Genomic DNA, 233,793 nt, shown 5'->3' with positions numbered 1-233,793 from the left:
ACCCCTCACACACAAAAAAAAGAAGAAAAAAGGGACATCACAGTGTAGCTGTGGGAGGGGCAAGGGCCATTTTAAGGAAAGGATGTGTTTGTGTGAACTTCACACATCATCACTTACAGCAGGAGCTGGAAGCCCAGAGTTGCAGTAGGATGAGGTGATCTGCAATCCGACAGCTTCATTCCTGTGCTTTGCTTGAGCATTTCTTGTTAATATATGGAATTTCTAAGCACAAGGATGCCTAGGAGAGATTTTGGCACTTGGAAGAAAAAAAAAAAAAAAAAGAAGGAAATGTTTTTTACAAGGTTTGACCATGAAGGATTTCTTGATATGAATTAGAATACGCTGAGATAAAGTTGACAGTTATTCCAGAAATTACTGAATATAGCTGATAGAATATTTACACCCTCCTACTTTCCGACCCCGAGTTCACTGTGCTGGGCTCTTGAGCAAAGAGCAGCCTATGGAGCAGGAGCTGGGAGCTGCTGCATGGAGGAGCAGGCAAAAATAAAGACGAGGGAAAGGCAAACAGCACCAGCCCAGGGGCGGCACTGGTTAGCGGGCAGCCGATGCTCACATCAGTGTAATTCGTACCTACATTTACAGCCTCCAGAATTCCTGAAATGAAATATTTTAAGCAAGATGAATGCAGCCTTTTCTTTTTTCCCTTTTAAAAAGGTAGTTTATCCATTCCAAGTGAGCCTTTGGCTGTAGCTATTGCAAATGCGATGAGCATCAACATCAGCGCTACCGCAAAATCTGACAGGACTCGGTGCCCGTCCCCAGCGCCACCGGTCCCGGGGCTGAGCCCGGGGGGTCGGGCAGCGCGGTGGGGGGGCGAGGACGGACTGACCTCCGTGCGAATACGCTCCTGGTCAGACTGTTCACATCCAGTATCTCCTTGTGGTAAGCACACTGATAATTTGAAAGAAGAAACAGCTGGGTTTCATTCCATGCACTTAAAAATGATGTGGTCACCTCCCTGGAAGGACTGGGCAGGATTTAGTAAGCATCCAGGATTCCCGCTCAAGAAACTCTGGAGATGACAAAATTAGCAAGAGTCCTATTTATAGGCATGAAAAAATAATTAATTTGTCCCCTTTTAATTGAAAACGTAAAAAAGGACTTCAGCTTTAAATAAGACATTTTGTACAAAGCTTGAGCACAAAAAAGTGAACACCAACGTGTCATTATGTAAACACCACAAATGTTACTCATTTGTTCGGCAATGCGCGGAGCAGCGTAAACATTCCCTTTCCAGTGGATCCGATTTCTGTAGCTGTTCCCGTCCCTCCGCTCAGACCTTACTGGAATACAGGAAACCCAGAAGCTTTGGAAGATTTACAAAGCTACAGTAGTCAGGATACATTGTGACTAAAGGAATTTTTTTTTTTTTCTTTAAGGGATTGGTCATTTAAATATACAGAAGTACAGTAATCTCACAAGTAAATGAATGGCAGCTTGGATTAGAAAAAGCACCAAAATATTTAATATACATCTGGCACAAATTCCACAAGAAGTCAGTAATGGACAAACCAATGCTTTGCTTATAAGAAAAGAAAAACCTCAGACTGCACTTAATGCTTTTCTTCCAAAAGGACACGACAAAAACATGGCACTCAGGATTGCTATCAAGTAAAGACAACCTCCTTATTACAACCTTGTGCCTTAGATTGCACATTCTATAAGATGCTGTTTCTATTCTGTTCCAGACAATAATGGTGAGCAAAATTTGATATAAGAAAAGAATTGTAAAACTACAAACCAAATAGGACGCAGTAGATGCTGCATCTTGAACTTCTCCCGCTTCTCCTCTAGACCATTTGTTTCAAATTTGGCCACATCCCTTCAAAAAAAGATCCTACATGAAACAGAATTTACTCCAGCCATTTTCAAGCATCACATTTACACAGCGCTTCGATGCTGCTGCCTGGAAGGGGCCGCACGGGTCTGCCCCACCACACGCAACACATTCATCGCTTCCCAGAGCGGGAAAAGCGGATCATACGCGGTGATCTCTTGGGTAAGTCCAAAAAGACAAAAACCATTCCCAACACAAAGAACGGCAGATTCAATCCTATCTACCCTTGCTGGGTTACCGAGGAACTGAGACTGATCAGGCAGTTGCATTCACATGCGACTCACTGAGAACTGCACAAAGCTGCACTCTCGTTATTTCCTTAGTTAGAATTAGTTCCCTGGGAGCAAACACACACCAAAACACATTCCTTCCATGAAGAGGGGCTTGAGGCTCAACTGGGCGCCAAGATCCACACGCAAGTACTGCCAGAGCTGCAGCTGCGCCAGCTGGCTCCCCGGGCTGGTCCTTCTGGGACCTGCGGGTGCTTCACGCCCGCAGCAGCGCTGGGTCAGGACCGAATCCTCCCCGTTGCATCCACATCTCCTGGAACTCGAGTTACTCAACAACTGACTGCACGAGCCCTCCAGCCACTCCTGCCAGCCCACCTCCTTTTTTAAAGACCGATTTAAACTTACAGATAAGAAAGCAAGCATGTTTTTTAAGATAACTATGTTTAGCATGACTATAAAAAGTCACAACTTCAAAATACTAAGCAGTATTCTGTGAAGTCCTCTAACGTGTAACACATTTGCAAGTATAAAAACAGCAGCCAGCCTTTGGCTCCCCTGATCCTCTGCACGGATTTGCCACCTCTGGTCACACCATCTCCCCTCTCATGGGCCCAGAGAAGAGCAAGAGTCAGCAGCTGTAGCTGCATAAAATGGCAACATTCAAGTAAACACCCCCATTCAACAGTAGGCAACCTTTAGTGGAAACATAATTTACAGGGGAAAAAAAAATAAAATAAACAAAAACCTTTACAGCTGTTGAGATGGAATGGATGGATGGAATTTTTTTCTGTCTGTGTGTGAATTGACACGTTATCCAAAAAGGGCTTCTCTGAAGAGTGCAATTATGCAAAGATAGAAGCTTTTAAAAAATAAAAGTTGTATAACCCCCAGAACCCGTTGGATTTTAAAAGCTAACTACAGAAAGACTGAGGATTGCATTAGTAGCGAGGAACCGCTGTAATTTCAGTGATTTAAGGCAAGCTGTTAGCAGGACCAGTACGTTCACACTCCCTTTTCCCTATCGCCTCGCACACCCCACTCCTCTCCAAATATGTGCCCATACAGATAGTGCAAGCGGTCACACCCCAAAGGAGCCCTCAGACTGGAAGAAGAATCTTGTAGCAACGGGTGCTACAGCACTCGCGATTTGCAGTGACAATAATTGTGCTGCAGTTTTCTTTAAGGGAGGAAAAGCCAGGGACGGGGATGTGCTGCACGAGAAATAGACGCCACGTAAATGCGGCAATGGACACAACCGAGGACGGACACCAGTGTCTCCAACACACTCCAGAGCTCTCCAGCTTTGCTCAAGCACCAGGGTTTGGTCCTGAGCGAGATCCCGAGCTCGGCGAGGAAAGGGAGGTGTGTGCAGCCCCGGTGCTGCTGCGGCTCCCGGCCCTGCCGGCTGGTACAGGTCCTGCCCAACACAGAACAACACACGGTGTTTTTCGTCAAAAGAAAAATACACTCATGGCACTGCATCAGGTGGGTTCCGAAAGTTTTTCAAGGGCAAATGAAAAGGCCGATGAGTCCCCTCTTGGGAGCCACCTTCAGTTTATTGCCAGGACGGGCAGCCCGGCCAGGGACGGGGATGTGTGCGGATCGAAGGCCCTGAGCCACGCGCCACGTGGCTCCAGGCGGTCGCTCTGTTGCACTCCAGAACCAGCACCCGGGAGGACCGGCACTCGTCTGCAGCTTGACTTGCCTCCCTTTCAAAGGGTCAGTCGCATGCAGATTAAAAGCAGTATAGCAAAAAGTATGGCAAATAGAGAATACTTAAACTGGGTCAATTAAAAAAAAAAAAAAAAAATCGATTACTCATCCAGGCATAAAATCCTGTGAGCAAAGGATGGTAACCTTAAACTATTCAAGTCTAAGAACAAGAGGTAGAGATACCTATGTACTTCATGGTGAAGGAGTTACAGCCTTCTGTCTTACAATCTCATGTATTTCACTTCAGTTGATAATACAAAACAAAAGATTCAACCTTCTATAGCCCAGAGAGAAAATGTTAACACTGGTGGTTTTGTTTGCGCACAACAGAATTCAAGCAGACACTCAGCTTTCAGTACTTATTTGAAAAAATATTTATGTTTTGCTTTATATTGAAACACTACTCTGAAGAATTTTGAGTTTCAGGTTAAACATCTTCCTTCTTAATATGAAAGGCTAAATTCACAAACACACATTTTGAGCAGAGGGAGCTCAAGGAAAGTGCCCAGTTGACCAAGTATCTTCTAAAAAAGGATCGCACTGCAGAACACACGGCTGTAAGACCCAGAAACTCAAAATCACTATTATTTTCCGATGAGTGGGAATGATGTAACCTCAGCCAACAAAAGAGATCACAAATGAAGTGGCGACTAACTACACGGTGTTTTTTTTAACTTTGCTGGGCTTTTTTTGGAAACAAGGCCTACAACTGTAAGGAAGATACTTATGTTGACAGTGTCATGAAAATATTAAGGTCATTAGTCAGCGCAGAGCCACGGCTGGGAACCACAGGTGACGGGAACCTGGGATCCACGGGCTCTTCAAGCTCGGACAGACACACAAGGAGTGAAATAAAAGTCACAAGGGCAAAGCTGCTGCTGCCCCCGCGCTCTGACCCCCGCCAGCTCCTGCCCTCGGGACTCGGGGCTGCAGCCACTCGCAACCAGCCCCGAGTCCGGCGCTCTCAGCAGAGCGGGGCGAACTCATTTCGTGCTCCTAGAGGCGCTTGGCCGAAAAGCTGCTGCGGTTCAGCGGCCGGTGCAGCAGCAGATCCGCCGGGCAGCCCGCGCAGCCAGCGCCCGGCCCACCGGCTGCCGCGGCTTCAGCGCTCTGGTTTTATGCCACCTGCCACACCTGCAGTTATTTTTCCTGTGGTTCTTCCATTACAATTGCACAGTATTAAAAAGCTATAATTCTCCGTATAGAATAGCACCAGCAGCAAGTAAACTCACAATTCAGCATTCAATGTCAATTAATTTCCTTGGTCACGTTTCATGGCCAGCTATGGGTTGAATCATTCAAACCCTTATTTGAATCAATAAATAGTCTTTGACCTCACAAATGCACCGGCACAAGTAAAAAGCAGCACAACTGAGCCTCCAGTTGGTCTGGGAGCCAAATTTTAAAGGTGTTGCAAACTATAATATGGTGCAGGTGGTCAGTGTTTTATTACTAGGGAGTAAAGTTTACAGGAGTTGTATTTCTTTGTGTATAACGGAAGGCAGTAAAATGCCACAGAGTGTGGATATGGGACCAGTTTTCCAGGATATTACTTAAACTATACAATTCTCTATAGTTATTTATCCCAAGTCGCAGCAGGTTCACTACATGCATCAAGTTTTCTAATGCATACTCTAATAAAAAAAAAGTTGTAATGGTTTCAAGGATTTCATCAGCATCACTGCTCATTACAGTCCTGTGCCCTACACAATACAGACTTAAATTATATAAAAATAAAGAGTGAATGTATTTGGCCTGTTCCACAAATATTCATAGTTTAACTATTAAAACAAGCATATTTTTGAGGCTCCAATACTGTTAAAGACTTCTCAGAAACACTCTCACACAGTACCCCAGTGTTACAGAGTACCGTCTACTCTTGTTTAGGATCATAAAAATCACGGGGCGATCCAAGGGAAGATCTCACGCCCTCTCTCACTTTCGGCACTGCCAAAGAGTTGCACCTTCAGCTCCTGCTTCAGGAGTTTAAAACTGATACAGGTCTGGTTTGCCTTCTGTAAACAGTAATTAAAAAACCTGGTACTTTGCTAGATAGATCATTTGGCTATTTTTGCAAGTGTTCTACCCCATGGGTGGAGCTGCTGCTGCCAGGCTGAAAGCGGCAGAACAAGCGCGAGGCTTTTCCTCTCCCGCTGCAAGCGCGGGACCTTGGCCACCGAGAATTGTGTGTCCTTTCCCTACAGGAAACCAGATTTTCCCTTCCTGCATATTCGCCACCACCACCGGCTTTGAAAAGCAGCTGTATTACGTTTGATACACTAAAACGGGCAAAGCCTTGATGTGCTACAAATTGATTTCCTTACTGCAATCCACACTCAGACCACAAGATAAACGCCTGCCTTGACGAGCTCAGTCCCTCCTGCCTCGAAGAGCTCAATCCTCGTCCTTCCGAGCTGCTGCAGTTCAGCGTATAAATCAGCAGCAGCCACTGCCATGACCCTGTGTGCCGGCGTGTGCACCAGCTATCCATTTGAATAGTTCGTTTTCACACTCTGGATACTTAAAATTCCCTTTAGGGAAAAAAAAAAAGTGATAAAGCATTTAATAGCTGAATGAATGCGTAGTCTCAAAGTTCTAAATACAGTCTTCATTTACTATCAAATCAGTCACCATTTGGAACTTTTGCTAACAAAGCAGCCTCTGTCGTGGAATTTTTTTGTCTTTTTTTTTTTTTTAAATAACAGCACCAGCAAAAGTCTCACCACAAATTCAATTATACCAGCACAAATGCCTTGGCCTGCTGTGCTCACCAAATCGGAATAAGGTTTTGCTGCCAAACAGTGCTTGTGCCATGGGAGCTTGGAAGGTTATAGCAGCCAGGACAAAGCTTTGGGTGTATTTTCCATATAAAACAGCAAGTTCAGGGCTCCCCTCCTGCAGGGGAACAGACTCAGCTGCATCTGGAACAACGACATTTGTTTTCCACAGCTTAACACATCTCCCAGACAGAGCTTGCAGAAGCAGCATGGACAAACTCTTCTTTTATTAGATGAAAGAGATGCTATCTGTGGCTTCGGGGTTTGTTTTTAAACAGTTTTCAATACCCATATTTTGTTAGTGGTTTGTGATCCCAGACCCAAACTATTGCATAGGCTGGACACCAGCAGAGCCAGTGACAGAATTTGGGCAGAGCCGCCTCCTCTCTCTGCTGACCCCTCTGGGCACAGCAGATGTGCAAAGTGTCCTGGACCCACTGACAAGCTCAACACTTAAAATCTGTTTCCCTCTAGCTCTAAAACCCTTTATCACAAAAGCCATTAGATGCCATGGATGACTGTCCAGGGTTTTCTTTTGGTTTGGTTTGTTTTTTTAACTGAAGCCATTTTATGATGCTGAAATGCAGCTCTGAAAATAAAAGGTGTGTCATGGAAGTGTATCGAATTCATTAAGCCAGTACTTAGCTCTGTAGAAAGCCTTGGCAATCATCCCTTTTACCAAAAGGTATAAAAAAGTTGACATACTAAAATTAAAAAAGGTAGCATCAATAACCAAAAAAGTTTCAACCAGTGTTAATAAAACTCCCTTTAAGTCACAACAGTTTCAACAGGCAAATAGTCCCAATACAGGCATTGTAAAATAATCAATTGACTCCTATCCAAATATTATCAAATCAGTCTAAAAATGACTCATCTACACTGTTGTCATTAAGAACACATTAAGAATTCACTTTGTCATCAGATGCCGATATTGTTGCTCCAGAAAGTGTGGAGTATTAACTGCGATTTAGCAATTAAACATAGGTTTTAAAAAATTGGTTTGTAATATTAATGCAAAAGATAGTTCCTTACATAGAAGTACTGTGCTTGCCAGACAAGTAAGATAATACTTCAGGTATAAATCAAACAAATTAAAGCAGAATTATACCACAGTTTTCCTTGAAGACTTAGGGTTTGTGTTGCTTCTGTCAACGTTTAGCAAACTTAAGAAGCAGAACCTTTGGTTCTTTTAGTCAAGTAAAAATATTCTCATGTAACCACAAAAATACAACTTCCAGAGAAAATGGAAGTCCATCAAGAAGTCTACTTTCAATAAAACTGAGGTAGTACTGCTCTTTTATTATGTGATGTGTAAGAGATTCAGATACAAATCGCCATCTACTACTCAGTTGACTGACAGGTACAGTAAGTTTATAAAACAATCCCAACATTTAGTTTGAAACTCCAAAAAAAGGAATGATCTGGACTCGGTCACCTAACTCTTTAAGTTCGCTTAAAATGGGAATTAGCCATATTACAAAAAGCTGTTGCTTACGTTGTCTTTTAGAGCCTTATTACCAGGGGAATTAATGCATTTATAGTTAACAGTTAACACTGCTGTTCATCTTGGTATAAAACCTTAAAATTATTACAGCCTAAAATTTCAACAATGTAAACAGCACTACACACAGTACAGACTTGCCCTGACAGATGCAGTATGAAAAACTTATCTGGCACTGTATAATTTAGCAATGTTAATTTAACCTAACTAAAAAGATCTACATTGTGCAAGGAATATCAGACTTACTTATACTAATCTGAAGTCTTAAAAAAACCCCAAAAACGCTTAACGTGTAGCCAGGGTCGAATATTTCAGGGCAAGAGTAAAAGGAATAACCAAAATTAAGAAAGTGCCTAAAACATGATACAGCATTTTAGAGCCCTTTCAAAGACAAGGCAGAAAAAGGTGTAAAGTAGAAAAATCTGGAGCCTCAGTAATTTCCAGAAACATCCAGAGTTTACATTTCATGAAGGGCAACAGGTTGTTTTTGTCACTGCTGCTTCCACGCCACTAAGTCTGTTCCTCCGCACACAGGCCCTCTGTGTCCGAAGACTTAATACATTTGGTTTCCTCTTCCTTTTTCCTTCGCTCCATTTCCCACTCCACAAAGGTATCGAAGAGACTCGGCCAGGCCTCGTCCTCGCTGTAGTTGCTAAGGTCCGGTCCAATCACCTGAGTAAAATTTAGAAACATGTTCCACGTGTCCCGGGAGATTCCCTTGATTCCTGAGGGGTTCTCGATTAGGAAGTGTAACCACTGGTCCAAAATGGGAGGCTTGTTTTGGGTGAAGACTAATTTCCAAAGGGCAATGGCTATTTCCCGATGTAGTGACCTCTGTCCTTCTTCAGAGTCCAGGCCGAACTGGAAGGTGAAACGATAGAGATCCTTGAATTTATCTTCCTGCTTGGCTTCATTTAGGAGGCTGGGGAACCTTGCACAAATGCCGTCAATGCTGTCTGCATTTATTGCTTTGCAGCCTTCAAAAAACTCCTTCCTAGTAAGCAAGAGAAGAGCAATTAGTGCGAGCGCTTCCCACCGACCTCCCGTGCGGAACGATTCCACCACCGCTCAGCCAGGCCGATGGGAAGGGAGTTATCCGGACGAGCCAAGGTCTGTTCTCTGCACGAGCCAAGGTCTGTTCTCTGCACAGGAGGCACAAAGATCCCAGCAAAGGGAGCTACTGGAAGGGGAGATGCTCCAAAGAAATGTCTCGTGGCTTGTGGAACCACAGACAGCACTCAGATCTCCTCCAGCACTGTTAGCATTACAAAGAGATTTTGCTGTCTAGCTTTCTGACCACTCCATACTACCATATCTAGTGCCTTCCACATTAAAAAATGCATAAAATTTACCACAGAAGAAATGCCAAACACATTTGAAGACACCATATTTATGCCCTGAACTGCCACATTTAAACCAGCTTGATTTGGTGTTGCCCATGCCTAAATACCCCTGCTCTGGTCGAGTTGTTCTCAAGGACACAGCAGTTCACTGGTACCTTGCCTGTGGTTTTTGGTCTCTCTTCCACCCTGCAAAATACAAAGGGTGCCAACAGTGATGGGCAGCAAGGCACTTGCCAAGAGAGTGGAAGAGAGCACGGCATCACACAACACAGGCTACAACGCAACATATAAACACTGCTCAAAGCACCAGTCCTGTACTAATTAGCCTACTAATAATCTGGCCAAGTGGGTAGACGGTTAGCTCTGATTGCTAATGAGCAAGTGTTATAACCAGCCAATCTTAACCAAACCCAGGGGACTTTGGCAGAGGATGGGCTGGAGGGAAGGCAGAAGATGGGGCAGCTCTCAGAAAAAAATGGAAAACCATGTTGCTTTCCCTGATGGAAGAAGTTGATCAGCGCTCGCATCACAGAGCACGCTGTTAAACAAAGGTAATTTCTCACCGCTAGATCTGCCCTCTTTCCAAGAAAATCAAAACGATGTTAATAAAACTCGTGGTGGCTGTGCGGAATCGCAGACACTACTTGCGATTCTTTTACCATGTTAGCAAATACCTGCGCCATCAGCCTCCAGTAAATCCACATTTACATTCCAGAGTAACTCATCCATTTGACAGACATCCACACCCTCAAGGCCTCTGAAGATGCTGGAAAAGCTGTGTTCGGGCACAGCAGGGGCTTGCTTCAAGGCTCAGAACACCAAAGTAATTTTGAAAGTTATTAGCGGAATGAAAACAGGTAGCATTATTCAAACCAATACTAGACAGACTGAAATTTTTTAAAAATCCTTCTCTCTCAGCCAGTCCCTGTAGGAAGTCTTTACTTGCTCTTACCTGGACTTTAAATACCAATCACTTGTCAGCCAGTATGGAACAGCTACCAGTGTCAAAAACCTCGTGTTTCCTTCTCTCTCTATGCTTTAACAGGATTACTCTTGGAAAACGACATTAAGTGTAACACTGGTTGGGCAGGAACAATTCTTAGGAAGCAGTCTGTCATTCTTTCACAGAATGATAACAGAGTTGGAAGCAATTACTAAGGAACCTCCCATTACTTTAAAGCGAAAATTAATTTCAGTGTCCAATCTCATCACCGAGACAAGGCTGGACACAGTAAAACTGCTTTTGGTAAATCAATAATAAATGAATGTCTACAGATTTTCACTACACTGTTCAACATTAGCAGAATAATGTCCAAAAAACCATTTTCGCTTCTGAAACCCACTGTAAAGGGAAGGTGAAAAGAGGACAACACCAAGCTTACCTTCTGCAGTGGCTGGAACTAATCTGATCACAAGCAAGTGTTAGAAGAAATAAGTGAAGCTAATGAGGCTGTCTGTCCAACATATATATGACAGGATATACTTTAACATATGAAAATAATTACAAGTTCTACAAGAACTAACCTTGTAAATTTGCACATGGTAGCAGCCTGAAATTTCCAAGCCAAAACTAGCACTTTAAATTCAGTGGGATCAACACAGAGGTCATTGCAAAATCGTTCCATTCCTTCTTCCAGTATGGCATCTTCCCTTTCATCCTTATACCTCCTAAATAACTCCCCAATCCTTTGGAGTGAAGATTCTTCTGCGCTGGAAACAGAATCTTTCTTTGAATCTCCAGAAAACGTTGGAGGCTGACTAGACTCTACAGTAGCATCCGTTTTCTTTGTCCCATTCACAAGTATATCTCCTGAAGACTTCCCGCAAGCTGAACCATGGTCGTCTTTATGGACTGCGCTTCTCTTACTGTGCGACTTGCTGCCGGATTCCCTTTCCCCATTTTTGCTGCCGAGGGTAGAAGAAGGATTCTTGCACTTGGTGACACACTGGCCCATGATGTTGCAAGCCCAGCTTCTAGAGCAGCCCCCTTGCCGTCCGACACCCTCGCAGCTGCTCTTCAACACATCTCACCATGCCATTAGCAGCAGTCCACTAACCTGAAAAACAGTTTCAGAGTCAAATTACCGTTTCTCCACAAAGAATATTGTTAGTATTAAACATGGGGAAACATTTGCCAGTAAGAGACTGACTTCAGGATATTTAAGTTTTGCGTACTGAAAAGGAGTAGTGTACAGAAGGTTGGCATATGCCATAAATTTCAGGCAATTTCAGGCTGTTTTACCTAGAAATCAATGCAGCTCACTCAGTGGCTACAGTATACTAACGGGTCCTAATAAAGGAAATTCCTAAAATTCTTACTGTAACATAGGTTACAAAGAGGTTGATTCATGTACAGGCTTCATCAAGACAGACTAGTCTAACCCAGAAATATTTTAAAGGAAATGGTTTTTAAAAGTATGCCCACATTTTATATATAGAATATAACACACTGAAACAAAGTGGGGGTGGGATGTGGACACTGATGGCAGAACTTGGCAGAGACTTGAACATTGGATTTAGACTGAACCTTCAGCAAATGAGCTAAAGGGATTTCAGGTGTTGTGTGTGTTATTCTGTGTGTGTGTGTTTTGGCTGATTGGTTTTGGTTTTTTTGGAGGTGGGGGGGTAGTCGTGGGTTTGGTTTTTTTAAACTGAGTCTGGAATCTAGATTTTCGTTCTTAAAAACGTACGACGAGCATATTTGCAGAAAGGAGGCAATGGGCACTTTTCATGCAAGATGGAGTTTAGAAGTTATTAATTGTTTCAAGTGGGCTCCTCCCTTCGGGTAACCAGACAGACAGGAGGAAGGGGCTGTTTTAATGGAACTTTTTCAGCCAGACATGCATGCAGATAAGAAGTAGTAATTCCAGATCCTTTTTTAAAAAAAAAAAATCCAAATTAAAATGCCAAAATTATTCCATCATACTTTTTTTTATAAATCACAATGTTAAAGCCTTGCATATTTGGAAAAGATATTTTACCCACAGAAAAGGTTCTTAAATTTTCCCTATGAAAACCAAACTAACGCTCTGACACTACCCTATCAGCACGCACCCACTCCGTGGACAGGCCATTTCTCAGAAACATCAACTCCAAGAAAGCAATTGCTTATCATATTCCTCCTTTACCACTTATTTGCATTTCATCTCTGCTGTTGGTTAGGCAAAAGCCTCAAACATAAAAATTATGTTTGCCTTGTCTTTGTTTACTGTTTCCAGGTTACAGAATTAGAACAAGAAAGAAAAGAGAGAAAAAATGAAAATGAAGAAATGAAATAGATGCCATGGTAGCTTTTCTGTCTGCTTCCTTGGGTAAAGCTCTTCTGAGACCAGACCCCTGTTTTAAGCTGTAAATCAACTTGGAACAGCAGCACCGAGTGCAGATGAATTCAACAGAAATCAGCATTACAAACACAAATCTTCTCTCAGCCATTATACCTGTTTTGGCAAAACAGCACGTATGCAGTTTCATGAGGGAGGGAAAGAAAAAAAAAAAAATCTTTTTGCCACTACAACTACAATAGACGAAATGCTGGTTTCAACTACCTGGCATCCCTTCCCCTCCCCAGCCCTTTTTCTTAAGCCTATAATCCACAAACAAAATTAACAAAAACCTATTTTTAAGCAGCAGAAGGAACAAACATCTGCTTTAAAGTTGAACTTTGTAGCATCATTATTATAGGCAACTAAAGTTCAATTAATGCATTCAAGAATAATTCCTTATTCATTTGTATTTTAAAGGACTCATTAAAATATGCATTTCCACATAAACATCCCAAAAGACAATTTCTCTGTTCCATAGTATTTCACGGCTCTCCGTGAATTGCAGAGCAGAGCCTGGCACTGGTCCCTGTGCTGCCCTGTGTCTGACCCACCTCGTCTTCTCTAGTCTACACCAGTCATTTCTTCATTACACCAAAACAAGCAGGATATTATTAGGCAGTGTAAATTACTGCTTAGTGATTAACTTCAAGATACCAGCCTTCCTACTCCTCCTCCCCCCCCACCTTTAAACTCATCAGCATTCAAAATGCTCTATCTACACTAATTCTTGTTCCTCCATCAGTTTCTCAAAAGCAGTTTGCACTACTTTGGCCAAGTTTTGCTTTAGAGTGAAGCATGCAAGTAAAGGAACAGAAAAAAAAAATCCTGCACAAAAACTAGTATTAAAGTAGAGTTTAGCTAGTTTATAAAACTTTCTGCCCAAACACATAACAGCAACTATTAGCTGTTGGGGATTCGGAACAGCTTTTCCCTATGAGCTGGTTAAAGAACAGTTGCCTCTTAGTGAATGGTACTTTCCTCTAAAGTAGCTGGCAATACTCAAATCACACACAGCACAATGGACAGAGATGAGTCCAATTCACTTTAGGAATCCAAATTTTAAATCAAAAAAAAAAAAAGACAGTTTGCAAGACTAACTTACATACTGTGTCCATAAATTTTCCCAACAGAAGTGATTCATGTTGTCTTGCTTCCTAAGCAACGGTTTGTATTAGTGATGATAACAATCTAATATTCTAGTCTTCCCAGTGACATCATCAGTATGATGAAACAGATGGGGTCTACTGTCATTCGCGGTTGTGAAAAGTCGGCATTACAACACAGAGAGGGAAGGTCAGCCAACATGATTGAACACCTGTATGTGAGGAGGTGTCCCCTGGAGAGCACAGTGACACTGACCCAGAGTGGAAGTTGACCCCGGCCCCGCCACACACCCCTCCAACACACACCTTTCCGTACGCTCACCCACCTGCCTACACGGAGCTGACGGCTGCTGCCCAACAGCTGCTGCCTGGGCTCTGCCAGCACGGCCCTTCCCTGCACATCGGAGTTCTTCCTTCTGCCTGCCGAGGGGCTTCTCAGAGCACAATCCTACTCCTTAGGAAAAACCACGAGCAGATACTGAAGTACAGTTGCTGCAGTTCCTCACTTTTCTAGTATGTGAAACTTGATGCCCCGTGCCAGATACTTTGAAGCATTCTACCCCAAAAATAGCAAAACAAGCCTGGAAAAAAAAAAGAAAAAGAAAAAGAAAAGTCAGACTGCATCCGCTGGCAAGCTGTGGATGTATCTGGTTTTATAAGAGACAAGCCTTTTGGCGCTCCATCAGTTACCCTTTTATAAAACGCCTTCACTGAGCTGGATCCACTTCACTTACCAGTCACCTCCGCTTCCTACATGACTCAGGTTTCAAGGCATGAGAGGAACAAGAGCCTCGGAAGGAGATAGAAACAAGTGGGAGAACTCAGCCTTTTTGTTAGGGAAGACTGGAAAGAATATCCAATTGCAGTGTCAGGAGCTGCACTGAACTCGGTGTTTGCGGTGTGTGAACACGCACGCTCAGGAAAGCCAGCAGAGCTACTCATTGAACTGTGGGGCAAAGCACGTGTCACGTCCAGGTTGTGCCGATTACAGCTAAGTGAGCGCAAGGACGCGCAGAAATATTTCTCCTAGCTGATTGGGAACTATAAGTATAAAGTTCTTGCCCACCCAAAGGTTGTACTGAATTGGTGGCGAAGCACCAATTCCCAAAAGGATCAGCTCCCAAGAGCAAAATTATTGTAACAGGCTTGTCCAATGTAACAGTGAGACACAGAAGGCCACACTGACCACTGGTTTTGCCATTCTACTACAAAAGACCAAAATTCAGGGCTAAGGTTGGAACGTTCTCAGCACCACAGGATGCTGTACGCCCAGAGAAGTCTGATTACTCAGACAAGAATTGAGCAATAATCTACAGTAAATATGAATCACCGAGATGCCCATGAGGCCACCTTCCACATAACAGGAACTGCAAAGCAGAGACTGATGGTGATGTTCTCTGCTCCTTTCTAGAAGGGAGAAAGCAACTGGAAACACAGGACAACTAGTGCTGGTGAATAAAGCCAGTTAAAGGAAAGCCACCCTCGAAGAACAAAGAATGTGTAGAGCTGTATTGCCCAATGCAGTGAACGGAAAACCTAGAGAAGATTGGAAAGACCTTGCTAATGCTTGATGGGGATTTCTGTTTTGTTGTGCGGGAGGTTTTAGGCTTTTTTTTTTTTGAAGTGCTGTAAAGAAATTAGGTTTTCTCCATTTTCAAGTGGCCAGATCACATATAACCCAAGATTTGAAGGGAGCAAAACAAGAAAGTGACTCAGTAATAATCCTCTGTCAAACAGGCACACCATGGCACAACTGAAAACACCGCAGTGGGGAAGAGCTGGCAGGAGGAGAAAAGATGCAAAGGAGATACTTAAGTAACCCTGTATTTTGCCTTAATGACTGATTTTATTGTAATAATAGAAATTATTGGATATGTTCAGAGAATAACAAAACACAGCCAAGCATTATGCTGTTTAACAAAGTGTTGCATCAGAAGGTATTTACAATGAGTTTCAAAATGCAGAAAGTATCAAGAGAGTAGAAGAAAAAAACCTTCCATACATTCAAGAACACCTCAAAGACAAATTTAGGAAATCTGATAACAAAAGGGGATACAGCTCAGCCAACCATTAAATCCCTTCCCAAGTAGCAGCTCACTAGCCAAAGCAAAGACAACATTGCCAGAGCTTAATTATGCCTCAACCCAGCCTCAACTTTTTGCAAACACTTGAGCATAGCTTGTAAGAATTTTAGAATTTCACTATGCATTATCTACTTTTCAGTGGAGAGGGATACATGACTTCTAAAATAGCTGAGAGGAGGGAACAGTACCATGGCTGCCCCATCTTTTTCCAGCTCTGAACAGATACAGACGGCTTTGCACTGGCGAGGCACGAGAGGATCATTGCAACTGCTGAACCAGAAGCAATCACTGCTCTGACAGTTGATGCTGGGCAAGTGACCTTGTAAGCAAACATCTGATACTTACATAGTTTCAGCTACACAGGGAATCATTCCACTGGCTTCACAGCCTCCTTCAGACTCCCTGGGTTCCACATGGAATGCTGTTAAGACAAAACATCACAGAAGTCTTTACATTTAGAAGAGGCTACGAAAACCATAAAATGCACCAAATTGCTCAGAAGCGACTATACATTGAACAAAACCCTTCACAGTCAAAATCCATTTGTTGAGTCATTTTATAAAACTACTTCACTTTTTAACTTATAAAGTAGCATTAACACCATTAACTCTGCATTGCCATATAAAGCATAGATCGAGTACTGAATGCAACAAACAAGTTCAAACGTTTGTTAGGAGTAAACACGCACTTCTAGATACTTTTATGGCTTTCAGCATGGGAGAGTTAATTCCTCATTTCATGCACTCAAAGCAAACGAGAGGACATTCTACCATTGTCAATGCATGTTAGCTAAGCGGCTGTTTAATCTGTGAATGCCAGACAGTTGCTACCTAGCAAAGCATAATTTAGGTCTAGAAAGTAATTCTCTTTTTTCACTCTCTAGCACATTCTTTTCCGTGTTTGTTTTCCCATGATCAGTTGAGCTGACTCAACTTCACTTCTCCTAAATTCCCAGCTCTGCTATATAACTACGAAGCTCTGAAGAGAAAATGACAGACAAAGGTACATCTGGTTTGTGCAGTAAGAGCTACAACTGCAGCACGTAGTCAACGCCTCCATTTGTACCTGATCTAAAAAACACAAAACAAAAACAAAAAAACCACACAACACAAAACCAAATAACACACAATCAAAAAAGCTCTGGCAAAGCTGCTCTGCTCTACCACACTAACAAAAACACGAAAACGTCTTGGTTTCACATCTCTTATTACATCTAGGGAACAGACAGGTGATCAAAAGCCGCTTTTCTGAATATGTAGTTTTTACACAAGACCTACTGCTTAGGAATCAAGTGGGAACATTAGCTTGTCCAGTGCTTTCTTCAGCAGAAACTAGGGAATGGATGTACAAGGACAACCATGAAACAAGTTCTTACTGCACATGCCAATCTCCACATAAGTTGACTGTTCCCCAGACTCGAGTCTTATATGTGGATTAGGACAAATTTGACCAACAAATAAAACCTAGTTCAGATCAAATATTTTTTTAAAGGCCTTTAAAAGCCTAGGAAAATGGGCATCCAAAACACTTCAAAATCCCCGAAACTGTGGAGCGGTACTTTCACCTGTAATACACACAGACTGAGCAAAACCATATCTCCGCTGAACCATTTTTAGGTGTTTACTTTTGAGATGGATAGTCCAAAAAGCCTACTTCACTCTGCACTTACATCCTCCACTTCCAAACCTCATCCTCCACACAACCACCCACCCTTTTGCCCTCCACAGGAGCCTCGCAGCTCCTTTAGCGTACGCTCGTGCTGAAAGGGCCACCCCGTGCCGATGCAGAGCCACCAACCAGCTCAAAGGCGTCCGGGAACAGAGGAGCTCCTGCCCCTCTCATGGTGCAAGTACTAGCTTGGATTTCTTTCTGTTTGACCAGAGCATCCCATGAAATCCAAGAATTTAAGAAAATGTAACATCTGGCACTTCTATGTTAATTTCTTTCAGCCCCCTGCAACTAAATAATTCCTTTTAGACATCATTGGGTGAGGAAAGAAGAGACGGGGGAGACACAGGGCGCTGTACAGCCTCATTCCCCCAGGAGCCTGCTTAAATAGAGGAGAGGCAACATCTTACACTTCACATTTTAAAAAACATTGTCATGGCAACTTTAGGCAACAAACTACCTACTTTACAAACAAATTCGTATTTCTTTGGAAGAAATCTACGACCCACCAAATCTACATTTCCAGTTGACTACAGCGCATACGGGAAGCAAACACTTATTTCAAGTTCAAAAGAAGCTGAATCTGATGGAGTTCAGCCCTACCCAGCAAAAGCCAAACTTCTTCAGGTTGTTTGAAGTAGTTTCCACATTGGCTGACCTGTACACACACACAGTCTGGAGTCAGAAGTCAGAAATGTTAACATCTGTTAAAACCACCAGCTACAATTCTTCCCTCATTCTTACTACTTTTATTCCACCAAGTTGTCCATTTCACCTTATTGAATTTTTAATGGAGTAGCAAGTGTAAACTTCTGCAAGAACACAATTATGGGATGTGAAATAAAAAGTTAGTATGATTTAGCAGTTAAAAAAAACAAGCTCTTCAAGTCTGTGTTTAAAGGATATCATAGCCCAGCAATGCGTTGTCACTGACTTCATCCTAAATCACACAAGGTGACTGCGGCGGGGGCGGAAAGAAGTGTCAACACTCCCGTGGTACAGGTTTTAATTCAGTTCTGGGGTCAGGGTTGCAAGGTACAGCCGTGCGCTGTGATCACCAAGCATCGCCCTGGCCGGTGCGGGAGGAGCATCACGCTACAGTAACTCAGAAAACAGCCTGCATCCCTCGTTAGCGATCCTGCTCAGCAGTCCACTGGGAAAATAAATAAGTAAGCAGCATGCACCCTCTGGATTATGGAGACCTTTGTTTTGCTCACCTGCCTCTTTCTGCACCTGTGTACAACTCCCCCCTGTGAGCCTGGCTCTCCCGAGTGCTGGGGCACGGAGGATCACGCTGCAGAACACAGCAGCACCAAAGCTGCTCTTGCCCTCGATGCTCCTCAGCAGCTTTTCCAGGGGTAAAAGCTGAAAGCGTTCTCACAAAAGGCAACCTTCTTTGCTTTTCTGTGGGGAATCAGTGAAGAATTAGTGATATTTCCCTCTTCATCAGGCAGAAATTGAGAAGATCAATTCTGCGCCTGGAAGATTTTACTGTGAAGAGTTTTACACTACAGCAGCAAAGCAGTTGGTACATAAGCGTTAAAGCATTAACAAAGCGTCGGTCAGCAATGCCATCACGTTACAGAAACTGCTTATTTCAAGTCATAACTTGCAACGAAACTTTCTCAGCAAAAGAACTCTGACCCAGCACAACGGGCACGTTACGGGCTTTCATTAGCCCAGAAGACACCTCACCACGTCCCTAACCAAGTGCCGTGGCAGCACCTGTCGGTCACACAGATCTGCTCCATACCTCTGCTGCAGAAACACTTTTATGCAAACTTACTTAAGAGGAAGTCTAAGAGCAGGAGAGTGCTGCTGCAATTAGTTAAAATGAATTATTAGTTTGTCAGGCTTCCTGCAGTTCAAGCACCTTTCAATGAACTACAGCCAGGTTCTGATTTCGGGGGCACACATAGGCGAACTTCATGAATCTGTTCCAAATCATGACAACAAACTATTTCTGATTAACTTTGCTTTAAGCTTTGGAAACAAACTGGATTTAGAAATCTGATCAAACTGCGTAAAGTTTGTCTCTACCAAACACACTGGTATCAGAGTAGAAGCCAGTTATACAGATGCATGAAAAGGGACCCTGCAGAGTTTCGGCTGCCCCTTGGCAGAAGGCTGAACGGCAGTCAATAGGAAAACCAAGCCAGACAACGCATGTGGTGGAAGCCTGAATAGAGAAACACCATACTGGAAAAGCTTAATTAGTTTGGAAGGGAAGACAGAGGCAGGTACAAAAATATATTAAAAAAAAAAATCCAAGTAACAATACATTCAGAAATGGCCACATCATACCTACAGCCCATAATTCTGGGCCAGCTCTCAGTGCCAAGAACCAGAGCTATCACTAAACCCCTTCCTAAAAGAAGCCCCATGGTTGCCAGGAAGGAGGCAAAATCCCTCAACAAACAACTGCAGCTCCATGTGCCATGCTGCCACTTCAAGTCCAGGGCTGGAACGTCAAGGGAGATTTTTCCATTCAAGACTGGCAGAAGAAACCTCCTTTCTGCACTCCTGAAGAGCACCCTACTAAGACACAGGATGTGACACCATATTTCATGTTCAAACTCCAACAACCAGTCTTAAGAAAAAATACAATAGATGTTTCAGATCTGTACTTCACTGTGTGCTGCTAACTATACTAGGTTAGCTTAAGAAAAAATGAATAATAATGTGAAAAATGATAGGGAAAGAGAGACTAAGGGCACCTTACTTTTTCTCATGCAAGACACATTCCTCAAGCAGCTTTTTCAGCAGACACACATGCATCATCCTCGAATCCCACCCCTTCTTTCATGCTCTAACCATACAATACCTTTCTTACCAATTCTCATTGTTTTTCCACTTGGCCTCATTAAAAGGTTTTAAATCCTTTCCTATTATGTGTTTCATTCTACCTTATTAGGTGGGTGGAATGATTTGTTACAATTATCGTATTTTCGCAGAGCAAACCCAAGTCCAGTTAGCTAAATAGCACATAATCTTAGCAAGGTGCCTTCAGGTGCTTCTGTAACGTAAATAAATTAATGAACTAATTCACTCAGCAGCAGTACTTGTTTTGAGAAGCCTATTTAGGCCATGAGCAAGACACCAGGCAGAGGGGAAATCAGCACAGCCAAATGATGTGGCTGTTCAAGATCACGCCATCAGTTTTCAGTAAAGCCAAAACCAGAACTGCAACCAGATTCCATCCAATTCCCGACCTCACACATACCTAGACATGAACAAACTTGTTTATTTTGCTACACATAACTCAAATCCTGGATGAGTTTGAATCTACCACCTTCAAAAACCCCAAGATCCCTGTCAAAGGCCATGCAACTCTCAAGGTCCACCACTTAGAAACAAATCAAATCATCATCTAATGAGGGTTTGTGGGCTTTTGCCCTGTCATATGCAAAGAGTTGTAAAAGAATAATCCTTCAGTATTTTTCCAGGGTACACTGTAACTTCTGCCCAGCATGACAGACCTTTAGCACTTCGGTATGTATTATGAATAATTAAAGCAGCACATGCCAGGGGAATAGCTGCTCTGTGCTCAGACACAATCAGTTCACATCTCTACAGCAAAACTGCAAACTATGGGACCACAGAAACCACGACCCTCAGATATTTGACACAGACGCATCCCACTGTAAGCATCTGAAAGTAGTTGTGCAACAAATATGTACCTTACTGTGTCCCAGTCAATTCCCCAAATTAATCTACGGAAAACTGCAACTATCCTGTAGCCAAACCAAAATAACTTCGAAAAACCACCTCGGTCTACAATCCACTCTGCAATGGAAAAAAAGTATTTACTTTTAAAGTGAGCTAAGTGTGCACAGATTTTCTTTTGCTCTGAGTTCAGCCAGCAGACTTCACCTTGAGGCAACTGAGGCACCTTCATCCATTACATTCAGCTGAATATAATTCAGGTAGATATCAAGTGATTCCTGTAATAATAACCAGGTATGCTTTAAACTAACTGCAATAAGTGAATAACTTTATATTTCTTACTGCTCTCACCAACAAAGAAAACACACCAGTTACACAAAAGTCTTTCCAGCGGCTCTGTTACCAGTGTCCCACCTCCAGCACAAAGCAGCTGTGAGAACCGTGACCCGTACAACTGCCTGGCAGGGCAGCGAAGGGACAAGACAAGAGCCAGACCACCTCATAAGATCACTCCTGGCAGCAGATGCTCACAAGGCACTTACGGAAGACCCACCAGCCATCTCGGTAAGTGTAACAGAGTTTACAGGCTGCCAGCCAAAAGAATCACTCATTTCACGCAGTTGTGTAGGAACTTCATTACCAGCTGACCACGTAAATACTAGAATCATATTGAAGTTATGCACAAAGAATCGTTCCAAGTGAAGGGACTGACATCTGAAAGTGCTTCAAGAGCATATGCTTGGATTTTAAAACTGACTGCAGTTTTTAAAACAGCAAATACACAAAGCCGCCTGCAGAGACCCACTTCCCTCTCCTGATTTGAGTCCTGACTTCCCTGTCACAGTGAATGACACCAACGCTTCTCCCTGTACAAGGGATGCTGCAGTATTTACGTGTTAACCATATCAACAGCTTCAAAGCAGCTCCTTTAAGTACTTGAACTTAGGTCATCACTTATAACAAAGACTCTCAGCTCTACTTGAGAAATCTGGTGGCAGCTCCAACCAACACATACGTTTCGTTAGTAAGTCTTCACAGATCCTTGATTTCACTTGACGTCCCATGTCTCACAAGAGACAGAAGCTGCATAAGTATCCTGTGCTTCACGAGGCATAATCACTAACTCCAAGCACAGGTAACCGTGTCTGAAGCTGGTATACGTCAGACCTTTGGCACTTCCAGACTGCCCATTTATGTGCTGATCCAGAGTACCCGAGGCTTGCTGTACAGACTCATTTGTAATGAAAATATTGAAGAGTCAGCATATGACCAAAGCCAAGTTCTAGGACATTTGTGTTTGTGAGTCTATTACTAAGCTACACACGCCTCCCATAATCATAGGCATTAAGATGATTTTTCTCCTTCCCTTTTAATTTTAAAAGAAAAAGATAAGACCGACGGCGTTAAATGCTTCAAAGTTGTAGAATGAAAAGTTGTGTTACACTACAAAATTTCAGAGTAAAAACTGTCACTTCCTGCTACTGTGTGGATGCAAAAATAAGGCTGGTATTTTTCAGGAGCACATAATCTTTTTGATTTAAAAACCATGTTCACTAAATAGGAAAAGTGAGACAACAAATAACTGTGACTGTCATACTGTCTTTGGCAGTCAGACTTTCTGGGAATAACAAACTGTGACAGGAGGTCACTAACAGCATTCTCACATTTTGCTAAGTAAGTTTTGTCTTTCACAAAACAGATGCCACAGACAGAACAGCATTTATAACTATTCTGAGACAGATTATACCAGCTCATTCTCTTCACTGGAATCCTGTCTCACCACCTATGCTTTTGTTGGATTCTCCACAGTATCCCTATTTCTGTGTAAGAGCTCTTTAGTACTTACAGCTAAGTAGTCACCTAGCCGTCACTCTTCTAGTAACAAAACATTGCAATTCAATAACCAAAAATCCAGATTTTCTGCCTCCTTCAAAATGCAGATCATTGGACTGGAGATCTGCCCCTCAAGAGACATGGAAAAAATGGAGACATAACAAGTCTTAATGGGTTAGCCCTCAGATTATCTTTTAGGCAAGAAGCTTTGATTCGCTTTCTCTTCCCCTGTTTGCTCTGTTCTGGTTCACACCAAGATCAGAAGCAGATCACCAAACTGTCACACCAGAGCCACACGAGACAGGAAGAACCTCCTTATGTCATCATAAAGAACCCTGGCATTCCTGCAAGGGAAAGCAGAGCTCCCCTTCGGTTTGCCCACCCCATCGCCCCCAGGGCTCTCACACTTGCTCACCCACAGCCAGCTACCGGCAGCTGAGCAGCTCCACCAAATCTTCTCAGCAAAGGGTGAAGTCGAGGTACAAGTGAACGATGGGAGCACGTCTGCAAGTCTTGGCTTTTCTGATCACTCCCTGGGAAGGTTTCAAGTCAGATCTGTAATTACCTGACTCAAACTAGAGTCAATCGAAAGAGGGGAGAGCTTGGGGGAGAGACAGCTGAGTATTTCAAAAGACACACTTCAGACAACTTACTGTGTAGAAAACACCAAGAAAACTAGCACAGACAGTTTACTCGTGTCATATGTTTACAGGGGGTAAATGGCAGGTGGCTCTTTACCAAAAGACAACTGAACATTTACCATGAAATTACTATTGTTTTGAGTCAAGTTACTATGTCATTACTGCTGAATAACTTGGAGTAAAATATACAATTAGTCCACGTCACCAATGCAGACAATCTGCAAAACATTACAGCCATTTAATCTAGTATTTTTAAAAGTAGGAAGGGGGAAGAGACAAGAGAAATTATTAGACTTCCAGTAACCACAAGACAAAGCCTATTAGTCAGAGGCAAATAAAGGAAAGGAAGCCAGGGAGATAAGATGCAGACCCCTAGGGAGAAGCAGCCGGAGAGAGGGAGCCCAGTCGGGGAATTCTGATGAAGGTTGTTAAGGGGGTTCCCTCTTCTTGTGACTACCAAGACTCTCAAGCGTTCAGGTTGTTCTTTCAGTCTCCAAGAATTCTGGCTACCAATCTTCAGCTCCTTATTTATTTTTAAGAAGGAGGATGAAAGAAAGGACTGCTTTTCTAACACCCTATGCCTTTATTTTTACAGTCTCCTTACTCAGAGCCGCGTTTTCCTGTTACATTCCCTGCTACAGACACATGTGCCTAATGGAACAATAACACTGTTTCTGCACTTCGCGAGTTCTTACAAACTGCCAAAGCCCCACCACGGTGGATTTTACAGTGCTGCAAGGCTCTTAATTACATTTATCAACACCTCCTCAGCACCAATAAAGAAACTCGAGTACTGTAGTGCGGGACAGTTCTGACAGTACTGGGGTACTCACATCGTGCATCTCTTTATATCCAAACCACCTTTACATTGTTTTCTGCCTGTCACGATGAGAGAGTCATGTCTATCCCCCATTCTTCCACTCCCTTTTCATCTGCTCTATATTCCCCTGCCCCAATACACATACGCACAACACACAGGTTTTTTTCCTGTTCCTTAAGCTGAACCAAACCAAGCCTCTTCCTCATCCACACGCAAATCTGTCAGAACAAGTCTCGGTCTGTCAAACTGTCTGGCAGCTGCTCTTGCTCAATATACACTACTGTAATTAACATCAGTGAAGGGCTTCCAAAAGAGCTGGTCTTAGTTTCCTCTCAAAGCCACCCCTTCAGTTTATCTGATCACCTTTTTTTTAATCCAATTCATGCTAAACGGAAGCAAGATGCAATTATGAATGAATTTCCAAGATCAACAAATTATAAGAACTACTGACACAAATCGGTCAGAATTTGCCATGAACTTGACAACATTCAACTCCAAAATAAAGCAAGAAACTGTGCAGAAAAAGGCACCTAACTCAGCCTTAAAGCTCCAGGAACAGATTACAGATCATATTGCAGGTTATCAGTCTCAAGACTAAAGCTATTTCAAAAGCATCACATTGAGCAACCAAGTAGTACCAAAGCTCTAAGTTCCCCCATTAATAGTTTTGTGATATTTTTAAGGATTAGAGTAATTCATGCATGCATATAACTTGCTATTAGGAAATAATCGAAATTTTAGAAATCATTACAAGAGCTGATATTTGCAGTAAGCTTGTAAAGCCAGTTGTACTTGGCAAATCTGAACTAATTCAACACAGACCACGAGCTTCTGTTTTCTGCTGATCTGCAGAAAATCTTTGTGTTAGACTGTGCGCCGCCTTTCATGTGAAGGGCTATGAAGGTTTTCCACAGACCACTAACACACACCTGTGTGGGGAAGATTTTGAAGACAAGCTACAGAACTGACAAGAACATGAAGTCAGATCTCTTTACTTTCACACACAATCTTAAACACAGGACTATCTTTCTTTTTCTGAGAATTATTTTTTACCAGGGAAACAATCATAAGCTTTCAGACGTGCTCGAGAAACACCAGTACTCAGGCATTCTCTTTTCCGATCACTAGCCCAAATAAAACACTAATACCGTAGTTACACATTAACTGTTTAACAAAAAGGCTCTTAAACAGATGATAACGTGTTTAGAAGATATGTCTTTTGATCGGCTCTTCTCCCAAAGAAAGACCATGCAGCACAACTGCAACCGCCAGTGCGGACTGTCTGTAATTTTGAGCAAGGCAAGGCAGTCCTGTGTTTTTTTGATTGTACAGCTATACCCCTTGTTTCAGGGCACTTAACCTATTACCCCTTTAAATTATGCGGCAGACATTACCATTTTTTAAAAAGTTACCAGCTGCAGATCAATGCTGTATTCCGATACTTGGCATCAGACTGTTCAGTTATCAATGCAACATTTTGAAGGACAGCATATCAGCAGTGTTAACTATTTAAAAGATAATCAATTATTCTTTCCAGCAACCACAGCTCTAACAGGAATCGTATTCTTTCAACCATTATCTGCGCGAAACACCGATGATGCGACTTACAATTTAAGTTGTTACGGGTGGCTTGTTAGTACCAGGGTGACGGCAGCTTCCCAGGAAAGGTAAATACACTCAGGAGAGGGAGCACAAGCTAAAGTAGGAAGCGGCTGTGCAAAGGTGGTATGCTGAGATTGCAACAACTATTTTGGAAATAAACTGCTCTACGCTGTCTTTTCCCTGAACTCCTTCTGGTGCCACGCGTGTCCGCTGCTCTCCCGGCCCGGGGGATGCGGGGCTGCTCGCACAGAGCTGCTTCGGCGAGAAACGTTTTAGGACCCTGCAGATGGCACACGCCGAGATGAAAAAATAAGAACCAACCCCCCCGGAGGGAGGCAGCGCCGCTGCGGGGGCACCCGGGGGGCGCCGGGCGGGCGGGGCCGAGCGGCCGCACCGGCCTGCGGGGGGCGAGACCCGGCACACACCGGCCGAGCAGCCCCGGACGGGACCGCCCCGCGGCACAGGGGCAGGCTCCAGCTCCCGGCCGGGCACGTCGGGACCGACGGGCCGTCCCGGCGGTTCCAGCCCCGGGGGCCGGGCGGAAAACGGCTCCTCGAGCCCCCGCCGTGAGGGGGCAACGGCGGCGGCGCGGGGCCCCCAGCGCCCAACCGGCCCCGGCGGGGCTGAGGGGCAGAGCGGCGGCCCCCGCCACCGCCGAGCCCACCGGCCGAGCCCCGCAGCCCGCGCCGCCGGCCCGGCCGAGCCCCGAGCCGCTCCCGCCGCCGTCCCCCGCCCGCAGCCCGGCGCGGACGGGAAGAGACGCGGTCCAATTCACTCACCTCCGCGGCTCCTGCGAGGCTGCTCCCCCTCCTGCATCACTTCCGGGGGTGAGCAGTCAGCTGGCGGCGGCGGCGCCGCGCCCTGACGTACGGCGACGTGCCCGACGCCGCACGCACGGTGAGGGCGCGAGAGGGCAACGGGCCGCCACCTCCTTCGCCCACCGAAGCGGGGGGACGGGGCGCAGCGGGGCGGAACCGCCGCGCGAAGGCGGGGAGTGGGGCCTCGGCGCGCTTCTTCACGGAGGTAAAGCGAGGGGGGTGGAGGGCGGGCAAGCCGACACGCGGGGAAGACGGAGGAGAGGAGAGGCTGGAGGTTTGGGGTTTGGCCAACCCCCTCCGCTTCACGCCTTGGTTCCGCCCGGCTGAGGAGGGCAGTGCCGTCTCGGCCACTAGGGGGCAGAAGGGCGCCCGCGCTTGCAGCGCCCCCCGGCGGCCGGGCGGTTCCGGGCAATGGCGGGGGTGGGCAGCGCCATCGCAGCGCTGGCGCCAGCCCCGTGTGGGGCACAGGGCGCTGGGGACAGCCCAGCCCCGCAGCCACCCAGCTCTTGGCCACAGTGCCACTGCCCGCCATGTGCCGTGTGGCCGTGGCCTTTGCCGGGCAGGCCTGACCCCGCGGCTGCAGCTGGCCCAGCGCCCTGGTGCTGGGGAGAAGGGCCTGTGTGTAACCGTGCCGGTCACATTGTACCATCAAAAGAGTTTTCTTCCTCAAAGCCACAGGAGTAGGTTGACTTGATGACTACTCAAATCGATTTTAAAATATCTGACAGCATTAAAGGCTTCTGAAATTCCCCTTCGTTCCAAGACGTGTTGTATGAAGGCATAAACAGCTGTTTGTCCTGTTATTGTGTTTGTGTAAGGTGAATAAGAATACTGACAGAATGGTGTAAAAAAGGAAGAACTATTATTTGCCTTTTAGTAACAGGATGCCTAATTTAGAAGAAGGTTCCTTAAGTGAAGTAAGTCTGAAAAATTCTGCGTTAATGGTGGCGTCTGACGGTCACAGAGCCCTGAACCCCTCGCCAGGGCCTGCAGCTGCTGCTGCTCTGGAGCTCCTGTCAGGGCTGCCCCCCCATCCGTCACCGCCAGGCCTGGGGTCCCCTCCCCGCAGAAACCGGGGGCGACTCGGGCTGTTCCCCCGACTCCAGGTTCCTGTGCCCAGCACTGCCTGTGAGGCAGGAGCCCCAGGGGCCGATCCAGTCGCCGTTCAGGAGAGTCCAGTGCAAATACCGTGTGAGGCTTTGTTGGCAAAACTCCCAAATTCAAATGGGATTCACACACTTCTTTTCCAAAAAACAAATGTTTTTTTGATATATGCCCTGCTATAGTTCTGCAATAGTGACTAAAAACCATATCTATCAATGTCCTGGGACTAAAGCGTTTGGAAACTAAAGCAGAGAGTTCATGGTTATTAAATGACCCACAGAATGCAGTAAGAAAGGGGGTAGGGAGGATTGTTTCTGTGCTAGCATTAATATTTATACCTGTTCTCCACTTTGGGAGCAGTTCCAATGCTGGGAAATAGTTCTATTCATGCATTCAGTTGCATTTGGTCCAAAGCCAAGGTATGAATAAGGTGCATAAATCCATACTGGGGTTTGTGTCCATGTTGTTGTATTTCTGTATCCTATATTATATAAGTAAGGCCATCCAAGGATAGCTGAGACTTCATTTTCCCTGCTAAATTTGTTGCACTGCATTAAAACCTCTCTTTCTGCTTGTGACTAATAAAGGACTAAACAGACAGGAGGAGAAAATAGTTCTAAATGTATGAAAGCATGAGCAACAGGGTTGCGCAAGACTACACACAAGTTCATATTGCTTTAGAGTTTACATGGACACTGTGTGCTCTTCAGGAGAAAGCTAAGAAATATGTAAAGCAATTTTTTTGTTTCCTTTCCACCTCCTCCTCTACACTAAGTCAGCATTTCTGTGCTTCCTGAGGTTGCTGCAGCACAGGAGACACTCCCAGAGCAAGAGTCTGTATGTCCTCCTAAAACCAAATAATGCTTCGACCACCTCAGACTAAGAAAATGAAAACTCTGTGATCAGAGGGGACTAGTTAAGGGTTTCCACTTTCATTGATTCAAATGAAGAAAATGCAGTAGAATCCTAATTTTCTGCAATTTCACTTATTTGAAATTACATAGAAAACCCAGTAATAAAATCTAAGTCCTTGCTTTTACTATTTAATTATATTATCTTTGCATGCAGTTTCCTTTTTCTGATCAAAAGACCACTCCATGTGTAAGAGAAATCTTAAAAGTGATCCAAGTTCAGTCAGAAATCCGAGGCACAAATAGAATGGCAGAGTGCTCATCCCAGCTGATGAACAGTGTTAGTACAAAGACTCAGAGAGGCTGGTTCAGAGGTGTCGGTTGGTGCTTCAGATCAAGGTTTCAGATCATTTCAATTTGCCAGCAGAAAGACACTGGCATGACCAAATCTAAAACCACGTGAAAGTCGGCTTGTTTTCAGATACCGTTATTGAATAACTTGGTTCAGTAACTTGGTTCTTTTGTGACAGATTTATGATTGCAGCTTGTAGATGGAAACAGTGAGAAGTGCTTGGAGTCAAATTAATCCTTGATGAAAAAGTCTTGAAATTTATAGGCTAGTATCATTGGTAGACACGAGCATGTAACACCATCATGGAAGAATATGATCCTTCACTTTAGTTTGTTTACACCATGTGGAGATGGAATATTTTAGCTGTGATTGAAGTTGTGCTATGAATTGGTTTTGGCTGAAATCTTAAAAAAAAAAAGCTATGAATGTTCAATCACGAATGAAAATCACATGAAGTTTTCACTTTGCTAGGTACATACTGCGGCCACATGTGGTCGGTGTTTGCAGGGTACTACTTGTCACAGGCCACTAAGTCATTATTTAAGTAAAAGAAGATAAAATGACTTTTTGTGGAAACTGGATTTTGAAACGTAGTATCACTGGAAGGCATGTGACCTGCTCGGCTATCACAGGAATCTGTGACCCCTTCTCTTCTCCCTGTGCCACAGGAACTCATTGTTTCAGTTGTTGTCCCTCAAGGAAATGATAGACCAAATTCATTGCTGCCTTAAGCAGCGCAGACTCATTTTGGCAGACTCGCGCAGAAGATTAATATGGATTACTGACCTCTACTTGCTGTGGATTGCTGTGAAAGGAATGATTGATTATCTGTTGCATTGGCAGCAGGAGAGAGGCTGCAGGTCACTCTTTTGCTGAGTGGTAATTTAGCAGCCAGATATGCGCAGTTTTTTGCATCTCTTTAAATAAAAGTTAGCCAAAGAGTGCATTTGAAAATATGAGATACAGCTTGCCATACAGGCTGTAGCTGATGATGCTCCATACTATAATGTGGATGCACTATGCTTTTGAATTATGTCATTTATTTCCATAACAGAAATGTGATCGTAGCTTGATTCAGAAGGCAATCAGCCCAGCAGTTTGTCACGGTGTCTTTAGGACTCCTTGCCGGTAGCAAGCCAGCTGTCAAATAGAAGTTGTGTTGCTCCTAAATAAAACATTTTACATCTGAGAAGTTCAAAGCCGCTTTTTTCAAATTATTTCATGCAGAGTCTGTTCCGCGCCATCTCCTCCCTTGAGCAAATATGGTTTCAGCATCAGCACTAAGTGTATGCTACTAATGCATGCCCTAGTTAGCTGGGATGTAAAAGAAGAGATCTATTGTTTTAAAATATCCTTTTTTTGTTCCCCCATGGGCTCTTACTTTTACCCTTTGTTTCCTAAAATCCTCTATGTACTCGCTGCTGGCAGATTTTATGTTTAAAGTGAGTAGCTAATGCTTGACTTGAAAAGAAAGGATGAAATAAAATAGACTTACAACTTCAGCAAAGGAGCCGTGCAGATGGAAGGAGGGTGTTGGACACACTTTGTTAGCCAAGCATCCCTTGCTGGGAAGCAGCTGTGATTTAGCTGCTCGTATATAAGTAGTCAGTCTCGGTGCAGCTTGCCTTCTGTCCTAGCTTTGCTTTGACAGTACTCTACTGGGGTCATTTTACAGTGCAGATGACAGACTCCTTTCCTTATTTTTATATGAACTTCTAATTTAAATTCTAAACAAATCTGCAAATAGCAAAAGAAGACTGGTGTTTCACTCATTATTCAGATTATTGAACTTCTGTGTCAACCACCTAAAAATCCAAAGGAATGTGTATTTGTTGCCTGAAAGAAAAACTTGTTATTACATTTTATAGTCTAAGTGATTATTTTAATTAACAATGAAAAAAGTTTGAGTCTTCATCATGCAGTAACTCATTAACTGCTCAAGCCTCCTTTGCAAGTTTCGATACAATGGGATATTTTGTGAGCTTGATCTGCATGTTGATAACAGGGGTTTGCATGTAGATCAAAAGACCGATACAACCCGGCATTGTCAGGACTCTGCCTCCGCATCCAGCAAATGTGGATTTGGAAGGCAACGCTTGGCTTCCCTCCAAAAGCTCGATTCTAACAATCAGCTCGAAAACCGCCTGCAGCCTGCCGCTTGTCCCATCGATACGTTTGTGCATACAGACCTACCTTTGACCTCGCCTGGTTTGGTTTGTTGCCGTAAACACCTGAAATTTGTTCAGCTAATACAACAGCCCTGTGCTTTTTGACAAAAGCGCCTGTGGTTAACCTCTGTGGGCTGCATTCTGCAGGGAAATGAAGGGTGGTAGAAGTTAAATGGGTGTGACTACCACAAGATGAGTGTTAGTGGGAAAGTGGTGTAACATCCACTTAGCATTCCAGAGATGTGAAATATAATTATGATTTAAATGCCAAAGATGTAAGTTGCAAGATGAGTAACCACAAGGACATGAAAGCCTCCCTCATCTTCCTTTCTGTCCCACTCAGAATCATTTTGCACACCCACAAAACTAATACAAGCAGTGTCACTTGACAAAATTACTCCTGATACATGACTTGTACAGTCACTTACATTTCTGTCAGTGTGGGCTCTGTTTATACCAAAGAAAGAAAATTCCAATCTCATTTACATTTTAAGTTGGAAGTAATTTTGCTCTGGGTGGAATTATTCCCTGTTTACACTCCCACTCAGATCAGAATCTGACCCAGGCTTTGAGGTTTGCCCTATTTGCTGTCATCCTTTCCCATGATAGAAGGGGGTCCTCTGTCTGTGAAGGGCTCCTCACACCTTCATTTATGTGTCTTTGCAAAAATGGTTTATGAGCAGGTCTGTAATGTTAGAAATTGTTGACTAAATGAACCGCTGGTTGCTGAGTATATATGAAAAGCTGCTTAATGCCCTTTACATCATCTAGCATATGTGGGAAGGAGAGCAACAATTCAGCGCAGCCCATGCCTAGATGAGGTGCTACACAGTTTTTATCAATTCCAACACTGATGAAAGAAAGAAAAAATAAGCTCCAGGTGGGGGAGCAGAAACAACTAGCGGGGGAAAAAAAATTGTTGGTTTTAAACTTTAAGCAAAATCTTTATAAACAGATTCTTGATATGTTTAAAATCCAAAAGCAACAGGTGTGATTATAGCTCTGAGCAAAGGGCACGCACTGTCCCAAGTTGTGGCCTTGCAAATTGTCTGATGCATAGATCAAAATTTAAACCTGTATTTTAAACATTTTTCCCCTTATTCCTCTTTTTTTTTTTTTAATGGATTCCATCAAAACCTAAGGTGAAAGTTTCTAGTGCAGTACTACCTTCTATTAGCTGTCAGCAGGGAGCAAAGAGTATTACCAGCTACCCCAGAGGTGACAGCTTCAAATAAAAGCAGAGGGGTGAGGCCAGGAGGGGCTCCAGGCGAGGATGATTTGGGACTCAGCTTATGCTAGGTCAGCCCTTGCAATTGAACTCTTTATTTTCTGTACAAAATACGCACTTGACAGAGGGAAGCAATGATTTTTCAGATACACGTACATACGTAGCTTTGTGTATGACTAATTTTATTGCCTGAAATGGAGCTGTAGAATGGATAAAATGAAGCATTTATTCCAAAGTGTTTGAGGAGCTGGGACTGCCTAGCTATTTTATTGTGGATATTTGTTTCCTAGAAATACCATAAACATTTACTAGCAATACTTGTTTTCTGGGTAGGAAGAATCATTTTTATATCTGGGGGAAAAACATATGATTGGTTAAACATTTTAAAATACAAATAGCAAAATAAAAACGTTCTCTCTTAAGAATCAGAGAAAAACAGTATTATGTCTGTACTTAAGGTCCCTAACAGAGTACGTTAAGCAACAAAAAGCCTTTAGATCATAGGAGTAGTTGAGACAAAAAAGGCCAGGACTTAAGAGTTTGGGATTTTTTTGAGGAAAATGGGCCAAATCACGTCTTCAGGTTAGTATCTGTAATTTGGCTTTGGTGAGGAGAAGATGGTGTGACTGTCTGAGGCCACAGAGGACCGTACTGAACTGTCAGTAGAGGTTCAGCTGCTGTGGCAGAGGCAGCCACTGGAGAAGTGTATGGCTTGAGAAAACTTTGGTTCAAAACCGTCTTCTACTACCCACAATAACAGGAATTGCCACAGACTGCAAGATGAGTGACAGCCACATCGCCAAACTTTCCACAGTAGTCTGGGTCCCTGAATTAGGAAGCAGCTTCTCCTCTATCGCCAGGGCAGAGGGTGATGCCCACAAAGGGCAGTTCCAGCTGTCTGAATTTCCCTGCTCCAAACTGTCCTCAGAGGAGCTATTCCCAGCGCAAGGCTCTGATTTCAGGGTATGTTCAGCCACAGTAACTAGAGCTCCAGGTTGGCAAATGGATCCTCAGACAGTCAGATAATGTGATGTCCCTGACACTTGTTCCTCATTCCATCCATATACCTAACTTTGCAGTGCTGCTGCATCTTCCTTTTGGACAATAAGGTACCTTCGACAGTTGCGGTGTCCCTAAAGTCACCTAATCCATGTCAGAGGTGCTGTTATTCCAGCAGTGGATTTGTCTCAGGGACAGTTGTGGTCTGGGATGAAATAATGGCACCACTTACGTGATAAAATACTCATTTACATACAGTAAGAATAGGAATTCATTCTTGATTTCTGACAAAGATTCCTATTGCATCTGGAGGCGGATTCAGTGGGCTCAGCAGGCACACAGCCCTCTTAAAATCAAGACCTTCCTAAATCTAAAGTTAGTCTGCAGTGCTCAAGTAAAATAGCTTTCATCACCTTTTCATCACATCAAACTCCAGCTGAATCATGACTACACACTGTCATTCTATCACAAATAAGCTGTTTGGCTTCTGAAACCTATACTGGTTTTCAGCAATATCATGGTGGTTTTATCACATATTTTGTTCACAGATTTCAAGATGCTTTGCAAAGATAGGGTCAGTACTGGTATGAGAATCTCACAGGAAGGGGGATGCTCGGAGTTTCGGTGACTTGCCCAATGTCTGTTGCAAAACCGCAGTGAAACGCAACCTGGGCATTCTTCTACCAGGCTTGTGATCCAGCAAAGCACTAAAGCAAGCGCTTAACTTTGAGCAAGTTTGAATGGAGACAGACCTAGGTATCAGTTAAATATTTTGCTGGACTGGGCCTTCAGCTTTCAACAGCTAATTATTGGTTACAGCTATTTCAGTTCTTTTCATATAGCTCAGCATATCTTTAGATGGTGGAAAGATTTTTTAAACTAATTCAATTGTGTGAAAAACTTTACTGCTTGCTGGCCTCTTAGCAATTCAAATGTTCATGTTTTATGTTGTTTTTTTAGATGACACCAGTTACTCGACAAGAAGTTCTTGGCCTTTACCGCAAGATATTCCGAATAGCCAAAAAATGGCAATCGGCATCAGGACAGATAGAAGAAACTATTAAAGAGAAAGAATACATTAAAAATGAAGCCAAAATGTTATTCCGAAAGAACAAAAATGTAAGTGGGTGTTCTTACAGTTTCAAATTTCTGCATGATTCTCCTCTCACGCTTTGCACTGCCTCAGTGATTGGATGCTAAGATATGAATACAAAAGTTGATTTCCCAAAATGTCATTCACCTTAAATGCTGGTGCATTTAGGTTATAGTTTAAATTTCACTGCTGAAATAGGAATAAGAAAACTAAAAAAATGCCAAGACAAAAATTAAATTCTAAAGATACGGCCTATATAATTGAAGCAGGTTTTTATCTTTTATAAAGCTAGCTAAGTGTATCATTACACATGCAATGGCAAAGAACTCAGTAGCTTCTTGTACTTTTTTTTTCTTTTCAAAGCAACAATTATTGGCACTTCTTTTTAAAAGAAGGACTTTAATTTTTTTCTTAAGGAAGAAATTTCAAACCCCTTTTGAAAGAGGTGATACAGACTCCATGGAAATCAAAGGGCCTTATTGTAATTCAAGATTACAATCCCATTGTATCCCATTTTGGTCTGGAACTAAATTGAGGTAATGCAAAATCAAAAAATGAATTTAAGTCACAATTTACACCACATTTCTGACTTCAAAGGGAGTTTCTGGATAGGGTGATAACAGAATGTAGATCAAGAAGTTTCTTCCCTTTCTCCTCTAGCTACCTTGCAGAGTGATGAATGGGCAAATGTGTTTTTTTTCATGGATGTATTAGTAGTTTACATGTGTATTGTCTTTTTACAAAGAAAATGCCATGTTTGGGTAAAAACCTCCTTCTATAGCCTCAGTCGTGACAGCTTCTGGGCCTTAATATCCAGTGCCGTCAAGCCCAGAACTGTTGAATCAAGGCAAACACTAATGTTACCTTTTATGGATGTGAAAAATACAATAATTGTATCCTTGGGATTGCCAAAAAAAGCTAAAGAAAGCCATGTGGCTGGGCATCATTTACACTTGAGCTTCCAATTGCTAATTGCTGTACTTGTACAAAATATTTGTATGATCTTAGGTAACGGATCCAAAGTTGATTAAGCAGTGTATAGAAGAATGTGAGGCGAGAATAGAAATTGGACTTCACTATAACATTCCCTACCCAAGACCTGTGAGTATAAATCTAGTCACAAATTATTCAGCTATACCCACTTAGCTCTCACTGGACAACAAAACCATAAGTTCACATCACTGTCACCACACTGCATTTTTTGATAAGCTGGTATTTAAATGCTATGCTAAAACATAGCCAAGTAAGCCAAATATATACTGAAGTGTTCTCCATCTTATTTCACTGTAAATTGGCTAATTTCTTCTCAAAATAAGGAGCCAAAGCCTAAATGGAGTTGCATGAGCTAAACTCCCAAGGCCTGTGAATACTTAGGCAGTCTTGACCAACCAGTGAATCATACTATGTAAAGGACAGGAATGGACTCAACTCTGTTAATCTTTCCGCATAATAAAAGAGAATGAGAGAACAAAAATACTTAAGTACATCTGCCATAGATACAATAATTTCCATAGCCTACATTAGTGGTAACTGTTCTCCTGGTCATAAATCGGGTCTTAACGCCTGTCCAAACTGCTGCTTCTTTTCCCCTGTTCCTAGAGAAAAACATGCCCAAGATTACCAAAATGCTGAAAGTTGCAGCAATGTCTTCTATTGCACCAGTCAATACAGTTTCCTCACTGTCTGGTCACTTCTGTCGGTAGTATTATACTTTACGCTGCCTCCCATAGAGACTTGCCTAGAAGATAGTCACTGTTAGCATCTGTTTCACATATAGCTTTTTCTTTTCCTCCATTATACAGAGTAACACTGCACAACCGGCCAGCAGTGCTCCTAGAAATGGGCTTAAAATCTGTGCTCTGCAATGGCTTCAAAATCCCAGAGGATTAGTCCTAGATCAGCTCTCTCACACAAACTGGATGATCATTATTTTTCAGATTCCAGAAAACTCTGTCACTGCTTTAGTCAGTGCTTTTACTACTATTTGCACCTAAACAGTTATCTTAAAGGATGACAGTCTCAGCAACGATAACATCTGACTGCTAACACCTACATTTTTCAGTCACTTAGAGGGTGATATAGCTGCATGACTCCTACTAATGGTCTTATGAAATATAAAGACTTTGTCAATCAAAGGAAGAGTTTGTCACCTATTGCTCCTTCTGCTTGTGGAGTCAATGACATCGACTGTGCATTTTAATATGGCACATATAATCATGACAATAAGGCAGCAGTCTTTCAATGCATACAGTTTGGGGTTATTTTGTGACTTGTTAACTAGGTATGAATAAAGCATACGTTGCTTTATGACATCTCCTCAGGAATTTTTAGGGTTTTCTAGGTCTTACTGTTCTGGAACATTTTCAGCAGTCCTATTTCAACAAGTATGTTATTATTACAGTCTGATATCAAGCTACAAAACAAGGTTGCTAAAGCCTAAAATATACAGGATTTTAATAAAGACAACATTTAGGGCATGAAAGCTACGCCACTAATCACTTCTCAGAAAGGGCTCCTCCTAGAAATCTAATAACATGATTTGAGACACTACAGTTGCCCCATCCAAAGTGTGCAGAAATTATTTAAAGTCAGTGAAACCTAGTCTGTATATATGCCTTCTTGTAGCTTCTCAATTGGCACCTAACAGGTGGGGTTTTCTTTTCCAGATTCATCTGCCTCCTATGGGTCTTGCCCATAAGCAAGGCCGTATGTTGCGACACCAGGAAAAGTTAAGGAAGATTTCTAAGCCAATATACCTGAAATCCCATGATGAAGTTTCATAACCCATCATTTAAGCTGTGATGTGTAATCACATAATTTAAAATGTGGACTGTAAACTAGGTGATTTGTGTGCACAGCTGTGAATGAAGCTGTTTTGGTCACTTGTTCACATATTTCCTGAGGCGACAAAGCTAATTGATACATCGCATATGATGGATAAGGTTGCTCAAGTATTTATTACATTTCAACCACTGACTCATCAATAAAAGTAACACTTTTCAAGGAGTGAGGTGTGATATGAAGATTACTTTGACATCAAGACAAATTACAGCAGGTTTTCAAACTCTGATAATCTATAGCAGGGCTCCCTGGTGGTTTGAGGATTATACATGCTCAATTGTGATTCAAGTCAGTGCCTTGTGTAAGGGTCAGCAACAACCAAGAAAGTCCAGGAGAACCACGCAGCCACGGTGCCTCCAGAGCCTTGAATGCAAGTGGGAATACAGCGACTGCCTCACGCAGCTGCACTCCTTCCTCGCCTGTCCCTGCTCTGCCTGTTGTCCCTGGAGAAATGTTCCATTTTCACAGTGTCCTTATGGTGAAGTATTGTTTTGTGAAAGGACAGTAGCAACAAGACAGCAGAAATCCCACCACTCCTCCTTTTTCCTTTTTGCAAACTGCAGAGGAGTGGCCTAGAGCCTCTATGTCAGCTTTTTTCCCCCCTTCCTTTGGAGAGGGTGTGGATGTGAAATGCAAAGTTTGGAATGCCATTACACAACTCAGAATAAAACATTCCAGTGTTGGGTTCCTCAAGTTCCCATGCATGGACTGACTGAAAACTCTGCCTGCAGGGTATCACTGTGGGAGCAAGCTTAAGATGCTTTGGCGTCTGCATTTTTACACAGTTAGCTCTTCAACAGAATCAACACACTGTCTCAACTATTTTAGTGTCAGGTTTTAACTCTTACATCATGGACAGAACCCCAGCTTTGTTAAAAGAAAGTATCTACAACTATCTCTGCAGTCTCTTAGGTTCAAGTGGTATTTCTGTTTTGCAGGTGCCTCATGAATGGAAGTGAAATGAAATTAATTTCCCCCTCACTGGCCACCAGTTGTTTTGGCTCCTTTTGAGTCCTCTGGGTTTACCAAGCTGTTTACAAATTCTCTTCAGTAAAGCTGGTGGAGCTTTGTGTCCTTCAGGCTAGGAATGGCATGAGGAGCAAGCTGTGGACAAGAGACACGCTGTACTGGGAGACTACACAAGCACAGCCCACAGCTGCTTTAAGGACAGAGGGTCGAAGCAGCGACCTACGCCAGCCAGAAGTTAATGGTGGCAAAAAAAAAAAAAAAAGCAAATTTGACAAATGTGGTGTATCTTGTTTCCTAGAAAAGTGGGCAAAACAGCTCTCCAACTCTTCCTAAACTCTCTAAGCCCTAATAGACAAAGAAATATTCTTTTCTACCTTAAAAATAAGTTCAAACTGGTCATGTGAAGAACAGAATGACAGTTCCTCCCCTAAGCATGTACTTGTGAGAGTGAAAAAAATACAAGCTGATGAGAAGGTACAAGGAAACAATGAGAAGAGCGAGTCAGCATGACAGGTACCAGCTAGCCCAATTTCTCACTACCCTTTATGCTCCAGTCCACAAAGGTATCTATTCCCGTATAATTATTTCCTGGGAATGCCTCACGTGGGAAGGAACATGTAAAATGCCATTGTTCTGCCTGTTAGTGGGAACTTTGCAAATTTACTGCTGCCAGGAAGACAAAAAAAAAAACCCAAAACCAACAAAAACTTCCTTTAGACTAGGAAAACGGGGATGGAATAAAGACAGTAAGAAATAACGTGATTATACACACTGCTTAATTCCTCACTGAAAGAAGTCCAAATACAGTCTGTTCTTATCCTCATTCTGATACACCAGTGTAAAGATGTGCCAACTGAGCCAAACCAAAACGCGTAGACAGGGGTTTTGAATGGAGGCTTAGGCTCATTCTTTGTCATTAAACTATCATTCGAGTCTCTTTAATTGTTAAAATTCATGTGGCTAATGAAGGTACCGATGCTGTGGCTCATCAGGTGAATAAACAGCGATGTAAATGAGCAGTCTAAATTTACCGTCTATATTACAGTCACAACTTTTTCCTGAGCACATACTGTAAGATGTAGATTATTTCAAAAGAACATCCCTAAAATTACAGAAGATTTACACCAAATTGCAATAGCAATATGAGTTTATTTATGAAGGGAAATATACATATGCAATTTTTAAAAGGTTCAAGTAGCCTTAAGTAACTCAAATGAGTATCCACTTGCTTAACTGCAAAGCCAGTAAGTTGAACTGCAGTATCAGCATCACATTATTTGAGATTATTTAAATGCCCATTAATTTTTCAAAATAAGTGTGTGAGAAATTATTAACTAGTGCCTGATCCTCATTATTTTCCAGCACCAGAAGGCGAAGACTGAAATTTGTTAAAACCTCAGGCTGTTCAGCTAAAGGAAGGATGAGATCTGCTCTTTTGTCAAGTCTGGAGAGCAAAAACCTTCTGTCACAGCTTAAGTTAAACTCTGTATGGAAAAGAGAATCTGCCTTTAATAGTCCTTTGTTTTGGAGGTCAGGCTGGCAAACTACCACTTTGAGGGAGTTTCAGGAAAAAATTTCATCTGCCACTCAGTCCAGTGGGTAGGCAGATGGCTCAACTGGTACTCATTGTATTAAATTCCAAGGACTGTATAACCTCAGTCAAGAAGTATCCCAATGATGGTGCAATGTGCCATTCCTGCACATTAATTTTACTTGCAAAAAGATGTCCTAAATTGCCTGTGTGTTCTCAAGTTTGTAATGCATGGGATTCAGTCAGTGAGTGTACACTCTGTCCTGTCCTTCCTTAACTTTCTCTTACTCCCCTTTCAGTAAATACTGTCTCGTTCCTCTTTATCACACTAGTCAGGAGATGCTTTCGAATAATTTAGAGAAAAAAGATGACATTAATTTAATATTCTTTAGAAATAAAAATCCTGAGTCAGCTGCATGAACTCTCCTGCAAGCTAACCAGTAGGCAACGCTGTAATAATTTGCTGACATGATATCTGGCCTTTAATATCTGAATAACACCTGCCCTCTGGAAATTCTGTCCCTAACGCCATCATGAGTAATGTTGTAATTTGTGAAGCCATGCGCTTATGAAACCGAATTTCACACTAACATTAGCAAGCACACCATCATTTAGGATGACGGACTCGGCACTTGCTTACTGCATGTACCCCCTCAGCGTTGACTGGGGGTGAGGAAGCGCTCGTTAAGCTGCAGGAGCAACCGAATCTGTTCCATGGGAAGTGTCACAGAACGGAGACGGGTTAAAACAGATTAGGTTATCCGATCTATCCTCCTACTAATAAAAGTTTGTTCTTGTAATACCTTTTAGATCTGGAGAAAATAAGGCAACCTGGGCCTCACTATGCTGGGGCCCCACTATGTATCCATCAGAAATGAGACCAGTAACATCCATCTTTTATCCACAGCAAGGTCACTTATTTGATCATACCTATAGATTCATTTTCAAGAATGCTAACTACAGGAGAGACCTGCACCTGTCACTAATTTTTCTAATCCTATTAGGCAAAACATTCTAGCTTATAGGAACTCCTAAATAGAAGAATTTGGGGCCTTTGTATTGTCTTTTTCGTTGTATAATTTTCCCTTCAAGAACCCAACAATGTTAAAATCAGAGATAGACCTTTCTGTTTCCGAAGTAGATTTTTGTACAGATAAGAGAAACATTTCCATCTCCTAAGAAAATGTACTAACCCAGCTTCCCTAGCTGAAAATCTGTCTCTGCTATTTCTAAGGAGAAAAATATCTTTTGCTCCATAATGTTTGTATGCTGTATGTGTTTTTCCATCTGCTTCAAGTTACTAGCAAGGCTATGAATCTATGATTTGCAGTAATTACAGGTGTTTTCTGTGGTTCGTTTAATGAGAGCTTCTAATTAGAAATGGAAATGTTAAACCTGTAAAGCAAAGAATTCTAATACTACTATTAGAAAGTACTTCATTTGTCCAAAAATTTTTCACATTTTTATCCTGTCCAACTAACAGCTGAGGTGCCTTTTTCTTTTTCTAACGCATCTCAGCCAAGAAAGGTTGTGAATTCTAATGTTTAGCCAGCTTATACTTCTTCAGGAAGGTCTAGACAATGCTCAGGAAATAAGGTTGGAAAGCTCATTTCAAAGAACCAGAGAAAAAACATCTCTTAAGACAGATATCCCTCAACAGTAAATTCCATTATTTTTTTCTCTAATAGTAAGGGCAGCTCAGGAAATCACGTACTTCAGTAATGATCAACTAAAGCAACTCAGCTGTGCCTGATCCCTGGCGAAGGGGGCACAGCCACTGGCAGATGGATGAACCCTCTTTTATAGATTTCTGTTATCTATATATTTTGGTCACATCTGCGAAAGCCTGAAATACATCTTTAATTACATTCTAAGAGAGGCCTTCACCTCAAATTAGACATCAACACAGAAGAAGCATTTAGAAAATCAACACGGTAACATGGACATTGCACACAGTGTAGTAGCAAAGCCACTATACATTCACAAGAACCACAACTGTGTCATTTAATAAACTATCCATTAATGTTTGTTCACAAAAGGCATTAACAAGAAACCAACATGGCAAGCTATCCCACAGTATTTTCCAACAGTTTAAAAGTAATTTCTCTCCATAAAATGTACTTTAGCTAGCAGATACTAGTGAATCTGGCTTTTAATTTAAAATGGCTTAATTTGGAGGACTGTGTTTGCAAGACTAGTATTATCTGAAGAATGGAGAAACTCAGTCCTCAAATTTCCACTTCATTTTATTGCTTTAAGAATGATTACTCTGTTGTTCGCCCAGCTTCCCTTTCAGCAGTGCCCCAGCAGTGCCAGGTAAGCTGTCACCAGTCACTTGCACAAGCTCAAATCTAAAGACAAATCATCTTGAGAGCAGCGACTGAGCAGATCAGCCCATAGAGAAGGATCCAACTGGTCCAGCCTCTCTGGCACCTCTAAGTGGCGGCTGGTTTGTTATCTCTGATGCCTCAGTGACCTAATTAATGAATTGTTGAGGTGGTAACAACAACAATTAGATGCAGCCATCCAAAAATATGGTAATTACCACAATGGTTTTTGTCAGTTAATGTCAGTTAATTGTAATTATACGAAAAGTATCTGTGTTACTCTTATAAAGCCCAAGACATTTTTTGAAAGACCAATTGTAATTAATCTTTATTTAGAGATCTTCTGAAACATGATTCTCATCTCAAAAATTGTTGTCAATTGGCATGACTGTGCTGTAACATTCATAACCCAAGTTTTATTTTTGCTTTAGGTGCCAAATATCATTTAGTCTAAATTAAGAATAGTTTCTTCCTATCAGTAAGTTGAAACACCTGCACATCTCAGTCCCCTTTATTAAAACAAATATCCATTAAGTGCCCTGGGCTGACATCTTTGCCCTAGTCAGCATGTAACAATAATGATGCACCAAACGCCTGCATACCTACTGTTAATGAGGCATCAAATGTGGTACATATGGTACATGAAGATACTGTACTAATTATCTATATATATCTTTGTGCGGAGCAGCACTGTACAACACTTCCTGCTTACCTGTATGTTACCACTTTTAAAAGTTACTATTTTATGAATATCTACATGAAACAAAACAGTGGTTAATTAAACAATAATGAACACTGTTTTCACCTATAACAGCTAAGCACAACACAACAGATAAATTCCTATGAAAAGAACCATATGTTTTAATGAGTTGTAGCAGCATCACTTAATGATTGTAGCAGGATACTGGGAATTGCTGTATTAGAGCTGCGCCTCTGCGAGGCCTCGAGCAAGTCATTAAAATGCTGCAATTTAGGCAATGAAAAAAACTAGAAGACCCCAAATTAGCGGATGCTTATGCAGTGGGTTTTTTTTAAACGTTTGCCTTGATCTTTGTGCTTCTCTTGTACTGTGTACACAACAAGTCTAATGATCCATCCTTAGTGCCTTCTTGGCATGCTGTGGGGATTAGTTAATGACTGCAGAGCTCTTTGAAGATGTTCAGGCTATTTTATTTTTAATTAATGTTTGCAAGCTACTTCGAGCTTCTCTGATGAAAGGGCTTAAACAAGTACAAAATTTCAGGTGGTTATTAGTGCAACATGCAAGAGGGCAAGACGACAAAGTAAAATGACACTATGGGAGAAAGGGAACAGCTCCATTTGTCAGGCATCTGGGATATGTAGGTAAATACTGAAGGAAAAACTTCTAAAAATTATGAGACAAGCATAACTGGTCTCAGAAATGGCAAGCTCCCAACACATGTGCTGTCTAGAAGTTTTCCATGGGAATTCTGAGGCACATCTTTCAAGGATTATCAGTTCCTGTAGTTTTATAACACAGCTCTGGCAACTCATTTTAGCTGAGGATTGGATTTACATGTTGCCAACAGACTGTTCTCATCTCCTCCCTCCTTGCCCTACATGCTCCTGGGACACAGAAGCAGTAGGCAAATCCACAGAGTCCTATTTGCAAGAGTTGTCGATTAGATTCCCATTAAAATCAGCAGTAAGACTCTTTGGGCCTAATTTCATTTTTTTTTTAAAAAGCCCTATGATAGGAGCTAGGTGGTATTATTAGGATTTCACAAGATTTGTAGTGATGTGGATGGCACACAGTTGGATGGGAGTTCTGTTCATTCTGATCCATTGCAAGATAAAGGCCAGGCCTTTGAAATAAGTCTCTCTATGTAATGTTCTATTTTCACTCACTCTTGCTCAGTGGCTGATAATGGCTAAAAACCAAAGGAAACTGGGAACTGAAGTCAGCAGGAAATCCCAATATTAAAAAAAAAATTGCAGCCATTGGGGAGTAAAGTATATATTTTAATAATAAAATGCGAGTGTTTTGACTTGCATACTCTCAGTCATCTAACTGGCATAGTGCTGCCACACCTCGATTTATCCAGTGTTTCTGGGGCTTGTCTGAAGGGAGTTCAATTGAGAGAACGTAGTTGGTTGAGTGGCCAGTAGTGGATAAGACACCTCTTCTTTCACTTGTCTTGTACACAGGGCATGAATAGATGTTTGTATGAGAAAATTTGGAACTTTCTCCAGGTTTCAGCCAAATTATGGGCAAAGGATCATAAAGGATTTTTGGAAGTGATTCTCCAATTACCAAGGTTTCTCTATCCCATCGTGCACCTTCCAAAAAGAGGCCTCTTACATAAGCCCCATCTTCTGGAATTTTCTCCATGGTGTGTTCCTGTTTCATCACCTAGAATGATTAAACCATTGCTTCACTTTATTTTTATCTGGATTATAGTAAATCTTATAAGTGACAGTCTGAAATTACTCCTTTAAATAAAATGCCTTTCCATTTGAAAAGTGTTCCTTGCTGCCCCAGCATGTTTCAAGCTGTTCAAGAAAAACAAAATTCCTCTGCATTTTCTTACCTCAAATTCAAATCCAATATGGTCGATTGGGACTGTGTATTTTCTGGCATAGTTTTGTAAAACACCCGTCAAAAAAGACTGAGTGAAGAAGAATCCTGAGAGCCAAAAGACTGTGGGTGGCCCATTGTTGACCCAATCCTGAATATGGAGAGAAAAAACAAATGTAAGAAAAAATACATTCTATGGCTTCACTGTGCCAATTCACTAGAAAAGGGACGTCTTTTCACTCAATACACTCAAACAGCATGAGATCCAAACCTTGACGGGACCCTCTGGATACTAACACTAGCTCTACATTTTTCAGAGACAACAAATCACAGAAGTTATGTATGATGACAACAAAAATAATCACTTATTCTGAAACAACCAGAACTCAATGCTACTGAGAAAGAAATTTCAGAAAGTAGCATAAGCATATTTTGGTAAGTCTAGATACTAGTCAGAAAAAAAAAAAAAAAGCACTCACTACAGCCAATACATCAGATCCTAGTAGAGGAAATCATTCCAGTACAAAGATGCCAGACAAAGAGATCTTGGACCAGCATCTTTGTTGGATATCACGAAGGCAGTAGGAAAAACAAGGCAAGGGCAGAATGTCCCCACACTACGCAAAGCCATCTGGAGTCAAAAAAAGCCCATATGATACTCTGATCCTGCAAACAGGAAACTCTGCAGTTTATACAAAACTTTCTGATACTTCTTTCTAGGTTTCTCTTCCTCCGATTTGTATGGGGTTCCACTACATCTCAGTACCTCAGCTATTTAAGGTATATCTGAAACTTTAAGTAATTTAAAGAGAGTGATAAGAGTGCAAGGGAAATAATGGAAGGGTGAATAAAGAATAAAATAGCTTGTTCAAAAAGTGTGCGGAAGTGGTGTCAATTTTATTTAACTTGAAAGAGATTTACAGTCACATATATAAAAATTAAATAGTGCCTGTTACACCCTGTTTCTAAAGCATTCTCACACCTGGTTCAGTGTCCTTTGAGCAGGGAAGTCATTAAGGCATCAACGCAAAGTAAAATGAACCTTCTAGAAACAGAAAAAATGGAAACTACCCAATGCAGCATTGAATTAGCACCAAAGGATTATACTCTCAACTCACGCTGCTGAGCAATTGGCCAGCTAATTCCAGTGCTGTCAATGCAGTATATATTTGGTCTTAAGTATGTGCAAGTAGTTCACGATCTGCTGCTATAAGGGTTTTGCTGACTGAGGACAGTACCAATACATATTTTACCCATTCAGCTTTCAACTACTGAGCCCTTAGACCTGTCAGTCTCAGTGTAGCATACCTGGAAGAAGACCAAACGGCAGAGGAGATCAGACACGTAACTTCCCAGTGGCTTCAGTGATGGATAGGATTTGGCAGCCCACATTGATGGCACTTTTCCCACTAGCACGCTGTTGAAGACATCTTCAAGTTCAGATGACATCAACACTTGGCCTTTAATGGCTTTGCCCAAATTAATGAGGCTGCTCCGAACAACTTCAGTAAGCCTTAAGATAAAAAAAGAAATAGTCATCTCATTATTTACTCCTTACTATCTGGCTAAAGACCCCTGAGTCCCACTTGAATGAAGTGCCAGTCAAAGCTGGTAAATGTCCTGTGAGAAATTCCTTCTCACCTGTAGTTATCAAAACTCTTACTTAACTTCATAAAAGCAAACAAAGAAAAAACACAGAGAAATGAAAGGAAGTGAAAAATTCCCATTCCAGACAAGGGGAATCAAGTGACAAGACTTTTAAAGACTGTAACACTAATTAACATCATGTGCTGTGATTATTGGGGTCTGGGTATGGCTTAAAAAGAAGGAAGTAGGCTGCCCTACCACAACACAACAAACTCAAATCTGATTTAAGTTCATAGTCCAAGAATATTGGTACTATTTCTATATTCAGGCAGTGAGCTGCAGCTTTCAAGTCTTTTTAAAAGGTTAATCCAAAGCAGAACCTATAATGTTGATAACAATGTATTGTAAAAGGCTTATAAGTGTTTAAAGCTTCTGAGTGACTAGTGCTGATGAACACCAGCATGTTTCTGTATTAGTGATGCTACACAAAACACTGAACCGTACCTGTTAAATCTAATTAGTTCTTGCCTAAGAACTGTATTCATGGACTCTTCATAAAGTACTGGGTATATCTTCATAACGTGGTTCATATCGAAGCCACTTGGCAGTTTGGACAGGATGTCCTGCGCCAAATCTTGAACAGTTTCCTGAAATCACAAGTTTGCAGGGAATGAGGAATTTCCCCTTTTTTTTTTTTCACCTGTTTTTATTCACTCCCAGTGCCACAGTCACGCAAAGAGAAGTGTTGGATTACTCCGACACCTAGGGCATGACAGGAGAAGGCACCTTTCCAGAGTGCAAGTTGATCTTTCTTCCCCAGTTACCTGAGGGGACTTGCCACCTCCCCCTGCTTCTCTAGGCAAAGTCAAGAGCACTCCATTGAAAAGCTGGTTAGTCTCCTGGTTATCCTTGGTAATGTCTGCATTTTCATGAAGTCCAAACACTTCAGGGTGTGTTGTAATTGGTAAACTTCGTAGATATTCAATGTAAGACTGTAAAAGACACATTTAGATACCAGAAATCATGCAATGATATATTAACAAATGATCAGTAAACCCAACTTGGACAGAAACTTCCCATTTACAATCAAACACATCCAGGAATCAACTTAGTCCACAGAGATAAATATAAAAGTTTTGAATGGTTCAAAGACTCACTGAAGAGTTGTTCTTACCACCCTCATGTAAGTAGCCAGAGAAAGCAAGAGCAAGGAATGGACATCAGAAATACACAAGGTCAGAGTCACGGAAGTGGGTAGGATGCCAAATGTATCACCCCTGTAACTTCAGGCTACACAAATAGGTGGGATTTGAGCACATTTGTGCTCAAAAAAAAAAAAAAAGGGGGGGGGGAAGGGGATGAAAATTGAATACATACCTGCCATTCCCTCTCCTCATCCTGGTCACTGCTTTCAAGGCAAAAGTGGTTGCAAGAGGGTACAGAAGTACGCTGTAAATTCCTGGAGCCTAACTCCTATTGCCTTTCCAGAACTGTACTGGAAACCTGCACAGGGTGGCTTTTTCATCAACAAACCTCAGAATACGGGCTGACGCTACATCTCCATTGGAGTGTGTTAGATAGTAATTATCAATTAATCTTTCATATATGAGATATATTCTGGCATGGTTTTGTGATATTAAGTTTTTTATTTTCTATTTGTTGTATTCAGCATATCAAAGAACAGTATAGATAAGGTCTTTCCCAGTAACTCTGAGAGAATTTACCTCTGTTATCATCTCACCTCATATGGACCATGTGGTGGTATGTAGTAGTCATCTCCAGGTGCAAGCATATACTTTTCTTGTTCTATATCCTTGCTATAGACTACGGAAAGAAGGGACAGAAGGAGACGCCTGTCTTTATCATCTGTTACTCTGCCTCCGTAGTTACATTCCCCTGGGAAAGGACAGAGAAAACCAGGATGAAAAATTGAAAGTTAATGAACAAATCAGGTTTAAGGAACACTATGAGTTAGTTTGAGAAACTGCTACTCATGCCAGAGTAATCTTATGTTTTAAAAGACAGCTCTTTTCCTTGAAATTCTTGTTAGTAAGAATTTTTAAGACTTTCAAAATCTGAACAGTGCTATACAGCTCATCCTTGTCTTCTTCCTTTCATGCAGATTTAACCCGATTATGTATGCATACAGTAGAAAACAAGGGCTCACGAATACACAATATCCCTGTGAGATGAAGCTGGAGGGATTTAAGTAATGGGCAAGCAATGAGCGGAGGTTTGCACTGATATAAAGTACAGAAAACAGCTAAAAGCTCATAGTTATTACTTTAAACCTGACTCCCTCAATTCTTTTTCATAAATCTAATAATAATATCAGCAAAAATCAGGAATGATCTTCATAAGGTTGACAAAGGAGGTGCCAAGAAGCAGCTCTTTCTGGAGAAAGAGAACTGAATAGTCACAGCAACCAAGTTATTTACACAGGTCAACACCTCCTGCTTTAAACTGATGAGTGTTATCACATCCTCTGGTAAACTGACAATGCTTACTGTGTGAGGACCACATTGATCAGCTAAGGTGAAACAGAGGCCAGTGATGTTTTTATTTGACACATACGAAACAAACACCAGGAGGTTTGCTGGACCATTAGTAGTTCTTCTAGCTATCTATGAGCCTAGACAGGAATGTCACCTGAAGGTTTGTGATCCAACTTGTGTGTTCGGAAGGCCAAGAAGGTAAACCTGACTGGAATCCACTCCGTTTGTCAAACATTCATCAGTTTGTCGCTGCACCTGCTGAAAGTGCCCAGCAAATCAACGCGTTAGAGGGTGCAACGCCTGTACCTGTTAGATATGTCAGAGCTTCAAATGGGACTTCTTCATATTCATTCAGGAACATCTGGATCTGTCGCATACTGATTCTGAGGTCAGATTCGTTGAACTCATATGGAATATTCCAACCTGTTTGATTCAGAAAAGATATGCAGGGCAATGGTGCACTGTACTGATGACCATGCTCAGAAAATTATGGTACTGTACTATACTATACTGCTACCACAGAGCTGAAGATAACAGCTGCAGACAGTACCGAGAAGCAGCCCAGGGGTTTACCAGGCTGTTTATTGCACAAGGGAGAATATCACTGTGTAACAATATTGTATCCTAAGGTGCTATTACCATCATTCTATATAATGAAAACATAAGCACAGGCATTTTGGCATTGCACACTCCTGAAAAATCACATTTTACCTGACGTAGAACACAGACCCACTCAGCCAATCTGTTGCTCTCTGGAGATGATGATAATAGGAGTCTCGATTCATTGATTGATTTTAATTTTTAATCAATCTGCCCATCTATTAATGCTGTTTGTATATGACGTTCAGAGTAACAGCACAATAAAAAACAACCAGAACACTTCAGATAACAGAATCCTTCAAAAAACCTATACTCCTAGTGCAAACCCAAAAATAGCGCTATTGCTGCAACTCTCCTTCTTCCCCCAGACAGCTGGTCACATTAAGCAGTAGATGTTGCTTTTGAAAATGACCTGTCACTTAAAAAATATATTTTTTTACTCTAAAGCAATAAATTATTATCTTCATTCTGGCATCTGCCTATTAAAACAAGGACAATGGCTTTCAGTCGAAGTATAACATTTCATAGCAGTTACTGTTAGAACAAAGGCAGATTCAGTCACAGTGGAAGACCAAGAACTTCACGTACACCAATGGAAAGTTTAAAAATGGAAACTATAATTCCATACATTTCTGCATTTTATGAAAAGCTTTGGAATTTTATATAGATTTCTAAGTATTCTGAGATTACAGAAAAAGCTCAAGCACAAATCTTACCGATCTATATATTTGCATTGCTGTGTTATGAACAACACACTGCAGCTACCTAAATTTCAGTTTCACACCAAGTAAACACATGCGTTAGCTTTGCTAAAACAAAGTATACACATAAATAACAAAAGCAGAATTGAAGAAGACACTTTTAATTATGAAAATTTAAAATGGAACTAGATTTGATGGATAAATTACTGTAGTTAGTAAGTATTAATAATTTAGAAAGCTATAATTTAAAGTAACTACCTATATTTACTTGGAAAACTGGTACTTTCTGGTTCTCCCCCAGGGTAACACTTGCAGTAGCTTCAAGAGTAGCTTTGCCTGAATAAGAATCCCTGCAAGTAACAGCTTTTAAACTTTATCGTGTTCTGTGCAATACAGATTACACTCTTGTAATATTTCTAACAACAATACTGCCTTTTTACAGAGAGGCTCCAATACTGCATTTCAAAACTACTAATCTTTTTGAAACAACATGCAAAATAATCTAAATCTTACCCAGGGGGCCAAAGTTTCTCCTTTCCTGCACAATAGCATGAAAAAAGCAAAGGCCAAACAGCAGTTTTTGCCACATTTCTGGCTTTTCGCAACCGCTAAAGAACACCGGGTTGGAGATGGGGTCGTTAAGGTAGGATCGAAGAAGGTTCGCTCTAACTCCTTTTGGAGGCTCATTCGTCATTTTGATGCCATTCTGGAGGATACTAACAGGAAACATTTCTGATGGATAACTAGTTAACCACAACCTGAAAAGAATTTTTAAAAGCACATTATAAAAAAAAATCATAAATATTGACAAATCCTCAAAATTGATCTGCAGAAGACTAAGTTTTATTACTTGCTTAACTATAATGATAACATCTAAATTTGTTCTAAAATGCAAGCATAAAGTAGATTATACCGGACAGGTATGTCCTAATTATGTATCTTTATTTTATTGCTACACATAAACGATATAAATGTTATACTTAGTTGTTCACACAAAAGAAGTTTCATTTATTTTTACTAGTGTCTTCAGCAAACAAGAGAAAAATATTAAGACTCCTACCTGAACTTATCATTGGTGTTCTCAGGCACTATAACTTCCTCACAGATTTTTTCCAAAGCAGGCATCCAGCTAGTTGCAAGATGGCAGTTTTGTAACACTACCCAGGTTCCATCAGTAATAGCCTGATGAATCATTTTTGCTGCTATTGGGCCCTGTCCCTGTCCAAGCGAAATAGTTTGGATGCTTGAGCCTCCCATGCCAACGTCATCAGCAAATTTCAGCAAACCTATGATGGCAAGTTTCAAACATGCAAACAAAGTCTATTAGAAAGTAGATCTATGTTATATTCATAATTTTTATAATGCAACTAAGGGGGCAAAAGTCAACAAATATTTTACTCAATTGAAGAAAACCCCCCCACCTCAACAACCCAGAAGTAGTACCAAGTGCTGTATCAGTCACTGTGTTCCTGAGGCATATATATTAAACTTTAGGTGTATAAAGTAATACTAAAATAAACTACCAAAACCCACTAGCCAAGTTAAATGCCTGGCTTCTCCTTTAGCCCCAAGGGCTCAGTTCCAGCCTGCACTACAGCTCTCTACTTTCTCTGTTGCATGTGTACAATTGTTTATGGGGGCTGAGCTGTACTTTGGATCTTTAGATCTGGTTAAAAATAACCCTCCAGATCTGCCATCAAAACCAGTACCTCCTCGAAATACATCGTCAAGGCATGGCTCCATATTACAATTCTTTTGGCAGAAAACCAGGTTTAAAAATAATCTGGGTGGTTATTTTTTAAAGGACATTTAACAGATGTGGTTTTAACTGTGGTCATATACACCATTTAATTAGTATCTGAGAGGGTAGAAATTTTCCAAAGAAGGGTTTGTAACAAAGACTGGGGCAAATCCCAAATACCCTTTGAAATAATTGTAACACAAGCATATTATATATTATAAAATGTTTTGGATGTTACAAGCTATTAGATCCCTAAATTGCTGCTCAGAGACTTAAACATTTCATCACCACTACATTCATTCCACCCTCCAGCAATTTTACTATCATTGTATAACAAGGGCAGATACAAATGTTTGATATTCTATCATTGCTGTATTGTGCTTTAAAGACATATTAAAGATCAAGGGGTCTACACTATTACCAGTTAGTCACATTCAGTGACATTTAACCAGATAAAGAAAGATATTTTAATACCAATCTCACCTGCCATAGGATCAGCACCTGGTGATAACACAAAAATCAAAGGGGCACAACAATTTGAATCATTGTAACTTCTTCCAAGATCAAAAGTAGGTGGTTCAATAAATGTTCTTCCCATATTTTCCACAATGAACTCCTGCACTGCTGGAATAATTTTGTCAGGCCTCAAACATCGGAGAATAACCATGCGATCTAACCCCACCAGTGTGCTCCACGTATCTGGGAAGGCTTCTTCATGGGGTCTTACGGAGTCATATATTAGTTTCCACTTTGAAAAATTCTCTCTTACATGTTCCATTAGTCCATGGAGGTGTGTCAGACTAGATGCACGTACAAGCTCAGCCCACGATTTGTCAGATAGCCAGTGTGGAGCTGGATTGGGGTGAGGATTATCAAGAGCAACACCTCCTGTTAGGAGGAAACGCCAAACCTCATCATCTATTTGGTCTTTTCCCTTCATAATGCCTATTGTCAGAAGGAAGGAGAATAATAGCTTATCCTTTTCAAACAGTGAACGACAAACATTATTGTAGATGCTTATTGTGAAATGCTTGGTTATGTTTTTGATTCTCTCTTCTAAATCTTCACTCTTTTCACTTTTAGCAATAGATTGAACATACAAGTTAATGAACCAAATCAATGAATACTGGTACATAGGTTCAATGTTTGCCAGATCAGAGATGCAGAAGAAGACAACAGCTGAATGAACGGCAACTGGCTTGTACCCCATGCGAGTAGAGTCTATATGCATCTCGGTTACAGAGGCAATTTTTTGCTTTTCAGAGATTTCTTCAGATAATTCTTTGGATGAAGACAAAATATTAACTGCTGTTTCATCTTCTAAGATGTTTCCTTCTGAATGGGAAAGGATCTCCAGGATTTTATCTTCTATTTCCTTTAGTTGTTTCTTGTTGGCTGCACTTTCTATAATCAGTTTATTTTTCTTTTCTTCTAGGTCAGGCTTTTCCTCTGCAGCTACAATTCCAAGAAGTTGGTCCTGAAGACCCAAAGGTGTAATCATGAAGTTGAGTAGACAAACTTTCACAGCCACCTCAGGAAGATAATGAGGATTTCTTAAGCGAGTTGTCATATAAAACCTGAAATCTCTTGAATATTCGATTATATTTTCTCCTAATTTCATGTATTCTACTCCTTGTTGTTTGAATGTTAGCTTTAATAAAATGGGTTCTATGAAAGCATCTAGTTCTTCACCAATATTTTCTAGCAAGACTGGTGTTCCAAGCTGAATAGCATTTTCTAATGTCCTCACATAATTTGTGTCAGATAATTTGATAACTGACAGCCTGTTAGTTTTTTCCATATTTTTTACCCACTTGTTAGCTTGCCTTTGAGGATCTATCATTAAAGCCCATCTTCTTGAGTTAGAAACAATTATGCCATTGTCAATGGAAAAAGAATCAATTGGCAATCCAGCAATCTGCCATGCACGGATTTTGACTGGATCCCCCAATGTATTGCTCAAGCTAAAATCACTGGAGCACGGTATGTTCTTTTCATTGCACAGGACCTGCCACTGATTTTGACATTTTAGGCGGTAATCTACAGTAAAGGCTCCCAAATAAGCCACAGTTCCTGATGATAACAACACATCTCCTATGAGGTCTATGTACCGGATTCCTAATAATCGTGCAGCTTCTGTCCACCTATCTTTCTCTCCACCAAGACCACTAATTAGCTGTTCAGCTCTCATGATTTTTTGTGAACAGAGTTCAATATTATTTTCTAATTCTCTCTTCCGGTCAATCATGTTGTCCAAATCATCATTCAAAGCTTGGAGGCGATCAACTACCTCCTTAAGTTCTGCTTGTTTTATTTTTAGCTTCTGCATTTGAACATCCAGTACTTCTTCTGCAGCTCTCAAACGTTCACGCTTTGGGGCAACCACTTTTGCAACACGGTCATACACCTCCATGGCTCGCACCCACTTGCATAGTCCTTCACAGGCAGATGAGACATTTTTTATGACAGCTGGCTGAAAATCTGGATGATCAATAAATCTCTCTCTAATTCTCTTCATTACAGCGGGAGGAATATTATCCTTGTCATACATCTTCAAGCTCTCAAGGAATTTCATATCTCCAAGAAGTTTTCTAGATGGCCCCCAGTAGTCTTCTATCATTTTACCTATATTGCAAATAATACTGAAATCAGGCTTAAAACATGCATGTTCAAACTGAAAAAAATACTTGAGACATAATATGAAGAATTAACATCAATGATTTTGCAACAGAATTTTACTATGCAACCACTGTTAACTAGTTTGGGAAAGTCATTACCTAAAGAAATTCTGATAGGAAATTTGGCATTGCTAACCTATGTCATATTTATTAATTCCCTATTCATTCTAAATCAATCAAGCAAAATAAGGGAAACAAATTACTATACAGTCTTTCTTAGCATAGTTTATTAGATAAATCGGTAACTTTGCAAAAGCATTCCTTCCTAATCTAGGTAAGATAGTTTTGGATTAAAGACATTTATAGAATTCTTATTTTTGGTTATGAAGGGTTGAACTGTGGGGGCATAAAGTAGAAGAAAAGTGAAAGAAAAAAGGTCTCCTTCCTTTCCTACCTTGCAAATCCAGTGCAATCCCACAATAACAACATAACCCACACAGAAAGAGCTCATTAGAGTAATCACCTATGGCAGGGATATAGCTAGAATTCTGTCTGTCTGTATAACTGATAGAGTTTGGTAGCAGGGATTAGAGGGGAAAATAGAGGTGAATGGTGCACAGCAAATCTACAGATCCGAGAGCTCCTCAAGGCAATGCAAATCTCAAGGTTGGGTCAAAGCAAGTTGAAGAGATGACTTTGTGCTGGTGACTGGGATCATACTTACAAAGCTTGTACAACAGTGTCAAGCAAGTGCAATATGTTACAAAGACAAAAGCAGCTCTTAGTTATTCAGTGTAGTTATAAGCCATTGCTAGCAAAATGCACTTTCAGTGCACAGGGCTGCATTCATGCTAGAAGCGCTTCACTAGCACAAGCACAGCAGTACCCCAAGCATTCCTAGCGCAGGGATAACAAATACCACATCATTACCACTGCCGCTTGGATCAGGCTTTCTCTCGGATTTAGCTCCCTTCATGACACAGATACTCTCCATGACAAGCTTAACAGGACCAGGTGGATTCTGCATGGATTTCACAAGAGTGATGTCTGAAGGATTCAGGGTATCAAGAGCTGCAAGTGCTGCCTCCAGAGCTGGCATGGCCTCAGCAAGGTCTCCTTCACATTCGTCCTGTTAAGACATTGGGCAGAAGCTTGTAAACCTTCATACAATACCAGCTCTGCAACCTGATTACCCCACTCCAGCACAGACTCAGAGAACCTTCTCTGCTTATAAGTACCTAATAAAAAGACTCTTCACAACATTGTGTTTCTTGGAGAGAAAACTATTTTCGTAATTTGCCTATGTGGTTTAAAGAGGGAAGGTTTGTAGAGAAATTAGTAACTTCCATAAGCTGATAACTGATAGCAGACAAGCTTTCAAGATCAAAGTCTCTCCAGTGTGACAAGGAGAATTAAAATATAGGTTAGATACAGTTGTTCTTAGTTATATCTTACAGTGCCGATCAGGTAGAAATATATACTGTGTAGATTAAATTTTTTATCAGGTGCCCAGATCTCAGTAATTATCTATCTATCTATCCATCATCTCTGACATTTCCAACTAGTTACAAAAAAAAGACTGAGGAATACTGCAGCTTCCCATGGGAAATTCTGTGCTACAGATGTCTGGCTATGGCAATATCTCTTAGGTTATGCCTAACAGGGCTCCATGCAGCACTATGCCAAATTACCTCAGCTAACTCTAAACAAACTGTCTTTGGGCCTGGGAACCATAGAACCTCATTACTCAATCTGTTGTACAGAAATAAGAGCTCTACAGCTTTTGGGATGTGAACTAGAAAAGGAAGCAATGCAGTACTGTGAGATACAGTAATTCTCCAAACAGCCCAAATTTACCTTGTTTATATTACGAACATCTCACACATCATCTCTTGTAGCTCTGTTACTTTGGGAGCTTGGATCACCCCACTAACACCTCACCATAACTCTCATTTACTTGGAAAGACTTGGAACCCATTGTGCTGCAGGCTCAACCCTTGGACACTACCTTAATAGCTTTAGCAACAGCTGCTGCATCGTTGGCCTCTTTTTCATCTGCTGACACTAGTTCCTTCTTTGCATCTACTTCAATTGTTTCCTTTTCAATCCGGGTCATCATTTTGTCTGTTTCTGCAGAAGTTTTAATCAGTTCAGGCTGAAGGGCAGTCAGTTCTTTCTGCATCTCTGCAACCTGATCAATGTAACAGGAAATCAAGAAGAAATTTGTGTAAAAATTTCATGTATTAATATTTCACATCTTGATGTCTTAGGAAGATCAGAAGACACCATATTAATACAATCTAAACAGGAACATTTGATCTAAATAATTGTTAGCCTATTTTTACTAAGAGCTATTTTATTTAACTGAACGGATTTTTTTTAAAGGATATTTTTTAATCATCCATATAATACACTTGATTTTTTATGATCCACTTAATCTCAATAATGAGAAATAAATTGATTAATTGCATTTTTCCTTCTCACTGTTTCAGTTTATGGAACGTTAAATAATCCTTTATGGTACAGGTGGAAAACAAAATCCAAAAGAAACTTGGAAGGAAACACAGAATTAGTGACAGCAACAGCTGCAAACTGGATGTTCTTCATCCAGCAAGTATTTGGAACCTCCTTTACTTTGCATCTTGGAAAGATCAATCCCTGGATCACATGGGTTGAAAAAGGGGTTATTTACCTGGAACCTCATCAATTTCCTACTGGGAATCTACTCAGGAATTAAAGTTTATTATTGTCTTACAATATTCTTCAACTTTTCCTGTATTTTGAAAAGGGTAATAGGTACTAGGATGCTAAGGCATCAATTCTCCATATAAGGTTTTGATAAAATAATTAAATCTGTAAGGTTTATTCCTCCAACATTTAATGAGTACCACCAGTTTCATTTAGCTTTCTATTAAGTGCTATGATGCGAACTTACATACCACAATTTCTTAAAATGATTAAGCAGTAATCTAACTTCTCCTGCTGGCTTTCTATACAAAATTATCCATAGCATCGTCAATATAGTGAAGAAGGAATTTAGTAAGTTTTATTTTTATAAGTTTTATTCAGCTTATACAGACCCCATACTAAAGTATGCATATGGCACATATTCAGTGTTTTAATCTGAAACTTACTTGTAACGCTGCAAAGTCAAGTTTTTGAAGTCCTGTAAGATAACGAGTTTTCATCGTGTCAACTTCTTGCCTTTTGCTGTTCAGCAGAGTTTTAAAGGTAAGAATCAATTCTAGGTATGAAGTTGGTGTCACATAGTTGTGTCTTCGCAGTGCAGCGTAATAGCTGATGGAGAGCTCTCTTACACTTTCTTGGAAATATTTGCACATTGACACAACCCTAGAGAAAATTTTTCCACATTACTATGAAAATACAATCTGTCTTTATGTGAATTATGAGGAAATTACTCTAAGCATACGAAATTATATTAGTGTTAGTGAAGGCAGAATTGGTTTTTCCCCATTATAAGAAAAATTTTAGACTCCTTTTGAAGAGTAGCCTGATTCTCAGAAACATCAGATACATATATCTAGGTATCTTTGACATGCACTGAAATCCCAGAGTTGATTTAGCTTTGTCTGTTTATAACGACAGTTTCCTGATCAAGTATGTTGGGCCTGCGAGGGGGAGGGGGAATGAACATTTGCTTCATATGTTTCTTGATGGATAAACTCATACTCTTTTCTAATGTCATCTTCAAGTTCAACATCCTCTAAAAACTTGTTAGCAACCATTTCCAAAGCATCTGTAGGCCAGGTTTGGAACCAATCAATGGTGCAGCAGTTTATCAGCGAAGGGAACATCCGTAATCGATTCCGAAATGCATCTCCAATAGGACTCATGGCTAGAAAAAAAACCCAACAATATCATTACTTAAGTTTGTTTGCAGTTAGAAAGCAGAAAAACCTAAGCCTAAGAGAAAACATTCCAAGAAATAACACATTGTATACAGACCTAAGACAATATGCAAATTTTTCTTCACCCTTTCAATAAAGAAATTGTACATAGCAAGGGGAGTGGCTTCAATTTTCCTGTTCTCCATCCTTGCTGCACCTTGCATTTTCTCAACAATTTCAGCTTTCTCATCCGCTGCAAAGATATTAGGCACATCACCAGTATTTAAAAGCATGTTGATATCTTCTACAAATGTTTCATCCTTTATTTGACTGTCACAGAACAAAAAGGTCACATTCTTGTTAGCAACACCTGCTCTCATCATGACTCGTTTAACATCATCTTTCCATTCACTGATTCCATAGGACTTTGTGATTTCAATTTGAAAGAGTTCAAAGGTATTCATGTAGGTGGCCAGCTTGGTAGCACTTTGTCGACCACTCCCGCCAACCCCTACCAACAACAGATGTCCATTATCCTGCTTCAATACCCTGCATATCCTTGAGATATGCTCAATAGCAAATCTGAACATAACTAAGGACATTGGTGCTTTGCTGATATTGTTGTATTCCTCAAGGTAGTATTCCATCACGGTTGTCAGTTGCTGTAAGTCTGTGATTTCGTCATACACTTTTTCATTACTGTCCGGATCCAAATAGTCTCCAAAGAACAGGCTGCGAATATTATCATCAGAGATTTCTCCAGTAGGTGAGAGATGACTCAGTACCTAGAGATAAGACAAGAATCAACACATAATGCAAACTATTAGAGAATTATTTTCCTTAAAGTCATAATCATTTTTATCTACATGGTAACAATACGGTGGGAAACACTGCTTTCCAGCTGTTCTAGTTATTACCTTAGTCTGGAAAAACCAAACAAAACCAAACCACCACACATACACACCAGAAAAAAAACAAACCAAAACAAAACCCACACCACAACACCTAAATGGGGAATATGCTGCGGGTTGACATGCAAGTTTCCATGCAGGCATACTTCACAAAGAGACTTTGCTGTCAAATACAGGATAAGTTCCCAAAAGTCTTCTCAGAAAAGTACCCACTACTCCCATTGGTTCATCCAAATATTAACTTAAAAAAGCACAGACGAATATTGTGTAAGACATTTATTCCCAATAGTCATCTGTACCAACACAAATTATGAATCATTCTGATATGAAGTATTTTGTATTAACTTGACTAAGAATACGTATAATACTCAATACTGAATAGAAGACCATCCATACTTTTTAAATGCATTGATCAGAATAATTCAGAATGTGCTCAAAACTAATAAAATCCCAATGTCTAAGTATTTCTGAAAATGCATAATTCTCATTCTTGGTCCCAGCACATTACCCCAAAATACCTTATCAAAGCTCTGCTTGAAGCTGTTTGATGTTGTCTCTTGTACCATCTGAAAGAATACCTGCCTATCCTCCTCATCAACTAAGCGATCATAGAAAACTCGGTAAACCTCATGAATCCAGAGTCTGATCAGTTTATCTCCATCCTGAAAATGTAAATACAAGAAAACAGGTAAATATAGCTCAGGCAGGATTTGTTTAAAAAACAAAAGGCTATAAATGTCCATCTGGATCCTGCTATATCTTGTACTAATCTCAGTGGGAATCTTTCAATTCCGAGCCATTCAGCACATGGCTCAGCATCTGCTAATTTAAGTGGCTTCCTCACCTAGTTACCTTCTTGACTTTCCTGCCAATACAAGCTGGGACTCTAATGTCAAAGTACTTTTCTCTACTGTATCAAATCTCCTCATCCTTCCAACATAAAGCATAAATCTTTCAAAAATGCAGCTCATGGGCTCTAACCCAAGCCCTGCCCAAAACTGTTGCTGGCTAAGATTTCAATAGCTTGTAGCCATTTTGTTCTGTTTCTGCAACAAAAACAATCCCCCAACAGAAATAAAACTTTTAACACTCCTTTAACCTGACATTTTACTGAAAATGGATGAAAAAAGTAGGATGAAAATCATATACATCTATCAGCATTGATTTGTAGTTTGTGACCATTGGCAAACTCAGGGCTAAATGATTCAGTCTCGTTCACTGATGAGCTTGCCATTTGTAAAGTCATTTCCCACTTTTGTTTCTTTTGTATATTTAGTCTGCAAGTTCAAGAGAAGGGACTGTCTGACTTGATGTATAGGCCTTAACAGATGGGCCTTGGACCTCTGGGCCCAGCTGTAATACATGTAAAGAACACTAACAAAAATGACAGCTGTCTCCTTCAGAGACAGACAGAAAATATATAGCAAGGTATTCAGGGACTATCCTGATTTTAAACCTCGTAAATCTATTGAGATCGCAGTTCATGTACTTTGAGATGTTTACTTATTGATATTATTAAAATAATATACTTTTCCCATTGGTCTTTCTTACAGCAACATGATTAAACTACAACTTACTTGCAAACGAGCGTGCGGACAGAGCAGCACTCCTTTAATAACCCTGGCAAAATCTCGTAGATTAAACACATAGTGGGATTTTGAAGGAGTTGGGAGAAAATTATCAACTGCCATTTTATAAATCACCATTGTCGCTTGGACCAGCATCTTTCCCAGCCTTAAGGAGGAGAAGAAATACAGTTTTAACTTCTGCAGATGAATAGCAGGAGAAGAGATTACAAAGGCATTACAGGAAATATATATCACATTACCTGAAAAAGACAGCCTCAAAGCCTTTGCTGAAGTGCCAATCAGCAACTGTAGTAAAAATCTTGGTTAATGTGTCATCATCGAAAGAACAGATAGATACAATATTCAAATGCCGTGTGAAGCGTCCTGTAATACACACAAAAAGATGCAGAAAGATTCAGGAATGTCCAAACATTCTTCTACCTTTCAAGGTACCATATTCTTGGACTGGCTGTCACTCAAACAACATTTGAATCTGGCTCCAGCTCACAACTTTGTTTCTGGCAAATTTCTTCCCCAGCAGTGATGCGAATTAAATATAAACTGGTTTATATTTTGTATCAGTATTTCACTTAGAATAACTGGTTTTAATATGAAAAACACGAACCTCCATTACAACAAGGCCAGTATTACCCAGATTTAAATTTCAGCTCACATTACCCCTGTTTACTGTGATATGACAAAGTAAATTTTACAAAACCAAAATTCAGTGTATACACTACTAAATTTTACAAATTTGGCTGTATCAAAATAGTTATTTTAATAAAGTGTCCTCAGATCATGTACAGTTATACCTGTATTAGAGTAGCATAAGGTGCCTTGTAACAGTGTAGCTGTAGCTACATTAGGGCTTTTACTGACATAACTTTTTCATTAGAAAATTTAACCTCCCTTATGGTGATGTGACAAGAATCATGGACTTGCAGGCAACATGCTTGTAAGTAAATGCAGGCAGCCTATCTTAGCAGCAGGAGACACAATTTCAGAAGAGAACTACCAGAAAGACTTGTCAAGATGTATTCCCTCCCTTTTCCAAAGAATGGAAAACAGAAAGCATCCAATCCTCTAATCTTAGAATTATTTTCATCATTCATAGTTTAATCAACATTCAAAAAAAATTATCTAATGTTAATTAAACTCCTCCTAGAAAAGGTACGGATTTGAACTTGAGCATACAAACTTCTGTTTGGAATGACCCCGCCAGTGAATGTGTCTGTAGGTTTACATGTAATAGATTAATGTAGAATGTCACCAGCAAAACTGAACCTGCCTCGTAACTTCAGTCAATTAGATAACTACCTGCCACAGCAATATATTTCCTACCTGTAATATCATTCCTGCCTCCCCCAGGTGGACCCATAGCTGAAACAAGCAGCACATCTATGATTTCCATCTTGGATGTATCTTTCTTGTCATACCAGTGACCATGATCAATCCATTGCCTGAGAAGCTCAATAGGTGGCTGGGCCCCATACACTTCCTTTGCAGGCATGTTTATGTCATCTACGGAGAACACAGACATTGAATAAAAAACCCTCAGTGTTTAGGAATTAGAGTTTTCTCTCAAAGCTAAGCAGAAAGAATAACTGAACTAGCAGTAGAAAAAGGCCATGTCTTCTTATTCTTGCTTCCCATTAAACTAACCAGAATCAAATAACATTACACTTCCCAGGCATACTTAGAGGTGGTGGCTTAACTTAGTGTAGTTGGTGATTTTGTTTTATTTCATGTCACACTGCAACACTATTAACTACCCTGAAGGCTATCACCACTTAAACAGTTAGAGACCTTCAGCAGGGGGCAGAGCTAATCCTTTTTCGGGTGCCTGACAAAAGCCAAAGAGCACTGAGAAAATCCAAAATTACTATTCTCAATGAATCATTTTGTCTAAAGCCAGAATTAAACTGATATAAAAACCCTAAAAAAAACTGTCTTACCCACAAATATTACAGCTTTTTTCCCCAAAGGAGGTCCAAATACTCCTTTTCTTCTTCTGTCCAGCTTGGACATAATAATATCCTGGGTTTGGTTAGCAGAGGTTCTTGCAGAGAAGTTGATGAAGCTTGGGATGTATTTTTCCTTTGGAAGTCGTAGTAGAAAATTGTTTGTTATAGCTGATTTTCCAGTGCCAGTGGGACCCACAAAAAGCAAAGGGACATTATGCTCCACATATGTTTTAAGAAAAAACATCTGTCTAGCAGTTTCCATTGTTGGAATGATCAGCTCAGATACCTGTTACACAAGAAAGTAAAATAACACAAGAAAAATCAAACATCTACAGGAAGTATGTAGCACAAATGCATTTTAAAAAATAATTTTCTCTGAAAGCCTAGGCTGCAACAACGTTCTGGTACATAGTATGGCCTCACTTCTTGTTCAATGTTTATACAGTAAATAGCACAACTAGTATTATCTATATTATGGTTCACAGACACTATATAAAGCCCAGAAGGAGAACTGCAGAGTTAAGGATGGGTTAATTCTGTTGGCCTGCTGTGCAAAGGAAAAGGAACAGTGCTACAGAATTTTTTTTCTCTTCCTCATCTTCCACTTACCATTAGCAGCTGTGCAATAGATATCAATAAAAGACTTCAGACAGTAGAATGAAATGTAGTCTTACATCTCATGTACTTAATAGACAAGACAGTTGCAACTACAATGGAATGAAAAGCTGAACAAACATCGCTTGAGTTATCTTGAAATTTCACCTACAGAATACAGAATAGGTACTTCTTGCAGATCTCTGCTGTGCTACACTTCCCTTTAGTTCACAGCTGCCACTGGAAATGTGAGTGCCCCTATTTGGAAATGGAGGGGATCCAGGACTCCGTACTGCTCTCCATGTCCCAAGGAAGTAATAAGTCTCTTGGCTTACTTTCTCTGATTAACTCACACTATAATATCATTATATCAACCACAGAAAACAGAAATGACAGAATGGAAATTCAGGCTTCAGCTTTTTCCTACCACGATTTCCCCACCATCAGATGCTATTACAGAGACAAAAGCAGAACCTAAAATTTTAACCACCAGCCAACCTCAGGGCTTCATGTTCACCTGCAGTGCTGAACCTTCAATATTGATGATACCAGAACTAAGACATCAGCATGAAAAGCAGCCTACAGAGATTAATGAAATGTTGCAGATCAAACATTAAACAGCTTAATATAGTAGAATCAGGGCTGGCTAAGGTAGTTGATTGATAGCTCTAAACAATTTAGTCAAATAATTATTTTCTATAATGAAAGATATCAATGTGAACCTTAGCGTCTGGGGAGATAACTTGCTCTTCTTTTGTGATGAAATCCATCCACATGTTCCACTGCCCACTGCCATGCTTGTGAAAATAGAAGTCATAAACACTCCCTGTTAATTGAAGAACACAACATAGGAAAACCCACTCATTAAAGAATAAAAATAAACTTCAATCATTTTAGTGTGAGACGTTCAACACTGTGAGATAATGAAGGCTTTCTAGTACATGAGATAGCTCTACCCCCCCACCATTATCATCACCAAATTATTTCAGGTCAGATTCAGCTACATGGTTTGAGTGCAACATGAGGCATATACAACTCCTGGTTAAAAGAGCCAGGAAAAAGCACGCAGCTGGGGAGCCCAAGGCCTGGCAGATGGTGGCTCTGCTGCAGACTTAACATCTGCCAGGTACTCTATTCTCTCTTAAAGTGCCAAGTTTTCTTATTGCTTTATAAAAGGCCAGGAAAATACAGTTATGAAGAAGCACCTTTTTCTGGGAAGATATTATTTCTGGTAAGCTTCACACTTTTAGGGCGTGGGTTTTCATTTATTGTTCCTGCTAGCAAGTCACGATAAAACAAATCAAATTTCTTTCTGCTGTCTGCATCGATGATCCCACCAATTGTCCAAACCAAAGCAAAAAGGAAAAGCCCCTGCAGCCACAAGAAGATCTGCTGACTAGACATGCTTTCCTTCTCCTCTTCCTTGGATTGCTTTATTTCATCTAAAACACATATTTGGAATTTTAGTTAAATGCCAGTAATAACCATAAATCCCAATTCAAAATGCATTTTTACAAAAGTATTCTGAGACAAACTTAGACCATTGTATTCAGTGGAACAAAGCCAAACTACAGAGTGAGGATCTTGTCTGTGTAAAACACTGTTTACAAATAAAAATAAATGGGAAGAAAAAATATTTACAAAGGGTCCTAATTCTCTTCTTCAGATGCTAGCAAACAGCAAGCAAAACATATGGAATACACTCACAAGATCATGTTCAGCTTTGTAATGACACCAGTGTCCAAATGTGAGAGCTCTGTATGCTAGTCAAAGAATTATTATTAATACTGACCAGTGAGAAAGGACTTGTTGTCTGGTCTCAATAGTAACAAATTCATTTGGTATTTCACTGCATCTAATTACCTGCATTGTGTCATGAAACATAGCAGGAAAAAAAGAACAATTGAGAAAAGAATAAGGCTGAGGGTACTTACCAAGCAGACAAGTATAGAGTTTCATCAAGCTATAACTCAGATGAATAGGGGACGTTTGTACAAAAGATTTGCAATGAAGGTGAACGAAATCTAAACAGGGCTGGACTAGCCACATAAACAGGTCACTGACCTACCAGGAGAAAAGGAAATGGCTTTACAACAATGCAAGAGTGGCCACATTTCACACTGTCCCTCAATTCTCTCTCAATAAAACATAAGGCATCAAAAATTCTCCATGTCGGTAGAGGGGATATCAGGCAAGGACCTGCGTGAGGCAGTACTTCAGCGATCACAGTGTCATACCACCATTATCCGATGGTGAAAACAAGTTGCTTCTACCATAGAGAAGTTTTCAGCAGGCATTTTGTTACGCAGTTACTAACCCAGCCAACAGAGCAGGAGCTCAGCCTAGGGAGATGGCTGCTTGCTTGGGCAATGCCAAAAGTGAGCTGACTGGTACCTGCAGGAGTGCCACAGCATGCAGGGAGATAACAACCACAACTGGTGGTATCTGCTCCGTCAACTCAAGCAGGAAAACAGGAGAGAAATCATGACCTAACATCTTCCCAGGGACCAGTACTCAAGGAGACACACTAAAGGGCCAAGCGCTCTGCTGGTTAAGAATGAACATTTTGCTTTGATGAATTAAGGAAATAGTCAATAAAGAGCTCCTCTAGTCTTGGTACTTCTTTTGAATTTGGTCCCAATTTTCTGTAAAAACTCAAAGGGGGTCTTGTCAAATCACAGAAGTCAAAGTTTTCTCCAGCTCCAATCCTATTGTGGACAGATCTTACTCGGACACTTTTACTAGATTTTAATGCCTATTGAAAGGGATTTTTAACTTTTATAAGATTAAAAGCTGATTCCCACCAGCATCTACTTTTATCAGCACCAACAGTGAGGATGTACTCAATACATTATAAAAAGAGCTCTCATTCATGAGAGCAATCTGGTACACGAAAGACTACATGGCAAGGATTCATGAGGTGACTAAGGCTTTGAAGATCAAGCTCTTAATAATATTATTATAAGCATTTCTCAAGCTAAACTCTAGATGTCTTAGAGGAAGGGTGAATTCAAAACATTTTGAGTCTTCCAGTTTTTCCCACACTGTATTTCTAATACTCATGGCATCTCCATCTCTCAGGAACATTCCTTGCAATGATATTTGACATGCATCACTACAAAATTATTTACCACAGCCTCTAGAAGAGCTGGGACCCTCTAAATCGTGAAGTACTTCAAGAGTTTTGATTCCGCATAACTACCTTCAAGCGGGCAAACTGTGAACATCACCTTAATCTTCTAAGTCAGATCTATATAAAAAATTAAGTGTCGCACCAGCTCTCGGTGTTCATCCTGCAGGTTTGGAGGCAGCGTTTGCATGTAGGAATCCTTCAGTGGTGTCCAACCTAACTGTTGCGGGTCCATATAGATCATACCGCACCTGGGAAGAACAAACAACTATGGTACAGGAACAGATGTGCGAAGTGGGACAGTTCCAGTTTGAATGCTTTCACATTACCTGCTGACAGTTGCTGGAGATGCCTCCTCTAAGTCTGCTGGCTCAAAGATTAAACTCATTTTTGAATTCATCTGAATTATTTCACCACTCATTAAGCATAGCTAGAAGAAGAGCATCACATAAACATGATCTAGTCATGTCAGTGCTGATCAACCAGTCAAAGCAATGCCTGTCATAAAATCGCTGAACATTCTACTTAGTGTCACTCCTCATTCACTCATTCATATTCTCACAACACGATATTTTCTGATCTTGTCTCAACTTTTCCACGTGTTACTGCAATGGCTTGCAGAGACACAGAGAACAATGCTCTATCTTTAAACAACTCTCCAGGGAAAAGCAGTTGTGACCTGCAGCTTTTTTTTTTTTTAGTTAATTTATTCACTAAGTAATTTAAGCAAGTTCAGTTTTCCATTATAGAGCTGAATTCATGTATTTCAGTTTCCTAAAAGGGTTAATAAAAAAGCCTCAGTGAGCAACCTCATTTCAATAAAGCAGGAGCAAGACAAGGCTTCTAGGGAGAAGTAACAGCTTAGAATCATCTACTAAACCCACTCATATAATTGGGGAAAAAGCCAATGCTTTTAAGCACATCAACCTTTCCTGAGTCTTACACCTCCTTTAACTAACATGGTAACAATATTGCTACCACTAAAATAAAGTATGTATATTCAAGGATGAGGTTACGGGCAAAAATTAGGCTACCTTTTTATTATCATCGAGCACAGTGTTCATGTTCTCTATCCAAACTGCATCCACTGGGCCATCAAAAATAATCCACTTCCGATTATCTGTGGTAGAAGCCGCTTGCTCCCTGAAGGCATTTGCAAGAACTCCATCCGACCATTCATGGCTTACAGGATCAAAACTGCCATACAACTGTCCCATAGTAATTGCTTTGGGATTAATAACTTTGTATTCAACAGCAAATTCATCCATGGCTTTTTCTGTGTAAAAAGACAAATAGATGAGCTCAAGAATTTGATAGGTTAACTTCATTCAACAACTCAAGTATAGAACAAGAACATTCCTGAGGATCCTACTTTAGCTGCCCAAGGCAAAAAACCCCAGACATCTGGCAGCTAGGTAGCAGTAAATAAGAAATTCTGTTACTGGTACAAGGAAAGAATGAAGTCTTACATGCAAAGGCACATTAAAAAAAGAAAATAATAGCAGAATAGATATTATATGTGGATGGGAACTACTTACAATCTCCTTATCAGGGCTAGTTTTTTCGAGAGTATTATGCACAAATACAATGCTTAACAAAATTCATAAAAGCATAAGCACATTAGTATGTTTTATTATTCCAGTAAATGCAGACAAAAATAATTCCAGGCAAATATACCAGACAAAAACAGTTCGATGAATGGAAACTTTCCAGTCAAGAAAGCGGGATATAGGACAATTAACAACCCGGGCATATCTCTGCAAAGGAGAAACATTAGTCATAGAATTAACTTCATTTAATGAGAAGTTTGTGGCTGAACAATGTTACCTGTGTACAAATCACCAAGGGCTCCAGCAAGCACTTTGTATGCACAGGTCTTCCCACCTAAAGGATCTCCAACAATCATGAAACCATGGCGCACCAGCATCATTTCATATACCTGGATCAGTGACAAGAGGTTGACTCTTTAACATAGCACAAAAGCGAGCATTAGCTGTATGAAACTAGAGGTCTCTCTCTTTTGCACTCAGACGTGACAGGCCAAAATATTGGCCAAATATCTGCACTCCATTAAGGCTGACCAAAGCATTAACCTGAACTGGAAGGCAGTCAGATTATTATGGCAATTCTCACTGATATAATTTAAGAAGTCATTGTCCCCAGCTAAATGTCATCCCTCAGTTGTAACAGCATAATTGTACGGTGTGTGAGTGCACTAAGCAGACACTGCAGACCACAGCCCAGCATAGAAGCCTAAACTGAAATCACTGGTTACCAATGAAGCTAACACAAGAGGACTGAAACTACAGTTTTGAGGGTCTGTTGTATGACCGGTCCCACAGACGCTGACTTTGGACTGCAAGAGTGGTAACTTCTTCAGTCATCTCACAAGATCTTGCCAGAACTCAAGTCACAGGCTTTAAACAGAACACCTTCAAACAGACCTGTAAGAAGAACCCCTAAGAAGATTTTTATTTTTTTTAAGCTCAGGTTAAGGCTGGTATTTTCTGGTTTTGCTTAAATTCCTAACCAGTTAATACTATCCCTATTAAATGAAAGACGAAGTATGGTTTGCAAAACAGCATAAGCCAAGTGTGAACATGAGCCATGAAGTCTGAACTGCTGTTGGAGGAGCCCCTCATGATTCTGCCCCAGGCCACACATTTTTGCCCTTGCCATTACGCTATCACTAAGAAAGAAGAGTTAAGCATTCTTTAAAGGGTCAATAATACTAGTAGACGGGGGACAATGGGAACACATAGCTGGAGGTGAAGTATAAGCAAGTGTGAGAAATGTCACCTCTTCCAAGACCTCTCAAGGAGACTGCGAGCAGAACTGGGAGCAGGGCCTGACTCCCAGTCCAGAGTTCTGTTCACTGGGCTACACCACCTCAGCTAGTAACAGATTCAGTTTAATTTTCTATCCTGAACCATAAGACCTACGATGTGGCTGCACACGTTAGCTCCTTCACAGACTGGCTGAATTAGAAAAAAAAAAAAAAAATCACTTTGAGCAAAGCAGACTTTTACTCCATGTCTTTTACTTAGTAAAATTATGCTGGTTTATAATATTCTATTAACTGATCACAGGAACTATCAGCTATTCATCCATGACACAGACAGTGAATGAAGAGTGTTTCTGCTCTCACACTTTTCTTCCCCAGAAGTAAGTACGTGAAAATAAACCTGAATAATTTTTCCAAGGAACCACGGAACTGGTTGAAGATCCATTTTTTTAATATTTTCAGTTAGTGCCTTGATAAGCAGGTCATAATCTGGTGTAGGAAGAACCACTCCAGGAAACAGGTCAGATATGATGCCCTGTTAAGGAAAGTCAGAATAGGACACTACGCAAACACAGGTTACAAAAGGGGAACATTCCCGAAGCATAAAAATCTACAAGTAAAATAATATTCATACAGGTAACAGGAGCTTAAGAGGAAATGTCTTCAGCTGGACAAAACTAACTTCTAGGAAAACTGTAGCCATGAAAGCATTCTGTATGGCTGAGGCAGAAATGAGTGCCTGCACTTTTCATACACACACTGATATTGTAAAAGGAAGCTTAACCTTCTGCAAATTTTCCCCTAAAAGTATTACAGAACAGATGTGAAAGTGGTTGAAAGAATTTCAGTGATTAAATAGAAGGGTATGTGTTCTGAAATTTCAGAACAATGACTCTGTGTGTGCTTATACCCTAGCTTTTATGTTGTTAATATTGATTGCTTTGTAGCTTAATGTAGTCTTTATTTTCTGTTAAAGTGGCATGCAAACTGAAACTTCATCGTTTTCACTCTGAATTCAAACTTCTAATTGACTGTAATTTAGTTGTCCACATCTCTTTTGCAGCACAAAGCCAGAATGCAAACTTCAAAGAATGGTTTCCACAAATGAAACAGTACAAAGTGACTTCTAGCAAGATACAATATTAAACATTTTATAGAATAATTTAAAAGGCATCACTGAAAGTTTGTTTTTCAAAATAATACTAACAGAACCAAAAAGTGCATCCAGAACAGTGGACTGAAATAATTCTACACTAATATGGCAGCATCTAGATCAAACTGTTCTAAACTAAGATAATGACCTGTTTCTGTAGGTTCTTATAACAGACTTCGTCATCACAAAACTTAAACACACCGACCTGATAGCTTACCTGAAACAATGGCACATCCTGTGCCAAGAATTTGGCCAAGTTAATATCCAGCAAAGCCCGAAGTAACAATACGCTTTCATTTTCAGTTGGGTACTTCAGTTTTAAGTTCCCTGCTGCTGTCAGGACAGATTTAACAGCACGCATTCCATAATCATAGTGATGCTGAGATGACAGCTGCTCAGAGCACAAACGGTAAGTGGCAACAATTTTCTGGGCAAGACTGTGGATATTAAAATATCACATGTAGAAAGAAAATATCTTACCATGCAAGGAAAATAATCTAAGTATCTATTTACACAAAGTAACTGCAGTGATTATCAGACATCAGCTGACAAGACGGCTCAGAACACCGAGGAAGTAAAACTGTAGATTATGGCATGCCAGAGAATGTGTGTGCCATTTAGGAATTCTGTTTGATATTATGATACATTTTCCAAATGATCCTGTATAGAGGTACATATCCATCCACATGAGGTGGTAAATGAGAACTGATGATAAAGCAGGAGATTAAAAAGTGCTTTCTGGAGAAACAGAACATGGACAACCTTCCAGAATTACATGCCTCAAACACGTATATGAGGAATGAGGTATCTCAGACTCAACTGAGGTGGAAAATTCAACATGTCTTACCTCCGAGAGTCCAAAAATCCCATTGAATAAAGAGAAATTTCTCCAATCAAGGCATAATCTGGAACCATCATGGCAACCGTTCGGAACAGTGCCTGTAAGAAAAAAAGTAAGATACAATCTTACACTATGGACCATGGTAATAACTTGTGCCTGTTCTGTAAGAATAGTGTCTCTCCATAAATTCATGAACTTCTATACTCTCTATATTCCATTTCCCTGACCTTAGGAATCACCTGAAATCTATGAGACTGCGTTAGAATTCTGTTCTATCCCAATCTTATCAAGAAGTTCAAGAGGTCTGTGCTAAGAACTGTAGGAACAAATATTTAGAAAGAGTCACAATCCTAAAGAACTATTAAAAAAGGAAAAGGGAGGTGTCATTCATCTAATTTTCATAAAAAACTAGCACATGGTGTGGTTAATGTGTTGTAGAAGGTCATGCAAAAAATTGTGGCAAAGCTAGGAAAAGAACTAGGACCATATAAGTCTCTCTCTACAGTGTCTCAGCAACTTGCAGAGTTATAATAAATTTAAATTGGTATTTGGATCACCAAGCCATTGTAAACCAGGAGAATTTCCACTTAGAGCACAGTTAAAGCTGTGAACTGGTATTGGTATGATTAGACTGAGATTTTTTCATCTCTGCATTTTGTACAATCCTAAACACTTATTTAAGGCTTAGCAAAAAACACAGCAGAATACACTTGAATGGGTTACCATGTATTATTTGATTGCTGCCTTCCTCTTCTTATTACAATACAACAGAAGCTGCAGATTCTGAATTTCTACAAGAAATCAGAGTTCCAGATTTACCTTCAGATTATCGGGCAGCTCTGCCCGTCCAGCATATCCAGGATTCATGGTGATAAACACAGCACATGAAGGATTAAGAGAGATCTCTGTCCCTTCAAAAATGAATGTTTTGAGTTTGCGAATAATAGCTTGCTGGATGCTAAGTATCTGTTGGGCAACTACAGATAATACTTCAACCTAATAGAGACAGAACAGATTGGAAAACATAAAACACTTGGAAACAATATCAAATGTTCTTGTTTCTGTATTTTGATGGCTACATTTGCATTCTTCCAGGTGAAAATCACCCTGTGTCTGATAACTGAGCCTAAATATTAGCTGTCTATTGAAGAGATCCTCTGAAAGCCCATGCCACCATTCCCTACTTCAACCACATAGACAAATCAACGGAGGCTTCTAAAAGCCTCCAAAGGGAAATCTCATCTGCTCGAATGCAGACAGCTAAGTTAGGTGGACAGGAACTCCCTCTGGAGGCCTCCAGAAGCACTTTCCTTTCACCTCAGATAAAGAATTTGCACTCTTCAGAAAGACTGATTCACTCAATGCCCCAAATTAAGGGTAAATGTAAAGAATGGATAAGTCAGCCTTGGTGCTTTATAGTATCACCATAACGGAATACTGGAAAATGAGAATGCTAACACTTGAATTCATTATAAAACAAGTTACAGAAGACAAATAGAGAAATTGAGGTGTTAACGATACTAAAACATACAAAATAGATCTTAATGGAGTTTCCACATTTACTTAAATGTAACTCCATCAAAATAATAATAAAACTTACCCAAAGTCAGTGACCCAATTTAAAAAAAAAATCAGAGTAAGACCAAGGAGGAGATTAGATGTGTCTGGTTACACAGCTAGTTAACTAGGTCGCCTAGTTAGTGACACTCGGGTAGTCGTCACAGGTATCCCTCCACTGGGATTTGTCTGCCTTGTGCTGAACAGAGAGAAATGCAGTCCCACAGCTGTAGCTTGATTTCTCAAGGACAAGAGAAGGACAGTTCTTTCCCAACAAATGAGTGTCACATACAAAAGAGGAAATTGCACAGGAACAATTTTTTCAGCTAAAATAACCGAGAACACAAAACTTGTGCAACACAACACAGGTGGGCATGTGCTCCTACAGCAGGCAGCTGAGTACCTATTTCTGTGTCAGTGATTATCAAAACAAAGAGGCTATTCCACAAATACAAGTAGAAAATCGGCAATAAAGCTGTCATGTCTAAGTCTAAAAGATCTTGTGTCTTAAATGAAAGAATTATCGTTTTATTTGTCGGAGTTAAAATGTTACCTCAATTCTATTGAACTCATCAAAGCAGGCCCATGCACCAGATTGTGCCAGTCCCTTGAAGAACTTGCCCATTGCCTTGTAATCGAGACCATCGGAGCAATTAAAGACCACACACTACAACAGAAACACAGAGAACATCTCTCAGGATTAACACAAAGTCCACTATAAAATTCTTAGCATCTAAAATGGGAAGGGATTATTATTGCTAATTTTGGATTACAACACTAGGATGCCATATAGACACAGTCATAAATGCGTGCTTCTTACCGTTTCTGTGAATAAAGAATAGGTACAGAACAAGCAGTACTCGCTTAAGAATGGCATTTCAAGAAATATCTACATATGAAAACATAAACAATGCAAAGAAAAAGAGTTTGTATTTTGGTACCTGCTTGGCTAGTGCTTTTGCTAGATCTTTTGTTGTTTCTGTTTTGCCAGTCCCAGCAGGTCCTTCTGGAGCACCACCAAGATTTAATTTCAAGGCACCCATTAATGTCCTACATAAAAAAATAACACAGGCATTCAAAATAGTAATCTTTAATAGCAGATTGTTTCTAAAGGGATGGATAAGTATTTTCCTGTACAGGTTCTCCTGGAAACTATTTACTTGTTCCCTAGTGACTTTGCAGCCTGCCCTAAAAAAACCCCAGCATTGTCTCATAACTCACCCACTTGGCTGGCAGGGAACGTCAAGGCTTTTCATTACATGCATCCACCCTGTATATTCTCAATTACACAAGCAAATCCACAGTGCCAAGTGGCACTTCTCATGACAAGAACTTGAAGCTGGCTTTCTAAATGAAGTCAATCTTTAGAAACAGCTGAGAAAGCATAAAGGTTGTTTAATAAACCTGGGAATCATATTGCTCCAGGTGATTTTCATACTAAAAATAAGATCCCTGCTAATACCGGTGTGATCTGATATTTTACAAAAGCCTCATTCAAAGGCTTTGCCACCAAAAGCAGTGGTTAAATTGTGCTGAACAGAGTCTGCTTGCTCTTTGCTTGCAGTGAAATTATATCTGGCACAGCTGATTGCATAGTGTTAGTTTAGATTAAGCTAATGCTAACAACCCCAGTTTACAGGTAATGCACCAGCCACATGCCTCTTTCAATACCCCTGTGAATGCCAGAGGATGAAGCACTTGTCAGCATAGGCATTAACACAGGCACTTAGTACAAGTGTCTCCTACACAATGGTGAGTTCACAGCTCAGTGTTGAAGTAAAATCTTTACATTCTCACCATATATTTGCCTGGAGATACTATAAAAAAACCACAAAACACTTTAAACCCTAGACCTAAAATTACCCGCTGAGATGACCTGTGTCTCCAGGGCTCACAAGAAGTGAAATACCAAATGCCCTTGAATGCCTCAGCCTTGGGGCATGAAGTATTTCCATTTCAACCTCTCGCAAGCAAGCGGTGGAACAAGAAGCTAACTGCAGTCAAACATCTGTGAAGGGCTCCATAATTACCTCATTTATTTCACAGGCAGGAATACCCTACTTGTACATCTTATTTCAAAGAAATGAAATCGACCAGTGCTCCTGTAGAGTTCTTTACAGTTCCAGTACCACAAGCTACCAACTTTTTTCAGAAGCACATTCTTGAATACTACAGAGAATATTACTCTATTGGTGTAGAAACCTATACATAGCAAATATTTTACCAAATTTGGGGGAGATATATAAAATTTGCCTCCAAAACCTACAGGAAAATCTTAGCTGCTAAGCTTTCTGCTATTATTAACTATGCCAAATGAAAGTAAATATAGATCAAACCAAAAAATGAAACCATTATTCATAGACAACATGGCTTTACCTATAACATCGATCTGTTAGTGGGGTTATAACCAGACGTAGAGAATTGCCCAGATACTCATAACCATATTTGGCTTCTGTTGTAATCATTCGCACTATTACATCGTTCTCTTCCCAGTAGTATCTCAGCTGAGAAATCCACTGGAAGTCATTCAGATCTGTGATTTTGTCTTCAACCAATTTTGCAACCACATCACGAGCTGCAGAGTGAGAGACAGACTATGTGAAAAATCTGAACACTTGTACTATGTTAGCTTACTTAAAACAATATATAAGTTAACGTTTAGAGTAGTCAGATGGCTCTCATGTTAGAAAGGAATCTGCATCTGTTTTGCATTGGGAATCAAGCTTAATTTGATCCAGATTCCAGTGCCTGTTCTAAGTAGATGGAAGATAGTTGTGCAGGACTGAGCAATCTCCATTTGCCCAAAGACACTGTGCAGTAACTCTGTAAAGGTTGTTTAAAATTAGAGCAAGCATTTTAGCTGCCTCTTTCAAATAGTTCACCCCACTAATGACAGCAGTGCTGCCCCAGATGTAACAAGAGCACCAGCAACTGCACATTTACCATGTACATCAATGACAGTAAGAGCTCCGAGTGTCAGCCGGGCACCACTGGACAGCTTTCCTCTCACCAACTCAACAATCTCCCCAATTTGTAGATTACTCTTCTCCAAGAAATCCTGTCATGGAAACAGAACACAGGCATTACCGTAATGCTGTAGTTAGCAGTTGCTGAGCTGCCATGCATGCAGTCACTGGAGACAGCCCTTCCAACAAAATATAATAATGGAAATCCTGGCATTACACAGATGTTTTAAATTCTCTTTCATTTTATTTTACTATGAACACTTCAAAAAGCTTTATGGCCTCAAAACAGTGTAAGCAGAAGTCTTATCTTTCTTCCTAACAGAAATTACAAAATTCTACAATAGGAGATGAGTGGATTCTCTCTGTTGGGTAGATTTTTGATTCTGTATATCAGTAGTAAATTGTAAATTAATAAAATTAATAGAAATCTAAGATTCTACTAACTTTACTACAAACACTTCAAATTATTTTCTCATTATTAAATGAGAAAGTTGAATGAAATGAAAGATTAAGTTTTTAGTCATGACCTAGACAACAGGACAGAGTGTACCCTCAGCAGGTCTGCAGATGATAGAAAATTGAGAGGAGTGGTTGACAGACCACTCTGTGGAGCACTGCCCTTCAGAGGGACCTCAACGGGTTGAACAAACAGGTAGACAGGAACCTGGTGAAGTTCAACAAAGGGGAAAGTCCTGTATCTGGGAAGGAATAATCTCATGTGCCAGTACATGCGGGTGGCCAACCAGCTGGAAAGCAGCTCTGCAGAACAGGACCTGGATGCTGGTGGACACCAGGTGGAACAGAAGCCATCAATGTGCCCTTGAGGCAAAGAAGAGCAACAGCAGCCTTGGCTGCATGAGGAAGAACATTACCAGCCAGCCAAGGGAGGTGAACCTGTCCCTCTGGTCAGCACTGCTGACACCACATTGAGAGTGCTGTGTCAGTTTTCGGCTCCCCACAGAAGACAGGCATGGACGTACTGAAGCACGTCCATTAGCAACCTGGTCTAGTTGGCCCTGTTTTAAACAGGGGTTGGACTACATGATGTCAATGGTCCCTTATATTCCGTGATTCACTGCTCTGTGATTTCTTCTCATTTTTCTTAACCTATGGATTGTTCAGGATATTTTATTTGAAAGCAATAAATATTTTCAGTTCTGCATATGTGGGATAAGATCATCAACAACACAGGCAAGTTAAACCTAAGATATCCAGTAAGAATACAGAAACAAAAAGCTAATACTAAAATGTACTATTTGGTGCAACTTTTATTAAAACTTCTCTGTTTCCACATTTAAAAAGCAGTCCAAACACTGTTGACTTAATTAATCCCCAAATAAATCCTCATCCACCTAGCTCAATTAGGATCAGACAAAAGCCCACTGAATTAATCAGAAATTATTTCCATTACTTGAGCATGCGCTTGATTAGCTTCAATGACGTGATACTTAAAACCATTGTGATGATGACAGAAGCACTACAAACACATAAGAAAAGTCTCTTGTATGAAATAACAAACTTGGCTGCCGCACCTTCATTACCAGAAGAACCAAGAAATAAGCAGACAAACAACTGTGCCATTCTGGAAGGAGATATTTCTGCCTGCACATTTCCCCAGGGCTTCACATGTAAAGACAGGAGTTAGAAATAAAAATACATAGTGTTTGACAACAGTCTATCACTTTTTTTTTTGGTACTTTTATTTACACCAGTATCTCTTGTAAAAAAAACAAAAAAAGTAATACAATTTCCTTCAGTGGGACTTCTATTACACATCGAAGTAAATGAGAACAGGCCCCTGCTAAGGGGCAAGAAAAAAGGAAATAGAAAATACAGCATACTACATGAGGAAGTTGTAATATGTTGTTGACTGAGGATCTTCTTTGCTAGAAGGAGCTTTTTATTAATTAATCAGAGTTTAGTGTTGAGAAATAGAAAGGTAGAAGAAAATCTTACTTGTAAAGTGCCTTGCCTTATAGCTTCAGACACTTCTTCTGTCCAGTAAATGGATGAAACACAAATAACCACTTGTCCAGGCCACTGAAGTACCCACATTTTTCGAGGAACCTTAAACAAAAAGATCCATTCCAGACACAGAAAGTCATAAAAACAGATTAGATTATGGCACTGAAAACAATTACTTTCCCCAAATTTATTTTGTCTCATGCTATAAATAAATGAGAATTGGGATGGAAAGCTTTGATACTTTCTTCTTCAAGAAATTCAGAGTTAAAACTCCAGACTGGTACCACTGAACAAAGAGAGATGGATTCTACTCAGCTTCAAAATTTTTCCCTGGTTAAGAATTTGAGCAACCTGTTCACATACAGTTGCTTGTGAAATCTATGTTAAACTATAATTCAGGAATAATTACCTCGATATATCCTCTTATGCCATCTTTAATAACTTGTCTTACACTGGCCAGCATCATTTCCTCTACTTGCAAAAGCCATTTTTCTACCATACCCTTAAAAAAAGAAAAACAGTTACTAGTCAATACACATTTCCTGATTATATTCCTCTTAAAGGACAAATTATTTGAAATGTGTTAGGCTTAAATCCACTTTCTTCGGATCTGGGTGTGGTATGTAGGAGGAAGAAAGGTTGAAATTTTTCCAGATTCCGACAGGCAATACTGCAGTTTAACACTGTCTGAAGGCAGATAAGCCAGCTCTAAAGACAATCCAGCTGAAGAAACAGCTGGATATGTTTCATATAAGCATAAACAAAAAAAGCAGATCACAGCTTGCATGGTCAGTTAAGCTTGGTCATTTTGATCCAGGGCGTGTTTTGTTCTGGAGGCGTTAGGGAAAACACTGTTAACTCATAACATGCCCCACCTTTCATCTCTTTTTGGTTACCATACAGCAATTCAGCTCCATACCTTCATGTTGGGAATAGCAGAAAAAGCTGGAACTGAGATACTTTTCAAAACTTATAATGCTATTTCTACTCAGACCCCTTTTGAACTAATGCTCTGATTCTTCACTGTTACCATTTCCCTCATTCCTCTCTGTTTCAGCCATGCTGTGCAATGTTATATATGTAGGTATACAGAAAGCTAGGTTTATATTTATCTAACTAGCTAGCTATAGCTATCTATCTTTCTATCTCTCTCATCCATGTATCTATCTCATCTTAAAAATATCAAGTGTGTAAAGCTGCAGAAAGGTGCCTAAAGGAATCAGCCCTAAAATTGGTATGTCTTACTCCTTTTTGTAGGAAATACTTTTTGTTCTAGAATACTAGTCTGCACTCTCACTTCCTAAACACCTGTCATGATCTGATCCTCATTCCCCCAAAAATACACTTTAGGCAAACTATTAATGTAATATCATATAGCTTGAAAAAATTACTTTTGCATTTGCCGGATAGATTTTATCTGTGAAAGGAACAATTTCTTTCTCTGAACTGATCATGCCTACGATCTCCAGATTTTCTGTGAACTCCAGTTTAGCAATTCCTTCAAAACACTTCTTTAAATGTGGTTGTACTCGAAGGGGATCCTTTGTTTCAGAAAGTATTTCAAGCAGCTCGTCATTAGACAGGAAAAAGAATCTGTTAGAAAAATACAATTAATGAATATGCACTTTCCAATTATGAAAATCATCATTAATAATCCATTAATGCAAGATAGATGGAATTGGTTTTATGGTTGCTTAGGACTCTAGTATAACAGAGGGGAAATTATTACCTCAAATTCCTTTCCTTAAGTGATTTTTAACATTATAAGACTCATCACATCTGTTTTTTCAGAATTTCAATATGACCATCATTTTATGCAGAGGAAGAAAGAAGAGCTCTCTGTCTCACACAGGAAAGACAAGATGTGTCTATGCAGCTAATAGGTACCTTGTGAAAACACAGAATCTTGTTCCTCATAATCTTATGTAACTCCTCTATATCACACACCTCTGCACAACTAAAGCGGGTAAGGCAGAGGTGTAATTGCAAATCAGCCACGGGAGGTAGCAAGTTCCTTCAAAAATGCCCTGTAAGTAATAATGTCTTCCTAATCATAAGTTTACACTGTGCTAGACAGATTTTGCCTCCCCACCTCTGCCTGTCCCTGGCACTGCAAATTTAACTGGAGCAGAGGAAAATTAATGTCTAAAGAAATGAACAGGTTTTCATTTTTGTTGCATGGGACTGTGTCCTACATGTGTTTATAAAATGAGACTTTTCAGTTCAGTATAAATGGTTTGAAAGAGCTTATAGCTTCTTGTCACTAACTTTGGCCTGTTTAATTAATTTACCTTGGGAAAAATAATCTTTTCTTCTCCAAGTAAGTATTCAACCCCTTTTGAACGTCTTCTAAGAGAGTATTTGCTTCTTGAAGTCTGTCTAACATCCTGGGTTGTTCGGTTGCTACAAGTACCTTTGTGTCTTTCTCCTTTATAAAAACAAATACACAGCAGAAACTGCTAAAAGTTGCAATAGGTTTCTACATTAAAATTGTTATCATCAATCACACACGTTGCAGGAGGCTAAAAAGTTATATATTCATTCTTCTCTGTAGTGTGCCCTCATGTTATTCAATACGTATGCATTATTTGATGCTTTTTCCTTTAGACTGTCAGTTTTACCAATTTGAACTTAACAGACAATAACACAGCAAGGAAATGTCTACAGGAATTAAAATCTTTGGCGCTTGCTTCTGTGATTGGGCTTACTATATTTTTTCCATCCACATGTAAGTTCTGTCAAACAGAGCCACAGTACATGACAATTCTTGCCATCTAGGTTGCATTTTTTCTTTCTGATAATGCCTCTCTGAATTTGAAAGGATACACCTGTTTCAGAACAGGCTTCATCATTCAGAGTCTGAGCTGTTTGACAGGTCTCAACTTCTGTTTTGTTACGTTTATTATTTCAACAGCTTTATCACACTCCTGATGTTTTTGACAACCATCTCAGCTCACACTACCACTAAGTATCTGGCCTCTACCCAACTTCTTAGTTATAGGGAACTGAACAGGATACTCAATTGCACTTACTATCGCCATTATCTTATCCTGACACACTGTCATCTCAGTACGTATCCACCAAAGCTTTGACTAACCATTCCACTACATCTGAGAGTACAATCATATGCAAAAAAAAAAAAATCCATTTAGTTGCTCTAATAATGTGTATGGCTTAAAAACCTAACGCAAAATCTAACTGTATCCTGAAAAGACTTTGTACTGATTGTCAGTGAACTCTGAAGCAGATCCTGAAAGTTCAAATCACTCATATTCCTACCTCACTCTGATCATTTAACCAGGCAGAAAATTAAGAATTAGAATGTTACTTGTGCTCTAATTCATTCCACAATATCCAGCTTTACAGAAGTCTCAAGGCGGTAACGATTTAATCTACCACTTTTACTGCATGACTAGATTTTGGTGGCATTTAGGAAAGGATTTTCCACTCTGTATTATACCTTCTTGTGACTTAAATACAAATATTAACTCCAGAAGAGCTAATATGTCTTCATGATAGTAATATACATGTTAACAGGTGTGTAAAAATAATACACAATTTATTAAACGCAAGCACTTACCACTTGTGCCATAATGTCCTTCCAGTATGCATCCACAACCCCAAACTTTCTGCCCTCTTCAGGCATTTGAGCTCTAATGTCTTCTGAACTAAAAATTGGTTCCAAATACAACCATGTTGCCTGACATTTTAAACAGCTATCTAGAATATCTTGCATTAAACGCAGCTTATCTTCCCAAGCCTGTAATGAAAACATTTAATATTTAACTAAAATTTATTTTTAAGAATTTAATAATACTATTTAAGAAATTATATCACTAACTAACCTACACTGAGGAATCAAAGAGCATGAGTTGCTTGTCTTCAAAGCAAAAAAGAAATAAACAAACAACAAAACACCACACCAACAAAACAAACCCCAAACAAGCCACAAACAACTGAATGATTTTAAGAGAGGGAGAAACTTCGTTATTTAAAAACAAACACTAATAAACATATAAATATTTCTTATAAACAATATACATATTCATTCACTAGCACTTTTTACAGCAAGTTGTGAGAGAACTGCCTAAGAAGTGCAGAAATGACTAGCATAGCAATCCAGAATCTCTTCTTTTAATTGTACGTGTGTACTTTCTATCTTATAATCAATGAAAAGATAAAAGCTTTCCCAGGTATTCAGCAGACCAAGTAAATGTCAGTGCACAGACCCTATATAAAGTGGATTCAATCTTTGACCCCCCCAAAAAAGCTACTTCATGTGACCCAACAGTACAAATCGGTTTTAAAACTAGAGAGAGATTCTTTTTGAATAAAGAATTTCAGATAGCGTTGCTTTTGTGACTTTGACAGTCTACAGTGTCAGGGATATGCAAGAGAAGGGATTGCAGGGAGCAAACACCGCTAGCCTGTATTGTTCATTACTCTGCAGCAGGTACATGGACATTGTTAAGACAGCTCTGGATTAATTGTTCCCTTTCATTTCACCAGCTCTACTGGAAAGCAGAACTCAGCTTTACCTACGACTTGGCTAAAGTCCACAGGAAAGGACAGAATTTAGGTCTTAGCACTGCTTACAAATCATCACTATTAAGCCAGTGATATTAAATACTGATGGGAAAGAAGTCCCTGCTTTCCAGATAATCTTCCTATTAGAAATTCATCATCTTTAAAAAAGATCACATCTTTACAAAACGGTAGGACAGCTAACAAAAAAGACTTTGAAACCCTTATGGGTCATGTCAATACTAGAGGATTACAAATAAATTATCTCTCACAACTGACAGACCTATGTCTTTTCACACAATGCAGCAGGATTTGTTTAAATCAGCTGACCCATTCACAAGACATTCAGCTAAAACCCCATGCTTATAATGACTAGATTAGCAATGCAATTACAATTTATTTAGCTGCAAAGCAAGCTTTGCATATGGAAACTATTCGTTCAAAGCACTTGAAGAAAAATACCAATGTGTGTTCATAGAAACAGTTAAAACTACGTAACTTTTTATCATGCCAAAATACCTTAAAGCACTTGGGGAAAGCACATTATGAGACACACAAACTCAGTCAAACCAGCTTTTCCTTACCCGGCATTCAGCTTCTATCGGTTTGATGAAGGGAGAGCCACACATTGTCTGAGTCTTAACGATGTGATCATCCAGCAAAAGCTGGATGTCATCAATCGCTGACAGGATGTTAGTGCCCTGTAAACACATCATATTTTGATAAGGCAAATAGCAGTTGCTGTATTTCACCGCTCTTAAACCTCACCCTCATTCAGCTTCCTGTTTGCTCTTCTCTGTTCTGGCTGAAGGTAAGAAAGTAGCAAGGCACTGAGAAAGCCTGCAATGTGTTTGAAGGCATGAAACAATATCCCCAGAAGCCAGCCAGGGGTGCTGGCAACTTCTGACTCCACCTTTTGGACTGCAAGCAATTTCTTATTTCTTCTGGGCAAGTTAAAATTGCACTACTAACCAGCTTTCCATGCAACACTGCGGAAGCTCTCAGGCTTACAGATTTGCTAGGATGAGCATGTTGAGATCACAAGTTATCCAGATACTAAGGTCCAACTGTAAGGATATATAGTAATTGAGACATTTTCCCAGGCTCCAGAGTACCATGCTACTTTCCATCATGCCACAACAAATCAGCAGGAATTTCCCCCTAGTGTTTCTCAACTGGTATTCAGAATCAAAGTAATTATTTTCAACAATACATATATATTGATGTGGTGTTTACTCACAGTATCCCTGTATTTCACCAGACCGAACTGCATGTTGACCCACTCTGATTTCATTTTCTCTATTGATTTCTCTAAGGAATACTCCTTACTTGCAGCAGCTCCAATAGGTTCCAGCCTAAATTGAAATAAAACCTATCTTCGAAAACTCTTTGCAACATAACTGAAGAGTAAAAAAGCAATTGTAGATAGAGTTGCATATCAGACTATCTTTCATATGGATTTGTTAATATCATCATGGACTTTTATTTCAGGGAATATTTTTGCTATTTCAGGCTCGCCAAGTTAGACGTATCAATTTGGAGATAAATACAGACAGAAAATTCTGAATATGCAAATTAAGTGGTTTACAAATGTGACTCTTTTTTGGTGCCTTTGTGCTACAAGAACAACCAACAGTTCCACCCACAGCTTGACAAAATACAGCTGATTTTACAGCAGGGTCTAAAAGCACAAAAAACCCCAAACAAACTAATATTTGGTATCTGACAGATGAAATACAGTGATTGTCAAAAAGAAGAAAAAAGGATAATAAACTTCTTACTGATCAATATATTTTGAGAGTCCAAATTCCAGTATGTTTTTAAAAGCAGTAGTTTCATCAGGTCTGATCTCACATCCCACAATTTTACTAATCTGAAAACAAAGTAAAAAAGAATATCTATTATCAAGACGCATGTTTGTAACAGACTTCCCAAACAGCAAGAGAAGAATGCTAAAGAAGTATGAATGCAACCTCCCAATTTGCTTTTCCGCCATAAATCATTAATTCAAATAGGCTCCTGCCTATACCTTACAAATTTCAAAAATGGATTTGTCATGTAACAGGATAAAAGATCTTTTTATTGTGAAATACAGAGCTATTACTGTATTTCACAGTATGGAATCTATGGAGTAGTACATTGAACTGTCACAGTTTCTGTGGTAGAAAGCAGAGCTTAAAGTACCTGCTGCCAATGTCTCTCCTTCATCCCACGATTGCAGGCAATTGACATGACAGGAAGATGCTGTTTAAATTTGTCAATCCTAAATTTCATAGTTTCTGCTACGCATCTAGGCCCAGGCAAATCTGGAAAACTCTTACTGAGCTTGTACATAATTCTCCACATATTTCCAACTTCTTCAGTAATTTCATCAGCTTTTAACTTCTGGATAGAACCTGAGCACAATAGTATAAATAAAAGCACAGCAGGCAAATCAGCACAAGGAGACTGCCAGGGTGGTTTATTTACAGGTATTTATAGTCATTCTCCTTTAAATAGAAATCTGTCGTGTTACAAAAAAAAAATCTTAATGCAAAATCCAAGTCAACAACTGTATTTCACGCTGCTTTACAGCATTTATTTCTTCAAAATTATTTTCTCACAACTAATCAACCCTTTCAGCTTCTACTTAACTAACTGAAAATGAGACATTTCACTAAATGAACACCAAAGTCTCACCATTCATCCATTCCTCAGATTTGGTATGGAAATCATATGCTGTTACCCAAAGTTGCTCAAAGGGTTGTTTGTTTGCCATTATAAGTTGCAGTAGAGGAAACCGAGTCTTCTGCCGCTGGAGTAAGTCCTCTTCTTTATTAATAGCCTTTAAAGAGAGGAAAAAAAAGAGAAAAAAAAAATCTTACTTCCATCAAATATTCCTACTGCTGTTTAAACTTTTAAATAGGTAATATTTAATATGATTTTTTTATATGTCATAAAGCCAGCCAGGTTTGTAGATTTATGCCTGTGGATTTTAGGTAAATAAGGTAACTATGTTCTTGAAAATTCCCCTAGTTATTTGTTGGCATCTTTTACTACTCAAATAACTTTAAAAATCTGTATCTATTTCAGAAACAGACAACGCACCATGGCATTCAGTGAAACCAAGGCTCACAAGTTACCAAGCCACTTTCAAACCTGGATGCAAGCTCCTCAGTCACACAGACTTATAGGAATTTTTTATACTCATGATTATTTTCTTCTGTTACAGAATCATCTGGGAGCTCCAACCAAAACAGATATTAATTGCTGTGCTTATTCACAGCAAGATATTGTCTTTGTCCAAAAGACCTTACAGTATAAATCAACGTGCAAAGAGAAACGCTGTCTGAAATGCAGACACTGAATTCAAATTGAGTCCCAAGTCTGTGCTTTTACAATGCCAACAGACCTTTATAAAACTTTTAATCATTCAATGTGAAATGTAGGCAGAGAAAATTAAATATCCACATTCCAAGATAATTTTTAAATTCACATATTCACTAACCTCACTGTCATGTCATTTAAATTCTGTGGACACACCCCTCATTGGGAACATGTATTAAGAAACTTAATTACTTATTCTGATGTGCCTATAACATCATATCAATGTAGTTAACTCACACTAATTAAACATACTAGATGTCTTCAAATCAGATTAAGATGTTGATATGTAGGAACAGCAATTTATCTAAATCCTAAACTAATTTAATGGGTTCAATTTTCTCTTTTGAGTGAGACTTAATTAAAATCTTGATCCTTGAGGCTCCATATATGGAGATATCTCATTGTCTCGCTGTGATTTAGAAGATTAATTAAGCCTCATAATGCCTGTGAGATCACTCAAATGTAACCATTCTCATTTCCCAGCAGAGGCACAGTGAAGACAAATTATTCAGCCTCGAACCACACAGTACCCTGGATGGAGACCCCAGAATAGAATCTAGGAATCTTGGTTGTCAGCTTCCCTCTAGCATCTGAAACTTCCCTTTCTGTTTTAAACACATACTTAAGGCCTATAGACAACTTCTGGAAATGATACAAACAATGGAGAAAACATTTGGTTTTATTTAGAGGACAAGCAAGGGGACTGAAAACACAGCTCCAGTAGCACAAACCATGTTTCAGAGGAAATGCCACCTCCCTAACATTCTGCTCCTGCCAACTCTGCCATAAGAATTCTGGGTTTTGTGGATAACATCCTGCTACTACTGACTGCTTGGAAACACCAAAATTCAGTATTTCAATCTTAAAAACTCCACCAACTTTTTTCCCCCAAAACCCTGCTCTTCCACTCAGCAGTAGTAATGCACGCTGGTACAACAAGATATTTGCCGCATGTTTGTGAATTTGGAAATTTTAAAGCCATTGTGACAATATATGGCCAGAACGCTGAAAAAAACAGGACAGGAACCAAACTTTTGCTCATCCAGCACATTGCAACACACTTCATACTTCACTAATAAATACTAACCTCATGTTCTGTTAGTGCATTATCTAGATTTTTATTTAACTCTTTAAATTTCTCAGCATTGTTCTTCATTTCTTCTGTGCTAATGACATCCCGCTTTCTGTAGCTTTCTACTTCTCTGTTGTAACCTTCGAGAGTTTCCTCGAACTGAGAACACCTGAGGTAAAGATAGCCAAGGTAATACCATGCTCTGTTTCATTCCTTATCAGGTTTCCATTATTTTGTTAATTATAACAAGCACTGTCAAATGAAATCCAGTCTCAGTACTAGTGTAAAGTAAATACAGATGCCAGTGAAAACCCGTTAATCCCTTATATCAATACTACGCAGTTTACAGGATTAAAATTCAAGATTCATTTTCAAACTTCCCAATTGATTTAGTTCACTTACATTTGCTACCTTCACTACTTGGAGGAAATAAAGGAAGAGTGAAAACAGTATAACAAAATTATGTGTAATGCAAGATAAAATTATGAATATCACAGCAACATCCTTCATGCCTCCTTTCAGATCTATTTAAACATAGGAACATTCTAATCTACCCTCATCAACAGTATTTTACTGAAATCTCCATAATACTGCAAACCAGGTTTCTTTGTTACTTTCTCAGCTCCTTTCCAAGTTTTCCTTCTTTGACATTATCTCCCTTTTACTGACAATGAGATTTATAATTTATAATATCCAGTGAAAGAAAATGTCTTAACACCATACCTTTCAAGCAAAATCGCCTCTATATGACTCCTCCTGTCAGACAACAGATCTCTACAGTTATCAAATGCTATCTCAATCTGATCAAGCCAATGGAGAACGGTGCTATTCAGGTTTATGTCATCATCTAAAAAAAGAAATATATACATATATAGACACCTTTAAGAAAATACCTTTTAACCAATGATCTAATAGAATGGCTGTTGTGAAGAGTAAGCAAAATAGCTAAAACTACATTTAGGAATAGGTTGTCTTAGAAGCTACATATTTCAAGCTGCTGGCTGAATTATCTTCGCTGCAAAGAGAATTGTTCCCTAAAACAAGTTAGACTGACAGTAAAACTCTAAAATCAAGTTAAGAATGTGAAATTGTCTGAATAAGATCTTAGGCTAGGCAGAGAAAATTGGTCAGAACAGCTATTCCAGAATATGAATGCCATTCAACTACATGGCAGAGACATACCACTCCTAACTAAATATATATAATATACCTACGTAAGGTGGATAATAGTAAGGTTTAAACCATTTTTAGTCCATAATGCATAAATGCTGAATTATACACAAAAGCTGGAACATAATAACTACAACGAGCAGACAACTCCATCTTCATATCTGTCTATTTGGTCAGTGCACATAGCTCATTACAGCTGGCTGCAGGACACATGCTTATAAACCCAGAGTAGATGTAATTATGAAATATTATGCACACAAACACTCCAGTCCAAAATGTAGCAGAAAAATGTCCTGGCTTCCATAGGCATCCTAAACTTTTACCAGAAATAAATTCTAATAAACATAGCATATCCTAGTTATTTCTATCACTGTCTGATCTGAGAGTGCATTCTGCTGAAGGGGAAAGGAACATCCTGCCACTAAAACGGGTGTGCAGTCATGTAACTGCTCTTCATTTTTATGTATGGCAAATAACATTCAGCATGTTTTTGCTTTGAATAGAAGTGCAAACTAAAAGTAACTTCTATAGATGTTTCTTCCATCGTGGAGAACAGCCTTTGTGTTAGCCAGGAACAGCAAACCATCACAGCAAAACAGCAAATGGCCTCCACTGATCTAATACCCAACTGCACAGATGCAAGTTCTTACACTTTCTAAAAGCTGTCATAGAGCCTTCGAGACGTGGCTTTTTAGACGGTTTTTCACTGAAGACTTTGTATAGAATAACATAGAAGTATAACACCATTTGGACAGATTATATGACATTAATCTGATAATGCCCAAGACATTCTCCAAAACACAGACAAAAAGCACTGTTTGTGCTGTATGCCATTTCTCTAACCATTCCTTCCTGCATTGGTACATTGTGGCCTCTACTAAATTTTTTTAATTTCCTTTCTGTCTCTTTTGGAGCTTTCCATGAGCATTCTAGAAGAGGCAACATCTACGCATGCAGAGCCCAATATCTATATAAAAATATTTTCATATGGACACTTTTATATTCTGTAATTGAGACATACAAGAAAGATCAGCATAGTTCATGAGGAATTCCAGTCTGCGTGCTGCTCCCACAACCTCCTTTCTCAGTTCAAGAACAGTAACTTCACTGGATTTCTTTAAGTATGCATCAAGTTCCACTAGCTCTTCAGTGTTCTGAGGCACCTCTCTCATTCTACATGCAATTGAATTATAGTCATCACAAATTCTACAACAAAAAGAAAACAGACACACCACTGGGATCATAAGTGAAGAGAGATGCAAGATCTTGTCAGTGAAGTTTGTCTTTTAAACAAGAATAAATTCATAAATTAATTATTCAGATTGAATACACACAGACAGGCATTTATAAAGGATGCCATTTTACTCTGTACAATCAGTTATACTGTCCCACTCTGTTTACAAGAATTGATATATAATGATTGCTAAATTGGTTCCAAACTACAATTAACAGCATATTAACCATTTCCTTGCAGTAGGTATAGAATTTCCTTTTCAAGTCCCAATCTGCTGCAGAAAAAATGTTTGGATGCATTAAGCAAGAGCTCACTTAATCACCCCACAACAATAAAATCAAGTGTGTAGTATGAAACAAAGTTATAAAGAGAAAAAATATTAAACAACCCAGTTTATTTTACATGGCATGTTGGAACAGAAATAGCAGAAAGGAAAAAATCCTGCTATTTTCCCTCTTCCCAGTGATACATTTTCTTGTTCCAGATTCTAGTTTGGTACTACAAATATCTCTACAGACAGCAGGCCTGCACAGAGCAACCATACCCAAAGGACAGGTTCATTTAGACCAACTCAAGCCTTCCAAATGATGTGGGTCATCTCCATCTGGAGATGCTTTTTAGATAAGTGGGTTGAATCACTTCTTTACGATGATTGTCTCTCAGTTCACTATGGAAGTATTCTTTAATTGCCAGGGTGGGGCTTTTTTGCTTGGGGATTTTTGGTTTTTGCGGGGAGCATGGGGTTTTTTTATTTACAGAACCAGGATTATCCCACTGCATTGGAGTCAAATTATACTTTCAAGGTCTTTTTTTTTTTTTTTTCTTTCTTAAATGAAATCAGGACCATTATTTCCCTGGGTGGGGGGAGACGAGGCAGGAGGAAAAAGTAAAAAAAAAAAAAACCCACAAAACAAAAACCAACCCAAAACCACCACCACCAAAACAAACAAACCAACCAACCCAAAACAAAACAAGAACAAGAGAAATGCAGAGCTGCACAGTACAGTCTTCATGTTGCTTTAGCTGGACACCAGCAGGGGAAGCAAGGACCTCAACCGGAATCCTAGTAGGTCAGCAAAGGAGGAAAGAAAAATGGTGTACTTCCAGTCTAATCTCTATGTACACCCTATACAGAATAAGTTAGATGTTTACTTACAAGTTTTTCTGTTCCTGTTAATTTTAAATACCCACTTTGGTGTCCTTGTACATGTCTGGTCAGCACTAGGAAGCCCAGTAATTAATAAAGTTATCTCACCCACAGATACGCAACATCATTCTATACAGACAACCAGAACCACGCGTGCTAACGACATGTACCTTGTATTTAACGCTCTGTTTTCCATTACTGCAAATTCAATCAATCTATCTTTAAGATTTTGGGTCCGATTGCAGAGTTCCTCATTCAGTTGTAAAGCATCCAGACAGAACATGGCCAGAGGGACAGTGCTATGCATGGAAGCAATCTCTCTTTTCAGTTTTGTCAAGCTGTCAATCTTCTACAAATGGAAAATAATAAATCTATTATTTTTCCTTAAAGTCCATGGACGAAAAATGCTAAACAACAACTAATTAGTCGCCATCCAGCAAATGGATAATATATTCCAAATAGAAGGAGTGACTATTTTTCATATTTCCAGAGCTCAGCTCCTATCCACAGATTCCAGGGCCAGAAGCTTTGTACAGTAACACGCCACACTAAGGAACACCACAAGTTGCCTAAAAAAATATTCAACCAGAGGCTAACTCAGGAATGCAGAAAGAAAAGTAGAGAAAGCTGACTAAGGACCAGAGAGTCAAAGGACCAGCAAGATGCGGATCCACCAAATACTCTGGGCAGCCTTCCACTGGACTTCTAGTAGGACCCAACAAAACTCATAGGAGAGGGCTGTAAAAAAAATCTCCTTCTCCATTTGCCGAGCAGCCCTACAGTGAGGGGCTATGTAAATTGAGATGGCCCCCCCAGTATTCCCAAGGGTAAAACAAGCAATTTGAATGGGAGTTCTTTAGGCAGTATATAAGGTAAAGTGTGATGTGTTAGCTGCTGTATGAACATGTAGCAGTTGTCAGTCACATGTTACCTCTGCTAAAGCTTCTAAAGAAGGACCTTCTTTCAAGAAATCTGTGACGTCTTGCTGAGCATCATTGTTCAAAAGATTGCTGTATTTCCTGTACACGTTTAAATACCTTAAACACAGAAGATCACAAAACCAAACATAAGATTCCAATGTGAAGATTCTCTATAATAAGAAACAAATCAACTCAAACTGTTTGAGTCAAATGGACAGTGTCATGAATTTGAGGATTTGGATGGGTAATAAAGTTAGCAGCCAAAACTTACTTCTGTGGACCAAGTATGTTGCTCTCAAAGACCTTTTCAAGTTTGTCCACATACTCTGAAAACAATGATTCATGTAGTTTGACTGTACGGAGGGTGAGATCATCTCTTTTTAATTCTGGAAATAGAAATCTTTCTACCTAAAGGGAACCATTACAAATACTGTAATAATACATACAACAGAGAAAATTAGGTATTCTATTACCCATTCACACACCACTTCAAAAAATGTATTATTTGGTAAAAAACCTGCAGTGTGAAAAGGCTCTGATTCATAATTAACACTTGGTTACACACATAATTTGCTTGTGAAAACTATTTGAAAATCAAACCAGGGCTTTAAAATAACTTAAATCTGAAAAAGAATGATTCCTATGCTATCTTTTATAATCACTGAAGTTCACACAGTCCATGATAAACAAACCTCATCTTTATCGTCTATTTGTCAAGTTTTCTGCCCCATTCGTAGTTTTTTATATCATGGACAGTTTTTACTCAGATTGTACTTTGTATGCAGCTATAACTTATCCAGTACCTTTGGAAGTTCCTCAGCACTGTGCAGGATCTCCGTGAAGCAATGACTGATTAAATCCCAACATTCTTTCAAAGATGGCTCAAAGACAATCTCGGGCTCTTCCACGTTGAGTTTGACTGTTAGTATCTGAGACACAAAGAACTCCATTTCTTGATATGGTTCTGCAAAATCACTTCCATCCTTAGGGAAAAGAATGAAAAATGTACACGCCAAAGAAGTCAACTATAACTATAATGATTTTTAAAAGATTGAAACTCCCCCAGACCTCTTAACTACACAGCACCAATGGGATCTTTGTCACTGATCTTCAGCGAAAGCACTGATGCCGCAATACACAAGATTTTAAGGTGCCAACTCATAAATCGATCTATAGAAGTTGGAATTATGAAACTGGATTTACACTCAACTGCATGATTTTCCTTTAAGTAATAGAAGTAAAGCACTGATTATCGTACAGAACAAAAGCTCTAAAAAAAAATATCCATAATGCCTATCAGAAATAAAATCTAGGACCAAATACAAGATCCCGTTTTTTTAATTGCCTTGTATGGTTAGTAAGAAGTGCCCTACCCCCAAATTGCCTTTACAATAATGGAGTCCTAATCCATGACAACACCCATAATGTAGATGTTGTAATGCTTTAAACAAACAAACAAACAAACAAAACCCACACCACACACTAAACCCACCAACAAGACAAAACAAATCTAAAAAAAACCCCAACAATCAGCAACACCATCATCACCCAGATGCAAGGCTTAGGATAAGCTAGGATAAGTTTGACAGCATATTGTATTAAGTGTGATCTTCTGTTTAAATATGTTTCTTTTTATCTCATCATGGTAGATCCTGGGTGATCTGATATTTAAAGAATCCGTTTCCACTAAGAGGCAACTTTATCATATCCAAAACAGCAATAAAAAACTGTCATGTTGTAATGTTTAATTAAAATTATGTGCATTACTTGAAATAATACAGGACACTCATTTGGTATAGACAGGGACATCACATACATAAATTACCTCTGCATAGGATTACATGCATGGCTATGCACACTTTTGATTTCAAAGAGGATTATTCATTTGCTTTCAGAAAAACACAATTAAGTGTTCTGCCTGCTTAAGGCCAAGAAATATAGAACTAAAAATAAATTTTTTAAAAAGCACATTCACTAGAGACAGAGTTGAAAACTCTTATAAACCGCTCATTGTAACCCTAGGCCTGCAAAATGGTTATTCAAGTGATCAGTTCTTGACCCAGCCATTTTTTATGTAGGCAAGAGCTATCTGGGACATTTTAGCCTTCTAGCATTAATCATTTTATGGCTACGTGAATTATTATCTCTGTGTAACACTGAAAATTATAGATATACTTCACAGCATATACCTTGTGGATCATAAAAAATGCAAGAAGATCTTCTAAGGAGTTAACAACCATCTCACGCAACTGTAAGGACATTAGAGCTGCCACTGAATGAAAATAGCTTTCAACTTGCTGAGAGGAATCACGGTCAGTTTCAGGAGCAAATTGAATCCACTTCCCTTTTTGATGAAGGAAAATGGATGCACAAGTTGGGACCCACCTACAATGGAATATGGAGACAAAGTTTTTAAAAGCTTATTAGTCTTACTTTGCTCCTTGCAACGAAATCTAAGCTCAGAAGTTACCCAAAGAATGAGCACAATTCAAAGGGCCAGCAGAGAATTGTTAACTAGATGTCAAACAAAACTGTACCTATCAGGACTTAGGGGAAATCTGATTTTTTAAGCTAAGGATTCTTTCTATAATGGGTCCCTACTATTAATTTAAATGAATATACAAAATACTAGTGCCAATATTAAATTATTAGCATTAAATGGAAAGCTTGAGTCTGGAAGAGATCTCAGGTGGCGGAATGCAGGCTATTACCTCATATAATCTCTTTCTTAAATTGATCAGTTTCCACAACTAAAAAAGTCTGGTTTTCTGTCACCATTTTAATAGATTTAGACTCCAATCCTCTCACGGTTAGAAACCTTCTAATTTCCAGTCTACACTTATTCACAGTCCGTTTATTCCCATTTGCTCTTGTGCAAGTGCTCCCGCAGTTTCAATAGTTCTTTCAGCACCTAGGTGTTTATCCCTCTCTGCTATTTTCCCCTTTGGTTTGGCAGCCTTGTGGTCGGGACTAGTGTCATCTCAGCCTGAGACATGTTTTAAAAAAGAAGCTTCATGGAACTCAGACCCTGAGATGCTCAATTTATCTGCTGTTACTACAGCTGGCACTGACTCGTTCTGAAGAATATTGTGAGCTTCCACACAGTGTGTTTGAATGAGCTCCTCAAATTCAGCAGGCAACAGTGGCAGGTTCCCACAAAGTATTTCTTCAGTGCGAACAAACCTTAGATGACTATACCTATGGAAGTAAAACAAATAGTAGATATTTTATGGAATTTGGTTAAAAAAAAAAAAAAAGAAATATAGTCAGGAAGGTCTCATGTATTTATAAACACTAACAATATAATCTCATTGACGCATATAGCTTCATTGCTAAGCTGTCCAACAAGTGCACTTCTAATGTGGTTTTCTTTGCTAATGGCAGACATAAAAGGCTTGACAAATTTAATTTTGTACTTATATTTAAAATTGTGGGGTTTTTTGCTAAAATGGACAGAATAATTTCTTATATCTTTCCTAGATTCATTAGTGTATCCAGGTGTTAAAGAACACACAGAATGACACCTACTGCTTCTATTCCATATTAACAGTAATAAGTACCTATCCCGGCTACCCAGTGAGGAAAAAAAACCATTCATCAGCATGGCATATATCACAGTCTCTAACATCCGAGAGCTTAAGTTCCTGCAAATGCTACTTAAATGCAAAAACAGTTCTCAGGATGACTACCTACCATATTTAACTTTATAAGAAACATATCTCAATTTTCAAAAGTCCCCAGAACAACTTCCAACTACAGACATTTGAAAGAGAGTCGATTTTAAGAGTTAACTTTGTTAAATTCAGGAATCAAGATGAGAATTCCAAATCACCACTATTTATTTGAGCATTGAATCTTAATTTAGGGATAACATCTTTTAACAAAGGGGATGATCTTTTCATGTCCTGAAATTAACCGTTCTTGACTGTGGACATGTAAAATACGTCCATGCTTTCATTCAGAGTCTGCAGGAAACAAGCATTTTATGTTGAAATTCTTATAGGCTCTCTGTTAAACAACAGAATAGATTTTGCCACTTTCTCTCTACTGGCTGCCCCATGATCTCTGTAGCATATGTAGAGAGGTCAGCAGATGCACTCTCTAACCAAGCTATAAACTAAAAACACCCTCAATTTAATTAAGATCCTATGAACATGACATCTTACTCAGAATGCCAGAGCTGTTGCAAAGTGAGCATCAATGGATTCACTATGAATAGATTGCTTTCAATCCAGCTTTTCACTTCTTTGTAAGAGCTGTGCCATGGCACCGGTGCACGGACAACCCTCTGGGGAAAAGGGCGTGGGGTACTTCCAATAAACAGCCTCTCTCTCTCAGCTGGATCCATCAAGATGTAATCAACTAGAACATATCATATATATCATGATGAGACTGCATGTATGGTCAAAACCCACATATAAAACCACACTATCTCCCTAGCTCAGGAAGTCATCAAATTTTGTACATCTAAAACTTACACAATGTCATATAGTTACTTGCATGCTTTTAGGATGAAATACAGCACAAAAATCAAATCACCAATTTGGCTATAAAAGTATTTCAGAAAAAGAAAACAAAGAACTGGTCCTGGTTCTACAAATGGAAGGCAGGAAAAATGGCTTTTCCTTCTGTCTTCCCAGTTGAAACTGATTTTTGTGCTTCAATTCCACATTCATAAACCAGGCTTCTTAAATGCTTATGAAAATACAGAAATCTTATGAATCATCTATTGCATCTAGGAAGGATATGGCATTCAAAGGGCTAATCTATGATCTGCTAAATGCCAAAACTCACGTGCTACCAGGTCTGACCAATGGCCCATTACATACGACATGAACAAAAACTGGGAAGCAGACTCACTAGCCCTTATTGACATTGGCATTTGCACAAAAAGGGACTGCAAACACTAAAATCATGACATTGATAAAAGGCAAATTAAAGGGTACTTAGAAAGATCTCAGAGACTATAGAAGGCAGAGCAAAAACTGTTCAATCTCTCCTTTTTATGCTTACATGAATGAGGCCACAGCTACTTACTGGTCAACATATTTAAGAAAACTGAAAATAATTATTTTACATGTGGGAATCTGTAAGACTACTGGAAAGCAATTTAAAAAAATCTTACATTCTACAGAACTGTCTCTTTCACATTCACTTTCAGATGGCCATTACTGAATTTCAAGGATTATGACATTTTTTGTATTTATATATGATGATCTTCTATTTGTTGAACATGAGCAGTGTAATCATACACATCAATGTCTAATTTTTCTTAATCCTGTAATGTCTTAAATGAAATTCTCTGAACTTGTGAAATGATCCCAGTGTAACATCCAGCTTCACTGGAGTTATGAGACAGATGACTCTGGCTGTTAATGGGTATCACTGACTTTCTGCAGAATAACAAGAAGCTAATCTGGACAGCATCTGTTAAAACAGCCTAGTGTACCCTCTCCCCACATCAGGATAAAATATACTTCGACTGCCGTTGACACCATTGTCTATCATGCACTTCAAAGCACATTCCTCAATGAATAATTTGCTGCAGTGTTCACAATCTTTATAGTCACAATGTCATTCTAATTTCTTATTTCTTTTCTACAAGTTAAGATGATTACTCCTTGTCCACCACCATTTGATCAACCCCCTCTTTAATCATCTGATGAGAAGCTGCAGAATTATGCATTTTGAATGCAATTTAGATTTGAATTAGGAATGGGAAGTTGTACAAGTATGGACAAAACAATTCTATGCACCCAGAGCTACTGAACTTGGAAATGACTATATTTGAGTGATGGGATGTAGGGTTTAGTACATAGATATTTGTTGAAACTGCAATGTTACGTAGCATGATCATGAATTATATTCTCTCAGATATCTATCACAGTTCTACTGACCCCAAAGGAATTCTCCATGCATGCTAAGAATAGAATGCAGACTTGCTTTGAAAGTGCAATCAATGTCTACATACTCTGAACTGCTAAGAGATTTTGAGTCTTACCAATGGCTTTCATGAGGTTGATAGAATAGTCCGCCTTAATCTCTTCTTTTAAACTTGCAAGTAAATTCTCCAGATCTGGGTTAGCAAGAAGGTGAGCTGGAATATGACTTAAAATTACATTCATCACTTCCTTATCCTGAGGGGCCAGCATGTCTTCCCGCACTCCACTATGTATGTAGTAACAGTACCGCTAGAAAACAACATTAAAAATATTACGCTTGTTGTATGAATTTTCTGACAGATAATTAATTACTACAAAATATTTTTAGCTTTTCTATCACTTCTAGCTTTTCCACAATTAAAAGGTGTTTGAATATAAAGGATTTTGGCTATATATCTCTGGGTTATTTTTAAAGCACTGTCAATGCCTGACATTCTTTACAATACTTTCATCTGTTTTGATGTAAGTATATGACCAAATAGAACTGAGCGCAACATATTAAATTGCCGATAACTGAAGTGCTAGCCAACAATGGGAGAGGTTAAGAATTTGGGAAGATACTTCTACTTGCAAAACCATTAGAACAAAAATCAGACTGAGTAGCTAGAAAGAGAAACAAATAGGAAATGAGTTGACACTATTTAACGGTAGTTTGCTATATTGAATATTTACATCTCCGAAACCTCATATAGTGCCTTCTTTTCTCAACTACTTTTAAGTAAACAGTTTACAGAAATATTGCAGATGATTACTGCTGCTACTTTTATCTTAAATAGAAATTATATAAATACCTCTATATCATTTCTTGAAGGTGACTTTTCTCGCTTACTAATCTCCTTCTCACGTAAGTGCATGACAACAAATTGTTCTTCTGGGGTCAATGGGTGGTTGTCTGTGTAATGTCTGCCACGTAATTCTGGCATATGAGCAAGTCCACCCAGAGAAATGGGATCCAAACTGTTTAACAAAGTTGGTGTAGTACTGAAAAAAAATAAATACAAGTTTAGTGAATAAAGAAGCAGCAATGGATTCTTAAATCAATACGGACAAATGACAAGCATTTATATAAGCCACTGACGAAAAGTATGTCCTATGAAGTATTTCAATTACTCATTAAAAAAAACTCAGTAAAATTGCATAACATTGCGTACTACTTTAACAGAAACAATACAATAATGTAAACCTTAAAACCGCACCAGATCACTCAGAAAGGCAGTATCTTATAAGCAATTCCATCAGAGACAGACCTAACAGCACTATTATTTAAGTTGCCCAAGATCTCCACCTATTTTCAGGTGATTATCTTACCAAAATCCTAGCAATCTGAGCCAGAAGATTAATTGGCTTATTTGCCTAAATGTTACACTACAGACTTCATATTCATGATTATATACTGTTTTCTATAGGGCCTTTGTTCACACTGCTCATGATCAACAGTACTCAGCCAACAAGCTGTCACTCCATACTGATTTACTTCACATTATCAAGTCTTTAGTTGAAGAGAATTAAAATATCTCTTTTTTTATGGTACTCATCACCATGTTATCTTAAAAAGGAGTAAGAAAGTTACTGTCATAGCACTTCCAGAGAGGGCTATTTCCTTGTTTTACAGATGACGAACACAAGCACAAAGAAGATTTAAAAGAAATATTCACTACAGCAGAGTGTCAAATTTAGCACAGCTCTAGGAGCATTACAGAGCATTTAAACTCTCGCAGCAAAAAGGAGACACTTCATTTCTACAATGTGCACTTCTAGTAACTAAACTCTGGGTTCTCCAGTCAGTAATCATGACAGGAAGACCTTTCATTTAGCACGCCTAAGACTGAAATTTGTCCTGCCACAAAGAAGCAGTTAAAGGTGCTCACTTAGCACGCCATGGAATTTCAGTCTTGATGCACAAATTTTTTTTTTTTGTAGAGACTTACCATTTCATGCTTCGAATCTTAACATAGCATCCAAGTCGAAAGAAACATTAAAGCGCAACTCAGATATCTAGACTGATTGTAATAATCTGTATCTATATAACATTATCATACATTACCTATCAGAATTCCATTGACTTCTTTGAGAAAGTTTGAGCTTTTTCCTCGAAGGATCAGATTCTTTTGAAGCTTTAAGCACCAGTTAAGAAAACCACATACAGGAATGTTTTTCAAATAAGATATTATTTCAGATTTGTGAAAAATAGAGCCAAGTCAATTTAACCAGATAATGAAACACAGAAAATTACAATGTCCCAAAGAAGCCTTTAGTTTTGACTTAGCATTTAGCAAGACATTTAAACCGTGTTAAATAAGCTTGCTGATTCTGGGACTATAAACTAGCTTCAGGAAACCATTCAGCTCATGCTTAAGACTTCAATGCTTACTCACCTCCCTGCACAAACGTATGTTCTCCACTGGGACCTTCTATTTCAAATATAAAAGCACTTATATAAGATGTATAGGGATGAACCTAACTAATTACTTGGAAATTGGCCTTACCTTCATTAAAGTTATGCACGCTTTTGGAAACTGCCTATCCTGACCCTGAGGTGATAAACTTGTAAGCATTTATTAGGGATAAGCAATTTTTCCAGGGGTATTGCTTTATCAGGTAAGCAACTAGAGATAAAAATATATAGAATAAGCAAGGCTAAACTTATGAACACATTCAAATATGGATACGTGCTGATGCTTTTCTCCGCTCTGCTGAACCCAGTGATGTCCCTGTCATTGAAGAGGACTTTAATTTGTGCACATTTTTCAATTTTAAATCCTGTGCAGTAAGAGTATAGTTATTAGCTATGGAGTCACTTGGGCTTCGGTAGTGACTCTGTTCTTTGAACGGAGCTGCCAAAGTCCATGATGCTCCTTGCATCAAAGGAGGATAACAGCCGCTCTTAAGGACAAGCTGAAATTGAAAGAAAAAAAAAGGAATAGTTTTACACAGCACAGTAATTCAAAGAGTCTTCTTAGAGCTAGAACAGGGTTAAATATCAATTAGTATAAAAAGTAAATACATAGGTTTGACTTAGAGTCGTTTGACCACCAAGCTATTTTAGATCCTGATGTTTCACGCATGTATAAGAATAATTCTACACAATGCTTCAATAGGAGTACTTGTGCCATTTTTGCATAATCAAGGTCTGTTTTACAAGAGGAGGCATTAGTACATTATCTAGTACTCTCTGCTCCCCTATATCTCCATCTTGCTTTTTTTCTTCTTCTCCTTACATTTGCTTAAATTCAGAAAATTCTTATTCCTCAAGCCTTTGGTAATGAACTGTCTACTTTTCACACTCAATCTTTGTAATAGTTGAACAATAATACAAGTTAACAAATTCAGCTCTCATCTTTCTCTCCCTCCTACATCAATACAGGATTTGCAATAGATTTCTTTGTTCATTCCATGTTTTCTCAGGTGAATTAGTATCTATTGATTGGTGTGTCATCAGTCCTGATGTCTACACTTTAATGTGATAGCTCACAGGCATAAGGGATGTGGGATCAGGAAGTACGTTTCTTATCAAGATACCCTCAGAGAGAAAAAGTACATAAGAGAGAATTATTAATGTACTTCATACCACAATTCCTAAAGCTCTTAGTCTAAATTCAGATTCAGCTTTTTAAAATCTTGTTTAATGGTTTTTTACTTCATTGGAGTAACACAACCACATCCCTATTGCCCATTTCTTCTTTACAATGTAGCATCATCATAATCTGTTTTAGATCATTCTTTAAAAAAGCTTCTAAATATATTCATGGCATTCCATCTTTGGTTCCCTCATTTCATTTGCCATTGGGGATTGGACTAGATGATCTTTTGAGGTCCCTTCCAAACCCTAACATTCTGTGATTCCCTTAGGAGATACAGTTAAGCTCATCTTCTCAGCTTTTTATGACCTCTGAGAGGACAGCATACTAAAATGTAAACCAGCTTCTTTTCTTTTAACCTATAGATGCATCTATGATTTTTTTTTTGTAGTCTATCATGAGCTTCAGTGAGAACAACAATACAGTTTGAAATACAGGCTAAGGCAAGATTATTCCATCTGCCTTGCGTTTTCCTACTGACTGATCGGGATAATCTTACCAGCAAAGAAAAAGGCATTCACACTACTGCTGCAATCATACTCCTTAAATTAGCTTCTGAAAGTTCACAGAATCATTTCAGTTCAACTTCTTCCACTGCACACACTAGACAGATGGGTAGGTCCCTGAATTACAGTTTTGGAGGATAAACTGATAAAAGAATTTAAAAAAATTCAGAGATAGGAAGATTTTCCCCAGACAGTTACTCTGTATCTTTAGGAACAGCTGAAGTCAGCATAAACTCTGCATTCTCAGTTCCTCTCCTAATTAGGCCCACTTTGTAAACTATATACTTTCTTCCCCACTAGCTAGAAAAACTTTCTGGGTGCAGTGCCAGTGCCTTGCTCATGGTGATACCAATACTGGTGATACCAATATCCTTGGGCAACAAGTTGGTCAGAGAGGAACAGCTGTTTCTGGAGAAAAAAGGAAAGTCACCTGTCAAAAAATCTGCTGCTTATGCAATACAAAAATTTCAGGACTGGCTAAATCAGCTCCCATGTCTTATATAAACCCTTCACACATCCCCAGAATTCTGTTTGATTTTTGGATGAAAAAAGATTTTTATGTAAATAATTTTCACTTTTTTACCATTATTTTAGAGTATATGTTTCACTTAAAATTCCCAACTGTCAGAGTCAAACATAACCCATTTTCCATCAGAAACTGTTTAAATTTCTGCACAAACAATATCCTTCCACAGAAAAATATCTTAGATGAACTGAAGTGCTGACACAAATGAGTCAAATGAGGAACCATGAGGAAAATGGGTGGGGAAAGCCAGCCCTCTCTTCTTCGTCCCCCTAAGTGCTGCCAGATGTAATTTTTATTTGTGCCACAAAGCACAGGTTGTAGCTGTGCAGCTGGGCAAGCTCTCCATTCTGATCTATGCTGCACCTGTCAAGCTCTCAGCTGATTTTGGAACAGCAGAATAACGCTTTTTTTTTGTGCTCTGCCATACAGTATTGGGGCGAGATGACGAAATGACAATTTGTTTGGAAGAAAAATATTTTTACTATTTGTTTCCTTCCCCGGAAACTTAAGCTCAAAATATTCAATCCAAAATTTAACAGCAAATAATTAATTAGAAATTTAAAGAACAGATTTAAACGGCCAAGGTTTAATACCCAGAGCATAATAGATATTGCAATAACACATTTCTAAATAAGAGTAGCTCTAATGAAGTACCTGACAGTCTGCTTAGTACTTTAACTTAGTAATTTAAATAGTTTTTCCTACCTTTACTTCATTTGCCCAGGGCCTGGTAATAGATGATGCCTAAAATCATGCTAGCACATGCAATTTAATGCGTACTCAGACACAAGGGGAGAGAGCACATACCTGGTACAATTCTGAAGGTGCAGCTGAAGCAGAAGCAGAAGCAGGTAGGGGCGGTAACCGTTTTGCATGACTCATGTTATACAAAGAATCAGTTTGTGACTAGAGAGAAATTAAAAACAACTTCAAAGACATTTACAAAATACACTGGTTTGAAAAAGATCCATTCAGGAAATGGACGTTCTGTGGAATGGGCTCCTCAGCAAAAGAAGTTTTTAGTTTGCCCTGTTCTTTGTAGTCATTTGATAAAGCTTCGAATCAACATAAATGTCAGATTAAAAAAATTATATCACTGGAAACAATTAAAATGGTTTTAAATATTTTAGTTATACTAAAAACTCCATGTTGTGTGGAGTTTGCATTGATAAAAACACTCGATATTAAAATATTAAAGCCTGCCAGACTGCCAAATTGACAGTGACACAGTCCAAGTTGTGTGTGAACTGTAGTACTGGGGAGAAAAAAAACACTAGACCTTTTCACATCTATAATGACCCAGTTCCAGGAGAATCTATATTACCAGGATGCTACTGGAACAACAGATAGCTCACAAGGACTCCACAAAGAGTCTTAATACAAATGTCAGAATATCGAATATGTCTTAGGACCATGCTCTACCTCGTCAAGGTGACAATACTTTGAGGTGGCCTTCCAGGACTCCATACAAAGTTCCCTAAGGACATTTTCTCAAAATTATTTAGCCTTACAATGCCTTAAGATGTTTTCGAATTGCAGCTTTCCTTAGTATAGGCCGAAACCTCACCCCTAATCTGCTCCAGGCTTCCTAAACCAAATTTATTTAGGAGAATAATGACAAACAAATTTCCAAATACATAGTGACACTCTCAGAAAAAGAAGGTGAAGTATCTGGTATCTGAACACCAGTGAATTAAATCACCATGAAAGGGGAAGTTATTACCTGCTACAATTATGTTTGAATAACATATAATCATTTTTACATAATTTTAAATACATTTTTATCATTTGGTTATTGCTTTCTGATACATGACAGGAAAACTAGGCTGCTCGAACCTAATTTTCCAGCAGACAAAATTGTGCTCTACTCCTTATCAAAGTAGAGCCCATTTAGAAATAAAATTTGAGAAAGGACTGATCTGATTTAGCTCCTTGGTATTCCCCAGTGTGCCTGCACACAGACACACAGAAATCAAGACATTATCACTGCCAGGCATATTTCACTAAAGACGGCATGAAATGATCTTGATTAATGACTAAACGATTTGGCCTTGGGGTACTTTAAAAATGAATAAACCATGCAGTTTCTTAGGAGATTTGTTGATTCTTAAAGGTACAAGAGTTATTACGAAAGCCATTGTTCATTCTAAAGCAAGTCTTGATTTAAATGCAACCTAAGCTTCCAGAAAGTTAAATGCCTGAGCAAAGGAGTTCTTATTAAGAAGTATATTATAAAGATTTAGGTCCAAAGAATATTCAACAAGAATGAGTGTCTTCAAATAAGACACTCAAATAAGTTCTTGCAATGTCAAATCACTAGGCACCTGTAATGGTCAATTTCATTTGAAGTTTTGAAAAAGCTATCAATCTTTCACACTCACTTCAGAAAGAACTTACCCTCAGGAGCCCCCGATTCTCTGTTGGCTTCATTTTTCCTTGTTTTTTTGTTTGCCTAGAAGTTTTTGGTCCTCCCTCTCAAAACAAGCATCCTTGTCATTAAATGCACTGGAAAAGAATGAGAGACTCATTTCAGGTACTACACAAGGTGTCAAAGCAATCAGCTCCCTATCCCAGCTGCCAGGAGGAAGAAAATCCCAGCTCTCCCCTTGCTTGTTTACAACACTATCCTTTCCTGCCCTTCAAACCACACACTTTCTTTTCCCCCATTCCTCTTCAAGCTCACTTTTCACCTGAATTTTTCTAACTTTCTCCAGATGTCTTTCAAGCAACATTTTTTCCACCCTGCTCTTTCCACTTTCCTCAAAACCCAGTTTCCTCCCCAGTGCCTGCTCTCTTCTAATGTCCCAGGGATTCCAGGCCCATAGTTGTGGTTTGCAGCAGACAGAGCTGTAATTGCCATGAGAAATTAGCACGCATCAAACAGAATTAGAAAAAAGAGAGATGCCCAGCATGCCTTACACAACCTCAGAGTGCACGCGCAAGCTGGTAAGAGCAGGTACTACCTGCAGACGCCCTTGTTACCAGTCCCTCTGCCAGTCCCAGCGTGGTGAGCTTCTCTGACACTCTGCCCTTCAGTCCTCAGCTTCGTTGCCCCAGTTACAGCATAGCTGGTGCTTAGAGACAGGAATTCCCTCCAGTTACAGTACAGCTGGTGCTTGGAGACAGCAATTCCCTCCTCCCTCTCTTCCCCAGCAGAGCAAACAGCCCCTTTCAGAGCAGTGTTGCACCAAGCTGTGGTCAGGGAGATTCAGTTGTGGAACCAAGGAGCAACAGTACAGGTTACTCTTACCTCTGAGAGCTACTAAAAATGTAGTCCCAAGACACCTGAGATATCCTGACACTTCTATGAAAACACTGCACACAGCAAGGGAGCTCTCAGAGTAATAAAGGCTATACAAACCCCAATTTTCTTAGGAAGAACTAGGAAAAAGAATAATATTAAAGATTCAAAATCTTGAACCCAAACATCTTCACCATCGCTTTTCCACCATTCAGAATCAAACTTCCTTAAGATCCGAAGACGGCAGGTGGGATACTTGTACTCCCAATTCCCCTGCTTGTGTGCATTTGCCTCCCACTCACAGTCATCACTATGTCCTGAAAGAGCCCTCTATCAAATTTCTTCACAAATGGGAATTACTACTACCTGACACGAAATCTAGCGCACTCTCCTTATACTGACTCTGAAGAGAGGCCTTGCACATATTCTGCCAACACAGCGAGACTTCCATTTTAACTTAAACTCCTTCCCAACATCTTTGGAGGCTATTTCGAACACTGATTTCCGTAAACTGTGAGAATGGCTGATACCCCTGAGTTAACAGCACTGTTTTCCTTATATCTTGACCCAACACCGACTACAAGTGGCACATTGTTCCTGCCTGGCCACACATGAAGGTTTCTACCATAAACCGAGCTGCTCGTTAAGCACAGACCAGCAGTGTGGGGTACAGACCAGCGCTGCTAACGCTGGAGCTGCCAATTGCTCGGCCAGTGTGTGTGGTAATTCTCCAAATATTTCCGTGCTGGTTTGCAACATGAGCATTTTCCTGATAATTGGAGCTGACGCTGGCATGAAGACAAGCTCAATTAAGCAATAGTTAATAGTAACTACTGTTGTTCTGTGCAAAACAACTGGGATGCTTATATATGCATGCTCTTTGAAGTTAAATAAATTGCGCTGCTTGGGAAACATTAAAACCAATTATTTTATATAGAAAGAGAATTTTTAGCAGGAGAAATAATTATGCATAGCAGGAAAATAATTTACGAAGATGTACAAGGCTATCTCCAAAACAGCAGCTACGGCATGTTTTGAAAACAGCCAGAAATTAAAAATCTACAATATACTTCTAAACTCAGTGGAGCCATTAAACTTTATAGTGCCATTATCACTGGATCATGTCACACTATAATTCTACCAGTTAGTTTTTCCCTATGCTCACTTAAAAAAATATACACAAAAATCAACAAATTGAAATTTAATTTTATATACACTAGTCTTCTAGAAACTTCAATTACACTATGCACTTTAATAATACAAAATATGAACACTTTAACAGTTAAAGCAAAATAAACTTGCCCCCACCATCCTCTTCTTGCAGGTATCTTGTGTTGGGCTTTTCCACAGTCCAAATTTGTATTAATAAGCAAATTTATCCATTACTTTCTCTCTCTATGCAGATCTTTGTATCTGCAGAGCTCATTGAAATCAGCACCTCAGACACAGAGCTCTGACAGCCTGATAAGTTAAAACCCCCATACTTTAGAAAGACTTTATTTGCATTATAAGACCAGAATGCTCCAAATTAAACACACTATTTATTTTGTTGTGTTTAAAAAATTATAATGAAATTATTAATATTCAGTTTTGCACTGAACTCTCATGAGTGGCACAAATCAAGAGAGTGATTAAAGCAGTCATGAGAAACATTAAGAGTCTACTAATTTCTGACTGTAATATACAGAATGAAAAATCATACATAGTAAAAGCTGGGAATTCACCGAAGCTTCATGCTTGCATGTGACACCATCATGAAGACAACGGAAAGCAGCCAGGCCAAACTGTTGTGGAACACACCTCACCCAGCGTCATTTCTGAGATGAACAGTCCCATCCGCCTGCCAGCCCCCTGCTGCCTGCTCTTGCTCCGCACAGCCCTTCCTAATGCCAGCACAAGTGCTGGGACACCACAGCATACACTGATCTGGCTGAAAAACCCAGCCGAATTTTAAAGCAATTATTCCTCACACGGAGCACCTCCCCAAACAGGTTTGCCATGTGGCCACCCAAACACCCTTGGAGGCGGCAGGATGGGGTGAAAACGTGTGGGATCAAGTAACCAGAGACACAGGAAGATGGTTATACCAGCTGAAGTGTTTCACAACTGCCCATCCACTACCGCATGTGGTGTGACTGCCTGAACGCTCACAATTGACTGCAAGCTGCCTCCAGAGCCTCCCACTCCAACAGCAACCCGTCTCGCTGAGGCTGGTGGGACCACAGACACACATCTGAGCAATTCCTGGTGCCCAGAGTCGTGAGGGGGGCACAACCGCACCGCTGTGATACCAAATCCCCCCCGCCATCCCTCACAGCCCAGCCTGCACACCCCAGTCTCACAGGGCCCAGGGTGCCTCTGCATGCACATATCCTCATTTTCTATCCTTAATTCAAAGAAGCTCAAGACTGCGTGTCCCAAAGCCACACAAACCCCTGGGTCACTCCCTGAGGGTGCCCAGAGCTGAGAAGCTAGGTAGGGCCCAGGGGGTGAAAGGCAGGACAGGAAGAGGGACGTGACAGGGCGCAAAAGGGAAATAAATAAAAGCCCGTAAAACCTCGGGCGGTCTGTTGGAAGCATTTTTATCCCCCTCCCTGCTAAACACCCCACTGCGGTGTGGCCCTGCCCGGCTCTCTCCCCTCTCCAGCCTCCGCAGGCGCCCGGCCCTGCCCGCCCCCCCGCGGGGAGGAGACAGCGGCGGGAGGGCGGCGGCGCTTCCCTCAGCCCCGCCAGGCCCAGCCCGGGCCGCACCGGCCGCTGCATCCAGAGGGCGGGAGGACAAACCGCCCAGAAGGGCTGCGGCCCGGCGGGCAGGAGCCGCAGGTGAGAGGGACGGCCCCGGCTCGGCGAGGGGCGGGCGGGGAGCGGTGCCGCCCCGCTCCGCCTGGCCGGGGACCGCGGGGCGGCCTGTCAGCGCCGGCCGCCGCTCGGTCGCAGCGGGAAGGCCGGCAGCACGGCGTGGCCCCGCGGGAACCGTGCCCCCCTTACCTCCCTCGGCTCGGGCGGGCAGCGCCCCACAGCCCGCCGCGACCGGGGCCTGCCCGCCGCAGCGCTGAGCCCCGCGGCCCCCTCAGCCCTGCGCGGCCTCCGCCCGCCCCGCCTCGTCTGTGCACCGCGGCGTGGTGCGGAGCCTGGCGGGGAGACCCGCGCTGTGCCCCGGCGCTGCAGGTCGGGGGAGGCCGCGGCGGCGGCCCCAGGACCGGCCGCTGCGTTTGAGCTGCTGCCGCCCGGGGACCCGCTTCCAGGGTAACGGCGCCTCGGCACTGGCGGAGTCATCGGCTCCTGACCTCGGGCGTGAGTGTCCGCTGGCGCCGCGGGGGCCGCGGCTGACGGTAACGCCGGGGGCGCTGCCCGGCGCGGAGCGGGCGCTCCCGGGCTGGCGGCGGCCGGTGTCCCGGCCCGTGCTGCCGGCAGCCGGGACTCCAGCGCTGCTGCAGGAAGATACCGTGTGAACAAAGGCAGAGAATCGAACAGTAATATTGACACGGTAACTGCTTAGATTTACAAGCAGGAAACTGCATCTCTTAATCTTCCCCTGGTAAGAATCTCCCTAGCGACAACAGATTCAGTTTTCGTGGGGGGGAGATTTTTGAGCTGTTGTTGCCTTTAAACTGCCATAAATACGTTCAGAGCGTTTGAAGGCATTTTGCCTTTCTATGCAGAGTCTTTAAGCTGTACAGGGTATGGTTTCAATTCTGAACACGAGGCTACTCGCAAAACTAAGTCTCATCAGTGCGTTACAAGTTTCCAGCACTAATAGTAATAAGTTGTCTGTGCAGATAGTTAGAATTGACCTTTTTACTAGTAATTCAACACCCTCAGGGTTAAATACGGAGTTAATGTTATAAAGAAGGAAGGTGAGAGTCACCTTGTATCTTGATACTTGGATTTAGGAGTTTCAGAAGAGCTTTCAGGGGTGAGCCTTAAGATGTACTTTTGAAAATGTAATGCTTTAGACTGTCGATCACATTAACATCTGAAATCCACATTTGCTGGTTTTGCAAAAGAAAGACTTCATTTTCACGAAACATTTGCATGAACTTGTTATTAATTGTATCTTAATTTCAAGGAAGATTGGATGGCTGAGTGAGAACTGGATGTTCAGAAGATTCGCGGTCGTGGCTGAGGATAACAACATGTCTAAAGAAATGCAAGAGCTGCAGAAGCAATGGCACTCCATGGTGCAGTCCATCCACAGCAACTCAAATGTGGGTCTGGATTATAATTTTATAGACCATATTTATAAAGATGCTCCTTTCATTACTCTTGGAATATCACACTCTAATTTATTTAAATGCAATTTTTAAACTTTTTTTTTTTTTGAGAAAATTGGCACTCCCTTTTTAAGTGAACACTGAGGAGGAGCCTCTAGGAAGGGCTGTCTTCCCACACCTTCAGCAATCAAGAAAAAGGGAAGCCTGTTCTGCATTTTTGTGTTTTACTGGCATAACCATTTGAGATAGTAGAGTGGCATTTTAGTGAAATGGTTGTGCTGCTATAAAAAGAATTAAAACTACAATACGTATTTCTTTAAGGGAAGGAAAATATCTCTACTACAGTAAAATTCCAGCATATAGGTATGACTGCCTCTGTAAAAAGGATTTTTTTTTCCTACCACTGCCATTCTAATTAAATTCCTAACAACTTTGTGATACAGGTGTGCCTGCACTGTACTTGCGCTCAATAAATAAGGAGGTTGCAGATGGTACCAAGGCATGGAAAAAAGAAAAATCATAATTTTTTCTTAACAAATACAGTTCTCTAGATCAAAATCATAGTTCTTGATACTCTACTGAGATCTGTGCAGCTAAACTGTGATTTCTTTCTTTCTTTTTTTTCACTTGCTTTCAAGTTGATTTTGTTCGTTTGTTTTTAATTTGTGCAAGAATGGAACTGGGAAGTCCACGAGAAACATGTCTGCTGTTGATAGAATCATATTTGCTATGCAATTACCTAAATTTGCAATAAATCCTCATGCTTCTGAAATATAGAGGCAACAGCTGCAGTTCAAGCTGCAGACTTGACCTTTGAAAGTTATCTATGACAAGCTATAAAAACAAAATCTGAAATGTTTTTCTTTCATCCACAGGTTGTTGCATTTATGAATTCTCGTGTTGGCCAATATTTAGATGACCATCCTTTTGTTGCCTTATCACTCCTGATGTTTATTGCAGTGTCTGCTATTCCTGTTGCATTTTTCTTGTTTTTTGTTGTTGCAACAGCCATAATGGCCTGTATCGGTGTGATAGTTATGGAAGGTATTGTATGCACGTACTTATTCCTTTTTAAGGCATGATGTCTTTTCCTTTTTAAATTCATCCTTCTGGAGTTTCCAGTTCAAGCAATTGAGGATTTCTGTATGTAGTCCTCAGCTCTCACAGGTAGTGAAATCTTAATACAAAAATCGTAATCTGATTAACTGTAGTCTGTCCAGGGGAAATCCTTTTTCCCTTTCTAATCTCAGCCGCCAGGATATGGCTAAGCCAGTTATCTTAACCATGCATAGCTTTTACAGTGGCTAGCTAGTTGGTTGCAGAAGACTATTTTCCCAATGGTTTGAATTTGGGGTTGTCGTAGAATGTCAACTCTTCTAATTTACTTGCCAATAAACTTGCTTAAATAACAAAGTGATTTTCTTTTATTAGGTGTTGTAATAGCCATAGGTGGCATAGCCCTCATTTGTGTGCTGTGTGGCCTGGGTGCACTTTCACTGGGAGTTTCTGGAGTACTGAGTATTAGTTACGTTGTTCTTTCAGCTCTGGTCAACTACTGGCATGCCTCAAGGTGAGTATTAATGTCTTGATCCATGCTTGAATTTCAAACTCTGGAACTGTACTACTGAACTGATTACCTCGTTTATTCTCAGTGAGGCACTGTTGCTTAGTTTAACACATGCTTCTTGAATGCTAGAGCATCTTTGGCTACTCTGGTGGCTTAATGTGCAGCATATAAATGTCTAGTCATTGATATATATTTTAATGGGAGTTAATATATGCCTTATTTCCCACATAGGAAAGAAGAAATGTAAATAGTCTTTAAATGTGCATGTGCCGACACAACATGACGTCAAGCAATAAAATATAACTTTGCCTCACTCAGAATATTTGTTGCTTTAAATGTCATTGGCCTAAGAGGCAGGAGCAGGTTGTGCTGGAGTGCCACCTGTTGCCCGCTTAGATACCTACCAGGGATGAAAAATTATAATCGCTGCTTTAACACAGGGAAGAGCAAGAAGAAAAATTACAGCTGCTCCCTCCTAGACTTTCTCAGTTTGTTTCTTCATCCCAGCTGCTCTCAAGGACACAAAAAACTGCCTGTAGAGCCCGTGATATCATCAGGATGACGAGATCATGGTGCAAGGCCCAGTGTGCTTGCGTTTGTTCTAGGGCTCTGAACCACTCCTTCAGCGCATGCTGCCAGGCCCTAACATTGCCTGCCAGTTTCAGAAAAGGTTTCTTTTTTTCTGTAGCATATCCAAATACACAATCCAACCTACAGACCAGTCATACTGACTTACAGCTTTGATGTTAAAACATTCTTCTTATGTTTCTGTGTCTTCTGAGAGAACCTCTGGTAGCCTGGCAGTGAATGTTCCAGGAATCTCAGGTTTACATCTCACATTGCTTACTTTTTCTGAGCAAAAAGTTAAAAGATAATAACCTAATGGAAGAAAAGACTGTAAAACCTTTTTTTTTTTTTTCTCCTATATACAGGGGTCAGATAAGGAAGCAAGAAAGTAATGGAAATTTGCCACAGAAGAGTCCTTCTGTCTTGGATCTTACTGCCAATGATGGAAAGACCGAATAAGTGGGTTTCTCCCCACTTCCTTCATAGGCACTTAACTGTACTATTCTGACCTTTGCAATGTAATAATTTACTCGTTGAGCATTCAGCCTTTGTGCACTCCTTATGGGAACTGAAAGAAATCAATATGTATCTTGCATTGTCACTGTAATATTAAGAATAACCATTAAGCAGCAGTGCGGTGCGATATTAAGTCTATGTGCATGATGGAATGTTCCACAGAACTTGATAAAGGAATGTAATAATAACAGCTACTGTTAAGTCAGTGATAATTAGGCAAAAGAAAGAGTAGGTGGGTATTTGACTTCCTATTTGGAAGTTCTGGATGTACTGTCTTTTGAAATTTGTATGCAGCAGTTGGTCATTTTCATATGTAAGTGTCAAAGCTCAGAACACCAGAAATGTGTTTTGAATGTTAAAAGACATTTTTAAGCCTTAACAGCCTCTGTTAAAATAGTATGAGCACACCATCCTAGTGCTTTCTATTTATTATGCAAGGAAAATTGGGTTTTGTCCTATGTTAGGTCATGGTATAAGCTTTTACATACCTTTAAGTGATAGTATTATTCTGAAGGGATATTTACCTTATTGCCTCATCACATCAATGGTATGCAGTTAGGTCTTGCATTTTGTCATATTTGTTTAGGTATTTACATCGCCTGTTTTTGCTTCTCAGTTGTATGTTATTTAAACTTTTCATTTTTGCAAATGCTATATCATTAAACATTGAAAAAGTAACTATATTAGTTGAATAAAGTGCTGTTTGTTTAACCAGGTTGTCTTGTTATTCCTGTTTATTCTACTGCAAAAAACAAGTTTTCCAGATCTAAGAAGGCTACATTTGGAGCTGAATTTTTCTCCTCACTTAGAGTATTTTGGCTGGCCAGTATTGCTGAGCCACAAACTGCAGACAGCTTGCATTACATGGGAAGAGAATGCAGAATCCTAAGGACTAAATTAGTGTAATACTCCAGTTTTGCAAGAACCAACATGCTGTTTGACTCCCAACACAGAGCTGAAGTTTGTCTGAGCCATAATGTGTTCCACAGCATATTGGTGGTTACATTTTTAGCCATAGCAACAAGCTGGCCCCACACTCCAGCAGCATGAAATCATCCGTAACCCTACTCTGTGTTACTGTCTGCAGGAACCCGACATGGTGCTGGTTCATAAAGGGCTTTAGTACTTATTAAATTGCACTTAAATGTGAAGGATTTACAGAATGGAGACCATAACAGGAGATTTCTTTCATCATTTACAATGTAAATAAACATTCTGTTTTTTCTGACCTTTGCATGTTTATCAGTCCCTGTCACTTCAAAGCTTCTCACCATGTCCTTTTAATAAGAGCTGCTTTCGGTGCTGTGCCATCACCACATCAGCATGTTTTTTTTCCATAGGGATATGCTGAAGAAATAAAACTAGGTCAGCATAGACCAGGTGTATTTACTGGAAAGAGGCCATCCCTCAAAAGAAGGTGGAGGTTGCTTGGTGTTTGTTTAGTTATTAAACACTGCAGTAGATCTAAGAAGCCCTTAGCAAGGAAGGCTGGGGATATGCTGCTGAGGCCCAGTTTTCTCAGCTGCTCTCTTTGCTGCCTGCAGAACAGGGAAATGGCATTTTCCATTCCAGTTCCACCATTCCCACTGGGTCCTCAGCATATCCAACCCCAAGGATCTAGTTCACTGGCCCTTCAGGCATAAACATGCCTCAATGGGCCCTAATCCCTCAATCCCAGACCACTCCAAACATCCTAAATCTTTCTAAGGATAGTAGAAGCAACCACCTTGGCTACAGTTCCTGAAGCAGCTGCTGAAGCTCAAGCTGCAGAGACCTCAACACTGACCCCACATGCAACAGGTTCATTGACTCTTCCTCTTGTGGAACTGTCAGTCACAATTTACCCTCCCATGTGCATCAAAAGAGAGGGACACCAGGTCTGAATGCAGTAAAGGAATCTCTAATATTCATAAAGTGAGCTTAAAATTTCTACAATTAACATACTTTCAACAGGAGACTGATGGATACCAGCGTATATACAGGAAGAGGGAAGGAGTGTCTGTGGCCAAGCACCAAGATAAATTATTTGCGAAGTACACCTATTTTCTCATTGTTTTAGGTTACATAAGTCTCCAAACTTACTCTGCAATGTCCACAACTAAAGCACAACTGAACCACCCTGGAAGAACCATACAGATAAGTACAGTGTGCTGTCAAGTATGTAGACCATCTTAATCAAGCACCACTTTTCTAGCTTTTGCAAAAATACATTGTAATGCATCCACGTGCTAACTCAACAGGACTTAAGTATAGCAGGTGGTTTGCCAAACAATGGCTTAAGTAAACATTTCAACCCCTAATAAATAATAAAAGTGACCTGCAAGTAAACAGCTCCCATGTGAAATTCATCATTTCATTGTATTTCTGTTGACCCTATAACTGTGATTAAGAGAAATAAAGCCTTCCTAATTATCCCATTCTTAGTACTTCATGTTCTGCTTGCATAGAATTTACATAAACAAATAGAAAAATGTACCCTGAAATCTACTGTATTAGAAGTGGCTCATTAATAATGCTGGAGTGAAGTAGGGGCTGCAGCAGCTGAGCCCCAGCCCTATGCTATTTAAGCACAGCATACTTGACAATTAACATTAGTATAGCCTGTCCACTGACTTGCACACCCAGAAAACAGATGGACTTGTGATGATCACTCCTCATATACACAAAGTTTCCAATGTTTAACCTAAGGCTATTACACTCCTAGCATAGAGCACTTTCATCCCTCTTCATTCTGTCACATGCAATTGTATTTTCACACATCATTTCATTGCCCATGTAATGCAATGTGTACAGAATACAAAATAAGTATAATTGCATGTCTGAAACTGCCTCACTTCAAATGGACTTACATCTACAGATAGTGCTGTTCTTGTCTATACTGAAAGCTGCAGACAACTATAGTTCCATTTTAAAAAACGTACACTGACCATTTAACAGGACACTTATTACTGTATTTCTTGCCCTGCTGAAGCTCTTGAGCACAACCACCTTTCATGCCAAGTTACACAAAGGAAAGTCTTAGGCTCCATTTAGGGGACAGAAACTAAAGATTCAAGATGTTCGTGTCTCAAGTGTGCAACAAATCTTTAGTGACCCAGCACTTCTGCTCTGCTACCAGCCCTAGAATGGAGGGTTTCTAATGTGTTTGGTTTGGATGCCATTCCAAACATTTGTGTTTAAAAGGGAAGTACAGCTGAACCTCACTAATCCCAGCACTTTCAGACTGTCACAGAAGCTCTGATACTGGTAATGACAGCAGGGGTAGGAAATGGTGTAGCAAGTTACCATTCAGGTTAACAGAGCTGCCCCAATTATCAGGTCCTAGAGGAGTGAAGATCAGTTACACAGAATTAATTCATTTCCACCCTCACTAGCTGTAAGCTTAAGGCTGGTTACAGGCCACTGCCAACACATTGCACTTCCCACCCCTGCAATGCAGAGACTTGATTATGACAAGTCAGAACCGAGTGAAGTTGACTGACTTTTACCTTGAAGACCAGTGTGGCATTGAGTACTGCTCCACAGACTGATCTTTAGCAGCTAGAGAGTGAAGCTGCTAGCTGAAACACATATCACTGTAGTTTCACTTACGTGCCACAAAACACTCACTTAACAGCTATCATTTGCCCCATTAAAGCCTTTCATTCACCTGAGATTGAATCTAGATTTTCTGTAATCTAGTTGACCAACATTAAGTGCAACTCACAGCTAGGTTTTGATTCTGCAGAATACATGACATGAAACACTACTTGATTTCATCTACCCCCAGCTAAACTAATAGTAAATTTATACTGAATATTTGGTTACTGCTGGTGCCAAGTTACCAACATTAGGCCTAAACACTGCAAGGTAACTGCACAGTTAAGGAACACTACTTTGCCTTTAATATTTTTCTTCAGTTAAATCCTCTTCTACAATCCCAGGAAAGGGCAGGAGAGCTCTATGGAATCTTGTAGTGGGAAGCCAGTTCCCACAGTATTAGAAGAAATTAATTAGTACTGTATCAGTCACCCTATAATGTGAACTAAGGAGAAAAAAACCATCCAGTATAGAGGAAGCTTCCGTTGTCACTGGTCTCTTACTCAAAAAGCTTGAGCTTTTAAAAGCTTCAGTTCTAGTTTCAGCTAGAGCACTCTGACCAAAGACATTGAGAGCAGTGCCACTACTCAGCAAGACACACATCTGCCATCTCTGTCCAGTCTAGTTCTTTGAATGCTGTACACAGCAACACCTCCAGAACTACATGGAGACTTTTGCAGTCACATTTCTACTCCAAGTTTATTTGTAAAAAATACACTAACACACCGCATTTACCATGGATGCTCTTCTCTTTAGGCATTTAAGAAGAGCCAAAAGTAGTAGCATTGTGGCCACCAGAGAGAGAATTCCAACAGCAGTCACTGTAATACCAGCCCACATCTCCTTGCTCAATAGAGCGCTCCCTACAAAGCAAGCAGAGAGACAGTTTGTGGAAATGGCTCTTCACTAAACCTCAGCAGCATTCGTTAGCACCACATTGGCTTAGTACCTTGGGATGCAGACCATCCTTCTGGCACAAGGAGGACAGGACCCCGCAAGCTCACCAGTGCAGAATTGACATCTGGCATCCCACTCTCTAAAAGAGAAAGGTAGAGATGCACCCCACAGTAAAGTGGGTTATGTTGGATCAGTATAACTAAACATCTCCCTAGACATTACCTCGCTTGCTTCTAGATGGCCTAGGGCATCTTGCCGTACACAGAGGAGAGTCTGGTTGAAAGCGGTCACAGATCAGAACACTGCAGTGGAAGTACACCTGAGACAGAGAATGAGAGGCCCATTCGTTTTGAGACTGTAGCTGCTCCTACTTACCACTCAAAATAGGAGAATGTCACCTACTAGGCCAGGGAGGGCTTCATCACCAGAGACAAAGGCAAAAGTCTTCACTTCCAGCCTTTGACGATAGTTAGCATAGCTGACACCATGCCCCACGGGGTGAAACACAGTCCTGTAGCTGTCCAGGTCATACTCACACCTGCCAGTGGGTAAGAAACAAATCAGAACAGCAGGGTAGAGATGTTGGTTGTGGTTTAGTTTATTTTTTGAAGCAGCAGGCTAGAGTTCAAGGTTGAGGGGCTGCCATCCTCCTACAAGTTCCGGCATACCAAGGACATAGCAAGACATAGCAAGCCCTTGTACCTGGAGCTCTGTTCCTAAAGGGGGGGCAGGGGAGAATTAGGGAATCCACCCACTGCTGAAAATACTTCCCTTTCTCTGGTAGGGCACTCACCCATCAACAACAATATTCCACTGGGGAACTGAGCTTGGATCTTGTGAAGTTGTTGCCCAACAGTCATCCAATACCAGATGGAGGTTGGGATCATTGCGGTTCAGGACCTGAACTTCCAGGAAGATGGGCTGGCGTAGGTACCTTACTATTGGATACTGATCATCACGGTATGGCTGCCTGTACGAGACCTCTGCAAGAACCAAAGCCTTATTAGATAAGCAAGTGTGCAAAAAGTCTTTAAGAAACTCTGAAGCTCTTCAACAACAGCAGGTCCACCAGATGGAGTTTGTCCTAGAGTCACAGATAAGGTATCTGCCCCAAGTAGCATGGATGGGAGAGAAGGAAGCACATCAGGTCATTAAAAGACCATGCACCAGAACAGTTCACCTATAGACCCTCCCTCCACAAGCTCCAGTTGCTTCCTCGCCACCTGAGCCCTGAGTCAGCTTTACCTGGGTAGCCTAGAAGAACTAAGGAGAGTGGACCTTGGTTCACTGAAGAAGCCAGAGCAGGAGGGTTGTCTACCCTTATAGTGAGGGAGACATCACCATTACTGAAGGAGCACAGGACTGTTAGCCTGTAACAGGGAAAGAGCAAGTAAGTCTTACATTCATATATAGGATACCCAGGACTAAGTATTACCCAAAGAGGTTTCCGGACACACCTGAATTCACTGTCCCTTGAGATCCTGCGCAGTGGAAGGTCTGCCCATAATGCCCTCACCTCATTCTCATAAACTATCCTCTCCCCATCAAACTGACAAGAAATAATAGCATTAGTGAGGGCATAATCAATGCACAAAGCCCTGCCCACCAGTCCTGGCTACACACTTACCCAATACCTGGTCCCGCACCCTTTCAGTGGGACATGAAACCAAACTCTGTCATTCAAAGGAGACTTAAAGGCTGGTCGGCATGCAGAATCTCTGAGCCTTAGTGTATCCAGGTCTAGTGGTGGTGTAGTACTGTCAGCAAGGATTTCAAAATCCATGTACCCATCCTGGGTGCACACAGCAGCTGTAACAAAGGTTCACATAAGTTGTCTCGCCAGTCAGTGACACTCAATCTGCCAAAAGCTGTTGTGTTCTGGCTACAGATACACTTCCTTGTGAAGGACTAGTTCAAGAACAAGCCATGCTGAAAGATTACTATCTGAGCAGCATATTGGGTTGAATTCATTGCAGAAGTCAGTCACTTACCTATTGGTGCATGCTTGTCACAGGGACACTCTGGATGCATCACCATTGCCGTGGTCTTCCCATGGAAGTGAAAATCCAGTTTTAAGGAGGACATGTAGGACTGAAGTCCCAAGCAGCTCTCCCCATGTAGCTGAAAGACAAGAGTTACTTGCCTGGCATATAGATACCAGAGCTTATTTTAACACATGCACACATTAGAGCTGTTTCACTCGCCCTGGGGCCATGGTGCTCTTCACACTCAGCTAGTGGGTTAATTTGCATTGCTCCAGGTAGGTGAAATACCAATCCACTCCAAGAGGAATATTTTCACCTCCATCTGTTTTCACCAAGAGCCTTCACAAAACCCAAGTTACCTTTGGGTAATGCCCATCGATAATAAAATCAGTTTGCATTCATCTTAACCAGAACTGCCCTCAGCCAGCAACAGGGCATGTGGCTGACTTGACAGTCACAGTCAGGTGGTTAGTCAAGGTCAAAGCTACTGTGCTCTGGTTCTCAGTAAACACCAGGGAGTTGTGATCACACCAGCTCCTGTGACTTGAGGATCAGAACTCACCCTGGACTTCAGGACTTTCTTGCTAATATGCAGCTTGACCTCTCTCTTTGTGTCCAGAGTAATCCCATTTTCCTGGAGCTGGTCCATGGGAATGGTCTTATTCTCTACACCCACAGAGATAAGGGTCCCTGGGAAGGCTGGGATGGCAACAGTCATGTGTGTTGCATTACAGATTGCTGGACCTGCAACAACATCATTAAGTATAACACCAGTTTCCTCGGGGCAGAAGTAGGCCAGTTTATGACTTTATCCATACATTACCTGGTGCACAAAGCATTTTTGACTCCACAATCACTCTGTATTCAGTAGGGCCATACACGAGCTTGAATGCCACAGAGTAGAGCACCTTATTGTTGTGCTAACAAAGAAGGTACAGAATTCTATTAGAGAGTACTCAGCTCACGATCCATCATAAACCAAACCCTGCAGAGCCACACACTCAATGTCTGTTTCAGGACTGCTGCTATCCATGTCTACAACAGCAGTTTCTTCCTGTCTCAACACCCTTTCAAAAGCTCATGAAGCTGCCAGTCAGATGATCACAGAACAGGTTATAGTTAGAATCCCATTTATGCAGAAGCACACACTATGCTTCCCTATTCTAAGGGGCTGGGCAGCTCAACTGCAGCTCTGCAAAGTCAAATAGCTTTGCCCACACCTGCTAAGCACAGCACTGCATCAGCTGGACACCAGCTCTGGCCATGACCTACAAGTGTTATGCACAGGTCTACAGGAGGGAGATACCTAACCTCTGTTAAAACAGCACTGTCTCCTCAGTGCTACATCTCTTCACCTACCTTGTAGGAGACAACGCCAGTGGCAGTAAAGGCCACCTGAAAGATCAGGTTGTGGCCATCAGCTAGAAAGTTGTAGCCTTGCTGCATGGCTTGCTCAAGGCTCAGCTGATGTATTCTAGTCCCATCATCAATTAATAGAGTCCAGGTCATTGGAGCTGCTGGAACCTGCAAAGCAGGAGATCCTTCTTTAGGAAGGGAAAGCACAACCAAGCAGAAGCAGCAAGGCATTGCACAATTCTTCACCCTGCAGGGCTGCTACCTTGCAGATTTTACATTCAAACTCCCTATATTGATGGTATAGATTTAGGCTTCCCAACAAGATCCAAGTGCCTCAGAAGAAGGAACTACTCCAGCTTAGAGATATCATGCTCAGTTTAAATATGAAACTCAAATACTCCCACACCCTCCCTTTGCAAGAAAAAAAGGCACATACCATATGCTCAAAGTCTGGAATGAGTCTTGGGAAAGTAACCTGGAACACAGCACAGGGTTAGACCACAGGAACAGTGATCACAACCCCACAGCTTTCTAAGAAAAATCTCCACTATAGTTTTCTAAAGTGGACAGTTGGCACCAGCATCCCAGTTTCCCCTGCAATAGGGCTGGAGCCAGACCGTGTGCATCATTAATGACCATTTGCAAACTAGCTTTTCAAAGAGCTAGTGGCCATGCCAAGATGGACATGAAGCCAACAGACCTCCCTGAAGCTGACTGGAGCTTTCCCCATCTTTCTGCAGATCCCAGCCATGCAGTGCCAGGAGACAGCTATCCTGACTCGCAAGCCTCTAATCAAAGTCTGTATCACTCTCAACCCTCTACTTACCGCCATGAAGTCTTTTGTACAGTTTGTTACACCAGCAAAGAAAGGAGTAATGATTTCATCTGCATGAACAGTGTTGCAGTGAGCACTGTAGGTTACGTTCTTCTCCTCTCCCATTGTGTCATTCACCATCAGCCTCAATCTTAGCTGGTGCTGACCATGCTATAGAAAAGAGACCTTAATTAGAAAGAAGTAGCAGTACTCAACGCAGCATGAGGACAACTAAAAGCCATTAGACTAAACTCAAACTTCAGAGTTGTTTTAAACATTTATATCAGTGTGAGGACAATATGAATTGCAATTCTGAAAGCCCTTTTGAAAAGAATGAGTCCTCTAGGAAAGCATGGGGTCACAAGGCTAGGTTGAAGAGCAGGAGGTACCAAGACAAGTGCAGGAGCCGAGAAGGAAGCCTTCAAGGACTGGCAGGCTGCAGCACCAGAGGGAGCTGTTCAAGAAACAAGCTAATAAATGCCAAAACCAAGAGTCTTCTGGTATTTCACATACCTATAAGCAACTGATACCAGCAAATGCTCTCTTTAAGGCTAATTTGGGTTAGCATTCCACTTGCTCTTCTACCTCAATAGCTACAAATAGCATGCATTGTTAATTGCTCTCTCAATACACATACGTGTAAATAGAGTTGTGCTATGAAACTCTTGGACCTGGTCCACTTCTCTACAGTATGTTGAAGTAGGTCTCAATTCCTTTACAGGAAAACACAACATATATGACAGTGTCTGAGGAGGTTTAATACCCAGTTTAAAGAATAAGTATTAGGTAGCCATTTAGTGGGTTTGTTTGTTTTGAACTGCTTCTGCCATGACCTGCTCTTATGGAGTATTTAAAGCATTTTTCACTCCTGAAGAAAGGTAAAGCTAGAAACCCTACTAAACCCAGCCCTAACCAGGAAAAACACACTCCAGCACAGCACTTTCCCAGAATGGAGACCCCTTTACCTCCAGGCTAGTGCAGTTGACAAACAGGACACTGAGCAACAGCCTCTCATAATCCACAGTGTGGTCACAGGACACCACCTCCTCACCACTCACATCTGGGGAGAAGATAAAAGATTAGCCCTGCAGGCACCTACTGTCAGGCCACAGCAGAAGTGGCCAGAAAGCCCATGTCCACATCAGCAGCAATACCTACCCACAACGCACACGAGCCAGGAGTAGTTGCCAAGCTCTCTAGAAAACTCAACTTCCATCCGATCCCTGTGACAGGTCACACTCCCTGCAGAGGGAAGACCACAGTCAGCTCCCCCCTCGCTCTCCTGGAGGCACATACCCTGTGAGCCAGCCCCACTTCAGAGACCCCTTCCACACCAGGGCAGCTCCAAGCAAACCTTAAACCCACATCTGCACCACTACCAACTCAGAGAGGCCCTATTACCCAAGAGATCCTGACCCTCCCAGCCATCAGCACAAGGGGTTAAAGGCAGCAAAAATCCAAACAGGAGCAGCAACCTGCAAGCAAAACAGAACCAAATGAGAAAGCAGCAAGGAAAGGACCCAGCTCCCCATCTCATCCCCAAACACACCGCATCCTTGAGGTGCGCAGACACTGCCAGCCCCCAGCCAGCCCCATCTTCCCTGCCACCACAAGCCTGCTCCCAGGCTGCCCAGGGAGGATTATATAGGACACCGGCAGCTCCACACAGGTGCAGCCTTTCTGCTGCCCGGGGAGCAGGGAGCTTGCACCTGCCTCTCGTTGGGGTGCAGTCTCCTTGCTGCAGAAAGGGGAGCTTACGGGAAACCTTAAGGTGTTATTAAGTCTTTAGGATGGGTTATTCTTTCCTTCTATTTTTAAGGCATCCTTTTTCTTGCTCTGATAGTTTACTCTCTTTATTCCCTTACCAGATGTTGCATAGAAAAAATATACATCTTTTGGCAGTTATTTTTTAAAAAGAATATTTCTGTGCGGCTTTGATTTTCTCATTATTTTAAACAATTCCACTGGTAGACCAGTATGTAACTGAGAATATTTTGTTCCCCTGTATGGGCATATCTGCAATGCTGATATAGGTCTTTATAGGATAAAAACATGAGCGGCAGGTTAAGGAAGAAGAGAAGTCCTAGATGAGATCTTTAGATTGGAAGATGCCTGGAGGCTTTGGTTGGGCTGTCATTGTACAAAGCTGTGGGGAAGAGGCCTGGAAAGAAAAATCTCAGATTTATGTTGTCTTTCAGCTTTCCCAACGCTTTTGATCTCAGACTGGCTTGTAAAAAAACCCAGTGACTCATATTTTTAAAAGTAATTGAACTCTTGAGATGTGAGAAAGCAAAAAGATAGATTATAGGAACAGAGGAAAATTAATATTATGGATGATAAGTTAGGAATGGGAAGTTAAATTTGGCTTCAGGGAATAATAAATTTTGTGTTAACATACCATGTGTTCATGTAAAATGTATTCATTTATATTTCTTTTTACAGTTATAGACCTATACCTAGAGTAGATTTTAATTTTTCCCAGCCAAGTGACAGTCGCCTCATTTCTCTTAAAGATTAAAGTTGTGAGAAGAGCTTGTCTGTCAACTGCTGGTAGGTACCAAAGTGCCAGGAACCTGGATGGGACAACAGCGCGAGTGGAGGCAGGTGGCTGGCAGACTGCGTGTGATGCCATCAGTGCGCTGCGTAGCAAAGCAATACGATCCATACAGGCAGAGCAGATGACTAGTGCAAGTAATTTTTAAAATTACATTATTTAGAAGACTCTCTTTGACTCACACCCTTGTGAGGACATGGCAAATGCAGAGTTAAAGCTGTTATGCAAGTGGGGATGCTAAGTGTACATGATGCCACTCATAGCAATAAGCAGGAACTAGCTCAGATTCGTAATTATAGCAGAGTAAATAGCACCTGATGTTAGTAGCATAAAAAGATATTACACTTCTGCTTTTGCCATCAATAGGATTAGCATGTAGCTAACCTTTGGCAAGAAATTAACTTCCCAGAGACTCCAGACTTCACAAACACATATCATCTACCTTTTTTTCCTCTCTCTCTTTTTATACAATCAGATTCATTGTTTTCAAACACAATGATTACACAGAAAAGTAGTGAAACAAACTCTGAAGCCATACACAGGTTTATTGCGTAATGTACATATTTTTATTTAGCTTGGGTTTAACTAACGCAGTAGAGGGAAACAAGTGTTTCAGGTATATGTCCTTTAAAGAATTACACAAATGAGGTACTTTCAGGCAGTCAAATCCAATGTAAAGTCAAACTTAATCGTAATTTGCCCACCCCTGGTTCCCAGCTTCATTATGTTGGTGGAAAAGCTGTAAGTCCCAGGGAGCTTTGGATCATGTTCCCAGAGTTTGGCTGACCCTGGCCTGGTAAAAACTCGATCCCGCATCGCGCTGGAGTGATGCAGCTCGTGTGGGGGAACCTGCAGAGGCCTGGGCAGCGGTGATGCACGGTCCCCTTGCAGAGGGACAGCAAATTAATGCCTGAAACACAAAACTATCTCCATGGCTTTCATTTATTTTTCTGCTCCAAAACCCTGCAAGGTCTCCTCTTCCAATCCTCTGCTTTTCTCTTTTGCTTGTTTGGTTTCCTAATTCTTAGGAAAAAAGGCATTGCCCAAGAGCAATGCTGCACACCCCTGAGCGCTGGGGCGTTGCATACGGAGAGCACAGATCACCTCAACATCAATGCACTTTTCTGTGGGCTTTGGCTGTCCCCGTCCCTCACACATGGGCAACAGGACAACATTTGAGACACCAGTGAGCTCAGTGTGGCTTTCCTTGGAACTGTTTGTAGCACTGCTGATGGCACTATGGCGAAACCAAACCAAACCAAACCAAGACAAAGGCACAAATGCAAGGTCAGGACTCCTGCTTTTGAGCATTCCCAGCAAAAACTCCTATTGCAAATGTTGCTATGATACAACAGATCACATCACTGCTTCTATTCCTACATAAGTCCCCCAGTCTGCTTTTATATGCCCAATGCAGGCAGGCGTTGAGGTGCGCAGGTGAGGAGAGACAGGGCTTTGGCAGAGTTGGCTTCATTGCCTTTCAATTTTATGTCTCTCTCCCTATGGATCAGGGCCTCGCTCTTGAAATGCCGGGTGCAGGCAGACTGCAGGGGCTGCCCTTGGACCCCCGACTTGAGCACGGTTACACCTGAATAAAGATCACATCAGGATGGGTCGTGGGCAGTACTGATGTGGGTCACACTCAACCTCCCCTGGGAACCCGCTGCTCAAGACATCCAGCACCAGTGTCCTCGGGCACAGCAGGTTTGCCTCCCTAAGGAGTGAAGAAATAAGCTTTTATTGTTGTTTAAATGTTGTCGTCATCTCTGAACTGTGTAGCCACAATTACCCCATGTGACTAATTTCATTCTTCTTTAAGCGCATTAGTTCCAAAGATCTCATTAGACAAGCAGAGACTGACTTACCTCCCCCCGTATGGCCTTTACCGCACCACGGCTGGTGCTTATAAAAGTTGCCATGAGGAAATGTTGTGCTGGATAAAACCTCATGCAAAACAGATGGCACAGCAACATCATTGTTCAGACGGGGTCCTGAGTTACCTAGAATAATGTAAGTAATGATGCTGCAGTGTTTCAGCCTAAATAGTTTGTTTAAACTGGTAATATTTTATTTAAGATAGTTCTCAAAAAATAGACCTATAATCAGAGACATAGCAAAATCCAGTAATAAATCAAAACCACTAGTTAAATATAATTCATTAGCTTACAACACCACGTACCATCACAACAGAGTTTTTCCTGAGCCTGGTAAGACATTTCAATTGGAAGTGGAATGGTTTTGAAGTTCTTTTCAAACCCAAAAAGAAAAGCTTCATTCTGATGCTCAGGGAGTTTAAAAAGTTCACAATTTTGAGCTTTAGTCTCAAAAGAATAATCTCCATTCAGGCTGAGAAATTTAGCTCATTTGACGTTGAATCATTTATTGCCTTTTAAGTTGAGGGTTTTGGATGAGACAAAGATGAACAAATACCAAGAGTTTAGAAACAGATGGAGATTGTGTTTGGTCTTTTTTCTTTCTTTTTTGTGATGCCCACTTTTGTGACATAAATAACAATAAAGCTTGCAAAGTCCTGGAGCTTCTCTTCAACTGACATGGGTTTTGCTTTACCTCTAATTAAAACTTCTAACAATAGTTTCCCACTTAGCATCATACAGAGTAACATTCTTTTAAAATCCATATTTTCAGATGTTAGATGATAAAAATCACTCTGAGATCAACACTTTGTGTGCTGAATTAATTAACAGAAAAGAAAATTAGTGGGCTTCTGTAGCAGACATCAATAATTTTGAAAAATGAAAAGGTCTCTTTTGCCACCAACTCACTTTCATGGGTGTAGATGACCAGGTGAAACGTCAACGTACAAGAAAAACGTTGTCCCCTCTCTTCTAGCAGGCACAGGTGGCATATGCAGTATGTGCCTTGGTGATCATTTTACACTCTTGAGAGTAAAAAAGCTTACAATACCCTGTAAAGGAAAGAAAATTCAGTGGCATCAATAAACAGCTAATCTTATATATACATATACATACATATATATGTATTACCTGTCTTTGTTCTGCAACAGCTAGTTTTTTCTAGTAGCTGTGAATTTAACTCAGTGCTGAGCCTGATTGAATAGAAAGTGGAACAAATTACTGCATTTTTAATTGGAAAAGTATTAACAGTAGTGCAGGTAACTTGAAAAAGAGCTGAGGGTAAGACTGTCTTCTACCGCAGGGATGGAGGCGGCCTGGGTGAAGCCTGAGACGGCAGGACAGGCTGTGTCTGTGGGACACATGGAGGAAAACCAGGGCTTTATTTACTCCTACCTAGACTTGGTAATTCAGTTTCAAACCTGTCACAGGATCTGACTGACTCTCCTTGTCCTCATGGATGAAAAATGGTGGTACAAGTTTGTTCTTGAAGAACCCTTCGAACCCTGTCTGAGAAAACAGTTAAGAGAGAAAGCCCATTTGGAGAGGTCTCTGGTCTGTTACATGGGTGGTATTGTGGGAAGCAAATGAGGTGGCACTCCATTCAGTAATTGCACCAGCTCTGGACGATGAGTTGGTTTGCAATTGCAACTGCTTCAGTAACGGGCATAATAAGCAACAAAACCTCTCTGCTAATTGCTGAGGGAAGGTTCTCTAAGATACAGGTTAATTCTGTTAGTCATAGAAAACAGCTTGACAAAAATTAACATCTGGCAGCTGTCGTGAATGTGACCAGAATAACAGATAGACTGCAGCATTTTATTAAGCAGCAGGTAGTCTCTTACTGATTTCTTCTCAGCTACAGTTTTCAAACTGACCTTTTACAGGATTTTCTCCTAGCAATTCTTTTGAACCTAAAAATTAGAATTATGGTCTAGCTCTATAAGGTTCTACTTGTAGAGGTAGCCCTTAACACCACTGAAATCAGGGGAAATAACTTCTGAAGCAAGAAGTGGTTATGTGAGATGGGGACTGGACCCACCTGTTCCCAAGGGACTCTGTGATTCTGTGACCACGGAGCCCAGGCTGGGCCAGTGGGTGCAGACCCACCACGTTCCCATTTCTGGAATTCCCCATGCTATCCTGAGGAAGTCCTGCACAATTTTTTGCATCTAAAACAAATATTACAATACCTGTTAGATTAATGTAAATTTGCCAAGTGCATTAAGATCCTCAAATTAAATGCAATTTGCAGTTTAAAGGATCCCACACCAGGCTGTGGTTTTGCCTGCTGCGACTTGCAGACATGCTGGTGGTTTTATCCAAACACCTCCCTGGTCCTGACAGGCCTGTTTCCATCTGCACATCCATCTGTGCACGCGAAACGGCTTCATGGATGTGCCTGGTTTGGTGGGGGAGAGGTTCGTTTTTAAATGCAGCAACCCAGTAAATTATAGGTTACGAAGGACTTCACCAGTAAAGGCAACTGCTTATGCATTTCACCCTATCAAAACTCAGAGATACTTTATGACTTAGGGTGGAATCTCATCATACTAATATTCATGGCCTTTTGAAGGTTTTTTTGAAGTTCAAGGTCTTTTTGAAGTTTTCTCAGAACAGTTAAGCAAAGACACAGAAAAGATGAATTAATCCCCTGTATGATTAAATAGTCAAATATGCAACAAATGGTAAATAGCAGAGTCACCTTCCAGAAAATGAAAGCATTCACTACACCATCGCCCTTCTACCTATGCAGAGCTCCAGATAAGTTGTCTGCTGGGATGAACTTTGCCTCCTCATTTCCACCCTCACGGGGATGTCTCAACTTGTAATCATTAATGAACGATCCCTGTAATGGAAGGGTGACTGTGCAGTCCGGATATCGCTCAGAGCTGCTTCGGGAAGACAGAAGTTACAGAAAATGTCGAGCAGGTATCACAAAGCAGCAGCCGACGGCAATTTGGACCTCTTGAAAGAAGCCACTAAGAAAGACCTCAATACTTCAGATGAAGATGGGATGACGCCCACCCTTCTGGCAGCATATCATGGGTATCTAGAAGCTCTGGAAGTCATATGCCGGAGGGGGTGAGTGAATCAGCCTCCATGGCTTAAAGCTTGTGGCTTAAAACGATAATTAGTGTGTCATTTTTCTAATGCCCCGATGACCTCAGACCCAGCAGGTTGAAAATCACGGTCCTTTCTTTCAGTGCGTTGTCAAGAATTGTTTCTCTTTGTTCGCAACAGTTTAGACCCAGAAACTGCGAGCAGGTCTGTACGTGCGGTTGGCGAAGCCGCATCGACATGAGCGGGACCTGTGCCTGGAGCCTGCGGGGAGCTGGAGCAGGGCCCTGGGACCTCCCCTGGCTGCAGTGGAGGAGAAGTTGGCCAGCAACCTTTGATGAGAACATATCTTTGAATCTGGCTCTAGAGAAATGCACTGTCTGAAACATTTTTAGCAAAACAGCCCTCCCATGTGCTTCCAAAGCGCAGTTAGTAGACTCTTGCGAAGGTTTAATGCTTTCCAGAGGCAAGTCACAATCACTAGTTTTGAGACAGTAACATCTAAAACTGTTATTTCTCTGCTTTTTATAGTATTAGCAACTACCATCATGCTAAAAATAAGAATACTGGTTCAGAAGCTGGGGTACGAGACTTGCGAACTGGAAAAAAAACAAAAGTAAAGGAAAGTTTTCTACAGGTGTATTTTCTAATAGTAATATTTCTGTTTGGTATCATTGAAATGTACTACATGCTTGAAATGTATTATTGAAATGGTAAGTACCTCCCCACCCTCTGTACTCTCTTGCTTTGAGCCTAACTTTTAAGCTGTGATTCTGTAATGAGATCTAACCAAAGAAAATCTGCTCTTGTGTAGAGATATATTTAATAAAATATTCTTTCTGGGCTGAGATGAAGATTAGGTTGACCTGTATTTTCAATCATAATAGATTAAAGAAGATTGGAGGGGAAAGTTGAATAACTGTTTTAATGTATCTGAGTTTTCTTTTATTAAAAATAGAATTGAAATATGGAATGAAAATAGGTTTTTCATAGATTTGCTTCACTGCTCATTGAGCTCAAGTGTGGCTGTAATAACACAATAAAAAAGACCTTTGGACTGCATGATTATTGCTGTGTCCTCAGGAGAAGCAAAAATAGATTGACAGTTTTTCAACTCATATAATTAAGGCAGCTCCATGGAAATATCTGGAGTCAATTAACACTTGTGTCTGAACACCTGCGAGACAAAACTACTAGCTAAGGAACAAATAACAGCATGATTTTTTTCAAAGTTTGAGTGAAAAAGCTGATAGAAGTCACAGCAGGTGACACAAAGATCAGAAATTCTATGTATTTGTTATTTAATGTATTTCTAACTCTTTTTCTTGGTAAAGGACAGCTTTGGGACAGTATTGCCCTCAAAATTTTCAAGCATATGCATTCACACCTATTTTAATCCAAGATTTCAGAGGTGCAGCTGTAATCTCACTGGTTTTCTTGGGGGAAGCTGCATTTTGGAAGACATTCAATCTGTTCTGCAGTCAGTTAATGTTTTCTTGCAAGAAAGTATTATAATTATTTTTAACAAATTCATCCTTTCCTTGAAGAGATTTCCTGACAAAAGCACTGATATACAGGACGGTTTTCTTCAGAGTGGTTGCAGACTTTAGGACTCTGAATCTTGCAACACATTCAGCCCTTGGAAAACGTAGAATACTAACAATAAAACCCTTTCATCTTGAAATAGTTTATCATTCCAGGCATCGAGAGATGTTTTCTCTGCTTGCTTTGCAGGTACATGAATAAAGGCAAGACCAAGTAGGAGATCCGCTGTCTTTTGTGTGAACCTCTTTCTTGGGAAAGCAGGGAAAAGAGGAGTATTAGAACCCAAATTAGATGTCAAACCTTATCCAAAAGTCCCACTGAGCTGGGAACAGACACTCTAGTTTGTGAATTGTTTGAGGCTCAAAGGCTGGCAGGCTCTGGGGGGAGAAGGGACCACAAACGGTGGCGAAGGGACCCAGGGAGGATGGGTGACCTGGCCCTCCCAGGGCTCACGATAATGCAGCCGGTTCGCTAGTGTGGGAATTACGGAGTCTGGCGTGTTCGGCCACAGCCAGGCAGCTCCCCCAGGCAGAGCCACGAAAGCAGGAATATGTACACATGGCCTCCATATGTCTAAGAGGAGAAACTTTGATCCTCAGCTGCTGCCTCCTTGTAGAAATGCCTGCGCTCTTGCGGCCTGGCATCCCCAACCTCTCTTTAGCCTGTGGAATTTCAGGCTGAAGGATTTTTTCAGATTTGGCCCTCAACAAATATGTTAGTGCTTTGCTTCAGAGATACTCACAGCCAGAGACCAATGCCTGAAGGAGATTTTGTGATAGGACATACCATTTAATTCATAGCACAGCTGCCATAGAACAGACCTCCAAGTCATTGAAATGCTCAAACTCCCAAGAGTAGAAATTTTCCTTGTAAATTTGGCCCCTGGCTCTGAATTTATTAAAGATTTTGGGCTACTGTGGTGGCCTCGGTTATTGGTTGCAGACGACTCAAGCTCTGTTCTGAACCATTGCTAATGTTGATCCTGCCAAATATGGAATAAAAGATTCAAGCCGATTCTCATCTGCAGGCAGCGGTTCAGTGTGAAGTCAGTGCAAGAGTTGAAAAGAAAGCAATACTTTTCATTGGCTTTAAATTCAATTGAAAAGATGTGGTATTTTATTTTCAATTCAGCTTCTGCTTTTCAGACCCCATGAGCAAAAGCAGCTTAAGGAGAACAAAAGAGCTGAAGAAAAACAAGGGCATCTATCTGAGCTTACTCTAACAGCAGCGGACACAAATGTGTAATCAGGGCTTTAGTCTTAATCATTTACCCATTACCTACCAAAAAAGTTACTTCATGTGTTCATTAAATATGCACCACTGTGGCCAGTGGAGAATCCTCCTAACATTGCCCCTACACTTGACATGCAAAAGGGAAGAGTCACCAAAAAAGCCTTTAAAATATTCCACACAGAGGCTATTGAAACCATTTTGCCATTAATTCCAATGAGTGTAAGTCGAAGCGTGAGCCCACTTGGAGCTGCCAGCAGCAACGCAGCCGGAGCTGCAGCCCCTCGCCTGCCCGCGGCTCTGCTGGTTCCTGCCCTGCAGCCCTGCCGGCCCCGGGCTGGCACAGCACAAGCACCCGGCTCCAGCACGGGGAGCTTCGTGTAGAACCGTAGAACCATCTCGGCTGGAAGAGACCCTCAGGATCATCGAGTCCAACCATAACCTAACCTAACTCTAGCACTAAACCATGTCCCTAAGAATCTCATCTAAACGCCTTTTAAACACCTCGAGGGGCCCAAAATCTTTAACAAATTCGGAGCCAGGGGACAAATTTGCAAGGAAAATTTCTACTCTTGGGGGTTTGAGCATTTCAGTGACTTGGAGATCTGTTCCACAGTCGCGCTCAGCCCCAACGAGCTTGGTTAGTTCAGACAGGCAGGAACTGGAGCTTGTGCCGCACACGCAGCCAAACTCGGTGCTTGTGTAAGCAGGTGCAGCGCTGGTCTAGGGGATGGAGCTAAGCTGGCTCATTTTCATTGGGCTGTACTCCTCACAGCAAAGCAGAGCTGAATGTTTAATATCTGTTCAATCCCACTGCAGTGTTATGCTTGGGTACGTCCAACTCACTGTACGCTATTTTCCTTCCCAGAGGTGATCCAGACAAATGTGACATCTGGGGGAACACTCCTCTCCACCATGCTGCTTGCAATGGTCACATCCACTGTGTTTCTTTTTTGATCAACTTCGGAGCCAATATCTTTGCTCTGGACAATGATCTCCGCACTCCCCTGGAGGTGGCAGCCAGCAGAGATCGCAATGAATGTGTCCAAATCCTGGACAAAGCCGCCACTGAGCAGAACATCCTGAACCCAAAGCGGGTCTCCAAACTCAAAGCACAAGCCCAGAGGAATGTGGAGAAACAAATCAGGGAATGTGAGAAGCGCCAAGAGAAACATCAGCATGAAATGAATAGGACCTATATGAAAGAAAATGCTGGCACAGTAAATTCTTCCAGAGGGACACACTCCAGAGTAAAGTTGCCTAGTCTCTTTGCTTCAAATACGACAAGTTCTTTCTCCAAAAATCTGAAAGATACCTTCAAACTTAGGGCAAAAAAGACAGCCGACAGCACAAGAAGCCAGGAAACACAAAGCAATGGCCAAGAGGAAGGTACGGGTAGGAGAACTGTGATGCATTTGTTCGATGAGAAAGAGGAGGATGAATTACTGAATGACCTTGGAGAAAAACACTTTTCTGATAACGATAGCCAGCTCTCCATCTTTAAGCGGCCGGGTCTCGGCAATATTGTATTTGGAAGGAATTTGGCTGCAGATGTAAATCCTGGAACAGTGTCTTCTGAGAAAGAAGATATAAGCTTTAAAGTGTCCAGCGAGCTCTTTCAGTATGAACATACTGAGAATGGCAACGAAGATGATGCTGAAAATGGTGCTGATATTCCCTGGCATGAAGAAGTTGTTGTTTGGGATGATGAGGAAGCAGAGAACACACCCCTTGAGGTATTTCTGGCATCACAGATGCTGGATGAGTTCCTTCCAGTCTTCATGAGGGAAAAAATTGATTTAGAGGCCCTGATGCTATGTTCTGATGAAGATCTACAGAGCATTCAGATGGAGCTTGGGCCAAGAAAGAAAGTCCTGAATGCCGTGAATAAAAGAAAACAAGCACTCAAGAACCCCGGAAAGACTGTAGATACTTGCTTATAAATTAACAGACCTGTTGCTGTCAACTGCACGCTGATTCATTATCTTTTCCTCTTTCTAAAGAGCATGCAATTCTTTTCAGACATCTGCCAAAGCAAAAGGCAGAGAGGTTACCAATTGCTGTAGAAAGTACAGTGAGGACAAAGATTTTTCCCTCTGTATGAATGGCCATGGTGTGCAGGATATTATTAATTCAAGCATATTCTGCCAAAAAGAAAGAATGTGAAGGCAAAAACCCCAAAGCTCTAGATTTAAAGCTTTTTCTCTCTGAACTGTTTATGGGGACTGGATTTCTTCTCGTCAGAATAACTTAAAATATTAGTGAAGGCCAGCCACACTGCATTCCTTAATAAAGCCCTTTCCTTCTCCAAAACCACAATGCAAAGAGCATTTCCAAAGCTTGAGAGCTTTGAGTTTCCTCTGTTCGCTTCTGTCAGATAGCTACAAACTACCCTTCCTGGTACTGATATGTTAGAAATAGCACCTGAATCTTGGTTTCAGCTGAGGTTTATTGACTTTAATAGCCTCTGAATGAATGTAAATCACACAAATTTACAGCAAGTTTCATGTTCTTGTCAGTAATGTGTTTTGCTACTGTATTGATACTAATTTAAAAATACATTAAGTACCTCACCAAGAGATGTTCAGTGTGGGCTGTATATTCCTTTCTCTTGTCTCATTAGGCTGGACACGATTGCCAGCACCCATCATGTCCTAAATGGCATCAAGGCTGCAATACTTCTGACTACAAGAAGCTGAGCTTCTATTTTCAATCTTTTTGATCTGTTTTGGTATATCCTCAACTTGGTTCCTCTACGGTGCATTTTCCATGCAAAGCCCCAGAAAACAGGACTCTTATCACACCACATTTTCTGTTGGTTGTCATCAGCCTTAGTCTAAAAACTGCATGTAACTGGGTACACACACACACAACTAGTGAAAAGAAAAAGAAAATGAAGCCGTGCTGCTGTGGAAGATCCCGTTCTTTACAGTCTAGAGACATGCAAAGTTGGGTTCCCCTCATCTCCCTCAGGCCAGTTCCCTTGGGAAACCAGAACTATCTGATGTGAATCAGTCACTCTCGTCGAGCTTTGTGAATCTAATAGGGTTTTGTAACAGCCATGCTCTAGCTAAGATCTCAGCTTTTATAGGCACAATTATTAGCAGAACTTTTACACGAATATCTCTTTTATAGCTTTCCATTAGCCACCTATGGTTTTTTCCTTAGGGGTATACTGCATTTGTGGACACCAACTCTGGTTAATAATCCATTTTTTTCATGCTTCCTTCTTCTTGTTACTTTGATATGTATGTTACAATTCCTTTACTTAGCTGGACTTTATACTGCATTCTTTCCTCCTTGAATTCCTGTACTTCAGTCAGTTGACATTTTCTTCTATTAAGCAGTCACATCGAAGTCTTGTTCTGTACAACCTTAACTGATTGGTGTGTTCAGCACAGTAATTAAATCAGACAGCAGCCCTCCAGACTCTGTGCTATTAACCTTGCTGGGTTGTTTTCATTTCAGCTAAGAAACTCCCAAATATTTAACAAAGCAAGGACATGATGAATCTTGCATATTTGAAGGCATATGATGAACGGGTTTTGAAGGGTCACATCCTATCCTTCTCAGTCACATACCTGATGTAAAAATGCAGGGCACTCCCCATCCTGGAGATGCAGACAATTTCCGCTCCCCCAGCAGCCGCGGCCAGCTGAGCCTCATCGTTCTCCGCATCCTGCCCTCCCTGCAGCAGCTCAACTCCACCATCCCCAGCATAAAGGCGTGAGATGAGGTCTATGCTGCCCTGATGACTTCTCTCTAGAGCAAAGGGTGAGCATGATGCACTTTTCAGGCCAGATTTTAAATAATTGGGTTAGATCCATTTATCCAAGGAAATGCTTTCAAAAATTCTGCTAAGAATTTCACTGATGGGAGCCAGGTAGGAGAGAAGGCACCTGGAGAAGTTACACCTTAGGGGGAAATCGGGCTCCAACTATCTCTAAATTGCATGGAAAAAATCTGCCTCTTTGCACACTCATCTGTAAATTTGCCCAACTGCTGCAGCCTCTGACAGACAGAGATAATGGCAGGGACTATCTGCACATAAATTGATTGACTCAGTTGTCACAAGCACCCAGTGTGTTTAAGTTTGTCCCCAGGTATTCACAGTAACTATGGAACCAGCAGATAGAGCACAAGATCCATAGGAGTCCCTTGTCCTTCTGGAGCTGCATCCAGAGACGGAATAAGAGGCCCCAGAGCACCCCACACAACACATTGTTAGGCAACTGAATCACCCCAATATATATACCCTTTCAAAACAAGGTTTTAAAAACTGCGATACTGCCAGTCTTTTTCTTGCAGAGTCATCCTGGAAATTGGCCTCTGGTATAAAGTGGCCAAGTGGAAAAAACAGGGAGAAAAAACTAAAAAAAGGAATGCTCACATTTCAGTTCTTTTCCCTACTCATGCGCTTTGCTGCTTTCCAATTTTTTTTTCCCCACCAACCCCTGATTCTTTTATAATCTGTAAGTATTTAAATTAGTGAATCCTAGATCCGACTCCCCAGTAACATTTGTACAGCCCAGTTCAGTTGAAGAGACTTCATGTTTCACATGTGCAATCTTATAGCCCAATCCAAACCCAAATCATAAACCCATGGGATCACACACGATCACAGCCCTGCCAAGTACAAGATTCTCCTTCCTTAAGGATTTAATACTCTGCACGGGACAGATAAAGGAGGGAATGTGGAGCATTGGACAGTGACTGCAAAACTGAGTATCACAGTGGAGCAGAGCAGTCTCATTTTTCCCCCCCCTTTGCATTCAGTGAACACATTTACTGAGAGTATAGTCCCTGCAACAATTTGAATACTTTCTTCCTCATCTTCAAAAACACACACACACCAAAACAAAAGTAATGGACAACAAAATTATAGTCAAAGAAAAACAGCAGTATCTATTTATTTTCAACATAATGCAAGTTACATAATTTCCTGTGGCTCTGATTTGCAAGAGAAGGAAACATGAAAATTGAGGCTATTATTTCCCCTCAAAAAAAAAAAAAAAAATCTAAAGACGGCATCCAAGCAACTCCCATTGTAATTGAATTGAATTCTCTTCATGAATTCAGAGGCACAATGCTGAAGCCAGACTCCCAGAACCTTCTATTGCCAATGAAAGCAGAGAACACTGTGGGTTTTCAGAACCAGGTTTTTGGACTGGTTCCCTCTACTTTTAAAGTGCACGGTTTGTAGAAGAGTACATGTCAAAAAAACCCTGTATTTGTCTTCTTCTGAAACACTATGTCTCACTTCAAGTTAGAAACCTTGTTTTACACAGGCACAGAATTGAGATAATATTGTCATACATATTATAGTAAGTTCAAGTTTCCACACAGTTCTTGAATTCCGGAACACCAACGGCTGTCCTGTTTGTCACAGGCTAGTGGAGTTCTCTATTGCTGAAGTAATAGGCCAAGTCAACATGTATATTTCCAAATACTTCAGAAATTACATACAAGAAAAAAAGTGTAAAAGTGGAAGGGTCATTTTCCTAGAATTAAAAAATACAAAAGCTAATAGATGAATTTCTGTTGTTGTTTCTGCCCATATAAACAAACTCAATGGAGTCAGATTTCTATCCACACAAACATGTCCTTTGGCCCTATTCACTTACTGGTCTCATACCCCTCCATGCTAAAACTCTGCAGATTACAAACTCTGCCACTTACTACTTTTTCCCAACTAGTTTACGCCAGGCTTCTAATTCAGAGTATTCCTTACATCACATCTGCACTGTACTCATTCACTTCTTCTATACTTATGCACCATCAAGGGCTTTCAAGCTATCTGCTTCTGAAGCTCCTTCCTGCTGCTCCGCTGTATTCTACTGGCATCATCACAAAATGACCATGTCATCTAATCCTTCCACAGAATGAAGAAACACCTAATAGCCTGCATGAAATAACATGTAAGTAGGAACAAAATTTCAAAAGGCACAAGTCGAGCCTGAGACAGGAATTTGTTTCCAGGGCAACCAGGGCTGTTTTTCATTAGATGCTCAATCTTTCATAAGGCAGTAGCATAACAGCACAAAACTAGAACTTTTCCTTATGTAGAACATCACTGGGTTCTTCCGCCAAGAAAACATCATGGAAATTCCTGCCCCGGCAAATACCCACTGGGATAAAAGAACAATAACCAATTGATGCATGGTACAGTCAAGCTGAAAATATTTGCCTGTATACTTGAGGTTTATCCTACTGAAATCAGTTTGCATGGTTCCAACCTTCAAGAAGCTTAGAAAAACAACTTACAAACACCATAGGTTAATAACAAAATCTCCCCACAGAATATAGACAAATCAGAACAAGTTTTAGTGCTCACCTTTGGGGAAACTCTTTGCAATACAAAAATGGCAATATCCCAACCAGGAATTTACTAAGGGAGGTATTGAGTATAGTTTCCTCCCAGTTAAGATGTATATAATATTAGCTCTGATTTTTTGCACTATAAGCCTTCCTGAGCCAGGTCTTCTACAAAAAGAGACAAAAATCTAACTGTATAGAGACATCATTACTTATACAAACTCCCACCCAGCAGTGTGCTCTTAAAGGAAAGGGACAAGGAAGGGAGACTGTGGGGGGGGAAAGTGCGGATGGCAACCTCCGGATTCCAGTCTGAGTCGGAAGGGAATAGGTGTCCAGGAGTCAGGGGTGGGCTGTGTTCCCAGGAGACTGAAGACTATGTTCCTGTCTGAGCAGCACTGAAACCCACAGCTGCGTTTAAAGTATCATCACAGGTAAATATGATGCCAGAGTCCATTCTCCAAACTGATGTATTTTACATCAGTATGAATTACCTCTCTAAAGAACACAAAATCTACCCACAGACTTCTGCTACACAGACATTGATTCAAGATTAAAAAAATAGGTAAAAATACCCTTGCTACTATCACTGCAAATATCTAACACTTGCTGTTACATGAGATGCATTTATTAGTAATATTGCAGGTATCTAATACTTGCCATTAGAAAACAGTAAAAAAATCAATCTATTGCTGAAATGTTACTTTTCATTCTTGAATGTTCTAGAAGGGCCACATCCAGATGGGATCGGTGCCTTGTTAACAAAAGATCCAAAGAAACTAAGTGCAAACAATTTTCTTGGCCTTGTTGGCATTGTAGACTTCTCTCTTTAGTTACCAGCTGACCACGAGTCATAAACAAATTTTGCCGCTACTGTATCTTCAATCGCCATCCCTGAAAAAGAATCGAAGTCACCTTCAAAGAGTTCATCAGCTGTACCAGATCATTTAGCTTCAGAAGAGAACAGAAGGACTCGGGAAATTGTCTAACTGGACAGGAACAGGAATCATTCCCTATCCCAAACACCTACAGTGTTACATTCAGAGTTTATAGCCATCATGTAACTGTTAGGTGTGCTATATGAAGTTAATGTAATAGTGTGAATCTAATTTTCAGTGTTCATATCACAACATGGCCCTTTCAGACCTCCTTCCCCCCAGACATCAACTCCAGCCCCGCAGTACACTGCCACATTGTCTGTAGGTCAGACAGACTCCAGGGGCATGACAGCAGGACACTTGGGTTGGAGACGTATTAGTAAACACTGCAGTCATGTGTTGAACAATTGTGAAATGGAAAACGTAATTCTTCCTATTGTTTGTTTGCTTTACTATCACTTCTCATTACATCAGTCCTGCTAGATAAATAAAAAGGGAAATAAGTGAAAATGCAAATCACAGTCTAGTTTCTTCTAGACAGCGCATTGCCACAGCAGCTTTGAAGATGATCAGCAGCCTTCCCACGCATGGGGGACATAATAAATAACAAGGCATTGTTTTCTGCGAGACTTGTACACAGGAGGGGTTGTTCTTACCCAGTGATTTAAACACTGTTGTTTTCTCAGGCAGGGCTGGTTTCGTACCCTTCACCACCTCTCCCAGCTCAGCAAAAATCTCTGCCTGTAAAACAAATACATATTTATACAAATAAACATAATATCCATACATAAGAGAAAAACTTTTTTTCCTGAGTGACTTCAAAAGAAAGAAATCCTCCAGTTCTGCTATCCCAGAACTGATTCCTTTCCATGTTGAAGCAGATCAGTGTTCAGACAAACAATACAGAAAATGGACAGATATCACAGAGGAATGGTTTTCAGGAAAAATAGCTACAAGACTTTCCTCAGTCAGTAACAGTGGATGGCTTGTTACTTATCCAACAAAACAGTGGGTTCCACACACCTGACTGTATCTGGACCTCTTATGTTAAACCTCAATAAGGGAAACCGTATTTGTTCTGCACAAACATTAAAAGAAAAACACACCCAAAACAAAGCAGCATCCATTAAACCTAAAAGACTCCCTGCCATCAGATTTCTGTAGATCACTGATTGCTCAGCTTCTGTCATTCATTCTCTAGAGGTCTGACATGTGTCAATCACACTGAAATGTTATGGGAATAAAGTTACAGGTTTTAACAAATAGATTTGGAAAATATTTAACATAAGTAACAAACAGTGCAGCAAGTGTACGTCCTTCAACACCAATACTTTGTTATTGTACACAAAGGCCAGTGCTGAAAACATGCTACTTGTTGATACAGACATTACATGGTTTTGGCATAAATATATAGAAGCCTCAATTTGAAACCAGTTTATCTTTCAGCCTGCTAATTTACAGAAAGCATTAACAACATCATCTGATGCTCTAAAAAATTTCAGTGCAGCACATCATCAGTACCAACTCATTTCAGACACAAGCCAATTGCCATAAAAACAAAGTCCATAAGAAGAAAGTCTTACCCCTGATAATATAACATCTCCTGATTCTGTAAGAGCAGCCTCTCTGGAATCCACAAACAGAACAGAATTCTTCATCAGTTCATTGTCCAGTTCTCTCCAGTCTGGTCTGCTTGCTCCAACAGCTAAGACAAGAAAACTGATCAACTTGGGAGGAATGCTTAAAACAAATTCAAACCACATTCTGTCCAAAAGACATGTGTGAAGTGATAATGGACATTGTTGTGGAAATGTAATATACCAACAATCTGAAATACAAACAATCTGATGTTAGCATTGGAGACATGTTGATCAATAGAACACCAAAAAAACCCAAACCACCCAAAAAACCCCAAACCCAGAATGTGCCTGAGCAACTGGGAAAAAGCCTCAACCTGGCCTCAGCTGTAATGCTGACATATATACGGCCTGCTTCTGTAAGGCACCAATGCCTTAAACTTCCACTGAAGTCCTTGAAGGATGACATTAGGTCCAACCCTCCACATTACCGCACATTAAAACGTACAGCATCCTTGACCTCTAGACAGACAGACGCTGCTGCCGATGAGTCTTGTGTTCCCTGTAAGCACAGTCAGAACTGGCACCAATTGGCCTTTGCGTTTCAACCTGCTGAAGCATTAAACTGCAGCTCTTCGTGAAGCAGAAGTGAGTCTTTGCTGACACCACTTCCACCTCTTTGGTCCACCAGTCAAACTGCTTCTTCCAAATAATGCTGACAGAGAAGGGGAGGTAGCTCTGCTTAGCCCTTCATCATCTCATATCAATACCAGAAATGTAAAGATTTGTGTAACTATATCTAGGTACAAACCAAACAAACCTTCGCTAGGAGCCTTGAAAATGACATCAATAAATAAGTGACATAATTACTCTGTTCTGCTTATAGAAGGCACCGTTAGAATAAACTTTGATCATTTGGTGATGCAACTCAGGGAAGGTCAGACTACAAACCTTCTGCAGACAAACATTAACCTCTTCCTGCAACTGCCAAATTAACAGGTTTTTGTTGCTTTTAATTTTTTTAACAGAGTTTACTAACACCTAACACAGCTCCTTTAAAACATTCAATATTTGATTTGTCAGAAGAATATCCTTGTCAGCAGACTCTGGGTAGCTGAGGCATAAGAAAATCATCTCCCTTTGTCCATGACCTCTTGTACCCTTGTCTCTCATCAGATCATTACCAAATGCCCTGAATTTTGTAGTCCTTTCATTTGATCCAAACTGTGTTTGTTATGTGTCTATAGAGAAAAGATTGCAAGAATCCTTCAATTATCCTGAACAAATAAGAATCAAAGTATTGTGCAAAGACTTGCACACGCAGAGTTCCATGTTACTAATTAGGATTTTTAAACCTATAGCCTTCTATTATTTCCTTGAACCTTTACAAGCAGTACAAGTTGAGCAGGTTGTGGATTTTTACTTATCAGGAGAAACTGAAAACAAATCAAGGAGCTTAAATTTTAAAATATAACAAGACTATTATCAACTTGTGATGGGCTAAAGCTGTTCTACCATAGTAAAATGTTTTTTAAGTGTCCAACTGTATATGGAATAATAAATTCCATGTTGCTTGAATGCCTCTTCAAACAGCATGAATGCCTCAATGGAGAGAAAAAAAAGAGGCAACGGAAGGAGAGGGGTTTTTGTGTATGTGTCGCCTCAGCAACTGTAGATCTTAATTGATTTTGTTGTACTTCTGGCTACCATGCCATAACACAGACAACAACATTCAATGACAAAGGACTAAATTGAGTTTGAAAAATTGGTAGGATGCTGCTGGAATGTGGGACCTTTCTTTAAATTGTTCCCTTTGACAAGTCGCTTTTGTCTTGTTACCATGCCATTGGGAAAGCGCACTAGGTCAACTGAACCAGACCCACAATTAATAAAATAAACAAATGTGGGCATGTCCAGAGACTCCAAACAATAGTGTGACAACATCATTACTAGGCAGGCAAAAAAAAAAAGTGCCCCAAATCTCACCATAATTACAGGTCACCTTGTGAAGTTCTTAACTCAGTTATTGCATCTTTTTAACTCAAAAAAAACACCCAAAAAAACCAAACACCAGCCCAAAAAGGACCAAATAGAGGAGCTTACAAAATAGGGAAGAAAAAAACCCCACAAACATGACAACTACCAGGGAAGCAGTAGGATGAGCAGTAATCACGCGTTTGTATTTTTTTATGGGTTATTTAAATGGAGAGCAAGGTGAGCATCAAGTGATAACATGGTAGCAAAGATGATGCACCACTAGGGAAAAAGCGCATCCCAGGCTCCAGCAAACATCCAGTGCTGGAATGTGCAGGAGTTCTGGCTCTAGACAAGCAGGAAGACAGGGGTGTGAAAAGTGGTCTTCACTAAAGGGGAGAAGTCAAAATGGAAAGAACATCCATTCTGAGAAGCACCGAGTATTGCTTTTCAACAGTGGTTGATGCTAAAACAATATATTATTTAAACAATGAGAACATAGCATACCATTAATGTGGGCACCTGGTTTTACCCAGTCTCCCAATAAAATTGGTGTTGTTGCCATAGTGACTGTTATAATGACATCAGCCCCACTAACTGCCTCCTGTGCAGAAGAGCAGACCCGCACCGGACCATTGACTGAATCAGCAAACTTCACCGCTTTCTCTTTGGTGCGATTCCATATCCTGACCTGCAAGGAAAGAAAAGACAAACTGATTAGCTTGGAGAATTTTCTCCTTGCTGAAACAGAACAGTGTTTCAGTTTTCAATAGATAATTGCGCATATTTTACACATGGGAGCTTTTCCCCCTTAATGTTCTTGTCATACAACTGACTACATTTCATGTGTGTGCAGCTACATTTGAATGACTGTTTTCTGATGCCAGAATAAAAGCTCCTTGTGAGGTGTATTTATAAAATACAGATATTTCCAATAAACACGTTCAAGGGAAAGTCACAGAAGGCTCATCCAAGTATGGCACACACAGGATTTTCTCACACAGGGACAAAAAGCTACCTGAAACTTGACTTTGTTTCCAACCTGGTTTTTTTCTTTTTTTTTAAAGACCAACATTCAAGCAAAAAATCCTACAGCTGTTCAGAGTATTCTTGGATTCTGTAAAAACAGAATCAAAATATGAGTAATCCCTTACCTTCATTTGTTATAGCATGGTTTATTTGTATTAAGTTATCCTGAAACATAATAGAGAAAAATAGATGTATCCTGTTAAGATGGGTCCATTACCTCTTTAAATGAGAACAGCTCCGTGAAGATATCGTAATGGCTATATGCTTGAACACCAGCTCCCAAAATGCACAGCACTTCTGCAAAAGCTGGCATTAGTAACTAAACAGTATCAAATAGAAAAAAAAAGGACCAATATATTAACAGATCTGACAAATATATATCAAAATAATACAAAATAAAGCAGGACTAAGGATACTTTCAAACAAAAACAATGTTTTAAATGCAAAAGCTAGTACTGATTCCTATTAATATAAAACAATATTCAGTTACCACTTTTTTTTTTTTAAAAAAAAAAAAAAAAACGCAAAAGCTAGTGTCAACAGCACCAAAGCACATCTTGGCTTGATTCCTGTTTTGAATCGTCTGACTCTTGATATTCGGACTTAACACGCAACAGCATGAGCCAAACCTGGGACCTCAGCACACTCTGATATTAGCATAATGTATTACACCTCAGTGACTAATTAAGTGTAAAACCATAGTGTTGATGTTCTGCACTGGCTGAAAACAGGGCTCATAATCCCGAAAGCTATCAGTACTGAAAGTGGTAGCTGCGAGGGTAAACTGGTCCTGGTAGACCCATACTAAACTTCTTTTTCAATTCAGCCATAAATCATACCACAAGCATATCCTGCCATTGTAAGAGCCATGATGTATATGCATCAGACACTGTAAAAATAGGGTTGGTTCTGAAGAACCAATGTTAAAATTCAGTTCTATGGTTGCTTTTGGTTTTCTGGTTTAGTTCTTGCCTGTGATTCACCAGTACTTGGCAAAGGGGAAGAGAGGGCTGCTGGAGTCCAGCCCTGAGCTGCCCTGTGTCTTGTTTACACATTTGCTGTGGCCACTTGCTTCTGTATAAAAAGCTTTAGAATTGTCTAGGCTCTCAACACTTATTCTGCTGCAAATAAATTGAAAAATATCTCATTGATCCCATTTTTCATTAGCAGGAACTCTTTTTCATGTTCCTTTCAAAGACTCTGAAGCACTGATTTCAAAAGTCCCTTGTAAAAAGCACAGGTCTTTGAAAAACAAATGCCACAAAGACGACAAGACGACAACTATGACCTAAACTCAAACACTCCTGAAAGTTTCCCAAAACTGCAGACGACAATGAAGGATCTGATCTTGAAGTCCCTTCAGCAGCCAAGCTCCTTTGAGGCCAGCAGAGCCCTGACTGTGTAAAAACTGTCAGAACTGCCCAAGTACAGAATGGCTGAGATGAATGAGGTCCTATAACCTCATGTCCGAGGAATCCATTGTAACGTGTTCTGTCCCTTGGACCAGGGAAAGCTCTGGGGACAGGTTCCTCACTCCAATTTTATGTCAGTTTAGCTCTGTTGCAATGGATAGAGTCATGCTGGCATGAAGACTGCCACTAACGAAGTGGTGAGATCAGCCTTCACTCTGCTGCAAAGCCAATGGGTGAAAAACAGAAGTATTATTCAGCTCTGGCCCTCTTCTTATGGCTTCGTTCTCTGAGGTGAAGACTATAACTCTGCTGTGCAATGGATGGTGACTTGCTCTCTTCCCACTATTAGCAACCCAGCCAAATATCGTTTAAAAAAAAATAATTCAAAACCAACAATTTCCAGCTGAAATTGAAATGATGTAATGCAACATATAGCAAGATACACCTCACCTGTCTTCAGACACTGAAGATTATGGCTGTACTCAGGGACAGTCATCTGGACATTGTCCAGTGACAGAGAAACTGACAGACACTTCTGGACAAGTCATCCATCTGTCCTGGGCACCATCTACCTTAAGAGGACCCACATTGCCCCCAGAAATGTGCCTTTTTTCCTCTTTCTCCAGGTCCAGTGCAACCCATCTGTCCTGGTCCAAGAGCAGAAAACTTACATATAAACAAAACTAAATTTATCACCACAGCTGCATCACCCAAAGCCATAAAGGAGCATGCTAAGATAACCACAAAATAAAGAAAATGACAGAGGAAGACACCTCAGTAAATTCCGAAAAAGGTGGGCAGAAGAAGCCACAAAAATCTAGCTCAGATTCCTTCCCAATCACATGCAAAGTGTTAAAGTCAGACATGACTCACTCAATCAAAACAGAAAATTGCACTTTTAAGTTTTGCCTGAAGATACATATGTTATCATAAATCCAACTTAAAGCTCTATTTGATGATAACGTACATGCACTGAAAGCAGTTTACATCATTCCCTCTAATTATTTTATATATAACATCACAAACCGACTCTGTTTGGATACCTTGGTAGCGATTGCAGAAACTGCAGCGGTTCGTTTTGCTGTAATGACACTGCCATCTAGGACCTTAAAAAAAAAAAAGTTCAAACAGACTGAAATTAACACCAAAAATGTGAGTAAATACCAAACATTTCATCCAATATGTGAATTATGTGATATTACAAGTCACAGATAATAATCTAAAAATTGGTAGTTACTGTTATAGCAACCACAAACCCTATTAAAAAATATGTTTAAACTGGGCAGGTTCTCTGTCCTGGTTCTTCCATGTCATTCCACCAGCAAAAACAGAGTGAAAACCAGTCAGAGCTGAGCCACCGCTAACCTGCACAGCTCTCTGTGCACTGCACGTCTCTGGCTGTCCAGTGCGGGGAGCAGATCGATGTAACTGTGACGCTGCACTCCGGCACCCGGCAGTCCTGCACTGTCTCGGTCTGTACAACGGGATGACAGGGACACATGGAATCCCTTCAATGTGACTCACACACAGTGGGACACTCCGGCCTCAGTATTAGCTATTGTGTACAAATGAATTAAGGGGCTTAGAAAGCTGATATGTTTTCTGATACAGCTTAGGAACAAAACCCCAATATAATTTTCTTGACCAGTTTTGGCCCTTTAATAATCGTTATTACTATAGTGTAATGAAAATGGTCAATATTCTTTAAAAAACTCATAAGTTCTTTAATTAAACAAACAAACCAGACTCTGAATACCACTCCCTGTTATACCAATTGCAAATTTCTATATTTAACTTAAGATGGTTCAAGATCAACTATTTATTCAGGGGAGGGTTTTTTTTCCCTTTCAAATGCAAGGTAAACTTTTCCTGGTCATCTCTCCCTTCCAGTCACCCTGTGAGCCAACAGATCCCTTCACAAGTAGCAGTAAAGAGCAGACAGAGCACAGTTTAACACATATGAAAGACATATCGCTTTAGGTTAAATCCTCATTTGGCACAAACAAATTTTCACTGATGATGTAGGTAAATTCAGACCAATTTACACCAGCTCCAGCTTGTAAGGATCAGAAGGGAGACCTGACAGAACGCGAACAGAGGAGAACGCAGAAGCGGGCGAGAAACTCACAGCTTTTAGGGAACCATTTCTGGGGTCGAATAAGAGGACAGTCGCTTGGTGGGAAGGGACAGAGGAATCCTTCTTGTGCTCGTAAAAAGTCACCAGCTTGGTTGTCAGCGCATCATCCACGGCACTGTAGGCGGGCATGACGCCCAGGTACCTTGGCAGAGAATGACTTGTGTTACTGATGTGCCCCCCATGGGAGGCTGCAGCCACCGGAGCGGTCACCGTCCAACGGCCACTGACCAGTTAATCAGTAACTCGGTGCCAACGACCTTTCCTGAGGCTGTAATTCCTCCCTTCCCTTCCCTTCCCCGCCGCAGGCCCGCTACCCCCGTCCCTCGCTCCGCAGGGGCCGCGCCTCCTCCCGCCGGGCCCACCCGCCCGCCGTCCCTCCGCAGGGCTCCGCCGGGCCGACCCGCGGCCCCGCTGCCGCCTCACCCGCCGTGCGGCTGCACCGGCACCACGGCGCGCACGGGCTGCACGACGCCTCCCGCCGCGCCGGCCGAGAAGTTGGCCAGGGCGGCCTCCAGCGCCGGGAGCAGGAGGCTGGCCCGGTGCAGGTGCTGCTCCACCTCCTCGGCGCCGATGAAGACGGGGGGAGCCGAGCCCATGGCGAGCACCGGCCGGGCGAGACGGAGCGGCGGCGCCGCGCACCGGCCCGCGCCGCCGATAAGTACCCGGCGGGGCGCCCCCGCCCCCCGCCCCGGCCCCGCTGCCGCCCGCCCCGCGGCGGCCCCGCCCCGCGGAACACCCCGCACCGGCGCTGCGAGCCGGGGCCCCAGCCGCCCTCACGGGCATGGCGGACACCGCCCCCCGACCGCTGAGCGCCGTGTGGCGGCTCCAGACGAGCTCCGGCGCCCCGGGAACAGCCGCGGCCCCTCAGGCACCGCCGGTCGCCGCAGCCGCCCTTCCTCAGGCACCGCGGGATGGGAAGGCGGCTGCGAACGCCACGAAGTGGGTCTGCCGGGACGCATTCGCGGTTCGGCACAGCCCGGGGGCACCACCGGCGCCCCCGCGCCCCGAGGCTGCAGCACAGCTCCGGTGACCGGGCGGCGGCGGCGGCGCTCTGCGCATGCGCACAGCCGCTAGGTGTCGCTCTACCCTCAAGGCGCGATTCCAAGCACGAGCAGTAGAGGTGGGGCATTCCCTCGCTAGAAAGTCAAAGCGGCGCAGAGAGCGCCGGGAAGGCAGAGTCTTCCTCCGGGCCAGCCATCTTGTTCTCCTCGCCAGGGCCGAGCTGAGGGGCGCGGGAGGATGAAGGGATTCCCGGTGGTCGCGCGTTCCTTCTCGGTGAGGGTGACCTGGAGGCGTTGTGCGCGGTGGGGGAGAGGTATAGGCGGGCGGCGACAGCGGCTGTCCGGGCCCTGGGGGCTGCGGGCGGGCCTGACCCCAGCCAGCCCCGGGCGGTGAGCTGGGCCGGCGGGCACCGGGCGGGCGGTCCAGCGGCTGCGTTCGTGCCTGTGGGGCTGTCAGTGAGCGGCCTGGGTAGGAGTCAAGGCCGGGGTCGATCGGGCCGGGCGGATGGCGGGGCGGGGCGGAGGGGCTGAAGGTCAGGCAGGCCGCGGGCCCGGCCCGGGGCGACCTGTGCGCAGCTCCCTGGCTGGGAGCCCCTGCGGGGCGAGGGGTCCCCGGGGACCTCTCGGCAGTGCCCGAGGAGGCAGGGCCGCCCGCACCGCCGGAGGGAGGGCAGTGGCGGGCTCCAAGGGGGTCCTCGCTCGCTGGGGAAGCTTCAGCTGTTTGTGGCAAGGTGGTGCCCTTGGCAGGCTCGGCCTGGAGCGGGCGAGGCGCTGGGGCTGCTGCAAACCGACTGTGGGTCTCTGCTGGAAATGCTCTCTGGAGTAGGGTGGCAAATGACTTTTGAAGTATAGTACATTTGTGAAGCAATTTTAGACGTGCACTAGTCATTCATAAATAAGTAGGCTCAGAAGTTAAAATTCAAATCATAGAATTATTTCAGTTGGAAGAGACCCTCAGGATCATTGAGTCCAACCGTGACATAGCTCTAGCACTAAACCATGTCCCTAAGAACCTTGTCTAAATGCCTTTTAAACCCCTCCAGGGATGGTGACTCCACCACTGCCCTGGGCAGCCTGTTCCAATGCCTGACAACCCTTGCCATGAAGAATTTCTTCCTGATATGCAATCTAAATCTCCCCTGGCACAACTTGAGGCCGTTTCCTCTTGTTCTATCACTTGTTACTTGGGAGAATACAAGCCAGGATGTGGTGGTGGAAGAAAGGAGTTTTTCTTCAACTCATGCATGGAGCAGAGTCTGTGGCAAAGCAAGCGGAATTATGGCATTGGTATCCCTACAGCTGAATGCAGCAGTGTTTCTGTTGCTCAGTTTTTAGTTTGAAATGTATGGGGATGAAGTTTGTTGTGGTTTTTTTTTAATGTGAAAAGAATAATAATAAATAAATATACTTGACAAGAATAAGAAACTTCCAAAAAAGGTGGGAGGGATTTAAAATCAATAGTCTTGTTTCTGTTGCCAGCTGCTGGAGGGAAGGCTCTTGTGATGTTCACCTCTTCCATTTGAAGGCCAGCTTCTGGTTATTACTCTGCTGCCTGGGGATTTGTGTATGTGTCCTCTTTGTACACAGCAGACAATGTAGGTAGTTTGGGGTTCTGAGAGGTGACTGTAGGCATTGAGCTGCCTACAGCTAACAAAGTAGAAGGTTATCTCCAAAGTTGTGTTCTGCATATGTAGATTGTTGTAGCAGTTTGTTCAGTTAATTGCTGTACAGTGGTCCAACAGACTATATAGTATCAGGTAGAGATTTTTTTCTTACTGTGCTTGAACATCCCAGAGACCTCATATAAGTTGTTGCACAGGTTCAAACAGTGGTGTAAAAAGGAATTGCAACAGAATCACTGTTATTACTCTGGGGCTTGAGGTTGTTCATTGTATTTCTACTTTAAAATTAGTTGCTTTTTCAGTATGTAATGGGATATGTCATGAACTAATTCAGGAAATCCATTCTCTTCCAGAAGAGACTTTACTCACTTAAAGTAGCTCCTAAAGTGGCAACCTCAGCAACTGCAGAACGAGTGAAATTATCTCCAGCATCTGAAGATCTTGAGGTCAGTATGAATACTGGGGTTTTTTCCCTTTCCTTTTATTTTATTTTTGAAACTCAGTCAAAGCAGAACTGTGACAGTACTTCCAGTGGGTGACTAAACCATTTTTTTTTCTTTTTAATACAGATCACAAAATTACCAAATGGCTTAGTTATTGCATCTCTGGAAAACTTTTCTCCAGCTTCAAGAATTGGTGTGTTTATTAAAGCGGGCAGCAGATATGAAACCACTGGTAACTTGGGAACTGCTCACTTGCTTCGTCTTGCATCTAATTTGGTAGGTGTTTATTTTCTTTGTTATAATGTTGGCAGTAGATGAAATGGTGGCAGGTTTATGATCGCAGAAAGAAATGATATGGTGAAATTTAATGTAGGAGATGTTATAAAGTGGAAAATAATGTACATTGTTTCTTGGTTAGTGCAGGAGAAATGTCTTTATTTCCTGGAAGACAGAGAGTGATGTTTATTTAGAATTATACTCTCCAGTGGTGTCTTAAACTACACACACACATATATATATATAAAGCTATGCACGTAACTAATTTTATTTTAGCTGCAGTAAAAGTTAATTTGGGTGGCTGATATAAACTCAATTTTATGTGTGTTTGGAATATTTCTGAATAGTTTCTCTTACTACTGCCGTCAAGATATTTTAAGCTTGTTTTTCCTTCTGATGTCTATGCTCAGTTACACAAGATGCTGTGGCAGCAGATACATACCATCAGGTTTAAAAAAGAATCAAATTCATTGACAGCAGGTCCTTAAACAGTTGCTAAAAGGAATAACTGCTGTAGATACTGCAGGAATACCATTGAATAGGTTGTGGGATGTTATATTTAAACAGCCTCTTCTGTTGCCGCTGTCAGGTACAGAACGTTGGGCTGGATGTCGCATGGGTGTGACCCGCCGTGCCCGTTCCCCATGTTCCTGTTGCTCTCAGTTGCTGTCTGGCTCTGGCTGCGGACGTAAATGCGGCCTCTTGCACACCAGCCAGGCTGACATGCCTTTGCTGTTGCATGGGCTCTATCCACATCAGTTTCAGGCAGAAAAAGGAAAAAATAACATCCCAGTGGCTTATTACTTCCTTCCCAACTGCTGCCCAAAATTATGTCCCTTGACAGCTGTCAGCATAACAGTATGTGTGGGCATTCTTTGCCCTGGTTTTGTCAAGCTCATCTAATTCAGACAATCCTATTAAATGTTCAGGCAAACCGGGGTCATTCTAGAATGAGGCTGGAGAGCAAATATATGAGCAATTATGGTGGAAAATCAGAAAGGATGAAGAAGTGATCAGGAGTAGGGATCCAGTAAGCTGGCTCAACTTTTCAAAATAGCCTCTGTATAAACAAATAAACAGATACTGTTTCAAATTTGCCTGAGCACTGAACAACCTCAGGCAAATATGTCCTTAAAATAGCTAGAATTTTAAGTTGCCTTTTTTTTTTTTGAATAGACTACTAAAGGAGCATCTTCCTTCCGGATTACTCGTGGCATTGAAGCTGTTGGGGGCAGCCTAAGGTTTGTAACCACATACAAAGATAATCTGTCTTGGTAAGATGCAAACAAGATGAATGACTAAAGGAAACAAAACAATAGGCATTAGGGTCTGTAGGTGGATAAGCTCAGTTTGGAAATGGTACTTGAATGGTGAACATTGACGAGGAATGTCTTTTGTATTTCTTGTTCTATTAAGGTTCAAGTGTGCACTCGTGATTTGTATTTTAGAAATACCTTTCAGTTAACAAAATATAAATGTTGTGTACCTGGAAGAAATATTTTGTCCTGAAAGCTTAATGTTCTTGCTGCCTTTTCAGGCTTCAAGATTAAACTTCCCAAAGTCAATAGATTTTTTTTTTTTTTCTCCATCTTTTGTGAATAGAGACCACTCATCATACTGCAGCTTTGGGAACAATTCAGACAGGAGTTGGCTTTTGTGATTTCAGAGTTTAAAGCCTAGAAAACAAGCCTAAGAGAAATATAAGAGAGATCTTGTTGTGCCTGCTTTCTTGCAATGTATCTTGAAATCATCCAGTAAGATTGTTTTATACAGAATTTGGTTGAATATATAACTTGAGATTCTACCCCATTTGTTCCCGTTCATCACAAATGTGTTGAAGCAACTGGAAAAGACCAAGTATGTTTTCTGCCTAAAAAGAATAATTTCTAAATTGCCTTGTTTAATACATACACACATTTTTCATTAAGTTTTGCTATTCAGCTTTATTTGTTGTTTCACCTTGAATTAGCATGGTATCTTAAATTCTGGTTGTCACAAAATGCTTATTATTACTTGAATACTTAAGAGATGAGTTTTAGTTGTGTGTGTATATTATCACTCCTTTAAACAGTCATCTCAAGCGGATTTAATGTTAACTAGATATTCTAGTCAGTATCTTGCTGATGAATTCAATCAATGGGGAATATGTGTGAAAATCCAATTCTATGCTCTCTGCTGAAATGGATTTTGTATTTTTTTCTTCTTTAGTGTGTACTCAACAAGAGAGAAGATGACTTACTCTGTTGAATGCCTGCGTGACTATGTGTAAGTATCTAGATATGCTGTAAACTGAATTATTGCATTCTTTACAAACTGCTCCGTAGCAGAGACCTATCGTTTTACAGGGTAGGAGTAACACTTATTTTCATGTCTTTGTAATAAATCAGTAAGTTACTGTATTAATATTTGGCTTCTGTATCATGTTACTAAGCATACAAATGCTGCAGAACCGAAGTTGAGTTCTCATACTTTGTACAGCATTGCTAATAACTACTCTGGCTTGAGTGGTATAATTTGTTGTTAATGTGTTGCTTACAGGTTATTCTGAATTGCTCTCAACTTGAAAAGAAATACATGCTACTTCTATTGCGTTTAATGCCTTTGTAACTTTTTTAATCTAGTGATACAGTAATGGAGTACCTTCTGAACGTCACCACAGCACCAGAGTTCAGACCATGGGAAGTGACTGAGCTTCAGCCACAATTAAAAGTTGACAAAGCAATTGCATTTCAGAATCCTCAAGTTGGTAAGTGTATTTTCTGATCCACTGCATTAGCTTCATGGGAGTTTCTTCAAAATGAAAAACTTTGTAAAAAATAGGGTTTCCCTTTTGCTGCGTCACATGACCATTTAATGTTTCAGCTTTTCCCATTGGTAGGTGTGGTCTTTCTGTTGTTACAGAACTTTTTTCTATAAATTCACAAGTTTTCGCAGCCTGTGCATAACAATCTTTAGCAAGGAACATGCTGAGGACAGGTTATACCATTCTCCTTGACAGCTTCCATTTTTCCTCTTTAATTTTTTTTTTTTTAAGTACAACCAAAGAGTGTGCCAGTCATTACTGTTGTTGACAATATATTTACAGCAGCTTGTGTTCTGAAAATAATATTTAGGTGTTACTCATTGATATAGAAACAGTATTCTACAAAAGACTTTTTGAATCTATATGGTTATTTTGGTATGAAAGCAATATGTATTTTCATTACACTGAAAATGGATTCTAGTTTTAGGTTTATAGATTCAGGTTCATAAAAGCAGACACAAAGCCTCAGCCAAGCCTATTCCAATATATCTTGTGTTACTTAACTCTAGTCATCCAAGTTCCCCTATGTAGTTCTGCACAATAAGCATGGTTTGTACTACTCTGTGAAGTATGCTCACCTTCATAACCCATTAAAGGTGTCAACACAGCGTTGGGCTTTGGAAAATCCCTTGCTTATATTGAAGTGCTACTATTTTTTAAATCAGAATCAAGAACAACCTTTATTTCCTAAACATGTATCAAATACAGATTCGTTTCATAGTAAGTTAATATTTTCAGTTACAGTTAAATTCAGAATCAGAACTATGAAGGAGTGTCGTCTTTCTCTTGAAAATCTTTTGAGAATATCAAATAGAAATCAGTAGAGTACTACTGGATGCAAGAAAAAAATGAGAAGGGAATTAAAGACACGAGCATCCTTCATCTGAATAGGGAGATGGATGAGACATCACACAAAACTATGAATAGTATTTTAAACAGCCGTTTCTTTCTCAAGCTCAAGAACAAAGGATTCTTGCAGTGGAGATGACGATGATTCTGAAACTAATTAAAAAGATGTTTGGGTTTGTTGTTGTTTTCTGCTGCTCCACTTCCCCCAAACACGGATTGAATTTATAGCTTGCTGTTGAGGCCAGAAAGGGTTGAGCATATGCAAATGTTGGTTTTTTAATAAGCTTCAAAAAAATAGAATCCCTCAGACCAGATGCTGTTGCCTGAGGATTTGCATGAAAATTCCACGTGTATTGGATTATTCCAACCTGCTTTTGCAGATCTTGTGCTCCTTGAAGTGGACCACAGCTCTGTTTCACTGGGGTAACAGTAGTTTCATTCATAATCTTCATTAAAAGTGTCTTTTATGTTAATCATCATCACTGAAACTTTGTTTCTCTTAGGAGTGCTTGAAAACTTGCATGCTGCAGCTTATAAGAATGCTCTGGCAAACCCTTTATATTGTCCAGATTACACAATTGGAAAAATTACTTCTGAGCAGGTAGGAATATTTATGTTGTGTTATAAATCTGTTTCAATTTCTTTATCAAGGGTAGATGAGAGGGAAAATTAATTTGGCAAATAGACAGTCAGTATTTGCTATCATATTAGTCTGGTGTGAAAATATTTTATTACCATGCAGCTTTTAATATTGGGTACAGAATTCATGTTCACAGTTAGAAAGGTGGTTAATGTCAGTTGCTTCTTGTTGATAGGAAGGCTGTTAATGAGACGCAAGTGTTCTTGTATAAAAGGGTTTTGTAGTTGTCACTGAAGAATGTGCAAAATGCTGTTCTAGGGACAGTTCCGTTTGGGAGCATTGGAGTTTGCTGCATTAAGAGGTATAAGGCTGAACAGTGGCTGTCAGAAACACACTTCCCATTTTTGTACTTTATACAAAATACCCTAAAATGTAAATTTACTGTTGCAGCTTCACCATTTTGTACAGAACAATTTCACAAGTGCAAGAATGGCTCTTGTAGGAATAGGTATGTATGTTCTTTAATGGACACTGCAATTTGTAAAGGAAAACTACTGTAGAAATTTGAGTGCTCTGTAGAAATAAAATGTTACAGTGTACTTACAACACTTTTATGTAGCAGCTGTAGCTTTTCAATGACATTACATTAGTTGGAATAAACTATTGTATTGCAGGTGTAAAGCACTCTGACTTAAAGCAAATTGCGGAGCACTTTCTAAATATCCGGAGTGGAGCTGGTATTTCTAGTGCAAAGGCTGTCTATCGAGGGGGTAAGTATGTATCTTGTATGTGTTGTGAATTACTGATTTTCTGATTATTATAAATGTAGCATTATTCAAAGTTGCAACTGAAAACTACAGTTGCACCAAATGCTGTACATGGGAAGTGCCAGTTCAGAGGCATCTCCAGTCTAAATAAGTAGAGGATTATTCCCTCCATGGAAAGTTCTGGAGTAAAACTGAACCCATATCTCCAACAAAGCTTTACTGGCAAGATCATTTAGGCCTTAAAGTGAAAAACAAGCTAACATCTGGTTTCTCTTGGCATTTTTGGGAAGATTCCCTTAAGAATCTATTCTGAACTGTCTAGAAGTGGTGGTAGGCTTTCTTTTTAAGGATGATCTGTTCAAATGTCATCTTTCATAAAAGACAAAGCAATGCTTAGCTTTTTTAGAGCAGCATCTTGTACTAATACCAATAGCTATTCTTTAGTCAAGATATCAGATCGCTCTGTAGACAAAGGGGAAAAAAGTTTCCAACATTGCATATTTGACTGGAGTAACTTCAGTTTCTATAAAACAGGATGAATATTCTTATGAACAGAAGGTACACAACTTTTCTGGATGTTTATTATCTGAAGACTCACTGAGTTTTATCGTCTCATACTACGTGTGGTTTAGGATCAGGTTCAAATAAGGCATAGTAAAGTACTTGGGCTCGTGCTTGCAGGAAAATTTTTGAATGTAAAGGACTTTTTTGAATGATTTCTTCAAAAGGCTATCTATATAGTGTACTAGGTGTATAGTATACATATGTGATTTTAATAAGAGTTAGGAATAACCTGTGAGGATTGTTAGTATAAAGGGGGCCAGTGCTACAGTGTGAACTACAGCCTACAAACAGCTTCTTGCTGTTTTCCTGAGTGAACATGCAGTAACTTCACACCCTGGCTTCTCTCTCATGAAACTAACTCCTGGCTAGAAATCTTGCCCTTCCATACCTCTGAATGTACAGTAGTTTCGAACTGAATGCTGCATTACCTTTTATTCTGTTGTTGTATTTTTAGGAGAAATCAGGGAACAGAATGGTGATAGCCTTGTCCACGCTGCTGTTGTGACCGAAGGAGCTGCTGTTGGAAGTGCAGAAGCAAATGCGTTCAGTGTTCTTCAGCACGTTTTAGGGGCTGGACCCCTTATCAAGAGGGGAAGCAACGTTACCAGCAAACTGTCCCAGGGTATTGCTAAAGCAACTACCCAGCCATTTGATGTAAGTTCAAAGGGTTACTGCACTCTAATATTCTAAACAAAATGTATGCTATCCTTTGAGAGGTTACCACCTCCAGTGAGAATCATAATTAGTTCATTCTTGCACAAGTTACAGTATTTCAGAGAAGGCCTTCCAGTCTGATATTCCTCTGCACAGATGGAATTTAGCTTCCTGAATTACAGTATTTTACATCCATATAGTAATTCTTTTCCTATGCTTGATGCTGAGTTGTTCTGATACTTGAAACAGTTAATAATAATTTTTGTTTTGCAGGCTTCTGCATTTAATGTTAATTACTCTGATTCTGGGCTCTTTGGCTTTTATACCATATCCCAGGCTGCAAATGCTGGGGAGGTGAGTTGCTGATTAGAATTTAAGTATTAACACCATAACCCTCCAACTAGTATTTTGGTTTGAGATAGTGACTGATTCATCTGAAAAAAGTCAATTCATCTGGTTTCTTGTAAAAGAATGCTGCATGTTCCATTGTGATTTAGCTCTGCAACCTGGGAATGAGACTCTTTCTGGGAAGTACCAATGCCTAATATGAACTAGAGCTGGTAAAATACCTTGAATTGCTGCTTGTAATTGCTGATTTACGTGTGTAAGCCAAAGTATATCATGAGGAACGTGCTGGCTTTTGAAGCTGGCAGAACTGAGTACTCTTGTGAAAAACGGTGAGACCATACAAATTAATGCTGTCTTGCAATTTAAATCCACACTGTTTTTTGTATCTCACTTTGGCATTTGTTACAGTGGGTTTAGTTTTGTTCTAAAGCTGTTCGGCATTGAATTCAGGCTAACAATCCGAACACTGTCAGCTGCTCTCTCCTGAAGTTTTTGAGGTGTCAGATAAGAGAAATAATGTGTTCAAATTTAATGCTGGAAAAAGCCTTAAATTATTTTCATTTTCCTCAGGTCATTAAAGCTGCTATGAACCAGATAAAGGCAGTTGCTCAGGGCAGCGTCACCAATGACGATATCACAATGGCAAAGTGAGTAAAGAACTGTCTTGTGTGTTGTAAAGTGAAGTTTCTTAACATGGAGGTACTTGGCAAACAGGCTGTTCTGTACAGCAAAGTGTATCATTGTCCTGTAATTATTTCTGTGGGGAACTGCTCACTTTCCTGCATTAAAATTGACACACTGTCAATACTCTTTTTTTTTTTTCAAAGCTCTACTCTAATCTCCGCTAATGGTATTTCCTAATAAAAACTTGTTAGAAGCATTAAGGTTTTCTGAAAACTGTTTCAATGTAAGAAATCAGCAAGCATCAGCAGATGCTGTCATTTAAATCATACTCTGTAATAAGATGTATTTAAATTAGAATCCTAAATTGCATTATTTAGGTAATTCCCTTTTGGTTGCACTGCAGCAATTCCCGAAACAATTATATTAAGCAATCTTCTGCGTCGTCAAAGTAATGAGGGTCTGCAAGCGTAAAGCACTGAATTAGTGATGTTACATCCAAGTGCTCAAAATACGTGCCCTTAGGAATATCTGAGATGGGGGAAAATTACTCTTAGAGATGCAGTAATACCAACAAAGTTTTAGAGTTTTTAATTTATAGAGGGTTTTGCACATTAGTTGGCGCTTGATCTCCAAGTAGTGTTAAACTGCACTGAGCTTTTAAAACTCTAGTTGTGCAATATAACAATATAGTAGAGATTCATTCAAGTAGAAAAATGAAAATATTGTCTGTTGTGTATATAAAATATGTACAAGACTCCATATAAAGCTTGATTATACAAAACATGTTAACCTAGACATGATTGGTTGTGCTTTAGTCACTAGTAGCTAAGTGGCAAATTCTGGATCTTTGTATTTGGCATTATTAGTTTTGTGAGGGTTTTTTGGGGTTTGTTTTGTTTTTTTCTTTAAAGAAGCTGCCTAGTATTAAGGAGTTACACAGAGTGCTGTGGCTTGTTGTTTTTGTTTCGTTGGTTTTTCTAGTTTTGTTTGGGTTTTTGTTTCAGGTTTTTTGGGGTTGTTTGGGGTTTTTTTTGGTTGGTTGGTTTGCTTGGTTGGGGTTTTTTTTAGTTTCCTTTCTGGAATGCCTTCACATATTTTCTATATTGCTCTTTTTCCTTTAGTGACCAACCCCACCCCACCCCCCCCCCCCAAAAAAAAACCAAAAACTCCTAATTCAGGGTCAGTGATATTTGCAGACCCTTGCAATTCAGTCAAAAATACTAAACTAGTTAATCATATTCTGTTGTAATAAAACATTTTCTGCCATTTTGACTTTTTTAAAAGAACAGAAGGGCTAGCTTATAAAAATAAGATTTTTATATGTTGCAGTGAGACTGTGTGAAAAAAACAGAAGAGTGCAAACTTGCTGTTTTTTAACAGAACACAGAACAATTGTACACGGAAACCAACCATTTACATTAATTGCTGCTTTGTCACTTACAGCAAAATTGTTCTGCATACATCTGTCCTTGATGAGAAACTGGAATTAATTTTAAACCTAATTTTTAAACTTGGAGATTAGTTCATCTAATTCCTGAGCTAGAGATCTGACTGTGTGGGGTGGTAGATCATTCCAAGGCAGTAAGCGTTTAAGTACCCTGTTGTTTTCATGCTTGGACAATTTGTGATGCCTCTTTCCTAACTACAGAACCCTTCCATATTTGAAAAGGAAAACATTTCAAAATGGAGAGGAATCTTCAAAATTTGAAAAGCACCAAAAACTCATTGCACTCACGGGGGCAGTGGGGAAGGTAATAGCAGGACTTCATGCTCACTCATCCTTAATGCTTTGTTTGATGGCAGAAATCAGCTGAAAGCCACGTATTTGATGTCAGTGGAGAGTGCAGAAGGGTTACTGAATGAAATTGGCTCCGAGTCATTGGTTTCTGGCACACATACATCACCATCTGTTGTTGCTCAAAAAATCGACTCTGTAACCAGTGCTGATGTTGTGAATGTAAGTATGCGTCAGCGTCTATAGGTGTTCCTTAATCACTGTGTAAGGTTGTTTTATACAAAACTGGTGCTCATTTATGTGTGTTTGTAAACACAGATATATACTATCTTTAAAAAAAGCAACTCATTTACAAATCCTAGCTGGCTATCTCTTGATGCCTTTACTTTTAACAGAAGACTCTTTAATCCAATACACTGTAAAACTAGTGTAGCTGGGACTACATGAAATTCTTGTCTACCTCACTTAAATTTACTAAAACTGCCAACTAGTATTCATGGAAAACTTGATGTTAGTTCCAGTGCAGACACTCCTGTGTCAAAGCTTTTGCGTTTCCCAAGTCTAGAGTATTCAGTGGGCTTAATAAAACAAGTAGGCTTTCAATGATAAATTTACATAACTGCATCACTATTGCAAATTATGTTGTTGCTTATACTTGAAGCAAACTTCAAGCAGAGATCCATCAGAGATATTCTAAGATAGAAAACTGTTTTTTCACAGCCCCTATTGATTTCTGTTGCAGTAGCAACTAGCAGTAGCTTTAGTAATAAGGAGAGTTCCACTGTATCTTGCAGTGTAATAATTATTCTAGGAGTAACCATTCTCAAAGAGTTTAAGCTTTTTATATCCAGCTGTCATTCTGCCATTCCTTTTTAGATTATAAAGGAATGGGGAGCTGGATTAGAAGGCAGTAAGTTTAGACAGCAAAAGGAAAAGTGTTTACTTGATGATGTACTATAGTAGTGTTGGGATTTGTCATTTGTTTTAATAACTTGAAGCTGAGGCTATGAGCAGCAAGATAAATTCTGTTGTAGTGAATAATTCCTTATATCCATCTTTCTGACTTATTTTCAGGCTGCAAAGAAGTTTGTCAATGGGAAGAAATCCATGGCAGCTAGCGGGGATTTGGGAAATACTCCTTTCCTTGATGAGTTGTAAAAACAAAACCAGGATGTGGATTCAAGATGGACCTGAGCTCTAAGTCACCTATATTCTAAATAAATTACTACTACTGTGTTATTTATGAATTCAGTTCTTCCAGAAAATTAATCTGGAGTAATTGTGGGCTTGCACTCATCAAATAAAGTGCTGGGTTCATACATTTTGTGCTGAGCTTTTTTCCATTGAAAATGGCATAGAAAATTCTGATAAGTCTGGCTTTGTACAGTGAATGTAGAACTACAGTGGGAAAATAAGGTGAATTTTAGTTAAAATGGATATATCAGAATTTGTGATGCAGACAAATACTGTAATTGCCACTAGTTGTCCATGCATTCAGGAAAAGTTCTTGATAAACTGTCTGCACCATCCTTATATTAAGCAAATGAAGAAATTTACCTTCAAACAGAGATTAATATATTAGACCTCAGAGCTTGCAGCTGCTGCTTGTCTGGGACTAGCACAGGTAGTGTTTCTGAATGTCTTCTCCACAAGCAGTACTGACAGACATTTTTGAGGGGAGGGAGGGCATTACTAAAACAGCTTTATATAGCTAATATATAATTCAAATATCTTAGGATATTTAGATTTTTTTTGAAGTCTAGGTATGTATTGAAACAGACACAACTTCAGAAATTAGGTTTTGAAAAAGTTGAATTTTGAGCTATTTTGAAACAAAGGCAGATTCTTCCAGATAGGCTGTATCTGATGCAGAAGGGCAGGAGGAAGAGGAACTGGTCTCATTGTTTTCTGTAGCCCTGTATGAAGGTCTAAATCCACCAGCATCAAACTTAGGATTGCACAATGCATCAACATCATTGTAAAGTACAGCATCACAATCAGTGTCTGTGTCTACTCAAGTGTTTGACCTGTATCAGCTATCTGCCAAATTTGGGATATTGACAATAGCTTATACGTGAACTCGATGCTATGGCTGGAAAGATTTATGCTGAAAAGTTTCCAGGTTGACATCATCATCACTACTTGACCTGGTGTCATCTTCGTCCTCAGCATCGTCACTTGTGCTGAAAATACAGAGAGTGGTATCAGTTTCATATGCAGTAATTCCCATAGCCATTTAGTTAACTAATCATGGAGTCTTAAGTTTTTTTGCAACTACTTGTTCTAAAGACAAGTTCATTAGTTCTGAAGCTCCTCTAATATCAAACTAATACTATTGTCCGTAGTCCTTTGCACACTCTTTCCTTTGGACTCTAATAGCTAAGTTGTAATTCAGTCAACAGAAAAGCAAGCTATCCTTTTTCTTCTCCTTGCAAGTAGCAAATAACTTGATTATTTAAACATAAACTTACAGGTTTAATTTCTTGGAAAGCCCCTTGCTGTGTGAGCTTCCTTTCTGCTGCACAAGCCTAATTATCTCATTTTAACACTTCTATTCCTCCCCCTGCCTCTGAGGTTTCTTTTCTATTAAAACTTTGTGCCTCAGGAAAACTTGTAACTGTTTTATATCCCATCTAGATTAATTATACCTGCTATATGAGCCACCTTTAGGATTGCAACACATTTTATAAGCTCCTGTATGCAGTGGCTCTCACAAGAGGAGTTCATTTTTCCTGAAGTTTAATTTTAAAAGTCATAATCATTAACCACTGTCAGTGGTTAGATTGATTAAGAAACAGATAAGCTTTTTACATGGTTGTAGCAAGACCTGCATCTTGGCATCATCATCTACTTGTAATCATCTGGATCTTTGGCTGTTACAACGGACACGGCCTCTGACTTCAGCGGCATTATTGCCAGCCAGACTTTTTATGGCATCTGTGGAGGTGGGAAGGGGCATGTCTAAAATTAATGTTCTGATCCTGTCGCTGTAACTGGAAAAGTAAAAATTTCTTTTGGTATTTGTCTATTTCAAATCAGTTTTCTATTTCAGAAAAATAAAGTAAATCCTTATGCTAACATCTTATTCTAAAATGAAAAAGCTATTATGCTATAATGAATAGAATAATAAGCAAGGTGTGAAATTCTAGTTATGTACAATACTTCTTACTCTGCTGTCATCACAGCAAGCTTTACTTCAGGAATTAATTCTACTGCACTTTGCCAGTGTTGAGGTACTTCAACCAAATCTCTGTAAACTTTGATTTGCAGAGTAGTTCCTATAGGGATATTGTGCAGGAGTTGCCTAAGCTCTCGCAGAGTCCATCCTAAAACGTTAGCATGTCCAATTTTTACTAGAACATCACCTGCCAAGGAAGAAAATTGACAGCAATCAGTTTAAGAGACTTCTTCAATTTTTTTAATGTCTATATGACAAAATATGTAGTCTTGACCACTATACTTCCACATTTATGTAAAAGCATGTGTTTAGCACCTCTTCAACTGGATGCAATTTTGGTTTTGCTTTCTTGTTTAATCAAAGTTTTTTTAGCTCTATTAAGAACTCACCTTTTCACAACACTAAGGAAAGCTGCAGTTCACTTATTTACTTTGGGATTTTTTTGAACGAGTGGGGTTTTTTAGGCAAGACAAAGGTACAATGGTGAATAATCTGATCAGGACCACTATTTGGAACCAGACAGACTCCAGCAAGGCTGAGTAGAGGTTCCATAGCTGCACTCTGAACAGCGCTGCTGGCATCTTCCCACTGCTCCCCTGTACCTTCTCACAGCTGGAATACCCGGTCTGTACATCTCTGCTGCCTGCCCTTGTGTGTCCCTCGCTGCTGACCTGTCGGTAGGGAGCCAAGTGCACGTCTTCCTCTCCAGGTGCTGTTCACCTGGGTGGATGCTGGAGGATCTGTGTAACAGCCACATCACCCTGTGTTTGTCCGGGCCCCTGGAGGATTCAAGGGTTTGACTCTCCTCTGTGGCTGGTGCCTGTCCCTCCGCTCTGAGAACAACCAATATATGAGCACATTGCAAGAAAACGTCAAGCTAGGCCAGGGAAGAAACAGGAGATGCTTCTGAGCTGGTGCAGGATCTAACTGAAGAGTTGCAGCAGAAAGCAGGGGTGATGATTTGTTTGCTTGTTTTAAGGGACACGGCTGCAAATAATGTTTTTATTACCTGCTGCCAGCAGAAGGCACTGAGCTGCAGTTTTACAAAAAGCAGTACTGAATCCAAGAACAACAGAGTAAACAAAAGTAAACAGAGTAACAAAAGAGCCCCAGCACCTATATATATATCATGGGGTATAACAGGATGGGCTTCAAGGGGTTGGGGAGTGTTAGAACTACTGGATAAACCTCTGATTTTGGAGACTGCAAAAGGCAAGCAGAGTCAATCTGCAGCAGACCACAGCTCTATCAGCAGCCTGGCAGAAACAGTTGCACAGAGGAACAGTATCAGTAAACATTATGTACTGAACCGCAACAGAACAGCACAGAGGATTTAAACAGGCGGTACAGCTGGCTGCTGCCATATTAGGCAGAGCAAGGAGCTTCTCTCCATCTGCTCTGTTTTCTTCTTAACCCTTTTGGGTTAACAATGCCTGTAGCAAAAATCTATAGGCTTTAAAACTGTTTATCTGAACTACTGACTACCATTTTTCCATTCACTTTTTCCACTAATTACTACTCCTACTCTATCATCATTACACCTTCTCTCCACTCTAGCTTATCACAAGATAGTGGTTCTACTGGGGTGCCAACAAGAAGTTTGGAAACAAGTACCAGGACAGCACATAACAAAAAAGCAACAGGAAACATTTTACCAACAGTTTTATGTATGTTCTCAGCCTCAAACAGAAAGGTAAATCACTCAGATAACATGTTTCAAAATGCATAGATATAAATGTACTTATGCTGTAAAATATCTGCAAGACACTCTTGGCTTTTAATAGATTCTTTCAGAATTCTGGGTTTTTTTCTGCTGATAATACTGTTGTGGTGAGTCAAAGCTGTCTCTGAACTGCAGATGTAAAGAATTTTGCTCCTAGGCTCCAGCATCTACAGTCTGAAACACACAGCTTTTCAGCTCACCCATCAGTTTGGTGATTGATATCATACAATGGCCACTGAAGTTTTATGCGGAGATGACCTCTTGCACTATGAAGGTATTTTGAGGAAACTCACATACTAAGCAGTCCTGTTTCTCCTTGCTGGCATGGGGAACAGGGCATGTATACGTACATATCAGTTTGGTGAGCCCGACTGTAGGATTTTAAGGCATTAGTGCCTCCCACTACCTCTGTTAATTTCTACCTTCTCATCAGCAAAGCCAGCAGAATGGTACCAGCTCTTTAAAGCTACAAGCAATAACGAAATTGTTCTTTTAGATGCCAGTTTGAAATTGTACAGATAATACTTAGCTTACTTAACTGAAAAATAAGTCCATAAAGAGAAAACCTAATTCATTGCAAGAAAAACTCCTAAGCAGTGCATTTGTGCATCATATTTTACTCCAGCCTCATGCTTTGTACATCGGTGCCAGCACGAAAATAAGTGTGCTGCCTGTGGTATCATTAAGAGATGCAGCTTCTACAAAATACTATCTTTTCTGCAAAATTGTATGGCTTTCATCTTAAATACAAAGTTTTTGTAAGTTCACTCTAAACATGAGACGAACAAATTCAGGTGTTTGCTTTTTTGTGTGTGTGGAATGTGCTGAGTTAGATCCAGGTGCTCCATGAAGCAAGCTCAACTTGTTCCTTTTGACTCCAAAAACTAAGATCAGCTACAAAGGGACAATGTTTGTTACCAGTCCTCAACCACCTTTAAACTGTTCAATACTTGCTGCAGTAATCAAACACATCACATGTCAGAAATAATTTGACTCCTTGTTCCTGTAGCCTTTATTGAGAAGGCTTTTGGAATGTGCCTTTTTAAAGTTTTTGCAAACAGAACTACTTAGTTTCAGTGATTAATATTCTGTATTTTTTACCTTATGGATGTAAAACCAACAACAACAACAAAACCCAACACACCAACAACCAAATCAGTATCATATATATGTTTTTGTATACCATAGGGGTTTTTTTTAGGGAACAGATAAAAGCTATCAGCTCTAAGATGATAATACCAAAAAAAAAAAAAAAAAGCACTCAGTTCAAATCCAAATCTATTTCTATATTATGCTCAGGTGTTTTTCACTGAATTTTATACTTGGGTCAAAAGTGCAAAGACTTTTCTAAGAAGAGGTTAAGAACTCCACTCAGTGCTTTTTACTTCATCAAACAGGTAGATATTTCTTCCTAGTGCTTGGAATTCTAATTTTCTCTGAAAAGCGTGAGGACTGCCCAAACTAAAAAGGCAATGCTGGGAAAATTGTTCTACTTAAAGATATGCATTTTCACTGTACAGCCAGTAAATTTCTAAATGACTTCATTACACTCAAGTCTTAGCTTCATAGATTTCTATGTTAGAGACAATTTAATACTCGGTAATAACATAGCACGCTGTCATCCCCAAACAGTAGTTCCTGAGCCTAATGCAATTGGCCTAGAGACCCATATGAAGCAGTCAAATTTACAGAGCTTTCAATTACAAGCTTAGTATCGGGGTCTGATGTTCCACAAGAAAGCTTAATAACTAGTAATAGTCTGTTAGTACCGATATGGCACATTTCAGGTCTAAAGCATTTGGCAAATGAACACCTGCGTGGATTGTTATAGCACAGAGATTAGTCCATTGCTACTTTGTAGCTATTCTGTATAATAAAGGGAAATAAAGAGCAAATAATAAGGCAAACTAATTTCAAGCTTTGGGAAGTTTTCTGTTACATATAGAGTGAAACTACTTGAACAATAATGCAGTCAGCAAAGAATGATATTAGTCAAGTTTAGTTGCTATATAAAGGTAATAATCAAACTATTTTTGGACAAACTTGCTGATGAATAGGAAATCTGTTTTTGCTGGAGGACAATATATAGACTTAAATTTTGATCTGATTACGAAACAGTCACCCATATCAGCTATTTTAAGATCACAGGTATTTCATCAGAGTGGAATGCTGGCACTGAGCTTTATGCAGTTTGTGCTAGTTTCTTTTCTCTATAATTTTAAATCGCGTTTCTTTTGATCTGTGTAAGTGTAAATAAATCAGAGACAGGCTCAAAGCATAAATGCAGAACAAGAATATTTTCAATGCTATGAATTTGAATATCACTGTTGGCACTTTTTACCTGGTTTTAGCTTTCCGTTGTTAGCCGCAGAGGTTTTCTCAACAAGGCTTGTTATCTGGAGATATGGCCCATTCTGTATGACTATGAGTCCTAATCCTCGTTCACCCATCCTAATATTTACCTTCACTGCTGCAATCAATGTGTGCTGAGAGATGTTTCCCAACACTGGCAACTGCCCTTTGAAAAGTGAGAGGAAAATTTTACTAGTTGAAGGTGTGATATCATTCTTCAATAAAATGTTTAAGGAGACATTTGAGCAGGTGCTGTACCCATTCTTAATTGTCCAAACAGTTAAGTCCCTCGTCCCTAATTGCTTCTCTAGGTAGGCACTGCCTGCTGAGTTACTGCCAAGATGCCATAATAGCAATACTTATAAAAAGTTAGTGTACTCCATAAATTAGCTTTCTGCAAATAAATATACTGAAAGTAGTTTTTACTTAGAAACTTATTTCTTAAGAAGTCACATATTTTGCAAAGAGAAAAAGCAATATTGCTGTTACTTGAGTATTCACTACAAATGGCAATATATTCAGCGAAGGTAGAGAACAGAGTACAAAATAACAGAACAGAGGAGCTGTCAGCTGTTAAGGACTTTGAGAAAGGATTGAATGCTTATTAAAAATCAGTAGTTACAAAAGAGACCAATTTCTAAATTTCCAGTAGACTGGTTCCACACCCTACTGCTGAGATGAGGGGACTGCACTTGCCATATTTAGCACCTACAGAAACAAAACACTCTTGAGCATCCATTATCCATGAAAATGCATAATACAAGTAATACAATATAAATGACATTATCCCAGGGTCTTCACCAAGAAATACAATAGGGTAATAAACCAAATCCTCCATCTCTCAAGCCTGCTCTCTTCATCAAGAGCCAAGAAAAGTTAAGACTGTCACATGAGTGCTTGAGACTCCTAAACCAAACTGTATTCTGTTAAAAATTACTTTTTAAATGCTCTAAGATGTAATCTCTAAATGTAACTTCTGACAGTAGGGTAGCAATAACTTTAACTGCTTGAGAAGTCCATCTCCAACAGTCCGAAATCACTTAATGAAAATTCCCACCAGTTTACCCTTCTTCTGTAAAATATGGAAATTTGTTCATCTTTCAAATGGCTTCAGTAAAGCTTTGTATCAGGCTCTAAATGACAGCACAGAATATAAAAGAATTAGGATTGAAAATATAGAAATGTGAACATTTAATTTGTCAGTTTGGCTGCTGAACTGAAAAACAGAGAAGAAAGCAGGAATGGTTTGAATTTTTTTTCCTTCCCAATGAAAAATGCAGATTTTTTGTTGTTGTTGAGTACAATACTACATTTCATTTGGATGAAATACTTAATTTTCATGGTCAGGGAAGAAAAGCAAAGGAAGACACACTCTGGAACACACTTTCCTGTGTTGATAATTCTTAGAGGTCAGATGTCTCACGAATTTATGCAAAGTGGAACAGGATCAGTAGAAGGGATTCAAACATTTCCTATGGTGTTCTTGGTCACTTTTCAAGTTTCAGTCTTCTTCAGCCAGAGGGGAGATCTGAATCCTAGTTTCCTGCTTCCAGAATGAGTACTTAACTCCCAGGCAAATAAATGTAAACAGATGATACAATGAAATAAGGCTGCTTTATATTATTTTCTAGCCAAAATTATTCAGCAAATTCAACTAACATTCATGAGCAGTTGTAGGTCAGAAAATGATCAGCAGTGAAACAACAAACAAAAAGCCTAATAACAAACCTAGCTAACTTTAATTAGAAGCCAGAATCCCAGTTTTAAGCTGCTTCTTATTGCATGAAGTTATCTTGCTGGACATGAGAGATTTAAAAGTGTGAAAGCTGTGACTAATGCAAAGCCTACAAAATATTTAAGAGGAATGCCAAGATTCGTACTTTTAGATGAGACCCTTGTTTGTTTGTTTTACTGTAGCTGATCAGTCTGTATAGTCTCCAAGGAGAATTCTATCTTTGTTCTGTGCTACGGAAAGTTTAGACACTTAACGGAATTTACATTGCGGTGCCTCTAACACTGTCCCAATTTTCTCCAAGGTCACCCTTAAATTCTGCATTTTCTGCAGGCAGCAGCATAGGATCTCATCCAATCCTCTTCTGCTGAAGAATCTCCCCTTTCCTCTTGCCAAACACCTGCAATTCCATTTCAATCATTCAACCTCAAGAGCAGGAATGCCTCTTGATACATAGAAAATCTGGGATACTGGAGGCTCTGTGAAGAAGATAAACTGGTAGCACAAAGACTTGAAAAGTTTGAGATACTGAAATATAAGACTGAAAGAGTACTGCTGGGGCAGCACTGAGGAGACGGAAATGAACAGAGGAAGAAATAACCGAGAGAGATGGAAACTCACTCTTAGTTTCATGCCCAGCCACTGGTGAAGACTTTGTGCGTTCCATCGAGTCCAGAGGAAGAGCTTCTTCTCTGGAGCTAAAACCCGTGGGCAGGCGTGTCCTGGGTGAGCCTCTCGGAAATGTGCTACTGCTCCATGATGACCTGTGGAGGAAGAGTCCACCAGCAGGTGAGGAGGCGACCTCGGCCCCCAGCAACTGCTCAGAACACCGGGGCAGGTTCCGCGCTCCCAGCCGAGGGACCAGCCCGTCCCCTCCTGGCCTGGAGACCACAGACCTGCTGTCTGGCCAGGGTGCCGCACCAGTAATGTGGGCACAGGCCAATATGGTGCTAGGCAGGGGCTTTGTCTGTGCACAGTGCAGTTTCAGTCCAGAGGAGTCACTCGCTTTTGGCTGCCCGTCCATCAGTGCTGCAGCTGTGTCTGAGGTGCCAAAGCCTCCTGGGGAACCTACAGCCAGTGGTGTCCAACCCTCCCCGACATCCTCAGCCATGTACTCATCTCCTAATAAACCCCAGAAAGATTAAATAACTGACCACACAGCCTGCTGGATATGAAGACTGGATTCTGTCGCTATTTCTGACTTCGTATTTGCCTTCCTATCAAAAGCCAATGAAAACCAGATCTTCCCTTTGTGTACTCTCTCTGCCCCTCCTTCCTTCATTCTTTTTGCCACAAAGCTGAGTTATTTGGAGACAAACTCATTTTGAGGCAGACTTTTACACAATGCTTGCATTAAAAGCTACTTAAATACCACTTAAAGCTAGTTTATAGGATAGTTGCAGATGATTCTTGGAAATAACTTCTTTTCGAGGCTGCCAGATTCCCATTGTTAGTGCAATATAATTTTTAAATCTTTTAAATAAAAAATCAATTGTCCCATTTCTTCCACACATCAATTGTACCCTGTTTAAAGGGAATGATTTCAGCTGCATTTCATCAAAAGTCTTACTCTTTTCTCCACTCTTTAGAAAATCTGTCAAGAACAGGCGATTTCAATAGAACTGAAGTACAGCTCTCGTCCTCCAAATAATAACCTTGCTGATTGCTACTGAACACTTTAAGATTATTTTACTAATAACTCCATTTTGTTTGTATAGTCACCCATCTACATAAAAGACTTACATAAACAGCACGATCGCCTGCTTGGCTTTCCAAGGTGTTCTGTACAGACCAGCTCTGGAAAAAACAGGTGGGTGTTTGCCATTAGAAGGAGAAACTATGTGAGCACTTAGATATTTTCCAAGTACCTATAGCCATGGGGGCTGCTAGACTAGTTTCCTTCAGCATCCCCATGGTAGAGTGACAATATTGCAGGCACAGAGTTACTGTGGCCCAAACTGGGCTGATTTCCCACAATTGGTGCATTGCTCACTCATTGGCTACAAAGATTCCGCTGCGCTTCAGTGTAGCCGAATCCATGGAAAAGCATGTCATCAAAAATCACTGTGCTTGGGTGAGTTTTCTAGTCAGTATTAATTAGGTTTTCTCCCAAACGCACAGCACAGACAGCAACGCAACGCAGTGCTTCTGCAGCGCCCTCCATGAATCAGTCCTCCCGGTGATGCCTGAGGGCAGGGAAGGCGCAGACCCCGGGGGCCCCCCCATGGCGAACCGGAGAGCGGACGAGGAGCGGACGAGGCCCCGGGGCCCGGCCGCCCCTCACCGGGAACCCGCCCTGAGGCGGCACCGCGCGCCGGCAGCCCCGCGCGCACCGGCCGCCACAGCGCCCCCTCCAGGCGCCGTGGCGACACGCCCCGCCCCCTCCCCAGGCCCCACCCACCGGCAGCGCTCCGCCCCGCCCCTCTGCACAACCCGCCCCCGCGCCCAGCCCCTGCCCGCCCCTTTAGGGCCAGCCCCGCCTTGCGCCCCGCCCACCACGGGCAAGCCCCGCCCCGCCGCGCTCCGCTCCCCAGAGAAAGGCCGCCGCGGCCTCAGGGGTTTCCCCGCCCCACTGCAGCGGTGGCCCCGCCCCCCGCTGGAAGCCCCGCCCCTCCCGGGGGAGAACGCCGGGGATAGTGGGTTTCTCTTCCGGAGTCACCAGCGCCCCCCCGCCCGCCGGGTTCGCTTCCGGCTCCGTCCGGGGGGGCCCGTTCCTGGCGCCGCTGCCGAGGGGAGCGCGGGGTCCATGGAGCCGCGGCTGTGAGGCGCCCCCGGCCCGGGCCCGCTGCGGGAGCCGGGCCGAGGCCGGAGCCGGGAGCCGCCGGAGCCGAAGGAGATGGACAAACTGACCATCATCTCAGGATGCCTCTTCCTGGCCGCCGACATCTTCGCCATCGCCAGCCTGGCGAACCCGGACTGGATCAACACCGGCGAGTCCGCGGGTGAGCGGGGCCGGCGGCGGGGACCCGCCGGGGAGGGCGGGCAGGTGCGGTCCGGGGGCGGGCGGGGTGCGCGGCCCGAGGCGGCGCTGGGGCCGGGGAGGCTCCTCGTGAGGGGCCGCTGGTCAAGCACCCGAGGGGCTCGGGGCCGGTGAGGGGAGGAACGTCTGGGGGGCTGCCGGCCGGGCGGGGCGGCTGAGCCGGGGGCTGCGAGGAGCTCTCGGGACCGGCCCGCCGGTGCGGCGCGGGCGGCACCTCCCCGGGCAGAGCCGCGGTGCCCCGCGGTGCGTCCCCGCTGCTGCCCCGGGCGCGGGCGGGACGCGCCGAGCGGAGCCCCGTGAGCGCAGGGCCTGCGGGAGCCCCTGACCCGCTCGCTGGAGCCGCAGGGCCAGGGCAGCATCCCCGCCGTGTCTGGGCGGCTCGTCACCTTGGACAGGGAATTCAGATCAGCCTCCCCGCCTGGTTTGTAGCAGGTCTTGAATCTTTCATAGAATCATACGGTGTCCTGAGTTGGAAGGGTTTCGTACCACTTTACTGACGTTTCCTTTGTTGCAGGGAAGATCTTGCTCTCCTTTTTTTTTTTTTCTGAATATTTCCTGCACAATGAATTTTAGCAGCTTTTGGTCCTAGACCCCATGTGGGTTTTGTTTTAGAATGTGCCATTGTCTTCTTTAAAAGAACAAGGATTTGTGCATCTGTCTTTTTGCTAATAATGTGGTTGTTTGTATGAAAGATTTATTTCAGCCTGTTGATGAGGACTCGCAGGTTCTGATGAGTGGAGCAAGGAGAAATAACAGGAGGAGGGCTGCTCTTTGATCTCATGTCCCAGAGAAACGCAAACCTCCGTGTCAGGAAAAGAAGCCATCCTTACTGCAAACAGATGAAACTAACCTAACCACCTTTTCCGAAACTTATTTCCAAGCAAACCACAGGTATAGAATAGAGAGAAGGGGTGTTGGAATAAAGGCTTCTGTCATACATTCCTGCAGAGGGTTTAAAAAGTCTTCTTCATCTGTCTTGCATCTTCTATACCTAATATTCAGTTGCAAGTAAGAGGACTGAACTGGTTCAAATGCAGTCATGTTTCCTTTATTTGTTGAAGCAGAGTATTAAAAATATTGGCTATTAGGGACTGGGCATTCCCTCTGACCAATCTACCTTTATGATTTGTTTGAATTGCTTCCAGGTACCTAGTCTAGAACCTGGCCTTTCCTACATGGTCCAAAGGAGAGGAACAAGTCACTTTCCTTCCCAACGTGCAGCATTCAGGAACTCCCTAGATGACTTCACCATTCCTCCTGTAGCTAATTGTGATGATCTTCCTGCCTATGGCTACAGAAAATAGTTGGTTCTTTCCTCTTACAGTTCCATCTAGCAGCAGTGCTACAGTAATGAACCCTTCTTCAGGGACTTACAGTCAAATAAAATAATCTCCATTTTAAATATTTAAGTATGTATTTCCTAAGTCCTGCCTCTTGTTAACAGATCCTATGCAATGCGTGGGATTCTGTCTGCCTATATAGAAATGAGATTTAAAAAAAACTGTTCTGAAGAAATTGCTGATGGAAAGAAAGGTCTTTTGGGAACTAAGCACAGGTAATTACTTTCTTTGGTAAAGAAAAATGTTTACTATCTCTTTATAATACAAACTGTTTCCCGAAATACTATACCTAGAAATCATTAATTCTTAGTTACGTGATGGTTACTTAAGAGTCATCTGCCTCTTCTCTACTGTACTTCTTTTTAGAGGTGCAGATAACAGTTTTAATTAGGCTGGCAAACATGAAATCTGTATTGATTTTTCTGAAGGACTTGACTAGTCAAATAATGTTTTGACAGACCTAAGCCTTTTTTTGCTACATCTTGAAGCCAAACCAATTGTTGACTTGATAAAATCATAGAGGAGAGCTAGCTGTCATCCTTTCTTAATGACTCTTTTTGTAGATTGTTATCGATATGGGATTCAAGGGACTCTATTATAAGACTTCTGGTTAAAAGCAATCTAAATGTATATTTCTAGTAGTTAGACCTTCTAAAATGAGCCTTTTGCCCAAGGATGCCCATTGAATCAAGGACTTCCTGTAGCAAACACTGTAGCACTGAATTATGAGATAAATGCTTTTACGAGGGCCGTTCGTTACCCTGAGGCTGCTGTGGAGAAGTTTGGTACAGGAGGACACAGCCCTGGTGGCAAAGCCTGTTCCAGCTGCCAGCGACACTCCGGCACTCTCAGCAGACTACCGTACTTGGACCACGTTCAAGCCATCGAGTTTCCATATGTGCCACTAAGAAGCAGGTTTTTTAGAAGCATCCTGCCCTCAGCTGGCAGAAGAAAGTATTTCTTTGCTTTACCTCTGTGCTCTTAGGTTCATCTCCTGTGGGGTTATTCTAGGTTCTGCTTCTACAAGCCACAAGCACCAAGAAGAAAGGGGAGTAATACTGTTTCCCTGCTCGGCTGAGGTCCTTGGGGTTCCGAAAGGCAGTGAGGAACAGCCTGGTCTTCTCAATACTGCAGCTGTTTGAGAACTGCAGAGAGCAGAGGTCTTGGCAAACCTGGGAAGGCAGAACTGCATTGGCTCATTCAGAGCTGTTTGCAGCCATCAAAGTTGGGAACCTGGGCTTACGTTTCAGGAAGAAAAAAATCTGTTCTGATTTGAATGCTACACAATGCGTACATCTTACTCTAGAGATAATGATGATTTTCTGCTCAATTGGATAGCAAAATAAATCACTCGCTTTAATGCTTTTCTGAAAAATATAGATTGTTTTTAATATTTTTTTTGAAGGAGCTTATGTTCTGAGGAAATCGATTTAGAGGAAGGGCTGATTAGTCTTCTAAATCTTACTCTTAAAGATAAGTTTTACAGTCATTTGAAAAAATGCTGGCTATAAAAATTCCTCTTCAGCATTGTAATTATGAGGTCATTGAAGGTTTCAGATGCTTATCTGTCTTCAAGCCAGAGGAACTACACCTTTGTGGACGTGGGTCCAAGTCTCCATAGGCGCTTTTTCTTTGCACAGTTTTGTAAGAACTATTAACTTGGTTTCAGGTGTTTCATAAATCTTGAAGATAATCAAGGAAAGATGAAACTTAATGGTCTTTTCTTTCAGAGAGTTCTCACTGAGGTTTAGTTATTTGTGGTGTGCAAGTACAGAACACTGATAATTCCAACCTGGAAACCAGTGGCTTCTCAGTATTCTTGCACTGACATCCTCTTCTTATCAAACTACTATTTAATGTGAGAAATAAGGACAGAGTTGGCTTTAATTCAAGCCAGTGCCTAAGCTCCCGCTGATTTCAGTAGTAATGAATTTTGCTCCTGTATCTCTACGCTTCTTTTGTGATGAACTTTAAAAGCTGATAGTTTTGTCTCCGTATGTTCCTTTTGTTTTGTGGGAGGGTCTTTAATGATTTTGATATTTTGTCTTCAGAAGGGGAGGAGGGGGTTGTAAGTTGCTCTAGCTTCAGCTCTCAACCCTTTTGTAGGGAAAAGGGTATGAATAGTATGTACAGTTATAATTAGACACGTTAAAAGCTGTACATGTGGAGAGGTTGACAATTTGAAATGCTTTTAGGGTAGGTCAAATAATTCAAGAGGAGAATATAATCAAATAAAATCCTCCTTCAGTAAGCTAAGCTATCAGTTTGTTTATGTGACTTAGTCATCCCTTCCTATGTAGCATGATTGTTCATTTGATTCCAATTTACAGAACAACGTGTACCTTTTTTATAGCAGTCATTGAGTTAATATGGATGCCAGAATTTAAGGCTGCTGAACTCTGGGTAGCCTCCAAAGCAGGGATTTATCACATCCCCTCGTGCGGATGCATACATCACAGCGGGGCACACAGCATCATGTTATGGCCAGGCCTCTCAGCGTATGCACAACAGTGCTGACTTGGGTGATACTGGTGTTCAGCAGAGCTTCCAATTTCATCTTGCATCTGTGACATAAGCATCAAGGTCACTTATGTTAGGAATTACACTTTTCATTTAAACTGCCTTCTGTACCATGCTGTGCAGTAACACAGTAGATTATGTATCTGCAACACGCCACTTATTTTAAATTGTCTGTTTTGTTTGTAAATGATGCCTTTCCATGTACCTTCCAAAGCATTCTGTGTAGTTCTTGGGTTTGTGTACACAGTTGCTTTTTTGTTTGTGAAGTATGATGCTAGAGTGAGCGGTATCTGTGGTCTTACAGAACAGCAAGCTATAGCCAGCAGGCCGTTCCTCCCGATGCAGTTATCTCCCTGCTCCTGTGAAATAAGTTGTCTCATACTATGTGGCAAATTACTGCTGTTCAGTGTTATTTCTCTGCATGTGATAGCTTCTCCTGAGGAATTTTCCTCCGCAGTTCCAACAGGAGCTGTAGCTTTGTCAGGGTCAGCCTAATGAACTATCACAGGTGATACAACCAAGCAGTGATTCCCGGCTCCTGCTGAGCTTGAGACCGTATTGCCACTAAGATATTTTTCTCTACTTGGAGCACCGACTGTACATGGAATAAACCCAAGACCACATGAAGGTACTCGAACCCATATTTCTAAATAAAATAGACAGGATAGGAAAGAACAGAATAAATAAAGCACCAACAACTTAGAAGAGGGTGTAAACTTGAGTTCCAGCTAGCGCTGTTGTTCTAAATGCAGTTTTCTGCTCAAAAAGTAGCAATATGTAAAAATCATTATGGCTTACTAACACTTACTTCTGCCCTTTAGGGCCTGCGCTGAGAAACTGTTAATGTACAGTGCTCCTCTGTGGACGAATCGTGGTGTAGAGCAATCATTGTGCTGTCCACTGAAGCAGATTCTATTTTGTTTTGGTTCTTTCATATATGGATAGTTGGCTTTTCAAAAACTATCTGTAAAAGGGTTCTGGCAATTATTTGTTAAGGACCTTGCAATATGCTCAAAACACAGCATGCTTCTCCCGGTTCTTCTCAGTAGAGAATGATGGGACATGATAGAAAGCAGTTCTACAAAATTACTTTTTCCTAATGTTTTTTGTACTGTATCATGTAGTGACAGTGACAGGAGAAGTTATTTGCCCTTTCATGAACCTATTTGGATTGCATGCTGAGAATACAGAAAAATAACTATGGGGTGATGATACAGAGAATGAAGAATTATGTACCACCATGCCCTAGAAAGAAGTGACTGCTGAAAACCAATCTCCAAAGCCATCTGAACGTCAGAGTGTTAAAATTCGGTCCTGGAACATAATTTCTAGGAAAACACTTTCCTTTTGGTAGATGCGAGCAAGGAGGGAAGGGTGATGCTCTGTACGTTGCTGATCTGGACAGTGAGGGGATTAGGACCTGCATTAAGAGGCCGGCAGCGCTAACAGTACGTGCATTTTAGAGGGGTTGCCAGTGCCTTAAAAGCAACAATGCAAAATCCAAATAAGAACTAGTAAGGAGTAGCAAAGAATCCAAACCCGATATAATCTGAATACTGTAAGGCGAGCAGTCTGTTAATAGGTGTGCCTGGACCGCGAGTGTCAGTGCCATCCTTAAAATTAACACTTCCACTTCGTGACTGGAAATATCTTTCAAGTGGATGTAAAATCTTACAAAGCAGAGCATTTGAATGGTGCTCTGGTTCTGTAATTGTCCAGGCCTTAAGGCACAAGAAAAATTAATAATAAGGCATTGTTGTAATGAATTAATTTTGTGCTTGCTCAACTGCTCAGCATTTAAACATATGGAACTATTTTATATGTAGGAAGAATTTCATGAAAGAGAGCTGTGTCAGCCTGGTTATTCGAGCCTGCCAGAGCAGAGATGAGAGAGCCGATTGTTTTTGTCCATAGAGGAACTGATGTTTTACATCTGCTTTTTAACAAATACAAATTCATACTGCTCCTTTCAGGTGAACGTTTTGTTTTCTCTTTAGTGTGTGAAGGTACTAAACTATTAGTTTGCCTTCCACCAAATCCCGTTGAATTCCTCATTCTCTAATTAGTGTGGTAAAAAATACCTCATTAGAGAGTACAGGTCTGGGAGATGGTAACTTGTATTTACCTTTCAAATCTAGCACCTGGCATGACTTACCTTGGATGTCAGAAAATTATTGTTAGTATGGTGCTACATCAGTTTCTTCCTCTGTAAAATAAAGGTGGTATCTTTATCACAGAAACTTCTGTTAGCATTAGCAGCAAAGCTTTCATTTGATTTTTTTAAAACTTTTGTTTCCTATCACAGTTTTACTTTCTTAGAGGAAAAAAATCCAAGAATAACAGGTATTTCATTTGTCTTTTCTGATACTATGTGGTTTTGCTAAAATACTTGAGTTGCATGTATTTGGAATAACTTTTTTCTTCAAAGTTTTTACTTCTCAGTAGTATGCACAATTACTATAGAACTAAGTCATATTCAGTATGTGCAGATAGAGATTTGTTTTCTGTCTATCCTATGCTTTACTCAAGAAGTATGGAGCTGTAAATCTGCTTTATAGATAGTACGAACTGTGGGAAGGGTACCTCGTTGGGATTTCAGCTTTGTGGCTTCAGGAACTATCTGCATTTCGCTAATAGCGATGATTTTTTTTTTTAAGTCAACTTAGAGCTGATTTTAGGTCTGTGTATTACATTTGTTACGACATTATGATACTGAGATTAACACAAGAGTGACTTAAATATCTGAATCTTTAAGGATTCAATAGTATGTACCACAAAACAAAGATTTAAAGCTGTCTGATTTTTTTTTTTAAAAAAAGGAATCCTGTTAATGACTGAGGTTTATTAAAAACACTTGTATCGTTCAGTTTCCAGCCAGCACTTACACGTGAGCAGCATTATGTAAACTCCATTTGTACTTTTGCCAAAGCAAAGAAGATCAGTAGGTCAAACTTTTAAGCCTGACCTACTTTTTTTATAGGTACGTCACAACAGCTCAACTTTTTCCCACTAATTTTCTTGGTGGTCTTGAGACAAAGTAGAGAGAACTAACTTTTCTTGGCAGCTGCAGTATGTAGGATTTTAATCTCATGCAGGAGTTGTCTTAGTTCTTGAATCGTTTTTGAGCAATGGGTGATACCTGTGTATTTCAGAACTAGAGTGATGCATGGATGAGGACGAATATTGGCCTTTGAAGAGGTCAAATGCTGCTGTCTATTTCAAAATCAAATGCAAAGTGATGTTTGTATTATGGTGGAACAAGTACAATAGGGAGGCTGTTTTAACTTCTTGTACAAAGTTATTTGGGAAAATTCTAAATTATTATAAATTCATAGTTTATACTATTTTAAATTTAAAAATCAATTTATTATGATATAATTATAAGCTGTTATTGTCTACAATTGCCTACAAAGTTATTAATGGACAGAGTCTTTTTTTATTGAGGGCTATATGCAGGAAAAAAGTTTTGCAGGAATCCCCTTATGTGTTCTCCAGCTGCTTTGCTCAATCTCACTTTTCTTCCCCAAGCCTCTGACTGATGGAGATATACACAGATCTGAAAAACTGGAGATGTGGCCAAGAAGAGGATCTGTGCAGGGTACGTGTCTGTTTTAAGGAGAGGGGAAACAAGCTAGAGCATTTGCCTGGCAAAGTGCTTACATTGGCCTAATTCCATAGCAATCTCTATGGAATTAAGAGTCATAGGTTATATCCTCTCTCAGGGTGAAACTCTTGGTTTCTTCCTGTTATATTTGATTTCCTACTTGATGTATTATCTTGTATATGTTTTCTATATTTTTGTAAATAGAGTTGATTACAAGAATTTGGTCTCTCTTGGGTGCCTTAGGAAACATCCTGTGATAGCGACAGTTTGTCTGTGGGATGAGCTGATCAAGTATGGAACACCAGCAGCTAAGAGTTAGAGGTTCAGAATTCCACAGACTAGTCCCTCTCTTAGAGTGAAACATATACTCAGTCTATTATGTCTGGGTCCTTGGGGTGAACTAAAATCCTCCCTTGTGAAGGCATCAAAAGCCTCCCAGGGATTTACGGCAGTATCAGGAGCCAGCATTTCCTATCTACACAACCAAGTGCAATAATCAACAGTTGGCTGCCACCCAAGAGCGTCATGGTAGCTGCAGTTCTGTGCCGTAAATTACAAAGCACTTTGGGATTATTAAGGATGACAGTCTTTCAAGGTGTAATGATAATAACCCACATAGATGTTTAAATATTTGTCCAGTTGAAGACAGTTCGCATTAGGCCTTGAACGTGACCATGAGCAATTCTTTGTGCAGTTCTTTGGACACTGCATTAGCAGGGCTGAGCTGTCTCTGAGCTTGGTACATCCAAGAATTTAATAATCAAATGACAGTGTTCTAGGCAGTAAAGTCAAGTAATTTACTTTTGTAGTGCTCATCACTGAGCCAGCTTTCCAGTTTATAGTGTTGCAGTTCTTCTTCCTGGCTTCCCCGTTCTCTTGCTCTTCAGTCATTGCCCAGGTTGTTCTTGCCTTGTTTCTAGATTCTTTCTGCACTTCTCAAATTGATGGCATTTATGCTAATGTTATTAGCATGTCTCAGTGAAACTGCTTGCTTTCTGCAATCAAATTTTGGTATACATCTGAAATGAGATGGATCCTGACTTCCATGATAGGCAGGGCAAATAAGTAAGGACGAATGGCTTTATTTGGAACTTCACTGGTATGAGCTTAATATGTCAAACATACACAACCTCTAATTGTAATGTCTTTATACCAAAGTGAAGAAAACTGATAAGAGGTGGTTGTAAACCTTAAGTTTCCTGCAGGTTGACTTTTGTAAGGGAGGTGACTTGTTTGACTTGAAAATTTGCTTTACTGTTCATTCTTCTCTGTACAAAATAGAGATATTATCAGTTGCAGCATGAAGAGAGAATCTTTTCTTAAGCACAGCCAGCGACCAATGATATTGCCACAGTCAAGGGAAGTGCCAGCTCCTGAACTGCCACAGTGGAAGATGCTGATCTCCTTTCTTGCAGAGGAGAAAATGCTCTGCACCTTCTGTGCCTGCTGCTGTGAGCAGCATTGTAGGTGTTGCATGCTGCAGGGCAAGAGAAGTCACAAAGGTGAAGAAAGAGATTTTTTTTTTTTTCCCCTTAGGTTGAATTCTGTTCTGAAACTAATCATACACCTAAATTCACATGTTAATGATGTAGTTCTCCATGGTAGAAACTCATGTGGGAAGCAGCCCGTTTCACTTTGTTTTTCTAAACCCACACTTAATTCAATTTAAAAGCTACACAACGAGATCGTACAGGAAACCTGAAAAGATTGAATGGTCAAGAATTTCTAATGTGGTCTCATAAATTCTTTCAGTGGAACATTATTGGGTCACTCGGCAATTACAAGAAGCACTCTAAAATGTAAACATAAAAATGGTGAAATAAAGAGAGTAAAGGCTAGAAGTAGTAGTTGCTGTTTTACAAACAGAAGTCTGTCGATTTATGCCCAGTGTAATCTGAAGTAAATGCTCTTTGTAAGTATATGTTCAGTAAGATGAAGTTGGTGATAAAGACAGAGCATTTCTTGCCTTTTTATATCAAATCTAAAATTAGAGAGAATTCTGTTTCAGAATGTCAGTATAACAACTGTATAAACATATGTTAACAGATATGCTCTTTGGAACACTATACAACATCTGATTCCTTTTTAAGAATAGTCCCACTTGTTCAGCTCTGCTGTTAAGATAAAGTCGTATTTTATTTCAGTAAAGTGCAAATTTAACTGTTCAGGAGTGGTCTGTCTTCTCCTATTCTAGCAAAAAAAAAAAGTCTCTAGACTCTTACAGGCTATTTTTGTAGATGCTGATTTGTGATAAGGGACAAAGTGTTATCACCGCACAGACAGCACCTGTTAATTGCCTAAATAATTCAGGCTTAAATTGTGCAGGCTTCTGAAACAAGAACTTGCCCTAGCAAAAGGGATAAGAAAATATAACTTCAAGATAAATCATGAATGTGGTCGCTACCTTCCTATTCTTTTTTGGATTTAATGTTTTTGTCGTGATGGGAACAACAAGTAAATGCCTAAATTTGAGAATTATTACTGCAGAAGGAGGTGATGTGGGGTTTTGTGTGTTTGGTTTTGTTTGTGGGGTTTTGTTTTTTTGGGTTTTTTTTGTTTATGGGGGTTTGGGGGTTGTTTGGGGGTTTTTTGTGTGTGTTGTTGGGGGGGGTGGGGTGTTGTTGTTGTTTGTTGGTTTTTGTGTTGGTGGTTTTTTTCCCTCCAATTTGCCTGAAAAGTTAAAGCTACCTTTTATACTTGGGAGGGGCTTAAGATGTTAATCAGCCAGGAAACTTTGCTGGCTGTTCTTGAGGACAGATTGTATGTAGTTACAGTCTGTCTTTCAGCACATGAAGTGTTACATGTAGAGAATAAATTCTTTGTTGGCCCGGTACCTAATCCCTGTTTAAAGTGCAGTTTAACCTGTATTGCCAGTTGTTACAAGCATGTCATACACAGATTTGGCAACACTTAAAAAGCGCCTTTAGCAATAAAAACTAAGGCTAGGTTTTATTCTACTTGAAATGTTACTCTAGTTGCAATGAAACACATCTTGGGACATTTCGGTGCCATTCTTCAATTGATAGAGGTGCCTTATGAAATAAAGCAAGTCTAGTAGACAGAGATAGTAGAGTGTGGGAAACGTGTGTGTCCAAGGAAGGGATTGCAAGACCAGAAATGTGCTTCATCTTTCCAATAATTGTAGTTGTTCTAATAAAAGGTACCACTACCTGCAAACTCGCCTTCTCTTGTCCTCGTTGCTGTAAATACAATCCTGCCATCAGTTATATGATTTACAGAAATTGCCAGTAAGTCGCTAGTACATTTTATTTGCTCTGAATATTTTGTTCTTTGTTTAGCTGGGTCTGTTGTACTTTCTGGTAGTCTGGGCCTAAAATGTGCTCTCAGCAGTGGATCAGGAGAAAGGCTCAGCTGTAAGAAAGCATTCGAGCACATAAAGTGTATTTAGGCTGAGTGTTTGCAGAACATACACCTAAAATTTGCAAATATGTTTCTAACCATATAAATGCCCAAAGGTGTTTCAACACATCTCTTTTCAACTTATACCGCTGGGTGATTCATGAGGCTGTGGAAGAGCCAGATCAGTGGGTGTCCTTTGAGCATGTCTGATGCAAGCTGAGATCAGCACACAGCACAACAGTATGATTCTTATTCCTCCTGAATTTCATTTGATAAAATGCACAAGCAATATTGAGGGCAGGGCCAGAACCTGAATTTTCTACCTACCCTTGTATGCCTTTGTCACTAGGCTGGAGAAATTGCTTTAGGCAGTAACCAGGAAGGTTGACAGATATTTCGTCTTCATGAATGAAGGGAGAGAACCATAGGGTGCTTCACTTGATGTGATTTCGGGGTTTTGGTATACCTGTCATGCTCTGCTTGAACATCTATTAAATTTGAAAGTCTACCGACTTGGTGAAATGATGATTTTAGATATGCAGGAGTTAAGAATGGAGAGCTCTGAGGGTTAGTTATTGCCAGCCTGTGAACAGGCTGCCTTTTAAGACACCTATGAGGAGGGTGATCCACAAAACTGCGAAGATCCAGAACTTGTGTTCTTGCTGGTTGGGTTGTGTTTGTACCACGTGGCAAACTCTGGTGCCACCGTGGCCAACCCGGCCACCTCCTGTCACCGGCTGCCGCAGGTGCTGCCCGGCGCGCGCGAGCCTGCACATCAACCGCACGGTTGGGAAGTGGTTTGCAGACCATTTCTGAGCAGGTTGGTGTAGGGTCGTGTGGCCTGTTGGATGGAGAGGTATCATTTTACAGCTCTGGCTGAAGCCAAATATAACTTTGTTAAAAAGAATGCAGGCTCATCAGATGTGAAATGGCAGAACAGCTGTAGGTGTCATAGCTTCTGGCTTTCAGCTGAACATATGGCATAGAACTGGTGTAGCTGACTAGAAAAATCACTTTTAAATATTGACACTGCCTTTGATCTTTCTTTTTTTAGGCAGTGAATTCTATCAAATTTGAGTAGCTCTGTTTTGGTTGGGGAGAAAAATGAAATAACTGTGGATTTTTTGTTTGGTTGGTTTTTAAGCTAAATAAAACATTAAGCTTGCTTGCTTTTTTTTTTTTTTTTTAAGTTCTCTCTTTTTTCCAGGCCCTTGCCACTTCAGAAACTGTGAAGATTCTAGAGATTGTAGTCACTGACAACGCTATCCTATTGTGAAAATGCATATAGTGTCAGGAAAGAAACAACCAGAAGGATGCAACTTATTAGAGATCCTGTTTACCAACATTTAATGAATGTTGTCTTCTGAAGTAGGAAAAAATACCTTCAGCGTGGGCAGATTTCTTGGCTCTGGTATGTGAGAACACACAGAGCCTTTGTTATGTCCTCAGGAGAGTTGTTCCTGCATTGTTGCCTGAGGATGGTGTGTGGTGGTCCATCTCTTCTGAGAAAAAAACCAAACCACACACAACAATAACAAAAAAACCACCACCAAAACAACACACCCCAATACACAAGCAGCACAGCATTGAAACTTGTATGTTAGAATTCAGAAATAAACTTGTTTTTAATTCGTCCAAATGCCAGCATTTAAACATCACTTACAACTCATATATCATAATGATTGTCATGTGTAGTAATAAACTTTTCTAATACGTGTAAGTCATAAGGATCTTTCCCAATAGATGGCCCCTGATTTTTATTTTTTTTTCTCTTGGGGAGTGGGAGGAGAAGACTGTGGTTTTTGTGGAATGGGGAATTTGGTTTGAATTAGGCATGATACAAACACTGAATTGAAAACTTTTGAGACAAGTCAGGCACCAGATGGTATTCAGCAGCAAGGCAGACTTTTCTGCTAATATACTGCAACTCTGTTAACATTAAGTTTAGACTTTAAAAATGAGAATTCTTCTGTTTAAAACCCAGTAAGCTTTGGAGTTCTAAAGAGTGCCAAAAATGGTACCTAATAAGTTAAATTCTCTGGACATTAGATTGTTAAATAGAATTCAATTGGTAGGTTCCTCATAGGTAGCATAAGCTGGGTTTAAAGTTGGGGACGTTACCTCACCTATTATTGCCAATATGAGCATTTTTAAGAAAGTCGCTTCTTTCCTAAAACAAGGAAATGCCTTTTGCATCTCTAGAGCAAGGGGGATGGTGGATTTCGGAGCTAGTTTGAAAAAGAGAGAACATTCTTATTTCAGACAAGGGGATAAATGGAGTAGAAGAGAAATAGTAGCTTATATAATAACATGCTCTGTCTTGCAATATGGACTTGAATTGCTCTTAAAAGATGCACTCTAGATATAGCAAGGACTTTGCAAGTAATTCTAACTCTATTAAAACTGATCTTTTAACATTGTACAAATACTTTCTAGGTGTTTGTTTCCTACCAATAAATATCCAGTGGGCATATGAATTGATCTTGCATCTGGTCTGCTTCAAAATGAGAAACTCGAAAGCTTTTCTTCTGGAGTTACAATACCTAGTAGATGACTTGGGAGACAAATCAGAGTGCATGTCAAAAACATAAGATTTGGCATACAAAGGACTGGAAAGATTATTCATAATCCCTTTGTTTTGAACTCCTCTATGCTCTGTGCCTTTGCAGTTAATACTCTGTTATTCTTTTAAGCTTTTCTTACTTTAGTAAGTCTGAACTCGGCTGCCTCTTAATCTACTAACTGAACAACATACTGGAACATCCACAGTGAAAGAATCAATCTGTCATGCCACATCCTGAACACTGTACTCGCATGGCAACCTCAAAATTATTTCAGCAGCATAAGTGCTAAAGAGCATCTATTCAAACTACCTCCATCCCTTACAAAATACGTAACAGTAACAGATATGGTATTCTTACGCTTGATTGGAAACTGGCACTTGATCCTGTCTTATATTTTGATCCTTCAATATACCCTTTATAGTTATTTAAGTATAATCCAGTTATTGTATTGTTGTCAAAGAAGTTGAGGAAATCGTGTTTGACTTGCTTATAGTTACTTAGCTGCAGTTAATTATGTGTATGTGCTATTTTACAAAATGCTCTGATATCACATTATTTGAGGCTGTAAGCATTTTAAAATGGCTTTAATGGGTCAATGGCTGAAAATTTAGGCGAGGACTAACTATGTGTCCTTTTACAAAGTTATAATTCTGAGCAGTTGTAGATACCAAAAAAATTCTATGAGCTGTGCCTGTGGGTGTCATTCAGTGGGAGGTACAGAGACCCTGCGATTCTGTTTAACTATTACAACCTGGACCATGCCTCTTAGAATCCAGAGGTCTTCCTCAGCGTTATTAATCCTTTTGCCCTCCCTGGTTTTGAAGTACTTTGCAAACCAGCAGGTTCTGTATCTTCTTCTTCATAACAGAAATGGTGCATATCCTGCAGAAGCACAGCTTTTTCCCTAACCTCTGCATTGGTTACTGCAAGTGTGACTGATCTTGTAAGAGAGGATACAGGGCCTGATTTTGATGGAGTTTTACTCTGGAATAAGTAGAACTAACTATATGCACCCTGGAGTACCTCCCAGGCTGTGGTAGGGAAGGGGCACCAGCGTCAGTTCCCTGGATTTGGGGAAGGGCAGAAGGGAGAGTACTCAGTTTCCAAGGAACTAATATTTGGGATATAGAATTACTGGAATTTTCCCCCAAAACAAAATACATATAAATAAAGCTAAATAAGTCATTCTCTCGTCTCCCTTTGTATGGTAACATCACTTGAAGTGCCCGTTGCAGGAAAATAAATTCCATATGTAAGACTGGGTAATATCCCACTCAAACTGCCAAATTCCTTGGATGACTTTGAAAAATTTCCCTCTTGGAAATACCTCCTCCTTGTTTGCTGTTACGGACAGTTGCGTTGGAACTATTCTTACCATGCTCTGTTGTTTGTTCCTCTCAGGAATTCCTCGGCTATGCTTCGCTCACTTTGAAAGCGGTCTTCTGTCAGAGAGGCTTGGTTGCAGGCAAGGAGCAGCAGACATGTTAAAGGCAAGGTGGCCGAAGTCAACTTGATGGTTATCCTTAACGTTGGTACAGGGAATTAGTCTGCCGTGACCAAATCATTGCGTTCTCTGTAGACCTTTAAAGTTTCCACTTGGACTGGGTAGCAAGCTACAGCTGTGCACTAGACAGCTGCGGCCCGTTCCTCCTTGTAGAGGGACCTAGACCTTTATCTGTTCAAGTTTATTAATTGGATAGAACATAGAAACTTTCCAAGAACAACTTCATTTCCTCTTGTCCTTGTCTGTGGCCCAATAAGAGTTACAAGGAATGGCTTAACTGAGCTGCCCTTATTTTACATATGCCGTTCTCTGGCATGTGACTGTTACCTAACCACCAGCAATGAATGTTTCAGTATGCCAAAATAACATAGCTCCGTATACCGTGCTCATTACCAAAACATAAAACTTATCAGTGTCCTTGCCACATTGGTGGCGCTCTAAGATTTACGTCACCAACACCTCATTAGGAACCCTGTAAACTGTGCTCTTCACTTAGCAAAGATGGTTTAACAAGTCCACAGTATGCTAAAAAAAAGTATCTTGTTTGAGCAGAAATTGTCTGGCAGTCACTACTTGGGTTTCTAGCAGAACCACGCCATCTCATCAGGACAGCGAAGGAGGGAGGGCGGGCGGGCTCTCTGGGAGTGGTTGGATGTTTTAACCTCCTCACTAGGCATATTGGCCCATAATATTTATTTAATGTTAGTAATAAGCATTTTGCTAAGGATGTGGTTGATGTATGGAAGGTATAAGTGAGGAAGCTGTTGTCAAGGAATATGAAGGGTTGCAGATGCATTTAAACCCAAGGAATTGCATTTTCTCTAAAATGATGGGAAAGAGTAAGGACATTTTCAAGTGGGGACAGGAGGGGAGGATAGAGGAGGAGCAGGTACCCCAAGCTGTATGAGCAGGAGCAGTTCTGAGGATTTGTGCTTTGTGTGTTCATGTGACAGCACAGCTGCTGAGCTATGTGACCTTCTAACATTTGAGCTCCACCTTGTTCACTGCATCGTGCTTTTACCATAGTAGCTGCTGCTTATGCTAAGGTGAGCTCTTCACGGCAGCGGCACCTCTCCTGTGTCCGTCTGGCACGCTTGATCTCATGTGTTCTGGCAATCAAATAATAGATGAACACCAAACATCTGAATAGCTGTTATTATATTATGCTACTGCTTTCCAGCCATGGTATTGCTGTGCCACTTTTAATAATTCAGAATTGACGGAGAGGTGAGTGAGTGAAAGGGCTGCAGCAATCTTTGTTTGCCTCTGTAGCGTGTGACTCCTCCTTGGCAGCTCCGTAGTTACCATGGAAACGGGAGAGGGATGGCACCGCACCGGTGGGACCAGAGTGGGACTTGTGGGTCAGCTCTGTGGCAGCTGCACACCTGCACAAAGGGGACAAACGAGGGCTCGCTTTCCTCTGGTTTGGTGCCTTTGCCCCCCTTTCCCTCAGTGGTTTGTGGAACTTAATTGTTAAACAGGTGATGGTCCCAAATGTTGGTGTAAAAAGACTCTTTAGGGTCTTTTTATTAGTGATTCTAGTGAAAACGTGCAGTGTCAGAAAATGAGCATTTCTGGTGGTCTGAAGGAGTTGAAGGAGTTGAGTGGGGTAGTGTAGGAATATGATCATGAAATCTTTCACTGGTATAAACTGGAGTCCTGCTTATAGTCAGCCTGTCACTACTGGAAGGTTTTTTAATATGTTTGAAATGCAGTGGCACTTTAGGGGATAGATTTACTGGAATAGACTAAGGACCACTTCACTGACATTTGCTCAGTGCAGCATTCTCTGTTTTGATCAAGGCTGAATCTCATTTTTAGTAATTAGAAATATATACATATAAATATATATCCTAATCACCTCTCGCACTAGTTGTCCTGACCTGCATAAGGCCGATCTTGAAAGCCAAGAGAGGCACATGGGGGAAGGGGAGCAGCCCCCTGTATCTCCAGGTTGTCATTAGAGCTCCCGCTGGCCGTGCAGTGCAGCCTTTGGGAGGGGGAGGATGGGCAGGTGTGGTTACTCCACATGTTTTAGGGCTGTATCCATCTTTAAGCTGCCTAATCTACTAGCGTTAGCAGTGCTGTTTTACACCTGTGTTAGGTACTTAGATTTTCAGCAATTATGCTGGAACTGCTCTGAAGGAATGACGGAAAACCTCTTTTACCTAGGAATTAGAGTGGAAATTGGTGACTGGCTTGAAACGGACTGTTGGACTATTCTCTAACTACAGGCAGGAGGACTGTTTGATTCAGTATCTCTGCCTCTCCTTCCAATTACAGACTAGAGAAGGTTAAACAAGATTTTCTGTAACACCTTAGTTTGTTGGCAGCTGCCTGGCAACTGTTTGCTTCATTGCTTTAGATTGGGAGCAAGGCAATAAAATACCATGTAAACCCACTCTTCTTTTGAATTTCATGGCAAATAAATACTCTTTTTTCACACTAGAGACTTCTTTTGAAGTCTGCGTTCATCAGAAGATTTGTCACTATGGGAGCAAGCTATGAGGTTTAATTTACTTTTGCTCAGTTTATGTATACAAGTGAGGAATTCCTGTATAGTGAACTTAAACTTGAACTAAATGTATGAGCACATAATGAGGTTGTTTCTCCCAGCTACCTTTGTGGAACTTGAGAAATAGTTCACAAACCTTCTCTTGCGCTGCATTTGCCTCCCTAGAGTTTGCAGGCTCAAGGTTCAAAACCTTGAATACGGAGTATATCTACTTCAAGTTTGTAATCCATGAAGCAGAGTTAAGAGAAAATACTGAATATGTGCTAGCAAAAGCTTAACTATACAGTTCAGTGTTTTTCATCCAAATGGCAGATCCTGAAATTAAATTGCTGATGATTTAAAACTCTGATTTAAGGGGGGGGAAAAAAAAAGAGCGGAACAACACACTTGAGCACCAGAACTGATGTTGAGGAAACCCTGCTCTGAGTGGTTTCTTGCAATTATCTTGTACCTTCAAAAGGGGTGCTACCCTGGTACTTGCAATTGGGAGAATTTTGCCTTTTTTTTTTAATTTTAAAAATTTTTTGTTTTGAGTTGTGGGTGTGTTGGGGGAGTTCTTTGAGAAAATCAGCCTTTGGAGAAGTAGATGTTGACAGCAAAAAACGTGCACTGAAAAATAGTAGTTCAAAGTGGAGTTCTTTTCTGTTTCCTCTAGATGTGGCACTGCCGGGCTTAGCTTTGGTCCTGAATCTGACAAATTAAATGTGCTCTTGTTAATTGAAAAACATCTTCAACATAAACTGCAAATTGCATCTCAAGTTGTTAGTGTCTCTTTCTAATACCTGGTCATCTATAGCAACTTCTTCAGTTCCAGTTAACACACAAAATGGAACGGAGTCCAGCACAGTGGTTCTTATCAGTGTTGCTTTTGCCAAGGTTAAAAATGCACTAAATTATTGCCACCAATTCAGGAGAGGTCTCTGAAGTCAAAAAACATTTATTGTGTGATGTCATTTTATGAAGTCATTCTTTAGAACTGCAGTTTAGAAAAAACTGAGTTCTACTGTAAGTATAGTGAAGTTGTTGTTAAATCCTAGTCCTGCAGAGTGATTTGGATTAATTCCCTGTTCCACGGTCCTGCAGTGAATGGCCTCTTTATCCCCAAACTACAGGAAACTACTTAGTGTTTTGTAGGAGGTTCTGCAACGTGTGTATGTTTCAGGGAGCCTGACTTTTAAGGACACGTGCACATCTTCCCTCTGTCCCAGTAGCTGATGTAAAATGAAAACATTGCAGGCTATGAAAAAGCAACTGAGAAGCAGTTGATGGAAAACTCTGTGCTGTAGAGGTGTGGGAGCTGTGCAAGATCGCTCAGGTTTGTGTAATCCTGGTGCACAGCAATGGTGTGATTGCTCTGTATCTGGAGTAGAAAATGCCAGTTTTGTTGGTTCTGTAACTGACACTTTTTTAAAGGATTTTACTTCTACGTTTAGCTGAAAGTTCATCTCTGAATCTTTCAGTGGATGAATATGTAATTAAAAGGATGTATTTGAATAAGGCTAAAAATTTGTAGTCTAAACAAAGGTTACAGGAATGCTTCAACAGGACTGATTCAGTGGTGTTTCGCTCTTGGCTCTTCTCATCCTCTAGGAGTATATCAGAAGTGCTCCACCTAATAAAATGTGATATTCTGCCTCCTAACCCAATGATTCTAAGCTCAGAGCTGATTCTGCCGGTACTCATTGCTGAGGTGTAAGCAACCAGGGCCTGAACACTCGTAAAAATTGGCTCCAGGGTGGTAAGAGGTGATGATAGGACTTTTGGCTATTGAATTACTTCTTTATTTCATGTTGTTTTTTTTTTTTTTTTCAAAAAGAAGCTAAAAAGTATGACAGTTTTTTCTCCCTCCAAAAGACATGCTAAACCTAAGCTTCCAAATCTTATTGTAATTGTTTCTGAGTTGCCCTCTCGTTATAGTTGACCTGTTTAAAATAAAAATATTTACTTATAATAATTTGTGGAGGAAGATGTTGACTTTAATATTGTCCACTGTTGTTTTTCACTGCTAATTTAGATAAAGGACAATTGTGATTATTTAGGAAGACAGTTCAGAAGAAGCGACAACACTGAGAAATATAGGACTTGATGTTTGAAAGTCACTGGAAGAAATGGATTTTCATCTTGCATGTTAATTTTGGGTTAAAATTCTCTAAATAAAGAGAACTTCACTATTAAACCTTACTAAAAACTTCTTTATGAGTCTCAAAAACACTGATTTTAAATCAGATTTGTTTGTTTGTTTAACAGAAAATACATAATTTTGTGTAAAACTTCATGGTTCCCATACCAGTCTTGTCCTTTTTCTGGGATCTTTTTGATAGATCTTTTGTGTAGATACCCCAGTTTGTGTATGTAGTAACTCTTGTTAGCTATCAAAAGAATTGACCATGGTTTTGCAGAGACAGACTCTTAAAGAGTTACTGTCAAGAAGTGTTGGGTTTTTTTAATGTTCTTAAAAAGTTGGTATGAATTAAATGCAGTTTGTGCTGCAAGACTTTGAAGATTAAAGCTGTATTTACAGTTGAGTGGAAAAGGCATTAGACAACTAAAGGCATTTTAGGGGGCTGGAGCTCATTTTGTTAGATTATAAAAGTGTTTCATCTTGCACAGATGGAGGAGTGATCCTCTGTACAACTCAGCTACCACTTTAGCTGATATTGGCAGGCTTTATAGGGGTGCTTTGTCCCTTTGATTAGACCTTGATTGCCACTCAAGAGCCAGATACAGCTTGCAGCCATCTCACTTCAACTTGTGCAAGCGTATGATGAAAGAACATGAAGATAGATGTTTAAAGCGTGCCTCCCCTGTCCTCTGCGCTTGAAAGGCTTATTAAGGTTCATCAAAGAAAGAATCCCTTATTTTTGGACAATTCCGAGCTTTGCTTTTCAATTGAGCGCCCCTCAGAGAGGATTTTGAAAGTTTACTTGCCTCTCTGCTGTGTATTTTCAGGTGCTCTCACAGTTGGCCTTGTGCGACAGTGTCAAACCATCCATGGACGTGACAGGACCTGTATTCCTCCACGGCTGCCTCCTGAGTGGGTCACTACGTTATTTTTCATCATTATGGGAATCATTTCACTAACTGTCACATGTGGTTTGCTGGTGGCTTCCCACTGGCGAAGAGAAGCTACTAAATATGCCCGCTGGATAGCTTTCACTGGAAGTAAGTGACCTCAACTACACAGTTGACCTGTATGCAGGATAAACTGGTGGAGTCTAAAATAACACTACAGTGTTGTCAAGGAGCAGTGCTTAGGGCTCTTACCGTACAAAAGATTCCTTCTCTTTAAATACCACGTCGAAGGGAAAAATAAAAATATTCAAAAATCAATGGGTTGGAATCTTAAGTAAGTATAATTGAGAGGGTTTAGTAGTCTGTGGGCCCAAGGTGAGATAAAGGAGGGCCTGACCCCTTTACCTTCCTTGGATGTTGCCATTAATTGGCCTAAGAAAATGGGCAGGGATAGAAGAGGTCAGTCCTGAATTACGTATCTGATAGTCTTTCATACTTCCCCACTCCCATAAATCCAGTACTTAACTCCTAGCAGAAAGGAATGACTGAAATTCCCTCCCCTAGGAAGAGGAGGCATCCGAGACTTAGTACAATCTGAAATCCATCCCTGCTTCATGTGTCTGGTGAATACCTCATCCAGGGTTGATGCTGGCTCGGTCCTGCTTTGCGCTCACAGCAGGTGTTTTATTCAGAATATCTGCATCCTAATTGGCTATGCAGGAGGATTTCCCACTGCAGAGCATCTGCTCTGCTTCACAGCGCCGAGACTTTCGCTGCCATTAGTGACCCGCAGCAGTGCTTTGGCTGGAGGGAGGGTAGCGGTGTCCTTCTGCTCCCCCTGAGCACCAGCAAAATTGCTCACAGCAAAGGCTGAGCCTCCTCCACATGTAAATATATCCTATGGCTACTTCAGTGCAAAAGAAAAGCAGTTATAATGATTAAGGGGAATAATTTTCAAATTTCCTTTTCTTGGTGTGTGTTACAGGCTTAGCCCAACTGTGAAATGATGCCTTAATGGTGGGGATGACAGCATGAAAAAACTCAAAACCTGAGGGCTTTTAAATTGACTTGAATTATGACATACCACTAAAGGTAGTGTGAACACTAACTAGAAAATGCAAGTTTGTGGTTTACACAGGCATAAATAAGGTTTAATGGAAGTCTATGACAGCTAATGATATCTAATATGAATGAGATTTAACCTTGTTTTGGGGGAGGGAATAATATTAAAAAAGCACCTAGCTTCAGCAAAGGTACTTCACTGAGGCACTTGTACAATCAAAGCCGTCCTTCTGACAACTTTGCTGCATGGCACATTAAATTAGTAGTGCAGCTCTTGCAGACAATGGAGCTATTGAAATGCTGTATCCATTATGATTGACTTTTATTTATTTTTCCAGTGAATGGTTAAAATAGCAGACATGAGTGTTACTGAATATTCCATCCCAACTTTTCCAGTGCCCTTGTTTGTTTATACATATTTCATGTATATCTAATGTATGCAGGGAGGGTTTAAACTCAAAATTCCATATAAAATTAAGATGCTTACAGTGGGCTGAAGTCAAAGCTCTAAGGTAAGGAGGGGTTTTGGGGTACTATATATTAATAGTTGAAACCATAATTTATTTACTGAGGTTTTTTTCTTAATTGAGAGCTTGTATTTTGGGCTTTGCATATTTTAATGTGGGTTTGTTGTTGTTGTTGTTTTTTTTAAATATCTCCAATTGACACATCCCTACATCTTTAGTTTTCTACAACTGTGATAGTTAATTCAGTCAAAAAATCTGATACCCTAAAGCTATTTTTTTGCAGATTTCTTTAGGCTTGCAACAGGTCCATTATTAGAAGTCCAAATATAGAAGGACATTCTTTTTATTTCAGCACTTGCCTTTTTGTTATGAGATGTTTAATAATGAAACATATTAATTCGGGGGTTTTTTTCAACTTAGAATTATTCATAAATCTATTAAGATACGATTGCTGTGTTGTCACAGTTCTAAAATTGAATGTCTTTGGTATTCATCCGCAATACATACGACTCTGTGACCTTTGCATTCCTGTTAACAATGATGATGGGAAATTTTACTACTTAAGTCTCTTGTAAGAAAAGTCACTTTTGGAAAAGAAGTGAATCGGAGGAAGAGCTCTTTGTTTTTCAAAAAGTTGATGAGAGTGACTTCTGTGGTCCATTGGATGGCAATTAGTAATCTATTTTAGATAGCATTAGGAAATGTAGCTGTGTGGAATCAACCTGGAGTACCATGAATGGGTCCTTCCTGGGAAGTGTCAGGGCTGGATGATGAGGACATGTGTAACTCATTAGAAGGGGGCAGGGAAAACTTCATGTTTGTATTACATTTCTTCTGCAGGTATTTTCAAGACTCAACAGCCTAGTGTAGGCCACTAGCAGATATTCTTCTTGCAGAACTTTCTGAACACAACGTAAGACACGCTGTCCCAGGCAGGCAGGGAAGTCTGCAGGGACTGACAGGGCCAGCTCTGGGACAGGCAGCTCCCCTCTCTTCAGATGCACGGGGGTCTAGAGTAAATGACCCAAGCGCAAAGGAATCCTCCTGCTCAGCCCTTGCCTTGCAACTCTGACAACAGCAAGGAGAGCCTGGTAAGAGGTCACTCTTGCCTAGTTCATGCTGGAATTTATGTATAAATATATAGCTGGTGTGTTTTGTGGAGGTTTTTCTTGTAGTCATGTTGGATGACTCCAGATTTTCTTCAGCTGTGCATCTATGAGCATGTATTATTGCTGAGAGTGCTCTTGTCTGTCATGTTTAGCTAAGGGGACACATGAAGGACAAAAGTTTGACCTGTCAGTTCTCTTTCCTGTATACACTGCTAAAAGGATACACCTGAGAGATTATGTACTAGCACAGCATTTGCATCCTTCCCCATCCATTGGGGGTGTTATTGTGCAGAAACTTGTATTTCTGGCTTCTCTGCAAAACACTTTTGTTGAGAGGAGAGAGATTTCCCTCCTCCAGCTCATACTGCATGAGTGACAAAAGTCTTCTACAGGCAAGTGCGACAGTTTTCCTTCACGTCGTGCACAGAAGAGTCTTTCAAGAATCAAAGCATTCCTACCGATGCAATAGGTATCGTCACTTTAGGCATAGATACTATCAAAACTGTCATTGCTGTTTGAGTCCTGTTAACTGCAGTACCAAATTCGTACAAAGTAATGGAGAGTGGGTTCCTCTTGGTGTTCCTGTGACATAGTGGCATTAGTTGGGAGCAGGACAAGTAACCTTCCTTTGGCATTGTTCCACGTTATCTCCGAAATGGCTCCTTTTTTACTATTCCTACTTCAAATTTCTCTAAACCTCTTGCTTTTTCAGGGTGCTTCTTATGCAGTCTTGTGTTTTAGAAGATAGGATGTGGTTAACCTATGGTAAATCTGAAGCGTAATTTCCATGGTCCTTGGGACAAATAATGTTAGGTTCCATAATGAGAAACAATGTCCAGAGCATCTTCTCTGTGGAGGCCACTGAGGAGGTCTTATGTATATTATAGGAATTTTGGTTGTTGCAGGAATTCACAGAACATCCCACAAGATCTCTTTACATCTTACACAGATCTAGGTCTCTTACCATCTGCCACAGCTAGAAAATGAATTAATTCTGTTTCTGCTACCACTGAATTGAGTGTTTTCCTGAGATGTATCAAGGGAGGAGATGCTAGACACAAAAATCATATTTCTGCCTTTTTTCCAGCAGTTACCAGAGAATCTGTTGTTCTTTTTGTCTAGGGATCTAAATGTTCATGAGTATAATGGCCTTGCTTTTTGGAATGCAAGTGAAAATGGGGCAGGATAATCACATTCTTAACTAACAGTAGATATGCTGAAAATGTCTATCCCTGATGTTCCCCCGTAAATAAAGTGCTGCTTGAGTTATTAAAGATTTGCACCTAAGGCTGCTTTCTATTTATGCATCTCTAAAGAGGCAAGCAGGTACTGCAATGAGACCTCCAAAGACTAGACCATAGCTTTTTCCTCCTTTTAATACACCGTATACTGGATTTTTTGAAGTTGTCATTGGATGCACAAAACAATTTCAAGCTAAAGAATTAAGGGAACTACATCTTTTTTTACAGCCACCATTCAGAAGCAGACTAGAAATGATTGTGTTTTGTTACCTAAATATTTTTGGTAATAGAAATTTTATCCAGGAAGTGTCTTTTCTGCAAATTTTTCTACCTAAGGAAGAATTTGAAATCATAAGTACTCTTGAGGGAGAAGTTCTCTATGGGTTGCTGAAGATGTTGCTGGAAATTCACTGAGTTGATACTAACAGATATTGCAAGTCAGATTTGGACTATGGCTTGTATGAGGAATTCCTATCCTCTAGCTTACAAACCTCCTTCTGAAAGAATTCAAACTGCGTTATATGAGAACTTCATGTCTGGGTTTTCTCTCTTAGTTGTTGGTTTGGTTGTTTGGTTTATTTTTAGAAATTTATCATGTGGTCTTTTCTTAATGACTTCTCAAAACTTTGCCATAATTCAGGCTTCCTAATGTGACAGACTTTGATCAATCCGTTTTTTCGTTTGCTATTTCATTAAACTCACAGCAGAACATGTGCACTGTTATTTGGAAAAGATGGATGGTTACTTCTGTAATAAATGTTTGAAATGTGTATGCATGTCAGCATTCTGCATACTGCCTGGACGTGCAGAATTTGTTTTTTCCTCCTGCTGTGAACTGAGGGAGTTGAGGTACCCGCACCCTTCTGTCCTTGGGCAGGAACACAAGCAGACGCTGGGCAGACGCTGACCTGGCGGCACAGTGCTGCTAGCAGGGCTCAGACCTGGGAGTGCCTGTACGCGTATGTACAACACACCCCAAAGAACAGCGGTTTAGTAGAGAGGGGTGAAGATCTGTTCTTCAACCATATCCATGAGGCCACCAGAACTTTTCCAGATGTGTAGCTCTTGAATGTAATAAAGGAGATTTAATCTTGAAAGTGCAGGTTGTTTTCAGAATCCTAAAGCTATTTCCTGTAAGTGTGTTATTGTTAAAATGTAACAAGTTTTCTAAAAAAACTGGAATGCTCGTCAGGGACAAACTGGATGTAAAAGGAAGCGTGCTGAGTTACTCATACTCAGAATATTCAAACTGTTATTAATTGTATGTTGTGTTACTACTCACAGACCAACCACTGTTTTCTGGACCGCTCAGGTATAGAGCTCTTCTATGCTTACACCGATCTGCTCAAGAAATACACACCCAAGCTTTCTGTCCTCAGGTGGACCAGCTGTTGGTTAAGATAAAATTTTAAAAAGAGAAACAGTCTTTGAGGATTTAATTGTGTAGTGTGCCATTACGTGGGCCAATGATCATGTAGATTAAAACGTCTAGATTATTTAATGTTTAACATCTGGTTGCTGGTTCTTTGGTTTTATTTTAATAGATGGCCTAACGAGGTAGCATTGAGCAAGAATGTAGTAACTATGCAGTTGCCGGATTTTTTTTTCTTTATATTTTTTTTTCTTCCCCTTTAAAAAATGATTTGCCAGTACTGTTACATTAAAAGCAAGACACGAGCTCACTCTAGTGGAACATTTCAGTTTTTCCTGCTCAGTATTATCAAATGAAAGAAAGGCTCATCCTGGTGGCAGCTGCTTTTTGAATCAAGGTATTTTGCAAGGTGCTTCATGTGTTTTGAAAAGCAAGGAACAGGTGATGATGTGATGCAGATCATGGTTTATGAAACTGTCCTTTTTTGTTTATGCCCAAGTCGTACTTGGACACTTTTTTAATTCAAATTCATCACGCCCATAACTAGCCTGTTCTATAGAAGATGAGTAGTTTTTTTCCTTGAAGCTGAGACCTGTACTATGCAAATCACAAGCTTTGAGCATTAAGGTACGTGATAAACTGTTTGTCTTGGGTAAACATGATGGAGTCCACACACAAAAAAAAAAAAAGGTAGAGTGGGCATGTAACACTGTAGCTGGAAAAACCGGAGCCTGTGTATTTAGTCAGGAAAAGCAGTCATGAAGTTACGTTAAAAATTGTTGAGGGTGTTCCAGCCCATCATTTCCTCATTTGAAAAGACTAGGGACTTTGTCCTAGTAAGGCCTAAGGGGACAGGTGAGCTCTTGAATTTGTTTTACATACCTTTGGAAACAGAAGTAGCTGCAGCACTGCTGGCTTGCCCAGGAACCGAGGATTCAGGTGATGGTTATCAGTGTTCCCAGAGGTTTTTACTGTCGCTTGTTTGGCTTGTGGGGAAGCTCAAGCAGGGAACAGCATCCACAGAGCTTGTTCTGTCTCTTAGTGGTGGAGAAGAGAAAGGGGAGATGAGGACAGCACCTGTGTCCTTTACTAACAAAGAGCTGCAGTCTGTGTTAACTGAGGGAAGACTGAAAAAATTAGCATGTAATGTACTTTGTTCAGGCCAGGAGCATTGTAAATTGGCTTGAATTTTCTTTTTCCTGTGGCTAGGTTTACAGGTAGACTTTGAGGACTAGGAGAGGCTTCAGTGTTAGCTGTGCATCATGTTAGGAGATGTTGGTATTAATATGTGGATTTGTAGGATTGGTGAGAGAACAGAGTAAGCTCAGCCCCTCCCTCCCCTCAGTTATAATTTGGATTTGTTTGAATGGGTATTGGGATACCATGTTCCACTCACAATAAATAGTGTTTGAAACAAAGCTGAAATACATAGATGTGAAATAGTCTAAAGCACTAATAGTTGACTGAACTGGTAGAATCAGATAAAATTCTGTATTATTCCAATACTGATTAAAAAACCTAATTATATACCCTTGCATATGCAATCAACAAATTCCAAAGCTAATCCTTTTTATTGTGAAGAATGTCTTGCCTCTTAGAGGAGCCATATTTGGAAGTCACTCCCTTGGTCGAGAGAGCAGAGCTCTGCACATTGCTATATTCAAACTGACCAGGGTTACTCATCCAAAGGTACGTTACAGGGACACTGAAGTTGTCATCTGGGAAAGATTACAACACGGAATGTTCTTTCCTGGATTTGGTCCGAGCACTGAAACGTGTCACAAGGAATGTTGGCCACTATCGATACCTGAAGGCCTGTGAAATCCATAATGTAGTTCTGATAAATGGCTTTAGTGGGAGTTGTGGTTTCTTTTTTGTACGTCCACACAGAGTCAGTTGTAAGCACGAACTGTGTACCTAAGTCTGTTCAGGTGAAATAAAAAACCTCATCGCTTGGTTCTCTTTGCTCACGGAGTCTGAACTTGGAAGTTTTTCACCGAGAAGCTTAGATTAAACTGGATCAGAAAACTTTCTTTGTATTCTAATGGAAAGTCCTAAGGATATTTCATTATGTAAGGAAACATCCATATAACTTTAGGAAACTGGTATCTTTTAATCTAAACAAACTGCAGTGACAATCTGTGTTTTCTATTTTTAGTAAAACTTTCACAGAAAATGAATTTGTGTGGAAGAATGGGAGAAGGTGACTATGGTTGGAAAAAGCCAACTCTGGTAATAGAAAGGAGATTCTTCAATGTTGAATGTTAGTTTATCTTGACTTGGGGGAAAATGACTCTAACTGGAGAAGTGATGAAGTCTGTGACTAAACTTGTGGATGGTGGTAGAAGTACCTCCACCACATTTTTATTCTGTAAAGACAGTTCATGATGTATTGAGCAGGACCGAAATTACCATCAAAATGAGGGTCTTTTAGGCTTTCTTGGGAGTAGATGAGGGATGTTTTAAAAGCCAGATAAAGCCTACTCAGCTGTTTCAAGCAAGTTATGTACTGGAATATCTCAGCTCTTCGGTTTTGTCAGAATACTTTACTTGCTTTTCTAGACTACTCTATGAACTGGTAAATATTTTGACTTCAACACAACAGTGACCATTTTTTCTTTTCTCTTTTCTTTGCAGTGATTCTATTCTGCATGGCAGCCCTAATATTTCCAATAGGATTTTACATCAATGAAGTTGGAGGTCAACCATATAAATTACCCAATAACACAGTGGTTGGGTCTTCGTATGTACTGTTTGTCTTATCCATTTTCTTTACAATAGTGGGACTTCTATTTGCTGGCAAAGTTTGTTTGCCTGGCTGATGAATGTCTGAACTGTGGGACTTTATTTTGGAAAAGAAGAAGACGTCAGAATTGCATTCTCGGGAGGATGCCTAGATCAGACTATCGAACGCTTACTGAAAAGAAGAATGCTTTGACTTGTTCTCACTATGCACTTTGGATGAAAAAAAGGAGAGCCTTTCCCATAACCAAATACAGACAACGTTGACTAATCTCCTGAGCATATTTAATGCAGTCAGGTCTGCACTGTGATAGGAACTAATGAAGAATGCTTTACACTGAGAAGCATAATGTCCCATGTTACTGTACTGTTTCTGTTTTTAACGTCTAATGATTTGGAAGTCAAAGTATTTATGAACTTTGTGGTAGACCAGAGGGTTACAGAGGAATTCAAGTGAGGCTGGCCTCACTGTTTAGGAGATTAGTATTTTACATCTTCCTTCTGATGAGCAAAGCCTTTGGCACCAATGTGGATCAATCTTGCATTACTGCACCAAGAAGCCAATAGATCAAAACATGTTCTCTCAATGTATGTAACAGCAAGAAGACACACATCCCCTCCTCCCCCATAAGCTCTAGAAAAACACTAAGGAACATTTTAGAGGGGGATTTCTTCCTTATATTTATATAAATATATATATAAATATATATATATTTTGCTGATGCAGTATACAGTGTGTATGTATGTGTGTGTGTGTGTATATACACATATGTATATATATGTATATACACACAAATGGTTCCTGGAAAAGACATCAGAACGCTTTGCTAGCAAAACACTGTGGTGTGCAAAACTAGAACTCAATAGAAAAAAAGCCATTTCTCTGAAGGCCACATAGCTGAGAGTCTTCAGTTTACCTCATTCTTTGTAGCAGCCCTTGATTTTAACAGTTTTTGTAATAGGTACAAACGATCCCATGCCTTTCTAGGTGCAATTTTAAGTTAAGCTAAAATTCTTTTTATGGTAATTTATTTGTATATGAGGGTAGAAGGTGAGATCATGTCATACCTTAAAGTTAAAATCCTAATTTTGGGAAACTGACACTATTTAAATTATTAGCAACTGTTGTACAGAAAGTCTCTTTTTTCTACTGCATTGTTACATTATCATTCATACGTGTTCAACCACAGCATTTTACCATAGATAAGCATTTCTTTAGCACAAGTAAAACAGAGTGTTTAAAGTAATGCAAACACTATTCCACTGCAATGATGGATGAATTTATTTTGAGTATTAATTCATCTTTACAAAAAAACGAGCAATATAATAGTTTAATATATACCTTATTTACTGAAGTTGTTCTTTTAAATGTGGATTTATGGGTCACCCAAATTTTGAGTAAATATTCCTCACTAAAGGTAGTTTTATTTTTCATCACAAAGATAAACCTTTGAATCCATGGATGTCATAACTCACTACTCTAACGTTGCAGCAAGTACAATTTAGTGTCCCAGGAAAGCTGCCTGCACTGTCAGTATTTATTTTCCAGTTAACCTGTGATTTACCTGAGAGTCCTTATGAAAACAAACAAACAAAAATTTGTATGTCTCAAGAGCTGTTTCATTGAGCTTATTAGAAGAACTGCATTACTAAATAGACATTTTTCTAAAATGTTAGTGAGACTGTATTTTGGAATGAGGTGGTTGTTAATGTAATCAGCAGTTTCCAAAATAGTCACTTATCAGATAAGCTTAAGTGTTCAAAAATAAGACAATTTGCACAATTCTTTTAAACTGTGTGCCATTCAGACCCTAGTGGGTCCCTGTCCTCCTCCTCCCAAAGTGTTTTAATACAAAAAGGTTATTTGCTGAATTAAATATTTTTTTCTTTTCACATTTTTGAACAAATTGCCAATGGAATGGTCTATTAATGTCTTTTTTTTTCCAGTCAGCTCACTCACAGGTAGAAGGGAGTGTTTACGAATCACTAAATTTTTCTAAAGTACACTAATCTGTAAATACAGTCAGGTATCTACTTTTGGAAGTAGTGGTTTAAATATTATTTGGTTCCCAGTTTAAGCCTTCATCTGCATGGGTAGTCTGAGATCCCCAGTGATGCTGGTGGATGTAAAATGCAGGGTTCAGCTGCTCTATATGTGTCTAAATATTTGATGTTATCACTGCTGTATCCTAAGATGAAGTATTCACTAAAACTTAGATCATAAATTATGTTGGGAAAAGAAAAAACAAACCAGCTTTTTTTCAGAAATGTCACTCTTGTAAATAGTTCTAGGAGATTTTTGTAACTAGAACACAGGTGGCGGGGAGAATTTTTCAGCTGCTAAGATTTCTCATCCCCCAGCATACTTCAGTAGAGTAACATAATGTATACAGTGGATTTAAGCTTAGATTAAATGGATCATCGTTTAATAAAAAAATATAAACACTTTTCTTGGAGCATACCCAGACTGTGGCTGGCTGGCTGGAAATGTGTCTGATCTGCCAATGCTATTGCTATGAATTATTAAATGATAGCAGAGATTTAACTAGTAATTGTTTGTTTAAATACGTGAGCATTTTAAGTCCAGAAATAGATGCAACCATCTGCATTTAAAAAAAACCTCCACCCAGTAATTGAAGAGACAGCTGTCAACAGTTGCTTTTAATAAGGTCACTAAGTACTATATAGTACAGTATTAATTTATAGCAGAAAATCATATCTTGTAAACTGTATATAAAACACTGTTTTATGGTGCAATCATTTGTCAAACCCTATGTCTGTTACTTTTGTTTTAAAGTTGTGTGCATTCTTTTCATACTGAAGAGCATCACTGTAAAATCTGCTGAAGACTATTTATAGGTTTTATTTGCACAAGGTTTTGGTTTAATCTACAGGAAGTTTGTATTGAACATGCCTGAATAGCTGTAGACTTTTTCAGTTCATGGAAAGCAAATGTTTCCATATGAATCTTCTCCAAAGGTAATCCCATATTTGTGTGAGTGTTTACATAAACTTTTCTGATTCAGCCAGCCATTATATTTAACATGTTGAAGGACACCTCATTTCATGCATCACTAGGGATTCTTATTTAGCCTTTCACTTCAAAATTCCCCAAAGGTATGATGTCCCATCACGATGTGATTTGTGCACACTTTGCTGTTTATTTGGCTAACAAAATGTAAGACCGGAAACTCAAAATAACCTTCAGAAGGAAAAGCCAGTTAATTTGTCTGTATGAATCTTACCGTTGAGCTCAGCTGAAACAATCACCTGGAAGCTGTTTGTGTGAGCCCTGGGGAGGGTTGTGCCTCCCTGGTGCGCCAGTCTGACCCTTTCACGTCGGTTTCCAGCGGTACCGGTTTCCCGAAGGTGCTGGCAGTGTGCACCCCGACCCCGTCCTCTGGCTGAAGAAAAGCCGCCAGACCAGGGCCCTCCCGTCCTCCTGTGTTTCAGAGCCATCGTTTAACCACTTGAGAACACAACTTGTAGGTTAGTGTTTGCCCCAACACACACACACACACACAAAGTGAAAGCTGTCCTTTAAAACCTTTGTGAAGGATGAAAATGATGAAGGAAACGGTGTCTGCAAGCAGGTCGTCCTGCCCGGGCGTTGCTCGAGGCCTGACCGTCTGCGTCCCTTGGCCTTTACTGAGAATTGTTTTCTAATTGGTTGGAACATTTTTCAATTAATGATTTCCGAACAACTGTTAATACAAACTGTATAAAATGAACATAATTTTCTTCACTTGTATTTTTGTTATTGAGCGAGTTTATCAAAATAAATTGTCTACGAAAGCGACTGGCCCCGGCTGCGCTGACTGGGCCCGGCCCCGCCCCTGGCCCGCAGGTGCCGCCTGCCCGGCGGGGTCCCCGCGCCCCCGGCCGCTGCCGCCCTCAGGCGGCGGGAAGCGGCGCCGGCGGCTCCCGCGCTTGGCCGCGTCTCCAGCGGCAACGCCGTAACACGGCGGGAGCGCTGCGGCCCGCGGGGTGTGCGGCTGGGCGGCTCTGCGCCCCGCGGGGTGCCGCACCGGGCCCGCACGGGGGGAAGGGTCGGGTGAGGGCCGTGGCCTGGCAATGCTGAGGGGGCTTGGGGGATCCCGAACAGCGGCGTGGTGGCAGCCCGGGCTTTCGGGACGTCTTTCCCCGGTGAGGTGAGGAGGGTCCGCGGACTGGACGGCTCGGGGGCGGGGGAGCTGAGGGGCCTTTCCGCGTGAGGTGAGGGGAGTCTCTGGGGCCGGGACGGCGCGGGGGCTGAGGGGCCTTTCCCCGGTGAAGTGAGGGGGGTTTGGGGACGGGCCTGTGGGGAGGCGGCTGCTCTGACGCTCTGGTGGGCGGGAGGGCACGGGGGGGCTGGCAGCGGAGTGAGGCGGGAGGCCCAGCCAAGTGAAAAGCGGGAGTTTTATTATGGTTTTTGCTCTGGCTTTATGGTCTAAACCTGAGGGGCAGCTCCGCTACCTGCACAGCCGTGGAGCTCTGGCTTTTGCTTTGGTTGATTTTTTTTTTTTTTTTTTTTTTTGGTTGGGCTGTGGAGCTGCTCTCTCAGCAGCTGTGCATACATATAATTAACTGCATTAAATCCCTTAACAAATAACTTGCAGAATAGTTCCTACACGTCTTTTCTATAGATGAGTAATTGTAACTTCTCTTTGCAGTTATTTTTTAATTTGTTGTTGTCCCACATGAAATGTAATTATCATATAATTGCTGATAATATTAATACCTTTTTAATAGTGTATATTCTTGAGAATTTAAGCTTTCTACTCTAATGCTTTGTCTTTTTGCTCTTTTTTTAAAATAAGGCTAAGTCTATTCATCTAACAGATACGCGCATAAGGAATATGGCACAATTGTTGGACAATGATCAGTTTTTGGAAAAAGTTGGGTAAGGTTACAGTTGCAAAATCTTGTTGCAACTTCGTATGTAGATCTAGAGTAAATAACTGTAGTTTGTATAAACTAGGTACTATGTCGCTTCAAAACGTTTGTCGTGTATCAAATAGGATGTGTAGACAAATGTCAAAGTATAGAACAGTTCCTACAGAAAAAATTTGTAAAGACTTTATGATAATACAGAAATATTATGGGTAATGAAGTCATCCCAGAAAATTCATTGTCTCGTAGGGTGACCACAACATCCAGTCTAGAGGTTGATTATCCACCATGGCAAGATTTTACTACGTTTGCTCTAGGACCAGATAATGGATTGCTGGTCACACATATCAACAAGACACAGGATCTGCTGGTAGGCAAGTTTTCCTGCTAAATGGAGCAACAAAAGGAACACGTGCCCGCTATAAATACGGAGTGGGGAATAGATAAGCTGATAAACAAGTTTTATGTTTCCTTACGTATATTTGCATATACACACAGGCAATTTAACTAAAGTTATGAAACTAACATATAGTGTCTCTGCAGAGATGAATCAGTCTGTGAACAAATCAGGCAAAACAATACAGGTAGATCAACTGCTTGTACTGCATTTTTCTTCAGAAAAGCAGAAGACAATATATACCCCTTCAAACTCTGTGGGATGGGTTTTGGAGATACTTAATTTTTCTTCCTTTCTGGTAAATCACTGGAGTATTGATTTTCTTTCTTTTACTAAACTCTCCTATTCCTTGTCTTCCTTCCTGTCTCCTCCAAACTAAGCTCTCCTTCCCCTTCCTTTAGCTCACCATCTGAGAGTATTCTGAAACCTGGTTTTCCTTTGCATCCCACATCCGAAAGAGTATGCCAGTACCTAAAATTATGTCGTTCTCGGATAGGCACTGCCTACTAGCAGCTGTCCTTAGGACTTATGTTTCTGTCACATTTGAACAGCACATTTCATTTCTTATGCTGCATTTTATTTTTTCTTATTTGATCTATAGAGAGTACAAATGAAGAAAATACAGTCTGAAAAGGTGCAAACCACAGAAGAATGGCTGAGAAACTACAGTTTAGAATCCTTGCAATTAACATTAGAGCATCTGATAAATGAAGGCAACATTATTTTGTAAGTGTAACACTGCCCTTTCTTTAGTCAGTCCTAATTTGTCTGCACCTCTGATGCTAATTATGCACAGTGTTCCAGGAATTCAAGAAATGGTGTTGAAGAGGTTGAATTTACAGAAGAGACCATTACCAATTTTGAGTCCAGACTTTCTGAGTAAGTATCCATCTTGTTTATGATTTCGATGCATAACTGACTGTATCCCCATCCGCCACGATTACAGGTACTGCTGTAAGTCTTAATTTGTTATCTCTGGGAATTTCAGAGTATCTCAGCATTAAATCCTTTCTGCTGAGATTTAGGGTAGGTGATAATTATATGTCACTACAGCTGAGGTTTGTGGTTTGTTTTTGTTGCTGGTGGTGGGTTTTTTGTTTGTTTGTGTTTGGTTTTTGTTTTTTTAATGAGGATGCCTATCAACCAGGTCTTGAACTCAAACAGTTACATCATTTTAGAAAGGCAACTAGTGAATGGTTAGGTTTTCACAGGTAATACTGCATATTTTGGGGTTATATTTACTGTAACTTGGATGAGTTTCAGGTCATGGATCTAGTCACAATATGTGGAACTTAAAAGTTTTCTAAGTGAATTTTAAATGTATAAAATCAAGGAAACTTAAATGGAGGAAAACATTTAACGAACAAGTTCAGTAAGCTGTAGAGTAATCATAGTGTTTTTGCTGGTCTTCAAAACACTTGATAGACTGTTCATAGGGGTGCCACTACGTCTGCACACCCCACTGCGTCAGTCACGAAGATCCAGAACTGTCAGAAGGTTCAGCTTCAGTACATGGGTCCTGTGCCATCTAAGCAAACTGTCTGCAAATCTGGTTTAAAAAATAAGTAGCTTTTGTGTTGGAAAGAGCAAACAGTTTTCCCCCTTTGAAATGTTGATTTAAACTTTCTGTTCACCTAATTGTAAAAACTATGCACATGGTATTAAAAATAAGTTGATTGAAATAGAACAATTTTGGAGGACAGCAAGCATTTTGTTTTAGGTTATACCTATTTTGAAATGAAATTGTTGAAAGTTGGGCTGCAGTTAGTCTGGCGCTTCTGTGAGCATGCTGCCTTTTAATCGCAAGGTTATATTTCATGAATGTCTTAAGCAATAGTGCAGTTAGTATTAAATACATCCCCTGACAATAACCTCTGTGTAATGGACTAAACTCAGTTTTGCCTGAGCTTCTGTTGTTCACACATACCCGTGGTGAATACCCCTCTCCTGTCTCTGAACAGAATAAGTCAGCAACTGATTAGAAAACATTTCGGTGGTCCAGTTTTTCAGACAGCTACATATTTAGTCAGTCACACAGTTTAGGGGAAGAAGTATTTAAATGGTTAGCCCTGCAACCACCAGTTGTATGAGAACACTGAAAACAGTATTTTTAAAAGGTGATTTTGCATCTGTGAGAGAAAAAATGTGATGAAAACAAATAGTTGAAAGTTACATTGATACACAATGCAACAGAATGCCTTAGCTAAATGTGTGCTATGCCTTTTGTCAGAGTGATTGAACTTTATCAGCAGCGAATTCAGTGGCTGTTGCAGGACAGCAGAAAGGTAACTTTAACTTTGCAGTATATTTTTAGAATGGAACTGTATACAGCGTTAAAGAATAAATGAACTTTTGAATAGTGGTGAAAAGTGGCTTCCAAAAAGCTTATGTATTTTCTTTATTTACTGTGAATTACACATCATCATGTGCAGTGATACTTATCTTGACAATGGATTGTTTTTCTTGATCATTCATTGGTATGCAGTTTTTTGCTTTCTAGATTTAGTTGTTTTCTTTCTCTTAGCAATTTTAATCATCAGGATCTCTCAGTGCAATTTAAAGGCAATGCTGAGCTTACCCTCTGTGACTGGAGTGGAGCTGTCTTGTAGTCTGTTGTGCCCTCTCTTGCACAGCTGGTTAATCAGTTATTGTGCTTAGCAGGGCGAATAGTCACAAATGGGAAAGGGACATGACTCCCTCTTGAAGGGGATAGAGGAAGAAGCAGCATTTCAAAACCTAGCTTCCACTAAGTTGCTTGATTTAACCTGAAGGAGATGCTGTAGACAAAGTTATTTTTCATCCTCTGAAATAATGAATAGGTTGTCTTGGGAAGGGGTGAATATGACTCACTGGTGAGGATAAATGGGAGCCACTAGGCCTCTCTTTTTTTTCTTGGCTTTGTCACTGTGTCATCTTTATGCTAAAAAGCTTGAAGTGAAAATAAACACCTAATGTTTGATTTTAAAGTGGTTTCGTACAGAAGAATCAGGAACATTTCTGAACTTTAGATAAGCTTAGTATTTACAAGTACTTTTCTCTTTCAAGGTGTTTGGCCTTATAAAAGGAACCAAAGTTGGACTTGTGGTTCATGTGTCTGATACAAGTTATGGACATAGACTACTGGATTTTCAGAAGGCCCTTTTGGTAAATAATAATGCAGACTGTGGCAGTTATAATGTACTAATCAAGTTTTTGTGTAAGTACAAGCCAGGAACTAAGTAGAAAAAACTCTGCTTAAATTCATAATATACAATACAGTAGAAGTTTTCTGTTGTAGAAATGTATGTTTTAAGTGTCTTTGAAAGTATGTTCCTTGGTCATGTCTAGATCCAAGCAAACTCCAGTATATATCATAATAATAATACTTTTCATATTAATATTTAGAAATTTCTTAATTCTTGTACCAGCATTCTCAATGGAATAAACTTGCCTAACAGAAACAGATGCAAGAGCTATAACCAAGTTCTACATAGGGCTATTTATTTAAATATAGAGTTTTTTATGCCTTTATGTTCTGTCACAACAAGGCACACCTCACAATTTTGATCAGAATCTTGGTAAGTTTACCACTTCCTCGAGTCCCAAAAGAGACTTGTGCTTCATTGTGCTCTTTATTTTTATAAAATTTCGTGGTAAGGAAGGAAGATATAATCTGGCTGGTTTACTGTCTAACTTTGAAACTTTGTACAATTTCATTTCCTGCATTCAGGAATTATTTAACTTTTATTTATAATATCTGCATTTTTCATTTGTGCATTTTCAATAAAACTACCTCAGGAAGACTCAAGTTCCACATAGTCTGGTTGGCTCAGCCTTAATACTTGAACTATTGTTTGGCCCTATCCATTAATATTCATGAAACATTTTTTTAGTAGTTGCTTGATGAGTGAATATGCCCATCCTAGATTAGTATTATATGTTCTCTCATGTGATCATCAACTGAAGAGAAAAACTGATACCAGTACAACAAATATTGCCCACCTCGTGCCCCGTTAACAAACTGGATTACCATAAGTTTGCAGGTTTTGTCTCTGTTCCAGATATTTGAACCTGTATGACGTTTTCTTGGAAGCTTTTCTCTGTGGTAGCTGAAAATACTGCTGTCAACTATTTTAGGAAGTTACTATTTTTATTCTTTTACATAATAATCCTACTAGAAGCAGCATGAATAGTAATGCATTGATTTTTTTTTTTAATTAGTGCTTAATAGATGAACAACTATGTTATAAGAAGGAACTGTACTGCCTCTCATTCAGTACAGAAATTTCACCTCTGTGGGAGAGTCCAAAAAGCATCAGTGTTCACGTGTAAGTAAGTTCATTTCCCTGAAAAAAAATAAAGGTGTTTCAAGCGAGCAATCTCTTGTAGATAACAAGTACTGGTTTTCATCTTGTGCCTGCAGTGATTTGAAAGAGGGGAAAGCAATGAATTTTAAGTGCCTTCAGTGATTTCAAGCTGGTTGTTTATGCCTAAAGTATCTTTGCTGCTCCTGTGCTTTGTAGTAATCTTTATGATCTATGTTATTTAGCACCTGCACATTAACTGTACATGTTCCTTTTTTTTTGCCCCCTAGGCTACATGAAGCAAAACAGTGGATACAACAGCTGGAGCCTGGTCGAGGCTGCAATTTGCTGAAAGCCTTAAAACATGTCCTTACGATGAAAGAACTTAATTCTCTGGTTCTCATATTAGGAAGCTGGTAAATTTGTTATCTGTTATGACAACTAGCTTTAACTTGGATACAGAATTGGTACTAGAATCTGAACTTGATACAAAAATAAACAGAAAATTTAAGATCCAGGTTTTATGTATTTGTAGTTCATACCACTGAATTCCTCTATTTCATCCCTTTTTTACTATTTATAAATCTTCTCTTTTATCATACAGGGCTACGTTTTTCCTTTGCAGATCTGTTGTCACAGTAGCCCATTGAGAGTCTCCTAGCTGATGTATCAGTTACATCAATAAAAATCTTTCAGCACCATTAAGGATGTCACTGAAAGGGTCCACATCTCTGGGAAGATGAGACGACGAGCCAGATTTTGCTGTAAAATAAGCATTGTGTTTTCTTTGTCATCTGGGTGCTGATGGAAAAGTTAAAATGTCTGATTACATAAACAAAACCAGGCTGAGATTAGATAAATTATGGATTTAAATTCTGCAGTTCTGTTGTTATCATTTGAAAACTTGCAGTACTGGAGTCAAGATCACAAGACAAAGACTACAGTAAGGATTCTGGGAGTATTACGGTGCTCCTAATGTATTCATTTTATTTATTGTAAATGTACAAAAAAGGGATGGTATAAGCTTGGCAAGCTTGATATTTGGAGTAACGGATTACGTTTCAGCTAACTTACTGAACACACAGTGCTCAATTAAAAGGTTCCGAGTTTAGCTTAGGTCTGCTTTGAACAGAAAGCAAAAGTTTATAGTACATGCAAGTGCAAACTTCCTTAATTTCTGTCTCTGGCAGAACTGTAGCTGGAAGGAAAGGTTTTTTACTAGCCATGAAGAACCATCAAAATTCAGGGAATGAGAGCTATCTGGGTCACTAAGTTCTAAACACAAAGCAAAGTTTTACTTTCTTTTGGTGCCTTTGGAAGACAGTGGACATCCTTACATACAGTTGAAGATGATCTGAGTTGAAAACTTTTCTATCACAGTTTGTTACAGGGGGCAAAACCTCAGTTCCTGGTTTTTAGCTTCCAAGGCTAGCAAGGAATAATTTAGAGCATTTCATCTGCAAACTGTTATGAACCGGAATAGAATCTTAGTGCTTTTATTATCATTCAGGTTTTCAGGACAGAACCAAACCTCACTAGTGGTATCTCAGTAACTGTTGAAAGAGGGAGAGGAGGCCAAGTTATGTTAAATTACTGGATTACATTCCCATGATTTGTTATTTTTTTCCCCACTAAGTTTTCTTCCTTGTCTTCTTCAGTATGGCATTTTTCCCCATTTGATTACTGCCGTTGTTAATTTTTTTTTCCTTATTTATATATCAGCCCCGATCAGTCTTCAGAAGTATTGTCTGGCTATGCTCAGCAGTGTATGCTGGGGAGAAAACTGCAGATTCATGCTGTTACATATGATTGCAGCCATCCTGCTTCTCTTGTAAGTAGTTGTGGTTCCTTCAGAGTCCTGTCATTTGTTGCCTATTCACCTGCAATATTTTCTCTCATAAACTTCTGGGGAAGCTAACTTACTCATTAAAGAGTTCTTCATCTAGAGCTGTATTTTCTTCAGAGCAGATTTGCACACCTGAAAAAAATTGTTTGGAGCATTCATCTTAGTTCATACCAAAGCCAGAAGTGGCAACCAAGTAATGTTGACAGGCTTGGCAGCCGAAGGGGAGCAGTTATTTCCAGATAATCGTCCTGCGTGTTTAGAGATGACTTTGGGGCTAAGAGCTCTTTTGCAGGTGAAAGCAGAAAAATAGAGGACTTCAGGAAGGCAATATTGCAGTAGGTACAAGTGGGTAGAGAGAGAGATCATAGGAGAAAGGCAGGGACTTGAGAGCGAGATCATATGAGTAGGGCAATCTCTGGAGTAGGAATATTTTTGTATGGAATAGCATCAGTGCAAGACCTAGTAGCCTTGCTCAAATTACAGTGTTCATCATGAACAATGTTTTGTATGTTAGTGATTGCCTGAAGGAAGAGAACAGAAGGATAAGCAGTTACTTTTGATTAGCTTCTGCATAGAAACTTGGGTTTAGGTGTTGATTGCTTGTTTAAGCTTATCCCTAAGACATGTAATGACTTGGTGGCAGGGAGGACACGGTTGAAATCGTGGTTTGACGAGAAGATCGTACGCGGTAAGAGTATTGCAGTTGTGGGGAAAAGGATTGCAGTGGTACATGGTAGGAGAGAAGGAGATGGGAGAGTTGAAAATGGCAGCAAAGTATTTAAGAGGTAATTGTGGGCAGGGAAAGGATAGCCTGATGTTTATAGTTGCAGGCTTCAGCGATATGCCTGTGATCTGAGTAGCACAAGCCTGCTTTCAAAGGAAGAGAAAGTGACTGGCACTTTAACACAAGGTGAATGAACTTGACCCTTATCACCTCTTGTAAATGTCTTTACTGAGTTAGTTTTTCAGCCCTATTAAAGTAAGACTGATAAGAAAACAAAGGGAATATAATTACTTCGCTTTCTGACCGCATGTACCTCAAAGTTTCTTCCTCTGTCTCTAACTGAGAATTGAATACCAATAACCCATGTTATCAAAAGACACCAAATCAAAGTTAATATTTTTCTTCCTATTTATCCGTGTAGGCACTTCTAAAGAACCTTGCAGAAGCTGTAAGAGGCCGTTATCACTGCTATTCTTCAAAGGGAGAGGTAGGTGACAGCTAGAGAGGCAATGTGTTTTTCTCTCTTTTTGATGATTCTTCATATTTAGAAGGTAGTTATCATCTGAGTAGAAGTTTGTAGCAAGACCTGGCACTGAAAGCCTCTGTCATACAAGTGCTGAGGATGTGGTCAATAAATCTGTGATTAATTCTTTCTGCAACTGATAACGCTTTCCTAAAAGCTCAGTAAATTTTGCAGATATTTTTTACTGCCTTAAAGCTGATGAATAAGATGAAAGCAGTGGCTTATTGTAGACTGATTCAGAATAATCAAACAGTATGTTGTTTATAAAATAATTAGTAACTTCTATGCAGTGTATTAGATATATTTACACCCAATTCTGCTATGCCAGTCAGCTTTCTATAGATGTATGCACATCAAAGAAAGCTGTGTTTGGTTGGTATTTGAATGATAGTTAACTTATCTTTCCTCATTTGTTTTCATATGTACAGAATTTTGATAGCAGTGATGTTCATCTGCTACTTCAGGAATCCCAGAAGGCTAAGAACCTGCTCAAGAGCATCAAACAGACTTTTCAAAGGAGAATAGGTGGCTCACTTATTAGTAGAATAGCAGAGGTATGTATCTTTTTATTTTCAGGTGTACTTTGAAGTATCAGCGGTAGAAGTTTTTAGTGTTCACAGTATGAAAAAAAAAAGTATGATTAATCGAGTAAATAAGTGAATTTTGAATATTTTCTATTGGCCATCTATTGCAAGAATAAATTAAGTCCAATACCAGTAAAGGAGACATTTTGCTAGACATCTCCAAAATGCAGCAAGTTTTATAGACCAACTAAAATGCAATGAAAGGAACATTTTGCCATGATCGTAATGGAAATCTAAGGGAATGGCTAGCCTAACTGTATGCATGATCATTTAATGAAGTTCTAAGAGTCCTCTAAGGAAAAAGATATTTACTCCTACCCGATTAAGGTAGACATTTAAATGAGTTGAAAAATCATAAGGGCTTGTCTAAATCCATTACTATTTTTGAAGTTAGGAAGCTACAGCTTGTCAGTTGCACGTCGGTCTCTATGTTGGTTATATCTTATTGACACCATTTGTTCTGTAACAATTGTCTTGGTGATGTTTCTATTTTTATGCCTTATTTGACCAACATACCAGAGGTATTTCCCTTGTTTGTCTTTTCTCCAATAGAGTAACTTTTAAGTGCTCTTGGTGACATATCGATGAGGAAGAAAAAGAATCTCCTGTGATTTTTCTTTTATCTGTGGCATGTTTGGATAATTTCTAGTTCTGTTTTGATCTGATAGAGAGATTATTTACTCATGTCTTTCTTTCACATTGTGCATATAGTCTTAAGTGGAAATATGCATCTCTCTCTTGCCTTATTATCATCTCCCTACTTGCTAGGGGCATGAGAGTTTAGAAAGTAGCTGGATTCACCTATGGTTGCTAAGCTTTAATGCTAAAAATTTGGCAGCACTGTTTTACAAGTCTGTGAGGAATTTTTTTCTTGCTAAAAGAATCTGTTCTCTGTCACAGCTACAGTAGGCACTTGTGTGAGGTGGACAAGTCTGATGTGATAGAGGGACTGAAAGCTCTCATTGGGTATCCTTGCATATCTGGTCGTCTGACCAAAGACATTCCAGCCAGGAGGCAAACTAGTCATTTGGGAATAATATTTCTAATTCTATTTCCCCACATCCTCCCTGTTCCGTGTATATATAATTCTTTCGTCTCTCTTCCACCCTCATAACTCTACTCACGTAGAGTATGTATGGAGCAGCAATCACCCTGAAATGACTTAGAAGGTCCTGTATCCCCAAATAAAACCATGCCATTTCAGAAACTTACTAGTCAAACCCTCTGTAAGAAAAAACATCTCCACAAACTTCTGTCCATTCATAAAACAAAGGTCTCTAACCCCTTTTTGAAACAAAGGAATTCTAGTGCCCCATAGGAGTTTTCGTCGACTTTTTTCCATTGGTGCGAATGAAGGTAGAATGTGGCTCATTTGACTCAGTGCAGGTAGAAAATGGAGCAGGCAAGATTTGATCTGTGTGTAACAAAGATCTTTTTCCTACTTACTTTTCTTAGAGAAATGATTGGCTGTTTTCATGCCAGTATGTATAACTCTGTTGTTTTGATTTCCCTGTGGGTTTTCACATTGTGGCAAATGCAGTAATGTTAATAGAACATTGTTCCCCAAATCCCCTTTTTAGGAGGACCAATGAGATAGCTATTTTCAAAGTATTTTGCTTGTTAAAATCCCAGCACATTGGTGAACATAAGTTAAACTAATATTCCATGCCGGATATTTTTGATTGAGGGTAAAAAATAAAAGTGTGCTAAAACTTGCAAGAGTTTTTCTTAAAACCTATTTTAGGTTTCCACAGAATTTACAAATACAGCACCTTCCAGCTTCTTACCAAAGCCTCCAAAGCACGAAGGACCGTTAGTTGTTCAAACACCATGTGTCCTGGCCAAAACCTCAACAGACTGGTTAAAGACAAACGGATTGAAAGGTAGCACAGAGAAAAAAACTTAACAGGTATGAAACATGAATTAAAGACACAGCGCGTGTTTTATTTCATTTCTTTGTTCCTTGCTGTAGCTAAAAAGTTAAACCTGTATCAAGTTTTGGCTCCCAATGCCTTCTCTCCTGTGGAAGAATTTGTACCTATTCTTAAAAAAACAGTATCATCAACTCTACATGAGGTAAGTGATAAGGACCTTTTTTTTTCCTTTCTATTGATACATTTTTCCAATTAAAATTGGTACTTTATAAGATGGTGAAATTCTATGGGCCTTAAGTAAAATTTGAGTCATAGATTCAAGTCAGATACTTATGCCATTCTTAAGAATGATTCAGGAAGGAATTCCATATTAGTCTAGCCTATACAGGCTTCTGTAAACATGTAACTGTATTATTTATCCTTCTAGAAAGCGATGATGCAGTTTGAATGGTACAATGGAACTGTGAAAAATATCCACATTGACCTACCAGTATTATACAACTATCAGGTGAGTTGTCGATAGTGATGTGGCCTTGTCAGGGCCAGATTACCACCTAATTACTCCACATTTTGTGGTCCAAAAGCATGCTACCTTATAGCTTTTTTTCTAGTTTGGTGTTCTTTTCTAGCTTAATTTGCCCTTATATGTATTATGCGTGTATATATATATATCTATATGCTTGCAAAGGTCATATTCTATATAGTTTGGGCAAAGTGCCCAAATTGATACTGTGTCAAAGAATGATACATGTTTGAAAATGTTGTGTTTATTTTAAATGATGTGTTTTGTTATGAACACTGCCTAAAATTGCTATTGAAATGGTAATCTTGCAAAAACTGTATTTTGAAACTTTTTTTTTTTTCTTTTTCAATGTGGTTGACCACTATTTTGGGACATGTTAGCAAGGGAAATCTGAAGAGACTGTAGACCCCTTGTTACTTTTTTATCGTTGTATATTGTTTTCATGGACCGTTCTCTCCGGCCTTTACTGAGAATGAAATGCTACTGTCAAAATGAATGAAAGTTGTGAATTTTTCCAAAATTATGCTGTCATGTTACTTCTGGAGTAAGCGTTTGGCAATAAAAGACTTACTTGAACTTTTTAACTTAAATTTTCTATATTTTATCCACAGAAAATGCTCGCTAAAATGGTAAGAATCTACGAGAAACGAATTGACTGGCTATCTGTTGCTAGCAGAAGAATATGGGGAAGTGTTTGTGAAAGGAGGTATTGCACTTCAATAGTCCTTTTTTCATGTATTGATGGTAGTTCTTATTTACCAGCCTTTGCTTCATGGCTAAGTCGGCACCAAGTAATGCAGGACAGAAAATAGTTGGACGTAGCGACAACAGTTGCAGATATGAGCAGTGTAAGAAATACACTTTTGAAAACAGATATTCGGCTTTTTTTAATAATCTAATGGATTTACTGAATCCAGTAATCATCAGTTACACAAAACTGCAATTTCTGTGAGACAGAATGAGAGTCTTAAATTTGAGTTACCCAGCAAGCAAGCCACGCTTTTCAGACGTATTTTGGATATTCAAGTACAGAGAAGGAAGAGGACCTGGTTAGGGTTCAACAGCTATTATATTATGGCACTACATGTGCCAGTACCCTGATTGTTGCATAGCTTAAGAAATATAGAGTTTTCCGTTGTTGTTACTATTTTTTTTAAATCTCACCTTACGTTTTGCAGATTTTTTAAAAAAATTTGATTCAGTGTTTCTATATTTGGATACATATCTAGATACTTTCTTTGGTGAGTTACGGTGCAGTGAAGACAAGAGTATGTAATTAAATAAGATATTCTTTTGACAAATAACATCTCTTATATAGGGTGGTTATACTTGTTGATATATCAGTGACAAACTCCAAGTACATCGTCCATATCCAACATTTTTTGCGGCTTTTGCTTGAGGAACAAATGTCAAATAAGGATTACTTCAATATTATAGCGTAAGCAACTATTTAAGATGCTTTTAAAATAATTGTAACACATTGCAATGAAAGAAGTGTGCTGAGACATTGTATTTATTAATGGGCGTATTTTAGATTTTTTAATTGTATTTGACATTTTATGATGAAGAGCAGCACTGATTTAACTTTTGTGGGTAGGTGTATGGATCAGGTGTGCAGAGACAAGATTAGTAATTAAAAATCACTGTTTTGGGTGAGGCTAACTGAAACTGATTGCATCATACCTGCAACAAATTCTCTTCCTGCTGTATTGTTCGTAATAGTATCAGTTCACATGTCAGAAATTTTTACTGGAAGAGGGTTCTGGAGGTGTCTCAGGTGCCATGACAGAACCCCTTTATATTTTACAGTCATTTCAATACTTTTAAAAATATATAATAGCACTAGAATTTTGTACTCAACACTGGTAGTCAGAAACGTGTGGCGCAGCAGCTGGGCAGGTTCCTGAGTGGCAGGTAAAAGCAAGAGACAGCAGCTCATGCAGTTCAAACCTCGTGGGAGAGCAGAGCTGTTCACTTTACAAGAGAGATACAGGCAGCATCTGAGGGTCAGGGTTGTTTTTTCACAATTCTTCTGCTGAGCTTTTACCAGCTCACTTAGTGTCCTATTCAGGAAAATGTAGCAATACCTTGAAAATCTGACAACCCCTGAGTGATGATGAATAAATGTGAATAATTAAATTGTTTGAAATAGAAAATAGCATCAGGTAACTTTACATCTGTAATACTCCAAATAAGATTTTTATTTTTCAGTTAATTTACTCGGTGTTGTGTTGGGTTTTTTTTTGTTGTTCTAAAGTGTAGTCTGAAAATTAATTGCTGTTATCTTTCCATAAAAGATTTGGGAGTGATGTTTTGCCTTGGCAGCTGGAACTGGTTCCTTCCCAACCAGAAAACTTGCAAAATGCTTGGAGGTAGGATCAAGTAACTTTGCCATACATCTGAATTAAGTGATTGTAGGTACCATGAAACAGGTTTAAACAGCTTGTCAACAATTTACAAAATTGATGAATTTATCATATTACAAAAATAGTTTGACATTAACGGTTCTGTACCGATTGTTTGTGATGTTTTTTTGTGAAAACAGCACTATGAAGTTTAATATGTCCTAGTGACTTTGTGTTTCATATGTATACAGAATATATATGTGCAGACATAGAAGTGTCTGTGTAAGAAATAAACAGGTTACATGAATTGAAAACTGCTTCAAATTCAGCTGGTATGGGAAAGCTAAACTATGGTTTTTCCCTACATGCAATGGAAACAAATGTTTGTGGAGTCACACCCTCGGTTTTATTATACCTCTGTGGTTTCATTTTTATTCCTGTAAATTTACTATATCACAATTTTTCTATGTAAAATTAAGAGAGAATTCTTTCATCTCTATGCTCTGAGTCTTATCTTAAGAACTGGTTTGCCATGGCGGCAGTACAGTAACCAGAACAAATAATTTGGGTCATTATATAATCTGGTTTTGCCTTCAATTGTCAAAAAATTTTAGACTCCAGTGCAGTGTTATTTAAGACTTCTAGTTCTCTTCATTACTTTAAGCAGAAACAAAGCTTTTGTTGCTTCATTCTTTGAACTGCAAACATCTTTTAGGTGGGTGTTGAGCTTGCAGTGCAAAGGGAGTAGAAACGTCATGAGTGCTCTCAGGAGAGCTGTGGAAGTAGACTTCAAAGACAAAGATGTACACAAATCACAGGGACTTTACCTGCTGACTACTGGAATACCTGATCAGGAAATAGTAAGTATCATCACAGGGTTTGCAACTGTTCTGTAGGTTCCTATCAGAATTAATCTTTTTTTTTTTTTTTTTTTTTTTTTGACTAGTCACCTTAGCTTGTTGGCAGAATGCTGCTTCTTTACATATCTAAGCCAGCACAACTTTCAGGATCTCAAACTTCCATTTCTGCAATCTCAATTCATGTGTTGGAGGTAGCAGTTAATAATGTGTGAATCACAGAAAATTCAAGAGGTGTTTTTTAGGATTCCTTTCTCATCTGCCCATCATTTCACTGCGAATTTCTGAGTTTGAACACACCAACTCTGATTTTTTTCATATCATTTCCTTATAACTCATGGGAACAAAGCCACAAATAATTTTATGGTGGAACTCTGTAGTACACTATGTAGAGATAGCTCCTGTTTTTAATAACAAGAATCCATTGCTTGCATGTATGTGCATGTGCTCTGTGGCTGTTCAGACATGTGAACAGTCTGGGATTTCTAAACATGCAGTAATCCAACTGGAAGAACCATGTGTGCACGGTATGGTGTCTCTTGCTTTTGTTACCAAACTTCTGGAAATTCTGGGCAAAAATCATTAAAACCCTATGTGGATAGCAAGAAAATTATGGATATGTGCAAAAAGGCAAACGAATAGTTCCATCCCTAGTTCTTTGCTTCAATGCGTGGCTACCTTTAAGTCCTTGACTTCGCGTCTTTGATTCCCATAGCTGCCCCATCTCACGTCATGGCTGCAGCAGTGCTGTTGCCATTGCCATTAGTACTCGTGACAGTTTTTGTATATGTGCATGATTTGAAGAGGTGCTCAACTATGCAGGGTATGTTCCCATGCTGAATTGCTGAGATCAGGGATGTTTGTACATCGGTTCAGGAACTGGTGGAGTAGATGGAAGCTTGTCTAAGGCAGAGAGTCGCTATTGATTTTTCTTCTGTTTTTCTTCTCTGTCTTGCAGCACACAGTCAGTGCTTATGTGGCTCAGGTTTGCAGAGGTTTTGATTTGCAACTTCATGTCTGTCTGTTTAGTGTAATGGAGGCTGTTGACACCAGTGGGATTATTCCAGCCCGCTATGCCAACCCAACGGAAACTGCCATTGCTTTTAAAGAAATAGTACGGGCAGGCAATGGGAGATTTCATTGGTTTGGAGAAGCAGGTATGTGAAAAGGAAAGTCAGCACATACTTCTCTTTCATTAATTAAATAATATTTATTGTTGTTTTTTCCCCCAAAACCGAGTAGTTTACTTTTTAGAATGTGATAATACAATACTAGCATTGATATAAAAACAGAGGTCCTAGTTTGATTAAGGCTTTTGGTTGTATTGCAGAACATTATAATGCAGCCTTAATGCAGGAATTTGATCTTTTTTTTCCTATTTGAATTCACTGTTTTCTGCTAGATATTTTAAAGACGCACCTTTAAAATATAGTTACTAATGTGGTACATACAAACTGCCTGGCATACAGGAAACAAAGGATTTTTGATTCTTTTCATTGATATTTGACGTGCTCTACAAATTGTTGTACACTTTAAAAAATATGTATTTTGTACACTTAAACATTCCACTCTGATTAGCATATATTTGATTATCAGGTATTTTTGAAAGTGATGATATCACTGTCATTGTGTCTGAAATGGAAAAAGCAAACAGCTACTCCCAAAAGGTATGAATTATCTATATCTTTTAAAGTTATGTTTTTCTTCAGAAAAAAATTCAACAGCATTTGTTTAGCTTGCAATGCAAAAGATTGGACAAAATGAAAATCATTGTAAGATGGGCAGGAATGCTCTAGAATGTGAGAATAGTCACCATAGAGTAAATGTGGCCTAGGTAGCAGTTGTACAATAGCACTGCAGTGATTGGTGCTGCAGTGGCCATGATTCCTTAAGAAATACAAGGAATTTACAACTGAAGGGATTCTCCTTTTTGTTGCCAATCCTCCGATGAATTAATAATCATTTATTATATATTAAAAAGAAATATATTTAAAAGTTATACATACTATATAGCAAATATATAACATTATATTCCTATAAGTCACGGTGGAGGGAGAGGTTGTCATTTTCGAAACAGATTTGTTCAATTCTAAACCAATTGTTTTTTGAAGTGTACTAAGGATGTAGAACTAGACTGTCTCTCTCCATATTACAGCACATGACTTTTTCCAAAGGTAATCAATCTAACAAAGCAACTGCAGCAATATAGCCAGCCTGGCAGTATGGTTGTTGCTTCTTACAGTGTCATTAAGAAGATGTATGCAGCAAGGTATATGTCCAGAAGTCCAAGCACCTTGTTGCAAGCAAGTCTGAGTCACAAAAGTATTTTTAAAAAGAAGAGTTGGTGGATATTCAATGGGATCTTAAAATATTTTGTTATCATTTAATGTTTGCATATACTTGGTTCATCATCTTCCAGTTTGTTCTGGTCTTGGTTTGCGTACTGTTGCCTTTTCTTTTGGAATGTTTGCTCAGAACAAGAAGGATTTCCTGCTATGTGTTTGAACAAGCCCAGCACAAGGGGGTTTTTATTCACTTAGATGCTAAGCATTACCAGATTAATAAATTTGGTGTGAATTTTATTTATTTTTGAAGTAATAAATGTCTTTGAAATGTCACTTACTTAAATTTCACGTATATGAATTACTAAATGATGTGAACTTCCATTTCAGTGTGCATTCCTAGTGGAATCCTTGAAGCAACGTTCAGTAAATCAGTCTGTTAATGCATTTACACCAGAAGGAGACTCAAACGTGCTCAGGAAGAACGAGAAAAGAAGGCCACACAAGTTGCCATCTCCTAAACCCACAGCTCTGAGTCTGGCTAGAATGGTTTGAAGTGGTCCCATTTTTAAGATATCGTGTGTTTCAATTTGAGATTCTACCCAGCTATCAGATGTGAGATGCTCTTTGTGAGAGAAGTGCTCAGGCTGAAAATTTGAAGGAAGTAAAACAGCACTGTGATAGTACTCTGAATTTACGTTTTAATTTGCAGGAATTAGAGAATGATAAAGGGTAGTTTCAGTTTTGAATAATTTAGTTATGATCCAACTGAAATACTACTAAAATTTTTAATTTTGTTTAATTATATGTGTTTATAGAATATTAAAGAGAACCATGGTGCAGAGAGAAGTGCTTCCGTAAGAGCACTGGCATGGCGTCCCACTAGTGCCAAAGCAGAAATTCCACCAGGTCTGTATGGATGAGGGGCTTTTTGTCTTGAGTCTCTTTGGGTTTTGTATTAAATTAGAGATTTCAATTAAGTTTGTAGAAACACTTGCAATTTTAGTCTTTAATCAGACTGATAGGAAGGATTGTGGTTGTTTTGAAATTACTTCAGGATGAGTTTTAGCTGTAATGCATCGAGCTTTCTTTTAGGTTGTGAGGGGCAGGAACACTGCACAGCTGTAAAATTATTTCTAGGTCATAGGATTGAACACCATCCTATATCAGGAAATGTCGAGTGTGTGTGGTGGAAAGTAGAGCCCCACTTTGTCTCACTCCTGAAGCCATAAACAGAACCTCACTTGTCTTGGTTTTCAATTTAAACTCCATTTTTTTTCAAAGTCTCAACAATTCAGAGATTTATTATGTTATTAGTTCAATATATGCTTTTCTGCTAATACTGTTAGATCTCATTGTAAATAATATGCCATTTCACTTTATTTATGATCCAGTAATGAAGGAAAATTACAACACAAGTGTCAGGTTACCTCAAGTGCTGACTCTTGCAACCGCTCCCGGTATATGGAACAGCACTTAAAGCGATTTCAGTCACTGTTGATCCCTTGAAGTCCTATTCCTTTCTCCTCCATTTTTGTAATTTTCTTGTGTTTTTTCTTTGCATCTTTGCGAACACCTGCAGTTTAAAAAAATGTTTATGTTAAATTTGAGTCTCGAAGTCTCCTGATTGATTGAAGTTAGATTGTTGATATGTAGCAGTGTTTACAAATCTAGATTCGTATTTGCATATGCGGTGCTTTGTACAATGTTAATTGGCTTTTCAAAAAAATATTATGCTTATTCTAAACCCCTAATCTTTTTAAATTATGCCCTATGGCATTCTTCCTGATGGTAATTTATAAATTTGCAAAGGTTTTGGTTCCAATTTTATGAAAGTAGCGTAAGTAGTTCTATAATATGGATTTTTCTTAAATAGTGTCTAAGAAAGTTAAGTATTTAGAACTATGTCAATAGGAAACTATGAACTGAAGATCAAGGTTGCATGTGAGAGTTTTATCTAGCTGAAGTAAGTCATCATCTTTTTTATTTGTAGCACAAACAACAAAAGAATGGCCTCAGACTGAGAATAAAAGAAAGCATAAACCCAGGCAGGAGCCAGAGTCTTCCATGTCAGTATTTTATACTGATAAAGGAAGAAACGTGGGTATGTGTTATCAGGATATGATGGGTGAAGCCTTTTGCTTATCAGTGTTTATGTTATAAAACTGGTAGGATGTTACATCAGTGATAATCAATCAGCTTTAAATAGTGAGTGAAAGTGAATTTCACTTATCAAATAGTGGTGGGGTTTTTTGGTTTGGTGTTTGTTTTTTGGGAGGTCTAGAGGGGGTTGGCTCTTTCTGTTTTGTTTTTGTGGCGGGGGGGTAGGTTTTTGGTGGTTTTGTTTTTGTAAAGTCCTTTGGGATGTTTTGATCAAAGGTGCTCTAATGAAAAATGCTGTTGTCACTGATGTTTACAGAAGATTTGGTTTGGAATGTTTTTAAGGTGACAATTTTTAAAAATAAGGGAGTTTTAAGTACTTTCTGTAGAAACTATTTTCTTTCAAATGTGGAATTGTTTATGAAATGCTAGTCTGTGGATTTTAAGATTTTTTGTTTCTGTGGTTTTTTGTTGCTGTTTGGTTTTGGTTTTTTTTAATCACCAGTCAGATGTGATTTATAAGGGCTATCATTTAAACCTAGGAGTCCCAATACTACTTTGTTAATTTTCTTAACTAGGTACAGTATACCGAAAGTATCCAAAGATAATGTGCATCAGAAAGTCTGTTCCCTCTGTTATGTTGCCAAAAAAAGAGGAAATGTGTTCAAGCAAAGAGGTATTTTGCTCATTACTTATAAATTCTCATTTTAGAATTATCCTTCTGAATTAACGTGGACATGTTAAATCTGTACAATGTATTATTTCTTAAACTGTTCTAATATTTACTAACAGCCAAGTGCTCCGTTTGTTTGTCTTACAAGTGGCTGACCAAGTACAGCATTAAAAAACTTAAACTAGAACTGCCCAGATTGTTTGGTCCAGGCTGTACTCACCAAAAGAAAACTGTGGATTCTCTGCACAAGAAAGTATCAGCGAAATACTGTCGTATCTTCCCAAGTGTAGAAATCAATGTAAGTTTTTGCTGATGTCATCTACCTACATCGTTGAAAGGGTATTTGTTTAAGACAATACATGTTGATCAGTGTTTGTGGCTTGGTAGTGTGATGTTCCCTCCATTATTCCTTGTTCTTTCTAAGTCACTCTTGTATTACAAAGCCAGAGAAGGTCATTTATTCGCTACAAAAAATACTTAGTATGTTTGAAGCGCAAACTACATAGGATCTTTGGAACGTATGGCATCTCCTCTGCTCATAGAGTGTGAAAAACAATTTTAAAATTTTAAGTAAAGCTTTTAAAAATCATGTGACTCGAAACTGGGAAAATGTTGGATCTTGATTATTTCTGTTTGTGTAATGCCTGGAGACAACCATGGAAAGTTAAGTCCAGGATATTATTGCTGTATTATCTCTATAAAACTGTCAGAAATAATGCAACAGATGCACCTCTGCAATCAAATTATATAAATATACTGCCCAGTGCAACTGGCTGTGATGAGAACTAGGCTTTCCTGATTCGGGTGAACCAGTTATTTAGTAGCAAGAGAGTGACAAAAATTTTCTAACACTATTTTGTGGAGGTAAAGACAAAAAACTTAATCTCCCTGATTTCTAATGTAGACATTCCGTATATAGCAGCTGAGCTCAAATCTCCTGAAGCAAGATGCTCTTATACAAACTGAATTTTTCCAGGGGGTTGTGAAACATCTGCAGTTTCAATCTAAAGAACTGGAAATCTACACTGAACAGCTGGAGAAAGTGTTGCAGCGATATATACAAAGAATGCAGTGGCTTCTGTCAGGTATTGGTGTGCATCTGGTTTTCTATAAAGCACAACTTAAACATACATAAAATCTTCTTGTCGACTATTTCTAATAGAATAAATCTGAACATAATCAGTATATAAAGGTCATTCATTTTGCATTTCATTAAAATTTTAAAAAGTATTTTTATGTCAATAAAGTAGAATACAAGAGAATTCATCATCTCTGTAGCTGATGAACATCTAGCTTGCTGTGAAAGAAATAGGGCTGTGATGTTTTTCTTTTTTGTATGTTGTATACATTATTACAAGGTTCCTGGTGTCAAAAGCTTCATATCAACAAAATATATACGGTAACATATACAAACAAAATTAGCTTTTCTGTTTCTTGTGCTAAAAACGTGCCCTATTTAGGAGTTCAGCGTCACTGCTGGTGAAAAGTATTTTGATCCTTCTGTTGCTCATGAAGATCTTTGTTGGGAAACAGTTTAATTTTTTGCTGGATGGTAAAGTAGGAGCTACAAATTGCTTAATGCAGGTTGCTACAATTGGCTAGTAATTAATGCTTGATAGTACTAGATTGGAAATGGCAGAAGCCGTTTCTATTATTAACCTTTGAACTACCTAGTTTCCACACGGATTAGAATTTCTTATGTAGAAACATGCCCAGAAAAACCACTAAAGACTGAAGATTTTACAGAATGCTCGATAAAGTCATATATTCAATAAAATAAGCCTATGTAATGACACTTAGTTTTAATGTTCCGGCCCAGGAAGTCGAAGATTGTTTGGTACCATCTTAGAAGCAAATGTCTGTGTTCTGATTGATACATCTGGTTCCATGGACCCGTATTTGCCACATATCACAAAAGAACTTACCTCCCTTATCTGGGAACAGCTGAGAAAAAATGAAGTCAGGTATGATGAACTACTGATTTGGTTTAGTTTTGTGTTTGGTTTGTTGAGGTTTTTTTACTTATTTCAAAACTGGCTTATCTGAGGTGACTGATAGTATTGGTTAGGGTTAAATGTTATGGGCCATCTTTCTCATTAGGTTTAACCTGCTGAGATTTGCAGAAAATACAGAGAGTTGGAAGGATTGTCTTGTAGAGGCGACTGATGAAACATGTCATGATGCTGTGCAGTGGGCATCCAGATTCCACGCTCATGGTAATACATGCATCCTTATGGCTTTACAGGTTAGTAAACTGTACCACATTTTGGAGAAGACATTGTGCCTTTTGGTGCTAAAACACTTCCATCTGGCATACGACATTTATCTATACAAAACACTGAACAGATCTGTAATCAAGCCACTGTTCCTGTCCCCAGGGTTCATAGATACTAGAATTCATTGCTTATGCTGAGTTTAAGAAAAATGTGAAACATTAATGGTTGCATTAATATTTGTGTTCAAAGAATACTGGAGAGAGAAAATGTCCAGTTGCTCAAAGTGATGCTTATGTACAACTATGGCTGATTACATTTGCTCTGAGCCAAACAGGGCTTTTAAAGAAGCAATTCTTGAACTTCAGTAAGAGGTGAAGAACCTTTTCTCATATAAAAATTCTCTGTTTAGAAATTAACTAGTAATAATAATTTAACACAGAGACTGAAAGAACTTGCAATATCATGAGAATAAAAAAATAAACGTTGTCTTAAATTAATGATGCTTGTTCTAGACACCCTTGCAGAATCTTCTTATAAATGTTACGGAATTCATGGTGAACTGAGTCCAGTAGAACTATAAGGCATGTCTGTGTTACAAACATGTCACAGAGTCAATTACTGTAGCCAGTTTTTATAATATAAAAAGGCCAAGCCCTTGTGAGCCTGATTTGCAGACATTAAGCATCTTTAATTCTCACAAAATCTGATGTAAAAATCTTCTGGCAGCAGTTCTCCAAAACCAGTTAATTTGCTTATTTCAATGAGTCAGTTTTTATTGATGCCCTGCTTACGAATATATTGCTTTATGCTACAGATAATCTACTTGTTTATTTTTCAAATGTATATCCTTTAGCTCTTTCATACTTAGTGAAAAGGAAAAGACAGTACTAACTTGATTAATGATGTGGTAAATATAAAGCTATCTTAAATCATTGGAATAGTGTTTTCATTCTGAAATATAACTTCTTGTATAAATGTACTAATTATTTAAGCTTATTTTCTGCTTTTCAGAAAGCGCTTGGTTTCCAAGGTATAGAGGCACTTTACGTGTTGACTGATGGAAAACCAGACACCAGTTGCAGTCTGATTTTGAAAGAAATTGAAGGATTGAGAAAGAAACAAGCTACTAAAATCCACACCATTTCTTTTAGCTGTACAGACAGGTATATGATACTTTGTAAGAACAACAAAAAAATATTTGAAATTACTAGTTTATTTATTGTCAAAAGGCTGTGTTACCAAAATGTGCCACGTGCCCAGGTCACTGAACACCAGAATTGAGCCAGACGTTGATGTGTGCCCACGTGCACTGGGAGGGCTGTTCTGGCACAGGGAATTAATTGCCTGTGGGCCTACGTTTCCTGCAGCTCATGTTCTTGAGAAACTTGTCTTCACACCCAGAGAAGCGATCTCATCACTAGTCTGCAGCACTGAGCTGGTTCCCGTAGTCCTGTCTCTAGTCACATACACAGCCCTACAGAGGCATAAGAAGTTAATACACTGACCCGGACTGGAATCAGCACTAGGAAAGTGCTAATGCGCGCCATGGTGGGATGTGGGATAAAGATATATCTTTGGATATCTCAGGCGTCTTTGTGTTGTCCAGTATTGGAGATCATGGGACAATATCCAAAAGTATGTGCTCCTCCAGATTCTCTCTCATGGCAGTGGCTGTGTGACGCAGGGCACAGGTGGCCAAACAGGCCAGCAGTTCTTCAGATGACAGCAATGAGAAAATAGGGCACAACGAGGGTTGAACTATTCATTAGAGCTTCAGGGTGTTTGCAGAGCTGCGGGTGGTTCAGGAGTCATCTGTGGGCATGTCTGCTAGGTGTACGCTGGAGAATGTTGTGGTCATATAACCACACTAATACCTGATAAAATGTTGAGAGCATATGTATAATAGACTGGAGTTTCTAGACTAGGCTCCTGCTAAATAAATACAGTTTGCACACAGCAGAGCTGCTGTGAGAGCCAAACCTACACATAGCAGACAAAAATAATTGGAGGATTTGCTTCAAAATTCCATTACTGCTCCAAAGCTACTGCTGTGGTAGCTCATAGACCTCAGAGCTAACCCTCGAAATATGACACTTCAGATGTCATTTTACAAGCCATCAAGAGAAGTGGTAGACTTCTTAGTAGATAGAATTATTGGTCCTAAGTTGAAAAAGCCAACTTTAAGTATTATTTATGATAAGTCTTTATTTATGAATATTTTTGAGTTAATTTATTTGCATATAATTTGGGTAAGTGGTCAGTAGGCAATAACTATGTTAAGGCAATCTGATAAGGGAGAAAGATGTCACTTCTGACTACGAGTTACTCTGAAAAAAAATCTGCTGCTTCCTTTCAAAGAAATCTCCTAGTTACTTGTGGAGATTTAGTGTCCAATTCTAGAATGGAATCAATCCTTGCAGCTTACTTGAAATTAATGGATGCCTGACTATTTTTGACTTTGCAATGCTAGCGCTTGGGAGACAGGACTCTCAAACGATGTAGAAATGGCAGTACAAGTGTGTGATTTGGCATACTTGCAACAAGAATATAGTAACAACTGTACCAGTTATCCCAATGGTTCTTGTTGGACAATGGCAATTAATAGATGCTTAGGCAAGAGAATAAAATATGAGACATGCACAAAATGTTCTTTCCCTTTATGAAGTTTCTCAGCTTGTGGTTTTCTTCGCCTGTGTAAAATATTACTGCCCTTTACCTGCCAGCGTGGCTTCTGGGCTTCTTGGTTTAGTTGCTTCTTTTGGTTTTATTGCTATACTGAACCTCTTGTCCAAAAATAGCCTGGGTTTGGAGGTTATGACAGCTAAGCAGTGTTACATTCTTCATTATCATTTCTGATTGTCAGTTGCTAACGGAAGTTTATAATCACGTTCTCCAGACTGTTCGTTTTGATGTAATATTTTTGAGGAATTCCTTGAAATTCTTTTTCTGTTGTCGTTGCTTTCAGAGAAATAATTTTCATAAGTAACTTACTACTTTGTTGTTAACAGAGGAGCTAATGAATTTCTGAAGAAGCTTGCTTCCCAAACAGGAGGGCGCTACCATTGCGGGTTTGGAGATGTGGATGGACAATTAGCAGCACACAGAATGTTGACAGAGGGGCTTGATGATGAAGATGTATGTTAAATAGTTCAGTTTTGTTGTGTTTGGTTTTGTTTTATTTCAACTTAGTTGTTCATCAGTAGTCAAACTACATTTAAAGAAGAAAAGTCATGAGAAAAATTAATATAGGGCTCCTTAGATACTTCACATTGAAAATGAAAGGAGATCAGTATCTGGCTTTGCCTCTCTGCTAGCTGCCTTGGCCAGGTGGCCCAACCCAAGAAAGAAGTATATAATGCAATATCGTTTTTGGAAGAGAAGCAAAAAAAATCTTGTATGTGGACACTGTGGTTTTTAAGCTAACTTTAGCTTCTACTATGCCTTCTTATCCTTACCTTCTTGTATTTCATGTGTGTAAATGTAAAATCCTTATACAGTGTCAAGCACATTAATGCTCCAGTAGGAGACCTCAGGGATTGCCCAGCAGAAAAATATGGTAATGAACAGAACCATATTCAATCCAGAGCTGCTCTGCTCTTCCCTTGTAAGACCAAGACCTCTGCAAGTAGGTACGAATAGGGAGATTTAGAGCTTAGTCTCAGTTAATTAAGTTGATACAAATTGTAAATAATAAATAGGTGCAAGTTAAAGTAGAATATATTAATTCTGTTTTCAGGATCCAGTTTTCCCTTACTTTGAAGGAGATGATTTAAAGAAACTTACTCAAGAAGTGACAAAAGCTAGAGCTTTCTTAAAGCAGGCAAAATCTTTGAGGTGAGTATTTATGAAGAATCTTCAATAATTGTTTTTTTATTTCATGGAAGGAAGAAAATAATATTTGATCTCCAGTGTCTGCTATTTAAAAAATAATTGCTGTTTCTTTTCTTGTACCAGCTGCTTCAGAGGGATTTAGTTTTAGAGTCTTACACAATTAGTTGCCATCGTGGTAAAGGATCTGAGCAACTTCTAACAATGTGTTGTAAACTTCAGGGCTGTTGTTTTCTCTCAGTTTTCCCTCCATTTCTCATCTTAGAGTGAAATTACATTAAGTTGTTCTTCTCCTTGCTGAGTTTTGTCGTCTGCCAAATCAATTAATTTCTCTTTGTGTATATTATTAAAAGAGAAAATTGACTCTTGTGATGCAATGGTCTCTTTAGTACCTCTTCCTTTAGTATGACTTCTTACTCAGAAATGCAAATAACTTTTATTTTCCAAAACCTGTATGGGCTCCTTCTATCCTACTTCATCCTAACTTCTCTAACTGCATCGTCATCCATTCTCTATCTGCTAGAATTGTGTTGTCTGCATGGTATAATGTGAGATCTTTCCTCTGTTACCAAACAATCCCATTTACTTTTCAAGTTGCCATCAATCTCCCTTTCTTTTTGCCTCTAAAGATCTGTAAAGTTTCTACTAGCCTTTTTCTGGGAAGATTCCCTAAGCCTTCCTCTTCACTCTTCTTATATTTCCTGATTTACTGAAGAATCTGACAAAATCATTCTCTCAATCTCAGTCTTTTTCTGCTTTCCTAAATAATTTGACTCTTTTTCTTTTCCCTATTAAGTCATGGGCCCACCAGAATTTGCTGTGCATCTTCCACTCTTCTTTAATTTTCAGCCTCCTTTTCGCTTCATAGAATAAGAATTTTTTGCCAACACTCTTCAAGTTTGTCTCCCTTCCTTCATCTTCTCTTCAGCATCCTCCCTCAGCATGAAGTTTCTTTTTCCTTTTTCTCTTAGCAGTTATATGACAGATAACCACACAACGTGACACCAGGCAAAGGTGTCCCAGCGAACTCCAGGTGAGCTGAATGAGTTGCTGGCAGCAGCAGAGCCTGTGGCACCGCGTGCTGTCTGTGCCTCAGGGACTGACCTGGCTGAGGCGGCACACGTTCTCTGCTGCTGCTGGGGTCATCCAGAGCTCACTTTGGACCTGCCTAGAACTGGAGTGAAGGGCAGCTGAATTGTATTGATGTGTCTTCATTGTTACGCTTCCTAATTGCCAACCCAGAACCCGAAATTGCCATTTCAATAGTAACAGTAGGCAAAAGTACTCACAAAGAGCTTTAAAATGCATTATACCTCCTCGGTGGAAAGGTTTTCTGTCACACATGGCTAAACAGAGATACACAGCTACTCTCTGTCTCTGTTAAAAGCTGCTGTAATTTTTTTTGTTTTGGTTTTCTTTCCAACAGGTTATTACTGCAAAAATGGAATATAGACCAAAAGGACAAGTCTGGCTGTAAAAAAAGCGCTCAGGTAAATAGACACTACAAACAGATCAAAGTTTATATACAGTTCATGTATTTCAGAAGAAGAATAATACTTCATAAGTCTAATGTAAAATGTATTAATTTCCAGCAGTGACTTTTTTCAAAGTTGAAAACACTTGTAACGATTTTAGTTTTTAGCTGAGCTAGTCCGCAGTATAACCTAATATATACAAAGAGCAGTTCAAATAAACTATGTCTGGGATGACAGGAGCAAGGCAGATGTGCACTTGTAGTTATTAATGGTTCGGCTCTTTCTAAGAGCAAACAGCTAAGGACATTAGAGGGTTAGGACCAGATGTAATGGCTATAATAATAATTGCTACATGGGTTGCATGGTTTATCAGTTAAATGGGCAAGGCTGACTGAAGAAAGACCCCACTAATACTAAAGACAGCCTCAGCAAACACTGGACTATCATTAGAAAGTTGTAGGAGAGGCAGCTGGACAAACTCAACTTCTCACAGAGCCAACATGCTGCTTTTAAATTGGCAAAGTAAAAATTACAGTATTACAGGGTTAAACAAGACAGAAGCATGTGTCACAGAGCTGTTTGAGCGACAAAGCGGACATGCAGCCAGCTACAGAGAGTGTTGCACTAGAGAGCTTAGGACCGCCATGATATTCATTGAGGAACTGGGTAAAGCAGATACATAGTGAGACTGTTTCTTAAATTCTTGTTTCTATAGCTGTAGTTTGTATTTTGGTGTACAAACATTGCCCAGTCATTCAAAGAGAAGAAAAAGAAAAAAATTGCAGTCAGAGCTGCTCGTTTTGAATGTTTGCTTCATGGAGAATGGAACCTGGAGCCTGGTCAAGTATGTGCAGAATTCAGCACTTAAGGGCTGATCACTAAAAGAGAGATTCTTGGAGAGGAAACATACGTAACTGTCCTGTAGCAGCAAGAAGGTTGTCACAGGCGTGTGTAGGCAGAGGCTGGTGTTCCACAAGCATCTCTGTCTTTCAGCCTTCCAGGGTAAACTGTATTGCTTGTGGAGTGTATAGGAAGGAATTCCTGTTAATGTACTTCAGAAAGTACACAGCATTAAACACAAACATAGTTAAACACGTAAGTAAGGAAAATGGGAAGTTAATCAAGTTAATTTATATTATTTTTCCAAGACCATTTTGTCAAGGGTAATGGTAAGTCTGTGCAGCTTATATGTTTTGAATCGTATTTAAAAAAAACTATTCATGTGCTTGACTTGTAGGATTAAATTTTAGATTAAGAAAATGCACGGAAGAGGTTTGGAGTGGTACCACTAGTCTGCTTTTCAGAGTGTGCTGAAAGCTTCCAGCTTCAAGTGGAAGGAGGGAAGATGCAACAACAGGTCTCTCAACTGCTGGCAAGAGGAGAGGTTACAGATGATAAATGCTACTGACTTATTCCACTTGCAGACTTTGCAGGACTCAAAGTAAATCAAGCCCTGAACTCTCCAAACTTTATTGAAAAATATCCTCTACTTATGTTTATAGCTAATACAAATTTTAAAAGTGTAATGTATTTCTAATATAATTACTAGCCATACAGGATCACAATTTTTGTTTCTCTGCTACTGCAGCACACTAATAATTGCTTCAATCAGTTGGTGGTATGTCCAAGGTAAGATTTCTTTTTTGGCAGTGGTTTGAGACTTCTTTGCTGGTGCTCATTATCCCTAATCAACGGGACAGGTGGCTGTGGTACTAGAAAGAGAACTCTTTATGCCAGTTTTGTGTAGGAAGTCAAAGAAATAACCTTAGTGCAGAAAACAAAGCTTGGAATTAATGTTTTTGCTAAAAGAAGTTTGCTAATAATAATTTCGACTCTTTGCTTTGTATGTTGCTGGTAGAGAAGGATATAGAGTTGATGATTCAGAAATCATCAGACATGCAAACAAATAAGAAAATATAAGAAAATCCAGTTTAAGTTAACTGCAGTAATGAAGCATACATTTTTCCAGTTGATTATTTGAAATATACATTTTTTTAATGAGGAACTCTGCAAGGGAGTTCACTAGGATTTCGTGGATGTTTACTGTTATTCTTTCAGAGGGTTAGGAATTCATCGCAGGTGTTTAATATATGTAATATTTAATGAAAATGGACTCAGACTGCAAAATTCAGATACTTGATCTGAGTTTATTCAGGAGCCATTTGCATCTCCTGAGTGCCAACTGATGGGAATGATTGGATATACTTTCATATGGGAGATACTGATATCTTCTCTGTCCCTCCATCTGTTTTGTCTCCATAAAGACTTAAAAATAATTTCAATCATAAAAGTTTCTTTTTCATGTTGTGTGCTCTGCACCAGCTGACTCCCGCATTCCATGGCAGTGCCAGCCTGAGCCTGCTGTGAAATATTGCGGTTAAATTGGTGGTTTGTACTATGCATCACTTTCTGTGATTTTATTAGTATATGTGTTGGTATGTGTGTAACTGCTGACATGTTTTGATATGAAAATGTTAATTGTAAATTAAGAGGATTATTTGCATTTTTATTCAGCATATATAAATATTAGGTGATTATCACTGATAAAATGAGTGGATTTGTAGTCATGGAAATGTTAAAACAGTAAATCCAGGTAGAAAGGATGAAGTTCCTGTATTCGCAAAAAGAGATCCTTATTTATTCCTTGGAGGATTTAAGAAATGTCATGGTAGTGTAGCATAGATTCTGATATTTTTATGAAGGTACTTTAAAAGAAACTTAAGAAGAAATATACTTGTGCATGTATGTTAAATGATATCATAAACTTTTTGTGAAATAGGATAGTAATGCACATGTCAGATTTTGCAAACGTGGAAAAGCATCAGAATATTTCAGTGTCTTGTGTTAGATTGCAATATGTCACACTTTACAGCTTTTTTTTTTCCTGTATAGTGTTTGGTGTTCAGATATTTTACTCATTAAAACCAATTCTGTTTACACAGTGTGTCTGTAGACTGATTGTCAATGGACCTGTGTAATCCTTAGTTGACGGCAGCCTGCACTAGTACTCATCCCTCAGCTGTTTGTTTTGGTTTAGACTGGTCGTTTCTATGGGCAGAATGTAGCAAGTCTCTCACGTTCTCTTGAGCATGCTTAAAGTAGGCGCTAGGAATTCAGAAGCCTTCTCTTTGCTGCTGGTGTCAGGTAAGGGTTTCTAAGTCTCGTGTTCAAGAAAAATGCAATGTAAAAGCAGGGAATAAATGTTGACATTAGAATTTGTGTAACCACAGAAGCCATAAAATAGTTGGGTGTTATGGTCTTTAGCCATTGCATCCTGTCCAGCTTCACTTTTGTAGGTGTTCTCAGGCTGTGCAGCCTCTCTCTGTGCTGCTGGAGCCTTGTCTTGCAGGCTGCTCAGTCCTGCCATCTATTCTGAGCAGCTCTTTCCCTTAAAATATAGTTTCTGTCTCCTGCCTGCCTATCTGGAAACTCTCGT

General features: G+C 40.1%; 10 protein-coding genes across 15 annotated transcripts; 6 read left to right on the top strand and 4 right to left on the bottom strand.

The window, feature by feature from the left end:
• Positions 1 to 2,469: 2,469 nt before the first annotated feature.
• On the bottom strand, positions 2,470 to 26,987 carry DCUN1D3 (defective in cullin neddylation 1 domain containing 3). The gene is made up of 6 exons (XM_065644776.1): positions 26,942 to 26,987; positions 18,818 to 19,004; positions 16,278 to 16,353; positions 14,175 to 14,429; positions 10,947 to 11,479; positions 2,470 to 9,073 (listed from the first exon to the last, which is right to left on the bottom strand). Exons 5-6 carry the CDS (start codon positions 11,375 to 11,377, stop codon positions 8,590 to 8,592), a joined length of 915 nt encoding a protein of 304 aa, XP_065500848.1. The 5' UTR covers positions 11,378 to 11,479; positions 14,175 to 14,429; positions 16,278 to 16,353; positions 18,818 to 19,004; positions 26,942 to 26,987; the 3' UTR covers positions 2,470 to 8,589.
• A 12-nt stretch (positions 26,988 to 26,999) lies between these two features.
• On the top strand, positions 27,000 to 42,299 carry LYRM1 (LYR motif containing 1). Of its 2 annotated transcripts, none has more exons than XM_065644778.1 (4): positions 27,000 to 27,185; positions 34,643 to 34,801; positions 35,784 to 35,876; positions 37,442 to 42,299. In XM_065644778.1, exons 2-4 carry the CDS (start codon positions 34,643 to 34,645, stop codon positions 37,556 to 37,558), a joined length of 369 nt encoding a protein of 122 aa, XP_065500850.1. In that variant the 5' UTR covers positions 27,000 to 27,185; the 3' UTR covers positions 37,559 to 42,299. The 2 variants fall into 2 exon arrangements, with proteins under 2 accessions (XP_065500850.1, XP_065500849.1); XM_065644777.1 differs by lacking the exon at positions 27,000 to 27,185 and adding an exon at positions 29,246 to 29,275.
• Positions 42,300 to 44,309: 2,010 nt separating this feature from the next.
• On the bottom strand, positions 44,310 to 104,458 carry DNAH3 (dynein axonemal heavy chain 3). Its single transcript, XM_065644775.1, has 61 exons — positions 104,389 to 104,458; positions 102,799 to 102,897; positions 100,051 to 100,276; positions 99,426 to 99,495; positions 98,173 to 98,362; positions 97,441 to 97,630; positions 95,606 to 95,801; positions 94,512 to 94,637; positions 93,629 to 93,824; positions 92,243 to 92,422; positions 91,711 to 91,847; positions 91,451 to 91,556; positions 90,690 to 90,868; positions 89,160 to 89,344; positions 87,692 to 87,815; positions 86,984 to 87,137; positions 85,210 to 85,354; positions 84,715 to 84,926; positions 84,312 to 84,403; positions 83,771 to 83,885; positions 83,115 to 83,231; positions 81,587 to 81,766; positions 80,298 to 80,434; positions 79,398 to 79,599; positions 78,416 to 78,508; positions 77,998 to 78,108; positions 76,019 to 76,133; positions 75,452 to 75,650; positions 74,017 to 74,125; positions 73,629 to 73,742; positions 72,338 to 72,514; positions 71,525 to 71,616; positions 70,895 to 71,114; positions 69,925 to 70,059; positions 68,567 to 68,678; positions 67,774 to 68,015; positions 67,069 to 67,169; positions 66,885 to 66,990; positions 65,544 to 65,673; positions 64,815 to 65,051; positions 64,332 to 64,435; positions 63,007 to 63,301; positions 62,393 to 62,572; positions 61,312 to 61,435; positions 61,061 to 61,217; positions 60,002 to 60,145; positions 58,691 to 59,357; positions 58,415 to 58,580; positions 57,859 to 58,075; positions 56,733 to 56,915; positions 55,655 to 55,853; positions 52,590 to 54,731; positions 51,426 to 51,651; positions 50,879 to 51,123; positions 49,371 to 49,487; positions 48,311 to 48,465; positions 47,394 to 47,561; positions 47,074 to 47,216; positions 46,291 to 46,495; positions 44,996 to 45,133; positions 44,310 to 44,817 (listed from the first exon to the last, which is right to left on the bottom strand). Exons 1-61 carry the CDS (start codon positions 104,419 to 104,421, stop codon positions 44,464 to 44,466), a joined length of 12,213 nt encoding a protein of 4,070 aa, XP_065500847.1. The 5' UTR covers positions 104,422 to 104,458; the 3' UTR covers positions 44,310 to 44,463.
• Positions 104,459 to 107,918: 3,460 nt separating this feature from the next.
• Positions 107,919 to 112,779, top strand: LDAF1 (lipid droplet assembly factor 1). 4 transcript variants are annotated; one of them, XM_065645195.1, is made up of 5 exons: positions 107,919 to 108,770; positions 109,306 to 109,440; positions 110,322 to 110,490; positions 110,878 to 111,016; positions 111,946 to 112,779. In XM_065645195.1, exons 2-5 carry the CDS (start codon positions 109,330 to 109,332, stop codon positions 112,037 to 112,039), a joined length of 513 nt encoding a protein of 170 aa, XP_065501267.1. In that variant the 5' UTR covers positions 107,919 to 108,770; positions 109,306 to 109,329; the 3' UTR covers positions 112,040 to 112,779. The 4 variants fall into 4 exon arrangements, with proteins under 4 accessions (XP_065501267.1, XP_065501265.1, XP_065501264.1 ...); XM_065645193.1 differs by having other exon boundaries at positions 109,302 to 109,440; XM_065645192.1 differs by having other exon boundaries at positions 107,919 to 108,055; positions 111,946 to 112,778.
• A 3,613-nt stretch (positions 112,780 to 116,392) lies between these two features.
• Positions 116,393 to 124,097, bottom strand: ZP2 (zona pellucida glycoprotein 2). Its single transcript, XM_065645015.1, has 18 exons — positions 124,069 to 124,097; positions 122,129 to 122,202; positions 121,886 to 121,969; positions 121,693 to 121,787; positions 120,740 to 120,898; positions 120,350 to 120,388; positions 119,917 to 120,081; positions 119,381 to 119,477; positions 119,120 to 119,301; positions 118,564 to 118,693; positions 118,200 to 118,381; positions 118,030 to 118,121; positions 117,818 to 117,942; positions 117,366 to 117,555; positions 116,975 to 117,110; positions 116,795 to 116,891; positions 116,625 to 116,711; positions 116,393 to 116,538 (listed from the first exon to the last, which is right to left on the bottom strand). The coding sequence occupies exons 1-18, from the start codon at positions 124,095 to 124,097 to the stop codon at positions 116,393 to 116,395; spliced, it is 2,109 nt and encodes a 702-aa protein (XP_065501087.1).
• Positions 124,098 to 128,075: 3,978 nt separating this feature from the next.
• On the top strand, positions 128,076 to 132,933 carry ANKS4B (ankyrin repeat and sterile alpha motif domain containing 4B). The gene is made up of 2 exons (XM_065645058.1): positions 128,076 to 128,239; positions 131,859 to 132,933. The coding sequence occupies exons 1-2, from the start codon at positions 128,076 to 128,078 to the stop codon at positions 132,931 to 132,933; spliced, it is 1,239 nt and encodes a 412-aa protein (XP_065501130.1).
• Positions 132,934 to 135,869: 2,936 nt separating this feature from the next.
• CRYM (crystallin mu) lies at positions 135,870 to 147,476 on the bottom strand. Of its 2 annotated transcripts, none has more exons than XM_065644572.1 (8): positions 147,056 to 147,476; positions 146,304 to 146,454; positions 145,219 to 145,281; positions 142,981 to 143,082; positions 142,242 to 142,425; positions 139,767 to 139,888; positions 138,840 to 138,924; positions 135,870 to 138,199 (listed from the first exon to the last, which is right to left on the bottom strand). In XM_065644572.1, exons 1-8 carry the CDS (start codon positions 147,439 to 147,441, stop codon positions 138,135 to 138,137), a joined length of 1,158 nt encoding a protein of 385 aa, XP_065500644.1. In that variant the 5' UTR covers positions 147,442 to 147,476; the 3' UTR covers positions 135,870 to 138,134. The 2 variants fall into 2 exon arrangements, with proteins under 2 accessions (XP_065500644.1, XP_065500646.1); XM_065644574.1 differs by lacking the exon at positions 147,056 to 147,476 and adding an exon at positions 146,736 to 146,980.
• LOC135994197 (cytochrome b-c1 complex subunit 2, mitochondrial) lies at positions 147,442 to 159,900 on the top strand. Its single transcript, XM_065644571.1, has 14 exons — positions 147,442 to 147,587; positions 149,289 to 149,381; positions 149,505 to 149,654; positions 150,831 to 150,895; positions 151,863 to 151,919; positions 152,276 to 152,400; positions 153,810 to 153,907; positions 154,337 to 154,394; positions 154,561 to 154,656; positions 155,672 to 155,871; positions 156,145 to 156,225; positions 156,790 to 156,866; positions 158,647 to 158,800; positions 159,653 to 159,900. Exons 1-14 carry the CDS (start codon positions 147,552 to 147,554, stop codon positions 159,734 to 159,736), a joined length of 1,374 nt encoding a protein of 457 aa, XP_065500643.1. The 5' UTR covers positions 147,442 to 147,551; the 3' UTR covers positions 159,737 to 159,900.
• A 10,360-nt stretch (positions 159,901 to 170,260) lies between these two features.
• Positions 170,261 to 202,716, top strand: MOSMO (modulator of smoothened). The gene is made up of 3 exons (XM_065644834.1): positions 170,261 to 170,505; positions 190,900 to 191,112; positions 198,851 to 202,716. Exons 1-3 carry the CDS (start codon positions 170,400 to 170,402, stop codon positions 199,033 to 199,035), a joined length of 504 nt encoding a protein of 167 aa, XP_065500906.1. The 5' UTR covers positions 170,261 to 170,399; the 3' UTR covers positions 199,036 to 202,716.
• A 1,063-nt stretch (positions 202,717 to 203,779) lies between these two features.
• On the top strand, positions 203,780 to 232,194 carry VWA3A (von Willebrand factor A domain containing 3A). The gene is made up of 33 exons (XM_065644879.1): positions 203,780 to 203,837; positions 204,077 to 204,197; positions 204,826 to 204,950; positions 205,029 to 205,103; positions 206,455 to 206,509; positions 207,270 to 207,368; positions 208,425 to 208,531; positions 208,798 to 208,923; positions 210,230 to 210,338; positions 211,499 to 211,564; positions 212,029 to 212,154; positions 213,929 to 214,067; positions 214,157 to 214,260; positions 214,486 to 214,566; positions 215,193 to 215,287; positions 215,900 to 216,019; positions 216,879 to 216,953; positions 217,642 to 217,786; positions 218,742 to 218,940; positions 219,380 to 219,450; positions 220,456 to 220,614; positions 220,884 to 220,974; positions 222,059 to 222,169; positions 222,744 to 222,841; positions 222,987 to 223,136; positions 223,815 to 223,923; positions 224,658 to 224,802; positions 224,939 to 225,083; positions 226,066 to 226,217; positions 228,063 to 228,189; positions 228,791 to 228,888; positions 230,309 to 230,372; positions 231,595 to 232,194. Exons 1-33 carry the CDS (start codon positions 203,794 to 203,796, stop codon positions 231,598 to 231,600), a joined length of 3,537 nt encoding a protein of 1,178 aa, XP_065500951.1. The 5' UTR covers positions 203,780 to 203,793; the 3' UTR covers positions 231,601 to 232,194.
• Positions 232,195 to 233,793: the final 1,599 nt, after the last annotated feature.

Source organism: Caloenas nicobarica, chromosome 14 (genome assembly GCF_036013445.1).
Source record: "Caloenas nicobarica isolate bCalNic1 chromosome 14, bCalNic1.hap1, whole genome shotgun sequence".
NCBI lineage: Eukaryota > Metazoa > Chordata > Aves > Columbiformes > Columbidae > Caloenas > Caloenas nicobarica.
This window is presented reverse-complemented; position numbering and strand designations above follow the sequence as displayed.

What these genes read in the sequence shown, in the direction of transcription:
- DCUN1D3 (XM_065644776.1), bottom strand. Translation starts at nt 11,377, where the DNA reads ATGGGCCAGTGTGTCACCAAGTGCAAGAATCCTTCTTCTACCCTCGGC. An exon ending in ACCATGTGCAAATTTACAAG is followed by an intron (nt 9,074 to 10,946) that starts GTTAGTTCTTGT and finishes CTTGCTTACTAG; the next exon opens with GAAGGAGTTTTTTGAAGGCT.
- LYRM1 (XM_065644777.1), top strand. An exon ending in TATTCCGAAAGAACAAAAAT is followed by an intron (nt 34,802 to 35,783) that starts GTAAGTGGGTGT and finishes GTATGATCTTAG; the next exon opens with GTAACGGATCCAAAGTTGAT. An exon ending in ACATTCCCTACCCAAGACCT is followed by an intron (nt 35,877 to 37,441) that starts GTGAGTATAAAT and finishes TTTCTTTTCCAG; the next exon opens with ATTCATCTGCCTCCTATGGG.
- DNAH3 (XM_065644775.1), bottom strand. Translation starts at nt 104,421, where the DNA reads ATGAAGCCAACAGAGAATCGGGGGCTCCTGAGG. An exon ending in AACAGAGCGTTAAATACAAG is followed by an intron (nt 89,345 to 90,689) that starts GTACATGTCGTT and finishes TTTTTGTTGTAG; the next exon opens with AATTTGTGATGACTATAATT. An exon ending in AAAAGCTGTAATATTTGTGG is followed by an intron (nt 62,573 to 63,006) that starts GTAAGACAGTTT and finishes TGTTCTCCGTAG; the next exon opens with ATGACATAAACATGCCTGCA.
- LDAF1 (XM_065645195.1), top strand. Translation starts at nt 109,330, where the DNA reads ATGTTCAGAAGATTCGCGGTCGTGGCTGAGGATAACAACATGTCTAAA. An exon ending in CGGTGTGATAGTTATGGAAG is followed by an intron (nt 110,491 to 110,877) that starts GTATTGTATGCA and finishes TTCTTTTATTAG; the next exon opens with GTGTTGTAATAGCCATAGGT. An exon ending in AACTACTGGCATGCCTCAAG is followed by an intron (nt 111,017 to 111,945) that starts GTGAGTATTAAT and finishes TCCTATATACAG; the next exon opens with GGGTCAGATAAGGAAGCAAG.
- ZP2 (XM_065645015.1), bottom strand. Translation starts at nt 124,097, where the DNA reads ATGCGGGATCGAGTTTTTACCAGGCCAGG. An exon ending in TCAACTGCACTAGCCTGGAG is followed by an intron (nt 120,899 to 121,692) that starts GTAAAGGGGTCT and finishes TCTTTTCTATAG; the next exon opens with CATGGTCAGCACCAGCTAAG. An exon ending in AAAAATGCTTTGTGCACCAG is followed by an intron (nt 119,302 to 119,380) that starts GTAATGTATGGA and finishes ATGTTGTTGCAG; the next exon opens with GTCCAGCAATCTGTAATGCA.
- ANKS4B (XM_065645058.1), top strand. Translation starts at nt 128,076, where the DNA reads ATGTCGAGCAGGTATCACAAAGCAGCAGCCGACGGCAATTTGGACCTC. An exon ending in GAAGTCATATGCCGGAGGGG is followed by an intron (nt 128,240 to 131,858) that starts GTGAGTGAATCA and finishes TTTCCTTCCCAG; the next exon opens with AGGTGATCCAGACAAATGTG.
- CRYM (XM_065644572.1), bottom strand. Translation starts at nt 147,441, where the DNA reads ATGCCCCACCTCTACTGCTCGTGCTTGGAATCGCGCCTTGAGGGTAGA. An exon ending in GAAATGGTTCCCTAAAAGCT is followed by an intron (nt 145,282 to 146,303) that starts GTGAGTTTCTCG and finishes TTTTTTTTTAAG; the next exon opens with GTCCTAGATGGCAGTGTCAT. An exon ending in AACAGTGTTTAAATCACTGG is followed by an intron (nt 138,200 to 138,839) that starts GTAAGAACAACC and finishes ATTCTTTTTCAG; the next exon opens with GGATGGCGATTGAAGATACA.
- LOC135994197 (XM_065644571.1), top strand. Translation starts at nt 147,552, where the DNA reads ATGAAGGGATTCCCGGTGGTCGCGCGTTCCTTCTCG. An exon ending in CAGCATCTGAAGATCTTGAG is followed by an intron (nt 149,382 to 149,504) that starts GTCAGTATGAAT and finishes TTTTTAATACAG; the next exon opens with ATCACAAAATTACCAAATGG. An exon ending in ATTTCAGAATCCTCAAGTTG is followed by an intron (nt 152,401 to 153,809) that starts GTAAGTGTATTT and finishes TGTTTCTCTTAG; the next exon opens with GAGTGCTTGAAAACTTGCAT.
- MOSMO (XM_065644834.1), top strand. Translation starts at nt 170,400, where the DNA reads ATGGACAAACTGACCATCATCTCAGGATGCCTCTTCCTGGCCGCCGAC. An exon ending in CAACACCGGCGAGTCCGCGG is followed by an intron (nt 170,506 to 190,899) that starts GTGAGCGGGGCC and finishes GTGTATTTTCAG; the next exon opens with GTGCTCTCACAGTTGGCCTT. An exon ending in CTGGATAGCTTTCACTGGAA is followed by an intron (nt 191,113 to 198,850) that starts GTAAGTGACCTC and finishes TTTTCTTTGCAG; the next exon opens with TGATTCTATTCTGCATGGCA.
- VWA3A (XM_065644879.1), top strand. Translation starts at nt 203,794, where the DNA reads ATGGCACAATTGTTGGACAATGATCAGTTTTTGGAAAAAGTTGG. An exon ending in GCTATTCTTCAAAGGGAGAG is followed by an intron (nt 211,565 to 212,028) that starts GTAGGTGACAGC and finishes TCATATGTACAG; the next exon opens with AATTTTGATAGCAGTGATGT. An exon ending in AAAGACAAACGGATTGAAAG is followed by an intron (nt 214,068 to 214,156) that starts GTAGCACAGAGA and finishes TCCTTGCTGTAG; the next exon opens with CTAAAAAGTTAAACCTGTAT.